The 250161-nt window shown below is 41.9% G+C and overlaps 3 protein-coding genes across 10 annotated transcripts; 1 reads left to right on the top strand and 2 right to left on the bottom strand.

The window, feature by feature from the left end:
- Positions 1–1071: 1071 nt before the first annotated feature.
- LGI2 (leucine rich repeat LGI family member 2) lies at positions 1072–35115 on the bottom strand. 2 transcript variants are annotated; one of them, XM_020897591.2, is made up of 8 exons: positions 34636–35115; positions 32654–32725; positions 31006–31077; positions 28354–28425; positions 22716–22787; positions 21853–22022; positions 15161–15325; positions 1072–7326 (listed from the first exon to the last, which is right to left on the bottom strand). In XM_020897591.2, exons 1-8 carry the CDS (start codon positions 34827–34829, stop codon positions 6509–6511), a joined length of 1635 nt encoding a protein of 544 aa, XP_020753250.1. In that variant the 5' UTR covers positions 34830–35115; the 3' UTR covers positions 1072–6508. The 2 variants fall into 2 exon arrangements, with proteins under 2 accessions (XP_020753250.1, XP_070308180.1); XM_070452079.1 differs by lacking the exon at positions 34636–35115 and adding an exon at positions 34263–34350.
- An 81190-nt stretch (positions 35116–116305) lies between these two features.
- Positions 116306–156645, bottom strand: SEPSECS (Sep (O-phosphoserine) tRNA:Sec (selenocysteine) tRNA synthase). Of its 4 annotated transcripts, none has more exons than XM_020897601.2 (11): positions 156408–156645; positions 154904–155058; positions 153035–153153; positions 152561–152719; positions 149920–150073; positions 145753–145855; positions 136100–136229; positions 135883–135974; positions 123593–123686; positions 122029–122119; positions 116306–120671 (listed from the first exon to the last, which is right to left on the bottom strand). In XM_020897601.2, exons 1-11 carry the CDS (start codon positions 156519–156521, stop codon positions 120368–120370), a joined length of 1515 nt encoding a protein of 504 aa, XP_020753260.1. In that variant the 5' UTR covers positions 156522–156645; the 3' UTR covers positions 116306–120367. The 4 variants fall into 4 exon arrangements, with proteins under 4 accessions (XP_020753260.1, XP_020753261.1, XP_070308177.1 ...); XM_020897602.2 differs by lacking the exon at positions 156408–156645 and adding an exon at positions 156179–156279; XM_070452076.1 differs by lacking the exon at positions 156408–156645 and adding an exon at positions 155608–155969.
- PI4K2B (phosphatidylinositol 4-kinase type 2 beta) lies at positions 156223–246917 on the top strand. Of its 4 annotated transcripts, none has more exons than XM_070452078.1 (11): positions 156223–156317; positions 158421–158551; positions 227578–227714; positions 229417–229617; positions 230389–230520; positions 232689–232842; positions 234686–234747; positions 238807–238906; positions 242043–242176; positions 242737–242796; positions 244537–246917. In XM_070452078.1, exons 2-11 carry the CDS (start codon positions 158467–158469, stop codon positions 244708–244710), a joined length of 1239 nt encoding a protein of 412 aa, XP_070308179.1. In that variant the 5' UTR covers positions 156223–156317; positions 158421–158466; the 3' UTR covers positions 244711–246917. The 4 variants fall into 4 exon arrangements, with proteins under 4 accessions (XP_070308179.1, XP_020753265.1, XP_020753262.1 ...); XM_020897606.2 differs by lacking the exon at positions 156223–156317 and adding an exon at positions 156712–156825; XM_020897603.2 differs by lacking the exons at positions 156223–156317; positions 158421–158551 and adding an exon at positions 217934–218396.
- Positions 246918–250161: the final 3244 nt, after the last annotated feature.

Here is a 250161-nt window from a genome sequence, read left to right as displayed (position 1 = left end):
GGCAAAGGTGACAGGACATCAGGTCCAAGATTCTTGATGACAATGAAGAAGCCAAAGGTTCATGCTGTGAGGAGACCTATGGTGAAGGTTGGTGGCATGGAACTGCGGGGCTGGAAGTGTTCTCATAACCACAGCCAGCAAGAAAACAGGCTCTCAGTCCTATTAGCTCAAGGAAATAAATTCTGCCAACCACCTGAATGAGCTTGAAATCAGATCTTCCCATGAGCCTCCATACAAGAACGCAGTCTGGCTGATACCTTGACTGCAGCCTCATGACACCCTAAGCAGAGGCCCAGGTGAGCAATGCCAGGACTTCTGATCCATGGGAACTGGAAGCCGACAAACGTGTTTCTTTTTAAGATGTGGTCATCATCTGGTCCCATCTGTGCTCAGTCTTGTCCAACTCTTCATAATCCTTTGGACTGTAGCTCGCCAGGCTCCTCTGTTCATAGAATTTTCTGGACAAGAATACTGGAGTGGGTTGCCATTTCCTTCTCCAGGTGATCTTCCTGACCCAGGGATTGAACCTGCAACTCCTGTGTCTCCTGCATTGCAGGCAAATTCTTTACCTGCTGAGCCATTGGGTGTGGTCATATATCAAACTAATTCAGGGCATACACCATACCAACAGTTAATTTAGTTGTCATCCCTCCTTGTCCCATTCACTGCACAATGAGTCATACATTGCATTGCAGAATATTCCCTAGACTCCGTGTTGTAATTATGAAAGTGAAAGAAAGTGAAGTCGCTCAATCATGTCCGACTCTTTGCGACCCCGTGGACTGTAGCCCACCAGGCTCCTCTGTCCATGGGATTCTCCAAGCAAGAATACTGGAGTGGGTTGCCAGTTCCTTCTCCAGGGGATCCTTACAACCCAGGGATCGAACCCAGGTCTCCGGCATTGCGGGCAGACGCTTTAACCTCTGAGCCACCAGGTTGTAATTATAGTTTAATACAATTACGACTTTTCCTCTTCACTTGATTCTTAGTACCACAAGAGCAAGAACTCTGTTCTACTTTTTAGAAAGCCCCCCAGTGTATGAAAGTATCTAACACACAAGGGACACAGTATAGTGATTGGAGGCTTTGACCCTTTATTTGTTCAATTAAACCAAGGGGCTCTTAAAGACATAGGTAGAGGGGACAAACTTTGAAGGCATGATTAATGGGTACCCACTTAGGTCTCAGACATGCAGAGAACAAATCAAAAGCCTTCAAGTTGATCGTGGTTCAACCCAGCCAGCGGGATCTTGTAACATCATCTCCTTCTCACCAGCAAAATCAGAAAATACCCAAACATCCCTAGACTTCTTTGTCAATCTGTCAAGATTATGATTCTGCAGATCCGGCAGAAGGCAGAAGTGTGGCTGTAAAAGTTCTTTGTGGCTTTTAAGTTTGCAAGTAGAAGAAGCAAGAGGCCCCTGCTGTGCCCTCTTCCATTTCAAAGAGGAGGAAGCCACCAGGAGAATGGATACACACTACCCTTCCTCAGGAGCCCACTGTGGGCAGCCCTTCAACTCTGACTCAAGTGGGCGTATCCAGATTCAAGCAGACCAGAAATCCAAGCCATATTAGGCAGGGCTACTTTTTATTCATAGGCTTACAGAACATGTTGAATTAAGAGGCACATCATTCAGTAAGTCTATTTGCCAATAAGAGCTAAATGTATATTCAGCCTTAAAATTCATCCATGGTAGCCTGCATTATAGATTGCAAAATTTGCTTTCATATACATATAAACTATTCCTATTTGATTTAAGTTATGTATTTAAAATCCATAAAATGATGCCAGATGGCATACTGGCCAATTTTACCACAGTTCTTATATATTCCTGATAAGTTGAAGAGATGGGTAGAGAATGCATAGTTTCCTACTAGAAAAAGGCAGATTCTGATACAAGCAGTGGAAGTGTCGGGACAAGAGTACCTCAGTGTAGAGCTAAGTAGTTTTATAACATAACTCTCATTTTAATTAGCATTACAACTGGTTCCCTTCTTTAATAATTGGGATACTGTTAAATTTGCCTGGTCTTTTCACCCTCCATTTGTCTGGCTGAGGCAAAGAAAACCATTATTACTTTTCCTTTTCTTCCAGTTTATTTCTACTTTCCCAAAAGCATTTCTTTCATAGCCATCTGCCCTGCCTTTCTGCCTATCCCAGTGTCCCCAACTCTGGGTCACTTTGCTCACTGCATCAGCACCTAGATTATAGCAGCCCACTTCAGAATCCAGTTTAACAGAATTTTTCACCACACTCTAATTAAAGAATTCTCTTTCAAAACTGTGATCGTGGGGCTGTTACCTCTGCAGAAGAATGAGGAAGCTGGCTAAAGAGCTTTTCTTTGGATGGCATGCAAATAAGACTCCCCTCCCGCAGACCTTCATGTCTCTTTCATTATACCCCAGGTTGGAGAAATTTCCATTGTGAGTGTTCCTGGCAGCCAAACCTCCAGCATCCCATGCTGATTTCTTGCCTAAAAATATACAGCCTCTCACTCCATGGGGAAGAAAAATGCAACACTGCCATTTCCAGCATGCTCCCCAAAGGTTGGTGATGGCCCGGGAGCAATTCATCATTATTCGTGCATTGGAGGTTTTGGCATTTCCCTCATGGAACTCTTCCTGTTTATCCTATGGACATTGTGATAAGAACCATATGTGTCTTAACTTTAACGCCTCCCCCCCCATAGCTAACAGGGGAAGGGGCGGGGTGGGGGGGGGGGAGGAACTATCATGCTAGCTAAAAACCCTCCTAAGAACAGAAAATTATCTGTGATTTCTGGCAGATTTTTTAAAGAGTCTTGCATATAACTGCAGTTCTGTAGTGTTTAATTATTAAATGGACCGATTGATTGAATGGTGTCTGTTTAGGACGATTTTTCCTCTGTCTATGCACATTTTGTTGCATTTTTTATTTTATCTCAAGGTGCTGCTATAGTCAAAATCGGGATAAAAAGTCTTTACTGGGAGGGCATGGCAGTGTCATAGAAAGAGAACATAAAGTCTGCTGCTCAGAGGAAAGCTCTAGCTTTGTCACTCACAACTGGATAATCTTGAGCAGGAATTGACTTAAGATTGTCTGTGTCTACTTCTTTCTCTGAAATTAGAATAGTATCTGCCCTCCAGTATGCCTTCAAAAACTGAAAAACTGAGATGAACACAATTGTGTATTGGAAAAACAAAGTTTTCCCCAAATGCAGGGTGGCCTTTTCACCCATTATGCTAGGTAAAAACACTCCTTAGAACAGAAAATTATTTGTAACTTCTGGCAGAATTACAAGGGTCTTGCATGTAATAGCAGTTCTGTAGCTTTTAGTTGTTAATCATGTTCCTGAGAACACCATGATATTCATACCTAAGGTTTGTTTTCAGAGTGTTTGTGAGAGATCTATTCCTGACCCCATGGAGTTTGGGGACAAGTCCTCTCCCTTTAAGGCTGTGTGGCTTGGCCACATGGTCATACAGAGGGATTTGATCTGGGTGCCTAGACACCAAGATTACAAAGAAGAAAGAAACTGCGAAGATGATCATCACCAGTGGGTGATGGAGAGGCATGGAGAAGCCAGGGCAACGTCTTCTAAGACCAGCCCCACAGGGGAGGGGCCCACATGTTTCTCTGCGTTGGGTTTTTGTTGTTGTTGTTGTTTGGGGCTTTTCTATTTGTTTTGGTTTTTTACTTCCATTATTACTGGAAGAAAGCTTCTTGCAGGAATTGTTTCTTAGGGTTCTTTGGAGGGAGCAGTAAGATTAATGAAGCAAAGCTTCCACAGCCTCGTGCCAAGAACATCTATGCTGTTTTGGTAAGTCGGCCAGAACAAATACTTCGTCCCTCGGCACAGGGACTCTGTAGACTGAAGACTCCCATCTTGTCTACGGTTTTTATAAAAGGAAAACTGATTGCCACTGATGAGTGTCCCACCCTTTCACCCCCACACCCCTCCTCACTACCAGTTGCTTTAGATTTTCCTTTCACCCTCCAATGTCCCATCTGGACTCAGCAAGTCTCCCCCAACCCCCAGCCCCATCCCTTTTGCTTCCTGGGTTTTCCAGACTCCAGGCGATGGTTCCCAGTGTGGTGAGGGCAGAGGGTGGCCCCCAACTCCACCCTGAAAGGCAAGGCTGAGAAGGTGGTCAGTGCTCTGAGGAGGCAGCAATGGAGAAGATGCCCCGTTGCCTCCTCTACCAGCAGCTGGAATCAGGAACATCACTTTGACCTGGTGCAAACGCTGGGACGGTCTACATGTCTCCTGCACTTCTTGTCAAGTGCCTGCTTTTCTCCCAGGCTCGTCTGGGGGATTCCAGGTGCCAGAAAGCATAGCCAGTCCATCCTGACAGCTGGGGGGAAAGGCAGAGCGGTCCCACTTGCAGCCTCTGATGTGAGGATTTGGGTTTGTAGTTGTTTAGTTGCTAAGTCGTGTCCAACTCTTTGCGACCCCATGGACTGTAGCCCGCCGGGCTCCCCGTCCATGGGATTCTCCAGGCAAGAATACTGGAGTGGGTTGCCATTTCCTCCTCCAGGGGTCTTCCTGACCCAGGGATTGAACCCATATCTCCTGCATTGGCAGGCAGATTCTTTACCACTGAGCCACCTAGAGAGCCTGAGGATCTGATATTTGTAGTCAATTCAAATAAACCAGGAAGGCAAAAACACAGAAGAATGATTTGTGCTTAAAAATGAAAACAAGCCACTTTTTCCCCTGTTCACTCATGTTTAGTAGGAAAGTTTGGAGCAGCAACGCTACTGTGTGTGGGTGAGCTGGGCTGGAAGCCCTGAGCCTGCAGTCCCAGAACGTCCCCAAGAGAGCTGCTGTGACCCTGGGCATCGTTCTCTAAGTGCTATTTATTGCCTCGATCTGCATTGCTCAAAGTTTGGAAACAACAAACACATTCATATTTGTGACAAAACATCTACCTACTCATGACTTGGCAAACAATCATTAAAAAACAGCAATACAGTAGAAGATGAGTGTGCTACTTTCGCAGCCAGAAGAGAACTGGCTGGAGAACCACCCCTGAAAGCTTCCACTTCACATACTCTGAAGAGAACCCCATAGCCAGGCAGACTATCCACTGGGACCTCCTACAAAACCAGACCCCATGAGCTGCCCACACTGTCCAGACCAGAGAGGTCACCGTGTCCCCTGAGTGTGGATGGGGATTCACGGTGTCTGGCTCCAAACCTGGTCCCTCTGGATCAGCCTGAGACCCCCACCCACCAGAGCCCAGCCTGTACAGGGTGAGCCCTTGCCGGCACATGACCCCATGTGAGGCTGTGGGTTTCCGCTGCTAATGGGCTGGGAGAGGAAGGGACACTGCCACCATGAATACCGGGGCTCTGTAGTTTGATGGAGCAGCACCTTCAGAAGGACTGGACTGGCGGCAGAAGTACCAGCAAACAGATCAAGCAGGACTGGAACAGGAGCAGGGGGGTAGGCAGAGAGGCAGGGAGGTAGGCAGTATTTCAATTACTTGACATACTAAGTTGCCCAGAGGGCAAAACATGCATCCATCACAGACTCATCTCTAGGTTTCAAAGAATGTTGAGAGTTGTACAAAACCCTTTTTGACTCCACAAAATCTGACTTCAAAAACTCTACCAGATGCTCATCAGATGAAAATACCTGTTCTATTGCTCTCGGACAGAATAAAAAGCACCACTCAGTCGTTGGCCTGTCTGCAGGTTACCCACACACTCAAAGGACGGGCCCAGAGAAGCACATGAGTCATGGAGAGCATTAAATGAGCTCGACTGTGCTGGCCACTGTGGGGGTCAGCTTTGAACCACAAGTAGAGCGGGAATCACCTTCGTCTCACTTCTGAGCCCGCAGCCTGTGATGGACCACTATGTATGTCAGCAGAATACTTTCTTTGTAGCAGAGAAAGCAATGTTAAACCTTATTTTGTTAACACACCCATGATGAAGATCCATCTTTAGGAACCAAAGAAATAATCAAGGCTCTGCTATTAGGGGGGATTCAGGAAACTGGAAAGGCTCAAAATAGCACTGCTGAGTTGTTATCAGATTTTAAACTGATCATCAGCAATTCTTTTCTGCTGTCTCTGATTTTTTTAAGCATTCCTACCCAATAGACTGCTACAATGGAATGAGGAGGGCCCAAAGTGTGTTTGGTCTTTTTGTTTGTTTGTTTTTATTCCATTATAAGAGCGGTCCCAACTTATCGAGTTTTCTCCTTCCTCATTAAAAAGAAAAAAAAAAGCTTATTACTTCCCTAGATGGTAAGAGTTAATGCTGTACTCTTTCCTCAGTAATTACAGGCTTTAGGACGTCTTTTTAAGTGGGAGAATGAACGTGTCATGCAGTTAGCCAATAAATGCAATCCCTGATTAAAATATGAGTTCTAAAAGTTTGCAAACTTCTAACTATTTCCCTAATGCATTTTCAGTTTCAGAGATGTGAACCTGGCTTCTTTCCTCCCCCCGCCCCCACCCTCAGTTCTTTCATGTAAGAGCTAAAGCTACGTGTCTTTTAACTTCACCAATCATACCCTCACAAACTTAAGTCGACAACTATGTGTTCAAAAATCTTTGTTTTCCCTTTGAAACTGGATGCGAAAAAGAAATCTCTCCTGTCAGTGGAGACGGCTGTGAAGGAACGAGGCGCCTGCACATAAATCTCCTTAAATTTTTTGAAGAACTGCTTCTCTTTATCCCACTGGTATATCTGGGAGAACGTGTAGTCGCTCCCCAGGGCCAGGTAGTGATTCTCTTTAAAAGAAAAGGGCTGCAGGGTCATGGCCCCCCGGGAGGGCAGAGCCTGGATCTCCACGAACTGCTTGCTGTTCCATCTCATGACCCTGGAGTCCCCGATGAAGCGCGTGAGGGAGAGGTAGAGGGCGTTCTGCATCCGGAAGCTCTTTACAGCCAGCACATCCTCCATGTTGGGGATGTCACTGTGGGGGACAAACTTCTTGGAACTCTTATTCCACTGGAGGATGATGGGGACCTGGGAGCGGCTGGACAGGATCAGGTGTGACTTCCCGTCTATGTCCACAAACTCAGCATCCGTGTCCCTGAACCACTCATGCAGGGACTGGTACGAGTAGAATCCTTTGCTGTTCCATTTGTACACGGTGGACAGGCCGGCTTTGGAGCTGTCGGCGATGACGAAGAACGTCTCGTCCTCGATCTGAAACAGCTCGATGTCGTTGGGCTTGGAAATGCGAGAGACCTCTATGTCTTGGAATTTGACAAACTTGGTCCAGCTCTCGTCGTATCTGTAAATGTGAGAGCCGCCGAAGAGCTGGGCCACCACCACAAAGACCTGCTCGTCGATGAGGATGGCCTTGCAGCCCACGATGGACTGACCTGTGCCCCAGGAGAGGAGAGAGGGGGGTTAGGACCGCCACTGCCAGACACTCCTGCCCAGAGTCAGAGGAGGACAGATGTTCTATGACACCACTTCCACCTGAGTCTAAAAATAGTACGAGTAAACTTATTTACAAAACAGAAACAGAAGAAACACAGGCAGCAAACTTACGGTTACCAAAGGAGAAAGTGGGGAGGGATAAATTAGGAGTATGGGGTTATCAGGTACACACTACTGTATATGAAATAGACCTACTGTATAGCAGAAGGAACTATGGTCACTGTCTTATAATAATCTATAATGGAAAATAAACTGAAATATATGCATATGTATATAAAATGGAATCACTTTGCTTTATACCTGAAACTAACACAATATTGTAAACCAACTATAGTTCAATTAAAAAAAAAAGAAATAACAAACAACAATGAAGAGAGTAAATATTTATGTAAATCTAAACTATATAAAACAAGAGTTTCTTAAGGTAAATCAACTGTATTAAATAATAACATATTAATCAGAATATTTTGAGTTTAATAAAGAGGATGAAAAGGATAAATAATTATGTAAATCTAACTGGTATTTAAAAATTGGTAACTAATAAAGTCTTTAGGTAAATTTAAAAAAAATGCTCATCTATGCTGAAACTGGTACTCTTGTGAACATGTGGCCATTGTGGAAAAAAGTATGGCAGTTTTCAGAAATCTTAAAAGAATTACCATATGATCCAGGAATTCCACTTCTGGGTTTAAACCCAAAGAATTGAAAGCAGGGTCTTGAGGAACACCATGTTCACAGAAGCATCATTCACAATAGTGAAAAGGTGGAAACAATCCAAGTGTCCATTGATGGATGAATAGATAAACAAAGTGTGGTATATACACATCATGGAATACTGTACCACCTTAAAAAGGAAGAAAATTCTGACACATGCGGCGTCATGGATGAATGTTGAAGACGTTAGGCTAACTGATGTAAGTGGTCACAAAAAGGCAAATAGTGCCTGATTCCACTCATGTGAGGTCCCTAAAGGAGTCAGTAGACAGAGAAAGCGGAAGGGTGGTACCCAGGGCCTGAGAGCAGGAGAGAAAGAGGAGTTACGGTTTAATAGGCACAGGGTTCAGTTTTTCAAGATGAATTCTGGGGGTCGATGCATGCCTTGGACAGCACACAAACATAGTTAAGATGGTAAATTTTATGTCATGGATATTTTCCCACAATTACAAAAATAGTTTAGATATATCTTCGTAGAAATAGGTAAGTGTTGGTCACCTTGGCCTCTGGTGTCTTTAGAGGTAGGTACATAATTCAGGAAATTCACTAAGACACAAATTGTCTGCATGCTATTCCTAGCTCCACGAGTCAGAATGAAGCAATTAAATGGGTTTCTTCTCTTGAGGGTTAAAACGCTAGGAATCAGGACTTAGAGGCGACTTTATAGCGACTGCCCAGAGCAGGTGCTGCAGGAATACCTGCTGATGAGCCACTATCTGAATGATCCAACTCTGGCAGCACCAAACCAGAACTTTGCAGGAAAAGAGGAACCTTTTCAGTCATGACTCCTCTGTCTGGGTCAGCTCCCACCATCCTCTCCCAGTCTGCACCCAGAGTCTCCCCCAAAGTCTTCCCATTCCAGCCAGAGAACAATAGCACCACCCACATCTCAAACAGTACTGACCCTCCATCTAGGTCATTCAATTAAAAGTTGTTTCTTTCCCCTTATTTCCTAGGCAATTTGGACCAAAGTGAATTTTGTCTGTAAATTACAAGGATAATTACCCAATTTCTACTCTTAGTATTAACTTTGGGGGAACATGGTGACTGATTCATAGGGTGGTATTTACTTTTCTCTTCCATTGCTTTGGCTTCCCTGCAAGAACCTGGTCCCTTTCCTTTGTTGAAAACTAACTTTTTAAAGTTCATTAAAGCAAATTTTGAAAATAATAATAGGTAACACTTATAAAGGCACTATTCTAAGTCCTTTACATGCTTATTATATACTTAGTATATACCTACTGAATCCTTACCACAGTCTTATGAAGCTGGTACTCTTATTACCATCACCATGATCCTCATTTTATCAAGGCATAGAGAAGTTCAGTAACTTATATAAGGTCACACAGCTATTATACAATGTGGTAGAGTCTGAGACTCAAATCCAGGGAGTCTCATTCCAGTCTACACTCCACCACCAATGTACCAAAAAGCACAAAGAAGGAAATTTAAAAAAAAATCACTTGAACTGAAAATGCTGAAATAACACTTAATATCTTGATATAGTTTTTTAATTGCCAATCTCTGCACATACTCAAAGGTGCTTTTTAAAAATAGACTTGGGCAAGAGTAACCTAGAAACTTACATTATCATGTGTAAAATAGACAGCCAATGAGAATTTGCTGCATGGCTCAGGAAAATCAAACAGGGGCTCTGTATCACCCTAGAGGGGTGTGTTGTGGCGGGAAATGGGAGGGAACTTCAAGAGGGAGGGGCTATATCTATACCTATGGCTGATTCATGTTAAGGTTTGACAGAAAACAACAAAATCCTGTACATCAATTATACTTCAATAAAAAAATAAATTAAAAAAGAAAAGAAATGGGAAAAAAATAGATATGCACTTACAGTATACACGGACTTTTTATAGGTTACTTTTCCCCCTGACCATTATGTTGTGAACATTTTCCCACATTATTGCATTTTCTACAACTTAAATTTTAACACTACATCAGAGGGTAAAGCGTCTGTCTGCAATGCAGGAGACCTGGGTTCGATCCCTGGGTTGGGAAGATCCCCTGGAGAAGGAAATGGCAACCCACTCCAGTATTCTTGCCTGGAAAATCCCATGGACAGCGGAGCCTGGTAGGCTACCATCCATGGGGTTGCAAAGAGTTGGACACAACTGAGCAACTTCACTAATATTCCACTGCATGGAGACACCACATTTTACTTAACTAATTCCCTACTGTTGGACACTGCAGTTATTTCCAGTTTTTCATGATTGTAAATACTACGTTTCCCTGTAGGGAAATCTGTTTTTGAAGACCATCTGGCAGTGGAGAGATTGCAGAGCAGACGTTGTGCACATTTTTAAGACTTCTGAGTTTAAACTACTAAACCGCTTCTCAGAAATGTTCTGACTCCCACCTGCCAACACTAATTGAGGTGCATGCTCCTTGTCCCCCTGAGGCCTTGGCTACAGAGGTCCCTGCTCTGCTGGTCTCAGCAGAGGGGCCCCGTGAGACAGAAAGAATTCCTTTCTTGGAGATGCTCCATACCTCTGTCAGGGGTAGCATATGACGTAGCTAGTGTAGTTTCAACAGCAGCAGAAATCATGTGTGTGGGTGTGTATTTTAATCTAGGAGGAGAGATGCTGCAACATATTTAGTGGGCAGAAATCAAAAGGCAAACGAAATTAACCCAAAACAGGAGAGGTGAGAAGATATGTAGAAAGAAGAAGAAGAGATAAGGAGCAAAGCCGGGGGTGGGGGTCATGACCCTGGGTCTCCCTCACCTACTAGAAGACAGATGTCCCTTTTGCATGATGCTCAGCAGGGCCATGGAGGAGGAAGCATGTGTCCCTCCCATTCCTTGGAGCCCCAGACTTGCCAGGCAAGAAAGGAGAAAAGGCTGCCCAGCCCTTGCTAACTCTGGAATCACCCTGTGATCAAACAAGATGATAAATGAGGCATGCACGGCCCTGAGAGGGGTGAACGGTCCACATTTGCCTCGGTCTGGTTCAAGGCAAGTGGTTCAGGGCTGTGCCCTGGCTCACCCACTTGTCGTATGCCCAGCTTGTGTGAGCTACAGAGCTTTCCTCCACACCAGGCTGAATTCTAGTGAGTCACACTCCTTCCTCCAAAGAGCGACTGACCCTCTTGCTTCTGTAACCACCCTTCTCCCCTGCCTCCCTCAGGCCATTGCCTGCTGGTCCTGGCATTCTTACACTTATGAAAGTTGTAGAGATATTTTTACTGAAGTCAAAGAGTTAGGGTCTATGGGGGAAGGAGAGCTGCTTCCTGTTGTTGTTTTTTTCACTATAAAATACAGACAATAACTACACACTACGAGGCTGTGTGATTGAGGTAAGAAACGATTTATGAATCACTGAGCACATAAATATGAGCTGCCTTCCTCTAAGTGAAAAATTATGTGACAGTGAATGCTATTTGTGTTTAATGGAAATTCATGTATTAAGAGAGCAGAGAGAACAGATAACTCATTCCAATAAGGTAATCAAGGAACGCTCCCTGTAGGAGGCTGCATTTGAGCCTGGAAATGCAGGTAAAGGGAGAAACAAAAGAAAGTGAGGTGGCTGAATTGTAGGATGTGGTCAGAAATCATTGACAGAAAATTGGCAATATGTGTTTGGAAAAGTGTGTTGGGACCCTGATGTATGAATTCTGTGTGCTTTCATAAATTAAGAAAAGTAAAATATCTGAAGCTGGTGGATCTCCCTAGTGGTGGCAGCAGGAAGGAGAATCACATGTTCATTTTTTATCCACTACTGATATCCAATTGTTAAGAATTTGCTATATGCCAGGCCCCATGCTAAGTGTTATATAAGCTACCCAGTTAAATTCCCATGGGCCCAACACTATGATACCATTTTACAGATGAAATGGGAATTCATGAAATTACTATTTTACAGGTGAAAGAGGCTCATGGAAGTTAAAACTCAGCCAAAGTCACCAGTTAAAAAGATCCAGAGCCAGATTTCTGAAAAAACTGTCATGCTGGCGTTCTTAAGATGAACAAACACAAAGCGTAATGAGCTGTTGTAGCTCATTTCTTGGGCTTGGCTGTAAGGAGGGTTGCCGTGGGCTTTGCGTCCAGCTGCCACCTCTCAGAAGATTCAGACGTCGACCCTGAGAGGCCAAGGAGTCCCCGGAATCCAGCAAGCTCCAGTCCTGGCTCTAGCCTCACCCACTCTGCCCTCACCACTTCCCACCCACCAGCTCTGCCGTCTCTGCCAGGTCACTTGCCTGAATCCTTGCAACAGCGTTTCAACTACTTTCTCCGATTCCACTTTTGTCCCCCTCCCCACACACAGACTACTCTCCACCCAGCAGCTGGACACAGCCTAGCATTCTGTAGCAGGCACCCAAATCTTCCGTGGAGACTGGCTGATGGCTGCACAAAATCCTCCATGACTTGGGTAAAAACCCAAGTCCTTGGCAGGACCTGCAAGGCCCTCAGGAGCAGCCCTTCAACCTCTCTGACCTTGTCCCCTGCAACGGCCTGGACCACTCTGTCCAAGCCAAACCAGCCAGCTGCATGTTCATCCAACAGGAAAAATACCCTCCTGCCTCTGGGCATTTGCAATTGCTCTTCCTTCTGTCTGAAATGTTCTCCACCTCCCCCTACCCCTGCTGTCCATGTGCATCAAGCCCTCATGTCCCACAGGTTTTATTCAGACACCTCCTAAATGAAGCCTCTACCAGACACTCTATGTAACATTTCAATCCTTCCACACCTAGCACTTCGTATCTTTCCTCCCTGCAACCTTTTCCCCTCTTAGCATGCTGCCATCTAATGTTTTGTATGTATGACAATTATTTGCCTTTTTTTGTCTCTTTCTCTCTCCACCATTATAATACAAACTCCTTGAGGGTGGAGGTTTTCCTGTGACTTACTCACTGCTATGGCCCCAGCACCTAGACTGGGCTTGGCTCAGAGTAAGTGCTTAAGAAATCTTTAAGTGAACAAATGAATGAACGAATGGCTTGAAGAACCTGATGGTGTGACCTATGCAGTATGTACGAAGGGCAAGTGGAGGGCAGTGTTGTTGCTTCCTACCAAGGCCAAATGGGAGAGGGAAAGGGTGGGATGAGCAGTGACGAACCCTGGGCTCTGCCTTGGAGTGGTTCAACATGCCCGAGCCTCCATCTCTCCATTCATAAAGGTGAGAAGGAAGTCGGCATTAAGAACTGCCTGCACTGTGCCTGGCACTTATCAGTCCTCACATCCACGTGAGGCAAATCTCCTGCCTACTTCACAGATGAGAAAACTGAGGCTCAGCGGCCACGGCTACTTCCTAGCACATAGCAGAGTCAGGAGTAGAACCCACATTCATAGATTTTCAAAACTTGAGCTCTTTATACTTTATACACCTCCTCTCTTTTGAACGAACGGTGCTTGTCCTCTTGTTGTCTCTCTGCTTGTTACTGCAGGGGACCTGCAGTAACGCCTCAAACAGCTATTGTGAGTTCCAGTGAGACTAACCAGCGCCTGGATCCCTGTAAGCCCACAGCCAGTGCCAGCATGAAGCACTGGCATCAGAACTCCTTGCTTGAGGGCACGACTCCATCTGCTCCTACTTCCTCAGGCGGGAGGCAGGAGAGAAGGCAGAGGGGCTGGTTCATTCAGCCCTCACTGATCCTCCAGGTCAGAGAAAAGACACAAGCCAAAAGCCTTGCAGGCAGCAAAGCGAGCCCCTCTCTCGCCCTCCTTTCTCCTCTAACATGGACTGGCTTTGGGTCTGGAGGCCTGGGCTTCCCTCCATCGTGAACCGCAGCACTCACCGGTGCTGAGTCTGCACCTGGAACAAGTAAGGCTGCTCCCCAGGAATGGAGGCTCAGCACCAGCCAGGTGGCATTTTGGAGCATCGAGATGTGCGTCTCACAGAGCTCTCGCCAGGTCAGGTTCATTAGCAGCTCTGCCTCCAGTGGTGAGCGGCTCTCTCCCTGCATCTCTGCACCTGTGGCAAGGCCACCTTGGGCCTGAGAGGTTCCTAGGAGCCTCTGGACCCTGAAATGCTACCTGGACATGCCCTCTCTGCAGCAGCAAGATGCTGCTGCAATCAGACCAGGAATCATGGAAGGAAACCCTCACATGGGGCCACAGTCAATGGTGCTGTTGGTCAAGTCAGTATTATGATCAGGTTGCATTTCAGTAAAAAAAGTCTTTGAAAGATTATTTTGACTTTATCCACTTATTTAAAAAGCAAGTAGATGGTCCATCTTTATTAGCTCTAAGACAGTGGGATTCAATGACAGCACCGAATGAACCACCAAGTATTATCCGAAAGGTTTGAATTTAGGAAGCCATTTATGCTTATTTTGTATGTATTTACTAAAAGGAAGGGCTTCCCAGGTGAATTCACCTGCTAAGGCAGGAGACATAAAAGATCTCTGGGTTTGATCTCTGGGTTAGGAAGATCCCCTGGAGGAGGGCATGGCATCCCACTCCAGTATTCTTGCCTGGAGAATCCCATGGACTGTGGAGCCTGGAATGCTACAGTCCATAGAGTAACAAACAGTTGGACACAACTGAAGCAACTTAGCACGCACACACTAAAACGAAGCAGTGATCACCAGGGCCTGGCCAGGGGCAATACAAACAGCTATAGAGTGTGTGTGTGTGTGTGTGTGTGTGTGTGCGTGTGTCCATACATGTGTGCATGAGAATGTGCATGTGCATGTGTGTATATGTTAGCATTCTAGTTACCAGCATCACAAAAGTCGAAGGATGCACATAGCTGCTAAAAAGCTGGTGCAGTCTCAGGCTGTCATGACTGTTCAAGATCAAGGGATTCTAGAAGTGATTTCTCCCCATTTCAGGAAAGTGCTTCCCACCACAGGCCCCCCATCACCCTCTCCCTTTCCAAAAGGATCACCAACAGTAAGTAGAATCACCACCTGCGCTTTCTGTTTGCATAACTGACCACATCCAGAAAAAATTGGAGAGAAGCGGGTGGGCTGGAAATTGTTCCCAAATCAAACCAAGCCAGAGAGCCAAGCTCCCTCTCAGGACGACAAAGAACATTTCTTCTCTCCCGGGTTCTAGACTACTCTGGAATGAGGTCAGTACATCCAGTCAAAGCCACAACACACCTGTAATGTTGTCATAGCTCCGGAAATTCATTTCGATGTGGTCCCATTCCAGCACCATGCAGTTCTCCATGCTAGGCTGAGCGATGGCCACGTACACGTCATTCTTGGAGTTGAACGTATCCACTGAAACGGACTGGTAGGGCAGAGTCTGATGAACAACAAAATCTGGGAAAGCGTGTTTAAAAAGAAAGTCTCCATGAGATCTCTTGTGAGAATTACGGGCCACTACCCCCACCCCTTCTATCTTTACTCTCATTGATTCCAAAGAAGACTGGGGAGGGTGGAGGGTGGGAGAGAACAACACACATCCCAGCATGTTTCAGTCTGAGAGATTCCAGAGGGTTCTGGCTTGCACGGGATTAGCAGATTGAACGCACAGCTTCTTATACAGCTTCCTTGAGATAAATAGCTCACGAGTTTGGCTAGAGTATCTCAAAGTTTTAAACAAATTTGGTGAGACCTGGCTTTCAGAAAGACGGGACAGCAAGGATGCTGCAGAGTAACATTCCTGAAATTACCATGAAATTTACTCTGTGAAGGAGGGATGCTGTGGTTAAATTCCTTTGGGAGATGCTGTATTTTTAGCTCACTCAGAATAGTCCCAGTAGTAAAGAAAAGTGAAAGTTAACTCCCAAAAGGGCACTTTTGGAAACCAAACTGAATTCTCTGACTAGGTCTTGGAGGTTTATAAAGCCCACAGTTTGGGAGAGTTAACCTAAGTGTTTACTGGTCACTAGCCTCATAGCAGTGCTAAGTATGGTGGTACCTGGGACCTGGGCAACGCTCTGCAGCTCAGAGAGCAGTTGCAGGAGATCTGTTCAATTTTCCAGCAGCATAGAAGCCGTCCTATTTGAGCACACGCTCTGCTCCTCCGTATAGTGGTAAGTCAACACCCGTCATCTGTATCACTTCCCTGAGCTACAGTGGCTCACTGTGTGAAATCTTGGTAGGAATGTACAGTTCCACCAAGAAAGAGGGTTAACATGCCATTGGATGCAAGAATAGTTAGTGTGTGGGGTAGCCAGAGCACTAGTGAAGAAAAAAAGAATTTTAAAAAAACCCAAAGCATTCATAAGAGTTTATTTCTCTGGCCAGAAATATTTTAGGGTTCACTGCTTCTTGGCAGGCTAAGGGCGCCCAGAATAAAATGAGGGTGGATGTCTGGTTTAGGAAAGTCATTCCTATGAGAAAAGCTTGGCTTTGCCCACCTCTTCCCCTCTCAATCCTTCTCCATGCCAGCTGAAGTCCCATCTCCTCTGCAAAGCTGTTCTGATGGGTCCAATCCACAGGACCAGTCCTAACTCACTGGACTCACAATCAGGCCCTATTGTTCACATGTGATTATTCACGGTGATTGAATCTCCAATTTTGTAGCATCCTGGTAGCTCAATCAGTAAAGAGTCTGCCTGCAAGGGGAGACCTGAGTTCAATTCCTGGGTAAGAAAGATCCCCTGGAAAAGGAAATGGCGACCCACTCCAGTATTCTCACCTGGGAAATCCCATGGACAGAGGAGCCTGGTGGGCTACAGTCCATGGGGTTGCAAGAGTCGGACATGACTTAGCAACTAAACCTACCAACTTATAATGATGTCAGGGTCAGATTTGGAAAATTCGAGGAATCTTAGCTCCAGAAGCTGAAGCTCAGAGAGGGTGTGCTCTTGGCCACTGACACACAACCGGCATGATGTGTCTCCTGAAGAGTTTCCTAAGAAAGGGCCTGGGTCCCCATGACACAAGCTCACAGCCACCATTCAAGAAATAACTGACTCAGAAGCCTCACAATGATGCCAAATGAGAAAGGCATTAAAAGGGCAGACACCAGGTAATAACTAAGGGAGGCCAGTGCAAAAGGACCAGAGGCAGATAAGTGGCAGAGCAGCTGACCCATTGTTGAGGGGGGAAGCGTGGACAGGGGTGCGACGAGCAACGCCAGTCAGGGGCGGGAGACGGTGGGGCTGAGGAGTCAGGGCAGTGAGGCACTGGAAAGAGCACTGCGCCTGCAGCCAAACCACCTGAAACCACCTTCTGCCTTTGGATTCCCAGGCTGTGCACTTGCCTTTACAAGGCCTCAGTTTATTTATCTGCAGTATGGGGACAATGATCCCTGCCTCTCAAGCGCAGTGGCAGGGACAGATTGGGCAAGGCAGTGGACATGCTGACCTCAGACTCAGCACACACGAGGCAGTCCCCTCCACTGTTCTGGCCACTGCTGGGCTATCTCTCGGGGAAAGTGTCCATTGTAATGGCATCTAAGATAAAATGCCAAAAGTTATGACTCTGTTTTTTTGCCGAGTGACCTCGGGGAAGTTACCCAACCTCTCCCTGCCTCAGTTTCCTCATTGTTTATTATGATTCATACTCATGTAGAATGGTGCTTTACATGTGGTGTGTGTTCATATGTGTCACCTTTTTGGAGGGGCCCCTTTCATTGCAAGTGGACAGGAGCTAATGACTTCGCGAGTGTGGGAGGGCTGACCTCAGCCCGGCCCACTCTGAAGATGTCGGGGGAGAGGATGGGCCTGAATGAAGGATATTTGCAGGTGTAGAGAGAAGGGGGAGAAGCAGAGAGAAGGCTGCCTCTGCCTCTGACAGCAAAAGGTGGCCGAGGATCGGTGGGGACAGGCAGCAGGAATGGAGGAGGTAACCCCTTCTGAAACATTCAGCAGCACCAAGGCAGGTGGGACAGATGGGCTCCTAACCCGCCTGCACCTACTGCTCCAGGAACTCAAGGAAGAGCTTCAGATTCCCCAGGAATAAAGTGAGAGCCACTTCTATCTCACAAGGGTGCTGCAGAGACCCAACAGGAGAGAGCCGGAAAGTGTGAGCACCCAGGCTTGGCTGCACTCAGGAGTTTTACGCACGTCACAACGACAGTGAGAAGCTGCCCGTGTGAAGACTTAGGGAAGAGTCAGCATGGCTCCAGGTTCCCTCTCCTCTCTCTGCTGCTGCTGCTAAGTCGCTTCAGTCGTGTCTGACTCTGTGCGACCCCACAGAGGGCAGCCCACCAGGCTCTGCGTCCCTGGGATTCTCCAGGCAAGAACACTGGAGTGGGTTGCCATTTCCTTCTCCAATGCATGAAAGTGAAAAGTGAAAGTGAAGTCGCTCAGTCGTGTCCGACTCTTCTCGACCCCATGGACCGCAGCCTACCAGGCTCCTCCGTCCATGGGATTTTCCAGGCAAGAGTACTGGAGCGGGGTGCCATTGCCTTCTCCGTCTCCTCTCTCAAGAACCCTCAAATACCAGCGTTGCTTGGTCAAAGACTAAAAATTGGAAAACTCGCCTGATTCATTCCAGTGGGCCCTGGTTGTCCCAGTGTAAAAGTCAGAAAGTGCTCTGGGGGCTGCAAGAGGTTTCCCTGGTCACAGGCTGGTCAATGGGAAAAGGAACAGGAGCAGCCACGGTCTGCTCCCTTTCTTGGAGGTAGAAGAGTACAGCCGGGTTCTTTGAATTACGGTCAAGACGGCTATCACCTCCTCTAGCACCTCCGCTTGCCTTTTCTCATCCAAGTGTGCCCAAGGTTACAAACACTCCCGATGGCTGTAACCCCAGCTCCTTGTATGCAAAGACTTCTGCCTACACTGAATCCCCAGCAACATGAGCACTCATGAGCTTAAACATGCAGACGGTCCAAAGCACAGACCCAAAAGTTTACATTTTTTTATTTAAAAAAATTCCAGAAAGAGAGCTGCCAAAAATAGAGAGCATTCTACAAATCTAGCCTCTCATGGCCCTATTTCCATTGATTTCCCCCAAAACATTGGTTTCACAATATTTTCTATATCCTAGCTATCTGGCAAAGCAGAGACTCCTAAATCATTTGAATTATAAATCTAATTCTTATTTTTAAAGTTTTTTTTTTTTTAATGTGGACCATTTTAAAAATCTTTATTGAATTTTTTACAATACTGCTTCTGTTTTACATCTTTTGGCCTCGAGGTGTGTGGTATTTTAACCTCCTACCAGGGATTGAACCCACACCCCCTGCACTGGAAGGCAAAATCTTAACCACTGGACCGCCAGGGAAGTTTCATAGGTCTAATTCTTAATAGGAGACTCCTTCTCCCTCTTCAATGACCAAAAAGGGGAGGAGGAAGAGGAGGAAGAAAGAAGAGAAGAAAAAGGGGAAGAAACGGGTGAAACAATATGATTGATGAATGTGTGCTTGTGTGAATGGGGGAGGGGACCTGGGGAATTTAAACATCTTCCCCCATCCCCCTCTTACATTACTTGTCACAGACAGCAAAAGCACATTCATTGCCGAAAGATCTCCAACAATCCACATATTGATATGACATCAATTTACTAGTGTTAAAGTATTAATGGCCTTCTCTGCAAAAAGCCCAGCCACTTCCATTCACATCGGATTAAGTTCATGATGTCAGTAGGACTCTTACAATTTAGGCCTTGCTCCCACTGGAATCAACAGATTTTTACATAGCTATTTATAGCACTTGCAGGAAATAAATTATACATGATGCTGATCCTATGGGGAGAGAAACTGCACATTAATGCATTATTTCTCTTTGCATTTTCATCAGCCCTGAAATAGGGAAGCTAACGGGACAATTAGAATGCAAAATTCACTCCCTCTAAGGAATTTAGTGAATTATCCACCTAACATGGGGAATCATGAGTAGGTAACAGGGATTTTGGAGGTGGTTAAAAATAGATTTGAAGCAGAGGGTTATGGAGGGACTGTGATTAATCTGGAGAGCTGAAACCAGCCAGGGGTTGCTTTGTGGTGTTAATTACACCCCTGCGCTGAGGAACAGGATGGTAATCATACCTTCCTCTCCCTGGGAAGAACAAGGTGAGACATCTACCTGAAGAATTTACTCTTTCCTAAGACCCTGAGCTAAGAGGAAAACAAGGCACTGAGAAAATATGCTTCTTCCTCAACCTCGTGTGAGGATGCAACACCGGTACCATGAATCTCAGACTTGACTTTCCAACTTCCATCCTTCTTCACCTATTTCCTCCCTGGTCCTAAATAAAGCACCAGAGGATGAGGCTTAATCTGAGCCAGAAGATAGGAAGGGACTATATTCGTGGGTGGGTCACAGTATGGTGGCACCATTTTTTCATGATGGAAGATGCTGTGAGCCAGAGTTTATTTGTTCATGAGCCTTAAGGGGATAAAACAAGTGCAAAGGCAGAATCATCATTTCCTTGCTTCTAGAGTGGGGTGCTAACTTTCTAAATTTTAGCAAAAAGCTTGTTAGAGGAGAGAAATATGTATAAGAGAATGCCCAAAATGTGTTAAGGACTTCATGCTACCCCAGAGATGCCAGGTCTGGAGCAGATGCCCAAGTCCCAAGGCTCTCTGCAGTCCAAGCTATTTCTCTCTGAGACTGGCAGTTTTCACACACTAGGGCCAGGTGTGAAGAGAACAACGGAAAAGCTGCTCACTTCAGTGTGGGGTTTAGAAAACTCTCCAGAAAAATGAGAACAGGCAGAGAGGAGCCCCAGTGAGCTGTGGTTTCACATTTCATACGGCATGGCCTTGAATGTCACCTTTTGATGCAAACGTCATTGACCGTGACCTCTGATTTATTGCGCTGCTCTACAATACAATAAACAAACCCCCAGTGGCCTCAGCTGGCTAAAGGGCACCTGCCAATTACACAGCTGAATAAGTCCCTGTTCAGTGACGAAAGACAAGAGCATTTCCATAAGACTTCAAGTTTCCTCTCAGAAAAGGACAGAACTTGTTGGGGTCACTTATTGACAAAGATATCCAGAAATAATTTTTCCTTCTGAGTTTTTGTTTGTTTATTTGATCGGGGGATAGCAGTAGAGTTTAAATGTGGTATTTTGTTCTTGGAGTTTTTGTCTTTTGAGTTTCTATAACTATTTTCTGAGTTTTCGATCCTGCTGCTCCTACTGACATGCCTTGAGGCTTTGTAGATATCAACTCTCAGCCTGAATGTTTGTTTTTATAAGTCTGGTAAGCAGGTTGCATACTGTGGATTGATCTGCTCTCCTTTAAAATGTGGCTTTAGAAGCTGTAGAAACTCCATCTAAGCGTTCGTATGGAGCTACTCTCCTGTTTTCCACAAGATGTGACAGTTGAGACTGTATTTTAATTTTATATTTTCACCTGAATATGTCTAAACTGAAACCTTAAGGCAGGCCCTAGAAAAAATAATCAAACTTTCTTTACATTTTGTTTCCTCAGTGTGAATTTTTCCTTTTGATAACTCGTTGTTAACTCATATTTCTATTCTGCCATGGTTGTGACTTACCTAGTTATCTCATTTTACATGGAACTATGAGAGCAATTTATAGATTTTAAAAGTCTGGTATTTATTAGTTAAGTGTCCAATAAATTTCATATTATTCAAACAAGAGAACAGTGATTTAGGTATCTCTGCATTGGCTTTATGTGAAACCTAGCCTGATTTGAAAATGTCCTCATGCCAAACTCACCAGTTCCTGCCTTAAAGCTTTAGAGAAATTTGAAGTTGTAAAGAATCAAAATTAAAGTCAGTGCAGTTAATAAAAATCTTTCCAGACTGCTGAGATATTTTTCCTGCCACGTCAATTCATTTCTTTTTTAACGCTTAAATTTCCCCTAAAATAATTTTGATAGAAAACTTTTATCCCGACATTTTCCAACTCCCTGTTGATAGTATTTTTTTAAAAAAGGATTATTCTAAATATCAGACTTTGATGATAGAGGTTCTGAATACCTGTAGTTGTGCATTCATAGTCAAAGCTGGTCACGTCATTCAGCTTCTTTTCCTGATATTCTGGCGGACCGATACACAGGACATCAGAAACAGTGGAATTCGTCATCTTCAACCACAGATACAACCACTTGGCTTTGCAGTCACATTCAAACTTATTGCCCCTCAAATCTCTAAAAAAACAAAACAAACACAGACACAGAGAAACAGGCATGTCAGAAATGTTTCAGCAGTAATACGAAACTCCAGAATTCTTAATATTCTGGCATATTCAACAAATAACAAAAAGTGGAATTTAAAAAATTTTTTCTATTTAATGCATCCAATGTCCTTTACTTCTCATTGACTTCATGGAACACTCTTCAGTGTCCTTGATTTTAACCACAGGGCACACAGAGGGTTCTCAGAGTTGACACACCACCATTTCTGCAAATCCTCTTGAAAATGTCACCACACCATGCTGGAAATGGGGGAGGGGTGAAAGAAGAACAGCACCCAGCATAGGTCCTTACACACAAAAACAAGACACTAAAGGAAGACAGTTCTGACAAATGCAATTGAAACTTTAAGATCTCATTAAACTTGGTCCAATAAGGAATGACAAAACACAAGAAGATGAAGCAGATGGATATGCCATCGCTCATGGGGAGAAAGGGGGACCCTCTCACCCAGCATGGCGAATTACCACTGGCCTAATTCTACTAAGCACAGTTAACATGGCAAAATCAAACACAATACAATCTATATGCTATTTCCCAGTGTTCACTGCTTTGTCATGGATTTTTAGCTACTACAACAACAAAATGCAGTATGGGGAAGACTGGATTTCAAGACAAGCACACATAAACTTAATTTTCATTACTTACAGTTCAATCAAAGAGTCTAAATCACTGAAGACATCCCTTGGGAGTGCTTTTATGTGGTTGTTGGCCAGAGAACTAGAACAAGAAAGTCACGATTTAATGTGTTTATTATCTTTATGCCCAGTCACTCTGAAGTCCCTTAAATAATGCAAGTGATTTAAAACAGAGCTCAATGCAGTTCAATGTCTGACTTTGGTCACTGATACTGAGATAAAGAATTTTAGTTTAGTTATAAAAAGATAACATTAGAGATGCTGAACTACACAATATAAGTTTTTTGTTTTGTTTTGAAAACAAGCATTTATTAAGCTCTTGATATATACATTAAACTTCATGTTTTGTGATATACATGATATACATGTTGGCATCTCACGTTTCTCAGAATAAAAGCCAAAGTCTTTTAGACGGCACCCCCCATGTCTAGTTACCTCCATTCCCACCTACCCGTGGGACTGAATCTCTAACGACTCAGATCACCCACACTCGTTGCTTTGCTATTCCTCACACAGGCTAGGCATGCTCCCAGCTCAAGTTCTCTGAACCTGGTGTTCATCTGCCTGATGCTCTTCCCCTAGTTATTCACACGGTTCAGCCAGCACCCTCTTGAGGTCCGTCCTCCACTTTCACCACCTTCCCTGATCCCTACACTAGTCCCTTCCATGCTCTGTTGATCATCATCGCACAACAATCACTTAGCAAACACTATATATTATCTATTTGTTTACTGACTATGTATTCTCCCTAAACATAAGCTACATGAGGACAGAGGTTTTTGTCTGTCCATATCTGTATCCCTTGCATCTAGCACAGTGGCACATGGTGGGAACTCAGTAAGTCTTTCTCAATGAATGGTTTAAACACCAAATGAGAATGATTAAAAAAAAACAACAACAGATGTTCAGTCTTATCCCAAGAAGTTCCCTAGTAGGGCATCCAAGTGAATTTTATTACTTGTGACTAAAAAAAAAGGACTCAGTAAATACTCTTTTACATAAAGAATCTCAGCTCTAACCCTAATGATAATACAAAATCTCAGTGAACCACAGAGTTTAGGGAATGACTGATTGAGATCAATCTCATTTTCTCATTAATGAAGGTTAACTAGAAACCATTCTTCACTTTTGCTCTTCGAGTTGAAGAACTTTCTATAATGTCTCTCTATAATATAGCCCCCATCTTCAGGAAGTAGACTTGAACAAATATTATCAGCTCTTTCTCTGATGATTCAGGATTATGCAGTGCCCTGTCATCATCCTGCTGAAGATGAATGTCCACGGTGCTGGGCCGCTGACGTAGAAAGATGCTAGGTGTTGAAACGACATACATCAAGTCTGATTTCCCCCAGCCCTCGTGCCCTGAGTGAGTCAGCCAAAACACTCATGCTTACTTTTGTTTTCTTCTATACACTTGAGTACAAACAGAAAACACATAAATGATAATCAACACATAGGGAATTGAGCACCACCCCCTTTAAAAATATATATGAAATCAGTCTTTTATAGTATCCTAATGACCCATCCAAGAAGTAGGAATCAGACAGTGTTCTTCCTTAGAGTCAGCTAGAATAGAAAGCTTTGTGCCCATTTTTAATCCAAACATTCTTACTGCATGATATCAACAGAATACAGGGAGACCTATAGTTTCTGAATTATGTCCTTTCTTATCCAGGTAACCACAAATGTATTGAAATACAATTTCACGTATCATTTTACATTTCTTTCCTAAATGATTTATTTGTATATTTTTTAAAGATGTTGGAAATAGGTTGAACAGACGATAAATTGGAATTGTAACTACAGACTGTAGATTATAGACTTCAGATATAATCAGACTGAACATTCTCCAGAAGCAGCTTTTTGAAATTTAAAAAGGAGATAGTTGTTTTTATTTTTTTCTGGTTGCTAGTCACTTTTTTTTTTAAGTGAAGCACAATTTTTTAGCTAATTAAAGGTTACTAGTTTCCTGCATTGGAGAAGGAAATGGCAACCCACTCCAGTGTTCTTGCCTGGAGAATCCCAGGGACAGGGGAGTCTGGTGGGCTGCTGTCTATGGGGTCACACATAGTCGGACACGACTGACGTGACTTAGCAGCAGCAGCATTAGTTTAGCTAAATATTTTTAGTGAATTGAAATGCACTAGATTGAATTGATAAGCATATATGGAGTCATCAAGGCCAAAATAAAAGCAATTGTTCTAAATGTTCAATTAAGATTTCAGAAAGCTGAATTATTTAGATGGACTATCCACCACCACCTCCCCACACCCCCAGACTCAGTGCAAAACATCCCACTTTCCACTTCATTTTGTCATGGCACTTACTTCATTTCTAAAACTACTTAACAGTAACTGGTCCCTTGGGCTTTGTGGGACCGCTGGAAAAACAAATGTCCCAGATTTTAGTTACAGATTGGCACTGTTCCTTCAATGCTTTGAAACCTGATCTATGTTCTTTTGTGTATGAACGTGAGTCTGCAGGTGTTAGAAAAGCTCACAAAAGATAAAAAGCAGGTACTTAAGCAAATTTCAGATAGTCACTTCCTTAAGCACAGAAGTGAAGTTTAATGAGCTGATGTATTCTCTTTGCTTACCAGTTCACACACACACAAGAAAAAGAGGATGGGGTGGGCTGGGGATCAGTTCATTCCTTAGACAGTGTTTTGCTGCTTCATGCTCATGCTGCATGCATGCTCAGTCATGTTTGACTCTTTGTAACCCCATGGACTGTAGCCCACCAGGCTCCTCTGTCCATGAAATTTTCCAGGCAAGAATACTGGAGTGGGTTGCCATTTCCTACTCCAGGGAATCTTCCCAACCCAGGGATCTAACTCACATCCCCTGCATTGGTAGGTGGATTCTTTATCACTACACCACCTGGGAAACCCTGAACAGCATAGTAAATGTTTTTTATTACTACATACATCTCCAGCCTTAGAGGAGTCAACTTTAAAAGTCATAAGACTTGCACTGCACTGGAGCACATATGGAACACTCAGCTTAGTAACTCATTGGTCTGCCAGTGAGTCAGAAAGAACGCCCTGCTGGTTTGGCCCCATGTGAGATGCCGGGAAGGAGTGGAGCAAATGGAAGAGCTGTAGGAACCCTGCCCTCAGGGAGCTTTCAACCCAGCTCAGAGATGAAACTAGCATCCGTGAAATGGCATCAACCAATATGGCCAGTGTCTATTGCCAAGAACTGGTTGTGTGGAGTCAGCGGAGCAGGCTACAAGAAGGGAGGAGGGGGGGATCAGGACTGGCTCCAGGGAAAAGATAGAACTTAATCTGGACTGTGGAGGAAAAGGCAGGTCCCAGAAGACTGTGGGCAGAAGAAACCATCTTCTGGGCAAGGGAAATGATGTAAGGGAAAGGCTGGTTATGGGGTGAATTGGGTGTGCTCAGGAGAGCCCAGTATTGTGGGCATGTTCAGGGAAATAAGGCTGGAGAGCTGGGGATGGGGTGCTCCGTAGGCTTGACTGGAGGATGGTAACACATGCCAGATGAACGTACATCTCCTCTAACACATCAGATGCACTCTCGACCCAAACAAAAGACTCCTTTGTTCCCTCTGTGTGTGCCCCTGTGTGTCACACAGACAAGGAGGTGCCTCTTGCACACATATGGGTAACACAGCACATGGTTCTATGTGCAAATGCGCAAGCACACACACAGTTATGTACACCCATGAGTAGAAGTGCATGGACCAAGAGCCCACATACACAAAAATACGCAAATATATATGCACAATACCTGCATACTCACACCTGTTTCAGATCAGGGACCCACAGCCAATTGGTTCAATGAAAGCTGACATCTGGGCAACGTCAACCAGTCACACTGGCTTTGCTTTAGGTGCAGAATCTGCCCAGAGCCTTTGCTCAGAAACAAAGCCCCTCATTCCTGACTTTCGGGAAGTGGATTTGTCTGGCCACAGCTGTTCCTCTCCAGACATCCACAGCTGTCTTACCAAAGACCCTGTCTAGCCACCCAAACTGCCAAGGCTACTCAGCAGCCATTGGAGAAAACTTAGACTTCTTCACGGGTGGATGGACGGAGTGATGATGTTCTGCTGTGGAGGAGGAAGATGATAATAACGCCAACCAGATCTTGGGCATTTACCATGGATAATGGGCCGGATGCTTTGCAAACAAGCATTAACCCACCATGTGCAGCTATTTTATGAGTTCAGTATAATCATCCCCATTTTCAAAGATGAGGAAAGTGAGGCTCAAAAAAGGTTAAATAATATTAACAAATGGCAGCCTTGAGACTTGCACCTAAGTCTATGTGACTCAAAGCCCACTGTCTTAGCCTCTACAAGAATGTGGGGATTGGGCATCTAGGCTGAATCTGAAAAAACAATCAAGACTTTTATAGGAAGGAAAGAAATCACAGAGAAATAATGCCAATAAGAGTTTGATGCTGTCCAGGATCGGCTGTGCTGTTTGGACCTCCCATTCCCGCTCCCTCATCTCCTTCCTCTACAAACTGTGACTCAGGCAAGACTTTGATTAGTAGGACTCCAGAATCGAGTGCTCGCTGATCCTACTGACAGATATCTTTGCCTCTATCAGGGTCTGATGTAAAAGATGATCCCTTTAGATGCTGTATCAGTTAGAGTTCACGTACAAGAGGTATTGACACCCTTGTGTAATACTCCTGCTCAAAGCCCTTCAATTTCCCCAGTTTATTTTTTTGACCATAGACAAGCTCACTATGGAAATGGGGTATGTTATCCTACTCACACACACAGTTTCTAGTATGCAAATATGACTGGTTCCTGGCTGTTAAATTGCTCCTACCAAGACAAAGACGATGTTCACATTTTCATAAGCTCAGCCACTATTTCTCCAGTTTTCTAAATTTGCTAAGTGTGTGGTGCTTGTTTCATTTGATACGCCAATTCAAATCAATTTGTTTAATTTTTTTCTCCAGAAAGCTATTAAAGAACCCAGAGAGCTTAGCTTAAGCCACAGATAAATCCAACATAAAAGAAAAAGCTATTTGCATTCAAATTAAAGGAACCACAAAAATGTCTCTATTCTGCTTCAACAAATGTTTATCTTCCATTCAGCATTCAATGAGTTAAGTAAGCCTCAGTTCCCAAATCTGTACAATGGGGACTCCCAGATTAAGGAGAAAGATAAAAGCTTACTAAGCACAAAGTCGGTACACAATGCATGTTTCTTTCCTTTCCATCTCCTCCATCAATCCCATCACCCCCTGATTTCACAGGCAGTCATGAACCACAATGGTGATTCAGGAAGATGGAGAAGATAAGAAAGCCAAGTGCGTGAGTGCTTATGATGGGATGGTGCCTGACTGACAATATAGAAACCTTTCGGGCAACCTAGAAATGAATTTCCTTCAGTGGCTATTATCAGTGTGGACAAAACAGTCAAGAAAGAGAGAGGCACTGGGAATTCCACTCAGTACCCTGTAACAGCCTACATGGGGAAAGAATCTGAAAAAAACAGATATGTGTATGTATAACTGAATCGTTTTGTTGTACACCTGAAAGTAACACGACACTGTAAATCAACTAGACCCCCATATAAAATAAAAATTTTATAAAAGGAGAGAAGCACCAGGAAGTGACCCTCACTCAACACATTAAAGAAGTTACAACACTTTTCACAGGACTTACAGGTGAGTCAGGTCACGGAGGCCACGGAAGGCGTTTCTTGAAATTGTTTCTATTTTGTTCCCTTCAATGAACCTAAGAAGAAAATTCATATAATTAAACTGAATTTTCTGTGCTTAATACCTCAAAAAAAGATACTGGGATGCTTTCAGAATGGAATCTAAAAGCATTTATGAATTTCAAAAATTCATGTCCAAAGTCTTGGCCAGCTACACCAGATTCCAAGTGGGAACCGGGTGTGTGTGCAAGAGCGCATGCACACAGATATGCTTTTTTGCATTCCTTCCAGAAGCAGCATGGAAGTCTTCAAAGTCAGAGTTGGCAGCATGGGTAGAAACATCTTGGGGGAGAAAGAAGAAAGCCCTAGATGAAGGCAAAGGAAAGGAAAGGAAAGGAAAGTGAAGTCACTCAGTCGTGTCTGACTCTTTGCGAGCCCATGGGCTATAGTCTAGCAGGCTCCTCTGACCGTGAGATTTTCCAGGCAAGAGTACTGGAGTGTATTACCATTTCCTTCTCCAAGACAACGACAAGATATTCTCAAATTCCACAAGACTGGAACGCTTCCAGACCTCTTTCCCCCTCCAACCTTCTTACATTTCACAGCACCTGGCTATTAATATTTTTCTTTATACCATTGTCCCTTGAACGGAGCCCTCTGTTTTACACCACCACATTGAAGCCTTTGAACTTCCCAGATGGCTGAATGGGTAAAGAACCTGACTGCCGATGGTAGGAGACACAGGAGACGCGGGTTCAGTCCCTGGGTCTGGAGGATCCCCTGGAGGAGGACACGGCAGCCCACTCCAGTATTCTCGCCTGGAGAATCCCATGGACAGAAGAGCCTCATGGGCTACAGTCCATATGGTTGCACAGAGTCAGACACAACTGAAGCGACTGAATGCTTATGCACACATTGAAGTCTTTGCCCAGGGATAATTCAGTTAAACCTGGCTTCCAACAAGCTTGGGCTTCCCTTGTGGCTCAGCTGGTAAAGAATCTGCCCGCAATGCAGGAGACCTGGGTTCAATCCCTGGGTAGGGAAGATTCCCTGGAGAAGGAAAAGGCTAGCCACTCCAGTATTCTGGCCTAGAGAATTCCATAGACTGTAGTCCATGGGGTTGCAAAGAGTCGGACATCACTGAGAGACTTTCATTCACTCACTCACTCCAACAAGCTTGAGTTCATCACGCCCTGCACGGCGTCACCTCTGAACACATGGGCAACAAGACAGAGATACTCTCTAGATCTCTAGGTCACTGGAAATAGAAAGTATAAAGAAGGTGAGCACAGACCAAACTTCTTTCTCAGTACTTAAATGTCTTAGGGCTTGCACATAGGATTTCACAATAAAAACTCTGGCCGTGCTTTAAAGTCTCTGTGGGAAACACATGAAGTGAATGCACTGGGACTATTCCTGAGGGCCACAGAGAACTAAATTTCAGTTTACAGCCTCACATTTCTTCAAGTATAAGAGGGTCTCTGATGAGATGGTCCAAGGGAGAGGCTATGCACTGTGATGTCATTAGTTAGTGAAACAGTTCTTGATTCGTACACTGAGAATGATCTGGTCTTTTAAAAAAAAACAAAAAACCAGAGGTCTCTTCAGTAATAAACGTCAGTATAAACTGAGAAGCAAACTTCCTCCTCAATAACTTTGACAGAAAGATGCACTACTGGAAAGAGAGAACAGACTGCTCTTTACTCAGCACCTCCATTGACTGTTTATGTGCTTCTGTAGAACCTAGTTAAACTTAGCACTTCAGCCTGACCGCTCTTCCCAGGTTACCTAGACTATCAGGTATTATGACAGTACCTGTATTATGTGTCGTCTGGAGAAAGAATTCCTCCAGAGACATCTTTCCTGAGGACAGAAAATCAGCAGAGAGCTTTCCTAGACACAGGATGTGCTTAGAATTCAAATATCTCAGATAAGAAGGCAGAGACAAGGTTTTAAAAATCCCTCTGAATGCTAAGTGAGGAAATCCCACCTGATAGCTGGATTAATATCATTACAAAGTGACAAAAGACTAGGCTGGGAGAACTTAAGGGGGAAAAAGACTATGAGAGTGTGAAAAGGCAGAAATCAGAGTGAGGGCAGAGCTCATTGCTGCTGAGGGGACATCTGCACATCTGAAAAGGGAAAAATAACCTTTGTTTTAAAGGAGAAAAAATAAAATTAGACTCCCAGCAGCAGCTCACCGGGGATACTGCAAATGGGATATAGGACGGTTGAATTAAAAACATGAAGTTGTAGCCCCAAATATGGAGACTTTCTCACAAATATGTAACCCTCAGAATCCTTCAGCTTTATTTCTGGCTGATCAGCAAATCCACGCCTAGTTTTCAGAGGTAAAAATACCCAATGCAATTTCCAATTGTGCTTACGACATGACAAATTAAATGTCAGCAGAGAATGAATGAATATCTTTCCTTCTTTGTTTCCTTTCCCCCTCTTTTTCCCCAACCTCCTCCTGTCCCAGCAAGTTCATACACAAGTAAACTATAAAAGGTCAGCGCTGAAAAGAGAATGGGGTTTTCTGCATTTTCTCCCCCACCCCCAAGCTCTCTAAGAGATGCTGTTCCAGCTTGGAAAGCAATACAGCCATTCCACTGACATACCAATTACTCAGCACATAGACAAAGCACAAAACTTACAGGTATTCAAGATGAAAGAGTCCAGCAAAAGCATCATCCCGGATGACTGTGAATGAGTTAGAATTCAGCAATCTGAAAACAAGAGACAGATATCAACAGATTCCAGCGAATAAGCGCAAAAGTTGAGTTACATGGTGAAGCCGTTTCTGCTTCTTTGGTTATGTTCTGATCTGTGGGCAAACATGGGCTCTTCTCAGTCTAAAACTGGCCCATTCCATGCACAGCCTGACTCACAGACACTGATGGATAATGGCAAGTAGATTCCCTTTGGCCAGATTTTCTGGTCACCCTTATTATCCCACCTTTCTTCCCTGTGGGTCTCAGTAAATATGACCTAAGAGCTGTTGTCTCATAGCTTTCCAATGTTCAGCACAACTAAACAGCCAGTGAGTGCTTTATGATGCACACATCTATAAAGAAGTAATCTGACTCTTGGAGAAACTTGAATTCAGAGAAGTGAAGTGAATTCCTAAAAGTCACACAGTTGAGACCAAACAAAATGAAACAAAACAAAAAACCTTCCTAGCATACTACAGCTGCCCATGGGAAATAACAAAAAAGTTTAAGAAAACTTCAGAAGATTCTTGTTCACCACATAGTTGTTTGCGTTGCCACTTAAGCCTTTGGTGAAAGTTTATAGTCTCTACCGTCACCACTGATGACTATTCTGCATTTGTATCATATGGAAAGAATATTTTAATAGAACTATAATTTCTCAGAAATTACAGATTTTAAAGTGGTAAGGATAATGCTGTAAGTAGGTACATAACATTTCAAAAACAAAAAGGTCAAAATGAAGTTGATTTGGGATGAGTCTACTATATGCTCTATCTTCATATCTTTCTGTTTGCATCAAGTATGTTGATAGTTTTCATTCTGATCTCATTCAAGTTTAAGAAACTAATACAAAAAAAGAGTGAGCTAAGTACTCATGACCTTGCCTGTCACTGATTTGCTTTTGAAAACTGCATTTTGGACATTGCTTTTTATCAGGAAATATTAACTGACCAAGGCTACAAGGCACAGGACACAAATTCTTGGCAGAAGCACCTGGGATGAAGAGGAGTTACGAGTGTGGGCTTTGGGCCCTGGGTCAGAGTTCTGGCTGTGATTTTGGGCAAGTTACTTAACTTCTCTGAGCCTCAGTTTTCCCATCTGTCAAATGGGAAAAGGAAAATACTGATATCATTAAATAAAAATTTGCCCATAAATGCATAGCATGCTGCCCAACAGTTTACATACTCAGTCTAATTTACATACTAGAAATATTCCTATGACCATAATAACATTAAGAGTTTAAAATGCAGGCTCTCTTTTAAAGGGAGGTGTTTGGGAAATGGTTCATTTGGGCAAAATTCAGGCCATAATTTAATGTAATTAATCTCCCCCATTGTTGCTGGCTGTGGGCGATGGCGTCTACAATAAAGTCCTTGAGGAAAACACATGCCAGAGAAGGAAAGGGAGCTGAGCACTGGGAACTCAGCTCGGTGGGGACACGATGGACCAAGTCAACACTAAAGAGCCTGCCTTGGTTTACTGGTGGAGCACGGGTATCTTGGGAAGGACAGATACCCAGGAGGCAGAGATGGCTCTTCCCAAGACCACAGCCCCAGGACCCGCAATTCCAGAGAGGACTTCCCACACTCACAGCAACTGCAGAGAAGGCAGATGGGAAAACATCCGGTCCTTGATTTCTGAGAAGGTTCCATTTACCAGGCTCCTATAGGCAAGAGAGGAACAATATGGAGACTATGTTGCTTTCAGGAAGTACCAGGCAGGATGGGCGAGTGGCCTTGTCCAAACTCCTCCACTCAGGAGCGAGGCTTCAAGCAGGACTTCTTGGGGTAAGAAACAAGACAAGTCCAGCCATTTTCCAATGAACTGGATCAATAAGAAAACTGCGCTGAATAATGGAAACCTTTACCATCAGTCTAGCTCCTTCCATAGACATTATCTCAGCCGGTTTAAATCAATCCCCTTGCTTCCTTTTCTTAACTACAGGAGGCCTTAGCTGAAAATGGATAATTGCTTTACCTCTGCCCATGATTCTGTTTGTGTAGACACAGCATTAATGTTGGCCCACGAAACTCCAGGATAGGATTAAGCATTCCCCTTGGGAGCACAGCTCTGAAAGTCACTCAGAGCACTTCTGATTAAACGCACCGTAAAAGCCTTGGGGAAAATCTCAGAGACACCTGAACTTGAATGTGCAGTGGGAGGCAATGCCATCTGTCAGATTTAACGGTCAACCAGAGCAAGAACCTTGACTATTTTAGCCACCAGGTCCCTCATCCTTTCTGGCCCCAGTAGGATCTCAATACATCATTTCAGAATTATTTCAGTTAGCATGCCATTGTGTTAAGCAGTTGGTGGTATAAGGGATTTAACCAGGGGAATTCTCATTTCTGGAATTCTCCATGTCATCTGACTTAGCAATATTAGGTGTCAAACGGGCCCTCTGTTCTGGCCTGGCCAGACTCTCCTGATTTCTATAAATGCAAATATGAAGCCCTTCACTCCTGGGTCTGGACCCCAGTACCTTGCTTGGGATGGAGGCAGGGAAGTGGAGACAAGAGAAAGTGTGAGCAACTTCCCCCTCCCCACTTTCAGGGGGAATCCGTGCCCTACAGAATAGGTATCACTCCAGCCCCTTGGCCCAGAACAAAGGAGTCATCTCAGCAGGAAACAGTTCCCAGCAGTGAAGATACAGCCCAAGAGCCCCTTCCACAGCCATGATGAGAGCTGGTCATGTGGCCCGAGTGGCTGTGTAAGGCCAGGTTGAAAGCATTCTCAAGCAGCTGAGTCAGTAAGGGAAGCCCTTTCCTATCCGCTCCTCCAGCACTGAATAGGCAGCCAGGGTAATGCGTGGTGGGGAAGTGGGCAAGAAGGCCTTGTAAACGCAGGGCAAGAAGTCAGGCTGACTCCCAGCACTTGCCCACTGAGCTGAATGCCCACCCTCTCTAGTGCTCCACCAAGTCCCCTGTGCTTCCCTCTTCCAGGCCACATGGAGCAGCACCACCACTTGCAGAGGTGACATGCCCTTTCCCAGGTTCTGTCCAACCTGCAGTGTGAACAGGTCCAGAGGAGGCCACCGTGGAAACCACAGCCCCAGACCTCTCGGGTGGGACAATGAGGCCTCATCCTTGCGCAATGGCTCCAGTCCCGCTGGGCTGCATATACACGCCCCCACCCAACCCCCACACGTCTCCACTCCAGCACACATCCTCCTCTCAAACTTTAATGCATGCCAGTGTCACCTGGGGACGGCCAAATGCAGACTCCGAGGCTCCACTCCCCAGACCCTGCATCATTCGGCGCGGGCCCCGGAATCTGCCTTGGCACAAACTCTCCAAGGTGGATCTGATGCAGGTGGCCCGCGGGCCAGACTTTGAGAAAGCACTGCCACAGGGACTTGTCCGGCTTCCCAGACTCCGAGTCTCGGGTTCCCCTCATCCTCCCCGGGCCCCGAGGCTCCACCCACGTCCCACGGCGCGCCCCAACCCAAACGCAAAGAAAGGGGGCCGGGAAGCAGGGGAGTCAGGGTCGCGCTGTCCCGGCGCCAGAGGCAACTCCCGGGCAGCAGGGTGGGGCAGGACGGGGCAGGGGGCTGGCGGGGTCCCACTCACTCACAAGGAGCTGATGTCGCCCGGCACGATCCTGGGCACCCAGGAGGAGCCCACGCAGATGATGGACTCCTTGGTACAGCTGCAAGTGGCGGGGCAGCGCACCAGCCGCCTCACCTGCGCGCTCGGCGGTGTCAGGCACGCGGTGCCCAGCAGCAGCAGCAGCAGCCCCGGCGCCCCGCCGCCCCTCCGCAGCGCCATGCCCGGGTCCCCGGTCCCCGCCCCGGCCACGACCCCCGCCGCCGCCGCGCCGCGCGCTCGGACCCTGCGCCGCTGCAGACGCGGGCGCTGCTCGCGACTCCGCCGCCGCTACTGGCGAGGACAAGGGCGCCGCGGGTGTGGGAGGCCGAGCCGCAGCCGAGCAGCATGCTGGCCGCCACCCCCACTCGGAGCCCCCCCACCCGCGCCCGGGCTGCTGGGCGGCCGCCGCCGCTGCGCCCGCCGCACCCGCGCCCGCCTGACATCAGCACCCGCGCCCGCAGCCCGCTCTGGCCAATGAATAATGCGGGGCGGGCGCCCGCCCGCGGGGAGGGGGCCTCACACCGCCCCCGCCGCGCCCCGCCGGCCCCTCCCGGACCCTTCCCAGGAGCCGCGGAGAGAGGAAAAAGTTAGGTGACCTTGGGGGAGGGGCCGGCCTGGACGGAGACCCCCGCCCCCACCCCGGGGACCTGGCTGAGCGATGGGGGATCAGATGCCCGCAGTCCCTCCACTGGCTCCAAATGATTTGGGGGGAGACCCTGGGCTCCTTTGAGCCAGACCAAAACGTGAGGAAGAAGGAAAAGTAGGGCTCGGGGCAATGGCTTGATCACTGGGAAGGGAGACTTTGTCCTGGGTCTTTGAAGAGTACAGGATTTTGACCTGCCTTTATTAACATTTGAAGGATGTGAATGCTGTCATTTGAGTTCAGCGGGGATGGGCTTGCTTGTCTTTTGCGGTGGGGCTGTGGGGTCGGCTCCCTGCTCTCAGCACCAGAGGCTTACAGAAGCTAGCCGCCTTTCTCTCCTGAAAGCATGTAGGCAAGAAAAGCCGCTACAGCCCTGCGCGCCCCTGCTGCTCCGGGGGCCTGCCTACTGCTGGCCACTGAGCTCCAAAGCCTATCCAAGTTCTCCTCTCTCAGCGCATCACTAGCCACCCCACCCGCCCGAATTAAAGCACTAGGGGCGATAGTTAATAGAGACCCACGGTGATACATTCTAGGCTCTGTACATTCAATGTTCTAACTCTTTGAGGCATGCCCTAATCTACCCGTGAGGAAACTGAGGCACAGAAAACGTCAGTAACTGTCCGGTGGTCAAGGAGTAAATGGTTGGGCAGAAATGGGGGCTAGAGCCTGGATGGGGGATGTGGGTAACCAGGCCCTGCTGAGCCCCTCTTCTCACCCCACCTTTGATGTGCTGAGCTTGAATCTCACCACAAGATAGTGTGAGCTGGAGAAATCAAAGAAGATGGTCAACGCAGAATCAAAATGGCAAAAAGCCAGGACTACTCAGAGTGCAGAATCAAGGGCCCATCATCAGGCTACTAACCAAGGAAATCATTTCATATGTTAAGATACTACTGAAGAAGCAGTACCGGATGCAAATGATTATGACTGTAGGAATCAGTACTATGGCTGCTTCAGCAATCATTTTAAGCAGATATGGCCAGCCACGGGGGCAGAGGGTGGGCAAAGGATCACGCTGTATCCTCAGGGAACTTGAAGTCTTGCTGGGCAGATAGCCCCGAAAAAGTAACTCCATATGGCTATATGGGGGTCACAGATTGACCATAAGGGGTTCAGGAATCGTAAGTCAGTTTGTTGCAGGTAACTTCATGGAGGGCGTTGACATTCATTGCAGGTCATCATTTAGCCAGCACCAAGCATCCATGGGAACCAATCTACATTTATCATCACTTCATTCACATCTGCCCTGGGAAATGGGTCTTCACATTTTATAGATGGGAAAACTTAGCTCAGAGATGTGTTTCTCTTGCCCAGGGTCACACAGTACATAGCCAGGAGGATCCTACTCCAGAACTGGCTGCTGTGTGTAACCCTCACTGCCGTGTTCTTATTTTGTTCCGGCTGCTCTGCAGGGGATGCAAAACTTCCCTGACTGGGGATCAAACCTGTGCCACCTGCAGTGGAACCACAGAGTCTTAACCGTGGGACCACGAGAGAAGTCCTCCTCACCACTGTGTTGACATGCATTGCCTACATACCTTACTCGGCAAGGCCCAGTGCTGGCAGTGTGGATGCAGACCATGGTCTGGAGAGGGTGATAGGCACATGGACCCACAGCCATGGATATGTGTCCTGCACATCCTGAAAGATGTCTCCCTTGAGAGAGACAGGCTACTGCTTTATAGAGAGGAGGAGGTGGGGATTCTCAAACACAGTACCTTTTTGCTGACCCAGGAAAATGTTCTCAGCTGTGAAATGGAGCAAGGAAGTAGGGTAGGGAAGGTAGGCTCTCTGTCCCCAGAGCTAGATAGCTGTGGGTTTGCAACCCAGCCTGCCACTTACTATGTAATAGTGGCAAGTTATGGCCCACATTAAGGCAAACTCGATGCCTTAGTTTCCTCATCTGTAAAATGGGATAGTTGTGTGTACCTTTGGAAACTAAATGTGATCAAGACTATAATGGACCCAATGCCACATAAGAGGTACTAAGTATTTGTTCAGATGTCTGTGTGATATTGTGGGCAGGACAATTCTCAAATAAACCCTGGGATTGAAGGGAATGGGCAGTGGGTGGGGTGTGAGAGGCTGTGAAGGGAGATGAATTTTCCTAACCTTTGTGCCTCTGCTTTACTCAAGGACAAGACACATTATTTCTCAATCAGGGGTGACGCTTGGCAAAGTCTGGAGATAGCTGGGTTTTGCAGTGGGGTGGATGCTACTGGCACCTAACAGGTAGAGGCCAGGGATGCTGTAAAACATCAGTGCACAGCAAAGCATGATCCAGCCCAAATACCACAAGTGTGGAGTGCAAACACCCTGGTCTAGTGTCCTGGAAAGACTCTTGGCATGAGGAATTCCAGAGGTGCAGATGAGGCCTGGCTCATCACTGATAAACAAATCTTGGTCATGTCACTCCCATCTCCAGCCTATATTTTCTCATCTATAAAATGGGTATAATGAAACCTTCCTCTTTATCCCCTAAATAAATGTGACATATCATCATTATTGGGCTTCCCTGGTGGTTCAGATGCTAAAGAATTCACCTGTAATACAGGAGACCTGGGTTCAATCCCTGAGTTGGGAAGATCCTCTGGAGATGGAAATGGCTACCCACTCCAGTATTCTTGCCTGAAGAATTCCATGAACAGAGGAGCCTGGTGGGCTACAGTCCATGGGGTCGAAAAGAGTCAGACATGACTGAGTGACTAACACTTTCACTTTCATCATCATTATTCCTATCCTTTCCCTCTCCAAGCTAGGTCTATCTCCAACCCATTTCCTCCAACCTGGAAAACTAGAAAGATCCTGATAGGAACGGTGCAGAGAGAAGACTTGGGTGGCATAGCTGGCAGGCTTGGTATTTGTTTCAGTTCTGCTAGAGACACTAAGTGAGTGCTTGTAAATTATAAGGTGCAGTTTATAAATTAAGATATAAAAATGGAAATGCAGATTACTTTGGTTTGATTCCAAGATCTTCAGTGGTTAAAAAAAAGAAAACCTTAATAGACAATCAGAGAAACACAATCTGTTTCCAGGAAATAGCAAGAGTTTTTCAAACTGTAAAAATTTTTGTTCAGACATACACTTACTCAAGCTCTAGCTCGTCAGGAGCATGCATTTCTATGGGGGATGAAATGACACAGGCTGAAGTGGCATGTGTAGGCAGATCAAAGCGTTATTCATTCATTCACCTCTCACTCAACCACCTGCCATTAGGTCAATATTGATTCAGAGCCTATTGGGTACTGGGTTGGATTTAGGTATGAAGTCAAAGGAAATGTCAAGAATGCCAGTTCTTGACATTTTTGGCTGGAGCCAGTGGGTTTATGGAGGGACCATTTCTTGAGATGAGAAAGTTTAGAAGAGGAGAGAGTTTGGCTGGGAGAGAGGTATCAAGGGTTTTGGATTGGCAATGTTGACCCTGAAATGCCCATGAGCCATCCACATGCTAATGCTGAGTTGGCAGCTAGATGGCCAGTGGATATAGTAAGGAGGAGGTGGTGGGGGTGGATCCTCAAACCTGTCTGAAACCTTGATGCTCCTTCAGGGAGCCCTCAGAGTAATGTTAGTTGATTGAAAGAATGAATGAGGGAATGAATGGATGATATTTTGTACATACAGACAATAAAGAGAAAATATCTATGAGGTCTAATCAGCAGGGAATCACAGAAATCTTGCAGAAGAGTGATAATTTAAGAATACTGCAGTTTGGGATCTATTTTTAAAGCAAACATAATCTTCAAATTCTAAACCAATCTGTAAATCGTGTAAGAATCTCAAAGACCTTACCATGCTTCTCATACGCCTCCCCCACTTTCCAACTAAACCCCATTGCACCTCCGTTCCTTCCCCCCCCACCCTCCATCCCTCCCAGGCTCACCCCCTCACCCCCCACCTCCACCCCCGTTCCCACCTTGCCACCTTACTGATGTTCTCACCAGACTTACAAGCTTTAGAAAGTCTTCACTAGCATCTAACTGGCTCTGATGCTTACTGTAATAACCAAAGAAAAATTATTCATCCAAACCTCAAAGGCACTTGGTTTGAATGGCTACAAATTGGATTCTCTGGGGGAAAAAAAATCAAAACAGTCTTGTCTCTTTTTTTTCAAATCAAAGAGTTTGCCAATCCCTCTTTGACCATATCACCCTAATATGCCACTCTTGTGGTTGGCTGCTGGTCAAATGTTTCTGGCTTCCCATCGTTTCCTTTCTTCATCAACTCAGTGGGTGTCACAAGTCTGGAATTCATTCTGAATATGCCCCAAACTGGCCTCTTGAATTCAATTGTATTCTTGAAGAGCTGCCTGTGGGTATTTCATGCAGTTTCCTAAATCAGCTGAAAGGCCCTCATGATGCTGGCCATGGTATCTGATGATCTTTGCCACCTCCTCCCCACCACCAGGGTAATGGACACCTGTGGAATATCTGTCACCAGTCATCAACAATCCCTTCTCATGACAACAGGACACAATTTTGCTTCAGAGGGAATGATTCCTTCCCAACATTCAATCTAATTCAATTCAATTCTATGTGGTTCATTTGATGAATACTCTCATTTTCCACTGCACATGGCTCTAGACTAGAGCATTAGAGAACATTCCACTCTCCTTGCCACAGTGACTGGTTTTGTGGTGAATGCACCATCCAACAGGAGCAATCAGGGCTAACAAAACTGCTTGACAGGACTTAAATGGTTACTATATGGGGAAGAAGTCTTACCTTCCACTCACCAAGGAGTTGGGGTGTGTGAGCTGGAGAACCCACACAGGTTATTGTAAAGGTACCCCTCTAGGAGAGGAATTTGATGGTTTGTTGTTTGAGCCTCAGATTAAGTCACCCATTTAACTCTTCAGTTTTGTGAGACAATAAATTCCCTTTCTTTGTAACTAGCCAGAGAATGGGTTTTGGTTTATTGCAACCAGATGAATCCTACCTGGCCCATCCAGATATCGCAAACTCATTCAGATAGCATTAGTCCATCCAGGCATCACTAATCCATCCAGACATCAGGGACAATACATAGCAACTTCAAGATGAAACTGAGAAGCAGGTAAAACTCAGTAAGTTTTGCCTCTCAAAGCTCTTTCCCCAAATTTGTGATATCATTTCCCTCCACTTTGTCAGGGAAAATTTTAAATTCTGTACTTTTTTGGTCGTTTTTCTTTTTCTCTTAATCAATACTGTCAGAATTTTGTTTATTAGTTTTCTCAAGGAACCAAAAAAAATTTTTTTCTATTTTATCTTTGTTTTCTATGTCATTATTATGTTTTAGTCTTTGTCATCTGTTTTCTACTACTTATTCTGAAATTTTGCACTTTTTAAAAAAGAAGTTAATCAGAATCACATTAGTTTACAATCACTTTATTTTACAAGAGTCACTTGTGATGGTTAATTCTATGTATCAGCTTGACTGGGCCATGGGATGCCCAGGTAGCTGGTAAAACATGATTTTGGGGTGTGTCTGTGAGGAGATTTCAGGAAGACGTGAACTTTTGAATTGGTAGACAAAGAAAGATCAACCTCCCCAGCCTCACCTACACAGGTGGACATCATCTAACCTATTGAGGGCCTGAATAGAACAAAAAGGCAAATGGAGGGTGAATTTGCTGTCTCTGCTTGAACTAAGACATCTGTCTTCTGCTCCCAGACATTGGTACATCTGTTCTCAGGTTTCAAACTAAGCAAGACTTATACCACTGTGTCCATGCCCTTTACATCCAACCCCTTGCCAATTCTCAGGCTTTTGGATTAAAGTACACTGTCAGTGTTTCTGGGTCTCCAGTTTACAGACAGCAGCTCATGGGACTTCTCAGCCTCCATAACTGCACCAGTCAATTCCTGTATTAAATCCTCTCACATCTGGCTTATCAATTCTATTTTTCTGGAGAACCCGATGAATACATCAATCTATTTACATCAGAATGCCTTTACCTATATTTCTAGTTCTAGGAGAATGTGCCCAACTTTTCGTTGCAGTAAGTTGACTAGAAGTACATTTGTGAGTCACAGAGAGTGGCTCTGTGTGTAAAGTCAATCTTGTAAGACAAAGACAGTTTTCCATACCAACTTTCACAATCTCAAACTTAACAAATCAATATAATAATTTTATGGGAAATTGCTTCAGTCTTCTTAGCAAACAGACTTAGAAAGTCTACTTCAGGAGAACAAATTGAAAAATGAGTACAGATTTAACTTCAGTGTATAATCAGGGGTCTCTAAATATTCTCTAGTTCTTCTCTAATCCATAAACCATGGCTAATGCAATGCTTTGCATTCTCAAAGGACATAGACTCTCTCAAGTTTCTTGCTGTTGAAGTATGCATCCTCTGGCCTCAATTTTAAATAAGACTAAAAAATATTAAGACTAAAGATATATGGGGCTTACATTTTTTTTTATTCTCTACCATCTGAGTTATTCTGTGACATTATGCCCTCTGCTCAACCCACCACAGCCCACATCAAAATATATCCTGAGGGAAGTATCTAAAATGCATCCGCATTTCTTCTCAATGACTGTTACTTCTCTGGACTGCCCTTCCCAGAATGTTTTGTTTGTGTTTGAATGTAGCTTTCAGGAGTAAGTTCAACACCATGAGAGGAACTTCAGACAGACTCCCTGAAATCACTGCTGCCTACAGGCCCAGCTATGAGGCTCCCATCTGCAGCCTACATGTGTGCTCGGTTGCTCAGCACAAAGATTTGCTCCAAATCTTTGCAAACCCATGGACTGTCACCTGCCAGGCTCCTCTGTCCATGGGATTCCTCAGGCAAGAGTACTGGCGTGGTTTGCCATGCCCTCCTCCAGGGGATCTTTCTGACCCAGGGATTGAACCTGGGTCTCCTCCATTGCCAGGTGGGTTCTTTACCACTAGTGCCACCTGGGAAGCCCCTCTGCAACCCACCCATGTCTTATAGGAAGAGTTGCTCTGAAGAAGAGTGTCTAAAACTTATCTTCAGAGTCCTCCCTCAAGCCCACCCTTCTGAGCTCCTCAGAATCTGGTACTAGGAAGGACCCACTGATGGAGTGGGAACATCATGGAATGTGTTGTCAGGGCACTTGATATAAATGCCAGATTCAGCAGGTCTTGTCTTCAAAGGACTTTGATTTCTTCTTCTGCAGATGGGAGAGGACAATGCACATCACCCTGGATTGCTTGAAGGATGAAACCCAGTTGAAGAATATGGAAGTTCTTCATATTTGAAGTTAGATAATTACATGGTTAGCTAATTGGCCTCTATCTGTTTATTGAAAGCCACAAATCATAGTGGATATAAATATGGATATGGATAAAAATTGACATAAATATGGATAGATATAGATTTAAATATATGCTCCTCAGAGAGCTTAAAACATACCCAAGGAAACAAGACTTTTCTATGTCAAATAAGCCTACTAGTACTCAGAAGGGTTTTAGTTCTTCCCCACCACTTTCTTTCCATAGCCCAAGAGACAGGATCTGTACATTTATCTGAAAGCTAGAAAGATTAGTTTAATTATCCAATAAATATTTATTAAGAAGAAACTGTGCCGGACTCTGGGACTGTAATGGTGGACGAGGCACAGTCCATAGCTGTGGTCCAGCTATGCGGTCCAGATGTGGTCGCTGCCCTTGGCTGGCCCTGTCCATGCAGTCGGTCCAGAAGGACGTCCTACGTGCCTGGATTGGCAGCCCCCAGGTAACTAGGCAGAACCTTAGGAGCTTGGCCAGAGAGGGAGATGCTGACTCTGGCACACTGCTCCCCTCCCCCAACACACACACTCCCATTATACTAGGGCAAGAACAGACCCACCACTGCACTGGGATAAATTTTCATCCCTTAAACAAACCTCATGACTCCTTGTTCTTGACCGTTAGGATGACATTGGAGCTTAAAATTTATGTGGCTCCTGAAGGCTGTTAGTTCGGTAGGAGAGCGGATGATCCATCATTTAAGGGAGGGCAAGGAGGTGTGTCCACTGGCCTGAATGCTGACCCACAGGAGCGGTCATTTCGGGAAGAGGGCAGTTGTAAATCCCGAGTTTGTCCTCTACATGCTGTCTTAGCTCATGTCAGACAAAGGTTTGCCCTCTGCTGAAAAAAAGTTGTGAAAATGTTACTATCTCCAAGCATCCCTGTGTGGGGATATTTACCTTCCCCAGTGGAAGAAGTCAAGTACCTCTTAAAGGTGTAGTGATAAGACCTGACATTCACACAGCAATTTTGCAGTTTGCAAAGCCTTTCGCCCCTCATGATCTCAAGTGCAGCCTCACGAACAGAAGGGATTTTCAGAGGAAGAAACTGAGGCCTGACAAGTTAAGTGTCCTGACCAGGATCAGGCAGTCAATTATAGGATGTCAAGGAGTACAGTGGACAGAGTTGTCCTATCCCATCTCAGTCCTGCTGGAGGGTATTGGGGAGAGGGTTAGAGATAAACTGAGGAAAAAGCCAATGCCTTTCACAGTGTTCTAAAAAGCAGAAGCCCTGCCATTTCTTCCTCCATCTTGCCATAAGTTATCTGAAAGCATATCTCCTCAGCCATTCATGCATTATTGATGGGAATTTAATTTGATGCAGCCAGCCCAATGTGAAAGTTCCTCAAAAAGTTAAAATTAAAACTACCATATAATCTACCAATTCCACTTCTGGGTATTTATCCAAAAGAAATGAAATCGCTGTCTTGAAGAAATATCTGCACTCCTATGATCATTACAGCATTATTTCCCATAGTCAAGATATAGAAACAAATTAAATGTCTATCAGTGGATAAATGGATAAAGAAGCTGTGGTATCTATCCATCTACAATAGAATATTATATTGACATAGAAAAAGAAAACTGGTGCAGGTGTTATAGAAAATGATGTGGAAGTTTCTTGAAAACTTAAAAGAGAACTACTGTATGATCTAGCAGTCCCACTCTTGGGTATATATCCCCAAAAAATGAATTCGGGATCCTGAAGAGATGCCTGCTCTCCCACGTTCATTGCAGTATTATTCATAGTAGCCAAGATATGGAAACTATCGAAGGGTCTGACAATGAAGGCACAGCTCTATGCTGGACTGTTGTCTGAAAGCAATGTCAAATATGACCATTCCTCAAACCCTCAAGGGGTGGGTCTCAATGATTTTCAGGCATATGTGACCTACAAGATGAACCTGTCCAAATATCCCAGGAGGCACCAGCTGAGTGAAAAGAGTGAGTGGCAGAATGAAGACTCTCTCTCTCTCTGTCTCATCAAATTTCTACTTGATGCACATGAGGCCCAGCTTCAGGCAAAAGTCCCCAGGAGCCAATAGAGAGCTGCTGAAGGGTGACTAGGGCAGAGAGAAGAGAAGGCAGAGTCACTTTTGTAGACCATGAATAATCCTGGAGCCTCCAGACCAAAAAAGGACCAGCTGGAAAACCCTCCTTCCAGTCACCCTCCACATTCCTCTCCACACCAGTACAAGCCGAGGCAGTTCCCTGGAGTGTATAGTCCAGACAGTGCTATTTATTTTTATCTTTTATCCTTTGAGAGAAATAATGGAATCCATCAATAATGTCTTGTTTTTAAACTCGTTTGGGAAATAAAAAAATTTGCTGTGAGAATAGCATTCTCTCTGATCGATTTCACTATATTTTGGACAATGTAATTGTAGTTGGATTTCCCCATTAAAAACCGAAGATTCCCTTGGTATCCTTTGTGGTATCTGGGCAGGCCACTGGGAAAGACTCTGATGGTCAGACTATGGCCAAAATTGGTGCTGTCGGATCGGCTCAATATTCTGTTTTTTCTCTCCTGCCATAAATGTGTATCTCTCCTGGAAAATGAGGTCAGTCTTCCTTCTGGCTCTTTCTAGGCTCTTTTGGGACACTAGTCTGCAGTGGTGTGCTATTTGGGATTTAGAAGAAGCAGAGGCTGAGCTAGAGTTGAAAATTGCAAAAGGCTTTATTGGGAACAGCTGTCAAAGAAAACAGGGAGAAGCAGATGGGGGCAGGGGAGACGTCAGACCCCACTGCGTTCAGCCAACCTTGATGCCTGGTAAAGCGGCCCAGCTTCCAGCAGGAATGGCCAGCCCTGTACCACCGCCTTGCTCAGCCACAGGGCAGGGTTTCCCTGAGACAAGAGTGACCTTGGCTTGCAAGCTGAGAAGGATCTAGAAGAAGCTGGCAGCTGGAGACTGTCAGCTAAGCCCACTCCTGTCTGCTGAGGAGCCAGGCCTTTGATGAAGAGACAGCAGAGCTGTGATTCTTCGGGTCTGCTATAAATGGTGAAAAAGATGTTCTGGTTTTGCCAGCTGACATGAACTGAGAGCGACTTGGTGAAAGCTGTTACAGAAGGTCTCCAGGTCTTTCTGAACCCAAGAGAACATTAGCAGTGATTTCTTCTGAGAAATGTACTGCTTAAGAGGGGCTGATAACCACTGCTCATTGAATCTCATGCATTCATAGTTCATTGCTTGATTCAACAAGCATTTGTTGAGCACTTCCAATATTTATCTATTGAGGTCCTTGAATGTGGCAACTGAAGGACTGAGGTTACAAAGATTCCTGAGGCTTAAGCCCTGCAGTCAAACAGCTGGCCCTTAAGCAGCAGATAAATAACTAAAGAAATGCAGGAAATCGTACAATTGCCACTGAAAAGAAAAGCATTTGGGGGAGAGAAACTTGGTGAAAAGCCTTTACAGAGCTCTTCAGGTTGTTTTAGACCCAAGAGACCATTAGCAGTGATTTCTTCTTCTAAATTCATGGCTTAACAGGAGTTAATAACACAGAGGGCCATAAATACACAGAAGAGGGAGTGATTTCTTCTAACTTGTAAGCTTTCCCCTGGTTGCTGTCACTGGTCCATGATGAATGGGTAGGATCTGAGCAGACAGATACAAGAAGAGGGACATTTTGCATGCAGGAAATAAAAGAAGCAAAGTCACTGATTGATAACAACAGCAATGCCTATTTGTGTTAGGCACGTTGTCTAAGTTTGCTTTACTTAAGACATCTCTGCCAAGGAGGTGTTTATATCCTCAACATACAGGAGAAGAATCTGAGGCTCAGAGAGGCTGATAATTTGCCCAAGGTTGCATAAGCCGTGGGCTTCCCTGGGGGCTCAGATGGTAAAGAATCTACCTGCAATGCAAGAGACCCGAGTTTGAGCCCTGGGTCAGGAAGATTCCCTGGAGAAGGGAATGGCTACCCACTGCAGTATTCTTGCCTGGAGAATCCCAGGGACAGCGGAGCCTGACAGGCTACAAGCAGAGGCAGTAGATGATTCAAGAGTCAAAGTCGAGTTGGCTGACCTGCAAGTCCATTCCCAACCCTACACTGCCCCCTAATGTGGGTGAATTGGAGACCAATGACATCGGGGGCCATGGAGGGCACATAGCAGGATGAGGAGGAGGAGGGATTCTGGGGAGAAGAACAGTGGGTTGAGTCCTGGATTCTCTGTGGAATGTCCAGGTGGATGTGCCGAGGAACAGGTGGAAATTTGCCCTTGAAATGCAAAAGCATTGGGGAGAGACATAGGGAGAGGCCATTGCTGGGTTAGGAGGTAGAGAGACCTGTTTATTTACCAAGGGGAGCAATGGGTCTGCTTGGCAAATACTCTGATTATGAGACTCTACATGTTGGCTAAGTGCTTTGTCTGTGGGAGAAGAGGAGCAGGAAGTGTTTGCCAGGGTGAGAGCGGGCTAGAGAAACAGGGAGAGAGGAGGAAGGATGGACACAGAGAGGTGAGGAAGGCTCTGCCAGCTATGAGCCCTTCCTCATGACTCCCCAGGCTTTGGGAAAACTACTAAAAGTGCACATGCTCATGACGTGACTCTGTGTGTGTGTGTGTGTGTGTGTGTGTGTGTGTGTGTGTGTGTGTATACATGTGTCTGTGTGTAAGCCAGCAAAGGAGCCTCTCATGTCAGGCCCACACTGAGTCCAACAGTGTCTATGTGCTTGGAGCAGAGGCCCCAAGAGGAGAGACCCTAACAATCAAAGCCCTGGGGATTCACAGAAATCATGGCAAAGCTCTGGCCTTTCACGGGCTAGAGATTCAAATCAAATCTGTCAAGTTTTCCATGGAGCAAGGCAGCTATGGTCAAGAGAAAATAGGTTGAGGGTGGAACTTCAGCCACCCCTGAAGAAGCTGCAATGGAGACCAAATCCAGTGAAGGGGAAGGCAAAAGGCAGACTAGAGAAAGGCAGGAGTGAGACTGCTCAGACGGACATGGGCCTGGCTCTGCCCTGAACCAATGGTTAGGACTTAGATAAACCAGCCAAGCATCCCTGGTCTCCCATCCTCTGTGGGAGCAGCAGACCCCATGAACCCAGAGCTTCTCAACTGAGGATGCTTGTGGACTTTCGGGAAGTTTGGGCAGGCAGGCAGGAGTGCCATGAAGAGCTGCATGTCCTGTGTGCAAAGAGGGTGGTTACAGGGAGGCTTCCAGGGCTATCAGGTGCAGAGACAGAGAAGGTCATGGACTCCGAGTTGCCATGGGCATGGTGAAGGGCATGCTTTTGGGGAGGATAAGAAGTTGGGCCAGATCGCCCTTCTGTCTGGGAGATCGTGTTTGCAATTCCTTTCTGCAAAAAGGTGCTGAGTGTAGGTGTGTTCAATTGGGAAAGTGTCCTGGTACTGAAGTTGTGTCCTGACACGCACGTTGGCAAGGCTGCCCACTTGGCAAGGCGGCACAGTCTGTCCTGGCTGCTGACCCATTTCCCAGCGCCAGGTGACAAAACCCCACTGCTCAAACTCATGGCTCCAGGGATAATTGGTTCTGATCAAGCAGTTCTGGGAAATGATGCCTTCCCCTCTCCTGAGCAGATGAAGAAGTCCAGGAGGCAGCAGGCATGCGACTTCATGTGCTGTGTCTCCTTTCTGGCCCGCTGACTTTGACTTCCCCAGCTGACTCCCCACCATCCCCCGGCTGCACTATCTTCAGCCCGAGGGGACACTGGGCAAACTTCAGACACAAATTCATGAGCCCAGGGTGGGGCAGACCAAGAGATGCTGGGAAGACCCGCCCCTTCCTCTGCACCAATAAGCCCCTCCCCCACTCAGAGGTCACAGAGACTGAGCCAGCCTGAAGTCCGTCCCTTCATTGTTGGTTCTGCCTTTGGGAAGAATAGTAACCCATCACTCATCTTCGCTCAGCAGAGGCTCACCCCTCATTTCATTCAGATCTCTTCTTCGGTGTCTCATCTTCGGTAAGGCCACCCCATCTAAAATGGACCCTCCATCACCCTCCATCAGTTCATACACGTTTCTTCTTTGTAAGCAGTTCCCATTGCAAGACATAGTATATATTCATCGGCTGGTTTGTTTAGTAATGTTTTTCTCATTAGCATGTGGCTTCCATGAATGTGGAAACCTTGCCTGTCATAGTCTCTGCTGTCTCCGGAAGCCAGAGAAGCCCCTGGCAGGGAATAGCCTGTTGATCAATACTGGAGAATGGGTGGATGAGTGGATGCTATTAAGGCAGTACCATTCTGGACGGACCAAGAGCAAAGAACACCTCATTTGGTTTACTGTTCCAGTCCTGTTGCCCAGTACAGACTCTGACACATCACAGACTCTCCAACACTTGTGGGATGAGTAAATGAAAGAAGGAGGGAAGAACAAATGTCCATCCCAGCATCTCCATAGTATGACCGAGGAAGTATGACAGCATCAGGATTTGGAGCCCATGGAATGGGACTAATGAACAGGAGAAAGTACACAGAGAAGTCAGGCACCAAGGATGCTCTAGGCCCCTGGAGTCATTTGGATGTCTGGTCTAAGATGAGGAGGCTCATACAGGATCATACAGTGTGAAGGCTGGCTTCTCAAGTGCTGTTCTCGTCAGAGGAGTGACGCTACAGCCAAAAATGACAGACTGTCTCACTAAGTGACTCTGTGACCTTAATCGCCTAAGCTCTTTGGGCTCCATAGATTGTTATTGGAACAAACGGATAGTAACATGATGCCATAGGAACTCTCAGTGGAGCACGGAGGTGGAAGGGGATCAGATCAAATGCAAAATTAGACTGCCGCAAAGATGTGCTTCAAGTGCTCCCCATCTACATTCCCCGTTTTCAAAGCGTGGAGATTTCTTCACAAGTTAAGAAATGGATACGTTCAAAGGCAGCGGAGCTTGGCTTGGAAATCAGTATGAGAATCTGCCTGTCTCTCCCCTTTCTTCCATTCTGTCATCTCTTGGGTAAAGTTAGCTCACCCATGTTCTCGGCTCAGGGTGTTGGGTTCACCTCCTGTGTCTGGATGGAGGACAGATGCCTCTTCTGGGCACAGAGATTGGAATCTGGTGGGTCTTTCTTCTTAGCTGTCAGTGAAATCCTTGTGGACTTGTTGGGATTGTTATCTCTTATAACCCACTAAAAACTGGTCCCATTGCCTGCCATGAAAAGGGAGTCAAGGGGTACAGGGAAGCAGTTTCATCTGAGGGGTGACTAGGGAATATTTTGGGCTCCCCTGGTGGCTCAGATGATAAAGATAAAGATAAAGGCAGATAAAGAATCTGCCTGCAGTGGAGACGTGGGTTCAATCCCTGGGTCAGGGAGATCCCCTGGAAAAGGGAATGGCAGCCCACTCTAGTACTCTTGCCTAGAAAATCCCAGGAACAGGAAGTCTGGCCGGCTTCAGTCGATAGTGTCGCAAAGAGTTGGACACGACTGCACAACTAACACTTTCACTTTTCAGGGAATGTTTTAGTAACTTGAAATCATTAAATTTGGTAATAGGCTCATCTCTTCTTCCAAGTGTGCCTGAGTTGTTCACATCTGTGTTTATTAGATGCATTACTTACTCAATGCTTTCACTGATATGCTGTGTTCCCCTCTTCCCAAACTATTGACTTTCTTTTGATACTTCTTTACTATTCCAGGTCCATGGTTTTTTTCTACAGGGTCCCTCAGCATCCAGGGGTGAGATTGCAGGTAGTAATTTACCCCATAGGAGTTGAATCAACAAAGTCAACAAAGTTGACTCTGTGCCAGAGGACTGTATCATTTGGACAACTTTTGGGGTACTGGGGCTGGGGCAGGCTCACACAAGAGCTGTGGAATGTGTGTGTGTTGTTTTTTTTTTTGCTGCCTAAGTATCTGCAGAACCCATTATATCTGCCTGGAGCTCTCTGCCATTCCATGTCCCACTCACTCACTCCCCCACTTAATTAAGCTCTAACAATCCTTGGATCTCAGTCCAAACATGGCTTCTTCAGAACTTTTCCTGAACTCCCAAAGGAGATCAGGACACCCTGTCTTATATGCTTGTAACACCTGTGTTTTTCTTCTAGAGAAGAGCTGTCCAAAGAGAGATTATGCAAGCTAACTATGTAACTTTTCATTTGCTAGTAATCACATTACACCAGCTTCCCCGATGGCTCAGTAGTAAAACATCTGCCTTCAATGCAGGAAAATAAGGAGATTCGATCCTCTAGGTCAGGAAGATCCCCTGGAAGAGGAAGCGGCAACCCTCTCCAGTATTCTTGCTGGGAAATCCCATGGACAGAGGAGTCTAGTGGGCTACAGTCCACGGAGTTGCAAAAGACCCGGCTGCAACTTAGTGACTAAAACAACAAACAAATCATATTTTAAAAAGTAAAAAAGCATAAAAGGTGAAATTAACTTTGACAATATATTTTACTCAGCCCAGTGTATTAGTTTCCTAGGGCAGCCCTAACAGAGAACCACAAACTAAGTGGGCTACACAACAGAAATGTCCATACTTCTGGAGGTCAGATGTCTGAAATAAAGGATCAACAGGATAGTACCTTCTGGTCACCTTGAGGGGAAATCTGTCCTATGCCTCTCTCCGAGCTTCTGGTGGTTAGCTGGAAATCTTTGGTGTTCCTTGACTTATAGATGGCATTCTCCTTGGGCCTTCAGTTTGTTTTCCCGTCGTATGTGTCTATCTTTACATGGCATTCTTTTTATGAGAACCCCAGTCAGAGGTGGTGCTAGTGGTAATCAGCCTGCCTGCCAATGCAGGTGACTTGAGATGCAGGTTTGATCCCTGGGTCAGGAAGATCCGCTGGAGGAGGAAAGGGCAACCCACTCCGATATTCTTGCCTGGAGAATCCCCATAGACAGAGGAGCCTGGTGGGCAGCAGTCCACGGGGTCCCATAGAGCTGGACACGACTGAGCGACTTAGCATGCAGCAGGCATCCAGATAGGGAACATCCCCTGCTTCAGTGTGACCTCATCCTAACTAACTCCATTCACAGTGACTCTATTCCCAAATAAAGTAGAATTCTGAGATGCTGAGGATCAGGACTGCAACGTGTGACTCTTGAGATACACAACTCAACCTGTAACATCAAAGTACTTAAAATATCATTTCCTTGTTAACTTATTAAGACTTTGAAGTTTAGTGATGAATCTTGTACTTAGAGTATAATGTACAGTGGTATATTTTATACTTACAATAGTTTATACTTATAGCCATGAATTTTCATCCAGAATACTTTATCTGTATCTGCTGCTGCTAAGTCACGTCAGTTGTGTACAACTCTGTGTGACCCCATAGACGGCAGGCCACCAGGCTCCCGTCCCTGGGATTTTCCAGGCAAGAACACTGAAGTGGGCTGCCATTTCCTTCTCCAGTGCATGAAAGTGAAAAGTGAAAGTGAAGACACTCAGTCGTGTCCGACTCCTTGCGACCCCAAGGAGTGTAGCGTACCAGGCTCCTCCGTCCATGGGATTTTTCAGGCAAGAGGACTGGAGTGGGGTGCCATATCTGTATCTAGAGTTCATAAAATTTCCAGTTGAAAAAGCAGAGTCACCTATCCAAATTTTTCCAAACACACTTTCAAGTTTTCTTATTGTTGACATGAGCACCAAAAGACATTTCCTCTGATATTCACGGAGTGTATGTAGGCACCAGTGGGTCTTTGATCTTGAAGGGATCCATGGTAAGTGGTGAAGGCTCAATAACCCACATCAGTCACAGCCCCTCGTTTCTGTCCCTCTGTGTGTGAGGCGTGTCCCTTGCTGCCATATTAGCCCAGTCTTTGGCCTCTCATACCCCTGGATTTTTTTGTTCCTTGAGCCAATAAATTCTCTTTTTTTAATTTTTGCCACTTTGAGCTGAGTTTTTTGCTACTAAAGAACACTGAGAACAAACAAGATTTCATTTAATTCTCATGTCAGGAAGCACCATTCTATCCAACAGAGAAGGGATCTGAAGCCTAAACAACTGGAGTAACATTTCCAAGTTCACCTAGCTGGGAAATGACAAAACTAGGTTCACCCCCATTTCTTTCTGACTCCAAGGGGGTGGCATTTCCAACAGTAAACACTGCTTCCTAAGCGCAGGATACACAAAAATCAGATAAGCAGGAAAGGCAGAAAAATGGTAAATTCGGGAGTAGAGTGGGCAAACCCAAGACACAAAGTGTAGTGGGGAGGTTTTTATTTCCTGTGCATCAAAAACTGGAAATCAATGACGCTGCTGTATACGGGGTGAAAAGAACTAAGAAAGGAAGGTAAGTAAAGCCTTCTAGGAGATGTGCCATAATAAGTGCTATAATTATTCTATATAAATGGCAACCAACTCCAGTACCCTTGCCTGGAAAATCCCATGGACGGAGGAGCCTGGTAGGCTACAGTCCATGGGGTCGCAAAGAGTCGGACACGACTGAGCGACTTCACTTCACTTCACTTCAAATAATAATTAGAAATTACTGTGTCAATTGCGTGTTAACGGGCTCTCAAAGTATTAGAGAGTATTGAGAACAATTTAAAGTTACACGTGAACTGAGCATTCTTCCTGGATTTGTTTTTTACCCAGTGAGCAGCTTTGTAGTCAGCAGTGGGCCGTGATGAAACCTACAGAGGTGGATCCATTTGAAAACTTACACTGGGCTTAGCAGGGTTCATCCCCTCACCCAGTGAATCATGTGAGACATGTTGAGCATCAGAGTGAAATGGAGGAACTCTCAGGTAAAGAAAGCATTTGTCCTGTAGGATGGCAGGCCGGGTACAGCCCCTTCTCCAGTTGGGGCTGGGAGGTCATCCTCATAGATCTCACTAGTCCTCACACTCTTCTTTTGGGTGGAAAAAGCAAGGCTCAGAGAGGTTGAATAACTTGCCTAGGTCACACAGTGCCAAGGGGTAGAACTGGGCTGCACTGTCCTTTGGAGGCGCAGAAATCTGTGAAGCCTAATGGTTTTTCTCGCTTGCTTTCCATCCTGTCTTCCCTTTGTGCTGTGTTCTTTCAGTCTAACTCCTCCAGGCCTTACCACCTTGTGTTCTCATAGGGAGACCCGTGAACACCAGTGACATAAGTGTTAAGTCTCAGATAGCTCTGGAACTCTTGAGGCATCAGAGAGCTTCTTGATGGGAAGTTGGAAGGACAACCAGCTCCCAGTTTTGTTTCCTGCTCTGTGAACAGAGTATTCCAGCAACCCTGAGCGAACCCAGGCGCCTGCTAGGGTTTTTTTTTTTCCCTGCTAGGGTTTTTAATGAGAATTTTTTTTCTTGGAAAAATGTGGCACTTTGGGCTTCTTGTCTCTGCTCCCTCATTTATGTTTGGGTGAACCTGAGCTCACCATTCACTGTATCTGAGAACCAGTGTCTTCATCTCTAAAGTGGTCAAAAGAGTCCTAACCTCACAGGGGTTATTAGGTGAATTACATGTAACATTTAGACAATTTTTTTCCTAGTTCCCTCTACCATGAAATGTGGATTTATATATGTGCTTTATACATTAAAATGGTACAATCTTTTTATCACCCAAGAACCAGTTTTCACATAAAGAATGCACGATCTGTCCTATCTCATACCATCTTTCTATCTCAGCCATTGAATCAAAGTTCCAGAGGTATCTGTTCTCAAAACAAACCACCAGTGCTAAGAACTCACTGAACAAGACACTTACTCCCAAGTGTCTTCTTCAAGGGTGTAGGAAACAGGGGGCAGGTCTGAAGAGCACTGAGCCATGTCCTGTGTGTGTTGAATATGACATAGCCTGTGCCTCGTTTTAAAGCTTTGAAAGCTGCCCTCTTGGGCTTGCAATTTCACTTCCTTGGTGCTGGCACTTTCCCTGGTTTGGTCTAGCCTGGACTTCAGGGAATCGCAGTCCGTAAGGACACACTCTCCTCACCGGTGTATCGGGAATGTTGTCCATAAACAGGTCTTCCTGCTTCTCTTTCCAGTGAGGGAGAGAGAATAGGAATCACCAGCTATTACTTCTGCCATTGTTATTAAGCAGTCATGGCTCAGGCACACACAATATAAAAATGATACTAATGACTTGCTATTGAATTATGAAACTATGTTTTCCCAAGTTGAAAAAAAACCACTTATGAGAGATTCAGTCAATCCTTTAACAGATGTTTAATTGAACACCTGCTCTCTGCCAGGCTTTGTCCTAGGCAGCAGGGATACAGAGGTGAGTGAGGCAGACTCTTCTTACGGCTTCCCTCTCAGTGTAAGAGGAAGACAATAAACAAGTAAACACCCAGGATGAATATCAGGAGGGAAATACAACCAGGCGAGGGTTGGAGAGTTAGGGAAGGAACACTACCATTGAGGAGGTGGCATTTAATAAAGCAGAGTCAACAGAGGGATGGTTGGGAAGGACATTCTAAGTAGAGAGGACAGAGGTTTTAGGGCAGAAAAGAGGTTCGTGTGTTCAAGGAGCAGAAGGAAGGTTAGGTGGTCAAAGCAGACAGATCAAAGTGGGAATGGGCTGGCTTGATGGCGGAGAAGTCAATAGGAGCCCGCAGCCCACCATAAGAAGCTCGGGTTCATTTTAAGTGAAATGGGAACTCACTGGAAGGCGGGGAGTGGCCAGATCTGGCATGTAAAAGAGAGGCATGCATAGAAGGGTCCCTGCAAGATGTCACAGGGGCTTGGACAAGTCGTGGTATCAGGAAATTTGTGGCCTGAAGTCGCCCTTTTTTTCAAACTTTAGAATTTTATTTTATTTTGTTTATCTTTTAATTGAAATACAGTTAATTTACAATGTTATATTAGTTTCAGGTACATAGCAAAGTGATTAATGTATATGATATAATACATACATTATTTTTCAGATTCGTTTCCCTTATAGGTTTTCACAGTTCCCTGTGCTGTACAGTAGGTCCTTGTTCAGTTCAGTTCAGTCACTCAGTCGTGTCCGACTCTTTGCGACCCCATGAATCGCAGCACGCCAGACCTCCCTGTCCATCACCAATTCCCAGAGTTTACTCAAACTCGTCCATCGAGTTGGTGATGCCATGCAGCCATCTCATCCTCTGTCATCCCCTTCTCCTCCTGCCCCCAATCCCTCCCAGTATCAGGGTATTTTCCAATAAGTCAACTCTTTGCATCAGGTGGCCAAAGTATTGGAGTTTCAGCTTCAGCGTCAGTCCTTCCAATGAACACCCAGGACTGATCTCCTTTAGGATGGACTGGTTGGATCTCCTTGCAGTCCAAGGGACTCTCAAGAGTCTTCTCCAACACCATAGTTCAAAAGCATCAATTCTTCGGCACTCAGCTTTCTTCACAGTCCAACTCTCACATCCATACATGACCACTGGAAAAACTATAGCCTTGACCAGATGGACCTTTGTTGGCAAAGCAGTGTCTCTGCTTTTTAATGTGCTGTCTAGGTTGGTCATAACTTTCCTTCCAAGGAGTAAGCGTCTTTTAATTTCATGGCTGCAGTCACCATCTGCAGTGATTTTGAAGCCCAGAAAAATAAAGTCTGACACAGTTTCCACCGTTTTCCCATCTATCTGCCATGAAGTGATGGGACCAGATGCCATGATCTTAGTTTTCTGAATGTCGAGCTTTAAGCCAACTTTTTCACTCTCCTCTTTCACTTTCATCAACAGACGTTTTTAGTTCCTCTTCACTTTCTGCCGTAAGGGTGGTGGCATCTGCATATCTGAGGTTATTGATATTTCTCTGGGCAATCTTGATTGCAGCTTGTGCTTCTTCCAGCCCAGTGTTTCTCATGATGTACTCTGCATATAAGATAAATAAGCAGGGTGACAATATACAGCCCTGATGTACTCCTTTCCCAATTTGGAATCAGTCTGTTGTTCCATGTCCAGTTCTAACTGTTGCTTCCTGATCTGCATACAGGTTTCTCAAGAGGCAGGTCAGGTGGTATGATATTCCCATCTCTTTCAGAATTTTCCACAGTTTATCATGATCCACACAGTCAAAGGCTTTGGCATAGTCAAAAAAGCAGAAATAGATGTTTTTCTGGAACTCTCTTGCTTTTTTGATGATTCAGCAGATGTTGGAAATTTGACCTCTGGTTCCTCTGCCTTTTCAAAAACCAGCTTGAACATCTGGAAGTTCATGGTTCACATATTGCTGAAGCCTGGCTTGGAGAATTTTGAGCATTACTTTACTAGCGTGTGAGATGAATGCAATGATGTGGTAGTTTGAGCATTCTTTGGCATTGCCTTTCTTTGGGATTGGAATGAAAACTGACCTTTTCCAGTCCTGTGGCCACTGCTGAGCTCTCCAAATTTGCTGGCATATTGGGTGCAGCACTTTCATAGCATCATCTATCAGGATTTGAAATAGCTTAACTGGAATTCCATCACCTCCACTAGCTTTGTTCATAGTATGCTTCCTAAGGTCCACTTGACTTCACATTCCAGGATGTCTGGCTCTAGGTGAGTGATCACACCATCATGATTATCTGGGTCATGAAGATCTTTTTTGTACAGTTCTTCTGTGTATTCTTGCCACCTCTTCTAAATATCTTCTGCTTCTGTTAGGTCCATACCATTTCTGTCATTTATGGAACCCATCTTTGCATGAAATGTTCCCTTGGTATCTCTAATTTTCTTGAAGAGATCTCTAGTCTTTCCTATTCTGTTGTTTTCCTCTATTTTTTTGTATTGATCACTGAGGAAGTCTTTCTTATCTCTCCTTGCTATTCTCTGGAACTCTGTATTCAAATGGGTGTATCTTTCCTTTCTCCTTTGCTTTTGGCTTCTCTTCTCTTCTCAGATATTTGTAAGGCCTCCTCAGACAGCCACTTTGCCTTTTTGCCTTTCTTTTCCATGGGGATGGTCTTGATCCCTGTCTCCTGTACAATATCATGAACCTCCGTCCATAGTTCATCAGGCACTCTGTCTATCAGATTTAGTCCCTTAAATCTATTTCTCACTTCCACTGTATAACTGTAAGGGATTTGATTTAGGTCATACCTGAATGGTCTAGTGGTTTTCCCTACTTTCTTCAATTTAAATCTGAATTTGGCAATAAGGAGTGCATGATCAGAGCCACAGTCAGCTCCCTGCCTTGTTTTTGCTGACTGTATAGAGCTTCTCCATCTCTGGCTGCAAAGAATATATTCAGTCTGATTTTGGTGTTGACCATCTGGTGGTATCCCTGTGTAGAATCTTCTCCTGTGTTGTTGGAAGAGGGTGTTTACTATGACCAGTGCATTCTCTTGGCAAAACTCTATTAGCCTTTGCCCTGCTTCATTCCATACTCCAAGGCCAAATTTGCCTGTTACTCCAGGTGTTTCTTGACTTCCTACTTTTGCATTCCAGTCCCCTATAATGAAAAGGACATCTTTTTGGAGTGTTAGTTCTAAAAGGTCTTGTAGGTCTTCATAGAACCGTTCAACTTCAGCTTCTTCAGCATTACCTGTTGGGGCATAGGCTTGTATTACCGTGATATTGAATGGTTTGCCTTGGAAATGAACAGAGATCATTCTGTCTTTTTTGAGATTGCATTCAAGTACTGCATTTTGGACTCTTTTGTTGGCCATGATGGCTACTCCATTTCTTCTAAGGGCTTCCTGCCCACAATAGTAGATATAATGGTCATCTGAGTTAAATTCACCCATTCCAGTCCATTTTAGTTCACTGATTCCTAGAATGTCGACATTCACTCTTGCCATCTCCTGTTTGACCACTTCCAATTTGCCTTGATTCATGGACCTAACATTCCAGGTTCCTATACAATAATCCTCTTTACAGCATCGGACCTTGCTTCTATCACCCACGTCCGAGGTATGGGCAGTGGCCGAGAGGAGCAACCCCATGTCCAGGGAGTGGTGGCTGCGCCAGCGCAGGAGGGCCAAGAGGAGCTACTTCACGTTCAAGGTCAGGAGGGGCACCCTCCTCCAAGGTAAGGAGCAGCAGCTGCACTTTGCTGGAGCAGCCGTGAGGAGATACCCCACGTCCAAGGTAAGAGAAATCCAAGTAAGACGGTAAGTATTGCAAGAGGGCATCAGAGGGCAGACACACTAAAATCACAATCACAAAAAACTAGCCAATCTGATCACAGGACCACAGCCTTGTCTAACTCAGTGAAACTCAGCCATGCCTTGTGGGGCCACCCAAGACGGTCAGGTCATGGTGGAGAGTTCTGGCAGAGTGTGGTCCCCTGGAGAAGGGAATGGCAAACCACTCCAGTATTCTTGCCTTGAGAACCCCATGAACAGCATGAAAAGGCAAAATGATAGGACACTGAAAGAGGAACTCCCCAGGTCAGTAGGTGCCCAATATGCTACTGGAGATGAGTGGAGAAATAACTCCAGAAAGAAGATCCTTGTTGGTTATCTATTTTATATATGTAATGTGTATATATGAATCCCAAACTCCTAATTTATCCCTCTGCCCTTTCCCTTTTGGTAACCATAAATTTGTTTTCTATGTGAATCTATTTCTGTTCTCTACATATGATCATCTCTATTTTAAAGAATTACCAAAATATTCAGTCTCATCACTTTTCTATTTACATGTTATTTACCCAATCTTGAAGGCACTTACAACACTGATAAAATATTCAAGAATGACAGAATGGAATGCATAAAGACCCAAGCATGGCAGATACAGTGATGTAAAAATTTAAATATGTATTGAGCATATTCTAGGGGGAGATCCTTAGCTAAGCACTGGATATCATCTCATATGAACTTCACCCCATCTCATATGAACTTCAGTTCACCCTCTGAACTGTGGATTCTGCATCTACAGGTTCTGCACTCACACTTTCAACCAACTGTGGAGATAGAAATATATATATTTATTATATATATAATATATATATATTTAATTCCAGAAAGTTCCAAAAAGTAAAACTTGAATTTTCTGTGCTCTAGCAACTATTTACCTAGCATTTATGTTGTATTAGGTATTATAAGTAATCAAGAGATGACTCAAAGTATACAGGAGGATGTGCATGGGTTACATGCAAATACAATGCAATTTTATATAAGAGACAAGCATTCTGGGATTTTGAGGTCCTAGAACCAACTCTCCTACAGACAACAATGGACAACTGTACTGATTTTCCCAGATGGGCAAGTGCATCAAATGAAGTCTAGTTGGTAAGTATCACCGAGACCTATCTGACTCTCAGCTACAGTCCAGGTGGGCAGCTGATTGCTCTTTCACATCAAGATGCCCTGCCTGGTTCCTTTCAGGCCTAGACTTTGTAAATCAATGGTGTCCAACTTACTAGAGTAGGTGGAGGTTCTTGGCCATATGGAGAGGCCACTGAACATCCCTAAGAGAAGGAACTGTTTTCCTTATCTGTAACTCCCACCAGACAGCCCAGTACCTGGCTCCTGGTAAATCCTTGGTGATGTCTGTTCAATGGGGCAAAGAGTGAATGGGTGAATGAACAAACTCAAGCCATTCATCCTTTTCCAAACCAGAAGCAGGCTTGCCTTTTTTTAACACATGGCTTAGGCATAGAATTAGCACGTAGCTTGCCTGGAGGTGTACAGTGGCTGGGTGGACAATTTTCATGCATTTATTCATACATGAGTGTGATAAATATTTAACAAATGCATACCATGTATAAATTATTATTGAGCTGAGGCATTCTCCCTCTTACAGATAAGCTGGGGGGCGGGGATTAAAAACCTGAATATAGCACTTAAAAAATTTGACTCAGGAGTTCTAGTTTGGATGCTTAACCAACTGGATGACCTTGATCTACTGAAACTCAACTGCTGCAGCTGTGAAATGTGGCTAATCACACTTCTTTCATTAGGTTGTGAGAGCTATATGAAAAGAGCATGCAAAATCATTACTTCATAGACCCTACATAGTTAAACTGAATTATTACTGCTATTGCTACTGTTACAGTTGTTCTATCACTTGGTCCCTGCTCCTTATTTTTTTTACCTTTTTCTTTCTCTCCCCTCCCCTCCCTTGAATGGAGAAAGAAGAAAGGGAAAAAATGTCACTTCCATGGGCTCTGCCATTAGTTAGGTTGTAAAAACTTTTGCAAATGCATGAACTATTATTTTAGAGAATATCCTTTCCCACTTAATTTATCTGACTCAATCCTGCTTAATTTAATGAAGACACTAAAGTGATCGCAGAGGACATTTTATAGCTTTAATAAATATCACCGAGTAATGCTAACTAACCACCAAAATAAAGGGATGATGCCTAAGTCCTCAAAAAGGGCATTTGTCCAAATGCAATGTAATTACCTGTTGAGTACAGGTACTGAATTAAACACTACTCTATACCTGTAAATCCAATTTTGACACAAAATAATTCTAACATCATTTACTAGAAAAACTATGGCTGGCAATCCTTCAGATTGCATGAAATCAGTACAGTTATTCTTCTGGCCTTTTGACTTTCCTGGTAAAGAGGTACACTGAGAAATGAGTGGAAAAAAATAAAGTGTGACAACTGGAGAGATAATAACACTGGATATCTTAATCTTACTGTTTGAAGTAGAAGGTTAGAGGGCTTAATTTACTTATTTTCTTTTTGCTTCTGAAAGAAATGACCATAACTTAGTGGCTTAAGACAAAGTAAATTTAATATCTTTTAGTTCTGGAGTTCAGACTCCTAAAATCAGTCTCACTGAGCTCAGATGAGGAGTTGACAGGGCTCTGTTCTTTTCTGGCTTCCCTGGTGGCAGATGGTAAAGCTTCTGCCTGCAATGCAGGAGACCCGGGTTTGATCTCTGGGTCGGGAAGATCCTCTGGAGAAGGAAATGGCAACCCACTCCAGTACTCTTGCTTGGAAAATTCCATGGACGGAGGAGCCTGGTAGGCTGCGGTCCATGGGGTTGCAAAGAGTCAGACACAACTGAGCGACTTCACTTTCTTTCTTTCTTGTTCTTTTCTGGAGGACCTCGAGCAGGATCCGTCCTTGCCTTCTCCAGCTTCTAGAGGTTGCCTGGACCCCTTGGCTGGTGGCCTATGCCTCCATGTTCAAAGCACATCACTTCAACCTCGGCTTCCATCAACACATCTCCTTTCTAGTCTCTGACCTCCTATCTTCTTATAAGGCCCCTTGTGATGACATTGGGCCCATCTGGATAATCCAGCATAAGCTCCCCATCTCCAAATTCTTAGTTTAATCATACTGAGAAAATCCCTTTTGTCAAATATGGTAACACACTGACAGGTTCCAGCTTGAGAATTTGGACATCTTTGGGGGACCATTATCCTATCTGCCACAGAGAGGAAAATACAAAACAGAAAGGAGTGATTCCGAATCTTCTAGGAAAGAAGCAGAATGTAATTCCACCCTCTGGAGCATTTTATTGATGCCTGTCACCATGACAGGATCCTGGGCTGCTTTGTCCTCAATCCGGGTCCTTATCCTGCTCCGTAGTCTCTAGGCAACAGAGACCGTTTCTCGGCTGCTATGTCAGGGAACTGCTGACTGAGTTCAGCCAATGAGAGGGACTGACGGGGACGAGAGAGTGGATAAGGGACAAGCTGGGATATTTCTTCCCTCCCTATCTATCTCAGATGGTGTCTCCTGCAGCCCCAGCTTCACCCACGTAAACCCACTATGGTTTCAGCTTCTTCTGACCTCCTCCCAATCATAGCTTCCCACTGCTGCTGATCTCAGGGTTACCACTCTGTCTCCTTTTGACTCCTTGGCCTCTTATGTCTTGGTGGCATGAAAGATTTCTGCATTTGATTCCCTTTGTAAATACCCAAAGTAATTTCTGTTTCCCTAGGTGGGCCCTGATAGATAGAGATGGAGAGAAATTATAGACTTTGGGGGAAAGAGACACTCATTTCAATGATGCTGTCACTATTCAACTTAGTTCTGAAATTCCTTTCTCTTGGACAATTGTCTCAAAACCAAGTTTTCAAGCCCCCAGAATAAAACCACAGTATTGATTTTCTGGATCCGCTGCCATAAATTACCACAAACATGGTGGCTTCAAAGAAAATAATTCATTCTCTTAGCTCTGTGGACCAGAAATCTGAAATCAAGGTGGCCAGTGGGCAGTGCTTCATCTGAAGGAGCTAGAAGAGCATCTTTTGTCTGTTCCAGCTTCTGCTCAGGCCATCCCTGGCACTCGGCTGCATCACTCCAGTCTCTGATTCTGTCTTCACATGTCTCTTCTCTCCCTCATCCTCTATCTTATGAGACACTTATCACTGGATTCAAAGCCTACCCAGTTATTCAAGGATACTCTCATCTTGAGAATCTTAATTACCTCCACAAAGGCCTTTTTTCTCAACACAGTCACATTCAAAGTTTCCTCAGATTAGGACATATACATCCTTTGTGGGAAGGGACATCATATGACCCACTACAACTAGCTTCATTGCTTTATAGCCAATCAGGAAAATCTCCTATACACACATACATTCATTACCTGGCTTAATCAGTTTCATTCACCCAACTTAGCTGTCAGGGTTCTTGGCTCTTGCTAAAAAGTTAAATCAACTCCTGAAAGATAAGCAATGTGTTCCAGAGCACATAGGGAAAACCTTATCATAGCAGCATGAATAGAGAGGAAAAATAATTCGTCGACACCCACAAAAGTTGGTCAGTGGAAAAGTTCCATTCTGAACTCTGTCTTCCATGATGGCTGGCTCCTCCAATCAGCAGAAGAGGTATTTAAGTCTCTGCATTTGAAAAGTCTGTTCCGTCTACTTCATACTCTTCTCTGCCCTCACTCAGCAGTTGTTTTTTTCTGTTTTCAATCCAAATATATGTTTTCTCATTTATTCTTAGTACACATTCATCTGCCAAGTTAAATATGGTCCAGAGAGCTATTATCAGTTCCTCTGACTATTTTTAAGGGTAAAGGGAGGTCCTTCATAAAGGCATAATTTTTCACAGAATCATCTGAAGGCTTCATTTATATTGTTGCTTGTGTCCTGGCTCAAGTTGATGAATGACAAACAGTGACGTAAATGAAGATTTTTAGATGATTTTGCTGAGATTACACTCCAGTTACTGGCTTGGAGCAAATAGAATCCTTTACCAAAATATAAGCTACACTGACTAATGCTGACCAAGAATAAACCAGAAAGAGCATTAGATGTAGAAATAGAATGAGTAATTGCTCTGAGTTAAAATAAAACATTTTCTTTGTAGATGAGTCTAATTCCATGTAATTTTTAATGTAAGGGGGAAGCAAGGTCCTATGGAGAATATTTGTGAAATCTTTGGAAAGTGGAGGAGAGCGAAAAGCTGAGCTTTAAGAGTGCACCCTAGTGACCGGTTCAACAGCACCTCACTCCCGGTGGCTGGAGTTGGCAAAGCCTTACTGGAAGTTGAATACTAATAGGATACTAGAAAGAGATTTTGTGCAGCATTGATTAAAATGGTAAGAAGAAAGAGCCCCTAAAATATTCTCTCTCATTTCCTTTTTAAATTTGTGGGTAGCCATATATGTGACTGATCATGCAGGGATATGGGTTATTCCAGCAAAACACTAATCTGACACATATTTTATAAAATTCCTAATAGACTTCCTGTTGATGAACTAAAGCTAGCAGCCACTGTGCTGAGTCCATGATATACATCTCCAGTATTTACAACAACCCTGTCCTTTTATAGATAAGGAAATAAGGACTCAGAAGAGCAAAGACTCTACCCAAGGCCACAAATAGAATTACCTCAATTCCAAAATGCCATTGAAATGGGACTCACCACTGATTTCATAACTGCTTTATAGGGACCAACAAAAACTACACTTCATTAAATGGATAGCTCTGTCGTAAGATCAATTGAGCTTTCAAAAACATTAAAATTTGAAGGGAGAAAGGAGCATCTGGAATATGCAGAACTATAACAGAACATCAGCCCTGAGGAAAGGCTTCATGTGAAGGTCTTTCTCGTTCCAAGACTCAACATCTCTCCATGACAGCCTGCTTGCTCGCTGCTCTGAGCATCAGGACCAACAATAGCAGGTCACACTGAGATAGAATCAGTACCACTTAAATCAAGAAGGCAATAGCCACCCTCCAGGGCTGCACTGATTCAACAGCCCAGGCTACCTGTGCTATCCAGCACTTGAAATTGAGATTCGCTATAAGGTAATCTGCACTAGATTTCAAAGATTCAGTACCAGAAAAACAAGACTAAAATGTCTCCTTAATGCTTATTTATTTTGATTACATGTTGCAATGATAAAATTTTAACTTTATATTGAATACAGTGTAATATTAGATCAATTTCACCTGTTTCATTGTATTTTTTTAAAGTGGCTACTAGAAAATTAAAATTACATATGTGGTTCCCATAGCATCTGCATGGAACAGCATTGCTCTAGAGCAAGGATGAGCAAAATGATAGCCCACTGGCTTAATCCTGCCCACCAGCTTTTTTTGTAAATAAAGTTTTATTGGTACACAACCACGTCTATTTGTTTATGTATAGTCTTTAGCTGCTTTAATGTTACAGTGGCAGAGGTGAGTCGTCACAAGGGCCATTTGGACCACAAAGTTGGAAGTAATTATTGCCCAGCCCTTTTCAGAAAATGGTTGCTGATTCCTGACCTAAAGGATGGTTGACTTTGGCAGAGAAGCAGCCTGGGTACCAAGAACCGGGTCTCAACAGAGCAGAGTTGAGTTGCTCTCCCAACCTGCACCATCTTCCTATAAGTGAAGTGTTACATGAGACAGAAATGAATTTAAATCTTGTTTCAGGCTATGTATTTTTTTGTTTCATTGCAATAGTTTAGTATTTACCCTGAAATGTGTGGACGCCTCCAAGGTGAAGCTGCAGGAAGAGATCCCCAAAGATGGAATTTAGGATAGGAGAGAGGGATACAAGAAAAGACATTTCCCAAGCTTTGCATGGTGGGGCTTGGGCCTAGAATGTTCATTGTCACCACAGACTGTGAGCCTAGAACAAAAGATTAAAACTTCTTCTGGGCTTAGCACCTAATTCTTAGAAACCAGTGAAAAATAGGGATCTTAGAAGTTAGTTGCCAGTTTTTACTAAGTGCTCATTCTCTTGGCATTTTAAACCCCTTTATCACAGGCTACAGCTTGTTTAAAGCCCTCAGTAAGAATGATTAGAGAAGGAAATGGCAACCCACTCCAGTATTCTTGACTGGGAAATCCCATGAACAGAGGCGCCTGGCAGGCTACAGTCCATGGGGTCACAAAAGAGTCAGACCCAACTTAGAGACTAAACAACAAAGAAGAATGATAGTGTGTTTGGGAACTGTCTCCAAAGTGGGCAATCAGCTCTTTCTTCCAGGCTTAGCCAGGGCCGAATATCTGGACTCCCCAGGGGAGCGTCCCCTAATGGGAAATGTCCAAACACATCAGCTGGGTGGTCTTTCCTCTGCCCTGTGACCGAGCTCTCCTTTGCACTCTTCTGCCAGCCAGCTTTGAACAGAAGCATGTCCCCTTCACAGCACATTGACAGTGTAGTTATTTACCTGCATTCCCAATGACAGCATGCCTGGGGAATAAATTCTCTCTCTGACATGCCTGAGAAGACAGCCTCTTCAGCTGATGGAAGAATTAACCTTCTAAACTGAGGGCCTTATTAGCAGATTGCAGCTTGCAGCCCTAAAGCCCACTCCCAGCCCTCTCCTTTTTTCTTATTATGTAAAGAATGTCACAGTAACATATGGAACTGTTTTCATGGGCATTCAGATCAGCTTTGCAAATGGTCGCCCATTAAAGGAAGGCAAAATATGTTCAGGGCAGGTAGGGGAGAGTGGATATGAGCACAACCTATGTCCAGTTCAGTTCAGTCACTCAGTCGTGTCTGACTCTTTGCGACCCCGTGAATAGCAGCACGCTGGGCCTCCCTGTCCATCACCAACTCCCCGAGTCCACCCAAACCCATGTCCATCGAGTCGATGATGCCATCCAACCATCTCATCCTCTGTCATCCCCTTCTCCTCCTGCCCTCAATCTTTCCCAGCATCAGGGTCTTTTCCAATGAGTCAACACTTCGCATCAGGTGGCCAAAGTATTGGAGTTTCAGCTTCAACATCAGTCCTTCCAATGAACACCCAGGACTGATCTCCTTTAGGATAGACGGGTTGGATCTCCTTGCAGTCCATGGGACTCTCAAGAGTCTTCAACACCACAGTTCAAAAGCATTGATTCTTCGGCGCTCAGCTTTCTTCACAGTCCAACTCTCACATTCATACATGATCACTAGAAAAACCATATCCTTGACCAGATGGACCTTTGTTGGCAAAGTAATGTCTCTATTTTTAATATGCTGTCTAGGTTGGTCATAACTTTCCTTCCAAGGAGTAAGCATCTTTTAATTTCATGGCTGCAGTCACCATCTGCAGTGATTTTAGAGCCCAAAAAATAAAGTCAGCCACTGTTTCCCCATCTATCTGCCATGAAGTGATGGGACCAGATGCCATGATCTTAATTTTCTGCATGTTGAGCTTTAAGCCAACTTTTTCACTCTCGTCTTTCACTTTTATCAAGAGGCTCTTTAGTTCCTCTTCACTTTCTGCCATAAGGGTGGTGTCATCTGCATATCTGAGGTTATTGATATTTCTCTGGGCAATCTTGATTCCAGCTTGTGCTTCTTCCAGCCCAGTGTTTCTCATGATGTACTCTGCATATAAGTTAAATAAGCAGGGTGACAATATACAGCCTTGACACACTCCTTTTCCTATTTGGAACCAGTCTGTTGTTCCATGTCCAGTTCTAACTGTTGCTTCCTGACCTGCATACAGGTTTCTCAAGAGGCAGGTTAGGTGGTCTGGTATGCCCATCTCTTTAGGAATTTTGTCCAGTGTCCCAAATTATCCATCCATTTGGAGGTGGTACTATTGTAGATGGGCTTCCCAGGTGGCTCAGCAGTAAAGAACCGCCTGCAATGCAGGAAGCATGGGTTTGATACCTGGGTCTGGAAGATGTCCTGGAGGAGGGCATGGCAACCCACTCCAGAATCCTTGTCTGGAGAATCCCAGGGACAGAGGAGACTGATGGGCTAACAGTCCGTGGGGCTGCAGAGAGTCAAACATGACCGAAGCAACTTAGCACTCACGCACACTGTTGTAGATATTCCCAGAAAACCCATATTTTGAGTTTGGCCACCAACTATACTCTCTGATCTGTAACAAATTCTAAGGTGGTGTTTCATGAACTTTCATTTCTCCTACTTTCACTCTGGGGGGTAAAACTGATAGAGAAAAGGCTAGAAAGAGGGAGATACTGGAAACTGACGTGGACATCTGTGTGACCACCTGGGGGTCTTGAGAGTGGACTCTGCTTCCTGTATCCTTTCCAGGGGATAAGGCTTATCCATTAGATAAGGCTGATACCATGTGTGAAGATATTCTTCTTGAGGCAATAACTCCCCAGATTCCTATTTTCCCTGCTTCTCTCCCTGATTCCTATCAAATTCTTGAGTGCAATTATCAACTGTATTCTAATCATTTGTTCCCATTTGTCTCAAAAGATCAGAAATCCAGGTGCTATGCCTTTGTTCCTCCTCATCTTTGCAGTCCTCCTCCCTCAAACCTAGCCAATACTCCCCCAACCTTTTCCTCAGGCCAACCCTCAGTAATTCTGGCCTCTCTCCAGAGCCTCCTAACTGTCCCTCTGCCTCCCAATGCCTCAAGAACTTCCTCAAACAGAACAAATCTTTCCACAATTCTGGTTGCAAATCCAAACTGTCTGTTGTCTAATCTCAGGATGGCACCAAAACCCTCTAACTCCATCTGACTTCTCCTCTTTGACCTTCCCTCCCTCCCCCAGCAAATGCCTTACTGTTCCTTAAATGTACTCATAAGCCTCCACATATTTACACATCTTCTTTCTGCCTGGACCCCTCCCTTCTCTACTGGGTAAACTCCTATTCATTCTTCAGGACACAATTTAAATATCATCCTCTCTTTAGGACCTCACTGACAACTCCTGGCAGAATGGTCTCTTTCTTGTCTGGTTTCTTGCTTTTCCTGGCCCTTAGCTTTGCTATAAAAGTCATCTATCACATTGTACCATATTCATTGCATGATATGAGATGCTATAGTTTCCTGGTAACTCAGCTGGTAAAGAATCCCCCAGCAGTGCAGGAGACCCCGGTTCGATTCCTGGGTCGGGAAGATCTGCTGGAGAAGGGATAGACTACCCACTCCCACCCAATAGTTAAATAGTAGTCCCAATATTATTCATTTAGCCATGTTTTCTTTCCCTTTTTATTATGTTTATCCAAAACAAACAAACAAAAAAAAAAAAAACCAAACAAACAAAAAAAATCTTATTCATGAGAACTTCTGGGCTTCCTTAGGAAGTGCCTCTTAACTCCCTAATCTAATGAAGTGCTCCTCCCCAGGGTTTGCCTAAGAATACTCTGTATTATCAATACAATTCACTGTGCAGAATACCTAAGCTCTTAGTTCTCTCAACTATGCCTCTAGATTGCCAACTCCTTAAGATCAGGTGTTTTTTATTATTATTCATTGTTTTATATCCCAATTACCTAGTAAGTGCCATGCCTTTCTCAAACTAGGTGCTCAATGAATATTTGTTGATTTGAATTGAGTTAAATTGAATTGAATTGAACCAAATCATATTGGATTAGATTGCTAATAGTTTATAGATTGAGATGTCTTTTCTCAGCAAATTGGCTTCCTTTCTGTACCATTCAGGCTCCAGCCAGGTAAACAAAAACTAATCTAAGTATTTAAAACAGAAGGAATTTTATACAAGGGATTGTCTACCCAGTTGATGAAGGAGCTGAAAAGCCAAACAGACGACGGTTAAATACGATATTGTGATTCATAAGAAATACATATGTGGCCATTCAGATGACCAAGATGTGCTTCTCAGATAGATCTGGCCTTCATCCACAGTTCCTGGCTCCCAAAACCCTTGGAATTTTCTGCCAGCACAATTGGGTTTATGCTAATGAAGGTGACTTCTGGATCCCACCCCAGGGTGGAGACTGGTTGCCAGGAGAACCAAGCATGTGATTGTGATTGGAACCTTTGGTCCCACACCCTGACTTCTGGGGAAGGGTGAGGGGTTTGAGGTGGAATCAGTAGCCATTGATCAGTGATTTAGTCCATCATGACTACGTAATGAAACCTCCATAAAACCCCAAAAGAATAGCTTTTTGCAACCTTTCGGAGAGATTTCATGTGGAGAACCAGAAGGCTTCCATGTGCTGCCATGTGGGGCCCCAACATCCACCAGGACACGAGCTCCTTTGTTCAGGACCCTGTGTCTCTTTACCTGGCTATCAATTCGTATCTTTTAATGTCCTTTTATAATAAATTAGTAATCTAGTGAGTAAACAGGTTTTCCTGGGTTCAGTGAACCATTCTAGGAAATTAACCCAAACCAAGATGGGAGTCACCAGGACCTCCATTTTGCAGCCCATCACTCAGAAGCACAGGTGATCACTTGGGGTTGCAGCTGGCATCTGAAGTGGGGGGTGGCCTTGTGGGACCTAGCCCTGTACCTGTGGAATCTGATTCTACCTCTGGGTAAAGGACAAGGTAAATTCTTGGACACTTGCTGGTATGCAAGAATTGCTTGTTGATGTGGGGAAGCCTTCACACATACACGTTCAAACTGGGTCCAATCATCATTTCAGTGACTCAACAGCTAGGCTGGAGAAACAAATGGAGGAGGTGGTATTACCAAAGCCCAGGGCCAAGGTCCTCTCACAAGACCATGGTAGACACCTGGAGGATGATGTCATGGAGAAAATGCAGCCACTTCAGGGAGCACTAGGGGCCTAGAGGGGTAAGAAGTAATCTGAATCTGTCTTCTTTCCACTCTCATGGATCCTACCAGTGCCTCCCACTGACTCAAGCCCACCAGGATCAACTGTACTGGAGCCTGAGAAGCACAGCCTCTAATACAGAACAGACAAAGAAAGACAGTGAATTCTAGAGCAACAAAACTGATACACTTTTATTGTTCTTTTTCAGGTTGACAATATTATTTATTTCTAAATAGAATAACTAGGGAAATGCAATATGGAAGTCAACAAGAGAAAAAAAATCAACTCACAGTGGAAGGCAAATTAACAGACTTCAGCTACTCCTTCTAATGGGTTCCCATCTCCTGCAGCCTAGTAATCAACAGGGATGGCTAAGTGCTTGGGGAGCCAGGGGTGGGAAGCGGGGCTGGCCATGATAAGTCAAGCATGGCTGCAATTTCATTAAAGACCCGGGGGTGACATCCACCATCAATTTGTTTTTCCAAGAATTTTGCTCTGAGTTGGTGCTTTGTGGAGATAGATGGCTGGAATACCGGGCAGTGAGAGGGCAGAAAGGAAAGCCAAGGGCTCTGATAACATCCAACCTGTTGTGTCTCAGACTGGGCCAGGCTTCCACATTAAAGAGAAGAGAAAAGAAGGGCCCGAGTATATAAGAAGATGACTGGGAATGCATAGTGAAGCTCTTGACTTTAATGCTCCAAATTAGGATTCAGAGGAAGTATGGGAGAGACTTCAAGAGCTTTGTTTTGGGAATTGGGAATTGGAAAAAGAACAGGGTCAGTTCTAAGTTCAGATGCTAACTTGCTGTGTACAGTTGAACAAATTACCCAACCTCCCTATGACTTAGTTTTCTCATTTGGAAAATGGGAAAAATGAGTAACACCTGTCTCCAAGGACTATTGTAAGGGTTGAATGAGATAATACTTGTGAGGTGCTCCACCTTACAGTCAGCATTCAGGACATGTTGGCTGCTACTCTTTCAGGGGTTTTAGTATACCGGGTGGGTCTTGAGAGCATGTGCTGCTCTTTTCTGCCTGAGATGTCTTTCTCCTTTGTCCCTTCCCCCTTGATAACACCCATTCCTCCTTCAAGATCAAGTCAAATGTCATCTCCAAGAAGCCTTCCCTGACCCCTTCAGGTCTGAGTTGGTGACCCTTGTCTGTGTTCCCATGGCGCTTTGTTTTTGTTTATCATAGCAATTGCACTCTGCTTAGCAGACCATGAGAAACTGCAAGACTGGAATTGAGTCTTTTCGTTCTACTTCTCCTGTCCCTGCAGGACATAATAGATGCTCAAAAAAAAAAAAAAATGCCTAGCGAATAAAGGAATTCTATAGTATAAACACAGGAGTCCCTGGAAAATGCCTCCTGCTTCCATAAATGGTTTTCCCAGTTCCTAAAATCTGCCATCAGAGCATTTCCTTCTAGCCAAAGACTGATCCCATTTAAATCCTGTATATGCTTCCTCCAACCACCGCCTTCCACTTGAATGTATGCGATTTTGTTGTTGTTCAGTCACTCACTTGTGTCCAACTCTCTGTGACCCCATGGACTGCAGCACACCAGGCCTCCATGTCTCCACCATCTCCTAAAGTCTGCTCAAACTCATGTCTATTGAGTTGGTGATGCCATCCAACCATCTCATTCTCTGTCATCCCCTTCTCCTCCTGCCTTCAATCTTTCCCAGCATCAGGGTCATTTCTAATGAGCTGGCTCTTCATATCAGGTAGTCCAAGTATTGGAGCTTCAGCTTCAGCATTGTTCTTTCCAGTGAATATCCAGGATTGATTTCCTTTAGGATGGACTGGTTTGATCTCCTTGCAGTCCAAAGGACTCTCAAGAGTCTTCTCCAACACCACAGTTCAAAAGCATCAATTCTTTGACTCTCAGCCTTCTTTATGGTCCAAGTCTCACATCCATACGTCACTACTGGAAACACCATAGCTTTGTCTAGATGGACCTTTGTTGACAAAGTAATGTCTCAGCTTTTTAATATGTTATCTAGGTTGGTCATAACTTCCCTTCCAAGGAGTAAGCGTCTTTTAATTTCATGGCTGTAACCACCATCTGCAGTGATTTTGGATCCCAAGAAAATAAAGTCTGCCCAACTATTTCTATTGTTTCCCCATCTATTTGCCATGAGGTGATGGGACCAGATACCGTGATCTTTGTTTTTTGAATGTTGAGTTTTAAGCCAGCTTTTTCACTCTCTTCTTTCACCTTCATCAAGAAGCTCTTTAGTTCCTCTTTGCTTTCTGCCATAAGGGTGGTGTCATCTGTATAGCTGAGGTTATTGATATTTCTCCCAGCAATCTTGATTCCAGCTTGCATTTCATCATAGAAAACTAACCAAACTGATCACATGGGTCACATCCTTGTCTAACTCAATGAAACTATGAGCCATGCCGTGTAGGGCCATCCAAGAATGTATGTAATAGGTTCTCAATAAGTATTTGAAGAATTGATTTAGAGGTTGAATTCTTTAGGAAAAAAATTCAGACATCAGCATTTCAGAAAAGAAGGAATGTGGGGAGAAAATAGAGGGTAATCCTCACTGAGGATCTCCTACTACACCCTAGCCCCTTCCCCACAAAACCGATTGCAGGAAAAAGGAACTTTCCTCTGGGTCCTCTGCTGCTGCCTCCCGGGCATCCTCTGGCCCTTCCAGACCTCCTACCTCATCTCAGGAGGCTCCTGGTGCCTTGGGCCACTCCATCCTTTCAGGAGGACAGACCTGGCTGAAGAACAACACTTAACCACAGGAATGGTGATATAAAATGAAGAAAAAGCCCATACTGTGTCCCAGGCACTTTACACACAATTCACTGACACCTCCAATAACCTTGACAGGTAGATGTCATTAGTTCCATTTACAGATGAGGAATATGAGGCTCAGAGACAGTAACACTGCCCAAAATCACACAGCAAGTAAGTTACGGAGTAGATACATCACACCAAATGTCACTGAGGCCCGTGGTGAGTGTATATATTTTACTTGCTGTATCTGGCCACCTGGGCTTCTGATTCTGATGATATTGTTCAATCGTATTTCAGATGTAAGTTATTCTTATATTTTGAAGTCCTTATCTTTTAGAAAGGCCCACTGATAAGCTTCCCTGGTGGCTCAGATAGTAAAGAATCTTCCTGCCATGCAGAAGACCTAGGTTCGATCCTTGAGTCAGGAAGATCCCCTGGAGAAGAGAATGGCAACCCACTCCAGTATTCTTGCCTGGAGAATCCCATGGACAGAGGATGCTGATGGGTTACAGTCCACGGGGTTGTAAATGGTTGAACATGACCGAGCGACTAACACTTACTTACCTATCTGGCCACCTCACTCTGTTTCAATGGTTGTGTAACAGTACCTGCCTCACTGCCCTGCTAAGTTCATAATGAGGAAAGTTTGCTGGCATCTTTCTTCTTAGTACTATTGCTGCTATGTGTCTAAGTTTGCTTTTCTGTTTCCAAGTTCTTAGATTCATGTGCTATCTCTCCGCCAATTTTCTACACCTTCTTCTTTAAATGGGTTATCAAGTACTGGACCTGAGCTGGTGTGGTGTGGTGTGCCGTAATGATACACAACAGGGAAGAAACACTGTGGAAACATTTTCTTTAAATGCACACAGACTCATGCAATAGGAGAGAGTGGTGGGTGAAATGCTAAGAAGAGATGGCACTACATTTAGACCAAAGGCTGGGAAATGCAGCCTTGCTAGGTGACAGCCTGTCAAGACAGCCTTACCTAATGGATAGCACAAGCATTATTTGGAGACATTTACTGCAGAACCCGATGGGGTAAAGGCACCAAAGGTGAACAAAATATCATCCTTCATGGGCAGAAACAGAGGCAGTGACAGAAAATAAATTGCTGGAGAAGTATCTCTTAAAGAAGAGTAGGTTTAAACATTTGCCTGACTGGAGTAGCAGAGACTTCTCGGATTTTTATCAGCAGGAGAGCTGGAGCTGAGTCAGTGAAATTTGTATGTTTCTTTTCGGGGTGGGAGGGGCATGGCATGTTGTAGAAAAATATTAAAATGTAGGACAATGTGTTTAACCTCAAATCAATAGTTTGGGAGCAGTACAGGATAATGTGACATAATAGAGTATATAATACTGAAGACCAGAACACGCTAGGGTTGAATTCTGACTTCAGAGATGACTAGCTGTGAAATCATGGTAAGTTACTGAACCCCTCTGTAATAGTCAGGAAAGAACAGGCTCTGCTGTAGCAACAAATGTGCCCAAGAGCTTGGTCTGATTTCTTGTTCATGTGCCAGCTTGGACACCAATGCTGGATGGTTCTGCTCAAAGCAGGGACTCAAGGGATTCGAGCTCCTCCCATCTTTTGACACACAGCCTCTGAGGTTGCTGCTGTGGTAGACAGGCAGGGGGGTTTAAGGCCAGACCTGAAAGTGGTATCATCACTTCTGCCCGTTTGCCATTGGCCAGGCCCAATGGGATGGCCCCACCTAACTGCCACGGGAGCAGTGAAAATGTGAGCACAGAAAATGGTCTCTGCCACACTGTCTGAGCATCTTCACAAAGGAGGGGATGCAGCCCACCGACATGGCTGCTCTGTAATTGCCTGCTCATGCAGAGGTGGTTACTATTATTTGTAACTGAGCTGAAATAAGTATACATGATCTCTCATAGAATTAGGTCTGGGTTACAGTCAAATTCATAGAGAAAGAAAGATGGTGGTTACCAGGGGCTGGGAGGAGGGTGAAATGGGAAGTTCTTGTTTAATGGGCATAAAAACTTCCCACTTCCTGCTCCTCTCAGCCCCTGGTAACCACCACCTTTCTTTCTTCAGTTTTATAGGATGAAACCAGCTCTAGAGATGGATGGTGGTGATATCTGTACAGCAATGTGAATATACTGAGTGCTACCAACCTGACACTTAAGAGTGGTTAAGATGGTAAATGTTATGTTCTGTCAATTTTACCACATTTTTTAAAATAAATCATTTTAAAATTAGGTTTGGATAACTCCAAGGTCTGAGTTAACCTGGCTCAGAGCAGAGTGAGGGCTGGCTGATGGTCCTTGTGTTGGATGACAACTTGATTCTGGGTCTAAACTTCTCAGGATACTAAGGAAACTTTAGGTGACTAGCTCTTTTTTCTTAAAAATGGTGCTTAAATTTCTTAAGGTCTATTGCAAATGCAAAGTCACTCATTACTAAAAAAGGAAGAAGAAGTAGCAGGAATCCCAGTCATCCCTTTCCCCAGACTCCCCCACACTGCTGGTTCGGCTCTATCTCTGTACCTTCCCTCCATCCAGGTTACCTCAGGACTTAAGCCCAGCTCCAGCCCCTCCAGCCGGAGTTCCAAGATCTGGCTGCACATCAGATTCACCTGGGGAGCTTTAAAACCATACCGATGCCCAGGCTGCAGCTCAACTCAATTAACTCAGCCTCTCTAGGGTGGGACCTGGGCACCAGTGCTATTATAAAAGCTCCCCAGCGGATATTAATGTGCATCCTGGCTGAGAACCGCTGACTACAGTCTGGTCTGGCTTCTTCCAGCTGCCTTTCTGCAGAGCTTCTAAAAGCAGGCACTTTGGACATGATCAGGCTTCAGTCTCATCTCGGTCACTCCTGTGTGGTCTCAGGCACATCCTATAACCTCACTGACCCTTAGTCTTCTCATCTGTATAATGGGGTCAATGAGAGTGATGAGATAGTGTCTCATCTGGCAGTCATTTAAACTGATTCATAGATGATAATACATGTTATTATGAAATCTTCTATTACTGTTACTTCCTGGGGTAGGGTTAAACCTGCTGTTTTCCTACAGGAATTCTTTATCTTGCAGTTTGCTGCCTGCCCCACTGGGATCCCTCAGATTCTGTCAGAGTTGAGGAAGGGGCCATCTCCTTTAGTCCCTTAACGGGCCCCCTCCCTCTACCAGTCACCTGTGGCTCCCTTCAAACAGTGCTTTCCCTCAGAACATTCTAAATCCTGTTAGGCAAAACCAAACATGAATATGAACAATCAAATACAATCTTCCTGGCATGCACCTGCCTAGAAGTGTGACAGGAATTTTTTTGGTGGGGGGCGCATTTAGCAGCGGCTTACAGGACTTTGTTCAGGCTGGTTTGAAGCTTAGGATGCACAGAACAGTAACAGGTTGGGGCTGATCTGAGTTAAGCCAGGTCTGGTTCCTAATCTCCCTAAGTAAACCCAATTCAGACAGACTGAGACACAAGGCATGCTGGGGCCAGACCCCTGGGACTATTGAAAATGTCAGGGCAATGGGGGCCCAGAGGAGTGGAGGCTAGGAACATGCCCCAGGAGGTATCCTCAAGATAGAGTGACCTTGAACTTGGTCACAGCAGCAAGAGAAGCCCAGAAGCAAGGTTGCCAGGATGCTGTGACCCTCTGCCTGCTCTCAGACATTGTAGCAGGTTGAGGTTTATTCTTTGCTTTATTTGTTATATGTACAATTGAATACAAGTCATTGAAAAAGACTCTGATGTTGGGAAAGATTAAAGGCAGGAGGAGAAGGGGATGATAGAGGATGAGACAGTTGGATGGCATCACCGACTCGATGGACATGAGTTTGAGCAAGCTCTGGGAGTTGGTGATGGACAGGGAAGCCTGGTGTGCTGCAGTCCATGGTATCTCAAAGAGTCGGACACGACTGAGCAACTGAACTGAACTGAACTGAAAATATAAGTCAAGTCCCCATCTATCAGAGCCCTTTCCTTGGAAACATCTTTTAGAGGGTTAGGTGGAGGGAGGCAGGAGTTCTTGTCCCAGAGCATCTCTGGAGGGCCCTTTGGTGTCCAGTTCTCACTGGTTAATGTTGACGCACCCATTGTCTAAGACACCTGGCACTCCAGAAGGTAGGGGCCTCCCAGAAACTCATGTTTGGCACATCACTTTGGAGGTGCTACCCCTGCCAAAGGAACTGGGGTGAGGCGTCTCCTGCCACTCTCCCAAACATACCCTCCAGTTGTTAACTTCCCTCCCAGTTCTGCCTTTTAATGTCACTCACTTGACCATCAGTGCCTCTGATTCCTCATTGATAAAGGAAAATAGTAGCCATTGTGTCTTCTTCACTGGATCAGATTGCTGTAAAGAAGAAATGAGTTGTTACAAAGTCCTTGGCACAGAGCCTATCAACAAGCACATGCTGCATGTGTACTAGCTCTTGCTGATGTTGCTGAATCCTCAGAATGTCCCCGACCCTCAACAACTCCCCAAGCCTTCCCATCCTCCCTGCAGCCCTTAGCCTACTAATCTAAGCTTTCAAAAACAGTACCTCTTCCTTCTGTTCCAAGGGTAACAAAAACATTTACCCTCAAGAGTCCACATTTCCAAGCTCTGCTTCTCACTTAAAAAAAAAAAAAAAAGAAAAGAAAAACTTTTATTTTTGCCAACTCATCTACAATTACAAGGACAAACAAAAACTGGTCCCTCGACATCTTCACCAGCAGCTGAGAGCCCAAGGAGAATCCAGTTCTCCAAGAAGAAAGGCAGGCCATTTATTCACTTGTTCATTTTGTATTAAGCTAAACACTTACTGTATGCCACTAAGACAGTCTCCCTGCCCTCAAGGAGATGGCAGCCTGGGACAGTGTGCTCAGCTCTGGGTGTATCTTATGATCACCAGGGGAGCTTTAGAAAGTGCCAGTGCATCCAGGGCCAGTAAATCAGAATTTCACAGGGCGGGACCCAGGTGGCAGTATTTTTAAAGTTCCCCAAAGGAAGTCCAATGTGTAGCCAAGCAGAGAAGACAGCCAGTGGTCTAACAAGACTGGCAGATAGAAGATGATTTCCAGTTCAGTATTGCTAGAACAGGCAAGTGACACACAGTATGAGAATTAAATCACAATCAAGATGTTAAAAACAAGTCAACAGGCAAGGGTGGGGATTATGAGAGCCCAGGGAGGGCTACCGGATTCCAACTAGGGATGGGGGTTGGAAAATCTCCCAAAGGGGAACTTCTCTCGGCTTAGGTATCAGCAGGAGTCAGACATGCTAAAATAATGAAGGGAAAAGTGTGCATTAAATTCTCATTTCTAAAGCAACAGCCCCTTATATTATTGACAGTATAGGACACACTGCATAATTAAGTCTGTTAATGAGTATTAATAAAATTGGCACTTTTTTCACTTAGATTAACACTTCTCAAGCCTCAGGAATAGCTTTTGGTGGTTTAGTTGGTGTCTACCTGGAACTCTAGGAGAAGTCTGATGTGTGAGCAAAAAAACAAGTTCTGAACTAGGAAGTCTCAGAGGCAGCTTTGACTCATCCATTCCTTCATCCCTGAGTCCAAGCAGTCAGCAGTGATTTTAGGTCTCTGTGGTGAATAGACACCAGATTCAGCCCCAGTAATTCCTCCCCTTCCGTGTTTGCATGCCACCCCTCACATCAAATGGCGGGATCTGGGACTTGCTTGGTGGTCCAGTGGTCAAGAATCTGCCTTCAAAGGCGGGGGACGATTCAGCTGGGGTGAGTTCAATTCCCAGTCAGGGACCTAAGATCCCTCATACTGCAGAGCAACAGTATGTGCGCCACAAAGAGAGTATATGCACCGCAATGAAAGATGCTGCATGCTACAACTAAGACCCGATGCAGCCTAATTAACTACTTTTTTTAAAGAATTAAAAATTTGTATATGAAAAAAAGGTGGGATCTGTTTTCCCTCCCCTGGGATCTGGACTGGCCTGTGACTTGTTTTAATCAGTGGAAGGTTGTGGATGTAACTTTCTGAACTTCCGAGCCAGGCCTGAAGAGGACTGGCAGGTGTTAATTTCTCTCTCTGAAGCCCAGATGCCATGCTGGAAGGAAGTGCAGGCTAGCTGACTGCATGACAGAGCTTAGGCATGGAGAAAGGCCATGGAAGATGCCATGGGCTGAATTGCATTTCCTTAAATTTCATGTTGAATCCCTAGGGTGAATGTATTTAGAGATAGGGCCTTTCCAGAAGTAATTAAGATTAAAAGAGATCATAAGGGTGGGGCCCTGATCTGACAACAGTGGCTGACTCTATTTTGGGGGGCTTCAAGATCACTGCAGATGGTGACTGCAGCCATGAAATTAAAAGACACTTACTCCTTGGAAAGAAAGTTATGACCAACTTAGGCAGCCTATTAAAAAGCAGAGGCATTACTTTGCCAACAAAGGTCCAACTAGTTAAGGCTGTGGTTTTTCCAGTGGTCATGTATGGATGTGATAGTTAGACTATATAGAAAGCTGAGCACTGAAGAACTGATGCTTTTGAACTGTGGTGTTGGAGAAGATTCTTGAGCGTCCCTTGGAGGAGATCCAACCAGTCCATTCTAAAAGAAATCAGTCCTGAATATTCATTGGAAGGACTGATGTTGAAGCTGAAACTCCAATACCTTGGCCACCTGATGCAAAGAACTGACTCATTTGAAAGGGCCCTGATGCTGAGAAAGATTGAAGCCAGGAGGAGAAGGGGACGACAGAGGATGAGATGGTTGGATGGCATCACTGACTCAATGGACATGAGTTTGAGTAAACTCCGGGAGTTGGTGATGGACAGGGAGGCCTGGCGTGCTGTGGTCCATGGGGTCACAAAGAGTTGGACATGACTGACTGACTGAACTGAACTGAATGTCCTTGTAGTGGCTCAGATAGTAAAGAGTCTCCCTGCAGTGTGGGAGATCTGGGTTCGATCCCTGGGTCAGGAAGATCCCCTGGAGAAGGGAATGGCAACCCATCCCAATATTCTTGCCTGGAAAATTCCATGGATGGAGGAGCCTCGTGGGCTACAGTCCATGTGGTTGCAAAGAGTCAGACCTGACTGAGTGACTAACACATTCAGGAAGAGGAAGAGGAGAGAACAGAGCTCTCTCTCCCCATGCATACACCAAGGAGAGACCACATGAATGTACATCAAGAAGGTCCACAAGCCAAGAACAGAACCCTTATGAGAAACGAAACACTGCCAGAAACTTGGACTTTCCAGCCTCCAGAACTGTGAGGAAATACATTTCTGTTAAGATTGTCAGTGTATGGTATTTTCTTAGGGCAGCCTGAGCAGACTAAGATGAGAGACCAACTTGGAAGTTCCAAGACTAGCCAAGCTCCCAAGTGAATGGAGACACATGAAAAACCCTGAGTGAGATTAGCAGAAAATCGCCCTGTGGAGCCCTGACAAAATATTTAACCTACAAAATTATGAGGAAATTAATCTATCACTTAATTTAGCCACTAAGTTTTGGAGTCTTTTGCTATATAGCAATAATAATTGAGGCTTAGGTGGTAAAGAATCTGCCTGCAGATTCTTGCCTGGAAACCAGGGTTCTTGCAGAACCCAGGTAGACCTGGGTTTGATCACTGGGTTGGGAAGAGCCCCTGGAGAAGGAAACCTACTCCAACCTACTCCAGTATTCTGGCCTGGAGAATTCCATGAACAGAATAGCCTAGCAGGCTACAGTCCATGGGATCACAAAGAGTCAGACATGACTGAGTGAACTTCACTTCACTTCAATAATAACTGAAAAAATCCTACTGTGACACCTTTTCTTTCCACTGTCTAGCATCACAGTGTGACCCAGCTAAGCCCATTCAGTCACACCCAATTATCAGCTGGGCAGCTCTGAGCAGCATCCCAATAAGGATTTTTAACCTGAGGGTCATGGAATTCAAGAAGGTCCACAAAGTAGAATATATATATATATATATATATATATATATATATACTCATACATATAACATCTTTATTTTCATTAATATTTAACTGAAATATATCATTGTCTTTAATTGTGAATAAGGCAACAAACCACAGCAGTATGAGTATTCATGACTTTGTCACTAATAGAAATCACAAATAGATTTCTTTCATATCACAGGACAATTGTTAGCAAATATCCTGAAATATATTTCATGCTTATCACTACCCATTGCTATACCTTGCTATTTAAGGTATTAATAAGGAAGTACATATATTATTATAATGTATTAATATTTTGATAGTTGTACTTCTATATAATTCATTTTTTCTGTAACACTGGTATTTTTTTTAATGCATTTAGAACCATTTTCCTCCAATGGTATCCATAGGCTTCACCAGACAGCTGAAGGGGTTCATGGCCCTAAAAAGGAATAAGAAGCCCTGAAACAGAGGTATATATGGGCTAAAGTTCTCTGCACCACAAATTTCCCACCAGGTTTCATTTAGACTGAGTCCCGCCACCCACTTAAACATTTATGAGCAAATTAGCACTAAAGCAGTGCCTACAACTGACTCTGGAAGTGAGATCAAGTGCTAGCTCCCTCTCTTTTCAGGAGTTTCTACAGCATCTCATCTGAAAAGTTCATTCAAGGCAAATATTCTAGATGCCTGTTTCAGCCAGCTAGCAGCTAGGAACTTTTCCAAAAATTAAAATAAAAATAGTTTGAATAAGAATAATATAATAGTGCCTAACATTGAATGGAGAACTTGCTACTTCCTACACTGTTCTAAGTAGTCACCATGAATTAACTCATTATATCCTCACAACCACCAAATAAGGTGGGCCTATTATTCTACCCATGTTCCAGATGAGAAAACTGAGCCTCAAAAGGTTAGTAACTTGCTCAAGTTCACACAGCTCATAAGTGACAGAGCTAAATGTGGAGTACACCAATTCAGTTAATCACTACAGGAAGAACTAAGGAATTGGTATTTTTCAAAACTTTCAGCCAGCTACAGCCAAGGTACAAGATACAGCCAAGTTTGAGAACCCATGTACTGCTGGGCTCCCTCCATCCTTTAACTCTGTTCATGCAAAAGCTGAGTTGCTATATAATATTTATAGCCTGTCCACACATATATAACACTACTGGTTTAACCAATGAAAAATATTAATAATTTCTAGCATCCATTATGTAAACTAACAAAGTCTCTGATATTGATCTGAGATAAAGACTGCCAAAAATGTGGAAGCCACCTCAAGGGATTGGACTTTTGATTTCAAGTGCTAACCAACTACCCTGGAGTGTTCTATTTGGAACACTTGGAATGTTAACAGTCCTTAGAATATAGATTAAAATCAACCCACATACACTTACATATTATACGACCTGTTAAAAACATGTTAAATTAACTTATAGACAACAAAATGCATTGCCATTACCATCACTTCTTTCTCATGTCGAACAACATGGTTCTCTTCACCTGCCATATAGGCACCAGATGAAGTTTCCTAAATCACTTAAATAATGATGTTAGCAGCCCTTTTTTTCTGCCAAATGATCAGCATGTAACGTTAAGATCAGGTGGTATTTCTCTGCGCTTAAGATTAAGATAAAATCACCTCCAGCCAGCTTATTCCATCTTTCCTTCTTTATCACCACCACTTTGTCTGAGTGTTTACCCTACTTGCAAGCTAGTAAGTTAGCCTGCTACAGTTTCATGGGGGCAGGCAGAAGACACGAGACCCCTGGGTCAGAGACAAAGGGTTTATTACTCACAGCGTAGCCTGCAGCAGAGCCTAATGGATATGACCATTGGTTCCCACGTCTCCCAAGTCCTACAGGGATGACACGGAGGGACCCACATGGAACCTACACATGCAGTGGATTTGCATCACAGCCAAAAAACGTTGCACTTAGGGAATTCATCATTTTTATGGTGAGCAGTAAGCAAACTTGCTCTTTGTTTCACAGAAGACAAGACTGCTCACTGCAAATAAAGACCCTGAGAAATGGCCCAGGTCAAGAGCGATCAGGGTCTTGCATTCTTGGCCTACGCAGCAGAGATGAGCAGTTCCCAAGATGAGCTGCCTCTTCCAATACCCATTGCTTTATTTTCATCTCAGCATCTAGTTTCCCGATATGTCCCATTAGTCTGTTCACACCCATCTCTTGGTGCAGTGGCAGCTCTAGGATGGCAGGGTCCTCTCTGTCTGTCATTTATTGCTACTTCCCGAACAATGATAACACCTGACCTGACCCAGCCGGGTACTCAATGAATGCTCCCCGAGTGAATCACAGGACTGACTTCAACTTCCAGCACAGGCCACAGATTCTTCACTCTGTTCAAACAGAATTCTTAGCTGACCCCAAACATACCTGGCCTCATGACTTCTGCTTAAGAGAACTTACCTCCTCTCTCCTACTACACAGCCTCACCCACCCCCAAAGCCTGGCTCAGTCCCCCTCTTTCAACGTCCTACCACCTTAAGTCTTCTCTTTTATCCCAATTCCAGGAGACCAGGGTTCAACTCCTGGGTCAGGAAGATCCCCTGGAGAAGGGAATGGCTACCTACTCTAGTATTCTTGGCTGGAGAATTCCATGGACAGAGGAGTCTGGTGGGCTACAGTCCATGGGGTCGCAAAGAGTTGGGCAAGACAGAGTGACTAACACTGTATCCCAAAAGCCCTCCTCCCCAGCCTCATGTATTATTATTGCAATCATCATTCTCTCTTCTCTGTCATTATTACTTAATTGCTAAAGCTTAAGAGTCTTGTCAACGGACTTTCCTGGTGGTCCAGTGGTTGACTCCACGCTTCCAATACAGGGAGCGTGGGTTCCATCCCTGGCCAGGGAACTAAGATCCCACATGCTGCATGGGGAGGCCAAAGAAGAAGAAAGAGTCTTCTTAAATGTAAATATACCTTGGTGAGAAGAAGGAAGAGAGATGAGGCCACAGAGGTAGTAAAGAGTAGTAGTAACAAGCTCCAGATATCTGTGTTGCTACTTACTAGCTGTGTGACCTTAAACAAGTGGTCTAACCCCTCTGTGCCTTAGTTTTACCACCTGCAAAATGGAAATAATGACCATACCTACCTCTGAAGGTTATTCTGAGGACTAAATTAACTGCTTATGGAGAACATGTAGAAGAAGGCTTTGGGGTTATTTGTGGCATGCCTACTACCTACCTGGCTGGATGCTTTACATGCATTCTGGGGAGGCTCCTTGGGAAATGCCCCACCCCATCCAAATGCTAGTCCCTTGAAAGAGCAGAGGCTTAAACTTCCAGTTCTCCTGCATCCCCTGCATTTCTCACTCTACCCCAGAGCACAGGATTGCTGAGGGGAGGGATGTAGAGTATGCTCCCAAGTAAAGTCAAGCCTTTCATAGAAACGGGGGGCATGTTCACCAAATGCATACCCAAAACTAGAAAGGACTGTCTCATGACTTTGATTATGGTCAGAAAGAAGCACCTTGTTGAACCAACTAGGGAGCAGTTACCCCACACTTTAAGTCTGGTAATAGAAGCAAGAGGTATAGTGGGTACTCTTAGAGTTGGATTTTTCTGGGCTGAGAAAGGCAAGTATATCTAACCAGGTCTAGAATGGCCTGAATTGGTCTTTCTTCTTTAGTACCATTTTACTAAATAAAAAGAAAGTAGATGTTCACAGAATTTCACAAGCATCTAAACTTATATCATCCCCCTTAACCTTTACAATGCTGGGGGGCAGGCATTTCCACCAGCCTCATCATCCTCCCATTTTGGAGAGGAGGAAACTGAGGCACGGTTGTTCTTGTTGTTCAGTCGCTAAATCATGTCTGACTCTGCGACCTCCTGGACTGCAGCAGGCTAGGTTCCTCTGTCCTCCACTATCTCAAGGAGTTTGCTCAAATTCTTCTCCAATGAGTCAGTAATGCTATCTATGCATCTCACCCTCTACTGCCCGCTTCTCCTTTTGCCTTCAATATTTCCCAGCATCAGGGTCTTTTCTAATGAGTCAGCTCTTCACATCAGATAGCCAAAGTATTGGAGCTTCAGCATCAGTCTTTTCAATGAATATTCAGGGTTGATTTCCTTTAGAATTGACTGGTTTGATCTCTTTGCAGTCCAAAGGACTCTCAGGAGTCTTCTCCAGCACCATAGTTCAAAAGCATCAGTTCTTTAGCACTTAGCCTTCTTCATGGTTCAACTCTCACATCCATACACGACTACTGGAAAAACCATAGCTTTGACTATACAGACCTTTGTCAGGAAAGTGGTATCTCTGTTTTTTAATATGCTGTCTAGGTTCATCATAGCTTTCCTTCCAAGGAGCAAGCATCTTTTAATTTCATGGCTTCAGTCATTGTCTGCAGTGGTTTTGGAGCCTAAGAAAATAAAATCTGTCACTGCCTCCACATTTTCCCCTTCTATTTGCCATGAAGTGATGAGACCAGATGCCATGATCTTTATTTTTTGAATGTTGAGTTTCAAGCCATCTTTTTCACCCACCTCTTTCACCATTATTAAGAAGCTCTTTAGTTCCTCTTCACTTTCTGCCGTTAGAGTGGTGCATTTGCATATCTGAAGTTCTTGATATTTTTCCCAGCAATCTTGATTCCAGTTTGTGACTCATTCAGCTTGGTATTTCCCATGATGCATTCTGCATAGAAGTTAAATAAGCAGGTAAAAATACACAGCTTTGACATATTCCTTTCCCAATTTTGAACCAGTCAGTTGCTCCATACCTGGCTCTGTTTGCTTCTTGACCTGAATACAGGTTTCTCAGGAGACAGGTAAGGTGGTCTGGTAATTTGCATCTCTTTAAGAAATTTCAGTTGGTTGTGATCCACACAGTCAAAGGTTTTAGCATAGCCTTTCAATGAAGCAGAGTAGATGTTTTCTGGAATTCTCTTGCTTTCTCCATGATCCAACAAAAGTTGGCAATTTAATTTCTGGTTCCTCTGCCTTTTCTAAACCTAGCTTGTGCACATGGAAGTTTTCAGTTCACATACTGTTAAAGCCTAGCCTGAAGGATTTTGAGTGTAACCTTGCTAGTATGTGAAATGAGTGCAAATGTATAGTAGTTTAAACATTCTTTGGCATTATCCTTCTTTAGGATTGGAATGAAAACTGACCTTTTACAGTCCTGTGGCCATTGTTGAGTTTTCCAAATTTGCTGACATATTGAGTGCAGCACTTTAACAGCATCATCTTTTTGGGTTTTAAATAGTTCAGCTGGAATTCCATCACCTTCACTAGCTTTGTTCATAGTAAGGCCCACTTGTCTAAGGCCCACTTGACTTCACACTCCAGGATGTCTGGCTCTAATTGAGTAACCACATCATCATGGTTATTCAGGTCAATAAGAACTTTTTGTATAGTTCTGTGTATTCTTGCCAACTCTTCTTAATCTCTTTCGCTTCTATTGGGTCCTTACCATTTCTTTCCTTTATTATGCCCATTCTAGCATGAAATACTCCCTCAGTTCAGTTCAGTCGCTCAGTCATGTCAGACTCTTTGCAACCTCATGAACCGCTGCACGCCAGGCCTCCCTGTCCATCACCAACTCCCGGAGTTTACTCAAACTCATGTCCATTGAGTCAGTGATGCCATCCAACTATCTCATCCTCTGTTGTCCCCTTCTCCTCCCACTTTCAATCTTTCCCAGCATCAGGGTTTTCTCAAATGAGTCAGTTCTTTGCATCAGGTGGCCAAAGTATTGGAGTTTCAGCTTCAACATCAGTCTTTCCAATGAATATTCAGGACTGATTTCCTTTAGGATGGACTGGTTGGATCTCCTTGCAGTCCAAGGGACGCTCAAGAATCTTCTCCAACACCACAGTTCAAAAGCATCAATTCTTCGGTGCTCAGCTTTCTTTATAGTCTAACTCTGACATCCATACATGACTACTGGAAAAACCATAGCTTTGACTAGACAGATCTTTGTTGGCAAATTAATGTCTCTGCTTTTTAATATGCTGTCTAGATTGGTCATAGCTTTCCTTCCAAGGAGCAAGTGTCTTTTAATTTCATGGCTGCAGTAACCATCTGCAGTGATTTTGGAGACCCCCAAAATAAAATCTCTCACTGTTTCCATTGTTTCCCCATCTATTTGCCATGAAGTGATGGGACCAGATGCCATGATCTTAGTTTTCTGAATGTTGAATTTTAAACCAACTTTCTCACTCTCCCCTTTCACTTTCATCAAGAGGCTTTTTAGTTCTTCTTCACTTTCTGCCATAAGGGTGGTATCATCTGCATATCTGAGGTTACTGATATTTCTCCTGTCAGTCTTGATTCCAGCTTGTGCTACATCCATCCCGGCATTTCACACGATCATAGGGATTTGATTTAGGTCATACCTGAATGGCCTAGTGGTTTTCCATACTTTCTTCAATTCAAGCCTGAATTTTGCAATAAGAAATTTATAATCTGAGCCACAGTCAGTTCCAGGTCTTGTTTTTCCTGACTGTATAGAGCTTCTCCATTTATGGCTGCGAAGAACATAACCAGTCTGATTTTGGTATTGGCCATTTGGTGATGTCCATGCATAGAGTCCTCTCTTGGGTTGTTGGAAAAGGGTATTTGCTGTGATTAGTGTGGTTTCTTGACAAAACTCTGTTAGCCTTTGCCCTGCTTCATTTTGTATTTCAAGGCCAAACTTGCCTGTTATTCCAGTTATCTCTTGACTCCCTACTTTTGCATTCCAATCCTCTATGATGAAAAGGACTTTTTTTTTTAATATTAGTTCTAGAAGTTGTTGCAGGTCTTCATAGAACTAGTCACCTTCACCTTCTTCAGCATCACTGGTCGGGGCATAGAGTTGGATTACTGTGATGTTGAATGGTTTGTCTTGGAAATGAACAGAGATCCTGTACTGAGTTTCAGGATCCACTGCATTTCAGACTCTTGTTGACAAGAGGGTTACTCCATTTCTTCTAAAGGATTCTTACCCATGGTAGTAGATATAATGGTCATCTGAATTAAATTCTCCCATTCCCATCCATTTTATTTTACTGATCCTTAAGTTGTTAATGTTCAATTTTTCCATCTCCTGCTTGACCATGTCCAATTTATCTTGATTCATGGACCTAACATTCCAGATTCTTATGCAGTATTGTTCTTTATAGAATCAGGCTTTACTTTCACCACTAGACACATTCACATCTGAGCATCGTTCCCACTTTGAACCAGCTGCTTCATTCTTTCTGGAGCAATTAGTAAAAACTGCCCTCCACTCTTTCCCAGTAGAATATCAAACACCTTTGGACCTGGGAGTGCTCATCTTCCAGTTTCATATCTTTTTGCCTTTTCATATGCTTCCTTGCATGACAAAAGAGACTTTGTAGATATGATTAAGTTAAGAATCTTCCTATGAGGTTATCCTGGATTATCTGGCTGGGCCCAATCACAAGCACCCTTAAAAGAGGAGGTTTGAGTCACAGATGGGAAGATGCTGCTGGCTTTGAAAGTGACAAGCAGCCTCTTAGAAATGGAAAAGCCAAAGAATTTGATTCTACCCTGGAGTCTCCAGAAGGAACAACGTTCTGCCAACACTGTGACTTTAGCCTGGAGAGACTCATTTAGGATGTAGACCTCCAAAACTGTAACATAATAAATCTGTGTTATTTTAAGCCACTAAGTTTGTGGTAATTTGTTACAGCGGCAACAGAAAACATAGAGCTCCCAGCGCACACCGCCATGATGTTTTCAAGAGGTGTGTTATTTTTAAGTGAATCCATACTTGATAGAGATGCAACAGAAGCCACGGATGATCCAGAAAGGCTCTCTAGCTTCCCTGCCCTGTCAGCTTCCAGAAAACCACCCCGGGAAGTCAGCAGAGGTGGGATTGTGTGGTGGTTAGCAAAATACCTTCTGGAGCTGGTGGTGTCTGAGACTATAAACAGACTGTTTAGCCTTCTGTGCCTGTTTCCTCATTTGCGGATGGGAATGAAAATAATACGGAGCCCCAAAGCCAGGAGAATTCATAAATGCTTGGAACGGTGCTTGGCACATGGCTATTGACTAGTGCTAGTAAAGGACTTTTAGTCCTTTTGGAAGCTTGTTACCATTTAAACATGGTGGAAGGGATGGTGAAGGAGGAAGGAGGAAGGGAGAAGTGGGGGTCACCTATGAGCCCCTCCTTTGTGCCAGGCACTGTCTTGGGAACTCCCAACACATTATCTCATCTATTTCTGCTGACAGCCAAGAGGCAGGGCTCGAGGACATGTGCCCAAAGTCACATCGCGGAGAAGAGGCAGAATCCGAAGGCAGATGTGTTACATTCCAAAGCTCTGTCTAGGACCACTTCTCCCACCTCTGCAAGAGCTGACAGAAATTGAAGGGAAACTGGCAAGTCAGTTTATTTTCTGAACCTCAGTTTTCTCATCTGTATAATGGAGATGAAGTAAAGGATAACGAAGTCTTCTGGGACTTCTGGAAGAATCCCAAGAGATAATATGCATGAACTCCCTTTACAAACCAAAATGTGTCATTCAGATGAAAGGCAGAGGTGGGTAGTGGAGTTGACAAACTATGGACAGAGAAGCTGGGACAGGGAGCTAAGACCAGCCCTCGGCACTTCACCCAGGCAGCACGTGTGTGGGAGGGTGGCTCTGGGCTGGGCGCCGTGCAAGGTGCTGGACACAGACTGGCCCTGTGGTACCAGTTCTTCTTTCTTAGAGAAGAAGTGGAGGCTTCAAGGGAAGTGTGTGAGCATTTCTAATTCATTTCCAGCTAATCGAAATGCTGAGTGGAAGATGTTCGGCCCAGAGAGTATCAGCTGATGGATTTTCCAGCAAGGAGTGGCCAAGCCCCTAGGGTCAGTGAGCAACCTCACCTAAGAGCAGATGCTCTGCAGTAGAAGAGAGACCTCTGCATCCCATGTGCCCCCGTAGGGTGACCAATCCTCCTGGTTTGCCCAGCACTCAGCAGTTTCCTGGCACAAGGGACTTTCAGAGCTAAAGCCAAGAAGGCCCTAGACAGAGCAGGCCAAGTTGGTTATCTTATTCCCAGAACGCTGCACCTTTCTTCACCAAAGCTTCATTCAGAACTCTTTCCAACCTGCCCTGGATTAGCACAGAATTCAAGCTCTCAGTTTGGGTTTTCTTGCCTAAAGCAGAGACCGGCAATGTTTCCAACTCAAAGCAAATATTGTCCATTTGCTGAGGACCTTGCATTATGCAAAGGGTTTTCACATACCTCAACATGTTCAGTCTTTAGAACGATCTCAAGGTCAAGAAAAATAAAAGATAGTTGTATTAAGGATGCATTAGGCTGGAAGAGACAGAAAGCATAACTTGAGCAGCTTAAGCAAATAGGTTGTGCTTTTTCCCCCAAAACAAGAAGCCCAGAGGTAGGGAGCTGCTGGGTTTGACTTAGTAGCGCAGTGATGTAAAGGTGGTTGTTTACAATTCTCCTTTTCTTCCCTCATGATTATAAATGGCTGCCACAGCTCCGGACGTCTAGTTGCATTTTAGGTGGGAAGAAGGACGGTGAAGAAACAATACCAGCAGAATTCTACATATGTCTTTTCAGCCAGAACAGTGTCACATGGCCACTCCCAGCTCCCATGGTCACCATGTATCTAGCTTTCTAACCTCTATAGCAGAGGAAGGAGAGGGGTGAAAGGCTTAGGAATGATTTGAATGATTCTCCTAGAGTATCTATCATGATAGGAGGAGAAGACCATTTACTAAAGCCTAGAAGAGGCTAGAATGACTTAGGATATCATGGAATCTAGTGGTCTCAACACTTTGCCTTCACATTCAAATTACCTGAAGATCTTTCAAAATAATGATGAACAAGCTCTACCAAAGACCACTTAAATCAGAATCTCTGGGGATATACCCTGGCATTGTTATATTTAAAAGGCTCCGAGTTGATTAAAATGTGCAGTCCATCTTCTAGAGCTGCTCTGTGCTTTACGGTAGCTATTTGTGGTAGCCTTTGTGGCTATTGTCATTGAAACTGAAATTAATTAAAATTAAATAAAATTTAAAGTTTAGCTTCTTAGTCATACTGTCTGGCTGCCATTGGACACCACAGATAAAGAACTTTCCATTGTCATAGATGGTGCTGTGATTGGATGGCTCTGTTCAAGAAACCCGAGGTGAGCGAGGCTGTCAGGAATGTCAAGGCCCCTTAAGTCTGGTCTGGTTAAATGAAGCAAGCCAGATAGGCCTGACCTGGAGGCAGTATATGGCAGTGTCAAGGTCGCCATCTGTGGGGCCAGATAGCTCAAATTTCAGTCCCCAGTCTCCCACTTACTGGGTGGGTGACCTCGGACAAGTACTTGTCCCCTCTCCATTTGTAAAATGGAAATGGTAGCAGGGTACAGGATGACAGAGGACGAGATGGTTGGATGGCATCCCCAGCTCAATGGATATGAGTCTGAGCAAGCTCCAGGAGTTGGTGAAGGACAGGGAAAGCCTGGCGTGCTGCAGTCCGTGGGTCGCAGAGTTGGACACAACTGAGCGACTAACCAACAGCAAACAGGGTACCATCTTCTGGGACTGCAGTGGGAACTCTGAGTTGATTCATGTACTGTGCTTAGAACGGTGCCCAGGCACATGCCACCTGCTGTCAGTGTGACCCAGGAGTGCTGATGGGGGCCAAAGCCCCCAGTGGGGCCCTCTCGGGGCACATCTGCCATGCTGCCCCTCAGCCCTACTCAGGACTGCAGCGAGGCTGCCTGACTAGGACCCACATTCTGGCATTTCTGTGCCACCCGGAACTCTGAGCCTGATCGCCTGACCGCCTGGCTCTCAGCCTACTGTCCCGTCCGTGGTCTCTGGCACGGACAGTGAGTGAGAAGATGAATGGATGAGTGGACAAACACCAACCACATCCCCGTGCTCATTTGCTGAGTGTACGCAGGCCCTTTGACTTACACCTTGGTCCTGGATGCAGTGGCTGCAGATCAGGGGGCAGGAGGGCAGGCTGAGTGGTCCCAGCAGGTCACAGGGCCGCCTGAGTATGCAGGACAAGACCTACAGAACCAGAGGTTTGACTAATACAGAGGACAGCCTCTGAAAGGCACACAATCTCTGAAACACAGGGTTTTCCCTCTCTTCCGATTACAGCTTCCTAACCACTGTGGCTGTACCCTGGTCTTTCTTCCTGGGTTTCTGATCTCCCCGAGATGAAATGCGAGTCTTCTCTCAGTGCCCAGACTTACCGGCCACCCAGCCTTCCCCATCCCCTCCATCTCTCCAGGCTGTGTTAACTGTGTCTAGGGATGGGATCCTGAAAGGAACATGTCATTTACTGCACCAGAAATGAACAAGATGCTCCCTTGGTGCCAAATGCTGGTTTTCAGAGAGCAGGGGGTGAAGCCCCCCAAGCAGCTCCACCTCCCAGGGAAGGAAGGACATTTTCCAGACGCAGCAACCTTGAGCCTGAACACATCTGCTCCTAGCGTGCGCATCCCACAGCCTGGCAGACACGCCGCGATGGGTCCCAGTCATTAACTGGCTGTCAGGTTCTTCAGATGATGGAGCTAAAAATAGCGCGCTATAGATAGAACCTTCTCCCACGCAGGCAGGCACAGGCTGTAAATGGAAGTGGGAAGAAGGGGCTGAGCCGCTCTCTCCCCTCAAGGGAGGTTCATGCAGATCTCCAGTCCCACACCGCGCTCGTGGGGCATGGTCCTGCTTCCTTCAGTAGCATCCCTCCCTCATTACCCGCAGATGTGCCCAATGTTCCAAAAGTGCCCTTCTGGGCGCGGGGGCGGGGGGCGAGGAGTGGGACGGGGGGAGGTGGGGGCAGGGGAGTAGGGCGGGGGAGGTGGGGGTGGGGCGGAGGAGATGGGGGGCGGGGGAGAGAGGGCACGAGGCGGGGTTCATTTGTATGCTGCATCCTGGATAACAGTGATAAGGCCCGAAACACTCCAAGGAGACGGCGCAGAGGAAACCAGCGCTGCTCCGCTCTGGAGGCGAGCTATTTATAGAATCCAAATATCAGCATTTTCCACCCATTTACACAAAGCAATTTCAGCCTTTTCAGATGAGAAAAGTGCAGCCCGGGCCGTCATTCATTCCGGTGCTGGAATCACATTTGGGGCCAGGAAGCCCTGGTTTTATAGGAAACCTCGAGGCAGGCTCCGATTAAAGATCAATGACAACATAAAATGTAGGCTGTCATATTTTCACTGCGAACATGTCGTGGCAATAAAAAATGTTGTTTTAGTAAATAAACTCGGGGAGATGCATTGCTGGCTGCATGTTTATCCCCCCCGGCCTCACCCTGAGCGCTTGGAGCAAAGGATGGAGAGAGAGACACATAGACAGTCATATCGTGGGAGGCCACAGCTGAGCCTGCCAGCCGCCCGCCAGGACTCTACACACTTTCACCTTCAAGCCAAGGCGGCGTGCTGGGTATTTCTCTGCTGAGATGCTCTTTGCTGCTTCTCTCGGAAAAGTGTAAAATGTGTTTCTTAATAATGATGAGGCTGGCAGTTGAGCAGGCTGGCTAGCAGTGCAGATCCTGGGGACAGATGGACTTGGGGTCAAGTTCGGGTTCTGCCACATCCTAGCTATGTGATTTGGGAAGTTACCCAACACTGCTAAAACTGTTCCTCACCTGTTAAACGGCAGTGGGTCCTCTCTCTCTCATTGGACAAAGGTCCTTGTACTTGCAGACCCATGCGGTTCAAATCTATCTGGGGTTTCTGACCCCGCCCACTGATTTGGCCAAACCAGTGGCAGAGGGGAGCCCCCATAGAGTTGTCTTTTTTCCAGGTGCCATCGCCTTGTTCTTTGCTTCCTTGCCAGCTCACCTTTCTCCTTACTGTCCAGACCAGTGGTCCTCAAACTTCAGGGTATCATCAAAATCGTCGGCATGGGGAGTACCCTGGTAGTCTAATGGTTGGGATTTGGTGCTTTCACTGCTGTGTCCCCTGGTTCAATCGCTGGTCGGGGAACTAAGATCCTACAAGCTGTGTGGTGTGGCCAAAAAAAAAAAAAAAAAAACCCATCAGGACAGCTCATTAAACTCCAGAGAGCTGAGCCCCACCCACCCCCAGTTTCTAATTCAGTAGAACTGTGATAGGGCCAAGAATTTGCATTCCTAAATTCCCAGATGATGTCAAATGATGTTGATCTGACCTGGGGACCACACTTTGAGAACCAAAATTCTAAAGAAACCAGTATGGAGGGTGAGGAACTAGAAGTTGTGCTCTTATTCATCAGGTCTCATAGAGTCTTAGTGTATAATATATTTAGGGCTTGCTGAGCTGGCACCTTTGAAGCACAACAATAAAGATATAATTACAAATTGAGATGAGTGCTACATAGGAAAATTCAGCATATCTTGAGAGAGTACGGTTCCAATCAAGGACAGCTCTGAGGACATGATGTTGGATGCTGAGGATGATGGTGCATAGAATGAGCCAGATAAGGAGGCAGCAAAGAGTCTTGCAGCAAGGGTCCCCCAGAGATGCCTTGGAGCCACACTGTCAACAGAGAGAAGAGAGAGCAAATGAGAGGCTATAGTAAGCATGAATTTTCTACCCAAAGAAACCAACTACCAGCTATGGTCTCACTGAGCCTCCTTCTCCTCTTTCTTCTTCTTCTCCTTCCCCTCCTCCCCTTCCCCCTCATTCCTCTCTTTCCCTCTCCCCCTCTGCTCCCTCCTCCTCTCCTTCCTCCTTCTATTCTCCTGTTTCTCTCTTTTAAAAAATTTCCTTAACAGACTTTCCCCTACATTTCATAGAACCAGACTGGGACAACAGTGTGCCCATAGCTGCAAGGGAAGTTGGTAAATGTAGTCTCTAGCAAAGGAGGATATGACTGTGCAACAAGCTGAAGTCAGTCATCCTTCCCCGCTTAGGGTTCCACCTAGTACCTGAAAAACATCAAGGTTCTGTTTTCAATGGGGCATGGAGAAGGAGTGGACAAGTGGGGAATGCTGCTGAGAAAACGTCCCCCATCCAGCCCTTTGCCTTGACTGCCTTCCTCACTCCCTGTCAAATCCACTGGCATGAACCTCAGCTCCCTTCCAAGTCTCCTCATCCAGGGATTGCTGCAACCTCTGGAAACATGGGACAGGAGGACAGAGAAATAGCCTCCCAGGGTAAGCATGCAGATGGCTGGACAAGCCAAAGGCCATGCCCTCTGGCTCCCTGGCCTCCCCATTGCCCTGGCTTCCAAGCTCCTGGTGGAGGGCTCTCTTTCCAGCCAAATAAGAGCCGTATCTCTCCCCCACAGGCTAGATCTATTCACATGTGCCCTGGGCCATATGGCCAGAGTCCCCCTCAAAAGAGAAGCTCAGGCCTTAAATATTGTAGGGTCCTGCTGTCCCCTTTTTCCTGCTACTGCTCATTCACTGACCTGCCTATATTAAAGAGGAAAATAAAGGATTTTAGGAAAGCATTTTCCCCTCAACAGCGCCTTGAGCTGTGGGACAACTCTCTTAGAAGGGAGCTCAGCCCAGGAAGTCAGGAGGCTGCCTCAGCCTTGCTTGGCTGGCTTGTTTGCCTCTCCACCATCATTGAGTGCATGTGTGTGTGTGTGTGTGTGTGTGTGTGTGCGCACGCGCAGAGGGGTGGGATCCCTGGGGCCATGCCCTGTCCTGAGGTCAACCTCTCCTAAGCCATGACCTCCCAGTAAAACAGGTCTGAACTCCAAGTTTCCTAGCGTACTCATGACTATCTGGATATTTCTAGAGTTACCCCCTCCACCAGCAGCCACAGGGAAAAGAAAAGCAAAGATCTGGGTATGTGAACTTTTCATTCTCCCTCTGCGGCCATTGACCTGCATGACCCTCCATGACCCCTTAGGGTCAGAAAAGTGGGAAAGGGATTCCTCATCCCTTATGTTCTATCTCCTCCTTCTCAACTCTAGCTAAGCTTCGCGATCCATGCTGGTCACTGCTCGGTTCCCAGGGCCAGCACAGTGCCTGGCACAGAGTGGGCACTCACCAAGTACGCTCTGGGTAAGTGAATGCCTTTGCTTCTTTCCCTGACTTTCTCTCTCCCCTGACTCTGATCCTGGGGTGCCTGGCCCATCGCCCCCATCCTGAGCCCTCCCTGGCAAATCTGACTTACCCTTCAGATCCCAGCACACCCTCATGCTTTCCAGGAAGGCCCCCATCCCCTCCAGCTGTCAGAGAAACCTGGGAAGTTCCTTCTTTCTTCCTCAGGCCTCTCCCTCATCTCCTGGCCCTCTGCTTAGGAAGGATTTTGTTCAGCTCTATGTTAGATCAAGTTGCCTATGCATTCCATGGGCTTCCCTGGTGGCTCAGCAGTAAAGATTCTGCCTGCAATGCAGGAGCCGCAGGAGACACGGTTTTGATCCCTGGGTCCAGAAGATCTCCTGGAGAAGGAAATGGCAACTCATTCTAGTATTCTTGCTTGGAGAATCTATGGACAGAGGAGCCTGACGGGCAAAAAGTCAGACACGACTGAAGCGACTTAGCAAGCATGCCTATGCATCCCACTCCCGTTCTAAGAGTTCCTTAGGCATTGATGGGAATGGGAGATGTTTCATTTTGCTTTATATTTATTCCCCCACCTCTTACCCCCATCTTCAGGAGCCAGCACCATGCTTAGCACATGATACGGTGCTTAATGGATATTTTTTGAACTAATAATAGTTGTTATTATATTGTCTACATGTATATATACATTATATACTGTATATAGTGATATCTATTTTATTTATAACACATGTATGTTTATGTTATGTAGATATATATGCTATATACATATCATATATACTAGTTATAGTGAGTGTTCCCCTCCTCCATGTGCTTGCCTATTAACTCATTCCAGCTCCTGGGTTCCCTGAGGGTTACCCAAGGCCATACCATTAATATCAGAAAGACCTGGGGCTCTAGTGTTGAAGACTGATTTTAGTGCATGCTAAGAAAAGAGGGTTGACCATTTGAGCTCAGTAAATCCAAAAAGGCTCCTTGTAAGCAGGAGTCGATTCCCTGGTTATCTGAATGATAGGAAGAATGTTTTCTTGGTGAGAATGGACAGAGAAATACAAGGAAGAGTAGGGGGTCCGTGGGCAAAACCATTTCCCCCTTTCCTGTTCCTCACTCACCGGGCCTTAAGTTAGCACACTTGAAACTGCTTTATTTGGTTCCAGGGAAAGACGGTTCCACCAAACATTATCCTGATATGCTGACTGTACGGGCATCATCCTGCTGGAAAAAGCACCCCCGTCTCAGCATATCAGTCCTTTAGTAAGAGTTCACAGTTATCAAAGTGCATTACTTTTGCATAGGCACTTGGTGAGTCGCAGAAATGCCATTCACTGTAGCTAAAGCGCTCCTTCTCTAGCTGCATAATTCCCCATGCCACCAGTCGGTGCGAAGTGTGTGTGCTGGGTCTCTCACTGCCATCTGGCAGCCTCTTTGAAATTGCAGCTCCCTCTGCACCTCCCACCCTGCCCTACATCAGCCCTAGGGTCCCGAGCCAAGACTGTCGGTAAAGCAAGATCAGGACGATGGACGCCTCCACGAGGACAGCGGTGACGTAGCTGCATCAGTTGCTTTCTGATGCTTCCATAGCTCTTCCCGGCTTTACCCCTGTGGCCGGCCAGTTGAGAACTGCAGAAGTCAACAAGCAGAAATTGAATTTTCCACAGCATGCACATTTGGGAGGCTCATTCCTCACTTCTCCAGGCAGCTGCCTGAGAAGCTTCCAGCAGCTGCCACCATTCCCCATGCCAGGCCCTGGGCAAGCCCCCTGGGGGGAGCTGACTCCGCCCAGGAAGGGACACTTAGCTCTGGGGACAAACAGGGTGCTCAGAGTGTGTTCTTCTCTGAGGCCACCGGAGGGGGTGTCTGGAGGCTCTCCCCTGAGTTTCCTGAGAAAGCTCAGAGAATTGCCCATTTTGTTGACAATTTGACTACACAGAGGTTCCCAAGGGGATCGTGGTGAGTGTGGTTGTGGGAAAGACACATCAGGCAGGGCCCACACTCGCCTGACATCAGGCTGCAGTCCAGTCCTCTAAATCCTTCAGATGGAAGGAGTCTGCACAAACATCAGGAAGGACGAGAGATTCCCTTTGTCTGCTTAACATCAGAACAATGGGCTTTGCTTTCCTGTGAGGGGACACAGGGGAGGTTAGGATGCCAGACAGACTGGTTATGTGCTTTTCTAAAATCCTCAAGCCCCTTCCTCTATTCCACTCTAACACCTTTGACATGGGTAACATGCCCTGAGTGATGGCTTCTGAGTTTTGGTGTATAAAGGAATTTCCTGATGGCCATGTCAAGACCTGTCTGATCTCTGGTGGTTCCAAGTTGCTCTGAGATGAACCCAGAAAACTGCATTTTGAACAAGTACTATGCAAGGCTCTCTTGTAGGTGGTTCTCAGCTGTCATGTAAGATGTTGTTGCATATGCAGCCCCTTCCTCCTGCACTGACTCTATCCTTGAAGGCTATGGCAGGGGTACCAATTTTGAGATGTTTTGTGCTTTCTTCTTTCTACTCCTTAGACACCATGTCTGCTCCTGGGACACATCCAGTGTGTGGAATCACTCCCCCTACTTTCCTTGTATTCGCCTTCCTTCAGCATGGCTTGTGTCCCTCCTAAAGCAGGTGCCCCCCTCACCAGGTCACATGCCAGGTCTCCACATGGGCAGTGGTAGAAATGATGCTCTATTCCCCTTCATGTCTGAGGGTGCCTAGCATGGTGATGAGCTTGTTAAATATTCTTGAGCAACTGCATTACCTATGTATCAAGTACCTACCTTGCTTCAGACCCTGTTGTTGTTCAGTCACTAAGGCATGTCCAGCTCTTTGTGACTCCATGGACTGCAGTATGTCAGGCTTCCCTGTCCTTCACTGTCTCCCAGAGTTTTCTCAAACTCATGTCCATTGAGTCGATGTGCCATCCAACCATCTCATCCTCTGTCTCCCCTTCTCCTCTTGCCCTCAGTCTTTCCCAGCATCAGGGTCTTTTCCAGTGAGCCAGCTCTTGGCATCAGGTAGCCAAAGTATTGGAGCTTCAACTTCAGCTTTGGTCCTTCCAGTGAATATTCAGGGTTGATTTCCTTTAGGATTGATTGGTTTTGATCTCCTTGCTGTCCAAACCACTCTCAAGAGTCTTCTCCAGCACCACAGTTTGAAAGCATCAACTCTTTGGCACTCAGCCTTCTTTATGGTCCAACTGTCACATCCAAACATGACTACTGAAAAAATCATAGCTTTGACTATATGGACCTTTGTTGACAAAGTGATGTGTCTCCTTTTTATGCTGTCTAGGTTTGCCAACAAAGGTCTATAAGGTCAAAGCTATGGTTTTTCAAGTTGTCACAAATGGATGTGAGTTGCACCATAAAGAAGGCTGAGTGTTGAAGAATTGATGCTTTTGAACTGTGGTGTTGGAGAAGACGCTTGAAGTCCCTTGGACAGCAAGCAGATCCAACCAGTCAATCCTAAAGGAAATCAGTCCTGAATATTCACTGGAAGGACCAATGTTGAAGCTGAAGCTCCAATACTTTGGCCACTTGATGCGAAGAGCCAGCTTATTGGAAAAGACCCTGATGCTGGGAAAGACTGAAGGCAGGAGGAGAAGGGGACAACTGAGGATGAGATGGTTGGATGGCATCATCAACTCAATGGATATGAGTTTGAGCAAGCTCCAGAAGATGGTGAAGGACAGGGAAGGCTGACATGATACAGTCCATGGGGCTGCAAAGAGTCAGACATGACTGAGCAACTGAACAACTAGATTTTCATGGCTTTTCTTCCAAGGAGAAAGTGTCATGTTATTTCATGGCTGCAGTCACCATCCACAGTGATTTTGGAGCCCAAGAAAATAAAATCTGTCACTGCTTCCACTTTTTCCCCATCTATTTGCCATGAAGTGATGGGACCAAATGCCATCATCTTAGTTTTTTGAATGTTGAGTTTTAGGCCAGCTTTTTCACTCTCCTCTTTCACCATTATCAAGAGGCTCTTTAGTTCATCTTCGCTTTAGCTGCTGATGAGAAGAAAGAAGATAAAAAATGATTTTTAACCCAAATTGATAAAAGGTGCTAAAAGTGTAAAGCATCAAACCTATTAGATCAGCAGAGTCTGAAAAAAGGAAAACCTTCAGCTTTGCAGAGGTGAGGAGAAGCCCTGACAGTATCTGTAGGACTGCAAATTGGTATGACCGTTCTAGAAGGCAATCTGGTCCCATGTGACTAACATCAAAATCTCTATTCCCTTTATTCTAAAATTCAAGTTCTAGGAACTTTTCCTAAGGAGACAATAGAGGACACAAAACTGTTCACTGAGGTTTGTCCCCAGACATCTTGAGAACCCACCATACACAGGGTGTGGAGCTAGGCCCTGGGCAGAGTGTAAACCCAACAGTAGGGCATGTCAGAGTGTGCACGGGTCCAAAGAGAGTCACTTCAGCAGGGTTTAGCAAAGCAAGAGGCCAACAGCAACACAAAGGCCATCCAGGAATGGCTGAGGGTACAGTTTGCTTCAGCCATGTAACAGAATTCTAAGCCGCCCTTTAAAATATTGCTGTGTATCTGTGGTCACTGGGGGAGGCTCTCGGTGACATCATTGACTGAAGAAAAGCAAATTGGGAAACAGAAAGTCTCCCTGAGTTGAGTGACACATAAATGTCTACCCAAGTATATACATAGAAAGAAGTATCAAAACCTTCACTGTCAAATGTCAGAGTGTTCAAAGGATTTGTTTCTGGTCAATGGAGTATTTTGCCTTCTTCTTTCTACATTTCTGTATTTACATTTTCTACAAGAGCATGTACAGAGAATGCAAATATTATCTTTGTAAACAGAACAAGTGAATGAATACACAAATGAGGAAAAAGCAAAATTGTATCAAAGTTCAACAAGGAACTAACTTCCCAGGAAAAGGAAAGAGCTTCTGCAGAAGGCCTGGCACCCCATCACACTTCCCCCACGAGGCTCTGAACTCCTGGGGGGAGGGGCGGGGGCCAGCATGGGGTAGGAGACCAGGGACCAGTCTGTGTGACCGCTGCCCTCCTGCTGGTTCTGACGTGAAACACTCTCCCCCGGAAAGCCTCAGGTGTCTCCTCTAATCCAACAACTGTTGGACTCCGTGACCTTCCCGGGCCTCTACCAGCTCAAAAGCTGAAGCTGCTGTCAGACCACAAGTGAAATCAATCCAGGCCCAACATCAGCCTGGGAGCTGGCTGGCCCTGGCCCTGGCCCTGGGTCATTGTTTCTTATCTGCCGAGGCTCTGTTGAACTGGCTAACTGACACAGCACAGCTGAAGCTGTTAAATCTTCCCCAGCAACGCATGTGCTGTCAGGATTATTCACAGTAGCTTGCGTCCCCTGCCCAAGACCCCTTTTCCCCAAAGATACCCTTCCAAGCTTGACTCATGGCTAATAAACTCATACCCAAATTGATCTCACAGCTGTGCTTCACGGGCCATGCCAGCCCCCTGATCAGAGCCAAGCTATTTGGACCTGCAATAAATAGGGGTGATTTTTCATCGGGAGCTTGTCATTGGTTTCAGAAACTATTCTCATTCAACAAAGGTTTTTTTCCCCCCCATTTTTTAAACATAACTTTTTCAGAGCAATTTTAGGTTTACCACAAAATTGAGAGGAAGGTGAAGAGATTCCCTACATACCCCCAGCCCCTCATACTCATAGCCTCCCCCATGAGCAACATCGTTTATCAGAATGGTCCACTTTTTACCAAGGATACGCCTACACTGACATTATAATCACCCAAAGTCCATAGTTTACTTAAGGGTTCACTCTTGATGTTGTATATTCTATGGGTTTGGACAAATGTATAATGACACGTCTTCATCATTATAATATCATAGATAGTATTTTTCATTGTCCTGAAAATCCTTAGTGCTCTGCTTATTCATCTTCCCTCAACAGACCACCAGTTTCCCCAGTGGCTCAGATGGTAAAGAATTCGCCTGCAATGCAGGAGACCTGGGTTCAATCCCTGGGTCAGGAAGATCCCCTGGAGAAGGGCATGGCAACCCACTCCAGTATTCTTGCCTGGAGAATCCCATGGACAGAGGAGCCTAGCAGGCTACAGCCCCTGGAGTCGCAAAGAGTTGGACATGACTGCGTGACTAACACTTTCACTTTCAACCCACCACCATCCTTGGCAATCCCTGTTCTTTTTGTGTCCATAGTTCAGTGGAGACAGTAACATATCTTGGCAACATCATATCATGAATTTGGAAAACTGGCTTTTTCCTACCCCCAGATAATACTAGCCAACAATGCTCTCTCTCTCTAACATAGTTCGGTTGTTTCATGGTGGTTTGATTTGCTCATGAGGAAGAAAAGAGGAGAGTGAACATCTCTCCCCAGAGCTTACTTCCACCAGTTGATGAAACTTCCTCCCATCAGCTGACGCACAACTCAAATAACATGGCCCGGATGTGAGAGGGACTGGAAATCAAACCTCACTGATCATCCACTTTGTACGAGGCAGTTGTGGAGAGAGAGGAGGGCTGGTTGTCTGGAACGAGGTATCTGGAGGTCCATGACGACAAGAGCTACAAACCACTTAAGGCCAGCAGTGATGCAAGTAGCCGCGGTGGTTATGCTAACAGCAGTGGGAGAAGACAGGTCCTGGCACCTTCAAACACAGCCCGCAGAACACGGAGGAGGCTACTGTGAGGCAGAGCGTGCGCCCGGAGTCTACAAGCACCTGGTGACGACTAGCAGCCCTGGGAAGAATCTGAAAAACAACCATCAAGCTCTTACCGTGAGTCAAATACTATCATATTTTGTCTTATTTAACTCTCTAAACTGTAAAAGATGGTTACTATTTTCCCCATTTTATAGCTGAGAAAACAGCCTCAAAGAGTTTCAGAAACTTCCTCAAAGACTCCCCCCTCCAAAGGTATCAGTAAAATTCTCCCTGGTGTTGAACCCCAAGCTCTTGGCACCTTCATGGTTCAGAAACACCTGAGAAGATTGTAAGAAATTCCAGGAATCCAAGCCAATCCTTAAAGATTTGAATCACTTGGTCTGGAGTAGGTCCTAGACCCTGATACTTACTCCTAATGGGCAGCCAGGACAAAGAACCATTGCCTGAGATCATGGAGATGTCCTTCCTGTCTCTGTAAAGCACTTTTAGCTACTTGTACAAAAGCATGTGACCCCAGCCTCCCCAATTTCCAGCAACTCAGGGCAACCCTCCACTTGACTAAACATCACGATATGGGTCACAAGATCCAGTCAACCCATGAGGGATAGAACAGCCATCTGACCTAAAGGCTGCCCATGAGGGGTGGGAGGGATGAGCAAGATGAGAAACAGAGAATGCGCCTTCCTTTTCTAATGTGGCCTTTCATTTCTATTACTGTATACAACCATGAAGTATGAAAAGTGGTTGCAATGGGAAGAACTCAGGGATGTTAGCTCCTGGCTTGTCACAGCCATGATACATGCCTGTTCCACTTCACTTACAAGCATAAATGTCCCTGTGATGTGCAGGGAACAGTATGTACAGTTGGGCCCACCGCACACAAACCACAGCGTGAGCCGTAAGCCTGCACTCCATGTCTGGGGCTATTTGGTTTTTGAGTGGTTGGGGCAGTAGGGGTGGAGGGGGAGGCTGGGGCTTGTTTGCTTCTTTTCTGGGGTTGGCCAAATGTCATCACTCAGAATTTCCTTTCCAAACATTCTTCTTGCTTAAAAAAAAGAAAAAGAAAAAAATGCCTGAACTGCAATTTTGCCTTTATGGCCTCTCCCATGAGATCAGCTTTTATTTCAAAAGTAAAACCCTAGCACAAAGGGTAAGGAAGCTTGCAAAACTTTTGAGGATGGCGATATAGCATGGGCTTTCATTAAAATACTTCTGCAACTCCTGTTATCAGGAAAATGCCTTTTGCTCTTGTGCTAAAATGTCTGTAGCTTGCTTCTGATTTTATGATCCTGTGATTCTCTTATTTCTACCACAGTGCCTGGCTCACAGTTTGTATTAAGCAAAAAAAAAAAAAAAAAAGGGATATTGATGCTAATTGGCCAACTAGATTCATTCCTTCTTCAACAGCAAGATGCTGTTGTGTGTATTAGTTGCTCAGTTGTTTCTGACTCTTTGCAGCCCAATGGACTGTAGCCCACCAGGCTCCTCTGCCCATGGAATTCTCCAAGCAAGAATCCTGGAGTGGATTGCCATTTTCTTCTCCAGGGATCTTTCCGACCCAGGGATCGAACCCACATCTCTTATGTCCTGCATCTCTTGCATCTCCTGCATTGGCAGGCGGTTTCTTTACTAGTGCCACCTGGAAAGATGCTGCTGGGGACAAACTATTTCTTCAACATATGAAAATACAATATTTTGTTCTCAGTCAAAGCCAGTTGGAGAACGAGAGGCAGGGGATAGAAGTCTTTTCATGAAAACCCAAATCCTTTCAGACTCCTCCCCACCTTTTCTCTACCGATAAACCACATTTTTTGTTGTTCTCCTTTCTCTGGGAATAATTCTACAGGCACTTTCTTCTCTCCCCAGAGCCCAGCTGTCCCAAGTTGCAGCTGGTCTGGGCGGTGTCTGGGTGGAACACCCGCTGGGCCTCCAGGGCAATGCCCGGACCGGCTGAGCACTGAGAAGGCTCCCTCCTGCAGGATGTGTCCTTGAAGCTGGCCGAGCTGACTCTCAAGTGACTCACGGCAGCTGCAGAGATATATCTGCTGTCACTCGAGGATCTCAAAGCATGTCCCACCATAATTTTCCCTTCATCTCATCGAGATGTGAAGGTTACGATGAGGCAGAGGAAGAAAATAAGACTCCAAACCAGGCAGATCTGGCTTTCTGTCTTGTCCTTGCCACTTGCTTTGTGACATTTTTCTGAATTTCAGTATCCACCTCTGTGGTGCTAGTGGTTTAGTTGCTCAATTGTGTCCCACTCTTTGCAGTCCCATGGACTGTAACCCACCAGGCTCCTCTGTCCACAGAAATCTCCAGGCAAGAATACTGGAGTGGGTAGCCACTCCCTTCTCCAGGGGATCTTCCTGACCCGGGGATCGAACCTGCGTCTCTTGCCTCTCCTGAATTGCAGGCACATTCTTTACTGTCTGAGCCACCAGAGAAGCCAATATGTTCACATAATATATGACATATATAATACATGTGATGTATATTCATTCCTATGTTTGCTATTCCTTGAACCATTCAGTGATAGTCTTGGGGCCAGTGGCTTACTGTCTTCCAGGCGGTCTGAGGGAGGTGGGGGTGATAAGGTGGGAGAATTTGGAAGATGTTTAGCCACAAGTTTCTGTTTCACTAGTTCATACTCCCCAAACCTCAGCAATTCCACAGCTTTGGGGGTGGAAGTTCCTCCAGGAACTTCTCTTTGTAGGTTGTCCTGAATTTGATGCTGATTCCTGTAAAAATAGGTTGATCTCAAAACCACCTCTTCCAAGATGTCAGTGTTCAAAAGAGTCCATTGACATTCCCACCAGCTCATCTATAAATGGTCTTGCTTATCTGGGGACTGGCAAGACCTCCAGGGCTGACCCTCCTCTGGTATAGACACTCAATCCCCTGTGCCTGGCCATACCTAAATGGGGTATAGCCACTCAGTTCTTCCCAGATCTGCTGGTGCAATGGTTGGCAGCTCATAGATCTCTCAGGAGACGGTCGGGACTTGGTCAGCACTGATCACTGAAATTGATACCCAGGGCAGCACAAAGGCCTCCTCCCTCCTCAACTTCTCAGATCCCAGCCACCATCCCTATTGTCTGCGCTATGCTCTTGTTGCCTGGTATCTCTCAGTGGAATCCTCATGATCCAAGATGATTGCTTGAGCTCCACTCATCACATCTGTGCTCTACTTTCTTCCCAGGGCCCTCCCAGTCAGAGTGGCTGTTACTGATGCATGCCTTATTGATATGTGTGATGGTTTTAAACATGTCCACAGATTCTATGACACTCCTAGTTAGAAAAGTAGAGGTCTGTGTCCCCTTCTTCTATATCTGGGCCCCAGTATTGGTAACTCATCTGTAACCAGTAAGATGCAATAGAAAAGAGGGGGCACAACTCAGATCAGAAAGTTCATGCAGTTTCCTGCTGGTATCTTACGAGGTCTCACGCTCCAGAAGCACCATGCCGAGACTCACAGCATTGATATACAAGACTACTGGACAGGAATCAGATGGCCCAATGCCAGCTGAATCCCTGTCTCTCTCTAGCCTATCGGGTGTGGGTTCTGGAGGCTAAGTGCTAGGGTTCATGTGCCACTTTCCACTCACTGGCCATGTGTCCTCACACAGGCCGCTGTACAGTGGGAATATTAATAGTCCCTACCTCATAGAATTGACATGAAAGTTAAATCGGCTAATAAACATGACAGTTTTAGAACCTTGTCTCACTCAATGTAACTTTTTCTTTAATATCACTGATTATTTCCTGGATTTATTGTGGGTTTCCTCCTTTGTGGTTTTCTCTCCACTGCAATGTGAGTATACAAAGTGGGCACCACATGTACCATCCTCATTGCTGTCGCCACTACCTGGAGTAGCATACAGCAGAATCTTGTATCAGTTTAGACTGGGTTTGACTGCGTGTTAACAAATGAACTCAAGATAACAGCAGTTTTAAAAGGTCGCAGTTTTTCTACCTCTGATGAAAATTGTCTGCAGGGAACATCCCTGCAGGAAAAATCCCTGCAGCCTAGGGAATGTTTTATGGTGCTCTCATCATCAGAGGCTCAAATTCCTGCTACCTAGATTCTCCACTAGGCTTAGTGTGCCTACTTCATGGTCCAAGTTGGTCGCTGAAGCTCCAGCCATCACGTCTAAATTCTGTATTAGGAACAAGAAAGCACATGTGTGTGCTTCTTTCCTTCTTTTTTAAGGAAACTTTTCAGCAACCCCACACAATAACTCAGCTTACATCATCTCATTGGCCTAAGCTTCCTGGGTGGTTACACCTAACACCAAGGTGGCCTGGGAAATTTAATCCATTGGGAGGTTGCCATTATTTCCAGTTAAAATCAGGGTTCTAGAGGAGAAATAGAAATATTAAGAAGCAAGGTTCAGTAAATCTCAGTCAGACAGGGACCTCTGCCCTTTCTGACTGTGCCCTGGGGAGTCCCACTGAACTGAAAGGCCAGTTGAGCTATAATTTGTGCCAGCTCTGCCTACACAAGACTGTGACCACTGCCTGATTGAGTGGGAGTCAGGAGCTAGGAGGCTGGTTCAGGAGTGAGGGATGGGCCAGGCAGAGGTAGCCCTTCTTCAGTCTCTGGCACCCTGATCCCTCCCACACCCCCATCACTGCAGAGCAACTCCTGGGCCTCAAAGGGCTGACTGTTTAACAACGAGGCTATTGGATGGGTCAGCCAAAGACAGAGCTGACCATCCTTGTTTACACCTGCCAGGGTTTCATCTGCTTCATTACCAATGGTTCTCACCATTCATCACCACAGGATACAAAAGGTCACCCTGCACACGGTCAGTGTGAGTGTCAGCAGTCCTCTGGGTAGGGGCAGAGAGTCCCGCTGACGAACAGGGAACTTCAGGCGCCAAAGGGCAGACACCCGATTCAGTCTCTTGGGTACCAAGAGGCCTGTTCTGACCTTCATATCCATCCTGCCTGCCTCAAGGGAGCAGCACCATCTGAGAAGGTTGGTCTATGGAGGATACTGGAAGCAGATGCTAAGTCACAAGCTTCTACTTCTGAACAAGGAGAGCAGGGAGCCAGATCTGAGCAAATCTAGGCCAGGTTGGCACATGCTGAGTGGACAGACTTGGGGTTTTTTCCTGGATTCAGCTCCTTAGCTGCTTTCTGCGCTTGCGGATGTCTTCTGCTCCCCACGCTCCCAGCCTCCCGTGGTGATGCCGGAGCCCCACAGACCATGACCCCGGGCCTGGGGCTGAATACTCACGATGCCTGGAGCAAAGGGTTTCTGAAGATCTCAGTCTCTTTAGTGCTCAGGAATAAAAGGGGCATATTTGGCTAATAGACACTTCCCTCCCACCCCCGCCACCATTAGCATCAACACTGATCCCTTCAGAATCCAAGCTTGGGGGGGGGGGTGCACCTGTGAGGGACAGAACAGGGAGACCACCTGCTCTGGAAGACTGTTGACCCTTGGCTAAGCACAATGCTATACCTTTGACACCTATCATCCTATTTCATCTTCTCCTCCACCCTATGAGACAGAGATCATTGTTACTATTCCCATTTTACAGATGAAAAAACTGAGGCCTGAGAGCAGAAGATCCTTATCCTGATTTTGTCAGCAGGCCAAACATGCAGCCTGTTCATTTCATTTGGGCCTTTCCTGTCACTACAACTTATTATTTTTTAAAGGCTTTGTTGTTGTTGTTCAGTTGCCCAATCATGTCTGACTCTTTGCAACCCCATGGACACCAGGCTTCTCTGTCCCTCACTATCTCCCAAAGTTTGCCCAAGTTCATGTCCATTGCATCAGTGATGCCATACACCCATCTCATCCTCTGACACCCTCTTCTCCTTCTGTCCTTGATCCTTCCCAGCATCAGGGACTTTTCCAGTGAGTCGGCTGTTGGCATCAGATGACCAAAATACTGGAGCTTCCACTTCAGTATCAGTGTTTCCAGTGAATATTCAGAGTTGATCTCCCTTAAGATAGACTGGCTTGAGCTCTTTGCTGTCCAAGGGACTTTCAGGAGTCTTCTCCAGCACCACGGTTCGAAGGCATCAATTATTTGGCGTTCTGCCTTCTTTAAAGTCCAACTCTTACAACCATACGTGACCACTGGGAAGGCTGTAGCCTTGACTATACAGACCTTTGTCGGCAGAGTAATGTCTCTGCTTTTCAGACACCTAAACACTATCTGTTTGTCTGAGGCTTACCTTTAAAGGCTTACATTTGGCTTAAAAAAAGTACTTCTGTCCTGTGGGTATATCTGGATTTCCCTTCAATTCACAATTTTTCATTAGGACCAGGTGAAGAAAAGGCTGAGGTTGTTTGAGAGACAGTAGAATCCCCTATCGGTGTATTTCAGGAGGACAAATGATCCCCTAGAATTTAGCATCATCGAATCATGACACCTCCCATCCACTGAGGGCTACCTATGTAAGAGATTTGCTAAACACTTTACAATTATTGCATTTCATCCTCCAGTCCCTACGGGTAGAAAACACTATGACTTTTCCAATCCTGTCATTGAGGGCACTTAGGCTTATTTAGGTAATCCGCCCCAAATTGTATGCTTAATAAATGGCAGACCAGCCCTAAAAGAAGGTCAGTGCACCATGGCCCATGAGCAAAAACACAACCAGCCTCCTATTTTTGTGTGGCCATGAGCTAAGAATAGTTTTTACACTTTTAAGTGATTGAAAAACAAAGTCAAAAGAAGACGAATATTTCACAACTCATAAAATGATATGAAATTCAAATTTCAGTGTCCATAAATAAAGTGTTAATGGAACCCAGCCATGCCCATTCATTTACATATTGTCTGCCGCAGTTTTTGAGTTGTTGCAATGGAGGCCGTATGGCTCTCAGAGCCTAAAATATTTACTACCTGGCCCTTTTCAGGACAAGTTTGCCTATCCCTGCTCTAAAGAATAGGATCTTAACCTTTGTTCTAAGTTTCCAAGAAAACTGCAAGGCGGGCGTCAGAGTCCTGAGTGCCTAGGTTTCTAGACCCTCCTACCCCTTGGAAGGATGGCAGACAAGTCATCTAAATCACCAAACCTCTCTGGGGCTTAATTGCAAAATACACATCATCATCATCATGCCCAGTCCTGCTCCCAGGACTGACAGAAGATAAAAACAAGATAATGTATGTGAAACTATTTTGTAATCTGGAGCATTCTATAGAAATGGGAAGGATTACTGCATTATTTGACTCAGAGAAAGGAGGCTGGTATGAGGAAAATAAGCCAGTTTGGAGGAGGGGGAGTTCTGCTTGGGTTTTGCATGATTTATTAATGAAACAGACCAAACCTGCTAGAAATGGCCTTTGGCGTAAACCCTGTGGCCCTTGCTCATCAAACTGTTCCTTTGGCCCTGCAGAGAAGAATCATCCATCACGCATTTCTATCTGGGGCCAGTGCTTTTGCCTCAGAAAAGTGGGCTACCTGGTCTTCCCAGATTCAGCCACTTCCCAAGGAGTGGGCTTACTCCCCACCCAGGGAATCTCAAAGTGCTCCGAAAGCTTCCCTGCTCCCCACATACACCCAGTTCTTTCTGCTCACTGATTTGCAAAAGATCTCAGAGATTTGTTTCTATCTTTATTCCGAACTCAACATTTGTTTAAATATTTATTTCTGGAATAGACTGCCATTAAACGTTCTTGGTTATTGCTATAGTGTGAACAAATTATTTGATCATTGGACCAACGGATATTTACTAAGGTTCTTCAACATGCAGAGGGAGGAACATGTTAAGTAAATCGATGACCCCCAGGAAAGAGGCAATTTGAAGAACCAGCAGAGAATGCCAGGAGGGTGAAGTTGAAGCTGGTGCCATCACCACTGTACTGAACCAAGCCCACTTTTCAAGGTGTCTAAGAGAGAAAAGGAGGAGACGAAGGTACAGTGAGAGTTCCAGAGGTATGGAATTGCTTTGTGATAGACAAGGGCAAGGGTGTGAGGCACGTCTTGAGTGGGCAGGGATATTTGGAGCCTGATAATTCCAGGGCGGGGCCCACTGCTGCAATGAACCCCCACTCACCAGGAATTCTGCTGTCCTGGGGGCTCTCAACACAGAAGCTGATCTGGAATCTGATAGCCCTGCTCGCCTTTACCCCTACCCATCCAAGAGTCCCTGCTGGCACTGTGGATGCATGATGCTCAGTCGATCTTTTTAAAGTAAGAGGCAAACAAAACTGTGTGCGGAATTGGATGTTTATTTCCACCATCTGCGTGGCAATACAAGTTCAAGTTATAATGGCATCCGCACTCTATCAGTATTAGGGAACCATTTAAACATTCACAGCCATTTACTGATTATAAACACACACTAAAAAAAAGCGGCAAGTGGCATGTGGCCCCGCACCTGCTGCCTTTGTGTCTGTGTCATTTCATGCCTAGGAAGCACTGGGCTCCATGGGGATGGCTATATAAGCAGTTTGCTGGGTTGTGGGTTTGCTCATTTTCTTTTTTTTTCCTGGGGAACAGCATAAACCAAGTTGGCCCCAAAATGCATTTATTGCAAATAGATGGGAATAAATGGAAAATAGACAATGATCATAAATGCAAACAAAAATACTGAATTTCCTAATGTTAAAAGGTCCATTTGCTTATAATTAGTAGATTAAAACTAACGAGTATTTTTACTGGCTTTCAAGAAAAGTTGCAGGGGTCACCGTGCAAAACAAAAAGGCTTCTATCTCCCACCTGCCTCCACCCTCACCCCAGAAGGTTTGAGTCACCAGGTGATGCAAATAGGGCATAAAGTGAACATGGTGAGACTGGGCATGGGGAATTGAAGGCACAAAAAGAAACTGAGGCATCTTACAGGGGAACTAAAGGAAGTTTACGCAAAAGCTGTCAAAATGTTTTCTGGATCAACTTTTTATCTTATGAAGGGTTTTATCTCCTTGAGGCCTGTCTGTGCCCTGTCGCAGCTGGTAGAAGGCTCCTGCCTCAGTCCTGACCTTAATTAGCTGGTAGGACTTTGGGCAGTCAGCCCTGCTTAGAACCTGTTTTCTTACCGGGGAAAGACTTCAAGGGGGAGTTTCATTTCCAGATTAACTTCTCCAAGGAGAGGTTTTGCTTCTGTTTTGTTCTGTTCTGTTAGGTTTTTGGATTTTTTTTTGGGGGGGGGGGGGGGCAGCTTTCTAACTGAAAGTACTTTCTGCCTTTGTGGTGTATAAGACCAATTTACTGCCTGTGAGCAAATCTTTTGGAGGCGGGAGTGTGGAAAATCACTCTCTCAGCTTTCTATCTGGTCAAAAGCTCCAAGTGCTTTCTAAAAGTTTCCGTCTCTCTAAAGTGGTCCGTGAGATCCATCAGGCATTCTTCCCCCTGAGCATCACACTTAGCTTTTCCAATTTATTCTGGAGGGGGTCCCTGTCTGCATCCCTTCTCCTCTGAAAACTGGTTTTGAGATGGCACTCACCCTTCCACTGCTCATTAAACCTGGCTGGCTGGAGCCCCAAACAATGGTTCAATTAGCCTTCAATGCATTTATTTAGAATAAGGGTTCCTTTTATGTATCTGAAATGATTACCCCCATTGCATTATAGGCCTAATCTAATTTGAGGTTCTAATTTGCAGCCTTATGTTAAGGAAGTTGGCATTGAAATTGGAAAGTTATACATCACTATGGACTGAAGTTCATTTCTTATGATAACCAGTGAAAATTTGGAACAGGTGAAATGTGAATTTCTCCAGCATCCTGGAAGATATTTAGGAGCCCATTTGGAGTACGAACACCCTTCATAAATCCAGTATTACTAATCCATGGGAAAGTCGTTAGAAAAATACTATCTCAAGCCTTGTGAATCTCTGTTCTCTGCACTTGTCTAATTTTCTCTGGTTACTCAAGCCATCTGTTTCTCACCTCTTCTCCCTTTTCCACTAAAATCTACCCTTAGGGGATCTTATTTGGATTAGGACTCAAATGTAAAAAAGGAAAGTAATTAGAGAAATGAACAATGATAGCATATTTGATGATATCAAGATATCATTAATTGGGGTTGATAATAGTATTGTGATTTTTTAAAACATGAGTCCTTTAGTTGTTGTTCAGTTACTCAGTCCTGTCCGACTCTTTACTAACTCCATGGACTGTCGCACACTAGGCTTCCCTATCCTTCACTAGCTCCTGGAGTGTGCTTAAACTCATGTCCATGGAGTCAATGATGCCATCCAACCATCTTATCCTCTGTTGCCCCCTTCTCCTCCTAGGAGAAAGGAAGATTCTTCAGTTAGGAGATTCATATTGAAATGTGAGCTAAACCTTAAAATGCATATTTGCTTTAAAGTAAGAGGGTGGTGCAGGTGAGACAAAATAGGGCTTGATAAGTATCAAAGGTGGACCTCATTGCATGGTTCTCTCTACTTTAATATATGTTTGAAATTTTCCATAATAAAAAAAAGTTTTTTAATAAACCACTCTCAAAGAAACATCTGATAAACTCATCCAAACTAAGACATTGTTGCTAAGGGTAAATAGCAGTTATCTATTTCCTGATGTAGCTATTAATACATTTTAACAGGATAAAAAAAAGACTTAAGACAAATAAATAAAACCAACAGTAGCAAATAAGGTGGGAGCAAAGGAGAGAGGAGGGGGGGAGGGGGCCATGAGGAAAATGGCCACTTGAACAAGAGCTTTGAATACAGTTCATCTTAATTTTCATTTTTTCATCTAATCTAATAGGATTTAATCAAGATCAGGCCTTTAAACCCAGCTGCATTTTTAAAATAGAAGTATAGTTGATTTACAGTCTCGTGTTAGTTTTAGCGATTCAGATATGTGTGTGTGTGTGTGTGTGTGTGTGTGTGTGTATATATATATATATAAGATTATTTTTCCTATACTCAAAATATTGAGTATAGTTTCCTGTGCCATATAGTAGGTCCTTGTTTGTTTCTATAGTAGTGTGTTTATGTTAATCCCAAACTCCTAATTTATCTCCATCCCTTTCCCCTTTGATAACTGTTCGGTTTGCTTTCTATGTCTAACAGAGCTACATTTTAAGACTGTTTCTGGTGCTACTTTACTGAAATCTCTTTTTTGTTGTTGTTGACTGCCATGTAATAATAGCTACCATCAAAGCACTTGCTGTTTATCAGACTCCTTGCTAGGTTCTTCACACACATGATTACATTTGATCTTTATTTCAACTTTCTTAGCTATCATTACCCCAATTTTACAGACGAGTCAAAAGTAACTTGTGCAGTGTCACTCAGACATGTAGAAGTCTGGTCTCTTAATTATGTCACGGTCAGCACAGTACCTTGGTCATACAGAACTCTTCCCAAAGGTTCAGGGGATGACTTACTTTTCTCACAGTGTATGGACCACTTGTCAGAGGTATGCTAAACCACTGTCTTGCCCCATGTTTAAAAGAGTAATTAGTACTTTAAATTACAAAAGAGCGGACAACTGAGGTGTGAGCTAACCTTGAAGGAGCGAACAAGGCAGTGGGCATGGGTTCAATCCCTGGTCGGGGAACTAAGACAGCACGTGCCTCAAGGAGCGGCCAGGAAAAACAGAAAGGAGTGAACATCAGGGAAGTCGTCAGCTAAGCACACGGCTGCAGCCAGCTTTTCCTGATGGGAAGACTGGAGCAGGACCGCTTTGGATCTGCCATAACCAAATAGGATTTTTGGAGCTCTGTCCTAGAAGCAATAGAAAACCACTGAATAGACTCAATCAGACATGACAGGATTTCATACATAGTTAAAATATATTTAGTAACGCCTACTGAATCATTCACACAACAAATACATGTCTCATGTGCCAGGTGCCATTTAGGTACTTGGGTATATGTGAGGGGACAAAGACCCTGCCCTGAAGTAGCTTATGTTCTAGCCAGAGGGATAGAGATAAACAACTGTACATAATAAATAGTTAAATTACATAATATGTTGTATCTTTGCTCTTCAGTGTGGTGCCTGGGCCAGTATCACAGGCCAGTATCTGTTATCGCCTGTGGGTTTGCTACAAAGGCCGGCCTCACCCCAGGTCTACTGAATTCAAATTTGCATTTTAACAAGAAGCCCACTTTTAAGCACAAAAAAATTGAGGCTCCACTTTCAATTTTAAGCAATGTTAAAGTGGGGGAGATAGCTACCAGTATTAAGAGGAGTCGTCTAGGTAGACCTCATCAGGAAGGAAAACTTGATTAAAAACATGAAAAGGTGAACGAGCCAAGCATCTGGGTTGAGCTGTCCCCAGGCAGAGGAAGCAGCTGGAACCTAGGCTCCGAGGCAAAGTGTGCCTAGTGTTTGAGGAACAGTAAGACAGCCAGTTTGGCTGGAAGGGGCAAGGGTGAAGAGTAGAAAGAAAAGAGAGATAAAGGAAGTCAGGGAGATAAAGGGGGTGGGAGTAGGGTGGCCAGATGCTGTCGGGCCTTTGGGGGCACAACAAGGACCATGACTTACACTGATGATATGAGGGGTCACTGCAAGAGTTTGAGCAGACGAGTGATGCACGTCTCGAAAGGATCACCCCGGCTGTGGTATTGAGAAGGGACTGTAATGGGGCACGGTGAGAAAGCAGGGAGACTTTTAGGGGTGGGAGGGAAGTACTGAAATAATTCAGACAAGAAACACTGATAGTCAAGACCTGGCCAATAAGAGAGGGGGAGGTAAGAAGCGGTTTGATCCTAGATAGCTTTTTAAGGTAGATCCAACAATGTTTCTTGATGAATTAGATGTAGGATGTGGGACAAAAAGGGAAAGAGGAGAATTCAAAGGTGTGGAGTTCAAGAAAGAGGTCTGCTAAAGATGTAAACTTGAGAACCATATTTGGTCGTTCTACTATAAAGTTGGACTTCCCTGGTGGCTCAGAGTTTAAAGCGTCTGCCTGCAATGCAGGAGACCTGGGTTCGATCCCTGGGTTGGGAAGATCCCCTGGAGAAGGAATGGCAACCCACTCCAGTATTCTTGCCTGGAAAATTCCATGGACGGAGGAGCCTGGTGGGCTACAGTCCATGGGCTCACAAAGAGTTGGACATGACAGAATAGGGGTAAATATAGCAAACTGCTGTGCTAGTAGGTCTGCTGACTATACCAAAAACTTTGGTCAGATAATACAATGGATGCAGACATCACAGTAGGTGGTGAAAAGAAAAAAAATAGTCATCAAAAATCAACTAATACTTTGCAATTTCCACTGGAGATGAACAAAATTTCATTGATGACTCTCAAAAATAATTCTGCTGGGAATTCCCTGGTGGGTTCCTATGTTTAGGACTTGGTGTTTTCACTGCTATGGCCAAGGTTCCTTTGATCAGGGAACTAAGATCCCACAAGCCACATGTTGTGGCTGGGAAAAAAAAAAATCCACCTAATAAGCTTAGAAATAGATTTTCATTTAATTTTTAAAATTTAATTTAAATCTAGTAAAAACTGGTACATTATAGCTTTATGCAGACTATCATAGCAGTTATTAACAGCAAGTGCTATGTTTCAAGTATCAAGTTAATCACTTTATATCTCATTAAACCCTCAATCCTAAAGGATTGTACCCACTTAACATAGGATGAGACTGAGATTCAGAGAGGTTAAATGTGGATTCAGAGAGGTTAAATGTGAATTCACATGGGCTAATAAGTACCAGTGCAAAGATTTAATTAAAAATCAAATGAGAACCTGCAAAAATCGAACAGTACAATTTAAAAATGAAGTCGGCTGAAGAAGAAAGTACTACCATTTTATTTTTAATTAACATGTTTCTTTTTAAAATACTTCTAAGCCTCCAATGTTCTACAGTCAACAGAGCTTTGTGAAATGGCTGCTAGAAGATTCTCTTCTCCTTCCTCTTTTTTTAAAAAAAATAATCTAGCCTCCATCCCCGTGAATCATGAGTCTCATTACAAAGTATGACTTTCCTTGCTGATTTCTGGGCAAGTTAATACTGATGACTAAATGAAAACATGTGCAAGTAATTTAATGTTAGTTATCTGCACTTTCAGATTTTATCTGTAGCAATGATTAGGTAAAATAATGTAATGCACTGCCATGATTTATTAAAAATTTATTTCATAATAAATTATACAATTCAGTCTTATTTTTAAATAGTCTACACCAAAAATATTTTTGGAAATGTCTTTCTCTTTTAGTAAAACATATAAGTTAGCAGGCTTCAATTCTAATAGCTAAAATCCCTCACAATTATACATTTAAACACAGCCTTTCTTCACAGTTCTCTAAAAGTTCAAGTTGACACCAATATCACTTCATAAAAATAAGACCATATAAATATTTCAGATTTTGCTTAAGGCCTTAGATTGAACTTTAAAATATTAGGTGGAAAATTATAAAGATATAGTCATTAGCCTTGAACTCATCATCTTACATGTGTACACACCATAATGACCAAGAAGAGCATGAAAATAAAAAGAAAGGCACAGAAGAACACAGCGGGCACATCTGAGACCTGTATACTGAGTTGCCGTGACAGACCAATAATCAACACAATGTGACAGACAAGAAAAAACCACTTACAGCAACTTAAAAAAGATGTTAACAGCATATTCAGTTGTTTCATCAAATTATCCAGAAGGTATCAAGCCTCTGAAATAATTAAACTTCTACGTACACAAACTTAGTTTCAAAAAGAGATTAGCCTCATGAATGCAAAGCACAAAAGCAATGCAGGGCTTGGCAGAAATGAACACATTTCAGACAGCGGGGAAAGAAAGCCCAATTCTATATGCACCAAATGTGTGTGTATTCAAAACAGTTTCCCTGAATGGGACTCATCAGGGTTTGCCATACCTGTCAGTTGTTGGATTTTTCCTCTACGAAAGAAGACAAGAATATAACTTAGGATGAGCTACTAATTCAATATTAAAGTAATATCACTGGTTGAACAAATTATCTCTGTTTAGTTTTACTAAGTCCTACCATGGCTGTCTAGTCTAAAACCAAAGGCACATACTATAGCTTAGACCTCATGATAGTACTTACTATAGTGCTTAAAGAAACAGAACTACAACAGAGGTATGTGCTAGGGCAAAATATCAGGGAAAAAACTCAATTTATATTTAAAGTTATCATTCTGTATATCAAGTGCCCAGTGACGGAACATAACTGTATTCAATAATTCACATTTGATCAACTCATCAACTAATGCAAAAAGCTAAATAAAAACAGTTATAGTTGAACACAGAGTTCCTAAGGCTAGTATCACATATCATTCCCTGATAGAGGGAGAATTTGTCAGCAGAGAACTTAAGAGCCAAATTGAGAACTGGATTGAAAATACCCTTTCCTGCTCTGTGTATAATAAGTAACACATTGGGTGTAGTGACCTAAAGAATATTTCATGTTATTCAATTTTCTTTTCTGGGCAGACTACCACATAGCCCAATGACTTCAAAAACTAAACTCAAAAATTCTACCTGATAGTCTTAATAAGGGCAGCTGGATCACAAAGACAGAAGAGATCATCTTAGCCACTGATTGCAAAAGATATCATCGGTCGGCCCTTTGCCCCAGTGAGACGATAACTAAAGCCAATTATGAGGCTTACCAATCATTACTAGGAGATTAAAATAAATAACTTGTATGTACACGGAAAGGAGAAATAGCAAGTCAAAGGACACTGGCGAGGGGGCAAAGGAAAGCCTAAATGTGCAGAACCTGTAATATCTCTTCAAAAATTCATGACTTCTACAACCTCAAGGTCAAATTGAAACCAGCAGGAATAGAGTTGGAATTCTAAAATCTCTGAAAAGAAAAGGCTAATAGTAAAAGCTGCAGCTGATTTTATGCACCAGGAATGAAATGTTGTAGCTATCATTCACATGTGGGTTGGTGTAAATTATTTTCAATTAGAATTATTATCTATTCAGCAGCTGTAGCCCCAGAACTGCTGATACACCACAGATGAGAAAACATTTGCGGGTCTCTCGACTCTGGCCTTTCTTAAGTTAAATGATGATCACATAAAATAGATCACTCGTTCTATGAAATGATCTTGGCTTATGTGGACAGTATACTGCAACACCAGCATCTACAGCCACAACATCACTTCATTTCCTTTCACAGACTGAGAGGGTCTATAGCAACTCTTCATCTTTACTAGTTCTTCGATTCAGTCCCAAATTCACGTTAAAAACATTACACAACTTTTTAATCCAGGATTTACTCCTTTGAAAGAAGTATTTGAAGAACCTAGACACTTCAAATATCTGAACCCCATAGATACAAAAATTTCAAAGCAACCTTCTACGATAGTTGTAACTAAGTACTTATCTCAACAGTGGACTTCCAAAGTTGGCAATAAAATATTCTAACTTACCAGTGGGAGGGGCAGTAATCTGGGCTCATTTAACAGTTTATAATACCAAACCAATGGGGAAAAACACAATCCAGAAAGAAAAGTGGCATTCTCGAGTGTAGTGTTTTCAAAAATACACTCAATGGGATGCCAGTAAATATTTAATTTAAAAAACAGGTTCCATCTTTAGATAAGGATATATTCAAACTCAAATAGAAGGGGTTCTTAGAGCCTTTAATATGCCAATAGGAAGGTTTGCAAAGTTCCCAACTTATTTGCTCATGGAACCTTTCATACCCTTGAGCATCTCTTAGGAATAAATGCTCCACAGGGCAAGTCTTAAGAAATACTGTTTTGAAACTTCAATGCATTCAGGAGCTTCACTAATTCCTTAGGCTATCAGTCTTAAAATTAACACCAAAAATAACAGATATAGCCAGTAAGTCTAGAATTTCAGACTCAGAAAGGAAGCATATGGGCAATGGGTAGGGAATACACCTGTTCATCATACTCCATCATTTTCACCTCCCCAGCAAAAATATGTTCAGAATCCCCATGTTAACCACTCTTGATGATGGCTGTACAAAACACCTGAACAAGCTAACCAAGACTGCTTGAGGCAAAAAACATTGAAATAGTTTTCACTTTCCCAAATGGAAAAATGCACATATGCCGTATTAACAATTTATAATTATATACTTAGAAGAGGTAACCTCAGTCGTCAGTTAAGAATCTGCATACTGTGTAGTTCATTAACATTTACAGAGCTACTTTCTATTAAGTTACTAGTGAATGAGTAAAGTTGCTATGGAAAACTTCTCTTTACTTAGGAGTTCTCTTACTTTGGTTGTGGTTTAGCCACTAAGTCACGTCCAACTCTTGCAACCCCATGGACTACAGCCTGCCAGGCTCCTCCGCCCATGGGATTCTCCGAGAGAATATTGCAGTGGGTTGCCATTTCCTTCTCCAGGGGATCCTGCCCATCCAGGAATCGAATCTGGGTCTCCTGCGTCACAGGCAGATTCTTTACCAACTGAGCTATGAGAGAATTTAGAGCAGTGTTTCTCAACCACAGCTCTAGTGAGGTTTGGGGCTGGATAAATCTTTGTTTTGGGAAGTTGTCTTGCCCATTGTAGGATGCTGAACTGCACACCTGGCCTCCACTAACTGGATATCAATAATAGTATTCTGCTAGTTTTGACAATCAAAAAGATCCCCAGATGTTTCTTAGATATAAGCAAATCATCCTGAAGTTGAGATGCATTTCTATTGAGTGAAAATTAAAGCTTACACGTTGACTCTGCTTTCCTGGGAAATATCCATTTTACAGGCATACCGTGACTTACACACATCGACAAACATCTACTAAATAGTAGCATTAGTGATCTTTCTAAATTCTGTGTGGTCAGAAACTAAGTAATTTGTGAATGATAAGAGAATGGTCAGAGGAACGCAGTCTACACATTTCAAAGAGAATCAGAGGTCATGTGTAATTTTACTATCAACATATTAGTAAGAATTATCTGAATCATAATGCTTAATTGGCAAATGTTTAACAATTAGAAAAATGTTAATTGTACATTATGACCTGTTGAGGATGGTAATGATTGAAGCAGTCTAGAAACAACAAATGTTATAATCATCAATGGCTAGCTCAGACCATATTCTATTCCTTGACCAAATATTCTCCATGAAATCCTCAATTCAAAAATCTTACGTTTTGTCTTTAAACTGCTAGCTTATACTGTAGCCTCCTCACTTCTTTCAAATTATCAAAAAGAAACCCTTCACATGTCATCAAGAAGAATCCTGGCATGTGTCAAGACATACATTATCTAGTTTTAAAGCCATTTCTTCTATATCCACATCTTCAGTTTTGTCATTATTGTCAACTCCAGATATGTCACTCTCTTTATTTTGTTCTTTTCTGACTGTCTTTAAACACTTGTCAAGTCTCTTTATGAACAAGTCCACATCCTGTGTCTTCATTCCGATGGCTGACGCAGCATTGAGGTAAGCACAAGGGTAATTATTTGTATGTGACATAAAGCCCCTGAAAGTATAGCCACTCACAGTCTGCATAGACCCAAGAGGAACAACCCTGCAAAGGAAAAGATTTACCAATTTAATATGTTTGGTGATGTTAACAGAGTATCACTCATAAACAAAAGAAAGCTGTGTTACTAAGCCTTACATCCACTTTTCTTTCTAAGAAGTTTAAAAACAGCCATAGATCATAGCCTATGAAAATAGACTGTCAGCCTTAAAATTACATGATACAATGCACTTCACACAGGAAGGTACTATCTGATGCTTACCATTAACGTATCTTCTATTAAAGAGCTACAAGCTCTAGTAATCAAAAACACCTTCACATCTTCAAAAAGGTAGAAAGAAAACTATTTCTGTTTTTGTACCAAAAATGGAAATCTGACACTTCACATATACACACTTCAATGGAATATTTAAGTTTTTAAATCAAACCACTTTGATTAACTGCCATGTATATCCTCAAGTAATCAATAGACTAAAATTACACCTATCTGATCATATTATGCATGGAAGGTTTTAAAGCAAGGCTCCAGAAGAAATCGCATAATTGCTTACAGTAGATTGATGGTCAGCAACTACCAATATTCAGCAATGGCACATGCATTTTTAAAGCTTGAGTTCACTGGCATACTTGATATAAGCAGATTTCTAATGGTACTTTTTTAAAAAAGTAGCCAATTAAGATCAACCTAAACATAAAGACAAATAGTGGCAACACTAAAAAGCAAGGCCAAGAAAACCATTTTATAAGTGTCAGAACTATGCTGCATACAGACACAGCTCATCAAGGTAAAAAGGTTAAGTAACCTAAGATTTTTTCCTTTTAAAAAGTTGTTCTTTGATGTGAAATCTCTGACCTCTGGTAGTCAGAGAGAAATTCTTTAGTAGAAGCATGTAAAGAAGAGTACTTAGAGCAAGATACTTCAAGTCATCTTTCTCTGACCTCATCAAATATAAAATGAAAAATGAAATTCATCTTAAGCTATAAAAGCAAAAAAGACATTTTTCAAAGGCAAGACAAGAATTGCATAGGTGCTTTCAGTTTAGGAAATGGACTTTCCTTAAAAACATTTTCACTTAAACTTAGGAATGAAGCTAACTTATTTCTAACATCATAATGTAAAGATTATCTAACAAAGGAAAATAAATACAAAAATTTGTACAGGGGGTAATGAACTTTGTTTTTGTGTATCTATTAAACAAGATTCATATCCCTTTGTGACTGCTTCACATGCTACAGGTGGATGCATAACACCCTCACAGATTCTCTACCTCATCACTATTTTCCTACATGATGAAACCTCAGGTACAGCTCACCATATACTTGGGGGATTTACTGGTAAGGAAGTGTACTTCATTAACTTTGTAACACAAAATAAAACCAATCCCCTTTTAAACATACTCACCTGGCTCCAGAAACCTGTCTTGTAAAAAGCATGGAGCCAAGCTGAGTGACAGCTTTGCTGCACCGTTTATCCAGGGTTTTAAGTGTCATCGCTGAAAAAGAAAACAGTATTCCAGGGAGCCTTGATTCACCAGCACGAAACCACTCAAGAAACAAATAATCATGAAGACATTACTTTTTTTTATTGTGTTAATAAACACAAAGCATAAAACTTACCATCTTACCCAGTTTTTAAGTATATATTTCAGTGGTATTAAATACCTCAAACATTGTTATACAACCATCATACCATTCATCTCCATAACTCTTTTTATCTTAAAACTGACACTCTATACCTAATAAACTGTAATTCTCCATTCTCCCCCATCCTGGCAACCAGCATTACACTTTCTGTTGTGATTTTGAATACTCGTGAGTACCTCACATACATGGAATCATATGGCATTTATCTTTTTGCAACTGGCTTATTTCATGGAGATAGCACTTTTTATTCATTGTCTCATGGGGCCATTTCACCTTAATGCACTTAATAAATTATAGTAAGGATTTTCTTGCATATCAAAGAAAAATATTGTAAAACAAGCTAACATACTCAGAATCAGAAAAGAATTTCCATATAACCCTTCCAAAGAGTGAATATTCCAATTAAATGCACGGAACAATGACATGAATAGTGTGACTTACCATACTAGATACCTGACAATTACAATCTTAACCACTCTTAACTCTGCATGTGAGGGATCATTATCTCTACTTACAGACAGGCAAAAGAGTTAGAGGCTACTACATGGCAGAACTGGAATTCAGATCACACCATGTCACCTTCTATAACATCTACCTAGATTTTAAACCAACAGAGAGGACTGACTGGGGTGATTTATTATCTATCAATGGCCAAATGGTTTTCCAAGGAAGTTCATTCCTGGAAAAGGCTTCAACTACAAATTACTAATTTCCTTACTTTCCTCAGATATACAAAAATATGAACCATATTATACTACATATATTCATAAATTAAAAGAGGTAATTATGAAGCTTAAATGTTAGTTAAATGCATAAAAAGTCAACATTCATATTACCCTGTTTAGTAGCTTCTGTACTATAATGACAATATTAAATCATCATAAACACTGATATCTCTAACATAGGCATACTCAGGAAAACTAACAATAATAACATTGTAACTTTAATATCCAATGTTATGGTGTTTTTTTAACTGGTAGAAATTTTTAAATAGTTATATAGATTCCTTATTATTGACCAAATTATTCTGGTAAGAAGCAAGAGGTGAAAGTATTTTTTCCATATATTCACTGTAACACAATACAGATATGAATTCTTTCAGCACATAGATTTTTACCTTTGAAATATATTAAAGTATTTTAAAAGACTATATTAAAATATTTAAAAAGACTAACTACATTTTTAAAATTTACAAATTAGTGCTGTAATGAAATCAGAAACATCACTGTAACAAGGACGAATTCATACTCTTTCAAGAAAAACCAGCTTCCCAGTGGAAATGGTTCAGAAGTACTAATGTTTTAAAAAAGAAAAATAATTACCTAAAGATATGGGATTGTGAGGTGTATGCAACAGTCTTTCATTGTAAGCTTCTGACAGTTTCTTTAGTTGGTTGGACAAATAGGAAAACATTTCCTGCAACAACAAAATGTTACACTTACAGAAAATCAAATAAACACTCACTGCAACTCCTCCCACTGAGTAAAACAAATCTGACTGGTGTATAGTCTATGCTGTATGTTAACTCATCCATGTGCCCTAGGAACAATTCTTTCCTTTGCCACAATATAGTAAGATTCAGAGCTGCCAGAATGATCTGAAACCACAGAATTTAAAGGTAAAGAACCAGAACATTTCCTGCTCAGGGGCTATTACATATCTATCAGAAATCCATCCTCTTTTTAGAACCTCCAGGGTTACCACTCTAGTCCAAGCAGCCACCAACCTCTCCCCTGGATCACAGCAATAGATTCTAACTGACTTCTCTGCCTACTTTCCCACCCCTCTACAATCTGTTCTTCAGACCAAGGCCAGAGCGGTCTTTCAAAAACATAAATCAGATCATATTCCTCCCAACCTCCTCCTGTAAGTATTAAATAAAATAAAATAAAATAAAAAAACTCTTCATCTATAAGGCCCCGCAAGATCCAGCTGAGCCAACATGCCCAACTCAGCAACAACCATTCCCTCCACTTACTATGTGCCAGGCACATCAGCCTCCTTTTCCGATCCCTGCTCCTCCAGGACTGGGAACGCTCTTCTCCCAGATCATTCCATGAGTGGTCCCTTTTGTCACAATCTAAGGAGACCTTCCTGTATCTCTTCCCTATTAAAGTAACTGTCAACCCTGCCTACCTCCAACTCCTACTCTCCCTCCAACACCACTGTCTATTTTGGTTCCATCACTATACTTCTCACAGTCTGAAGTTATCTCTTTTCTCACAGTCTGAAGTTATCTCTTTTATGTGCTCAAATAAATACTGCCTATGACTACCCACTAGAATGGAAAGCTAGGACTCCTTACCTTTTTCACCACTGTTTTCCCAACACCAAGAAAAACATGCTAAGATTTTAGTATGTAAGTGAACTGGGAAGAGACAGTTTAAATATTAATTTCCTTTAAATATTATAAACTTAAAATTAACAATTCCCTTTTAACTCAATTAAAAAAATATAGCAGCTAACAACTAAAACTGTATTCTTGATCCCATACTGAAAAGTAATGTATATCTAGTAGTAAAAAATAAAAATACATATTATTTTACAAGTACAAAATCTCATGTGCACGGGTGCATTTGAGAATTTAATGAAGCTACAAATAATACTAAGTTGGGAACTGTTTGACCTAAAATTATTTTTTCTTCTCCTAGTAAGGACTTTAAAAAGTGTTGAAATGAATATCTGCCCCAGTAAGTCTGCAGCTGAACAAACCCATTTGCAATGACTTCCTCCAGCCATAGTCAAGACATATAAACTTTAACGATGTACCAAAGAGCCAAGGGCCAACAGAGTGCCTAAGTGGGGACAGGAGGAAATCATAATTGAACTTCAAAGACCACATAAGCGGCTTCAGTTTTCTCTAAGGTAAGGATTGGCGAGTCTGAGCCCACACTGGGACCCAGAGTAGCTTTTTCATGTCTAAAGCACATAGTAGATGACTAACTCTGTCTTTTGTTAGGTAAGGATTAAAAGAACAGGAAAATTCCTACCAGGTTTATGAATTATGAATGAGTCTCCTTAAGACCACAAGCATTTTTATCCTTGTCAACACAGTATATTTTATATTCTGACCTAAAAAAACTTTAATAGTCATTCTTAAATTTTTAGTATCTTTTAAGATCAATTCTCAGCAAGCCAGAATTATGAAATCTTAGATCACTAAAATATACTGATTCTTTTTATATTCAAAAAGTTAACACCCACGTTTGTCATACCAAATGAAGTTATAAGTAAACATATTGTTATATTTAATAAGTCTTTCTCTTCTGTCATTAAAAAAAAAAGTGTACAGAAATACTTTAGGAGACATATGTTATCACCATTTGCAGTAACAGAAAAGAGAGTAGGCATCTTTTCTTAGACATATAAAGATTTCCTGGCCCCTCTGTCTTAAACTAATATTCTGATGTTCACTTCACTAGGTGAAATTATAAGAAAATCAAGTGAAATTTAAAAATCAAGAGTTTGTCCTACAAGAATAATTCATAATATTTTAGTACCATGCCAGTGTTAACGAAGAGCAAAATTCCTGGGTTTTCATTTATGTATTTCCATCTACTATAAAGTAACTAGGTCACTAACATAATGTTCAGTGTTGGGAATTCCCCTGGAGGTCCAGTGGTTAGGACTTGGTGCTTTCACTGCCAAGGGTCTGAGTTCAATCCCTGGCTGGGGAACTAAGATCCCACAGGCCAAAAACATTAAAAATAAAACTTTAAAAATGTTTAGTGTTGTTTAAAAAAGAAAAAAAAGAAGTCATATATTTTAATTTAGTTGTTAACTGCTGATTCTTCATAATATTATACATTAAAGTCTTAATGGGCATCTAATTCTCTCTTATTCTCAAATTCATTAACCTCCCATAAGCAGAAACAAATCTGAGAGCCAGGAAATGCATTTTACAGACTCCCACATTCTGCGCCCTAACACTAACAACAAAAAACTTATTTCAATTATGAGGGCCAAATTTAAAATATTATTCTCTCCAGTATGGCTCCCACAATAATCACCAATGCGATCATACTTGTAGAATAAAAGGAACCTGAAAAGAGTAGTTAATTTCTCCTTAATTTGTACTTAGCTATTTCTTTAAAAAAAAAAAAGAAAGGAAACGGTTCCTTAATAACACCCTTAGAGGGTGCTTTTAAATTCACTAATGCATACATGGCTATTAAAAAACAGATTTTTCCAATGTTCAATTTCTAATACCTTAACAAATTAATTCTAACCAGTTCTATCAATCACTTGCTAGTACCACTGGAATGGTAGCTAATATTAGAATAAAAATCTTCAGACTATAAATGTAATGCTAAAGTAACTAAATCACATATTACTAGTATGGGAGTAATTAAACAAAAAAGAATATATTTGTGAGTCAAGTTCACATCCATCTGCAAATGTTTTTATTATCTCCACTCTGTATAAAGGGTTATGACAAGCAATCCAATAAGCAAAGCAGCTTAAAATATCTTAAAGCACAATGTACTGGGTCCTACAGTATTTCACATATTAAGGTCCTAAATGCTCTCCCATTAATATCACTACACTTTAAAAATATCATTTAAGAGACTGTACCACTATTTCCTACACTGATACTTAGCTAAGCAGTTTTTTATCTGATATATTAAAGGTATTTCAAAACCTGCACTATTTTTTTCCAACAGTTAAATCTATAACTGACATTTATTATAAAATACTCCTGTAAAGGGAGAAATTTATAAGCACTCCAAACAAATGTATATAGAAAAGATCTTACTTAAAAGAAATGAAATATTATTGATTTTCTATGTGTTTTGTGCTGTATTTAACTTAATTTTAAAAGATTCCTCACCAGAGATAAGCTGAACTGTACACCTGAATGCTAGTCAGCTACATTTCTAGAATAAAAATACAGAACTTTACACCATAACTCAAGATGTTAATGGAAGAGAAGTTGAATTACATTAAGCATTATCTTTCGTATAGCCTTTTGCAAATTGATTTGCAGTTGTGAAGCCCAACATCTAGCTTATCTGTTCCCATAACCCAAAGATGTACATAATTCACTAAATTTTAAAGGGTCTTAGGTAACCATGTCTTTCGAAATAACTATTTTATGTTACAGGATGAAAGAGAACTTCACATATCATTACAATATGCCCCATAAGGTGGGTAATAAATCAAAAAGGAAACACAACAAGTAATCTGGTATTTCAATGATAACATGTAAGGATGGACAGACAATGGACTGGAGGTACATATCCACTCATACGGATGTTCCTAAGTGAAGATAAACATACTAAATGTGGGATGCTGCTATCTATGACTATGGCCAGGCCACAGCATCCAGACATACTCCATGCAGCACAGGCTAAAGCTTTTGAACGTTTCTATTGATGCTTCATATCCAGGCCTAAAACCTGACACTTTCGTTGGGATACAACTACTCTACCTTTAGGGCTACAAATCTACAAAGTTTTCAAACTTAACTTTATTACAGGACATTGTTTGAGTTGTATGTCTAACGTTCTCCAAGTTTCAGCAAATTCCAGTCACTGAAGCAGCCATTTTGTCATTCCTTTTCTGCAGATATTCTCTTCTCCAAATCAGTAGATATTTGCAATAATGAACAATTACCTGCCTGTCCTGTTCAGCAAAGCACTCTTCTAAAAAGTACAGCTAAGCAGAATAATGGTCTTCTCTGGAACCAAACCTGAAGCAGGGATGAACGTCTAAGACTGATCATTCTTTTGCATAGAGCAACTCAAAAAAACAGTTTCTGCAATTTTCATCCCTTTTCTTAAAGGCCTCTTCAGTTAAACTTCCTGGTCACTTCTCCCCTGAACATAGCAGATGTGTTGATCAGGAAGGGGCTAAGGGCAAACAGGTTCAGTTCACACACACAGTCCACTCTCAGATCCTTTCACCCTTCAAAAAAGGAGGCTTGAGAAGGAATGGCTTCAAGCTGAGTTCTTGTCTGCTTTTACTGTGAAAAAGATAAAGCCTCTTTGGAAGAGATATAGCTAGATGAAATAACCTCTAAAAATATCATTGTGGTGAATAAGGGCACAGAATTAAAAAAAATCCTAAGTTTTCTTTTAACACTCCTTTTTTAGTACGCAATAACACCAATAATATAAAAAGGAGCTCTCAGTGATGGGATAAAAATAGCTCTGGCTGGAGCAAAATATCTATGCCTCAGCTTCTCCAGAGCTGAACCAATAAACTATCACGATTAAATTTTCACAGTTCAAAAGCAAGTCCATTTAAACAAAAGAGGGCTTTACTTCTGCAACAAATCCAATAAAAAAACAATATTTATGCTACATATATGCAATTATGGTTTATGGAGGACATCCACATTTTTCAAGAAAAATACTTTCCTGTTGAATGAAGTTGTTAAAAAGCAAACTTTTATTCTCTTACAATGATAGAGTTCTCAAATGAGCATTTTTATACTCTGAAGATTACTACTATAGATAGTCTCTGTTCTAAGTAAATTCAATACAAAGAATTTTAAATAAAATCAATGAATACATTAGAGCCTTTGGGATTTTACACACCTCCATCAGATAAGAAAAGGGGTCATGAGATTACCATTTTTATGGCTCAAATGCCTACCACAGAGCAGGCAAACACTTCCACAACAGTTGATGGGTGAATGGAAGCAGGTGGGAAGAGTGGGAAGACATAAAGTGCAGAGGCTTCAGTATCACACAGACTTGGGTTTCAGCACCGGTTCTGGCACTTACATGTGATTCTGGGTAAGTACGTAACTTCTTCTAACCCCCATTTCATCTGTAAAATGGGGATAGTATCTACCTCATAAACTTGCTGAGTACTACATGCACTGCATGAAATGAATACAAGGAACCTAGCAGACTCCTATACACACAGCAGACATACCTGAGAATATCAGTTTCCCACCCACCTACTTTTCTCTTAGCCTAACAGTTTTCAGATTAAACAATAAGCGACTCAGCAGCAGCAGCAGCAGCAGGACTCATACAGACACATGCTACTATACTGAAGCTATAATCCTATTCTCTTCCTGTCCCTGTTCCTTCCACTCTACGCTATCTAAACAAAGAAAAATAACAAAGTTCTGGATGCTATAAAGCGAGTGATCTCTTGACACCTAAAATGGACTCAGCTAATTCATAACACTAAAAAATAAAATTTCCCCACAAAATATTTACCCAGTGGTTATGGTTCAGACGGTAAAGCGTCTGCCTGCAATGCGGGAGACCTGGGTTCAATCCCTGGGTTGGGAAGATCCCCTGGAGAAGGAAATGGCAATCCACTCCAGTACTCTTGCCTGGAAAATTTCATGGACTATGGAGACTGGTAGGCTACAATCCATGGGGTCGCAAAGAGTCAGACACAACTGAGCAACTTCACTTTCACTTTCCTTAATAAAGGACAAAGTTCCAGTGAAATCAGAGCTGGGCTTCCTATTGCATCCATTTACCAGCTGCGCTACACATTCCTGCAGGTCAGTCTCAAAGCAGGTGGACTTTCACTCTTGCTGAGCACGTGCATGGAACTTTGGGATCATCTAAAAGTAGCTTAAAAATTTAAAGTCAAACCCTAAATGTCAAAAGTAACAAGCATGGTATAAAAGAAATTCTTAGACTGCAGAAAGATGACAGATCACCCTTAAATCAACAATTTCAAAATCCTTAGAGGTAAGAAAAGTCTTTTAGGAAGAAGACTATTTGCTAGTGAGGAAGCCCTATTCAAGTACAGTAAAAGCTACATGCAACAGGTAATCACCATTTTAAGTCATTCCTTTTTCACAAGTTTTCAACTATATCTCCCTACAGAGAAATGTCTCTATAAGAACAGCTAAGTCATAAGAGATGTCAGTACCAAGATTGTTATTTGTTTTCTGCCTAATTTTATAGAAAGATATTTATTCTGTGTAAAACAAAACTGAAGAGTGGACTTACGTGTTCCCAAGTGTTCTTTCACTTTTTACTTTCATAAGAACTACAACACTATGACATTGCAAGTTTCTGTTCCAAGCTTCCATTATAGATACAAATGACCTGTGTGCCCCCAAATAATGGGTTTTAAGCTTGGGTGTGTATCAGATTTATCAGGGAAGTCTGTTAAAAATAGTGACTAGGGACGTCTCTGGTGGTCCAGCGGTTAAGACTCTGCACTTACACTGCAGGGGAAATCTACATGCCAAATAAATAATTACAAGTCTGATGAGAGTTATAAAACAAGCAATACTTCTCTATTCAAAATCCTCTAATGGCTATTTTACTCAGAATACAGGGTAAAGACCTTACATGGCCTAGAAAGCCCTACTTGACCAGCACCACCCCCATTACCATCCTAACCTCAATTCTCACAACTCTCCTTAATCTCTTTGCCCTAACCACACTGGCATCTTCTCTGCTTCTCAAATGCACTGTTCAGTTCAGTCACTCAGTCATGTCTGACTCTTTGGGACCCCATGGACTGCAGCATGCCAGGCCTCCCTGTCCATCACCAGCTCCCAGAGTTTACTCAAACTCATGTCCATTGAGTCAGTGATGCCATCCAACCATCTCATCCTCTGCCATCCCCTTCTCCTCCCTCCTTCAATCTTTCCCAGCATCAGGGTCTTTTCAAATGAGTCAGATCTTCCCATCAGGTGGCCAAAGTATGGGAGTTTCAGCTTCAACATCAGTCATTTCAATGACTACTCAGGACTGATCTCCTTTAGGATGGACTGGTTGGATCTCCTTGCAGTCCAAGGGACTCTCAAGAGTCTTCTCCAATATCACAGTTCAAAAGCATCAATCCTTCGGTGCTCAGCTTTCTTTATAGTCCAACTCTCATATCCATACATGACTACTGGAAAAACCATAGCTTTGACTAGACAGACCTTTGCTGGCAAAGTAGTATCTCTGCTTTTTAATATGCTGTCTAGGTTGGTGATAACTTTTCTTCCAAGGAGCAAGCGTCTTTTAATTTCATGGCTGCAGTCACCATCTGCAGTGATACTGGAACCCCCCAAAATAAAGTCTGCCATTGTTTCCATGTTTCCCCATCTATTTCCCAAGAAGTGATGGGACCAGATGCCAAGATCTTAGTTTTCTGAACGTTGAACTTTAAGTCAACTTTTTCACTCTCCTCTTTCACTTTCATCCAGAAGCTCTTTATTTCTTCACTTCCTGCCATAAGGGTGCTGTCATCTGTGTATATGAGGTTATTGATATTTGTCCCAACAATCTTGATTCCAGCCTGTGCTTCATCCAGCCCAGCGTTTCTCATGATGTACTCTGCATATAACTTAAAAAAGGAGGGTGACAATATACAGCCTTGACATACTCCTTTTCCTATTTGGAACCAGTCTGTTATTCCTTGTCTAGTTCTAACTGTTGCTTCCTGACCTGCATACAGGTTTCTCAGGAGGCAGGTCAGTTGGTCTGGTACTTCCATCTCTTTCAGAATTTTCCACAGTTTGTTGCGGTCCACCTAGTCAAAGGCTTTGGCATAGTCAATAAAGCAGAAATAGATGTTTTCCTGGAACTCTCTTGCTTTTTTGATGATCCAGCAGATGTTGGCAATTTGATCTCTGGTTCCTCTGCCTCTTCTAAAACCAGCTTGAACATCTGGAAGTTCACAGTTCTTGTACTGTTGAAGCCTGGCTTGGAGAATTTTGAGCATTACTTTACTAGCATGTGAGATGAGTGCAACTGTATGGTAGTTTGAGCATTCTTTGGCATTGCCTTTCTTTGGGACTGGAATGAAAACTGACCTTTTCCAGTCCTGTGGCCACTGCTGAGTTTTCCAAATTTGCTGGCATATTGAATGTGCCACTTTCACAGCATTATCTTTTAGGATTGAAATAGCTCAACTGGAAATCCATCACCTCCACTAGCTTTGTTCATAGTGATGCTTCCTAAGGCCCACTTGACTTCACACTCCAGGATGTCTGGCTCTAGGTGAGTGATCACACCATCATAATTATCTGGGTCAGGAAGATCTTTTTTGTACAGTTCTTCTGTGTATTCTTGCCACCTCTTCTTAATATCTTCTGTTTCTGTTAGGTCCATACCATTTCTGTCCTTTATTGAGCCCATCTTTGGATGAAATGCTCCCTTGGTATCTTGAATTTTCTTGAAAAGCTGTCTAATCTTTCCCATTTTATTGTTTTCCTCTATTTCTTTGCACTGATCGCTGAGGAAGGGTTTCTTTTTTTTTTTACACACATAATTAGGGTATTCTTTTTTGTTTTCATTTATTTTTATTAGTTGGAGGCTAATTACTTTACAATATTGTAGTGGTTTTTCTCATACATTGACATGAATCAGCCATGGATTTACATGTATTCCCCATTCCGATGCCCCCTCCCACCTCCCTCTCCACCTGATTGACGAAGGGTTTCTTATCTCTCCTTGCTATTCTTTAGAACTCTGCATTCAAATGAGTATATCTTTGCTTTTTTCCTTTGCCTTTCACTTCTCTTCTTTTCACAGCTATTTGTAAGGCCTCCTCAGACAGCCATTTTGCTTTTTTTGCATTTTTTTTTTCTTGGGGATGGTCTTGATCACTGTCTCCTATATAATGTCATGAACCTCCATCCATAGTTCATCAGGTACTCTGTCTATCAGATCTAGTCCCTTAAATCTGTTTCTCGCTTCCACTGTATAATTGTAAGGGATTTGATTTAGGTCATACCTGAATGGTCCAGTGGTTTTCCCTACTTTCTTCAATTTAAGTCTGAGTTTGGCAACAAGGAGATCATGATCTGAGCCACAGTCAGCTCCTGGTCTTCTGCCCTAATTTCTAGTACTGGTTCTTTGCCTGAAATACTCTTCTCTATCATACACTTGAGGGAGTATACTCCCTCAAACTTCTTCAAGTCAACTCAGAAGTCATGTTCTCAATGAGGCCTGCACTAACCACTGTATTTTAAAAATCAGTTCTCACCATCTCCCCCCTCACATCAACCCTAACCCCCCTTATTTTACTCTGTTTTTCTTTTCCACAGTGCTTTCACCTTTAAAATTTATGTATTAAACAAACTTTGTAATTTATATTTTGTGTTATTTGTTTATTGCTGGTATCCTTCATACAAAATGTAAGCTCCACCAGAGCAGGTATCTTATTGGTTACTATATCAATATTATTGGAGAAGGCAATGGCACCCCACTCCAGTACTCTTGCCTGAAAAATCCCATGGACGGAGGAGCCTGGTAGGCTGCAGTCCATGGGGTCGCAAGGAGTCAGACACGACAGAGCGACTTCACTTTCACTTTTCATTTTCATGCATTGGAGAAGGAAATGGCAGCCCACTCCAGTGTTCTTGCCTGGAGAATCCCAGGGATGGGGGAACCTGGTGGGCTGCTGTCTATGGGGTCGCACAGAGTCGGACACGACTGAAGCAACTTAGCAGCAGCAGCATATCAATATTATAGGCTTGACACATAATATATACTCAACATATACTTAGTAAATTAATTACTCAATGAAACTTATCCTACAATCAAAGTTCTCTACTATTCATTTCTATTTCATAGAAACACTGGTCCATACTTTAGACCACGCTATTTTAAATGAACTTGTCAGTGTTCAGATTGGGGGGGGGGGGGATGGGTCAAGATGGCTTAAAAGGGGTAGAAATGGATATGAGATACCATGAAACTGAAGAGATCATCTTAAAAATTTCAAACTCAAAAAAGGCTTGATATAAACTACCCGTATGACTTGTGCTAGATTACTAAATTACAGACCAATTCCCATGATTATAATACCCAAGGCTCAGAAAGCAGCTATTTCATTTTAAGAAATATTCTATAATCTTTTAGAACTAGAAGTGGCCTGAGATATCAATTGTTTCTTTCACAAACAAGGAAATAAAATTTGTGAGTTCAAGTGCCATAGTGAAACAACTAGGGACAGGAGAGCTAAGACCCACCGGTGTCTGATACAACTAAACTTTCACATAAACAGGTGATGGTTTTCCTCAGTCAACAGTCTCCATCTGTCCTACAGGGAAGGAGCCTTGAAAGATTCTGCTGAGGTTTTCTTTCTCTACAACAAGATGATTATTTCTTGGAGTTCATTAAACTGGAGTTTTAGTCTAATCATCTAGAATTTATTTTCAGGTCTATTGAGGCATAATTTACACAGAGTAAAATTTCAGGTGTCCCCTTCTGTGAATTTTGAAAAACATACAGTCATGGAACTACTCCCATTATCAGGATACAAAACATTTCACTACCACTAATAATCCCCTCCCCAACCCAGGCCTCTAGCATCCACTCATCTCTTTTCTGTCCTGATATCTTTTTGCCTTTTACAGGATGGCATGTAAATAAAACCATACAATATGTAGCCTTTCAAGTCTGGCTTATTTCATTTAGCATAATGCATTTGAGAGTTATTATGCTGCTGCATATATCAGTAGTTGGTTCCTTTTTATTGCAGAGTATGTATGTACCAATTTGTTTATACCCCAGATGATGGACATTTGAGTTACTTTCAGGTTTTGGCAATTATGAATAAAATCACCATGAACATTCACATGTAAGTTTTTGTACACATACAAATTTTCATTTCTCTTGAATAAATAGCTAAGAGTGGGACAGCTAGTTTTGTGGTAAGTATAAAAGAAACTGCCAAAGTGTTATCAAAGTTGCTGATTAGCTTTTTCTATTAGTTTTTGTTTCTTATATTAGTGATATCTCACTTTAATTTGTATTTCCCTAAAGACTGAGGTTGACCATCTTTTCCTATATCATGTAAATCTTAAGAGATGTCCTAACAATAAAAAGTAAGCAATTACTTTCCTATGGGTTGAATTAGTGGGAAGAAAGGGATTAGGGTAAAATAGGGCACAGAAAGTTTTAAATTTCTGTTAGATATTCATAAGGCTGTTTGTTGAGAGGATCTATCAGATGATATACATGAAAATATTTTAAAATATGTAAATTAATATTACAAATCTTACAGATTGTAACTGCTACTAAGTATTAGAAAGTTATAGATACAAAAACGATACTAGGAACCTCTAGCCCTCCCAGATTGGAGAGGAATAAAACATCTTAATCTGACGTACCCTAGCAACACTCTCTGACTACAATTTTGAAGCTGCCCTGAATTAAGCTAGCTTTTAGTGTTGAAGACAAAGTCCAGTTTTCAAGCACAAATGTCACTTTTCATAATCAACATAATCAATGAGTTCAGCATTCCAATAACAGCAAGGGATGGATTTATTACTTAGAAAGAGAAGCTGGCCAATTTCTGACCTGTATTTTTCCTCCTGCAAATGACATGTCACATCTAAACAAGTCTTCCAAAATTAAAAAGAAAAAACTTGTCCATCTGTCTTTTAAGAGCCTCTATTTACCTATAAGTGATAAATGAATTACATTTTACCAAATAGAATCCCTGATACAGGACTTGCTCAAAAAAACAAACACAAAAACAAAATCACTTTTCCAAGATTCCCAGGATATCTGAATAGATGGGATAACAATGATTAATTGAAAATCAAAACAAAATCAATCCCCTAGGACTGTGCTAGGTATCTATATCCCAAAGTGATAAACCAATAGACAGACACACCAATACTCTGGAGTACTGTTTTAGTCAAGGATATTATTTTATACCTACAGGGAAAGCTCACCTTTCTTTCTTTTAATAGCTTCCTGTAGCCATTTGATCCAAGTGATAATAAAGTAATAAGGACATCTAAAGAAGGTGAAGCTGAAGCTCTTCCTGAAATAAGAATGATATGTTACATTAGGGAGAAAAAGCTTTGTAAAGTAACATTTATTACAGTAGCCTATATACAAATGGATTTTTGTTAGTTACTTTTTTTGAAGACCAACTGATTTATTTACCTGGATACATCTTGCTGATTTCCTGAATGAAGGAATCATTAAAGCCAGCAATTATAGCACCACCTACTGGAACCATAAAATTTTTGTCCAAGCTCTGAACGAAAGCATCTATTCTACCAACACGAGCTCCCTAGAACAGAATAACATGCAATATTACATTATTAGTTTCCAGAAGAAAGGACAGCAACTGCTATTAATAAATGTCATTAAAACAATGCAGAGAAATAAAAACATATATCAAATATTTTTGTTTTCTTTGTATAAACACCAGTAAAATATTTTTAAGTATTAAACAGAGTTTTTAAATGCTGCTTCTTATAACTGGAGGGCTTCCCTCCTAGCTCAGTTGATAAAGAATCCGCCTACAATGCAGGAGACCCCAGTTCAATTCCTGGATCAGGAAGATCCCCTGGAGAAGGGATAGGCTACCCACACCAGTATTCTTGGGCTTCCCTTGTGGCTCAGGTGGTAAAGAATCCGCCTGCAATGCGGCAAACCTGGGTTTGATCCCTGGGTTGGGAAGATCCCCTGGAGAAGGGAAAGGCTACCCACTCCAGTATTCTGGCCTGGAGAATTCCATGGACTGTATAGTCCATGGGGTCACAAAGAGTTGGACACGACTTAGTAACTTTCACTTCACTTTTACTTATTATAACTGGAGGGGTTCCCTGGTGGCTCAGTAAAGAATCCACCTGCAATGCAGGAGACCTGGGTTTGATCCTTGGGTCAGGAAGATCTGCTGGAGAAGGGAAAGGCACATCCACTCCAGTATTCTTGCCTGGAGAATTCCATGGACAGAGGAGCCTGCAGGCTACAGTCCACTGGGTCCCAAAGAGTCTGACACGACAGAGCGACTAACGTTTAACGCTTTATAAGTGGAAGAACACTGTATAGTTACAAGCTGCTTTCACACACACACAGCAGCTTGTGAGAAAGGCAGGGTTTCAACATCAGTTCAGGTGGGCATTATTACTGAAATAGAACGTTTCATCTTAAAATTGGGTAAGAGAGAATGCATTCCTCTCATACCTTTCGTATGATCTTCTATTTGACAATAAATGTCAACAGTGAGTCCAACAACTATTAAGCAATTTTAAACACCCTCTGTAAAGTCAAGAGTGGCAACTCTAACCTGATGGACTGGAACCACCCACACAGTTATAAGTTATACGTCAAGTGCCTCCCTCTGATGCTTGGATAATCTACTACCTGTGTGACCACTTTAAGCATGATAGCTCAGTTGGTAAACAATCTGCCTGCAATGCAGGAGACCCCGATTCTATTATTGGGTCGGGAAGATTCGCTGGAGAAGGGACAGACTACCCACTGCAGTATTCTTGGGCTTCCCTTGTGGCTCAGCTGGTAAAGAACCCGCTTGTAATGTGGGAGACCTGGGCTCAATCCCTGGATTGGGAAGATTCCCTGGAGAAGGGAAAGGGTACCAACTCCAGTATTCTGGCCTGGAGAATTCCATGGACTGTATAGTCCAGGGGGTTGCAAAGAGTCGGACACGACTGAGCGACTTTCACTTTCGGCTCCTACCACCACTTGGATAACAACAGAGAAAAGAAAGATTTTATTTTTAATATCAACTAATGGAATTTTGGGGGGGTATACTATTGCCAATATTTCTACATAACTTCTGTTTCCTAATATCATAATCTTAGATGATCCTATTCCATTGCAAATGAACTTCAAGTGAAAATTTCATATTCTGGTGAAAAATGGAATACTTGCTAGAAACGTAAAACTAAGTTCTAGTCCCATGCAACACAGTCCATGACCTTCTGCCTAATATGTTTCAATTTTCTCCTCTTAAAAACTGAGATACTATCTAAATTTCAGCTAAGATCGTTTTTCTTCTTTATCTGTAGCCACAGATTTTCAATCTGTATTCACAATCTACATTCCTATTAATACTGTAACCACATTTGACCTTCATCTTCCCACTTTATATCCACACCCATATCTCAGGGAGAGCAGAAGGAGCAGATAGGGAGCCTAATCTGAGAGACCAGAGTCAGGCAATAGAGAGAAGTCGCAAAAGCAGAAAAAGGGCACAGACCTCTCTGGAGGCTATCGTGTGATTGTTTCAATCATAACCTTCCCAATCATTCTCCTTTCTAATTTCCTCATAAACTATGATCAGAGAAAATCTCATCTTACCACAGGAAAACAGAGAGAAGCATACAAGACTAACTGAATAATAACTGAAAACCATGCAAAGCCACTGAATAAACAACTGAAAACTATGCCAAGTAGTAGCACATAAAAATAAAGTGGAACGGAGTTACCTCTTCATCAACATTTAAGCACTGCCCAAGATGTCCCAAGAGAAATCTGAACCTAAATTGGGAGCAGGAGTACTAAGAGGGTAATCAGTCCACAAACTTTGCTAGAATCCCTTCACTACTAAAACACAGAAGCACTCAAAGGGCAGCAAACTCTGTGGCAGGAAAACAAACAGGCTAGGAATGGTGTATAGATCTTGTTCTCCACACTAAGGTCTGAGGCTATTATTGAAGAGGAAAGAAAAACACTACAAGGCTAGAAGGGCTTAAACAGAATAGGAAACACAGGAGCACGTCCTATGTAAACAGTGGCCATTTATCAGTTCATTCACTTACTCATTTATTCAGAGGACAAATATTGGGGCATCTATCACCTATTACCATACACTGCTCCAGGTCCTGGACATAGCAGCAGTGCATAAAATAGATGACTGTTCATACAACAATTAAGACTCGAATTTATGGAGAACTTACTATGCATCAGGCACTGTTCTAAGCACTCTACATTCTTAACTCATTTAACCTTTGCAATACCCCTCTGGGCAGATGTCAAATAGCTATTTAACAGATAAGAAAATTAAGGCACAAAGAAATTGAACTGATGTGCCCAAGGTCAGAAATGTAGTGAATAGCACAGGAAGTTAGAGCGTCTTACTGAAAGTCACCAGGGGCTTCCCAGGTAGCTCAGTGGTAAAGAATCCATTTGCCAATGCAGGAGTCACAGGAGACGTGGGTTTGACCCCTGGATCAGGAAGATCCCCTGGAGAGGAAATGGCAATCCACTCCAGTATTCTTGCCTGGAGAACCCCATGGAGAGAGGAGCCTGGTGGGCTACAGTCCATGGGGTCGCAAAGTAAGACTCGATGGAGCAACTGAGCACACTTGTACTCACTCGAAGTCACCCTGGCAAAAACCTAGGTAAGTGCGATGAAGAACTCATGTTTAAAGAATTAAATAGTATCCTACAGCATTTTCATCTTTCCAGCAACTCACACCAAAAGTATTGGAGGCCCTGAATCCTCATTTTCTCACACCTGATTCATCAGCATACCCTGTAAGATCGACCCTCAAAATACATCTGAATTGAACTGTTCCTTAACACCTTAACAGCTACCACCCTGGCCTAGGCCACCAATACATCTCACGTGGGCAGCTGCAACAACCTTCCATACCTGTCTTCTTACAGGCCATTTCCCACAGCGCAACCAGAACGATGGTTTAAAAAGGTAAGTCACAGGCTATTCTCCTGCTCAAAACCTTCCACTGGCTGATGACCATACCAAAAATAAAATCTCAAATCTTTACCACACCTCAAAATCTCTTTACCCTCACTGCTACCCTCATTTGCCCTGGTCCAGCTATACTGGCCTCCTTGCTCTTCCTCAGCCATTCCCAGCATACCCTGGCCTCAGTGTCTTGGTACTTACTGTTACTTTCTGCTTGGAATCTCTCCAGAGTACCACCCAACTCACTCTTCCATATCACTCAGGGCTCTGCTCAAATGTTACTTCTCAGAGAGGACTTCCTGGATCCCTCTATCTGACATCCCTCCCCTCAAACGCTAGAGCATTTATGAAGACCTGTCGTCCTTATTGCTTACTGTCTGCTTCCATTCCATGAGGACGAATATTGTTACATTTACTACTGCATCCCCAGCACCTTCCCTGGTGCCTGGCACATCTGTGGGAACCCTGCAAATATGTGTTGAATGAATTGACAGGTCTATGAATAAGTAGTAAAACACCTACTTCTCTCAAATTCTCAATGAACACACTCACTGCTTCCCACACTTTGGGAGCTCAGCAATCCATTCTAACTCTAAAATTTAAATTAATTCTACGTAATTTTGTGACTCTACTACAACCTTATCTAGTAATGTGTCCTCACACCCATATTCTATGAGACTCCTAAGTTAGTCAGTTTAATATATATCAGAACTGTATGTTTTGCAAAGTTAATTTCCTAGGGACCATATATGTATATCAGAATGCATGGTATGCTCAGCATTAAGTCATTTTGGGGTACTGCCCTTAAAAAAAAAAAAAAAAGAATTTGGAAACATTTTAGTTATACCTCTTTCTTCCCTGATGATTTAATTACTGCAATACTATCTCCTCAAGAAAGTTTTGCAGTTTTAGTACTTTGTTTTATAGAGGAAAATAAGGCTTTTGGAGTCACATAGAAATAGATGGGCCATTTTGCAGCTTGGCACCTTAGGCAACTCACTTAATATCTCTGAGTATGTTTCTTCATTTGCAGAACAGAAACAATAAGAAGCATACCTTAAACTGTTAGGATTAATTTAATAAACTTTAAAAGTCTAGCTGGATGCCTGACACATGGTATGTACTGAGTAAATGGCACGTATAATGAATAAAAACTACTGAAATAAAATTAATTTTAATTTTTTAGAACGTCATGAAACAACTAGCACCAATAAGACCCAAATATTTATTTGGTTGAAAGCAACAGGGACACCGCCTCTTTTTTTAAGGGTCAATGTTCATGTACGGTTTTTTGTTTTTTTAAAGAACTATCAGTTCTAGAAGGTAACACAGTATCTGCAACAATACAACAGCTACCTCATAAAAATTCATTCACCATCTTATAATGTTATTTTCTGGTTAAAATTTTAGTAAAACCACCTCACAAATGAAGAGAAGTGATGACAAAGTAGTCTATTTGTGATGTATAACCTCATGGGAAGCTTTTGCAGTCTTAATTTCTTCAATTACACCATCAAATTTTCTAGTATTCAAAAATATGTCATGAGCATTGCTGGGTTAAGTATGCAACATCTGGATAAATGTTAAGGAACCATTAAACTGATTATTATGAAAACTTCATAGGCATGTGGAGAGTATAGAAACACAAAGTTAATATTTGAATTTAAAAATTAAATATTTTTACTAAATTTGAAAATGTTAATACTAAGTATACATAATAGCTAAAACCACATATGTATTTAAAAAGAGACAGAAAAGAGATACAGAAACTACTAAGGGTAACTGTTAGGGTAACATGTTTATAAGTGATCTTCTACTACTTCCTCATTTTTCTAAACTTTTAGGAATGCTGGTCTATTTAACTTTTAAAAGAACTGAGGCTGCTAAAAATTAAAGAGGAAGAGAGAGGAACGGGGGAAAGGGAGACGGGATAAAAATGAATCATTGAAACGAGATTTTTTTCAAGAGTTCCTCTGCCACTATTCAAATTAGATATAATCTAATCTAAAATTGTGATGAAGTTTAGGAGTTATGGAAAAGGAAATCAAGGAAACAGTAAATGATTTTCTGCAAAGGTTTTAAAAACCCTAGCACACCACCCCACCTCTGGACCTCTTCTGTTATGCAAGCTAATCTATTTCTTTATTGATTAAGCTAATTTGGGTTGGATTTCTGTTACCTGCAGTCAATTACATCTTAACTGGTACAACCTTTGAGTAAAGAAATTAAGAAAATCAGCTAATATTATCATATAAACCATATTTATATCAGAGATAATAGTAGTACACTCAAAAGAATAAAAAAGAAAACAAAAAATTTATGAGATAGGACCTACAGAACTAAGAAGCATTCACCACCATGTGGGAGAAGACCACAGATAATCTGTGAGCAACTCTTTTTTCCCCCAATTATTGTTATTAGTTGGAGGCTAATTACTTTACAATATTGTAGTGGTTTTTGCCATACATTGACATGAATCAGCCATGGCTGTACATGTATTCCCCACCCTGAACCCCCCTCCCACCTCCCTCCCCATCCCATCCCTCTGGGTCTTCCCAGTGCACCAGCCCCGAGCACTTGTCTCATGCATCCAGCCTGGACTGGTGATCTGTTTCACACTTGATAATATACATGTTTCAATGCTGTTCTCTCAGATCTTCCCACCCTCGCCTTCTCCCATAGAGTCCAAAAGTCTGTTCTATATATCAGTGTCTCTTTTTCTGTCTTGCATATAGGGTTATCATTACCATCTTTCTAAATTCCACATATATGCGTTAGTATACTGTATTGGTGTTTTTCTTTCTGGTTTACTTCACTCTGTATAATGGGCTCCAGTTTAATCCACCTCATTAGAACTGATTCAAATGAATTCTTTTTAATGGCTGAGTAATATTCCATTGTGTATATGTACCACAGCTTCCTTATCTATTCATCTGCTGATGGACATTTAGGTTGCTTCCATGTCCTGGCTATTATAAACAGTGCTGTGAGCAACTCTTAACCGCATAGCACAAATTACATGTGTGTCAAAACTGAGTATTTGATTTACATCATTATGCACACAAATCATAAAACTCATATTATACCTAAATAATATCTATCGATACACTAATACAGCATGAATAATCACTGCAAGTAAATATCATTCAATTTGGAGTAATCAATTATTGAGTGTCAATTATGTACCAGGTTCTATCCCAAGTATTGAGGACATACCAGTGAACAAAGTCCTTCCCCTAAAAGAAAGTAGTCCTTTTCCTATCTGCCATCTCCACAGTTATATGCTAGAATAAATATTCAACATTTTATGAATACTATAATCAAGTACATTAGGAAAATGAGAACATTGGTAATGGAACATTTTGAGAAAGTTAAATAAAATAAGCTACTCAATTTTTTTTTTCTTTCAAGGAAAACAGATTTTTTTTATTTTAAATTGAGGTATAGTTGCTCTAAAATGTTGTGTTCAGTTCAGTTCAGTCACTCAGTCATGTCCGACCCTTTGCGACCCATAGACTGCAGCAGGCCAGGCTTCCCTCTCCATCACCAACTCCCAGAGCCTACTCAAACTCATGTCCATTGAATCGGTGATGCCATCCAACCATCTGACCCTCTGTCATTCCCTTCTCCCTCCTTCAATCTTTCCCAGCATCAGAGTCTTTTCAAATGAGTCAGGTCTTCACATCAGGTGGCCAAAGTATTGGAGTTTCAGCCTCAACATCAGTTCTTCCAATGAATATTCAGGACTGATCTCCTTTAGGATGGACTGGTTAGATCTCCTTACAGTCCAAGGGACTCTCAAGAGTCTTCTCCAACACCACAGTTCAAAAGCATCAATTCTTTGGCACTCAGCTTTCTTTATAGTCCAATTCTCACAACCATACATGACTCCTGGAAAAACCATAGCTTTGACTAGATGGACCTTTGTTAGCAAAGTAATGTCCTGTTTTTGAAAATGCTGTTTAGGTTGGTCATAACTTTTCTTCCAAGGAGTAAGCGTCTTTTAATTTCATGGGTGCAGTAACCATCTCACTTGATTTTGGAGCCCCCAAAAATAAAGCCTGCCACTGTTTCTACTGTTTCCCCATCTATTTCCCATGAAGTGATGGGACCACATGCCATGATCTTAGTTTTCTGAATGTTGAGCTTTAAGCCAACTCTTTCACTCTCCTCTTTCACTTTCATCAAGAGGCTCTTTAGCTCTTCTTCACTTTTTGACATAAAGGTGGTGCCATCTGCATATCTGAAGTTATTGATATTTCTCCCGGCAATCCTGATTCCAGCTTGTGCTTCATCCAGCTCAGCGTTTCTCAAGATGTACTCCGCATATAAGTTAAATAAGCAGGGTGACAATATACAGCCTTGACGTACTCCTTTTCTTATTTGGAACCAGTCTGTTGTTCCATGTTCAGTTCTAACTGTTGCTTCCTGACCTGCATACAGGTTTCTCAGAAGGCAGGTCAGGTGGTCTGATATTCCCATCTCTTGAAGAATTTTCCACAGTTTGCTGTGATCCACACAGTCAAAGGCTTTGGCATAGTCAGTAAAGCAGAAATAGATGTTTTTCTGGAACTCTCTTGCTTTTTTGATGATCCAACAGATGTTGGCAATTTGATCTCTAGTTCCTCTGCCTTTCCTAAAACCAGTCTGAACACCTGAAAGTTCACTGTTCACATACTGTTGAAGTCTGGCTTGGAAAATTTTGAGCATTACTTCACTAGCGTGTTGAGATGAGTGCAACTGCACAGTAGTTTCAGCATTCTTTGACATTGCCTTTCTTTGGATTGGAATGAAAACTGACTTTTTCCAGTCCTGTGGCCACTGCTGAGATTTCCAAATTTGCTGGCATATTGAGTGCGCCACTTTCACAGCACCATCTTTTAGGATTTGAAATAGCTCAACTGCAATTCCATCATCTATACTGGCTTTGTTCATAGTGATGCTTCCTAAGGCCCACTTGACTTCACATTCCAGGATGTCTGGCTCTAGGTGAGTGATCACACCATCGCGATTATCTGGGTCAGGAAGATCTTTTTTGTATAGTTCTTCTGTGTATTCTTGCCACCTCTTCTTAGTATCTTCTGTTTCTGTTAGGTCCATAGCATTTCTGTCCTTTATGGAGCCCATCTTTCACGAAATGTTCCCTTGGTATCCCGAATTTTCTTGAAGAGATCTCTAGTCTTTCCCATTCTATTGTTTTCCTCTATTTCTTTGCATTGATCAGTGAGGAAGGCTTTCTTATCTCTCCTTGCTGTTCTTTCAACTCTGCATTCAAATGGACATATCTTTGCTTTTCTCCTTTGCCTTTCACTTCTCTTCTTTTCACAGCTATATTGTAAGGCCTCCTCAGACAACCATTTTGTCTTTTTGAATTTCCTTTGCTTGGGGATAGTCTTGATTTCTGGTCCTGTACAATGTCATGAAACTCTGTCCATAGTTCTTCAGGCACTCTATAAGATTTAATCCCTTGAATCTATTTGTCACTTCCACTTTATAATCGTTAAGGGATCTGATTTAGGTCACACCTCAATGGTCTTGTGGTTTTCCCTACTTTCTTCAATTTAAGTCTGAATTTTGCAATAAGGAGTTCATGATCTGAGTCTCAGTCAGCTCCCAGTCTTGTTTTTGCTGACTATATAGAACTTCTCCATCTTTGACTGCAAAGAATATAATCAGTCTGATTCCGTTGTTGACCATCTGGTGGTGTCCAGTGTTGTGTAAGTTTCTGCTGTACAGTGAAGTGAACTGGCTACATACAGCCCCTCCCTCTTAGGCCTCCCTCCCACCACCCACCTTGGGTAGGATGAACTGGGAGACTAGGACGGATAAATACACACTACCAACTACCATGTGTAAAGTAGACAGCTACTGGGAACCTGCTCTATAGCAAAGGGAGCTCAGCTCGGTGCTCTGTGGTGAAATATTTTTACATCCATTCTGACCACAGCTGTAGTCCAATGCCACTAGCAAAGAATAATGACTTTCACTAGTGACTACTGGATGCAAATTCCTAATGCTCCATAAAAACAAAGATGCTAAACTGTCTTTCTATATTAGGTTGTAAGAAAAACAAAGTAATAATCCCAAATATGTTAAAATCCATTTTTTCTTGACATATCTTTTGAAGCTCTCTTACCTGCTGAATGAGGTGCATGCACTTTGAAGATTGCACTCCATAGGCATTGTTGACTATATGTGGAATGCCGTAATTAGCACAAATCACAGCCAGTTCTTCTAACCTATAAACATATTCAAGAAAGCTGTATTCATACTCTGCCTTAATAAACTACAAGAAGAGTTTTAAAATTTAAGTTATCCATATGGCAACCCACTCCAGTATTCTTCCCTGGGAAATTCCATGGACAGAGGAGCCTGGTGAGCTATAGTTCATGGGGTCACAAAACAGTCGGACACGACTTAGCAACTAAACAGCAAAAAAGTATACTAAGGAAAAAAATAACAAACTGAAATTTTTACAGCAGTATTTCAGCATATACTTTGGCACCTTTGAAATACATAGTAGGTACTTAGAGATAAGCCTGGAAAAGCTTTTAAATTAATGTTACCAATAAAAATAAGAAAACGAAAAGTCTATATAGATGGTAGCTTTTAAATCACTTGAAAATTTTCTATATAAAAAGAAGCAAAAAAAAAAAAGCAAGAAGCAGATTATTTATAAAGTTCTTACAAGGTAGGTATGCTCATTTTTAAATGCTTTCAGTTGCTTATCATTACAAAGCCAATATCTGCAAAATAATTAGCATATCTTGAAATCCTAAGAAGTCTCTATGAAGCATCTCATAAAGGAAAAAATACATTTTCAAATAGACTTTAATGTATTAAAAAATACCGAACATTAAACTACTTGAGTACCAAAATAACGTTTTCCAACAACTTGGATACTAAAGAATCTTTTAAATAGATGCTGGTTTAAAATTCACTCTTACTTTTTCATTTGACACTTCTCATATTAAGACAATTTGAGAGTCTAACTTTATGCAAAGTAAAGTAATAAATTTCAATTAGAGTGTAATAAATGATGCTCTTTTATAAAAGTAAATACTACTTGTGACTGAGGTCATCTCTAACAGAAATGTCTTCATGCTATGAAGCTAAAACGAAATCTTATGGCTTGATAAAAATTATTTAAAAATGCTCTCTACAATATAAAAATTTGAAGCATGTTAAAAGAATAAAAATTCTTTTCCACAAAAATGTATTCCAAGTATACAATAGCTTAATTATCTGTTTATCCACAGCACAGTTTCCTTTTACAGTAGATGTACAGTAGCATGTTTTTAAACAACAATAGAAATAACATTATTCAACTGTTAGAAGTTTTCAATTTACTTCTTTAAAGTTTTGTTTTATGAATTAAAAATTCATTTTATCACTCATTTTCATAAACCTCACAAATCAAGGCAGAAAACGAATCAGACGTTGTTTTTAACAAAAATAGGCTTCTGGAATACACACAAGTATTTTCTTCATAAAAGACACTTTCACATGTTTGTGTTCTAATGAAAGTATTTCTTAATAATGGAACAAACTTCTTTGAGAAGAAAGCATCATAATAACAAAGTACTTTAAAAAAAATAACTTGTGAGTAGTTTTAAATATTCCGAATTGCTCAAATTGCTAATATTTACAATGTGTATTAAGGCAATGAGAAATGAAAAAAATATTTTCCATGTGAATCAGATTGTATTCTAACTTAGAATCCAATTTAAGTTATCAATTTAAGAAATGATACTTTTTAAAAATATTTTCTTTGATTTTGTCCCACAATACTCTGTCTAATTAATAAAGACAATATATACATTCAAATTAAGACTATAAAGGAATTAAACTTAATGTAAAGAAATCAAAATGTAGTTTTAAATTTAATAAAACCAGAAATTCAAATATATTACTAATAACTGAGCATCATCATTTTCCTAAAGTTCACTCTAATCAGGAACATTCATTATATAACACCACTAAACAGATTATTATTAACATGAGAATAAACATGAGAATTCTGACTGGAAAAAAAAAACTGATTTTCTGTAAAGGATAATACACACAAAATGTACTTATCCTATACCAGTCAATAAAGTTATTCAAAATGATACAGATGGCCAATAGGCACATGAAAAGATGCTCAACATCGCTAATTATTATAGAGCTGCATATCAAAACTTCAATGAGGTTATCACCTCACACCACTCAGAATGGCCATCATTAAAAAAATCTACAAATAATAAGTGCTGGAGAGGGTGTGGAGAAAAGGAAACCCTCCTACATTGTTTGCAGGAATGTAAACTGACGCAGCCACTATGGAAAAAGAGTATGGAGATTCCTTAAAAAAACTAAAAATAGAGTTGCCAGAGGATCCAGCATTCCCACTTCTGGACATACATGCAGACAAAACTCTTTAATTCAAACACATACCTGCATCCCTATATTCATAACGAGGGCTTCCCCAGGTGGCACTAGTGGTAAAGAATCTGCCTGCCAATGCAGGAGACACAGGTTCAGTGTCTGAGGTGGGCAGATCCCCTGAAGTGGGAAATGACACCCACTCCAGTATTCTTGCCTGGATAATCCCATGGACAGAGGAGCCTGGCAGACTATAGTCCATGGGGCAGCAAAGATTCAGACACGAATGAGTGACTGAGCTATATTCATAATGGCACTATTTACAATAGCCAAAACATGGAAGCAACTTGAATGTCTACCTATAGGTGAATGGATAAAGGTGTGGCCTATACAGATCATGGAATACTACTCAGCCATAAAAAAGAACAAAATAATGCCAACTGCAGCAACATAGACTGACCTAGAGATTACCATACTAAGTGAAGCAAGTCAGAGAAAGAAAATTACAATTTGATACCTCTTATATGCAGAATTTAAAATATGATACAAATGAACAAACTCACAAAACAGAAACAGACTCACAGACACAGAGAACAAACTTATGATTACCAAAAGGGAAACCGGGCGGGGGAAAGATAAATGAGTTTGGGATCAGCAGATACAAACTACTATATGTAAAACAGATAAACCACAAGGTCATACTGTAAAGCACAGGGAGCTATATTCAATATCCTTTAATAAACCCTAATGGAAAGGATATAAAAAAACAATATACATATTGTTTTTATATGTATATGTATAACTGAATCACTTTTCTGTACACCAGAAACTAACACAACATTGCAAATCAACCAACCATATGTCAATTTTAAAAAAAAGTCAAAATGAAAGAAAAACAAAAATATCCTCAAGGATAAATAATCTATAATAATACAAATATCCATATGCTGTTTTTAGAAATGTAATTTATTTCCATCACATTAAAATTTTTCTAGATAGCAAAAACATCAATGAAGAAATAAAGATGTTTACTTAATATTTCAATACAAATTTAAAATGAGTAAACAACTCAAGCATATGTAACATAATCTGAAAACAGAACTCAAGCTCATGAATGAAGCAAGTGTCTTAAAAAGTGTCTTAAAATCTGCTTATAAAGAAAGCTAATATGCATTCATTAATTACTGTCAAATCATGTGACTCCATGAATTAAAATCAAAGTATAACTTGATGCTATGAAAATTGTCCGAAGTCAATGTAGTTTTTATAAATTATTAGTACTTCTGTTCAAAATGTTAAAATGAAACAAATAGTTGCTGTCAAAACTAGAAATATATATTACTATACCTAAGCCTACTACATTTTCAGAGCAAAAACTTGTGGCCATCCTTGAGTAAAGGAAACAGTTGCCATTTTTAAACATTTGCATCTTCTCAAAATGCAAGAATAATGATATACCTAACTGTATATCTGGGTTAGTCTTCCAATTTAAAAAAGGAAAATCAAAGGGCAATAAATAATCCTAAAATTTTCTATTTAAAATCTGTTATTATATAATACTGATAGTTCCTATATATGAAAACTGTAAGATCAAATAAGTGGAGATGGCAATAAAAACAAATATGCAAATCCAAAATTTAGCTTAGAAACTTCTATTAAATAATGACAAAAAAGATGTTAGATGTCCAGAAACATAAAGAGGAACAAGAAAACAGAGATGATCTGCATCTACTCAGGTGATAAAAAGGGTCTCCACTTGATAGTAGTTGCTTTTCCTTCTTCTATATCATATTTTTATTTTCTGAAGCCATTATGTTGTTTCTTCAACAGTTCATTCAAGCAGCATTAACTGCCAAATGTTACTTAGATCTCTCTCAGAATTAGTATAAGTGCATTTTAAAGACTGATGAACAGTGAAAGACAATATTCACAAATCATTTACCTATCAGGCACCCTTGGAGCAAAACAGGACGTAGTAGAATGAACACACAGAATGTGATCAGGCCCAAGTTCCTGGACTTTAGCCTCCACTGCTTTCAGGTCTGTGCGCAGCTCATCACCTTCTAAAACGTTCTCTATCACCACAGGCTCAAAACCTAACCAAGTCAACCAGAAACCAAAATGTTAGAATAAGGGGAGATCCTGGACTCTAGGAAGCAGTCCTATTCTATACAGAACTCTTAAATATTTATTTTGGTCAAAGGACCCTTCTCTAATATAAAGACCTGGCGTAACACTGGCATGAGGCAAAGGCAGGTCGAAACAATGTGAAGGACAATTAGGATCACAAATCTATTTAATATTTTGATATGACAAGAAAGACTAATTCTGGGAAGAAAGGAAAACAAACGTTGAATAGATGCCTAGGAAAGTAGTAACACAGTCACTGATGACAAGAGAGGTCACTGAGCCCTGTTCAATTTCAGTCCTTCGAAAAGTAAATCTACTCAATCTCTGGCAACACAAGTTTTATTTTAAAGTTCATTTTATTTGAGAGATGAACAAAAATAATATAATTCAAGTACTGGAACAAATCACAATCATGCACTTAATGTTTTATCTCTAAAGAAAAATAAAACATTTTAGGAGACCCATCTCATAGTTTATAAGAGCCTTCTTATAAAAATTGTTTTGCACGTAAAGTTATTATGTACTCATGTCTTAAGTCTTCCTAAATACCAGATCTAGCAGTAGGCCAGATTCATGGATTTAAAAGCTATAAGGAAAAAAAAAAATTAAAAAATAAATAAATAAATAAATAAATAAAATAAAAGCTATAAGGGATTTAGAAACCATTTAACTCAACTTCCTTATTTCAAAGATAAGGGAGCCAAAGTTTAGGAAGATTAAGTGGTTTCCCCAAGGTCACACAGCAATTTAAAGCAAAGTTAAGTGCAAGTAATTTTCGTTTCTGTTTTAGAATCCACAACAAGCTGCCTGCATTCTAACTATAGAAATATAAAACTTCAGCCACTATAAAATCATCAATTCACATATGCTGGTCCACAGAAGTCTAGATTTCATATATAAGCAGCTATTAAAACAAAACTTTACTAAAATCAATAACATCCTAAGGACAGCTAATTTTCCATTCTCACATTCTCTAGATTCAATCTTATTTTTGCTTTCAAACAATTACAATGCAAGTTTGTGTTGTTTTTCTATGAATATAACCATCTTGCTTCGTAAGAACATAATGTTGTTCAAATCATAACACCTTTTGGAAAAAGTTTCCAGTTTTTCAATATATCAATCTTTTCATAAGTTTGGTTATCAGATTTTTGGTTAATAGTTTGCAAATTAACAGACTTGACAGATTTATGCCACTTAAAAGTCTATTTCTGCAATATGATCTTATTATGAATCCCTTTACCCGAGTTTCTTTAGAATTATTTATGCAGTTTAATTACAGTCCAATACTGTTCATTTCATACAACAGACTGAGGTCATTCAAAAACAACTTTAAATTCTCAAATTCGACTTGACCCAATCAGGAAGCCAAATACTAAAATGCCAATTTAAAGTTTCTTTTCATCTATATTCAGTGATGTCTGTATTCTTGTATTTTGGTTCATGGTAATTATTTATGGGTATTCCACTCATGTACACACAACAAATATTCCTGAAGCACCCTACATGCTCCAGGGATTATTGCCGGCACTTCATATGTCATCCCATTTAATCCTGAAAACAATCTTCTGAAGTAGGTAATCATATTCCCATTTTAAAGAACGGGGGCATACAGTGCAGCACTTCCACTTCTTGAGTGTATATTGAAAAGAATTCACAGCAGGAACTCAAACAAGATATGTACAGCCATGTTCTTAGCAGTATTATTCACCATAGCCAAAAGGTGGAAGCAACCCAAGTGTCCACCAGTAAATGAATGAATGAATAAACAACACACACACACACACACACAATGGGAGTCTTAAAAGAAGGAGGAAATTCTGGCACATATTATAACATAGATGAACCTTAAAGATATTATGCTAAGTCAAATAAGCCAGTCACAAAAGGACAAATAGTCTATAATTCCACCTGTATGAAGGACAAATTCATAGACAGAAAGTAGAATAGTGATTTCTGTGGACCTGGCGTGGAGGGGAGGGGAGAGTTATTGTTTAATAGGTAGAGTTTCAGTTAAAGAGGATGAAAAAGTTCTGTAAAGAGACGGTAGTGATGGCTCAAACATGATAAATGTACTTAGTATCAAGAAACTATAACTGGTTAAAATGATAAATTTTGTTATGTATGTTTCACCACAATTAAAAAAATGGAATAGGAACAGGTTTAGTTGGTAGCTCAGATGGTAAAGAGTCTGCCTGCAGTGCAGGAGATCCAGGTTCAATCCCTGGGTCGGGAAGATCCCCTGGAGAAGGAAACAGAAGCCCACTCCAGTACTCTTGCCTGGAAAACCCCATGGATGGAGGAACCTGGCAGGCTACAGTCCATGGGGTCACAGAGACAGACATGGCTGAGTGGCTTCGCTTTCATTTCTTTTTCACTTATTTGCCTCTATATAAAATGTTTGAATTTTCTGTGATATTGAAGACAAATATGCTGCTTCTCTTTTTTTTTACCTGCAGTGATCATAGATTTAAAGCAAGACTTCTGGTCTATTCGCGGCCATATAATATACTTTGCCTTTGGTCTTCTGTGTCGCAATGTTAAGAAACACAGGGTTAGACTCATACCAGTTGCCATTGGAACTACAAAGCAGCTGGTCACTGTATAGACACCTACAAATAAGAACAAAAACAGAAATTAGTTATTCCATTGAAAAACTAGCATCCTTCTTAAAGAAATTATATACTTCTATCAAATAAAAAGAGTTATAGACTTAGTACTTCTTCTGTATTCCTGCTCAGGAAGCTCATTGCTAAATTCATCCTCCAGACTTATGGCTCTTATTTTCCATCTTATTCTGAAGGTTTTATATATATCTTTTCAAAAGCCATTTATACTCCTTTTGGAAAGAAGCATTAATAAAAGAAAGTAGGCAAAGGTTTGTGTGACTGGTCAGCCAAAAGTATTATGATTAACACAGTACATACCAGCCAATTTTATGATGTCCAGGACCAAAGAATTGGTAATTTTGTTCAAAAGGCTAGAACCTGCAGCTTTGGGTTGCACAGCAGAAATATCACCTGATCGTCCAATTCCATGAATGAACCTAAGCAAAAAATGGGCCAACAACTGGACAAAAATGTTCACTGTTAAGTAATCCACTGTATAAGTATACAAATACAAATAACCAAATAAACACTATATTTGACTATTAATAATGTGGAAATATCCAGTTAAATCAAAACAAATTCATCAATTATGCTGTGGTTGCTAGTCTTCAAAGATGGCCACTATCGATTCCGTTTCTCTCTATACCCATATGCCACTGCCACACCAAGAGATGGAGTCTAATTCCTCTCAACTTGAATCTGGGCTGGCCTCAGTGATTTGTTTGGTCTGGATCAAGTAGGCACAATGGTGTGGAACGTCTGAGCTAGGTCATAACAAGTCTTAAAGCCTCTCTCTACCTGGTCTCTTGAACGTTTGCTCAAGGGGAGGCTGGGGAGAGGAAGAGAGGGTTTCTCTCTTCAAATCCAGCTGCCATGCTGGTGGAAACCCAAGTCAAGCCACTTGGAGAGGCCATCTCAATTCCCAGCCATCTAACTGACTGAACTTGGATAAACAGCCCAGTTGAACCTTCAGATGACTAAACTCTCAGCTGGACTGTGTACATGAGAGACCTGAAGCAATAATTACCTGCTAGGTCCAGGTGACCTATAGAACTGTGAGAGACAACAAGAAGTGACTGCTTTAAGCTACTATGTTTTGAGGTGGTTTGTTATACAGCCATGGAAAACCAGAATATATGCAATATTAAATTATCTTCTTTCTTTCCATTTCCCTAATCAGAGAAGTGAGCTAAGTTCCAACAGAGATGAACTGATGTTTCAAATATTGCCTTAAGTTTAGAAGAATTATATGCTCCTTGAAAATTAGTGTACAAACCATTCATTTTAAATTTGATTTATTTATCATTTATAGTTGCCTACATTAGAAACTCTGCACATAGGAATTATCACAGAACACTAGTATCATACTCCATTACCACTGCAACCTCAGGCACAAAGCTTTTTCTTAACATATATTATCAATGATGTTATCAGCTTATTTTTAACCATGAATTTTTCATCTAGGTCATACATTCATTATCATTAGCTTTGACAATAGCTTGGGCTGAAATAAAATTCTACTATCCCGAGGAAAATTTCATCATGATTTAAAATCATGGAAGACATGAGTTTTAAAGAGTTTACCTATATTTCAAGGAAAGGTTGGAGAACAGAGAAATGATCGTATTTCGAACCACTGACAACTAAATCGTTGTCAGAATTGATGGCATAATGTTTTCTGAAATAATACAAAAGAAAAAAGTGATTTAATAACCTGAAATTGAATATAATATACCTTTCCTACACCTACTGCAACAAAGCAGGATACTCATATAGGATTCAATTTAGATGTGAGTGAATGATGGAAAGTTCTATCCATATTACATTCTATAAAAAAAATCTGCAATGTTAGAAAAGAAACATGGAAAACTATAAACAACCCTAACACAGTTTAAACTCTGATAACCAAATAGGTTTATTAGGTTAAACACTCTTAACACAACAAACAGCCAGTATTTTTTAACAACCCAGACCTGACAGGATAACCACCACATACTAGAACTTTTACCCTACTATCTTAAAAACCACCTACTCAGATAAATCGTTTCCATCTCCCTGTTGAAGCTAGTTCACATGCCCATTTAAACACGAAGTAGGTTACAAACAAACACTTTATAATTTTATTAATACTGCCACCATGGTTTTTAGCAAAGAAAAAAGAAATGCTTTGTATTTAAAAACACCTACCTGTAATGTCGCCGAGCAACTAATGCAGATGCCACTCTTCCTTCCCTTTCTCCCACACCACAATTGCCCAGGAAATTGTTGCTGTCCATAATTGCAAGTTCATGTAAAAAGAGTTCAAGTGTACTTTCATCCCAACCATCCTCTGGACACTTGCCCTTAAAAAAGGAGGGGAAAAAAAGCTTATGACTATATTTAAAAAACCATCATTCCCTAGAACTCTATTCAGTGAACTTTAAAACTTTTCCATGCACATTTTGCCATGCTTCTTGCTTTCTAAAATTCAGACATGAATTCAGCACTGTGAAGAAACTCTCAGAAGGCAAAATGTTTGTTACAATGCATTACAATTATCTACAGACTACAGATGTGATGATAAATGCATACAATAGATTTACCCAGGTTTAAAGATACAAGAAAAGTAACTGAAGACAAATAAACCTTATCTTCAACTAGGATTTTTCAAACCAGGGTGTTAAAACTGGGGTTGCCAAACTGTACTGAGATGAAAATTCAGGATGCTGGCAAGAATTAGGAAACCTGTGAGGTTCCTTGGCAATACTTGCTTTGAGTTAGCATGTTGTTCAGTCACTAAGGCGTCCGACTCTTTTGAGACCCCAAGGACTGCAGCACCCCAGGCTCCTCTGTCCTCGACTATCTTCTAGGATTTGCTCAAATTCCTGTCCATCCCGTGGGTGATACCTAACCATCTCATCCTTTGCCGCCCTCTTCTCCTTTTGCCTTCACTCTTTCCCAGTTTCGCGGTCTTTTCCAACGAGTCGGCTCCTTGCATCAGGTGGCCAAAGCTTTGGAGGTTCAGCATCAGTCCTTTCAATGAATATTCAGGGTTGATTTCCTTTAGGACTGACTGATTTTAAGTGCCTTGTTGTGTCGTCGCTAAGTCCTGTCTGACTCTTTGGGACCCCATGGACCGTAGCCCGCCAGGTTCCTTTGTCCATAGGATTCTCCAGGCAAGAAAATTGGGAGTGGGTTGCCATTTCCTTCCCCAGGTCTTCCCGACCCAGGAATGGAACCCACGTCTCCCGCACTGGCGGGCGGATTCTTGGCCACCAGGTAAGCCCTTACCAGTTAACAAACCTAAGTTTATATAAACATCACGTGTTTCCTGGGAGTAGTGAAAGTTGGAAGAGGCGAACTTTGCCCTACCCGCAAACAAAAAACTAAATCATATGGTCCCTCCCCCTCGCTTCGCCAACCCGAAGTTAGGGGGGAAAAAAATAGCGGGGGGAGGGAGAGGGGGCTCAAAATCCCGATCACCTCGTATAGCCTAATAACGCTCTCCGGGTTTTGCGGCACTGGCGAAGCTGAGAAGGACCTGAGCGGTGCAAGCCGGCACAGGGCAATGCCAATCTGCTACAGGCTCTGGGGACGGGGTTCAGACTGCAAATACGAGCGGGTGAGGCTCGTCCTGGAACTAACAGGGGCGCTGGGCGGAGCCGGAGCCTGGGGGGCGCGGCGGTTGGGGAGGGACCCGAGAGCCCAGTACCTTCTCCAGAAGCAGCCGCATGAGGTGCTCGTGCGAGCGGCGGGCCTCACAGCCCTGCCGCACGTAAGCCGGCGACACCAGCCGCTCGCCCGCCGCGAAGAGCTCGCGGTTCATGTCCGTAGTGGCGACAGCTGTCGGAGACCGGAGAACAACTGACACACAACAAACATACCAGGGAACCAGGAGGCCACTCGCCTCCTGGACGGTACGGGAGGGCCTTGGGACAAAAAGGTCCGTCTCGCTCTCGCACATGCGCGAACCGCTCCTCATAGTGTGCCTGTAGACGAAGCATCTGCGCATGCGCAAGGGTGTCCGGGCGTTTGGCAGGCTTCAACCACTACAGAAAATCAGCCCTGCCCACGGACTTGAAGGAAGGACTTTCTACCTGAGAGGAGCGGCTGAGGAGAGTCAGGGCCAAGTGAGTGGCTTCCCTGAAGAAAAAATTTCCTAGCTTACGCTGTATTCCAGTCCTGTTTAATGGTGGATATCGGAGTCTGCTCTTCAGCCTTACTCGGGTCATGTTTCTCAGATTCCAGACCCGTTCACCCCTTCCTTCGTAGGTCTCAACATTGACAAATGTCTGGAAACCTCGTTTGAAATAGCAGTGCCCCCACTCCTTTTCTCCTTTGCACCACAGAGTTTTTGGCCATAACACTTATCATCCACCTCCTGATATGAGACGTTTTTTACAGACACACACATAAACACACACACGTACATCCAAAAGAATGTAAACCAAAAGAATGTAAAGGGCAGGGCCTTGGTATTTGCTGTGGTACTCCCCAAATGCCTGGAAAAGTGCCCAGAATATAGTAGGGGCTCAAATTTTTTTTAAATATTGAATTAATGAGTTACTTTGGACTTTTCAACAACCTAGCACTAGGTGCTTGAGATGGAGATGAAAAGGCAGGATCCCTCCCATTGATTTCCTTTCAGTCTTCACTCTAGGTGAGCCTACAATAATTCTTGAAATCACTCTTGTCTAGTGGTATGCTGGGACCAATTTACAATAGTTCATTTTCTCTTTCAAGAGGTGATTGTTAAATGTTCAATAATTTTGTGAGTTGGTTTTTAAATACAGTGGCTCTTAGTTGTAAGTTTACAATTAAGCCAATTGTCTTAAAAGCAAAATATAGTAAACACTCAAACTCGTAATTTCCTAATTATTTTTCTACATTTTACTATTATCTGTGCTCTTGAAATTGTTTTCATCTGCTGTACTGTATGGTGGAAACAGGATATAATGGCACCTTACCTCACATCTTTTTCCAACTACCTGTTTAGTGGCATCCTACAGGTAAATTAAAACTGGCCAGGGTGGGAGTATTTACACCATGGAAATCCATTGAAATCAGTAATCTCTACAAATCAGACCCTTCCCTCCCACTGCCCCACCCCCACCACACCCCACTGCCCTGGGACACATTGTTTAACAGGTAACCTGGTGGCTCAGATAGTAAAGAATCTTTTCGAAATGCAGGAGACCTAGGTTTGATCCCTTGGTTGGGGAGATCCCCTGGAGAAGGAAATGGCAACCCACTCCACTGTTCTTGCCTGGAGAATTCTGTAGACAGAGAAGCCTGGTGGACTACAGTCCATGGGGTCCCAAAGAGTCAGACACAACTGAATGACTAAAGCTTTCACACTCAACCACTGTTCCTACTGTGTGTTCCCAGACCATCCTGCCATTTATTAGCCGTGATACTTGCCAAATTTCATTTCAGTCGATAATTTTCTGTCTTCCTCAACTAGACTGTGAGCGCCTCATTGACGAGGGTTATGTTTGACATCTGTGTTCACAGCACAGCACTGAACACTATAGAATAGATGGTCAACAGCTTCCCCTTGTCAACAGTCTCCAATCAGAGCACACCTGAACCCTTCCCCTTTTCTAACATAAAGCTTTTCCACTCCCCTGCCTGCCTTTGAGTCTGCCAAATGCAAGTGATGATGACTAAATCTTGCTAGTTCTGAAGTTCCTGTTATTTGAATGGTTTTCATTCTTTTCCATAGTTTTCCTGGAGACCCCACTGAGACACGATCTTCTCTGTCCATCACCATGGACCCCAGCCTTCAGCCGGATGAGGTTCTCACAGATACCCTAATGCCACCCTGCTTGTGGCTGTCTAGTCTGTGTCAACATGGTAAGTAAGTGCCAAATCTGGGCTCCACTGTTGTTATATTGAGTTCTTCAACTATTTATTCTAAGTTTGGTACCCAGGTTTTGTTATTGGTTCCCATATATTTGACACGCTTGGAATCAGACCATTCTTTTCCATGTTTTTTGGTTCTCTTTTATACTTCTATTTTGTATTGTGCTGTCTGAAAGTGTTGTCAGAAGAAGAAGAATCATAAAGTAGAACACAGGCACAGGTCCTCTAAACCTGTTGTTCAAACCAGTGTCACAGACCAAAGAGTATTGATCTAATGAAGGCTGTTCTTACCAGACAAGCATCCATTTGGACAAACTTTGTTGTGAGTCACCAGTGAAACTGGATGAGAGTCTCCTTTCATCTTGATTATTGTTCTGAGAGTTTGCTTTTGATCTAGAGGGCGTTCACTCAAATTTTCCACCTGCCAAGGGTGGAAAATTTGTTGGGTCTGTGTTCAGAGTGGTCTTGAAACACAAAGAGAGCAAACATCTCTTTTAACCAACTATTGGCAGCTCTCCTGAGGTCGTCTAAGCTTACAAACTCTTTTCCTCCAGGAAAAATGGCTACTTCTTATGTGCAGATGGTCAGCCTCATCAATTCCCGGTGGACAGGGATGCTACTATTACTAAATTAAACCCTGTCATTTTTGCTCAGTTATCTGTATTTATTCACCTCAAGTGTTCAAAGATAAGTCAGTATATAAGTCAGTATTTTTCAGAAAGATACTCTGAAATAGGAAGAAAGTTCTTCAATAGCTTCATTGACTGACATTTCTAAATACAAAAATCCCTTTTGTCTATATGTGCATAAGTGATCTGGACAAACCCTTGGGGTTTTAATTCAACTTCATGCGATCCATCAAAAATCTATTGCCAGACTCTTGACCTCGTTGCAAAGATTTATCCCCCATAGTAGTAGCTGTTGCTTAAAAAAATAAGTAATTGGGTTTTTTTCCTTTATTTTTATTAGTTGGAGGCTAATTACTTTACAATATTTTAGTGGTTTTTGCCATACATTGACATGAATCAGCCATGGATTTACATGTGTTTGCCATCCTGATACCCCCTCCCACCTCCCTCCCCATCCCATCCCTCTGGGTCTTCCCAGTGCACCAGCCCTGAGCACTTGTCTCTTGCATCCAACCTGGGCTGGTGATCTGTTTCACCCTTGATAGTATATTTGTTTCAATGCTATTCTCTCAGAACATCCCACCCTCGCCTCTCCCACAGAATCTAAAAGTCTGTTCTATACATCTGTGTCTTTTTTTCTGTTTTGCATATAGGGTTATCGTTACCATCTTTTTAAATAAAAAAATAAGTAATTGTTGATATTTTTACTGAACTAGCTCTAGGATCCTCATTTGACCTCATAGTTCCTCATATAGGACAGACATTAATGCTGGCTGAGAACATGCAACACTTTCAGCCAGCTGATTAACCTCCTGTGACATTGTTACTTTTGTACTCTCACATTACTAACTAATCACCACTCCAACACTGAATTTTGTCACTCTGCCAGAGGAAGGTGAATGGCACAATTGTCTTGCCTTTGTTAGGGGATGTTCTGTACGTGACTCAAATGTGTTAGAGAATGCCACTGAGAACTGTGGTCTAATATTATTTGTTAATGGCTCATACCTCAAAACTGAATCTGGAGGTTATCAAACAGGATATATTATCACTGACTTAAGCTCTCCTTTGGAAATAGTCCTCTGTCTGAGGTGAAAATCAGCCCAAATGGCAGAACTTTATTGCACTTAATAGAGTTAGTCAGTTAACCAAAGACCAGAGAGTAAACATACTTAGAAAGATAGCATGTAAGCTTTTGGAGTAGTACCTGACTTTGAACACAATGCTGGAAGTCTCATTTTGAAAATGGACAAGTTAGTAAACTTCAGGTGCATTCCTACTTCTTAGAGGGGTGACTGTTATGCAAATGGAGGCTCATGCAGAAAGAGTGCATGTGTGTGTGTGTGTGTGTGTGTGTGTGTGCGCGCTAAGTCACTTCAGTCCTGTCAGACTCTTTGCAACCCTACGAACTATAGCCCACCAGGCTCCTCTGCCCATGGGATTCTCCAGGCAAGAATAGTGGAGTGGGTAACAATTCCCTTCTCCAGGGGATCTTCCCCCAACCAGGGATCCAACCCGAGTCTCCTGCGTTGCAGGCAGATTCTTTATATATTTACTTAAAACTGCTTTGGTGATGTCTAGAATGGAACCTCCTGGAAAACAGAAACTGTGACTATTTATTCACCTACTCTTCTAGCAGTTATCGTGGTGTCTGGCACATGGTAAGCATTCACAGATTTGAATGAATAAACAATTAGAATGAGCCCCAGAGATTACTTATTATTTGGTGGTTGCTGAATGAACCCAGATATGAAGAGAGGGGAGAGAGCCAGAGACAAATCAGTGACACCTCATGAGATGAGGGCATTTCAAATTAAGGAGATGTTTTCCAAAGACAGATGCAAATAAACAAATAATGACCATATCACTTTGTCATTCCATTCACATGTGGTCTAAATGTTCAGGGTAGGGGAAATGACAAGTCTCACGAAGCATGGCAGGATATGGCTGTCGTCAACCTCATTAATGAGACCTCTTAAGCAATTTGAAGCAAAATACCTTTCACACCAATGTCAAGCTTCAAAGAGGAGTTGGAAGTAGGAAGTAAGGGAGTGGTAGAATCAGTAACTAGGTTTCTCAGAAAAGTCTCCTGTGATTAGAACAAGAATAAAAAAAAATGTAGTAATTGCCTTTTGCTAAGACACAGAATTCAGAGAGCCTGGTCTTGCCTTCATCTGTACTTCAGATGGAGAGAGATGAAATAAAAGTAGATGTGGATGTAGCAGAAAGGAAATGAGGACCTTCCTTGGGATGAGTAAAGCAATACTTTCTCCAGAAGGAGGAGAGGTGGGTAGAGAAAGCTCTCTCCAAGCAGGAAAACTGAGATTATTGCAATTCCTTCAAAGCAGGAACCAAGAGGAAAGCTGTGGGAGACTTCTCAGAAGTCTGTGAACTGGCCCAGAGCTTGAGGCTCGCTGCACTGAACAGAGAGTGAGGAGAGTTTCAGAGGCCCTTGGCTCAGAGTGATGGTGGGTGGGGGAGCAGTGGTAAAGAATTGGGTGGCTGGTGGTCAAGTAGCAGTGGGCAAGTAGCCTCTGGAATCAGGCAGATGGGACTCAGAGCCTGGCTCCTCCTTGTCCTCCAGCATGTGTGTGTTAGTCACCCAGTCGTGTCCAACTGTTTGTGACCCCATGGACTGTAGCACGCCAGGCTCCTCTGTCCATGGAATTCTCCAGGCAAGAATACTGAAGTGGGTTGCCATTCATTTCTCCACTGTATCTTCCCAACCCAGGGATCGAACCCTGCTCTCCTGCATTGCAGCCAGATTCTTTACCATTTGAGCTGTAGGGAAGTCAGCACCAGCGTAAACTTGTGCAATTTACCCATCTTTCTAGAGAGACCCCAGCTCTCTCCTCTGTGAAAGGAGCCTAATAATAGTGCAGGGAAGGAATGACCGGTGTAAAGAACTCAGCCCAGTACTTGCACTGATGGAGCACTCAGCAAGTAGGAGACCTTGGTCTCTGCTATTGCAGCCATTTGTGGCCATGGCAGTGATTGTGCCACTTGATCCTGAGTGTGGAGAGTATGGACTGTCTCGCTCAGTCTCCTTCTCATGGGCCTTACTAGAAGTGAAAGTGTTAGTCACTCAGCCATGTCCGATTCTTTGTAACCTCATGGACTGTAGCACGCCAGGCTCCTCTCTCCATGGAATTCTCCAGGCAAGAATACTGGAGTGGATTGCCATTCGTTTCTCCACTGTATCCTCCCAACCCAGTGTCCTGCATCGTAGGCAGATTCTTCCCTGTCTGAGCCACCAGGGAAGCCCCCTTACTAGAAACTGGACAATTACAGACTACATCCTCTGGACTCCCAGCTAGCGCTCTAGAAACAGATTAATTTTAGCCAACTAGACGTACTTCCATGAGACTTAGAAGGTGGAAGACATTTCCTGCTTTTTTTTGACTGTTGATTGTCACTGGCAAACAAGGCAGTAGAGACATGGAATTTTTGGTCCTGGGATCCAGAGGCAGTATGGCCTCCTGATACCAGGAACACAGTCTCAGCTCTGGGTTCTTGACATCAGCAGCCCTAGCAGTGGCCCCAGAGGTGGTAGCTCCCCTGGTAGGTCAGTTCTATAGTATTCTAGAATGGATTTCCAGAGGCCCAGTCTAGAGTCCATATCCCTTGACCCCTCAATGATTTTGTTAACACCTTATTCCTTACATTAAGTCCCTTCACAGTTAAATACCCAGAGCCGTGTCCACTACCAGCACTCAATTCTGACTACTACACTAGGTGTTTGGATTTATTTCTTTCACAATCTCAATTGTTGTCACATTTTTCACATGTGAAAAAAAAAGTGTTTTTTAAAGCATCAATCACTTTACCTGGTAACATTATCCTCCCTCAGTTATTCACACCTCCTGAAAGATTGACCAATTACCCTATCCCTATGTAACTAAGTCTGAGGCATTGTCATGTCCTGGTGACAGCTGCCCAAATTGCTACTGTGATGCTGGGGAGGGAGTAACCAGAGTCAGAAGGATCAGAACAGAGCAGACTTCACAATCCCCAACCAAGAAAGGGGAGCCCAATCAATACTGATGTACTTATGGAATATTGAAAGTGGAGTCATTGACGAAGAAGAATTTCCCCAGTACTGCTCAAAAGAGATGGAGTACTAATGACTCAATGTGAGTCTTTCTGTCAGCTTGGCAGATTTAGCCTTTTCATCAAGAATGACTCACTGTGCCTCATCAGTGACTGTATTGCTTTAAAATAACCACTCCCTTTGCAATGGACTCAAATCCTCTTCAGAAGGAAGGAAGTAAACACTCTGCAACCTTTTCATCTTGGTTTCCCTGTTGATAAAAGACCATGCTACCCATCTGACACCTGTGCTGGTTCAGTTGTAGCTTCTCTATCTCCCTAGACACTAATGAGTTAGCATTCTAGATTTTTTTTCAGCTTTTTGTGAGTCTGGAATCAATTTATCAATGATTCAGTTTTCCAGAGTCTGAAAACTGTTGTACAGAGAAGTGAGAATAGCTTGTGAACCTACTGATCTGAGTCAAAACTCTGAGCTCATCTCTATGCTGCTGCTGCTGCTAAGTCGCTTCAGTCGTGTCTGACTCTGTGCAACCCCATAGACGGCAGCCCACTGGGCTCTGCCGTCCCTGGGATTCTCCAGTCAAGAACTCTGGAGTGGGTTGCCATTTCCTTCTCCAATGCATGGAAGTGAAAAGTAACAGTGAAGTCACTCAGTTGTGTATGACTCTTCTCGAGCCCATAGACTGCAGCCTGCCAGACTCCTCCGTCCATGGGATTTTCCAGGCAGGAGTGCTGGAGTGCGCTGCCATTGCCTTCTCTGCTCATCTCTATGAGAAGCCCTTAAAAGCATGACTTGCATTCCAAAGACAAACATACTCTCTTTGTTCAGTTCCTAATTACCTGCATGTGGCATATTCAACACCGTTTATTTTCATTCCATTAGGAAGCTAATTGAAAAGGCTGCTGCTGCTGCTGTTGCTGAGGCACTTCAGTCGTGTCCAACTCTGTGTGACCCCATAGACGGCAGCCCACCAGGCTCCTCTGTCCCTGGAATTCTCCAGGCAACAATACTGGAGTGGGTTGGCATTTACTTCTCCAATGCATGCATGCATGCTAAGTCACTTCAGTCGTATCCACTCTGTGTGACCCCATGGACAGCAGCCCACCAGGCTCCTCTGTCCACGGAATTCTCTCGGCAAGAGTACTGGAGTGGGTTACCATTTCCTTCTCCAAATTGAAAAGGCTAGGCTCTTGAGTCAAGATCTGCTGCTGCTGCTAAGTCACTTCAGTCATGTCCAACCCTGTGCGACTCCATTGATGGCAGCCCACCTTGCCATTTCCTTCTCCAATGCGTGAAAGTGAAGTCGCTCAGTCATGTATGACTCTTCGTGACCCCATGGACTGCAGCCTACCAGGCTCCTCCGTCAATGGGATTTTCCAGGCAAGAGTACTGGAGTGGGTTGCCAATGCCTTCTCCATGAGTTCAAGAGATATGGTGATCAAGTTACTTTACATCTCTGATTTTCATTTTCCTAATGTGTAAAAGGAACCAATAAGAATACCTACTTTTAATGCATATGGCCAACAAGTGCATGAAAAGATGTTAAACATCACTAATCATTAGAGAAAGGCAAATCAACGCCATCATGCCATACCACCTCACACCTGTCAGGATGGCTATTGTCAAAAAGAATACAAATAATAAATGATGGCAAGGATATTGAGAGAAGGGAACCTTCCTGCATTGTTGGTAGGCATGTAAATTGGTGCAGCCACTGTGAGGAAAATGCTATGGAGTTTTCTCAAAAAAAACTAAAAGTAGAACTACTGTGTGTGTGTTAGTCACTCAGTCATGTCTGACTCTTTGCAACCCCAGGGGCTATAGCCCACCAGGCTCCTCTGTCCATGGAATTCTCCAGGCAAGAATCCTGGAGTGGGTAGCCATTCTCTTCTCCAGGGATCTTCCCAACCCAGGGATCAAACCTGGGTCTCCCACATTGCAGGCAGAGTCTTTACTGTCTGAGCCACTGGGGAAGCCAGAACTACTATATGACCCAGCAAGTCCACTCCTGGGTGTGTTTCTTGAAACACTAATTGAAAAGATACATGCAACTTAATATTCATAGAAACATTATTTACAATTGCCAAGATATGGAAGCAACCTAAGTGTCCATCAGCAGATTAATGGATAAAGAAGATGTGCACGTGCACGCTCTCTCTCTCTCTCTCTATATATATATATATATATATATATACACACACACACACACAATGGAATATTACCTCATACCTCAGTCATAAAAAAGAATGAAATTTTTCCATTCCCAGTGACATGAATGGACTTCAAATTTAAATTATTTGCTGAATGTCACAGGAATGCAAAGATGAACAAGTGATAATCAAAATCCTTTAGAAATATCTGATCTAATAAGGTAGGATGCAACCTGTGTATAAGTAACAATGGGTCTGAATGTCTGAATGAGCTGTGCTGTGTAACTCAAAATCCCATCCAACTTAGACAACAAACTTAAGTAGGACATAATTTTTGAAAGAGGACCAGGTCTCTGTCCAGTGAAAGGTAGAAGGAGTGTTCCAGGAGGAGGGCAGTAGAAGAGTAATAGTATGGAGATAAAAATAAGCCTGATGGGACTTTTGGGGGGTAGGGAAGTGGACCTTAAAGGCCAACTCGAACTTGAACAGTCAGATTGCAAAAGCAACCACAAATGCTTCCCCATCCAGCATCCACAACTTAGGTAATTCTATCCCACACTGACACTGGACTTGGTCATGCAGCTCTTTTTCACCAGTGGGATAGATGGCAGCAAATGTGATTTAGGTAGAGACATGCTGCTGCTACTGCTAAGTCGCTTCAGTCATGTCTGACTCTTGGCGACCCCATGGACTGCAGCCCACCAGGCTCCTCTGTCCATGGGATTTTCCAGGCAAGAGTACTGGAGGCAGAGACATGAGAAGAGCTTACATGTGTAGGCTGATCCACCCTATACATGGAACCTTTCTGCTGCCACATGAACAATCCTGCTTTAGCCAGTTGGATGGTGATGAGAAACATGTGGTCCAGTACTCTCCATTGCCCAAGTCAACAGGCAACACTGCCAGGGGGACAGCAGTCTAGCTCCCTGCAGCTGGCCATAGATCAAGAGCAAGCCCAGTCAACACCAGCAAGGGAATCACCCAGTGGGGCCAACGCCAGGGAACTGTGAGCATGTTAATGGTGGTTGTTTTAAGCCAATGCACTTGGCCTGGCTTGTTAAACAGCAAAAGCCTGCTGATAATGAGAGTGAGAGATATTCAGAGGTGGGGGCAGGTGAGCAAATATGACATGCTATGCAGATAGATGTATGCTTTTGAAATTGTAGGCACATTGTAAATATTAGATTAAGCAAATAATTGTTAATTTCAACAACATTCCCAGGTAATTCTTTGGCACTATTAGAGTTTGAGAAGCACTAACCTGTCCTGAAAATGCAAACTGAACCCACATTGACCACTAACCTAGTCTTTCATTTTCTAGTCAGATAGTTTTTACTTCTTTAGATGCTTTAGTATACCTTTCTTCCTGCCTGCTTCCTACTATAGCTTTAATAAAAACAAAACACACACATCAACCCTCCCCCCTGCAGAACAACAACAAAAACCCCACCATTATCCTTTGATATTATCAAGAAACTGTATGTGTGTGTTTTATTTCCCCATCCAGGTTTTGAACTAATTAAGAAATAAGACAAAGGATAAAGCTGAAGGGAGCTAAAATATTTTCTTTATCACTGATAAAGCGTAGGTTAAAGATGTGCCAAACGGACTTACCTGGTGGCTCTGACCATAAAGAATCCACCTACAATGCAAAGGACATGGATTCCGTCCCTGGGTTGGGAAGATCCACTGGAGAAGGAAATGGCTACCCACTCCAGTATTCTTGCCTGGGGGATTCCATGGACAGAGAAGCCTAGCAGGCTACAGTCCATGGGGTCGCAAAGAGTTGGACCAGACAAGCTACTAGCCCACACACAAACACCAATGGGATTCCCCTACAGCATCCAGAATTAACCAGACTTAACCATAGTGAGTGCTGGCCAAGGGCAGTCTCCCCAAAGAGAAGAAAGAAGGGAGTTCTAGCTAGGGGAGGGGGAAGAGTTAGTGAGGGGCTGGAGAGAGCCAGAAGAGTTGCCTCTGCATAAAAGAAACTCTGCGAATGGAGACAGATATCAGTATGTGTGTGGTGGTGGTAAGAGAGATATGTTCTGTATAATGTTGTCATGGGCTTCTCTTGTGGCTCAGCTGGTAAAGAATCCACCTGTAATGCAGGAGACCTGGGTTTGATCCCTGGATTGGGAAGATCTCCTGGAGAACAGAAAGGATACCCACTCCAGTATTCTGGCTTGGAGAATTCCATGGACTGTATAGTTCAGGGGGTCACAAAGAGTTGGACACGACTGAGCAACTTTCACTTTCTGCTCCTCCCACCACTTGGATAACAACAGAGAAAAGAAAGAAAAAAGAATGTTGTCATTCAAATTACTTAGAAGTCTCTTAAGAGACAAATTTTTAGAAATGATGTGTAATGATGATTAATTGATGGTGTAATCTTTTGCTAAAAGGAAATAATATTGTAATTTGTGATTTTAAAAAATTAGACGGAGTTTAGGCTGAATAGTAATGGTAACAAAAAACATGTTTGAAAGTTTATGAACAGAATAATACCAAACTGAGGTGAATGAAAATCAATGTAGATTTGGGGGAAGCAAGAATTTATTTATGAAGATTGATATTTGGCCCAGGAATGGAAAGACCCATCAATGACTTCCATGTGACTTCCAACCCTATGACTTTGGGTTGCCCTAAGACACTGCACTATCACTATTAATAATGGTCATGGTAGCAGTAGTCAAGCTTTCTGAGCACTTACTGTGGGCCTGATACTGAACTATAAGAACAGTATTTTATTTAAGCCTCATAACAAGACAGTGAGGTCAGTGTTTTTATTACCACTCTTCTCATTTTGTGGATGAGGAAATCAATACTTAGAAAGGTTAATGACTCATCTAAGGTCACATAACTAGTAAGTGATAGAGTGAGGATTCAAACCAGGGCACCAGTTTTATGGTCATCTATACTCATGATCTTCATTTTGACTAACTTTTTATTATTTCCATTTCAAGTGCAATGCATTTTTGGTGTATTCCCCCCAAATTAGAAAATTCAGATTTTAAAAAAGAGAAGAAAATAAAAATCACCTATAGTTTTCCAGAGAAAGATAACCATTTTTATTAAAATTGCATATATTCATCCAGTCTCTCTCCTGTGCACATATCTACTACTTCTGTTGTTGTTTTACAAAAGAGGAAATATATTGTATATGTTTCATTACCTGCCTTTCATACTTTAGCAATGCATTATAAGCATTTTCCATGTCATTCTAAAGCATGTTTTCTTCTGTAATACCATTTTAAACATCATATTTTATAATGTTATGAATCATTATAATGTATTTAACCAATTCCTATTACAGGTTATTTAGATTGTAAAATATTTTCACTGTTATAAACAATTCTGTGGTGAACATTTTTATAGCATCATCTTTGCATTCATCCTTATTTCAGACATTATTTTTGCCTACCTCAAAGCCATTTCTTCTCCTGGTGTTTCCTCCTAAGGAAACCTCAATTTTTAGACATTAGAAGAGAGATGTCCTTTGAAGTAGACAACTTTCCTCAACCCCTGTTGTGATTTAGTGTGGCCACATGACTGAGGTCACACTCAGTGGAGTGTGAGTGAAAGCAATCAGGCCATTTCTAGTCAAACCCCAAAGAAGCAGCTGTGCTTCCCCCGTTTTCTGTGTACCCATCCTCCAGAGAGGTGCAGCTGCAGCCGTGCGTGGCCCCAGAGGGTAGCTGTGTTAGGCAGGGTTCGCTAGAGAAACAGAGCTAATAGGATATATAGAGAGAGAAAGGGAGAGAGATTTACTACCAGCAATTGGCTTACATTGCTAGGGAGGCTGAAAATTCTGAGATCTGTAGATGGCCAACTGGAGATCCAGGAAAGCAATAGTACAGTTCTAGTCCCAGTCCAAAGACCTAAGAACCGTAAGAGCCAATGGCGTAAATTCCAACCCACATCTGAGTCCAAACACAGGAAAAGACTGATGGCCCAGCTCACAGACAGTCAGGCAGAGATAAAGAATTCCTTCATAATCAGCCTTTTATTTTGTGTAGGACTTTAATGGATTCGATAAGGCCTGACCACATTAGGGACGACAGTCTGCTTTATTCAATGTACTGATTCAAATATAATCTCATCCAGAAACACTCTCTCAGATACACCCAGAGATAATGTTTAACCAAACCTCTGGGCACCCTCGACCCAGTACAGCTGACACATAAAATTAACCATCAAAGTGACAGAGTCAGAAGATGAAGAGAGTGTGGGTACTTGATTGCCAGTTGAAAGAGAAATGCTCACTGGATAGAAGATCTTCCTTGAACTTTTCTTTCAGTAAAAAATAAACTCTATTATGTTGGAGTCATTATGCGAATATTTCTGCTCTCCCATAATAGATGTTGCTGAAAAACCACACATTCAGCAAAATTATACATTCAAAATAATGCTTTTAGGAATGTTATATTTATAGTCAGACCACTAAAAATGTATGCAAGTTGATAACCAGGGCATGAACAAAAACAGTCATTGGTACCTTGGGAGACAACTTGGACAGTTCAGGCAGGAAGCTCAGCATGGTTGGAAGTTGCTCCAAGGCTATTAAAATGCTATTAAAAATAATTGTATGGAATTATAGAGATGGAGAACAGATTAGCTATTGCTCAGGGTTAGAGACAGTGGTGGACTTACCAGGTGGCACAGTGGTAAAGAATCTGCCTACCAATGCAGGAGACCCAAGAGATGTGCTTTCAATCCATGGATCGGAAAGAGCCCCTGGAGTAGGCAATGGCAACCCACTCCAGGATTCTTGCCTGGAAAATTCCATGGACAGAAGAGCCTGGCGGGCTATGGTCCATGAGGTCGCAAAGAGTCTGACACCCGGGAGAGACTGAGCAGGTACGCACACAGAGATGATGGGAGAGAAGGCTGGCTGTGGCTGTGAAGTAGTCGCACAAGGGAGCCTCGGGTGATGGAAGAGTTATATAGCTTAGTGTCAGTAGTAGTTATGCTAATCTACACGTGTGATAAATTTGCATAGATCTACACACACACACACAGAGCACATACAGTGTGAGCAGAACTGGTCAGATTTGAAGAAGCTCCGTAGATCATGCCAGCCACCAGTATCAGCTTCCTGACTTTGATGCTGTGCTACCGTTGTGCAAGATATTACCCATGGAGAAGCTGGGTATGGGGCATGTGAAAGCTCCCGATACTTCTTTTTTTCTTTTTAATTTCCAACAAATCTGTAATTATTTTATAATCAAAAGTTCTTAAAAAAAATGGGCAGAAATTCTGTCTGTGGTTGCAGAAACAATACAGATGGAAAGGAAGTTCTGAGCCTGGGGAGCTGCATCTGGTTCACCAGAGGAGAAATGCAGACTGCCCTGAGTAGGGCGAGGAGGATACCTGTCTGGAAGGAAGCCCGAGATACTGTAGTTATTTTCATTTTCTTAACAAATACCTGAAAGAGCTCTTACCTGTGTATCAGCCAAGGTGAGGGATTCTTCCATTCCCACCAAAGGTCATAATTCTACTCTTAATATTCAATGAGAGTAACTGATATGTAAATCAGTAACATAGCAGAGTTACTGACATGTGGAATATGGTACTTCTTTCAAAATATGTTACAGTTTTGGATTTGGCTTGTTTTCTTTGTTGCAGATCTATTAAGCCATTTAGAAAGATACATACTTGATTGCACATGGGACATTTTCAAAATATAAGCCATAAAATATTTAAGGGACAGGGAGTTTTCTGGGAAGCTTTGAGTCATATGAACCAACCTGCCTCTTGTGAAGATGTCCAGATGTATTTCTGGAAATAGGCTTCTACAGACAGTTGATGTCCCAGCCCAGTGTATAAAGGAATACATGAGGCTTAATCAAAACATAGTTGGTGACTGTAAAAACCCTCAACTGAGAGGTCCTAACCATCAGTGTATAGACGTCACCAGGGGCATTTGCTTAACATGCTGGTTATCTGCTCTCCCATTCCCAGTTTCTGAATCCTTCCATCGAGAGGTAAGGTCCAGGAATAGGCAACGTAACAAGCTCCCCAGGCAGTGTGGCTAGTGCCTGTCTGAGGATCTCTCTTTGAAAAACAGACTTAAAACCTCAACAAAGAAGGAGGCTGGTCCACTAGCTTTTAAGTATTTAGCTGAGTTCCTGCTGAAATAGTACAATTTGGCTGAACAGTGAGCTGTGGAAGAGACAAGTAGAGGCGATGCTTCAAAGACATGCTGAGCAAACTGAAAAGCAAGTTAAAGTACCATGACATTGCTTCCAGTAGCCTGGGACTGACAGCAGCTAACAGTCGTGCTGGTACCAGTGTCACCTCTGAATACAAAGAACATTGGGTATTTTGACTTATTTCAGCAGGGATAAAATGTTAGGGAGGAAAATATTCCCTTAACTAGTTTCCTCCTCTGAAGCGTCAGTGTAGAATAATAATGTCTTATATTCATGCATCAGCTTTCCAATCACTGATTTATTTGAAGCCATCACAGGAGAGAGCTTTTAAATTATCTGCCCTTAGGCAAATGGTACATTTCTCAAAATTCCTTGACTGGTAAAAAAAAAAAAAAAAAAAAAAAAGAGAGACAGAGAGAAAGAAATGTACTTTTGAAAAACACATCTCAAGTTCTTTATAGCTTAGAAATATCTCCTTCTTGGGATTTTAGGAGATGTCCAGTCAAAGTAAAAGTGAATACAAACAGAGGCAGAGTTCTGGTTAGAGCTTGGTTAAGACATCAAGGATAATTCTCTGCCCATGGGACACTAAGTTGCATTTGAATTTATAAAAATTATGAGATCAGTTTTTACCAAACACTGTCCTAAACATTCATTAAAGTAAAATTTATTGCATAAAGTTAAGAAAACTATAATTATATCAATAAATGCCAGCAAAACCGAACAGAGACCCTAAACTGCATTTGTAGTACTCTGACTTTAACGCTTATTTCAGTTCAGTTCTGTTCAGTTGCTGAGTCATGTCCGTCTCTTTGTGACCCCATAGACTGCAGCACACCAGGCTTCCCTGTTCATCACCAGCTTGCACAGTTTACTCAAACTCTTGGTCCATCGAGTCAGTGATGCCATCCAACCATCTCATCCTCTATGGTCCCCTTCTCCTCCCGCCTTCAATCTTTCCCAGCATCAGGGTCTTTTCCAATGAGTCAATGCTTCACATTAGGTGGACAGAGTATTGGAGTCTCAGCTTCAGCATCAGTCCTTCCAGTGAATATTCAGGACTCATTTCCTTTAGGATGGACTGGTTTGATCTCCTTGCAGTCCACGGAACTCTCAAGAACCACCAGGGAAGCTGAAGCTTGTTTGTCATACCTAATTCTGTTCAGGGCTTCCCTGGTGGCTTGGTCAGTAAAGAATACACCTGCAATGTGGGAGACCTGGGTTGGATCCCTGAGTTGGGAAGATCCCCTGGAGGAGGGGATGGAAACCCGCTCTAGCATTCTTACCTGGAGAATCCCCATGGACAGAGGAGTCTGGAGGGCTATAGTCCTTGGGGTCACAGAGTCGGACATGACTGAGCGACTAACACAGCACATTCCGTTCTACAAGTGAGATGACAGTTCTCCTGGTGATAATAAAAGCAGAATGCCTCTGACTGCAACCTCACTCACTCACTCTCTCTTTCCCACCAGGAATATTTCTTTTAAGACAATAAGTGCATATTTGTTCTAATTTAAATGCTGTCTTCTCTAGTTTCTTCATCATTCGTCATCTCAGACATGCTATGAAGGATTCTCCTGCAAATACAAATCACCATATGGGCCCTCTGACTTGTGCACAAAAGATTCTAGAAATCTACAAATGGGGAGAGTGTGTATTTCAGTAAAGACACCACCATTCATCCATGTACTCAGGCCAAGATGTCAGTGAGCCACCTTGATTCTCTTTCCACCCCAGCCCCTTATCTGACACATCAGTGTCTTAGCTCTCCCTATCGTAACAATATACCACAGAGTGGGTGGCTTAAACAACAGAAATTTATTTTTCACAATCTTGAAGAGGGAAATAAAAGATCGGGGTACCAGCCTGGTTGGTCAGGGTGATAACCCTCTTCCAGGCTTGCTGGAGGCTCAGTTCTTGCAGCTTTCTTACAGGGTGGTGAGAGGAAGTTCTTATAAGGGTACCGATCCTATCATGGAGGCTGTACCCTCATAACCTCATCTAATTCTAATTACCTGTCAAAGGCACCACCTTCTAATACCATCACACTGGGTGATGGGGATTAGGGCTTCAACATATGAACCTTGGCGGGGGTACCGGGGGGGGGGGGGGGTGGAGATAGAACCATTTAGTCCATAACAATCAGCAAGTCTTAAAGCTCCACCTTCAAAATACACCCCCAGATCCAGCTACTTCTACCACCCTCACACTTGTCTAAGTCACCATCATCCATCTCCTAAATTATTGCAGGGTCTCTTTACTGGTCCCCTGCTTCCACTCTTCCCCTGACTGCAGTCAGAGTGATCTTTTTAAAACATAAGTCATATTCTGTTGCTTTTCTGCTTAAAACCTTTTAAGGCTTCCCGTTGTGCTCAGACACTCTTCTGGACCTCTGATCTCTCCAGCTTACTACTTATCACCTTGCTCATTCCACTCTGCCATCCTGGTCTTCCTGCTGTTTTTCAAAACCCAGCACTCATTCGCACCTTGGGCCTTTACTTTTTAGGTGACTCTGCTGAGAGTGCTCGTCTCCCAAGTCTTTGCATTGCTGACTTCCTTTGGGTCTCTGCTTTATGTCAGCACATCAGAAAGGCCTTCTCTGAACCATCCTAAGGCAGTTCCTCCCACCCCAAAATAACCTTTCACCCTGCTCTATTTTTCTTCAAGTGCACATCTCTGCCTAACATATTGTTATTTGTTTTTGTCTGCCTCCCACACTAGAAAGTTCTCCAAAAAGCAGATATTTTTCTTATTCACTGCTCTGTTCTTAATGTCTAGGAAGGACTTGGCTCATATTAGGTGCTCAATAAATAACTGCCGGATGAATAAGTGGAGAGTTCTCCATTGTTGTTTCCATAATGACAATTCCCAATCCCTAAGGTTGGGGTCTCGAATTTTGAGGCTTGGATGGTATCACAGGTTAGACTCCCCAGGAAGCAGACTCTGAGATGGAGATGAGCATACAGGTTGTTTATTAGCACCTGTGGGAGGAAAGGAAGAAAGCAGGACTGGGCAGTGGGAGAAGTTGAGCTATGACGCAGTCTTAGTAGGAGCTTCAGCCTACCTTACGAGGAATTCTGAAGCTAGATGGACCCTCAAAAGCTGTCCCAAGGGGACAAGGAAGCCCTCTTAACTGATGCCATCTTAACAACCAGGGATTTAGTCCTCTCCCAAGTGGCACAGCAAAACATCTTTCACAAATGGGAGGACATGTGGTTTAATCATGGTCATGCCAAAGAAGCCTGTGGCTCTTTACCTAGAGACCTCATAATATGGCATCTGGTTCCTCAACAGTGTTAACAACACTCCAGGGACTGGTTCATGGTCTTCCAAATCCAAAACTCTGGTGGTATGAGAACAGAGAATATGGACCTGTCTCAGAAGTGGACTCAGATTAATTCTGGTTCACAGCAGTGCAGACAACTGGATGACAATTTATTTTAAGAGTGACATAAATTTCACCCAAACTGAAGGTGTCAGGAAGACTTGTCCATTCTTTTCAGAGCCACCTACATATAGCTTCCCAGGCTGTGTATTGCAGAACCCTAGAGCTGCCATTCGTATGGACTGCAGTGAGAAGGGTATAACCCCCACCCATACCGTGCAGTACACCAGCCTTGAATAACTAATAGGTTCGTTGGAACCAGGTGAGGAGAGGCAGGTAGGGAGACTTTAGAAGTTGGTCCCCAGATGACAAGGCTTGAGACAGTCCTCCTCACTGCCAAGACAGTCTTACCAACAGAACCACAATATTATATGAAGCCTGTTGGCCAAGGTTGCATCCCATGTGTAGCTTTTGAATGAGCTCTCTCTTTAATCGTGTTTGTCACCAAGAGAAGAGGGTGCACTCCACAAGTGAATTCATTGCCCCTCTGCATATAATATAGTTTAAATAGCTAAATACTAGATACTAAATAACTAAAGCTAAAGTTTATTTTAGAATATTGTCTCAATAGGTTTAAAAAACACTTTTGTATTTTTCAAAAAGCAGCCACAAATATATGTCACTATATACTACATTTCTTATGGTCCTTGGTATATAAAACTTTTCTGTGCTAATTTAGATAATTAGAAGATATGAAAAGTTTGCATTTAATTTATGAATGAAGAATCTAGTTCAGTAATCAAACAGAATAGTTAACTCCCACCTGTGTCACTTAGCAGCTCTGTGATCCGGGGAAAGTCACTTGGTCCTCTATGCCTCAGTTTCCTCATCTATAAGATGTTGGTAGGAACAGCCAATTCAGAGTGTCCCCTGGAATATGAAATACAGTTACATGAAACAGTGCATGTAGAGCAACGCAACATCTAGTGCTGCTGCTGCTGGTTACTCACTCACTCACGGCCGACTCCATGCGACCCCGTGGGCTGCAGCTTCCCAGGCTCCTCTGTCCGTGGGACTCTCTAGGCGAGAGTACTGGAGTGGGCTGCCATGCCCGCCTCCAGGCATCTTCCCAACTCAGGGATCGAACCTGCCTCTCTTACGTTTCCCGCATTGCCAGGCGAGTTATTTACCACTTGTGCCACCTGGGAAGCCCAAATTAACACAGTGTACTTTCATATTGTACTTTCGTAATAGTCACATATGATATGTGGCTATTAGTGTGTTAAGTGTACTTTCCCCCCTCCCATTATCTAGAAGGATGGTTAGAATTTGCATGAGGTGAGCAATAGCATATAATCACAGTTCTGCTCTGAATTTTTAAGGTTTCCATGTATTCATTGCCTCAACAGCACATCTCTCGGATTCCTGTCCTGGCCTGTCCTGTGGTAATCGCTAACAGTTGCTAAGTCATGTCTGACTTGCAACCCCATGGACTGTAGCCCACCAGGCTCCTCTGTCCATGGGGTTTCCCAAGCAAGAATACTGGAGTCAGTTGCATTTCCTCCTCCAGGGGATCTTCCTGATCCAGGGGTTGACCTCTTGTCTCCTGCATTGCAGGCAGATTCCTTACCGCTGAGCCACTGGATAATGTACAACATAATAAATGTAATTAAAACTGCTCTATATTATATATGAAAGTTTTAATTTAAGAGTGTAAATCTAAGAATTCTCGTCTTGAGGAAAAATATTTTTTTCATTTTCTTTAATGTATCTATATGAGATGATGGATATTCTGCTATGATAATCATTTCATAATGTATATAAGTCAAGTTATTATGATGTACACCTTAAACTTATTCAGTGCTGTATGTTAACTATATCTAAATAAAACTGGAAGAAGCTGAAAAAAAAAATAGCCACAAATAACATATAATGAATGGGCATGGCTATGTTCCAATAAAATTTTAGTTATAAAAACAGGCAGTGGACTAGATTTGGCCTGAGAGCCTAGCTTGCCAGCACCTGGACTGGATAAACTGATTGATTTCATGGCACAATAGTACTATCTATGCACTAATTTTCCTATTCCCTTTCTTGTAGACTCTAGAATTGATACTCAGAGATTCCAGAAGAATCTGCCTCTCCTTGCTTCTTAATGAGCATGAATTATCATCAGCTCCAAGAGGAGAAAGAAGGCTTCTAACTTTACCCATTCAACTCAGGGCTTCAAAGCCCAAGAGAAAAATAGATTTGCCAATTATCCTTACTAATCCCAACACATCCAATGTATTTGAATAGCCATTTGACATTTTCAAGAATGCTAACAGATGCCACATAATTAAGTGTATCATCTGTGCTATCACATGTTACTCTGCATTTTGTGTTGTTACTTCCAAGCTCTACCAGTTGTGGATCTTAGCCACCAGTAGGTGGCATCTCCATTTAATATTAATAATGAATACTCACCTAGTTGCAGCCCTACTTTAGGAAATAAGACCCCTTTCAAACATTTCAAAATTGTTATTTGTAATTTATAATTACAAAATAATCTTTTAGCCTCCTACAATTCCATCCAGATGGCATTTATAAATGTATTTAAATTAGCCTATAGTGGACTGAATTATGCAACCCCCCCCAAACAAAGTTATGTCCACACCCTAATTTCTGAAACCTGTGAATGTGACCTTATTTGGAAAAAGGTCTTTGCTGGTATAAGTTAGGTATCACAAGAGGAGATCATCATGGATTACCTGGGGAATTACCTAAAGTCAATGGCAAGTGTCCTTGGAAGAGACATAAGAGGAGAACTGGGAGGAGAGATGGCTATATACACAGATGGAGGCGAAGACTGGAGTGATGTCGCCCTGTGCCAAAGCAAGGAGGTGAAAGAGGCAGGGAAGCATCCTCCCCTAGAGCCTTCAGAGGAGGCGGCTTGCCAACATGCGGATTTTGGACTTCTGGCCTCCGGAACTGTGAGAGAATACATTTTTATTGTTTTAAGCCACCAAGTTAGTGGTGGCTTGATATGATATCCCTAGGAAACTAACAGACAGTCCAAAAAAAATAAAAAATAAAACGGAGTGAAAATCATGGCAGATTGTTTAACAAAATTGTGACAATTCAAACTCAGTTGCTTAACTAAAATGTGGCTCAGATGGTAAAGCATCTGCCTGCAAAGCAGGAGACCTGGGATCGATCCCTGGGTCAGGAAGATCCCCCGGAGAAGGAAATGGCAACCCACTCCAGTACTCCTAGCTGGAAAATTTCATGGATGGAGGAGCCTGATAGGAGGATGGAGGAGCCTACAGTCCATGGGATCGCAAAGAGCTGGACACAACTGAGCAACTTCACTGGTTCACTCAACTATAGATCTTCTATGACTGATGCTGAAGCTGAATACTCCAGTACTTTGGCCACCTGATGCAAAGAGTTGACTCACTGGAAAAGACCCTGATGCTGGGAAAGGTTGAACGCAGGAGGAGAAGGGGGCAGCAGAGGATGGGATGGTTAGCATCACCAACTCAATGGACATGAAATTGAGCAAAGTCTGGGAGATAGTGGAGGACAGAGGAGCCTGGCATGCTGCAGTCCTTGGGGTTGCAAAGAGTCGGACACAATTTAGCAACTAAATAACAACTACAAATGCATATATCACTGTGAAAATGAATGTTCCTATCATTTGTGAGACAGAATTGTATTGGAAACCTGTATTTTGAGTTCCAAAGATAACAGACCTTGTCTCTTTTCCAACATCATACCCCTCCCATACATCATTCAGGAACAAAGAGGCATTCAGCTGTCCATGACAGCTTTACTAAGTGCAATATTAGAAACAAAGCAGGAACCACGTTGAGAAATAAGCACAATACAGCATCCCTGACTAAGCCATTCTTGTCTTATTCATTATGACCTCATATAGGACTCATTCAAATACATTCAGCAAGCACTTACTGTGCACCTAGCAAACACCAGACTCACTGCTAGGTGCTGAGCAGTCAGAGATGAGTCAAATATAGTTCCTGTGGTTTAGTTGAAAAAGCCAAAGTTGCCTGGAGGGACAAATAAGGAGTCAGCTATGGTGTATGTGACAAGTGAGAGAGCAGAATGGTGATGGGTGCACAAATAGAGGCATCCTTGACCTACGTGAACAGGAGGAGGAGGAGGAGATGGAATCTGGGCTTAATATTGAAAGTGTGGTTGGATGGATTTCAGGCTGGGGCACCTAACATCAGGGAGCAGCTAGTGAGAGCATAGAGACTGGGAAATTGGGTTGGCATATGTGTATTAGAGAATTATATTACAGAAAAGCTGAAGATGCATATTAAAAAGCAGAGACATTAATTTGTCAACAAAGGTCTGTCTAGTCAAGGCTATGGTTTTCCCAGTAGTCATGTATGGATATGAGAGTTGGACTATAAAGAAAGCTGAGCCCTGAAGAATTGACGCTTTTGAACTGTGGTGTTGGAGAAGACTCTTGAGAGTCCCTTGGACTGCAAGGAGATCCAACCAGTCCACCCTAAAGGAGATCAGTCCTGGGTGTTCATTGGAAGGACTGATGTTGAACCTGAGACTCCAGTACTTTGGCCACCTGATGCAAAGAGCTGACACATTTGAAAAGACCCTGATGCTGGGAAAGATTGAGGACAGGAGGAGAAGGGGATGACAGAGGATAAGATGGTTGGATGGCATCACCAACTCAATAGACATGAGTTTGGGCAAACTTTGGGAGTTGGTGGGACAGGGAGGCCTGGCGTCCTGCGGCTCATGGGGTCGCAAAGAGTCGGACACGACTGAACAACTCAACTGAACTGAACTGAAGACACAAACAGACCTGTGATGGTGAAGGGCCTTGGTAAGGGGTTCAGATTTCATTCTTAAAAACATTTGAGTGCCATTAAAGGGTTTTTCATCCATGACTAAGTGATTTGATCAGATTGGTGGTTCAGATGGTAAAGAATCCACCTGCAATGCAGGAAACCCAGGTTCTATCCTTGGGTCAGGAAGATCCTCTGGAGAAGGGAATGGCTAACCACTGTAGTATTCTTGCCTGGAGAATTCCATGGACAGAGGAGCCTGGCAGACTACAGTCCATGGATCGCAGAGTCGGTCACAACTGAATGACTAATACTTTCACTGCTTTCATGTGATCAAATTGCTTTCTGGAAATGTTCATGTGCTGCTGTGTGGATGGGGCAGAAGTAGTCAAGGAAATCATATTGAGAAGATATTGCAGCCATCCATCCAGGCTTTTGGAAAACCTGCAGTAGGGGTGATGAGGAGCAGAACGTCGGGAGAGGGTATTAAGAGGCTAGTTCTTAGGACTAACTATAGGGTCAGAGAAGAGGGAAAAGTAGATTTTTAAAATTACTCTCTCTCTCTCATTTTTGAACCCCAGGAGGATTAAGTACTGTCTTTTTATTCATCTCTGTACCAGCCCAGCCACTTGTACAAAAATAAGTCTTCAATTTGTTAGTAGTTGAATCAATTTCCTAGGTTTCTATTAGAAGCTGAGGTTCCAGGTACTTTCCACAGTGCTCTCAGAATACCCTTCACTTTCAAGTATATAAAGCTGTTGTAAGAGATAATTTACAGCTCTCAGAAGGGCTTCCTGTTTTTGTTCGTCTGCCCATTTAGCAGCTTCTTACTGGATTAATGGCCTGGTGCATGAATCATGGCGACAGCTCGCTCAGAATTAAGTGCTACCAGGAGGTTTCGGGAGAGCCATCTCTGATGCTGCCTGGAGCCCCATGCAAAGTTCGCCCGTAGTTGAGGACCCCACTCAACACCCCCCCCCCCCACCAAGTCTCCCTGGCAACTGTAGCATGCATGTGTCTATCATTCTATAGAAAGACCCGCTGTTTGTGTCTCCCTGGCTACAATCCCTAAAGAAGTCCCTATAGCACCGCATATGGAAGTCTTTTTCAATCATTTTTGGACTGACTGAGCAAGCAAACCACTGTGCTTCTGAAGTAGTGGATACAACTGAATAGCAGACTGGCTTCCTAAAGGCAGGGTACCTCCAACGCACTTCAGCACATTGGCTTTTACATCAAGAAGAGAAGAAAACTAGAAAATGTAAAACTAAAGACTATGCAGGAGCAGCAGAAGTAGACGAGTCGTTCAAGAGGGAGAGGTGACCTGGGGCTGGGCTGGACAGAGAAAGCCTTGCGGAGGTGACTTGAGTTGGGTCTTTAAAGATGGGATTTAGCCGAAGTTTTGGAGGCAGTGCTGTTGGCAGCTCGGGGCTAAATGACTCATTCATGCTTCATGCATGGCATAGTGCTTGGCACTCCTGACTCCTGCCCACTAAGTACCAGGCATTTAAAATGTTCCCTGACACCCACATTCCCAGATATCCCCTGGAGCATTTCAAATAAGCTAAACATGAGACTTATCATTAAATTCTATTCATGGCATGTCCAAATGGCCCCCCAAAATCATGTTAAACGCTAATGTCAGATTCAATTAAGAAATCAAAGGCATGTAGTAGATGGAATATGGGCTCTGAACTCAGACCTAATTTGAATCCCAGCCTCACCAGTTACTAGCTAGTTTCTCTGGGCAGGTTACTCATGTTCTCTCAGTCCGCCTTAACAACTTGAAGATGAAGATCATACTCCCTCAAAGCACTGTTGGAACCTCATCATGTTGGAGGAGGTCATTGAGAGGACGTGACCCCAGTTGACCCTCAAGCTGGACCCAAGTGGTGGAGGCCCCTTGCCCCCTGCTCCTCATTCCTTGGAGTGTACATTTCCCACTGTACCTGCACTAGGAGCGACTTTAAGGCCATAGCCTTGAGAAAACAACGTGTTATCGAGACCGTCTAGACAGCATCAGACTTCGCAGGTGGCTTAGGGGGTAAGGAATCTGCCTGACAACACAGGAGATGTGGCTTTGATCCTGGGTCAGAAAGATCCCCTAGAGGAAGAAGTGGCAACCCATTCCAGCATTCTTGCCTGCAGAATTCCATGGACAGAGGAACCTGGCGGGCTACAGTTCATAGGGTCACAAAGAGTTGGACATGACTGAAGCAACTGAGTGTGCCTGTAGACAGTATACATGACTGAACCCCATTAAGGCTTCTACACAAACTCTTAAATTTCTGGTGGGTAGGTTGGGAGATCTACTTAGTGTTGTGGCCAAGCAAGACAAACCTTATATGTAAGGCCCTTTGCTTATTAAAACTGCCACCTACCAAACCTCCAGTGATTTGCCTCTTTGGTCTTTCCATGTTCTCCAAGTAAGGGGACCAGTTTTGAATAATATTTTTTGAGATGTATCCACGTTGTTGTCTATATTAACATTTCCTTCCTTTTTATTGCTGAGTAGTTTTCCATGGTATGGATATACCACACTTGGTGTATCCGCTTACTTAAAGGCAATGGACATTTGAAGTGCTTCCAGTTTGGGACTATTATGACTAATGCTACTATAACCATTCATATACATGTTTTGTCAGACATATATTTTCATTTCTCCTGGGTGGTATACCCAGAAGTAGAATTCCTCCTTGTATGATGCGGGTGTATGGTAATGACTCTTTACTTTTTTAAGGTAATGCCATGTGAAGTGAAGTCAGTCATGTGCGACTCTGTGACCCCTTGAACTTGTAGCCTACCAGGCTCCTCCGTCCATGGGATTTTCCAGGCAAGAATACTGGAGTGGGTTGCCGTTTCCTTCTCCAGGAGATCTTCTCGACCCAGGGATTGAACCTGGGTCTCCCCCACTGTAGGCAGACGCTTTACCATCTGAGGCACCAGGGAAGTCTAAGGTAATGCCATACTGTTTGCCAAAGTGACTGTATTCCCACCAGCAGTATCTGAAAGCTCCAGTTGCACCACATCCTTGCCAATATTTATAGGGTCAATCTTTCTCCCTTTCTCCATTCTAGTGTGTAGTGGTATCTCATTGTGACTTTAACTGATATTTCTCTGATGGCCAATAGAGTTGGACATCTTTTTGTGTGCTTATGAAAATGTTTAATCAAAATATTTGTCAAATGAAATGCCAAAATGCTGTTATTAGAAGCAAGGTTTGCAAACAGGGAGACTTGATATCTGTCCTTTCATGAGCACAGGAACTACTGAACAAATTAAACAGTGAGCCTCCAAATGGTATACAATAGTAATATTAAAATTCTGTAATTGCATTTTTGGGATATCTCAACTTGCAGAATGAATCATTTGTTGAAGCACCTATTTTTAATTGGATAAATTTATGTTCTGTACTGGAATAGAATGAAATTTAGGAGGCCTATAATTATACACAATCATAAGTAGAGACAACTTATTTGATGAGGTTTTTCTTATGAAATATTTGTTGAAGAAAGGCACTCTGAATGAAAGCAAAAAAAAAAAAAAGACAGCATCTGTGAAAATATTTGGGCTGAAATATTTACACATTTCAGCATGCAAAAACTTAAAATTGTGAATATCCTTGTTTTAGTTTGCTAGGGCTGCCATAGCAAAATTCCACAGACAGGGTGGCTAAACAGTAATTTATTTTCACTCAGTTCTGGAAGCTGGAAGTCTTAAGAGCAAGGCGTCGACAGGTTTATTTTTTCTTGAGGCTTTCCTCGTTGGCTTACAGATGGCTGATTTCTGGCTGCGTCCTCACCTGGTCTTTTCTCTGTGCTGTGCCTTCCGGGTGTCTCTCTGTGTGTAATTTCCTTTTCTTATAAGGACCCCAGTAACGTTAGGTTAGCGCCCGTTCTAATGAACTCATCTTAATGTAATCACTCTTTCAAGACCCTATGTCCATGATACAAATGAACTTATTTACAAAAAAGAAACCAACTCACGGACACAGAGAACAAACTTATGGTTGGGGCATGAGGGAAAGTTAGGGGAGAGGATGGTTGGGGAGTTTGGGATGGACAGGTGCACACTGCTGTTTAAAATGGATGGCCATCAAGGACCTGTTGTCTAGAACAGGGAACTCTATTCAGTGTTATGTGGCAGCCTGGATGGGAGGTGGGTTTAGGGTAGAGTGGATACATGTATATATATGGTTGGATCCCTTTGCTGTCCACTTGAGGTTATCACAACATTGTTTATCAGCTATACTTCAATGTAAAATAAAAAGTAAAAACAATAAAGACCTTCTATGGTCACAATCTGAGGTGCTAGGGATTCGGGCTTTAATATAGGAATTTTAGGGGCATAGAATTCAGCCTACCACACTCTTCCATTTAGCAGACTAGTTCTGACATCCCTTTTACTTCCACATAACTCAGGAAGATACATGATCCCTGGCATCTAGTGCAGGGTATAAATGGGTCAGAAAGTAAACACCCTCTGCCCAGCAATCTGCAATTGACCTTTTTGTCTGTGCTTCCCATGTGTCAGCATGGACCTGCCAGGCTCCAAAGTCCACCTGATTAGATCAATAATATCTACCTGGCTTTCTCACTTTGGCATATTTTTTTAAAAAGTAGTGTGTTTCTTATTTATATAAATAATATATGCTCATGGGAATGTGGCAGGCATCAAACACTAATAAGTACATAGAAGACAATAAGATCACTTCTAAAAAAACCACCGGGACATAGCCACCATTACTACATTGGTCGTATGTGCATCAAAAATATTTTGTCTATGAAAGAGCTTCAGTCAGTTCAGTCACTCAGTCATGTCCAACTCTTTGTGACCCTATGAATCACAGCACACCAGGCCTCCCTGCCCATCACCAACTCCCAGAGTCCACCCAAACCCATGTCCACTGAGTATGAAAGAGCTTAGATGCTTTTTAATATAAAAGGTAGAAATCACAATGTATGTCATTTTTTAGCTTTGTTTTTTCCATGACTTGTAGGACCACCCAAGACAGACGGGTCATGGTAGAGTTCTGACAAAGCGTCCACTGGAGAAGGGAATGGCAAACCACTTCAGCATTCTTGCCTTGAGAAGCCCATGAACAATATGAAAAGGTCCCAAATAGACACATAGAAAGCAATTCAGCACAACCTCCAACAAAGAGGAACTACTGCAAAGGAATTCACAAGTATCACATACTCTCCTCCTTTGCTTCAAAAATACGCAGTCCGTCTTCTGGGAACAAGTTCTAGCAGTGTATAAGAAATATAGGTGTTTAACCTGGTCTGTTCATTCCATTTCCACAAGAAAGAAAAAATTATAGATTAAGAGAGTCGTCAGCCCAGCAACATAATAGCCTTTGAAACAAGTGCTAGGTATTCCACTGCCTAATAGAAATTATATCAGAACTCATTTCCTACTGATAGATATTTTCGGTTATCTCCAAATTTATTAAACAATATAATGAACATCTAAGATATGCATTTTGCACTCTTGGCTTAATATATTAATATTTCCTTGGAATATATTCTTAGTGGTTGAATGTATGGGTTGAGAGTATGTGTTTTTAAAGCTGTGATAACTATTTCTAATTTGTTCTCTAGAAATGTTATAGCAGTTTATATCATTTCTATTATTTTGGGTATGTGTGTGCTCAGTGATGTCCAACTCTTTGCAACCCCATGGGCAATAGCCCGCCAGGCTCTTTGGTCCATGAAATTTTCCAGGCAAGAATAATTGATACGGTTGCCATTCCCTGCTCCAGGGGATCTTCCCAACACAGGGATCGAACCTAATTCTCTTGAGTCTCCTGCATTGGCTTGCAGATTCTTTACCACCGTGCCACCTGAATATTCCTTGGAGTGAAATTGAGTCTCATTTGGTAAACTTCCCTGGTGGCTCAGATGTTAAAGAATCTACCTGCATGCAGGAGACCTGGGTTCAATCCCTGGGTTGGGAAGATCCCCTGAAGGAGGGCATGGCAACCCACTCCAGTATTCTTGCCTGGAAAGTCCCCATGGACAAAGGAGCCTGTCGGGCTACAGTCCATGCAGTTGCAAAGAGACAGACACAGCTGAGCGCGCGCACAAACACACACACACACACACACACACGCACACACACACGCACACACATATTTAGCTTTTAGAGTAACTGTCAGATGGTTTTCCAAAGCAACTGCACCATTTTATATTCCAGCAGCAATGCATAAGGATCCCAATTTCTCCGTATCCTCAGCAAAATTGTTATTGTCTTTTACTCTAGCTATATTATATGTGACAGAGTATCTCGTTGTGGTTTTGATTTGCATTTCTTTGGTGATTAATGCTGCGAATATCTTCTCATGTGTTTATTGGCCATTTTGTATATCTTCTTTTAAAAAATGTCTATTCAAATCCTGTGCCCATTTTTAATGGGTAATTTTTCTTTTTAATGTTGAGTTGTAAGTGTTCCTTATCTGGATAGTACTAATCCCTTATCAGATGTATGACTTGAAAATATTTTCTCCCATTGTATGTCCTTTCACCTTCTTAATAGTGCCCTTTGAAGCACCAAAGTTGTAAGATACGAAGAAATCTATTTAATCTATTTTTTCATTTCTTGCTGTGCTTTAGGTTTCATATCTAGGAAACCATTGCTTTACTTAAAGTCAAGAACATTTGCCTCTCTGACTGTTGTAGTTTCAATTCTTACATTTAGGTCTCTGGTTCATTTTGAGTTGTTTTTTGTATATGGTATGAGGCAGGATCCAACTTTATTCTTTTGTATGTGGATATTCAGTTGTCCTAGCACTATTAGGAAAGACTAACCTTTCTACCACTGGATTGTTCTTGGCACCTTTGTCCAAAATTAATTGACCATAAATTGGTTTATTCTCAATTCTGTTTTATTGATCTATATTCTGTCCTTCAGCCAGTAGCTTTATTTTTCACACAGTCTTAATTAAATAATTTTGTAATAATTTTTCAAATGAGAAAGGATAAGTTTCTCCAAACTAGCTTTTTTTTTAAAGGATCATTTTGAATAGTCTGCATCCCTTCCATTTCCAAATGTATTTTTCTAATATTAATTAAAAAATACTTTCTATGTTAAGGATAGTAACCCTTTATCTACTAAACATATAGCTATTTTCCCTTGGATACTGTTTATTTTTTTCTATTCAGTAGTTTTAATTTTTAATTAGTTTATTAATCTATAATCTTTCATTTACAGTGTGGGGATTTTAGCTATAGCTAACTTTTTGGAACCTCAATCTGAGTTCTGCCTAAACCTATGGCAGTCATTTAATCCTCCCATCCCTGATCACTATGAAACTCAAACTCTACCTAAGTCACAGTAGTTGTTGGTCTCTTCTTATGTAAAGAGTGTGAGAGACTGAAAATGGCCAAGAATTCTTTGACATTTCTCCAATCAAGTGATGGGGTCTATGTCCCCCCCTTTCCATTTAGATAGGATCTGTAACTGTTTTCATCAGTGGAATATGGCAAAAGCTCACTCTGTCCCTGGACTTAGGCATTAAGAGACTAGCAGCATTCACTTCCTGTCCTTGGAACATTCTCTGGGAGACTTGAGCCCTAAGCCCTAAGCCATGTGGGTCTGACTGCCCTGAGACCACCATGCTGGAGAGGCCCTGTGTGAGAGCCTCCCATAGTTGAGGGTCCCAGTTGATTCTGCCTTCCAGTCATCCCTTCCAAGAAACCAGACAAGCTAATGAATCCTTTCAGAGCAGTCCTCCACAAGCTAAACACCATCAAGTGACCCTAGTTGACACTCATGATGGAATATTATCACCTAACTCAGCCTGCCTGGATTCATGACCAGAAAAATCATGAGATGGAATTAAATGGTTATTGTTTTAATTGTGGCAGTAATTCGTTACGCAGCAATCAGTTCAGTTCAGTTCAGTTGCTTAGTCATGTCCAACTGTTTGCGACCCCATGGACCACAGCACGCCAGGCCTCCCTGTCCATCACCAACTCCTGGAGTCTACCCGAACTCATGTCCTTTGAGTCAGTGATGCCATCCAACCATCTCATCCTCTGTTGTCCCCTTCTCCTCCTGCCCTCAATCTTTCCCAGCATTAGGGTCTTTTCAAATGAGTCAGCTCTTCTCATGAGGTGGCCAAAGTATTGGAGTTTCAGCTTCAACATCAGTCCTTCCAATGAATATTCAGGACTGCTGTCCTTTAGGATGGACTGGTTGGATCTCCTTGCAGTCCAAGGGACTCTCAAGAGTCTTCTTCAACACCACAGTTCAAAAGCATCAATTCTTCAGCACTCAGCTTTCTTTATAGTCCAACTGTCACATCCATACATGACTATTGGAAAAACCATAGCCATGACTAGACAGACCTTTGTTGGCAAAGTAATGTCTCTGCTTTTTAATACATTGTCTAGGTTGGTCATAACTTTTCTTCCAAGGAGCAAGTGTCTTTACATTTCATGGCTGCCGTCACCATCTGCAATGATTAGTCTGCCACTATTCCCACTGTTTCTCCATCTATTTGCCCTGAAGTGATGGGACTGGATGCAATGATCTTAGTTTTCTGAATGTTGAGCTTGAAGCCAACTTTTTCAATCTCCTCTTTCACTTTCATCAAGAGGCTGTTTAGTTCTTCTTTGCTTTCTGCCATGAGGGTGGTATCATCTGCATATCTGAGGTTATTGATATTTCTCCAGGCAATCCTGATTCCAGCTTGTGCTTCATCCAGCCCAGCATTTCTCATGATGTATATATGTGTATGTATATACACACACACATATATATGTGTATATCCAAAAGAATCAAAATCAGAGTTTCAAAGAAGTGTTTGTATACTCATGTTCATAGCAGTATTCTACACAGTAGTCTAAAGGTGGAAGCAATTATGATGTCCACTGATAGATAAATGTATAAACAATATGTTATGTGATTAGGTAGAAATTCATTCATCCTTAAAAAGGAGGAATTCCAACACACGCTACAACATGGATGAGCCTTAGGACATTATGCTAAGTCACATTAAGCCAGTCACAAAAAGATAAATCGTATTTGATTCCATTTATATGAGGTATCTCAGGCTTCCCTGGTGGCTCAGTGGTAAAGAATCCACCTGCAGTGCAGAAGATGCGTTCAGTCCCTGGGTCGGGAAGATCCCCTGGAGAAGGAAATGACAACCCACTCCAGTATTCTTGCCTGGGAAATCCCATGGACAGAGGAGTCTGGCAGGTTACAGTCCATAGGGGCTCAAGAGTTAGACAGAACTTAGCAACTAAACAACAAAGAATATGAGGTATCTAGAGTAGTCAAATTCTTAGAAACAGTAGAACAGTGGTTGCCAGGACTGGGTGAAGGGGAAATGAGGAATTGTTCAGTGAACATAAAGTTTCAGTTTTGCACAATGAAAAGATTCTGGAGGTTGGTTGCACAACAGTGTGAATATGCTATCCTCTACTGAACTAAACACTTACAAGTTAGATGGTAGGTTTTATATTCTGTGTATGTTATTACAATTTTAAAAAACTGCTCCAGATATTTTCTTGGGTGAAGGTTGGGGGTTTAGGATTTTATGAAAATACCTACTCTCTGGAAACGCTATATCCTCAGCAGTTCCAAAGACCAATTGTCTTCATTGTGTGAAGTATAATACTTAAGGGGAGTTTGTTGTGTACAGAACATTGTTTGGAAATAGGACTTCTTTAGCTCCCAAGATATAAAGGGCAGACACTACCGCTAAATTATATTATGATTTACAGATAATCTGCATATATAGATGCTTGTATTACCAAAGTATATATGTTATAGCACTAATTTGGTAGCTAATATTTATTGAGTGTTTACTATGTGCCAGGCCCTGTGGCATGTTCCATTAGTTGAGATGGGTTAGGTTTCAGTGTGCCTACAAACAATCTCCAAATCAGTGGAATTTTATTTAAAATAAATTAAAGTTTATTTCTCACTCAGACTGCACAGCTTGGCTGGGGACTCTGGTTTGGCATATCATCTTCATATAACTGCAGGCTGACAGAGCTGCCAGTGTCTGGAACTTTGTCAGGGCCCTAGCAGAAGAAGAAACAAAAGCCCATGCTGGAACTGAGCAGGAGCTCAGCACAAACTGAGACAGGAGTGGGGCTCCCGGGCGCAGAAGCCTTTCTGTGTCCCAGTCCTGGTTTGCAGGGAATAGACTCCAGCTTCCACGACCTTCCATGAGTCCCAAAGGGCATATTTGAACAGTTATTGATCAGGGAATGGAGGAGATGCAGAGACATTGGAGAAACAGCCAATAATCATTAGTGCAGCCTTGGGTAGGGTCCTGGTCCCGCCTCAAAGGATACATATAGCAATATCTTTGAGCTCTTCTGCAGAACTGAAACCTCCAACAAATGGCAGATGTTAGCTATTTGATGAAGCATTCTTCACTCCAAAAAAGTTCACAGTGTGATGACTAAAGGAGAAAAAATACTATAGCTTCTTCAAGATTTTTTTTCTATATTCAAATAATACTTGACGAATACTTGTGAAGTACCTCAGGCACTGGACTATGATGTGCTGGAAAACATAATGGTGAATAAGATGTTACGCAGTTGCCTTAGTGCAGCTGAAGTTTTTCCTACTTTCTTCTTAGACAAAAGGATTTGTGGTGGAAAATAGGAGCTGGAATAACCAGGCCCCATTCCTCCAACTCACAGTCACCACTACTACAAGTACATCACACTCATTCCCCCAAGCCAAGATCAGATCTTACCCACTCACTTCTTGAGACTGGAGGAGCAAAGAAAAGTCAGGAAAAATGAAGACAAAAATGGTTAAAATGAAATAAAAGCTATTAAAACCCCAACAGATGACTCTGCCACTTCTCCTTGCTTCAAAGTCGTGAGCAGCAGGTATAGCATAGGCACTGCCAAATCTGATGGCAAAGGTAAACTGTTGTCCCACCTGTAAGGAACAGGCCTGTCCTTCTCCCTCATCCTGTTGGAAGTACTGAAGAAAGAATATGCCTTTTTTTGGGGGGGTGTTGAGAGAAGACAAAATATTGGCAGCTGTCTTGTCAGCACTAGAGATCAACCTGTCTGAGAATGGAGCCACTATGAGGAAAGCAGGCAAGACCCAAGACATGCAAATTAATCCTTTGACAGCATTTGAGCTCCTGGATCCAGCCATGCCTGAAGTCAGTACAGCCTAGACTTTTCAGTTATGTGAGCCGATTAATTCCCTTTTTATGGCAAAGAAGTTGGGTTTCTGCTATTGAAGTACAAGAGTCTCATTACACCTATATACTCTTCCTCTTTTTAAAGTTCCAATGCCAAAGAAGCCATCGTGTGCCCTACACAAGAAGGGGGGAAGGTTTGTATCTGAGACAGGAGAATAAACCTGAGGAAAACAGATTCTGAAGGCTCAGCTTCTCTGCACCAGTGCCAAGTCAAGCCTTGGAGACAGAGTTTTTGATGAAGAAGAAAAGAATACCTTTATTGCTCTGCCAGGCAAAGGTAGACACAGCAGGCTTCTGCCCTTGAAATCTATGTGTCCCAGCACATGAGGATTTTATGAAGAGGGTCTGTATTCCCTTAATCTTGTCTCAGGTGGTAGGTGTCCTGATCCTGATGAGTTTCTCTGGTCCCTTTAATCTTGCCTCAGGTAGATTCATGGCTGCTGCTCTCTTGATTAGCCACTGTTCAAGTCTGCTTCTTGGAACCTAGGGAAAGTCATGGAGGCTGAAGTCTTGCCTACAAGAAACAGGGGACAAAAATGCTTTTGGGCCGTGGAGCCCTATAGGGTCCTTCTTGGTTTCAAGGCAAATGAAGCTCATGGTGGACGATACCGATTTCCTAGGCACCAACTGCTGAAATTATCACCCCTTCTACCCAAACATATAGCCCTAAACTTTTAGAAAAGCAGGAATAGCAGTGGAAGGAGGAATTGGCAACCAGGACGCATGGAGAGACACCAACAGACTGAGTATCTTATCTCCACTAAAAGATTTAGTACTAGAAAGCTGCAGTGAAGTCTCATATCGCTAAAATTCATTACAGCTGTAAAAAACACCACCATATTTTCATGAGCTATTAAAACAACAGTTAAAAATAAAGCCCATTTGGTATCCAATATCCTTCACATGATCGTATTTTTTCAAGTATTTGTGAAGCAACAAAATTTGGTTAACTGCAATACATCTCCTTGTAACTGATTCAGATTTCCACATTCTCTTTTGTATCCTAAAGTAATAAGCTACAATTTCTCTCACCATATAATTTAAAATTACATAGAAGTATCACAACAAGAAATATATGCTCTTTGTTTCTCCTATCTCAACTAGTTTTTCATTTTAACAGCTCTTGATGAAGCCTCTACAAGCATTGAGTGGCATGGGCGTAAGAATAATTTAAAAGGAAGGCATTACCATTTATTTGGAGCCTATTATGTGCCCATCTCATCATAAGTTATTTTATTTCATTAAATGCTAACCCTAGCCTTTATTTATTTATTTTTTTAACCCTAGCCTTTAAATCAGGTGTCATTGCTCCCATTTTTCTGATGGGAAAGCCTCAAAGAAGGGAAGTCATTTACTCGAGTTTAAATAGCTATAAAAGATGCTGTTGATTTCTTCTGCATAAATATTTCCTTCTTCTTTGCTGTTTGAACATACTTCTCCTTAGAGAAGTTGAAAATGCTGAATACGCTTTATCCCAGACTTCTTTGCTAATAGGGCCTGAGCTTTGATACAACCTAGCCAACAGGGCCTGGAGGAAAGTCTGCTGGGGATTTGGCAGAAGTTTTGTCCCAGATTAAAAAAATAAGATACATACACGCAAGAAGAACCTTCTTTCTCCCTACTTTTTTTAAAATTTTATTTTTAATTAGAGGATAATTACAATATTTTGACAGTTTCTGCTATATATCAACAAGAATCGGCCATGGGTTTACATATGTCTCCTCCCTCTTGAACCTCCCTCCCCATGCCTTCCCTCTAGGTTGTAACAAAGCAGTGGGCAGCAAAAGAGGTGCAGATATAAAGAAGAGACATTTGGACACAGTGGGGGAAGGAGAGGGTGGGCTGATTTGAGAGAGTACCATTGGAACATATACATTACCAGATGTAACATAGATCACCAGTGGGAACTTGCCGTATGACACAGGGCACTCCCTACTTTTTGGTTTTGGATAAGGTCCTGTAATGTGATTCCTGGAGCAGTCACAGCCTTCTTGCGACACGAGGACACAAGCCTGAGGATGCAGTTAGATGCTCTGAAACATACTAAAGATAGCGGAAGTGCAGAATGGCCCTTAGTGACGTCCTTGAACTTCTCATTTAACTAACTCAGGAATCCCTGTAGCTGCAGACTTAGAACAGCCCCTGGTGCATATTAGGCATTTCAGTTCAGTTCAGTCGGTGAGTCATGTCCGACTCTTTGCAACCCCATGGACCACAGCATGCCAGGCCTCCCTGTCTATCACAAACTCCCAGAGTATACCCAAACTCATCTCCATCAAATCAGTGATGCCATCCAACAGTCTCATCCTCTGTCGTCCCCTTCTCCTCCTGCCTTCAGTCTTTCCCAGCATCAAGGTCTTTTCAAATGCATCAGCTCTTTGCATCACGTGGCCAAAGTATTGGAGTTTCAGCTTTAGCATCAGTCCTTCCAGTGAGCACCCAGAACTGATCTCCTTTAGGATGGACTGGTTGGACCTCCTTGCAGTCCAAGGGACTCTCAAGAGTCTTCAACACCACAGTTCTAAAGCATCAATTCTTCAGCACTCAGCCTTCTTTATAGTCCAACTCTCACATCCATACATGACCACTGGCAAAACCATAGCCTTGACTACACGGACCTTTGTTGGCAAAGTAAAGTCTCTGCTTTTTGGTATGCTGTCTAGGCTGGCCATAACTTTCCTTCCAAGGAGTATTTGTCTTTTAATTTCATGGCTGCAGTCACCATCTGCAGTGATTTTGGAGACCACAAAAATAAAGTCTGACACTGTTTCCACTGTTTCTCCATCTATTTTCCATGAAGTGATGGGACCATTTGCCATGATCTTAGTTTTCTGAATGTTGAGCTTTAAGCCAACTTATTCACTCTCCTCTTTCCCTTTCATCAAGAGGCTCTTTAGTTCTTCTTCGCTTTCTGCCATAAGGGTAGTGTTATCTGCATATCTGAGGTTATTGATATTTCTCCCGGCAATCCTGATTCCAGCTTGTGCTTCCTCCAGCCCAGCATGTCTCATGATGTACTCTGCATATAAGTTAAATAAGCAGGGTGACAATATACAGCCTTAACGTAGTCCTTTCCCAATTTGGAACCAGTCTGTTGTTCTGTGTCTAGTTCTAACTGTTGCTTCCTGACCTGCATACAGGTTTCTCAAGAGGCAGGTCAGTTGGTCTGGTGTTCCCATCTCTTTCAGAATTTTCCACAGTTTATTGTGATCCACACAGTCAAAGGCTTTGGCATAGTCAATAAAGCAGAAATAGATGTTTTTCTGGAACTCTCTTGCTTTTTTGATGATCAAGTGGATGTTGGCAATTTGATCTCTAGTTCCTCTGCCTTCTTTAAAACCAGCCTGAACATCTGGAAGTTCAGGGTTCACGTATTGCTGAAACCTGGGATGGAGAATTTTGAGCATTACTTTGCTAGCGTGTGAGATGAGTGTAGTTGTGCAGTAGTTTGAGCATTCTTTGACATTGCCTTTCTTTGGGATTGGAATGAAAACTGACCTTTTCCAATCCTGTGACCACTGCTGAGTTTTCCAAATTTGCTGGCATATTGAGTGCAGCACTTTCACAGTATTACCTTTCAGGATTTGAAATAGCTCAACTGGAATTCCATCACCTCCACTAGCTTTGTTCGTAGTGATACTTCCTTAGGCCCACTTGACTTCACATTCCAAGATGTCTGGCTCTAGGTGAGTGATCACATCATTTTGATTATCTGGGTTGTGAAGATCTTTTTTGTACAGTTCTTCTGTGTATTCTTGTCACCTCTTCTTAATATCTTCTGCTTCTGTTAGGTCCATACCATTTCTGTCCTTTATTGAGCCCATCTTTGCATGAAATGTTCCCTTGGTATCCCGAATTTTCTTGAAGAGATCTCTAGCCTTTCCCATTCTATTACTTTCCTCTATTTCTTTGCATTGATCTCTAAGGAAGGCTTTCTTATCTCTCCTGGCTACTCTTTGGAACTCTGCATTCAAATGGGTGTGTCTTTCCTTCTCTCCTTTGCTTTTGGCTGCTCTTCTTTTCACAGCTATTTGTAAGGCCTCCCTCCTCAGACAGCCATTTTGCTTTTTTGCATTTCTTTTTCTTGGGGATGGTCTTGATCCCTGACTCCTGTATAGTGTCACAAATCTCCATTCATAGTTCATCAGGCACTCTATCAGATCTAGTCCCTTAAATCTATTTCTCACTTCCACTGTATAAGGGATTTGATGTAGGTCATACATGAATGGTATAGTGTTTTTCCCTACTTTCTTCAATTTAAGTCTGAATTTGGCAATAAGGAGTTCATAATCTGAGCCACAGTCAGCTCCCAGTCTTGTTTTTGCTGACTGTATAGAACTTCTCCATCTTTGGCTGCAAAGTATATAATCAGTCTGATGTCAGTGTTGGCCTTATAATGATATCCATGTGTAGAGTCCTCTCTTTGGTTGTTGGAAGAGGGTGTTTGCTATGACCAGTGCGTTCTCTTGGCAAAACCCTGTTAGCCTTTGCCCTGCTTCATTCTGTACTCCAAGGCCAAATTTGCCTGTTACCCCAGGTATTTCTTGACTTCCTACCTTTGCATTCCAGTCCCCTATAATGAAAAGAACATCTTTTTTGCGTATTAGTTCTAAAAGGTCTTGTAGATCTTCATAGAACCATTCAACTTCAGCTTCTTCAGCATTACTGGTTGGGGCATAGACTTGGATTACCATGATATTGAATGGTTAGCCTTGGAAACGAACAGATCTCATTCTGTCATTTTTGAGATTGCATCCAAGTACTGCATTTCAGACTCTTGTTAACTGTGATGGCTACTCCATTTCTTCTAAGGGATTCCTGCTCACAGTAGTAGATATAATGGTCATCTGAGTTAAATTCACCCATTCCAGTCCATTTTAGTTTGCTGATTCCTATAATGTTGATGTTCACTCTTGCCATCTCCTAACTGACCATTTCCACTTTGCCTTAGAAGTATCAATAATCTCAGATATGCAGATGACACCACCCTTATGGCAGAAAGTGAAGAGGAACTAAAGAGCCTCTTGATGAAAGTGAAAGAGGAGAATGAAAAAGTTGGCTTAAAGTTCAACATTCAGAAAACTAAGATCATGGCATCTTGTCCCATCACTTCATGGCGAATAGATAGGGAAACAGTGGAAACAGTGGCAGACTTTATTTTTTGGCCTCCAGAATCAGTGCAGATGGTGACTGCAGCCATGAAATTAAAAGATGCTTACTCCTTGGAAGGAAAGCTATGACCAACCTAGATAGCATATTAAAAAGTAGAGACATTACTTTGCCAACTAAGGTCTGTCTAGTCAAGGCTGTGGTTTTTCCAGTGGTCATGGATGGATGTGAGAGTTGGACTGTGAAGAAAGCTGAGCACCAAAAAATTGATGCTTGTGAACTGTGGTGTTGGAGAAAACTCTTGAGAGTCCCTTGGACTGCAAGGAGATCCAACCAGTCCATCCTAAAGGAGATCAGTCCTGGGTGTTCATTGGAAGGACTGATGCTGAAGCTGAAACTCCAATACTTTGGCCACCTCATGCGAAAAGTTGACTCATTGGAAAAGACTCTGATGCTGGGAGGAATTGGGGGCCGGAGGAGAAGGGGACGACAGAGGATGAGATGGCTGGATGGCATCACTGACTCAATGGACATGAGTTTGAGTAAACTCCGGGAGTTTGTGATGGACATGGAGGCCTGGTGTGCTGTGATTCATGGGGTCACAAAGAGTTGGACACGACTGATCGACTGAACTAAACTGAACTGAACTGAATTTGCCTTGATTCATGCACCTAACATTCCAGGTTCCTATGCAATATTGCTTTTTACAGCAATGGACCTTGCTTCTATCATCAGTCACATCCACAACTGGTTGTTGTTTTTGCTTTGGCTCCATCCCTTCATTCTTTCTGGAGTTATTTCTCCACTGATCTCCAGTAGCATATTGGGTACCTACCCACCTGAGGAGTTCATCTTTCATTGTCCTATCTTTTTGCCTTTTCATACTGTTCATGGGGTCCTCAAGGCAAGAATACTGAAGTGGTTTGCCAGTCCCTTCTCCAGTGGACCACATCAAAACTCTCCACCATGACCTGACCATCATGGCTTAGTTTCATTGAGTTAGACAAGGCTGTGGTCCATGTGATTAGATTCGCTAGTTTTCTGTGACTGTGGTTTCAATCTGTCTACCCTCTGATGCCCTCTTTCAGCACCTACCATCTTAGTGGGGTTTCTCTTACCTTGGACCTGGGGTATCTCTTCACGGCTGCTCCAGCAAAGTGCAGCTGCTGCTTCTGACCTTGGATGTGGGGTATGTCCTCTCGGCTGCTCCAGCACCGCACAGCCACCACTCGTCACTCCAGCACCACGCAGCCCTATTAGGCATTTAACAAACATCTATTGAATGAATAAATGAATGTTTTAACTATTCAAAATTTGTCCATAATAGTTAAAATAAATATCTACCAAAGCTATGCCTTCCCCTATGGCTCGGGGTGAAGAATCCGTCTTCAATGCAGAAGTTTCAGGAGACACAGGTTTTATCCCTGGGTTGGGAAGATCCCCTGGAGAAGGAAATGGCAACATACTCCACTATTCTTGTCTGGAAAATCACATGGATGGACAGAGGAGTCTGGCGGGCTACAGTACAAAGGGTCTCAAAGAGTCGGACACAACTGAGCAATTAAGCATGCAGCATCAAAACTTAGTCTTCATCCACCCTCTGACCTAGTGATTCCACTGCTAGAAAGTGAAGTCGCTTAGTTGTGTCTGACTCTTTGTGACCCCGTGGACTGTAGCCCACCAGGCTTCTCCATCCATTGAATTTTCCAGGCAAGAGTACTGGAGTGGGTTGCCATTTCCTTCTCCAGGGGATCTTCCTGACCCAGGGATTAAACCTGGGTCTCCCACATTACAGCAGACCCTTTACCGTCTAAGCCACCACTGTTTCCCTTCTCCAGAATATCTTTCCAACCCAGGAATCAAGCCAGGGTCTCCTGCATTGCAGGTGGATTCTTTACCAACTGAGCTATCAGGGAAGCCTCTCCACTGCTAGGTATATATATAAAAGTGCCATGTGTCTATAAAGGACATGAAAAAGTGTTCCTAGTAGCGCCAAACTGGAAACAACTCAAGTGTTCATCAACTGAACAGACAAATAAATGTTACAATGTTCATGCTTTGGAATGCTATACAACAACATAAAAGAATAAACTATTAATATTCACAACAGCATGGATGAATCTCATGGACATAGTATTGAGGAAAACAACATACACACAAGTACATACTATTTGCTTTCGTTAAATAAAGCTCAAGAACAGAAACAACTAATCCATGGTGATAGAAATCAGTCGTTACCTCTGGGAAGGGGAGATAGATATTGAGGAGTAGGGACATGAGAGAATCTCTTGAGGTGAAAGAAATGTTATACAGCTTGATCTGAATTATGGTCATATTGGTTTATACACATAAAAAATTAAACTGTACACTTGAAATGTGTGTGCCTTACTATACATATGTTATACTTCAATTTTTTTAAAGAGCAGAAAAGCTTTTTCTTTTAAAGGATATACAGGGACATTTTTTTTACTCAAGTCTTCGTTTCGGGAAGATATTACCTTAAGTGCCTTACAAAATAACCTTCATAATCACACTATCAAGGGGGCAGTGCTATCTTGCAGATATGAGACTCAGAGAGATTAAGATATTTTCCAAGGTCACACAGCTAATCAGTGTCAAAGCTGAGATTTGAATACAAATTTATCGGATTCCAAAGCTCATGATTCTTTCTCTGTGTTAACCATAAAATAGGCAGGCACTTGCATAGCCAACTTCCCAAAGTCATGGAAAAAATTATCACTGTGACCCAGGGATAATCTTCTAGAGTGTGGATTTTCCTATAGAAATTGCCTAAGTAGAACAGAAAAGGCTTTATGTATAAAGATAGTCATTGTAGAATTTATAATAGTGAAAAATAAAACCAACTGGAAACAACCTAATTATTCAACAGCATATAATTAAGCAAATTATAATGTATATATTCAATAAAAAATTATGCAGCCATTAAAAATTATGCTCAAGAAAGCTTATGATATAATGTTTAATGGGGTAAAACGGAATAGAAATTGCATTTACTTTAAGAATACAGCCATGAAAAACCAAAAAATTTAAACTTATGTCTACAGAGGAAAAATCCTGAGAGTGTTTGCATGTAAAGAACACTAACAACGTCTGCCTCTGAAGAATCTGATTTGGCAAGGTGGTGGTAGGAGTTGGGGTGGGTAGGGGGTTAGGGAGAGGACAGCAACTTTCATTTCTTGCTTTACAAACCCTGTATTTTATTTTTGTGATGAAGATGCATTTTATGACGAGATTTTAATTCATTAAAAACAACCAGAAGGGAATTTGTAAAATATTAACAATGGGTTGTCTTTCGATGATGGGATTTGAGAGATTTCGTTAAAGTCTTCTTTCACCTTTCTGCACTTTTTTAAGATCCCTATGATGAGCATATGTTCCTTTACACCGGAAAAAAAGATAAACATTTCAATGAGATGATGCATTTGAAAGCACTTCACAGATTTGTGAAGCAATTCAATTATAGAAGTGCTTTCATTACTACTGTAAAACATATTAAATGCTGTAGATGCCATTTGTAAAGTCAGAGGGCAGATCCACTAATCAAGCACTCAAGTCTGTGCAGCTGCCACCTTCCAGAGGTGGGAGGGAGGCTGGGCAAACCACCACTGCCCACTCAGAACTATTATAATGCTTTAGAGTTTCTCTGGCAAAACCGCAAGTGTTAAATTAGAAAAGCATTTCTTGGGGTTGTAGTTCTCAGCCCAGGAGGCACATTAGAATCACCTGAGTGAATTTTTTAATGCTCCACCTCCAGAGATAAGAAATCTATTGTTTAGGGTGAGGCCCAGGTGTGGGTACTTTTAAGATGTTTCACAGTTAATGCTAATAAGCAGAGAGAAGAGTGATGCCTTTGGGAGATGCTATAGATATTTTCTCCATGCAAGTGCTAGAATGGCTTCCTTGGTGTTTCAGGTAGTAAAGAATCTGCCTGCTATTCAGGAAACCTGGGTTTGATCCTTGGGTCCAGAAGTTTCCCCTGGAGAAGGGAATGGCTACCCACTCCAGAATTCTTTCCTGGAGAATTTCATGGGCAGAGGAGCCTTGCAGGCTCCAGTCCATGGGGTCACAAAGAGTCAGACACAACTGAGCAACTAAACTAACACAACAACTAACACAACACGCAAGTGCTGGAAAGAGTTCCGAAACCCCTCTGAGAATGATTAACTCTCACCAAAACACTAGAAAAATTTTGCTTTCTTCAACCTGAGGTTTTTTATTTTTTCAAGTTAGAATTTTAATTACTACTTCTGTCTTTACAATTTACAAGGGTCATCATGGAAATAATCTTATTTGATAATCTCACTGAATTATAATATATATAAAGTACTAACAGGTGTAACTGTCTGAGACCATTCTGGGAAGTAAGTGAGGCAAAAACCATTGTTTACATTTTACCTGGGAGGGAATTGAGAGAGTTCAGAAATTTCCCAAGATCAGTTAACACCAGAACCAAGTACCTTTCCCAACTACAACATGTTGGTTTCAAGAATTGGCTCCTATCTTTTGAGTTGCCAGTGAAATTTGTTGTTGTTTAGTCTGTTTAGTTGCTAAGTTATGTCAGACTCTTTGTGACCCCATGGACTGTAGCCTGCCAGGCTCCTCTGTCCATGGGATTTCCCAGACAAGAATACTGGAGTGGGTTGCCATTTCCTTTTCCAGCTGATCTTCCAAATGCAGGGATCAAACCGGCATCTCCTGCATTGGCAGGCCGATTCTTTACCACTGAGCCACCAGGGAAACCAGTCAATGACATGATACGAGAACAAAAGATTCGAAGAAGCTTTGCATTCCTCCTTTCCCACTGCATCCCCAGGAAAGCCCACTGCATCCCCAGGACCTGGAAAGCAAAGTAAAAATACAGCTGATGCTTGCTATCCATGGGAGATTGGTTCCAAGACTCACACAGACACCAAAATCCAAGAATGCTCGAGTCCTTTTTATAAAATGATGCAGTATTTGTTTTTAACCTAAGCACATCCTCCCAAATACTTTAGATCATCTCTAGATTACTTAAAATACCTAATACAGTGTAAATGCTACATAAATAGTTGCCTTTGAGGAGTAAATTCAAATGTTTAGGGGAACTTCCTGGATTTTCCCCCCAAGCATTTTCAATCCACAGTTGGTTGAATCTAAGGATTCAAAGCCCACAAATTCAAAAGGTCACCTGTGTTATGTGAACATATTTTACATGAAATTGTGACACCAATAGCACTGCTGAGAGCAGGGCCTGGACACATGAGTAAGTGTGTATTGAATGAAAGAATGAATGACTATATCCTCCAAGATAACATTACCCTCATTTGTCTTAGTCCTTTCAGGCTGCTATAACAAAATGCCATAGACTGACTGGCTTATAAACAACAAGCATTTATTTCTCAGAGTTCTGGAGGCTGGGAAATCTAAGATTAAGGCACCGGTATATTCAGAGACTGGTGAAGTCTCCCTTTGTGGTTCGTAGATGGCAGTCTTCTCGATGTAACCTCATGTGGCAGACAAGGTGAGGGAGCTCTTAGGGGTATCATTTGTAAGAGCACTGTTCCCATTTGTGAGGGTTCTACCCTCATGACCTAACTACGTTCCAAAGGCCCCACCTCCTAATTCTGTCATCTTCGTGGTTAAGATTTAACATATGTATGAAGGGAAGGCCATAAACATTCAGCTGTATAGATAGAACCATTTTACAAAGGAGGTAACCAAGACTCCAAGAGAGAAGATAACATGCCTGAAGTAAGAGAATTATGCCAGACAGAACTGAAAGGAAAGAGAAATCAGAACAGCCAACCTTCTATTTTTACCCATGATACTAAACTACCAACTTTTATAGCATTTAGAGACCAAGCCCCAAGGATAAGCCCTTAGAGATAATTTATGTAGCAACTCTTCTCTAGATATTAAACAAAGATATTATAATAGGATGAATATTGAATAGGAGTTGGCAGCAGTGATTTGCTATTATAGTGTTCCGTTGAAAACAATTCATTTTACTTAAGACTTACTTCCAAAATCCTTAGTCTGATTAATGACAACCTTCTGAAATGATTTAAAAAAAAAATAAAAAAGATTTTGCTTCCTGAAAAATTCACATAATGTAGTGTGTGACAGATCACCATAGTCATATATTTAGATCCACAATTACTAGGCACAAATAAAAGAGAGCTGGAGAGAAGACATCATACATGGTTTTCATCAGGAAAGACAAAGAGTTCTCCAATCAATGTCTTGCAAAATCATTAACCAAAGTCCTAAACTGAAGCTCAAATAATTGAAAAATGAAAATGATCCATCTACTCATGACAGGGAGATTGCAGTCTGATAAAAAAGTTGGATGCATATATGGATGAAAAGGATTGACACTACCATTTGGTAATTGGCTAAATAACCATCATAAATAAATGGAAGAAATTACCAAGTTAAAAGCAAAACTCAGAATCTTCCCCATCATCTTTAAGAGGTCACAACACATTGATCTGGAATTTTGATGCTCAAATCATTGGTTATATGTAATGGAACTGACAATGGTAAAAGGCTTTACAGTTCATCCATTCATTATCATTCCTCCATCTATCATCTATCTGTCCATTCATTCATCCAGTCATCCATCCACTCATCGATCCACCCACTACGTTTAACAACATGAAATTACCATTATTTGATAATTTTTGACTTCAGAGAAAGGCAGGTTCATGCGGCTCAATAAAAGATATTCAGTGAACACTTATTTGAACATGCTAACCATGTTTGAGTCTCAGGGAGTAAGAGTTGAATAAGAAATACTCGCTTCTCGGCCTTTTGGGTAAGATCAAGAAATACTGCCCATCTCTGCAAATCTTCACGGGGAGAAACACACACCAGCTACCATTTACAAAAGAGTTGCAAAGTGCTGTGCGATTATATTGATGACTGAATATGCATAGAAAGAACATACCACAAATTGTCAATCGTTGGTGGGAATTTATAAAATTCTTTTTCCTTTTGTTTATTTCTACATTAAAACTTTTCATTCAGTGAACATGAATTATTTTCATAATTAAAAGTTTGTTGAAAATGTACCATAAAAGTTGCCAAATTGATGGATATTAATAGGTATGTATGAGATAAAGGATTTAAAACTTAAAATAGGGTAAGTAACTTAGGGAAAATAATAGATGAGAGATTGAATATACAAACAGAGAATTGTCAGACCATATATAAAGACAGAGCTCTCACCCACAAACTGTTAGAAACCAGCCTGGGAAACCAATCTATTGATATTATTTATAGTAACCAGACTGGAAAGCCAGTCTTCTATCTGTAAATCAGACCACTATCTCTATCAACTGGCCTAGTAAGCTACATTGGTGCTTTTGAACTGTGGTGTTGAGAGTCCCTCGGACTACAAGGAGATCCAACCAGTCCATCCTAAAGGAGATCAGTCCTGAGTGTTCATTGGAAGGACTGATGTTGAAGCTGAAACTCCAGTACTTTGGCCACCTAAGGCAAAGAGCTGACTCATTTGAAAAGACCCTAATGCTGGGAAAGATTGAGGGCAGGAGGAGAAGGGGACAACAGAGGATGAGATGGTTGGATGGCATCACTGACTCACTCAATGGATATGGGTTTGGGTGGACCCTGGGAGTTGGTGATGGACAGGGAGGCCTGGCGTGCTGTGGTTCATGGGGTCGCAAAGAGTCAGACACGACTGAGCGACTGAACAGAACAGAACAGGAAGCTACATAATAATCTCCATAGCAGTTGGCCCCAAATCAGGCCAGGACTTGATTATTAACTGAACTTCCCTAATATGTGTCCTCACTTTGAACTTAGGACCAATCAGACACAGCCCGATATACACTCTTACCAATATATACCCTTGCACCATATATGATGTCCTATTTCTAGTTAGCCCACTTCCAGGCTTCTCCAAGCCCAACAGACTCCAATCAGTCCATACCTGAAACTTTCTCTTTGTTTTACTATAAAACTTCCCTACTCCTTTGCCTGCCTTTCAGTTTCTGCCAAAAGGCAAGTAATGGTGGGTTATTCCTTTGCTATTAGTTCAGTTCAGTTCAGTTCAGTCACTCAGTCATGTCCGACTCTTTGCGATAGCAAACTCTAAATAAAAACATCTTGCCTGTTCTCATTTGGTTAGTCTTCATTTATTTCTGCAGGAGACAAAGAGAAATGAACCTGGGAATGAGCACAGCACACAGAATGTGAATGACAAAGGCATACACATGTATGAGAAATAAGCATTATAACAACTCTCCGTATCCCACTGATCACAGGGTCTAGCTGGATTCTGATTAAGCTCCAAGTAGGTGCAGTTGTTTTACTTCTTTGCTTTTCCTTCTCCACTCCCTCATTCAGCATGCTATATCCCCAGCTACTTAACCTGAAAAGGAAACTCTAGAGCCACCATATGCCTCTGCTTCAGTTTGACCTTTGAAGACACAGTTCAAATCAGGAAGACCTTAGGAACCAGGTTTTATCACATAGAATATCAACTCCATGAGGGGAGGAAATGTGTGTTCAGCGCATCTCCATGTGTCCAGCTAAATGACTGAAATAAACACGTGGATGCATCCAGGGTATAAGCACAACTCAAATGACCAAGATCATGTTGAAGACCTGTTTTAGTTCCCTGAAGTTCTTAAACCAAAGCATGTTCAGGTGCTATGGTCCAACATACCACATGTGGCCCAAACAGCCTAGCCACCCAGGAGCCGAAGATTGGGGTCATTGCTCCCCATAATGTGTCCTGTGTTGCTGAGTGCTTAGTTGGATACAGCTGCATTTCTAACTCCGTCTTTGTTTTGTGTTCACTGGATAGTAAACATGAATCGCTATTAATAATAATTTTCCACTGCACGTCCAGAACAATCCATCCAGAGAAAATTGGAACTTCTTCTTTGCTGAGGTCCAGTCCCATCAATTTGATGCTCATTTTATAGAAAGGCCATTGAGCAAAATTAATGTACCCAAACAAATAGAGTTTGTCCTTGTAACTGATTCCGAGTATGACAGGAAACAAAAGGGCTGCCTTAATGGCCTCCTCTGGGAAATTTATTTTCAGAACATTGAGTTATTTTCTTCTACTTGACCAGATTAGATTAAAATCTTTATAAAAAAAAAAGGAAGAAAAATAAAACTTAGTTGTCTGTTTTCATAGAAATCATTTTGAGATCTAGCTTCATTTAAATTCACTTGTTATTGTCCAAGTCAAATAATGTTATAATCTTAGGGTGATTTTACTTTTTTCCATTTGACACTTTTTTTTCCATTTTTTTTTTCATACTGTCCCCAGTATGTTTTACTCCCAGCCTCAACCTGAAAAAGAAAATCTAGATCCACCAGATGCCAGAAATGAGGGAGATAGAGCCTCTTTAAAATACCACTATACCTTGTCAGGAGATAACACTGTGGACTATTATCCAAACACTCTGGTCATCCTTTGTCTCCTGTATTGGACGGATCAGTTTGGATACCTGCCTTTCAGTCACTGTGGGAAAAGAAGGCCTCCACCACAGCCTCTGAAATGTTCTTTTCCATGTGATCTGCCTGCCTCCTCATCTTCTCCATCACAAACCAACTAGACCAGTTGGAAAGCTCTATCCAAACAGGAAGGATAGTGAGAAAAGAAGCCAACCAGGGTACCTTGGTTAGAAATTAGATCTAGAGAATATGAAGAAAGAATCAGCTAGGTTCAAGGAGAGACTCTGAAAACATGCAAAGAAAAGGCATGAGTGGCCGCATGTTACTCACAACAGCTGCCACAAAGTCAGGAAGGCATGAAAAGATGGGAAGGTGTTAGTGGCTGATAGCAAGAGAAGAGCAAACGAGACAGGCACAGCTGAGTCAGCAGAATGGCAGGGAATTGGTGACCCTTGCTGCTGAGGGGCAAAGGAAGAAGCTAGTTCCTGATCAAATTTCCTTCAGATTCAGCTGGACAGCATTATAACCCCAGATCACATTTTGGTTTATATTCTAAGTATCATGGGAGGCTACTGAATCTTTACGCAGAAGAGGATCATAATTGGAAATGCAAGTTGGGAAGATCACTCTGGTTGCGCTACAGAAGGGATTTAGGGTAGAAGACCTGGAGAGAAAGGTATTGGGTTGCTTGCCTTTCTGTGGCTATGTCTGGTATGAAGCTGCTGACAACAGCTGCAATCATCGTTCACGCATGAGAGTGGCCGCCTGAAAGTGAAGCCAAGCTAAGCATGAATGAGCTAAAGGATGGAAAGAACCTGGGTCTCTGGTGACAGTGATGAGCCCCTGAGTAAACTAGCTCCCAAACGTGCCCTCTTGTTGGCCTTCCTCCAAAGCACGATAATGAATTTCTTTTAAACCAGTTTGAGTAGAAGTAGAATCAATAGAGGGAGGTGTGGATGAATAAAAGGATGGATAGATTAAATCATTAGGAAAGTTCCATGCCATCCAGCTTCCCAGGGCTCAGTAGGTAAAGAATCTGCCTGCAGTGCAGGAGACTGCCTGTAACGTGGGAGACCCGGGTTCTGTCCCCGGATCTGGAAGATTCTCTGGAGAAGGAAATGGCAACCCACTGCAGTATTCTTGCTGGGAAATCCAATGGACAGAGGAGCCTGGCAGGTACAGTCCATGGGGTCGAAAAGAGTTGGACACGACTTGAGTGACTTAAACCACTGCCCCTGCCATGCCATACACCATGTTGATAATGAGTCTCTTAGTCTATTTGGACTACTATAAAAGAAATACCATATACTGGGGGCTTATAAACAATAGAACTTGACTGGAGGCTGGGAAGTCCAAGACTGTGGTGCCAGCAGATTTGGTTTCTGGTGAAGGTCTGCTTCCTGGTTAACATATGCCCATCTTTTCCCTGTGTCCTTACTTGGTAGAAGTGGACAGGAATGTTCTTTGGGGTCAGGGTACTAAATCCACTCATGGGAGTTCAACTCTCATGACCTAATCGCCTCCAATATACCATTATATTGGGGATTAGATTTGATTGATGAATTTTGGGGAACACAGTCTATGGAAGTTACTCAGTAGCTTAATATGCCATTTGAAAATGCCTTGTGGACCAGGAATGATTGCAACTGTACTTTTGAGGTTCTTTTGCATTTCGTTCATTTATCAACAGTACCAACTTGGTGATAGAAGTTAAAAATAGTATCAGCATGTAAGTTTGTTTGTTCACTTGTTTTTTAACCTATGTCAGTGTCCTGGAAGTCTAATTCTGGAAGCAGAATTGACTGAGCAGCCACTCTCCAGTGTTTCCTCAAAGCCAAGTATAACAATTTCCAATTGCCAGAGCTTCCTTAAGCAAATAAAGGTTTCCCTCAGAGAAGCAGTCTTCAGAAGGGAGTGGCCAGAGGTTATTTTAGCATAGCTGGAGCGTCTTTGTGGCTCGCTCAGACAGGTCTGGATATGTTTACAAGCTTGTGCAATCCTGTCCTCTGTACCTGGATCCTTGCAGGTGGGCCTGTTACACGCCCTGTGATGAGGGGACCCTGTGAGGAAGATCAGAGTGCATTCAAGATGCCCCAGAGAGTTTATGGAACCACATTCACCATATGGTGTTTCATAAGCAGATTTTCTTCAACAAGAGCTTTCATTGTAAGCTCTGAAATCACGATCTTTCCGTCCACGGAATAGCATTGAGTCTGGTCACACATAGGAAGCATCTTCCTTATCTTTTTTGTGACCTCTTAGGTTTCCTCAGTGGCTTCCTTTTTTGATAGTCACAGGTTCCAGGAAAGCTATACTAATAGGCACACCGAGGTTTTGGTGGCGGACCTCTCATCTGACAATGACAAGTGCAAGTTACTGTGATGAGGTTTTAGTGTGGGTTGAATAGTGTCCCCTTTTTATAAAGAGAAAAAATCCTATGTCCATTCAAAACCTTAAAACGTGACCTATTGGAGATAGGGTCATTGCAGATGTAATTTAGTTAAGATCACATCATACTGGATTAAGGTACTCCCTAAATCTAATGACTGGTTTCCTTATAAAAAGAGGAGAGAATAAGCAGAGATACATAGAGAGGAGCAGGCTATGTGACACTGGAGCAGAGATTAGAGTGATGTGTCCACAAGGCCAGGGTTTTCCAGGAGCTACCAGAAGCTGGAAGAAACAAGGATGATTTTCCCCAAGGGCCTTTGGAGAGAACACGGCTCTGCCAACATCTTGATTTCAAACTTCTTGCCTCCTGAACTGTTGAGAGAATACATTCTCTTGTTTCACGGCACCCAGTTTGTGATGGTTTGTTAGGGCAGTTCCAGGAAACTAATCCAGGTTTCAAAGGTTGAGTCCCAGATCTCTTTGCAGGCCCACACTTGCTCGCCCTATTCTTCCTCCTCCCTAGGGGCTTAAGGATTGGACCAATTTTCCTTTTCTTTCAACAACGTCACCATCTGCTTGTCTCCCCTCACCCAGACCCAGCAGCAGCGTGGTACCCGATTTCCCAACTCCTCATTTTCTTGCTGACAAGCTAACAGTCCTCTCTCTGCTTCCATTGATTTTTCAGTAAGTACTGTGGACAGGCAACCACACAAATAAGAATACCAGGGAAATTACAAGGTATATAAAACTTGTTAAAACCACAGTTCCTGAAGTCTGTCTTGTCCCTGGATTTATCTAGTGTCTGCAGTTAGATTGGCACTTGGCTGGCTTTGCTTTCTGTCTACTGAAATAAAAATAAAGCAAAAAATTGAATTAGAGTTATAAAACATGTAAATATTTCCAGCTATGCTTAACTGTGCAGGTATTAAACCACACAAACTGGAATTACCAGTGTATGTTCATCAAGTACCTATATTTGTAACCACTATCACAGTTTTGTATGCCATGAACCCATCCCCATTCCCAACCAGGATTTTGGAAAAGAAAATCCGGCAACTCTTTGCTTAACTGTCTTCTGAGATGGCCTCTGAGGAACTCGGCTTCTGTCCTTCATCTCATTCTGGATCATGGGGCTAGTCAGCCCTTTTCCTCTTTTCTTGCTGAGGTGTTATTCTTTCCTTTGAGAGCTGTTCTTCTTAGTATGATTGTTGCATGGCCCTTGACTGACATCTGGGATTCTCACTGAAAACTAGGGTTCCCACCATTCCTGATAAGAGTGACTCACTGTGCCTGAAATGTTTATGCAAACATTATGGTTTATGCTGAACACATGCATTGTTTCTAGGGATCTGGAATTTTAGTAGATGCTAGGCAGAGGATGCCTGCATGACCAGCCCCAATAAAAACCTCTGACACTGAGTCTCTGAGCTTCGCTGGTAGACGGCATTTCACACTTGTTGTTATAACTTGTAGTCTGGGGAGGTAAGAGTGTCCTGTGTGCCTCCACTGGGAGATGGCTCTTGGAAGTGAGTGCCTGGCTTCCTCTCAACTTCATCTCAGGTGCCTTTTCCCTTTGCTAATTCTGCTTTGTGTCCTTTCACTATAATAAGTCATAGATATAAATAAGACCATATGCTGAGTCCTGTGTGTCCTCCCATTGAATCATCAAACCTGGGATGCTCTTGGGGACCTCTCAACACAGGCTTTCTTGGTGATATTTGGGAAGCAAATATCAATATTATCAAAGGAAAGTTGAGGATTAATGACTTTCATTACAGAATTTATTTACAGACTCCTTTAAATATAATTTAACTGATTTGTTCATTTGTTCATGAATTTATAAAACCTTTGTCAAGCACACATATGTTCTAGTCACTCTCCTAGGAACTGGAGGAAGTGACAGAGAAATACAGAGAGAACATCACCTCCTTTACTGCAGGGGACTTGCACTTTCATAGCACCTTTGAATAGAGAAATGATGAAATTTAGTGGGAGGTGTGCCACTGGAGGAAGTCAGAGCAAGGATTTAGGGAGAGTATAGGATAGAGACATGATGATCTCTGCTTAGGGAAGTGGGGTTTTAGAGATGAGGTAGATGATGGCCACATGGAGAAGAGGGTAGAGATATCCTGTCAGCAAGATTAAAGACAGGGACAGGGAAGCCCAGTGTGCTGCAGTCCAAGGGGTCACAAAGAGTCAGGCACAACTGAGCGACTAAACTGAAGGTTAAAGACACAGGGACATGAAATAACTGGTCCTCGAAGTAGGAAATCACTCCGGATGGCTGCAGCTGGGGTTGATGCGAAGGGTTAGAGCCCAGTTGGGGAGGAATTACATGCCATGGTAAGTTTTAGGTTTGCTTCTGTTTTCATTTTTAAGTGAGCAGTGAGGATGGCATTAGAAGTTAGTGACCAACTGTCAGCAGATGAATGGATAAAGATATATAGTGGAGTATTCAGCAACAAAAAACAATGAAATAATGCCATTTGCAGCAACATGAATGGACCTAGAATTTATTATCTTAAGTGAAGTAAGTCAGAGAGGACAAATATCATATGATATCACTTATATGTGGTATCTTAAAAAAAATGATGAAAATGAACTTATCTAAAAAACAGAAATAGACTCACAGATACAGAAAACAAACTTATGGTTACCAAAGTGGGAAGGGAGGGGAGGGATAAAGTAGGAGTTTGGGATTAACATATACATACTGTTGCATTTAAAGTAGCTTATCAACAGGGCCTACTGTATAGCACAGGGAGTGATATTCAATATCTTATAGTAACCTATAATGAAAAAGAATCTGAAAAAGAATATGTATATGTGTGTGTGTGTGTGTATATATATATATATGTATGTATGTATTGTATACTGAATAGGGTTTCCCTGGTGCCTTAGTGATAGAAAATCTGCCTGCCAATGCAGGAGATGCAGGTTCGATCCCTGGGTCAGAAAGTTCCCTTGGAGAAGGAAATGACAACCCACTCCAGTATTCTTGCCTGGGAAATCCCATGGACAGAGGAGCCTGAGAGCCACGGCCCAGGGGGTCACAGAGTCAGACACAACTGAGTGACTAAACAATAGCAATAACAATATAACTGAATCACTTTGCTGTACATATCAAACTAACACAACATTGTAAATCAACTATACTTCATTTAAAAAAATTTAAAAAAAGATGTCCTGAAGAAAAAAAAGAAGTTAGTGACAATGATCAGAACCATGATTTAGAAAGAAACTTCCTTTGGTTTCCTAAGCCAAGACAGGCTGTAGAATGGAATGACTGAAAGGGTGGAGCCAGACCACTGGTATTCCAACATTAACTCTTCCACTTACATCTGGATGACCTGGGACAAATCACTTTCACCTGTATATGCCTTAGTTTCCCCACATGTAAAGAGGGGATAATAAGAACCCTGCCACAATGGGTTGTTGTGAGGGTGTATATGCTAATTAACTCAAAGCATGTGGAACAGCATCTGGCTCTCAATAAACTGTAGCCTTCATTATCACCGCATTAAAGCAGCATTTGTTTCAGAAGCGTTTTATCTGCATGTAAGTTTTTGGGAACAGATTCAGCTTAAAGCTGGATCCAGTATTAGTATAAGATAAATTTGGGAAATGACAGAAAACTGGGAATTATGTTTTTCTTTCATATGTCTGTATTCAAATCACAATACATCCATATAAATATTGAAGTGGAGCCGAACACAAAGATTGGACGGCTCATCTAGAGGACCTTTGTGTTTCTTCAAGGCAATAATAGATTCTCCATGAAGTAAAAGTCCACTGCAGCTAGCTGAACAAAGCCAATATAGATGATCAACCAAGCAGCTATTATCAGATTTACTCAAAGGCTAGTAGTGTTCTGTTTTCTGTGGTTACACATGGCATATCAATTGAATCATAACCTTAAAATCAACCTCATCTAATTAAGACATTCACCTGGGACCAGTAGTCTGTGTCCTTTTCCCCTCATTGCTATAAAAACCTTCTAGTGCACTACATTACATTGTACACTATAAACTTCTAGTGCACTACATTACATTGTAATGTAACTTTTTAATTAAAAAAAACACAAAAATTAGAACAGAGCCAAAAAATACACAGAAAAAGCTCCAGAATTTTGACATAGACAGGATTTAGAAGTAACCATGTATTTGGAGCACTCATCTCAGATAGCCTAATAGCTATCATATCACTGTCCATTCTGTCTTTGAGTGTTTGACTATTGTATTATTTTCTTGGTACTGTTGGCATTTCTTGGATTCTTTGGCTTGTGGCCACATCTATGTGTCATCTTCACATTTGCCTCTATGTGTGTCTTTTCCTCTTTTGTCTTAAACTTCCCTCTGCCTTTCTTTTATAAGGACACTTGTCATTAGATTTAGTGTCATCTGGGATGATACAATCCCCCAGTCCTTAATTACATCTTCAAAAACTTTTTTTCTAAATAGCATAATATTTACAGGTTCCAGGGATTTGACATGGAAATATCTTTTGGGGGAAATCACCATCCAAACCATTACAACCACCTTTTATGCAATAGCACCCACTCGTTTGTACTACTGTTATTCTGTACTCTTCACCCTGCATTATTCTTTTTCATAACATTTGTCATCATTTCACATTCTAACATTCTATTGGCTACTTTTTATTATTCGTCTCCCCCATGAGAACAGAAGCCTCATGAGAACAGAGGTGTGTTCTAATTTCTTTCCCCAGCACTAGAATAGCACTTGGTACAGTTTATTTGTTAAGGCAATGGAGGAATAGAAACATTCTTCAGTCTGTGTTTGCTTAGTAAGGATACTTTTCTATTTAGGGGTGAAAATAAAGATCATTTAGGGTACCTGGGAGAGAGGAGGGTTGTTGATGGAGTCCAACCAATCCCACTAGCAAAAAACAACAGCTAGATTGCTGAAAAACATGATCAGAAATTTCAGGTGGGATTTTACTCCAGCCAAGTCCCTTCCCTAACCCATATTCTCTTTCTTAGCCCTCTTTCCTGATTGGTCCTTCTCATATATTCTCATAGCAGCCTGTACTTCTTCCACAAAGCTCTTAGGATACTGTAGTGTAACTGCCTATTTGTCTGTAAGTTCCATTTCATCATAATTTCCATTAAGGCAAAAACCTTCAGATCTTTGCTGAGTTCTGTGAGTTGTTCTAGCAAGTTACAGAACTTAAGGAGGTCATGGGCCCCCAAATATAGAGCCAGTTGGTTATAAATGGAGGTGGCCTGAAGACCCATGAAGGGTAGCTGACATCTGAAGTAAGGATGGTCTCATGGAGGACTGACCCTTTAACTTGTAAAGTCTGTGCTAACTCTGTGTGGTTAGTAGCAGAATTGAATTCCAGTTGGTGCTGGAATACCTATCCTGAATCTTCCAGTGCTTCCTCGTGCTGGGGTGTAAAAAACCTGAGACTCACAACGAAGATTGGATTTTGAAATACAGATGTTGGTAAAGCCTTGATTAATGAATGCCCCATGAAGTAGCAACAATGCTTCATGTCTTTTCTTATTAAAGGAGCATTAAAGGTGATGGTGACATTGGACATGGTGCATTTAGTCCTGTGTTAGGATGTTCTGAATATATAGGTATTGTACAGTTAGATTGCAAGAGTGATGCCAAGTTTCATTTAAAGACCTTGCATCTTCAAAACACCAATACAGTATATTAACACATATATATGGAATTTAGAAAGATGGTAACGATGACCCTATTTGAGACAGCAAAAGAGACACAGACATAAAGAACAGACTTTTGGACTCTGGGAGAAGGCGAGGGTGGGATGATTTGAGGGAATAGCATTGAAACATGTATATTATCATATGTGAAATAGGTCGCCAGTCCAGATTCAATGCATGAGACAGGGTGCTCAGGGCTGGTGCACTGGGATGACCCAGAGGGATGGGATGGGGAGGGAGGTGGGAGGGGGTTCAGGATGGGGAACACATGTACACCCATGGCTGATTCATGTGAGTGCATGGCAAAAACCACCACAATATTGTAAAGTAATTAGCCTCCGATTCAAATTAGAAAAAAATAAAGATCTTGCATCTTCTAAACCCTGACTACTATTGAAGAATGGACTCCTAAAGAAATGTTCCGTGGGAACAAAGTTAAAGAAATATCTGTGAGAAATACTAGAGGCGGCAGAGCCTTAGAATTTTAAAACTGAGATGCTGACACAGGGATATATTTTACCATGTTTGTGTGCTGGTGCTAAGTTGCTTCAGTCATGTTTGACTCTTTGCAACCCTGTGGACTGTAGCCCGCCAGGCTCCTGTGTTCATGGGATTCTCCAGCAAGAATACTGGAGTAGGTTGCCACGCCCTCCTACAGGGTTTACTGTATTTGTTGTTGTTGTGAAAGTCACTCAGTCGTGTCCGACTATTTGTGACCCCAAGGACTATACAGTCCATGGAATTCTCCAGACCAGAATACTGAAGTGGGTAGCCTTTCCCTTCTCCAGGGGATCTTCCCAACCCAGGGATCAAACCCAGGTCTCCCGCATTGCAGGCAGATTCTTTACCAGCTGAGCCACAAAGGAAGCCCAAGAATACCAGAGTGGGTAGCCTATCCTTTCTCCAGTGGATCTTCCCGAACCAGGAATCAAACCAAGGTCTCCTGCATTGCAGGCAGATTCTTTACCAACTGAGCTATAATGGATTGAAAAAAAATACTTGCTTTGGCTGACTGATTTGATAGTGGATACTGGCTTTACCAATTAACTTTTAAGTTAGACCTTTTTTTGCATACATTGAATGAACCAAATCTGTAGTCCTAAAGTTTTGGCAAAAATATACTTAAAACTCATGATAAGATAAAAGTATTTTAACAAATAGTACTATATTGCCAAAATTCTATAGATACGTTAATATTTTTATTTTCTCAACTCAGTTAAAAAAATAGTGTCTTGAAAGAGTTACAGAACAATTATTAATAACTGATAAGTCTTTTAAAAGCCTTTTTGGTATACTTGCCAGAAATTAAATAGCCAAAAGAGTGAATTCAGTTCAGTTCAGTCGCTCAGTCATGTCCGACTCTTTGCGTGAAAGAAAGTGAACAGCTTAAACAAAAGAGGACCTAAATGAATTGCTTGATGATAGATAATAAAAAATAATTTTTGATGATAGAGTGCTATTTGACTTTTGGCATATATCTTGAAAGATCAAAAATTTGAGTGACATTGCTATTTCAAAGCATTCACCATAATCATCTATTTATTTGAACGTATTTTCTCAGTGTTCATATCTATGAATAGAATTGATGCTGAATCCTGTCTTATCTAGCAGTAAGTAGTATTCCTCTACTAACATGTGCATGTGAGTTCAGTCACTTCAGTTGTGTCCGACTCTTTGTGACCCTATGGCCTATAGCCTGCCAGGCTCCTTTGTCCATGGGATTATCTCGGTGGCAAGAATACTGGAGTGGGTTGCCATTTCCTCCTCCAGAGGATCTTTGCAACCCAGGGATCAAACCTGGGTCTCCTGAATTGTAGGCAGATTATTTACCATCTGAGCCACCAGGAAAGCCCACTAACGTGAACTACGGACAAAAAAAATAGCACCAGCGCCATTCACCTCACTAAAAGATACAGTTCTGTAAAAATATCTCGTAGAAGTTATATCAGACTAAGCCTTTTACAGATAAAGTCATAAACTTTGGATAAAATATAAAAGCAATTATTTGAAGATGCTGAAAAGTAACCCAAAGCAGGCAGGTGGAATTTTAAGGGATGGCCACTGTTCAAAGAATTGAAATATAATGAGTGTGATTTTATGCTCACACATCTTTTTATCTGAGGGCATTGCTCAGTCTGCACTGTGAAAAGCATCTGTAACTCAGAAAACTACAATATTAATGGCTTAAGGAATTACAGAATGGAGCCTGGGGCTTCCAGAGCAGCTGGAAATTGAAGATGAAATTCCTGAAAAGGAAAGAGTAGTAGAGGAAAAGAACTCCAAAGCTGACACATACACTCTGCCAAAATCCTTGGTTGACTCGTAAACTCTATGTGCACAGGGTAAAAATTAACTACCTACTAGAGGAAGGACAGCAGCATCTAGAGGCTCTACAATATGCATATATATACATCTATAATACCTAGTACACAGTAGAAAAATTAGCAAATATAAGGAACAGGAAAGTTTGAGTCATAGTTTAGAGAGAAGGTAGTCAATAGAAACTGACTCCAGGATGACTCAGATGTAAGAATTAGCAAAGACTTTTTAAAAATTATAGTTGACTTACAAAGTTGTGTTATTTAGGTTCACAGCAAAGTGATTTTATATATATATATATCTCCTTTTTAGATTCTTTTCCATTATAGATTCTTATAAGATATTGAATGTAACTCCCTGTGTTATACAATAAGTCCTTATTGCTTATTTTCTATTTAGTAGTTGTATATATCAATCTCAAACTCCCAATTTATCCCTCCCTCACATTTTCCCTTTGGCAACAATAAGCTTGTTTTCTATTTCTGTTAGTCTATTTCTATTTAATAAATAATTTTTGTATCATTTTTTTGATTCCACATATAAATGATATCATATGATATTTGTCTTTCTCTGACTTACTCCACCTAGAATGATAAATTCTTGGTCCATCTGTGTTGCTGTAAATGGCATTATTTCATTCTTTTTTATGGCTGAGTAATACTCCATTCTATATGTGTGTGTGTGTGTGTGTGTGTGTGTGTATCTATGTGTGTGTATATATATATATCTTCTTTAACCATTTCATCTGTCAGTGGAGGTTTAGGTTGCTTTCATGTTTTGGCTATTATAAATAGTGCTGCTATGAACATTGGGGTGCATGTATCTTTTTGAATTAGAGTTTTCTGTGGATACATGCCCAGGAATGGGATTGCTACATCATACTGCAACTCTATGCTTAGTTTCTTAAGGAATCTCTATATTGTTCTCCATAGTGACTAGCAAAAAATTTTAAACAGTTATTATACATTAGGCAGGAGGAGAAGGGGACAACAGAGGGAAAGATGGTTGGATGGCATCACCGACTCAGTGGACATGAGTTTGAACAAGCTCCAGGAGTTGGTGATAGACAGGGAAGTCTGGTGTGCTGCAGTCCGTGGGATTGCAAAGAGTCGGAGACGACTGAACTGAACTAACTGATACACCATACATACAAGGACATGAAAAAGTATATGGTCATAATAATGAGTTAGCAGAAAAACTCAGCAGACATAAAGAAATTCTAAAAGGAGAAGAGGGAATGGAAATTCTAGAACTGAAAAGTAAAAATTTTGAAATGAAAAATTCACTGGGTGGGTCCAGCAGCTAATTAGAAATGGCTGAAGGGTTGGCAAACTTAAAAACAGATTAAGAGAAATTATTCCAGCTGAAATACAGAGATAAAAACTATTGAAAAAAGTGGACAGAGCTATACTAATCTTTAAGATGATATTAAAGAGCTTAAAGTGCCTTTAATAGGAATCATCTTTAATAGGTACCTTTAATAGGAATAGAAAAGGAAGACAGTGGAGTAGAAAATTTTTTGAAAAAATAATGGCCGAGATTTCCCCAAATTTGGTAGACTTACAAATTTGGTAAACTTACAAATTAAGAAACCGAGCAAAACTCAAACAAGGTACATATATTTAAAAAAAGAAAAAGGAAGAAAATTATTAAAAAGTCAATGAACTAGAGAACAGATAATCAATCGACCCATAGATGGCTTTTTGAAAAAACTAAAAATTTATATAAACTTCTAGCTAGATTAACCGGTATTTAAAAAGAGAAAATGTAAACTACAATATCAGGAATGTTTGGAAAAAATGACGAGGCCCTGGCTCTCCGGGACTTCTAGTGGGGGAAACATATGTTAGTTATACAAAGAAATACACAGGTATACATTGTGGGAAACATGAGAGAATTCTGCAGGGGCGGGAGAGGCCGATTTGGGTTAGAGAGAGGCACCTCTGCAAAGGTAGATTAACTTCCACCCCCGCGCTCCACAAGCAGTAACTTTAGCCCCGCCGGGCGCCTTCCCCAGCTTAGGGAGACAGGTGGCGGCCGGGCCCCGCAGAACGCCCCCGCACTTCCGCGCAGGCGCGGGCTAGGAGCGAGGTGGGGCTCGGCCGGCGGGCGGGGCAACCGCCTGGCGGGCGCCGAGCTGGACAGTGCACTAGCAAGGTTTCTTCGGTCTGACCCAGAGGCTCCGGTTGCCCGCGATGCCGAGGCCAGACCCGAACGCCTCGCCTCTCTGAGTCGGTCTCAGCGCGGAAGGCACAGGGGGAGGCCATGGCGGAGGCCTCGGAGCCCGGGAGGCCAGAGTCCCCCGGCAGCGGGAGCCTGGAGGAGGACGAGGAGGATGAGGAGCGGGAGCCGCTGCTGCCGCGGATCGCCTGGGCCCAGCGACGGAAGGTCGCTCCGGGGGGCGCCGTGAGGCTGGAGACGGCTGCCGGGGAGGAAGGTGCGGCCTCCCCTAGCCAGGCCAGCGACCGGGAACTGCTGCTTCTGCCCCTGGACGCGTCTTTCTCCTCCTCCCCGGGCTTGGGGCGCCAGCGGAGCTCGCCCACCAATCTGGACCGGAACCGCCCCGTGGGTTCAGGTGCGACCCGGCTCTTCCCTACTCCCGCGCCCTGCCAGAGTGCCCCTCTCCGCCGCGCTCAGCATTCAAGCCCCTCCTCGGGTCGCTGCCCCCGGCTTCTTTCTCTGTCGCCCGCTAGCCCTTGTCTAGTAGGAAAAACTGTTCGCCAGGCATCTCGTCCGGGAACACTGGCCGAGGGTTCAGCTGTCTCTCACACCTTGGTCACCTCGCCTTTTTCTCCCCCATCCCCACTCCCCCGTCTACTCGCACCTTCTCCAGAGGCTCTATAGGCTGCTTCTCCTGACGCCCAAGGTTGTCATTAAACTCCGATCCTTGGGGCCGCCCCTAAGAGTGATCCTAAACTTTTGGAATCAGACAGGAAATCTTAACACTGTAAAATGACCTAACTTGTTTGCTCAAGATTGGCTTTAAAGTTTTGGCTTAAGAACCCTGAACTACCAAGAAAGTTCGTGAATTTGCAAGGTGGATGACAGTCAAGAGATAGAAAGAATATCCGGTTGCCACTGGGACACGTTTCAAAAACTTTATTGTTATTGTGACATTAGCCAGAGGGGGCAGAAGCAGTTGAACTTCTGTACCTGCTTTCTATCTTGCAAAGTTTTCTTTCTCGAGACTTTTTTATTTTTATACAGAAAAAGGAAAAACCTTTTTCACTATTAAGCAGACTGACAGCCTCAGATGAAAGGATTATTGAAATGTTCAAAGGTAGTAAAAATTTAGGCACAAAGCTGCAGACATGGGTATTTTTGGTAAATGTAATTTTTTGGCATAGATGGGTTGAATTAGGCTAATTTGAAAAACAGAATAGACTTGTAAGGGTCCTAGGTAGCGCTGGGACAGGCTTGTTTTGTAAAATGGTCCTGATAACACTTGCTCGCTGGTGGTAAAGATGGTTTAAATGAGGTAATGTTTGCATTTTGCCTGAAATATCGCTCTGCACATGACAGCTTAAAGAAAAGGCACAGAAAATGTAGTTTGCATTATGCTGCTGAAATTTTTGTGGAGTAGTTAGGTTTTACATATTCTGCTACTGATACACTAATGGGGCTTCTGCACTTGATAGAGTAGGTTACTCTAATTGTAGTTATGGTCAAATGGTAGAGTAAATGAATCAAAGAGACCCAAGGGAAGCAGACTCTAATGAAGAAAGCTTTAACAAACTGGTCTGACTTACAGGTCAGCTAGCTACCATTATTACTCTTGCCTGGAAGATCCCATGGATGGAGGAGCCTGGTAGGTTGTAGTCCATGGGGTTGGGAAGAGTCGGACATGACTGAGCGGCTTCACTTTCGCTTTTCACTTTCATGCCTTGGAGAAGGAAATGGCGACAACCCACTTCAGTGTTCTTGCCTGGAGAATCCCAGGAACGGCGGAGCCTGGTGGGCTGCCGTCTATGGGGTCGCACAGCGTCGGACCAACTGAAGTGATTTAGCAGCAGCAGCAGCTGCCATTATAATGTTAACTTTTGGATGCATTGACAGTATAACATTTAACAGAACAAACAAACATGGATTTGGAACCAGATCACAAATGGATCCACATTCACCCAACTACATTGATTATAATGGTATATATTACCTAGAAACCTGTCTGTGAGGTCACTGAGATTTGTGTGGCAAATTTGCCTTTTTCTACCCAAAGCTACCTGTGTAGCTAAATTTTAAAAGATCCTAAAACCTTGAAAATGCATTTATTCTGTGAAGGTAAGGTTTTGCAAACAAGTGATATTAAAGCTAGAAAAGGTAAAAGTGAGGATAGAGTGTAATATTGGAATACAAATGGATTATTGAAGAGAATTTTAACCTTTTTAAATGGCAATAACATTTATATCTCATTGACGGTTTTCTGAGATCTTCAAGGCTTCCCTGGTGGCTCAGATGGGAGCCACAAAAGAATCTGCCTGCAATGCAGGAGACCTGGTTTCAATCCCTGGGTCAGGAAGATCCCCTGGAAAAGGGAATGGCTACCCATTCCAGTATTCTTGCCTGGAGAATTCCATGGACAGAGGAACCTGGTGGACTACAGTCCATGGGGTTGCAAAGAGTTGGACATGACTGAGCAACTATCATTTTTTTTTTTTAATGTTTCATTAATTCTTACAATAGCACAGCAAGTTAGCTGGGCTAAGTCATCCTGGGTGTGAGGATGGGAAATCAGTGAAAACTTCGATGACTAGTAGTTGATAGAACTTCAGCTGTAAGCCAAAGTCAAGGTCCAGAAAATGGAAAAGCCAGACTGAACCTAATTCTTTCATATCCTGCATTTTGCTATAGATCCCCAACTGTTATAAAATAATTGTTACCTTTATTTACCAAGGTCTTATTTTTAATGGAATTTAAAAATAGTTTTGAACTACCAAATTTTTAAAATTTCAAACCATTCTCCTAAAAAGTTTGATTAATTTAACTAGGTAATTAAGTCATTATTTTTTTAATTCATTAACTTCCTTTGTCCTTTGCCATCCAATTTCCATGAAGCCACCTCTCTAGTTCCAAGATATTCTTTAGATTGATATTAGCATCATTTATCAAACTTAACTATTTTGTGTATGTAAATGGGAGCTTTATGTACCTTAACCAGTGGAAGAATGGCCTAGCTCTGTTATCTTTATTTGAACAAGGCGTGTGGCAAAGTCTAGAACCAGCGTAAACATCGGGTTGTTGGATCAGTGTCAAAGTAGAAGAATTAGTGGTATTCCTTTTGCTAGTTGTCATTTTAATCAATGAGTTGGAGAGTAGTAAAGATAATAATAGTTAATACCCACAAAACAGTACGTGCAGGGCAGAGTGCATGTGTTTCACATATATTAATTTATAACCAACCCTATAATATGAGCACTTTAAAAAATTCTCATTTTAAAGAAACACAGAGGTGAATTGAAGGTTCCAGTTAATATAAACCAGAAGCACTTATCAGTTTCTGTTGGAGAGCCTAGTGATTAGAGAATGGTGTTAGAATTTACAAGCTACCAAAGGAAAAGAAAGTGTGTGTTTATAAGTTATTTAATGATTCATGGTGGGTTATAAATGTATGAACAAAATGAAGTCATTTAAAAGTAAGGAAGAATTATGAGAATGGGAAGTAAGAGTAATGAAATAAATAAGATGGAGGCCAGAACAAGACTACACAAAATTAACATCACGCACTTGATGCAGGCAGTGCATAAATTTGATTTTTAAGATTACTGACCTGGCAGCTTGAGAGAAACACAATCACTATGCCCATAAAGTTAAAACAGACTAGTTATTTGAACCAAAACAAAACTGGCAAAGGATAAACTGTTAGGTATTCTCTTGAAGAAGAGACTATATGCTGAGTAATATCTTGGTAATAAAAGTGATGACTTTCATAAGAGTGTTTCATACAACTTCCCTGAAGTTCATTTCAGTGGAAGTAATTCTAGTGGGTGATGTTATCAGTATTGCTGGATCTAGATTCAAGATGCTGATAGTCTGGCTTAATTTAGAGGAAAGTATTAGAAGAATAGATAATCTCATGGGTCTTGACAATCTTCCAAAACTGAGCTTTTGAAAAGTAGTGAGCATCAGTGTGTTGGAGACTTTTCCTCAAACCACTAATTAGAATACACTTGTTGCAGAGATCCATCATTCAGTCAGCAAATGTTCCCGTGCCTTCAGGCGCCAGTGGAAATCCAGCCCTTAGGGAAACAGTGGTGACCAGACACCAAATGGAGGTCCAGTCACCAGCCCTGTCCTCGTGTAATCTTATAACTTAATGGAGGAAAAGTCAATTGTAACTCCATGGCTGATTCAGATCAATGTATGACAAAACCCACTACAATATTGTAAAGTAATTAGCCTCCAACTAAAAAAAATAAATGAAAAAAAAAAAAAAAAGACAGTTCTAACAGGATATATGTGCTTCATAGGGAACACTGACAGTTCCTTGGAGCCCTGCCCTGGATATACCGGCCAGGGAAGACTTCGCAGAGGAAATAGCAACCAGTTTGAGACTTGAATAGCACTGGCACCCCTGAGGGTTCCAGTTTAGTTCGGATCATCAAACTTGTGAACCGGCTACTTTACATTTTAGAAGATATTCTGGCCAGTGGGTAAGATATATTCCCAGCCCTTCGGTGAGGAAGAGTTCATCTTGATTCACTTATTTAAAATGAGAACTTGATAAGTTGCTATGCATACTTATATAAAAGTAGTTGTTAACAGGTTATACAATGGGTTCTCTTAATCCATTTTCATTTCTACTTACCAGAGGATCAGCTGTAGCCCTTAAGTGTGGTTAACGGTTTGTTGATAAATACTTCTCACGTTATTGCAGGTCTGCCCTGTGTCAGGCACAGGTTTAAGCACTTGGCGTATATCACAGGACAGAACAAAGATTTCTGCCCTCCTGGGACCAAGATCATTTTGTTACAGCATTACAAGTGGTCAGATGGAGCTGAAGGATGGATAAAAATTAGCCATAGGAAAGAAACTTGGCATGTACATCAGAACAGCATGGGCGAAAGTTCCGAGGGTGGGCTGGACACCTTGTGAAAAGTGAGGATTTTGAATAGGACTGGAGCTTGACTGGAAGGCAGGCCACCGCTCCTTAGGTTGAGTCCCAAAGGGAGTATACAGTGGTAGAACTGACAGTCTCCTCAGAAAATCTGAATATTTTCTAATACAGAGACAAATCAAAGTTTCACAGTTTATTCCTTAGAAGGAGTAAACATAATATTAACTGAACAAAATTTAAAGAAAATATAGCTATTTAAGCCCCTCAGGTATTAACAATCAAACCAAACAATGACAGCAAACCTTCAAACCAAATCTCTATCGCACATATATCTTGAAGTGGTATAACTTAGAATGTATACTCCAAGTTAAACTCATGGCTAAATATGCATTTAAGTAACTAAAATAAAAGTTGTAGGATGTAATTTTGAGTTATGGATCAGAAAAATCTACTTAAAAACAATTGTTTTGGTTTTTAGAAGAGTTGATATGTAATCGTGTTGCTTTTTTTTCTTTTCTGGTAGTAATTAGACAGGACCAGTTGTCTTCCAAGTGCCTTTCTGGACAGTGATGGTAAATCCAGACCATCCTCAAAGAATGCCAGTTTTCATGTAGGGAGATAGTCTCGTTTATCCAAAATAATTGCTCAGCAAAGGAACAAGCTAAAGAGAAAGGGATTGAAAACATGCTGGCTGATTGTATAGGAATGGTTGTGGTTTGGGTTGAAGCTGGATTATTAAGTGTCCTGAGTATGACTGTGGGCTCCATGAGAGTAACAAAGGCAGGTTCTATGATGAACTCATAAAGCTTAACCCATAAAGCAACCTGAAAACATGTGATAGTAATGTCAAAGTCTGCACATAGTTTCCAAAAGAACTGCTTTGGTACAGGATGGGAGAGACCAAGAGTGGCCCAAGAGTTTAGCTAGTTCAACGTGAATTAGTATGACAGGACTCCTAAACAACGATTATAATACTAGAGTACTTCTTATTTTGGTATAGTGTCAAGACTGAGAGCTGTCTTTGTTCTCCGCAATGAGTTGCTCGATTCTGGAGACCATATTTTTAAAAGGCACATTGGAAAACTGAAGCATGAAGCCGGAGGGCAGCTCGGATGCTGAAAAACCTGAGAACACTTCCATGTGGAAGGAGGCAGAGAATAGAGGAATCTTAGGGGAGCATGAAATGGTCTGCAACTATGTGAAGGCCTCTCCCTGGGAAGAGAGGAGTAAGTAGACTTTTGTTTTGCTCCAGATGGCAAGTCTAGTACATTGGGTGAAGCTTCAAGGAGACCTTTTTCTGAAAAAGAAAAGTTTTATATTTATTTTCAAAAAAACACAAAAAGTAAAAAAAAAAATGAGTATCTCTCTTTGAAAGTGTTTAAACATTGGCCCAGAGACCACCTGCTGGAGATGTATTATAGAAAATATACCAGCAAAGTTGAGATAAATAACTTTCTGACTTCTTTCTTGTTACAAGCCTTGACCTAGAAGAAGTATCATTTGATTAATGTAGTAATTATTAGCACATTCTGCTATATAAATAATACTTTATTCATTTAAATGTTTATTAATAACCCACTAAATGCTGATCCCTCTCCAGGTGCTAGGATACACAGTGAATGAGAAAGACAAAGTTTCTCCCTTCATTCTTAAGAATTTTCATGGACTAGATCTGAAAATAGTATTTCAATTTTATGAACATGACTAAATACTTGGATTATTTATTGTTTTAAGTAGGTTAAATATGCCCAAGGGCCCTCTTTGCAATATTTTTCTCAGCATAAGCTTTTAAAAATTAGTAAATAATAGTTCTATGTCTGAATTAAGGCAAGTTTTAAATTAAGGAAAGTTTATAGTTTGAATTTTCATAAGATTTACATGTGGTAACATTTATATGCCTTTCAAAGAAAAATGTGAATATTTAACTTGTCTACCATTTTAAAGGATTAATTATTAATTCTTCAAATATTTATTGAGTGCCTCTTATGTTCCAGTAACTGTAAAAAGTTGGGTATGTAGCAGTGAAAGAAATACTTGTCTTCTTGGAGCTCACAAAATAGCTAAATTATATGACAGGTTAGGTGATAAGTGCTAAGCAGAAAAATAAAGTGGAGGTTAGGGGAGATTGGGTAGAGTCTTGGGGGCCAATATTAGAACTTGAGATTTTTTTTCTTTTGAATGAGATGGAGAGTCACTGGGCTGCCCCGTGAATGAAAGTGCTGGGTCCTCACCACTAGACTGCCAGGCAGTTAACTGACTTAGGTTTTAGAAGGATTCTATAGCTTCCCTGTTGAGTATAGAGAGGAGATCCATTAAGAGACTCTTGTGACAATCTAGGCTAGAGTTGATAGTGATTTGAATCACATGGAAGGAATAGAGATTGTAAGAAGTGGTTAGATTCTGGATGTTCATTTAAGGTGTAGCTGTACAACCTGCTGATGGATTGGATGTGGAGGGTGAGAAAGTGAGGTCATGGATGATTCCAAGGCTTTTCACAAGAGCACCTAGAAGATTTGGAATTGCCAGTAATACAGGGAATACTGGGAGTGAGGCAGTCGAGAGAAAATGAATTGAGTTTGAGGCAGTAAAGTTTGAGCTGTCTGCTAAACATACAAGTGGAGAAGCTGGGTATAGTAGTCTGGGGTTCAGGGCAGAAGTCCAGGCTTGAGATATTAATCTGGAAGTCATCAGTGCTAATGAGGAAGAAGAGGACCATGAACTGAACCTGGGCTTTCCAAAGTTAAGCTGCTAGAGAGATGAAAATAAGCCCGCAAGAGAGTGAAAAAAGAGTAGCCGATGAAATGGAAGGACAACCTGGAGAAATGGCATCTTGGCAGTCAAGTGAAGTCAAGTCAAGTTTTATGTGTTTGTGGAAATGATCCAATAGCGAGGGAAATACTGATTCAGGAAAGAACTGCTTAAGAAATGTCCTGGGGTAGGGCTTCCCTGGTAGGGGTCAGATGGTAAAGAATCCACCTGCAATGTGGGAGACCTGGATTCAATCCCTGGGTCGGAAAGATCCCCTGAAGGAGGGCATTGGCAACCCACTCGGTATTCTTGCCTAGAGAATCCCCATGGACAGCGGAGCCTGGCGGGCTACAGTCCATGGGGTCGCAAAGTCGGACACAACAGAGCAGCTAAGCACACAGTCAGAGAGACAGGTCTAGTAGACAAAGTGGAAGAGTCAACTTCGGTTTTGGATCATTTCTGTACAGTAATAAGCAGAAGGCAGAGAATATGAAGGGGTAAATATGATGCTGAGGGTAGGTGATCGTTTTTCCTGCCTGCTTCTGTTTTCTTTTTGAAATAGGAAGCTAGATCATCTACTGAGATGAAAGAGTTGTTGGGAATATGAGGAGAGGAGAGGGTATGAGGTAGTTGTCCAGAAGACTGGGAGAGTCTGTGTGCCAGGGAAGTTGTCCTAGTTTAGGAAGTTATAATGAAATACCCTAGCCTCGGTGGCTTTTGAACAACAGACTTTATTGCTCAGTTCTGGAGGTGGGGAAGTCCAAAATCAGGGTGTCGGCATGATCAGGTTCTTGGCAAGGGCTCACTTCTTGGCTTGCAGATGGCAGCCTTCTCCCTGGGTCCTCACATGGCCTAACTCTATCGTGGGATCCCCACCCTCGTGGCCTCATCTAAGCCTAATTACTTCCCCCCAAGTCCCCCTCCATATATGATCACATTGGGGATTAAGGCCTTGATGTATTTCAGAGGAACACAAGCATTCAGTCTTTAACAGGACTCCCAGACAACATGAAAAGTCCAGCTGAGGTTTGTGGGTTTTTTTTTAAAGGGGAGACACCAGGCATTTAAGGGAAGACACCAGGCGTTGTGTTTGGCAAGTTCAGCTGTCCAGGCACAGGCATAGTCAGTAGACAGTTGGATTTAACCAGGATTGAGATTTTACAGGTAACTATGATGAGGAGTGGGAAGAAGAGAGTGATTTTAGTGATGATTAACCATAATTTATGCTAGCCAAGGAGGGACACAAAGTGGGTGAAGACCCTTGAACAGTGTTTGGTAGATCAGTGCTTTAAAGGTCATAGTGGGATGAAAGAATTTTTGGACTCAGGATGCCAGAGGCAGTAAACTAAGAAAATAGAAGATGATTGAAATGCTACGTGTGATGTGGTTGCAGGTATTGGTGATGATATATCTGAGGAATGACTGCAAATGCAGGCTGAGGCTGGATGAAGAACAAAATCACTGGGAGGGAGGAGTTCAAGTTAACCCAAGGAATTTGTGTGATTTTTTTCAGCATAGGAAATCTTGCTTTCCTTGTGTCTTAACTTGATACTTAAAGTGGGGTTAGAAAACAAAAAAAAAAGACATCGAAACACTCCATGGAAAAAAAGTGAAAGCGTTAGTCGCTTAGTTGTGTCCAACTCTTTGTGACCCTATGGACTGTAGCCCTCCAGGCTCCTATGTCCTGGCCAGAATACTGGAGTGGGTAGCCATTCTCTTCTCCAGCGGAATCTTCCCATTCCAGGGATTGAACCCGGGTCTCCCGCATTGCAGGTGGATTCTTTCCTATCTGAGCCACCAGGGAAGTCTACATTTTTCTGTGCCTAAATATCTTAACACTAGTAACCTAAATCTAGTATTACAGGTCTATGTTGTGAGCATTCTCATAGCTGGTCTTTCTTCCTTTTTGCATTCTGTATTAATGTTTTTCTTAATGCAATAATTGTTGATTCTCCAGAGTTGAACACATTTTTGGATGATCCAGAATTTGCTGATATTATATTGAAAGCGGAGCAAGCAATAGAATTTGAAGTTTATCCAGAAAGAATCTCTCAAGGTTCAAGTGGAAGTTACTTTGTGAAGGATCCTAAGAGGGTGAGAATTTCATAGAGCTACTATATATAACAGACCTTTTGGAAAACACTAGCTTTAATGTGAAGTCATTGTGAGGTTCTGAAGATATTTTCCTAATAAATCTGGTTGCACCCTCTTTTCAGAAATAAATATCAGTTTATCTTTAACTAAAGCCCTCTACTATTTAAAACTAGAGCTGTTTGTATAATTTCCATTTTATTATTTTAATATTTGGCTTCAAGTATTTATTGAATACTCAACATTCAGCTGTGGATTTCTGGGGTTTATATTCACAAGTCCTTGTTGTTGTTTAGTTGCTAAGTTGTGTCCAACTCTTTGTGAGTTCATGGACTGCAGCATGCCAGGCTCATCTTTCCTCCACTATCTCCTGGAGTTTGCTCAAATTCATGTCCATTGAGTCGAGTGCTATCTAACCATCTCATCCTCTGCAGTAACTAAGCAGAGTTCTCTTTTACCCTCAGAATATTTTTTCCGGCTTTATTATACCAGAGAAGGATCCTGGGCAGTTTGAAGTTTGAAGGCATTGGAATGTGACAAAATAAAATGAACCAAAGAATAATCCTAAGGCAGAAAAGAGAAGCTGATATGGACTTTGTTCAACTCAGTTTAGAATTTTTCAAAAATTTGCATTATCATTTCTAAAAGCTTTCTGAATGATGCATAGCCAGCAGTTCTTTTTTCAGGAGGAAAAACAGATTATAATTCTACCCAAATATTTTTTCATAAACTGAAGTTATATTTTTTAAAACAGTCTTTTTGAGATTTTAATATATATATATATACATAGGTAGTGTCAATGTCTCAATGTTTATTCCAAGCTTGATTTCTTGATTTGTTCTTGTTGACATCTTTGTTAGTGACTTAGACTACTGCATTATAAAACAATTATATACTTCTAATAAGGTTTTTTATTTCTTATCTAAGGATAATTCAACTTCTAAATTTAATACGAATATATTTTATCAGACCAATAATAAAGACAGTTCTAACAGGATATATATGCTTGATGGGGAAAGACTTTTAGACATCCATGAGCAATTTTTTTTAAGAGGAGAGAATTTATTTAAAATTGGTTCATAAAAAAAACTGAAAAAAGGAGAATCCAGCAGCATAGATGTCACTATATCCTATCATTTCCTTTGTATCTTAGAGATGGCTTTTTGTCATTGGATTTATTCATTTAACAAATGCTTGAATGCCTACTGTATGCCAGGTACTGTTCTGAGTACTGGTGACACAGCCCTTACAGAGAAGTCCCCTGTCCTTTTAGAATGCACACCTACTGGGAAAGTAGATAATGAATAAGCATAGAATTTGAATATTTAATAGATGTTGAATAATAGCACTGTTTGACCTAGGTCACTGATTTTCAAACATTTTAAAATCAGCAGAACTCTTTTTAAACTAGGGCGTCCGTTATGTAAAATGGGTGAAACCAGAGGATGGGGTCTCAGAGCCCTCTCTTCTTACCTTCTCTAGGGTTTCTCAGAGCACAGTTTGAAAATCACTAGCTCAAAAGATTATTGATTTTAGATTGTTGAGTGAGAATGAGTGTAAAACTGTGACTGGAATTGAAACTGAAATTGTTAAGGGTTATGCCCAAATCTGTGGTGGGAAGAGTAGAAAAAACCAGAATGCATTTTATGCTGATCATCTCCCCATATTAAAAGTCTAACAAAGTGTTTACTTTCTTCCTATATAGAAAATTATTGGTGTGTTTAAACCCAAATCAGAAGAGCCTTATGGTCACCTGAATCCGAAATGGACCAAATACGTTCACAAGGTCTGCTGCCCTTGCTGCTTTGGCAGGGGCTGCCTGCTTCCTAACCAGGGATACCTTTCCGAAGCTGGTGCCTACCTTGTGGACGAAAAGCTTCATCTGGGCATTGTACCAAAAACAAGAGTAAGGGAGGCATTCTTTCTATCATGTACTTCTAGTTTACAGAATCTAAAGTCACGGTTGGTAATCCAGAGTCACAAATGACTAGTAAATTGATTCTAGTGTCAGTCACTTGGTTCAGTCACTCAGTTGTGTCCGACTGTTTGTGACCTCGTGGACTCCAGCACGCCAGGCCTCCCTGTCCATCACCAACTCCTGGAGCTTGCTCAGACTCATGTCCATCGAGTCAGTGATGCCATCCAACCATCTCATCCTCTGTTGTCGCCTTCTTCTACTGCCTTCAGTCTTTCCCAGCATCAGGATCTTTTCCAATGAGTGTAGACACACAGAATATCCAAGGGAATATCTCTTTCTCATGTGAGCTGAGATGATGCTGACAAAAAGAGGAGAAAGAACCAGCATTCAGAAAGCAGAAAAAAATCAGTGATCTAGAAATTCTGTTGAAGGTAGAGATAACTAACATACTCAGAAGATTCCTGTCTTTTTGACCTTTATACATTTTTACTTAAAGTTCTCAAAATCTTCCTTCCTAATTCTACATACTTTCTTCCACTGGCCAATTTTAGGCTGTATTTCTCTGAGAAAGATATACATGTGTGCCATTTAACTAACTTTACAAAGTCTCTTAGCTTTTCTGTTTTAGATTCTCAAGGGCATTTAGTATAGCATTAAACTTCACTCATTTACAGCATTAATGTGAGTTCCATGGTGTATGTGAATAGACAATAATAATGCAAATTCTAATAGCCATTTCTCTAAACTGTACATTTCTAGGTGGTTTGGCTTGTCAGTGAGACGTTTAACTACAGTGCAATTGACCGTGCAAAATCTAGAGGCAAAAAGTATGCTTTGGAGAAAGTGCCAAAAGTAGGTAGAAAATTTCATCGGATAGGACTTCCTCCTAAGGTGAGTTACAGTGATGTGCTTTATGGGGAGGGCGGGGGCAGAGAGCGGGTAATTCATCACATATTGGGCTTCCCAGATGGCACAGTGGTAAAGAATCTGCCTGCCAGTGCAGGAGGTGCAAGAGACACAGGTTCAGTCCCTGGGTCGGGAAGATCCCTTGGAGAAGGAAATGGCAACCCACTCCAGTATTCTTGCCTGGAGAATCCCATGGACAGAGGAGCATGGCAGACTACAGTCCATGGGGTCACAAAGAGTCAGACACAGCGAAACACACACAAACTTCAACAAACTTCATCACATATTACCTGAGCTCTCTAGGCTCTGTGCTGTGGGTTATGGGTATATTAGTAAAAATGGTTTTCCCGTCTTCAATAGCTTGTAGTAACAAGCAGTCTCAACACAATATGATAAAGCTGTTAATGATGATTAAGTGCGGAGAGCTTAGAGTGGGTAGAGGAGGGATATTTAACCCAGTTTGGAGAGCTGGGGAATTTCCGAGAAGAGATTGCACCTAAGGCTTTAGAAAGTTACAGCTGAAAGTACAGGCTGAGAATTAGACCTAGATTGTACTCCAAGCCTCTTCACCAGTTAGCTCTGAGACCTTGGGTGAGTCTCTTATTCCCCAAGCTTCAGTTTCTATAAATCGAGGATGACAGAAACTACTAGCGTTGTGAGAATAAAGTGATAAAGTTTATGTCAGGTACTTGGTATAGTCCCTGGCACACAGTAAATGGTAGTAACCAGGTTTACTCACTACATATTAGATTTTGGTTTTTTCCTTATCATAGGTTTTAAATAAACCTGAGGGATGATAAGCAACTAGCTCTGCAAGGGTAGTGAAGGTTAATGAGAAAAGCATTCTAGAAAAAGCACGAGACTTTTCATTATTTTTTTAAATATATTTAACCTGCAATTTTTTTGTCTTGTTGTTGCTATGCATTTATCTATATAAAAGAATTAGAGTAAGAACTACATGGTTAACTTGTCTTTAATATTGTACTCCAAGTAAGCAGGAAATTTTGAAACCATTGACAAGGCCTGTTACTCCTTGCATGTGCTGAAATAATTTCCCTATTTATGACTACTAGGACCTCATTATGAGTGCTTTAGAGAAAACATTTAGGAAATCGTTAAAATTTCATGCCAGCAACAGGTCACATAAAGTGTTAAGAGATGTTTATTTTTGGCATCACCATCCAGCATGTAGGATTTTAATTCCCCAACCAGGGATCGAACCCCCAGCCCCTCAGCAGTGAAAGCACATAGTCCTAACCACTGGACTGCCAGGGAATTCCGGAGATAGATTTTCTTTGTAGTGCTTTGTTTTTATGAAGCCAGTTTTCCTGGCGGCTCAGACAGTAAAGAACCTGCCTGCAAGGCGGGAGGCCTGGGTTCAGTGCCTCAGCAGGGAGGATCCCCTGGAGGAGGAGATGGCAACCCACTCCAGTATTCTTGCCTGGAGAATCCCACGGACAAAGGAGGCCAGCTAGGGTACCATTATCTATGTGTTCTGTGCTGTTTGAATTTGCATTTTCTTCTTTAAAAAATTGTTTAATGTTAACAGCTTGTAATTTTAGTGATAGGAAGCCTTATAACATAGACATATCTTCAAGGAAAGGACTTTTTTAAAAACCACTGTGGAGGTTATGATTAATTCTTTAAAATTTATTACAGGATCTTTAAGCTGCATAGTCAAATAATTCATTCATTTTAAAAAATAAAGTTATTTTCTGTTGTAAAAAAGAATCTTAATGTATTTTTGCAGTAAGATAAAATCACACTATTATTAAATAGCCAAGATAGGTACAGATTTTGGTCTTCACAATTGAATTCATTTTAATAAATATTTTTAGAAAATAGCATTCTCATTGAGAATATTACCTCGAGGACATGTGTGTATTTTCTTTTTCAATTATCCTAAAATAGCTTCTATGCTCCTTATAAGTCTAGGATTGATCATTTTTTATTTGCTATATATTCTTTATGTGATTATTTTAAATTAATGTATAAAAATAGTTTTCTTGATAAATGTGGCTTATATAAATTAGTGTTAATTTCAGTTTTTCTTATTGTGTTTATATATTTTATGACAGTAGTGCTGAGAAATTTTAAAAGTAATTCCTTTGTTCTTGTATTTTCTTTTCTAACTCTAATTCTTAAAATTATAGATTGGTTCCTTTCAGTTATTTGTTGAAGGTTACAAGGAGGCTGAATGTTGGCTTAGGAAATTTGAAGCTGACCCTTTGCCTGAGAATATTAGAAAACAGTTTCAGTCACAGTTTGAAAGATTAGTTGTTCTGGATTACATCATCAGAAATACAGGTATGGAATTTCTCTCATTGTTTACTCACATCTTAACTTTCAAACTGTATTCAACTCTTGTTTATCCAAATCAAAGATTTAAAGTTTTGCTGCAGTAGTCTTAAGGCTACTTTTTGGAAAAGGCAAAGTCTTTTTCTTTGCCTGCCTTGGAAAGCAGATATGTAGTGCCGACTCTCCCAGGCAGCATTAAACCCATACTGGAGATTCAGACTCAGGGCAGGCTTCTGCCCCAGTGATAGTGATGAGTACCTGTCCCTCAGGTGGAGTTTCTTGGCAGCAGTACAAAGCCTACTGGAAATTGGAGATGTTATCTGCATAATATGAATAATTAAAACTTGATTGTGTAAGTTATTTTAGATGCTTATTTTGACATTAGGTGGCTGTTAGTACAGTCTGTAAATACAATAAACTCTTAATTTTTTCTGTGCTGGCAGGGAGCAGTGACGCTGTTGATAATTTGAAGCAGTGATTCCCAAATGTGGTTCCCTGGTCTGTGTTAGGGTCAGTGTTATGTGGGCCTAAATGCATCTTCTGGGAACTCATCCCAATCTACTGAACATGGGTCCAGCAGTTAGTGTTTTAACAGGTCCCCTGGGGCTTCCCTGGTGGCTCAGTCGGTGAAGAATCTGCCCGCAGTGCAGGAGGCCCGGGTTCAGTCCCGGGGTCAGGAAGATCCCCTGGAGAAGGGAATGACAGCCCACTCCAGTATTCTTGCCTGGAAGCTACTATGGACAGAGGAGCCTGGCGGGCTACAGCTCACAGGGTCACAAAGAGCTGGACATGACTGAACAACTAAACCACCACCCCCCAGGCAATTCTGATGTACTCTGAAGCCTGAAAACTCTAGTTCAGAATTTTTGCTCATTTATATTAGTTTCTGAAAAAGCATTATGTGCCTTTTTAGATTCACCTTTTAAAATCATACAGTCTTGAATTAATGGTAAAGTTAGTATAGAGTCCAATGGAATATAGTACTCAGTCACAAAAGAGAATGAACTATTGCCATTTGCAGCAGTGTGGGTGGATCTAGAAAATGTTATACATGGTAAAGTAAATCAGACTGAGAAAGACAAAAATTATATGATCAATTATATGTGGAATCTAAAAAAAGTAATACCAGTGAATCCGCATACAAAACAGGAACAGACTTGCAGACGTAGGAAACAAACTGATGGCTACCCCAGGGGAGAAGGAAGGAAGGAGGGACAGATGAGGAGCGTGGGGCGAGCAGGTACAAACTGCTGTGCTCAGATAAATAAGCACCAAGGAGATGGTGTAGCACAGGAAGTTATATTCAAGATCTTGTGATAACAATAATGGGAAATAACCTGATAAAATTGTCTGTTTACCGGAATCACTTTGCTGCACACCTGACACTAACACAGTGCTGTATTCAGTAAACCAACTCTGCTTCAGTTTTTTAAAGAATTTGTGTCTAGACTACTCTTGTCGTGACATTAGGTAAGAGAAATTTGCTTGGTAACGGGGGTAGATCGTTTTTCTCCCTCAGGTGAAGAGAAATTATCCTTTCTAATAATGCTGATTTAAAAGTTCTTGACAGTAATTGCACCTACTTCACAGAGTTTTTGTAAGAATTTGATGAGTTAATACATGTTAAGGCACTTAACACCAATTTCTGGCACAGACTATACAATAAATGTTAACTAACATTTATGAGTGTTTTTAGTTTGTATGTATTAAATTGAAGCGTTTAATGTGTTACTGTGCTACAGATAACAAATGAAGGTCTCAAAATCGAGGAGGTGACTAGATTTTTCTGCTTGATATTAAGCTATGATATCTATAAAAAATGAAGTAATAGATTTTTCGTTTGTTTTGAAAGACAGGGGAAATGATAACTGGTTAATCAGATGTGAAAAGCAGACACATGAAGATGAAGTTACGGTGAGGGAATTTTACTATATATGCATATATAAACACACTATCAGTGTCTATTAAAAATTCTTGAAGTTATTCTTCATCACTTCCTCATTTCCTTCACCTTGATCCTTGGTTTTTATCTCCTTTTTCTGTTTTTATCATCTTTTTTCTTTCCTTCGCCTGCTTATGTTGCATTTTTTATTCTATTTTTGAAATCTCTGTGCAATTTTATTTTGTATGTTGTATTAGTATAGAAGAATAATATCAGCTCAGTACTGATATTCTTTTTACTGGAAAAAGGTCAGTTTTCATTCCAGTCCCAAAGAAAGGCAATGCCAAAGAATGATCAAACTGCCACACAGTTGCACTCATCTCACATGCTAGTAAAGTAATGCTCAAAATTCTCCAAGCCAGACCTCAACAGTACGTGAACCATGAACTTCCAGATGTTCAAGCTGGATTTAGAAAGGGCAGAGGAACCAGAGATCAAATTGCCAACATCCGTTGGATCATCGAAAAAGCAAGAGAGTTCCAGAAAAACATCTATTTCTGCTTTACTGACTATGCCAGAGCCTTTGACTGGATCATGGCAAACTGTGGAAAATTCTGAAAGAGAAGGGAGTACCAGACCACCTGACCTGCCTCTTGAGAAATCTGTATGTAGGTCAGGAAGCAACAGTTAGAACTGGACATGAAACAATAGACTGGTTCCAAATAAGGAAAGGAGTACGTCAAGGCTGTATATTGTCATCCTGCTTATTTAACTTATATGCGGAGTATATCATGGTACATTCCAGCGCAGGGCTGGAAGAAGCACAAGCTGGAATCAAGATTGCTGAGAGAAATATCAATAACCTCAGATATGCAGATGACACCACCGTTATGGCAGAAAGTGAAGTAGAACTAAAGAACCTCTTGATGAAAGTGAAAGAGGAGAGTGAAAAAGTTGGCTTAAAGAACAACACTCAGAAAACTAACGTCCCATCACTTCATGGCAAATAGATGGGGAAACAGTGGAAACAGTGGCTGACTTTATTCTTCTGGGCTCCAAAATCACTGCAGGTGGTGACTGCAGCCATGAAATTAAAAGACGCTTGCTCCTTGGAAGAAAAGTTATGACCAACCTAAACAGCATATTAAAAAGCAGAGACATTACTTTGCCAACAAAGGTCCGTCTAATCCAAGCTATGGTTTTCCCAGTAGTCATGTATGGATGTGAGAGTTGGAGTATAAAGAAAGCTGAGCACTGAAATATTGATGCTTTTGAACTGTGGTGTTGGAGAAGACTCTTGAAAGTCCCTTGGACTGCAAGGAGATCCAGCCAGTACATCCTAAAGGAAATCAGTCCTGAGTGTTCATTGGAAGGGCTGATATTAAATGTGAAATCCTTTGGCCACCTGATGCAAAGAACTTACTCATTAGAAAAGACCCTGATGCTGGGAAAGATTGAAGCTGGGAGGAGAAGGGGATGACAGAGGCTGAGATGGTTGGATGGCATCACCGACTCAATGGACATGAGTTTGAGAAAACTCAGGGAGTTGGTGATGGACAGGGAGGCCTGGCGTGCTGCAGTCCATGGGGTTGCAGAGAGTCGGACACAACTGAATGACTGAGCTGAACTGAACTGATTCTCATCATTTAAAGCTGTTACATCACTTTAAAAAGTTTGTAATTTTCATAGTTCATCAAAGAATTTTGAAATTACATATTCAAAGTAATCAGCAATAAATAAAGAACACACTTGATACATGCAGTAATGTGGATGAATCTCAAAACCCTGCTGAGTGAAAGAAGCTAAACAAAAGGGAAGATACTGTCTGATTCCTTTTGTATAAAAATCTAGAAAGTACAAACTAATCCCTAGGGACAGAAAACAAATGATGCTTGCCTGGGGTGGTGTAAAGGGAGGGAAGAGACTGCTAAAGGACACAGGGAAACATCTGGGTGGTTTCATATCTTTCAGTGCTTATCAACTTGTACACTTTAATGTGTGAAGTTTATTGTGTGTAAATTATACCTCACTGAAGTTATAAATAGAAAAGAGTGTTAGAAATAAAAATAAATGACAGTTATAGCAGGGTTTTAAAATACATATATATAATTTAAAAATACATATATAAAAATATACCTGCTTATAATAATTTCTAAATATATTTTATTGGTATATCTAAAGCAACTGGATTTTACTGAAAACCTTATTCTTTTGCTCTTAAGTATTTTGTGCATTCTCATTGAGATAAGATATTTGATATAAGCTAACAGAAACAACTCTGGCATGTATCATCTGTACCTTCACTGTAATATTTTAATTAAAAATTATCTTTTTCACCTTTTTAAAATCTAGACCACTTAATAATGATAATGTCTATTTTTAGATAATAAGAAGTACTCTTCCACATGAAAACTCTCTTGCTTCTGAGGCTTGCATTTCCGTTACAGGAGAATGGAGAAGTTAGAAATGGCCTACCTTTTATAATCAAGAGTATCTTGAGGTTCCTTCTACTGGACTTTATTACATTTAGCCATGGTTGTTGGCGAGTTTTATTTAGAAACATTTTGTACTTGAAATAATTATTTCTATGAGACCCTAGGAAAGACTTTATTTTAGTAAGGTAACTTTGTCATTATCTTAAAAATATCAGTATTTTGCAAATACCGTACATTAAAGCCCTGGTGACTCAGTCAGTAAAGAATTGGCCTGCTGATGCGGGAGACCCAGGTTTGATCCCTGGGTCAGGAAGATCCCTAGAGAAGGAAATGGCAACCCATTCCTGTATTCTTGCCTGGAGAATCCCACAGACAAAGGAACCTGGCAGGTTACAGTCCATGGGGGTCACAGAGTCAGACACAACTGAGAAACTAACACACATACATCCATTTAAGCAACATATCTAACAGTAAATTATCCAGAACTGCACATTTTATTTATTTTTCTCCCCAACTTTATTGAGGTATTATTGACATGCATGCAGTTTTAAGGTGTACAATATGATTTGATACAAGTATATATTGTGAAATGACTATCACAGTATGGTTGGCTGACACCTCCATCCCATCACATAATTAACATTTTTTGGTATACATGGTCATAACATTTATTTTTAAAAAATTTTTTAATTGGAGGAACATTGCTTTACAATGTTGCATGGTTTCTGTGATGCAACAGCACAAATCAATCATAATTATACGTATATCCTCTGCCTCTTGAGCCTCCCTCCCCTCCCCCACCTCTCACCCCTCCCTCTAGGTCATTACAGAGCTCCAGGCTGGACTTCCTGTGTTATAAAGCAACTTCCCTCCAGTTTTCTATTTTACACATGATAATGTATACATGCCAATGCTACTTTCTCAGTTCATCCCACCGTTTCCTTACCCAGCTGTATCCAGAAGTCCTTTCTCTGTATCTACACCTCCATTCCTTCACTGCAAATAGATTCATCAGTACCATTTTTCTAGATTCCATATATATGCGTTAATATATAATATTTGTTTTTCTCTTTCTGATTTACCTCACTCTATGCAAAACTACTATATAACCCAGCCATCCCACTGCAGGGCATATACCCTGGGAAAAACCACAATTCTAAAAGACACATGTTCCCCAGGGTTCATTGCAGCACTATTTAACAATAGCCAGGACATGGAAGCAACCTAGATGTCCATCAACAGGTGAATGGATAAAGAAGATGTGGTACATATATATATAATACAATGGAATATTACTTAGCATAAAAAGGAATGAATTTGAGTCAGTTGCAGTGAGGTGGATGAACCTGGAGCCTATTATACAGAACTACATATTTTGAAGTCTTAATAATGTCAAGCCTTCTTCCCCAAAGATGAAAAGAATGAAACTATTACTGTATACCTTTGTAATAGCAGATTTAAAAAATAGTGATTATGAAGTTTTTACTGGTTCTTAAGACCCTGTCTTCCCTTAAATGGTAAATTGGTACTTTCTGGTAACTTTATTTTTATAGACTCTTCTGATAAAATGTCTTTAAAGCTCAATAATTATTATACATTTTTTTCTTTTGGAAATATACATATAAATTGTTTTATCAACTATTTTCTCCCTTTTAGGATACAAAATGGACTGATGATAAAGAAACACTTATTAAAATAGCTGCAATTGATAACGGTCTAGCGTTTCCTTTTAAACATCCTGATGAGTGGAGAGCATGTGAGTATTTAGAAATTTTTATAGTATCTCTGGTGACCCCCTTTTCAGAATAGGATGGGAATGATATCAAAATAGCAGAGGAAAGCTGGGTATGTTACAGTCATTCAGACTCAATTCTAGACCCTCGGATGCAAAGATATGTAATACACTCTGTGAGCCTTGCCATGTATCGTTCCTTATTTTGGGTGACTATGTCTGATTTTGATTTCTTAGCTTGTGTTAGCCTTGTAAAATAAGTTTGATAGCTTTCCAAATTTGAAATTTGTTAGTCATTCTTTGCTAACTTGATCTATGGCCAGTTTAAAGTACTGTTTTTGAGAAGAATGTGGTTGAGCACCAAGTCTGTCCTCTAATGAAAACTTATTAGTCAAATCATATTCTTGACCTATTTTTTAACCATTTAATTTGCTAATTTTTGAGAGACAAAGTTCACCATGATTGAGATTTTTGTCAATTTTTTCTTGTATTTTTGTGCACTTTTTGCTTTGTATTCCACACTCAAAGTCCCAGTGTTTTATCTTGCTGGGGTGACTTGTTCTTTTTGTTAGTGTAAAATATATCCCTCTTTATCCCTCACAGTGTTTTTCGCATTTCTTATTTTGTCTGTTGTAACATTGCTATACCTCGTTTCTTTTTACTAGTATTTACTTGTATTATTCTATGCTTTTATTTTCAACTTCCATCATTTTGTTTTAAGTATATGACATATAAATAGCTCCTAGCTGAAGATTTTTTGCCCAATCTGAGATCCTTTTAATAGCTACACTTAACTCTGTAGTTTGTCTCAATAAACTCCTGATGTGTTTGAACTTTCCCTACCATCTTTTTTTTTTCCTATTTACCATGAATTTAAATTTTTTCTTTTTTTCCTTTCCTGTCTTTGGTTGAACTGACTTGAGATGTCTTTGTTCTATTTTTCTTTTTTACCTCTAATGGTTTGGAATCTATATACAGATTGCCTTTTAAAGGTGTCAAGTTTAAGATGCCTGCAATACACCTGAAAAATTTCACCAAACACAGACACCAAAAAAATAAGGGTCTAGAACTCGAAAGAGTAATTGGTATTGAGGATGTAATTTTTAAACTGTTACTTTGGTAAGTGGAAGCCATGGCAGAGTTGCCATCACCTGGGAAAATCGTGGTGAACAAATGCCGTCCTCGGGCAGTGTGAGATACATAGGTACTCAGTAAATGTTTCATGAATGTTTGGTGGAGCTTCCCTGGTAGCTCAGTCAGTAAAGACTCTGCCTGCAATGTGGGAGATCTGGATTCAGTCCCTAGGTTGGAAGAGTAATTGGTGTTGAGGATGTCATTTTTAAACTGTCGCCTTGGTAAGCAGAAGCCATGGTGGTGTTGCACCTGGGAGCATCATGGTGAACAAATGCCATCACTCGGGCAGTGTGAGATACGTAGGTACTCAATGGACATTTCATGAGTGTTTGGTAAATGAAGGAGAGAAAGACTAAGTGTAGAGTCTGGCAATGGTGGTGTTGAAACCCGGAGAAAAAGCCAGCAAAAGAGAAATGGCTTAAAAGACAGTGGTAGCACCAGAAACCACGTCGGAGAGCATTTCACAGAGGGAGACGACAGAGAACAGTGCTGCTGGCTGCAAAGACACGTGAAGTAGCATGAGGACTGCACATGGACTTTTGAAAAGAGCCTGATGAGATGACTGGGGGCCTTAGGGGAGAGTGTGAACGGTGATAGAAGAAGTTGAGGGGCAGGGATTGGAATTGGAGACAGGCAGAGAATCAGAGCTTTTCTTTTATGTGATTGGTCAGGGGACGGCTTTCTTTGGAATGGACTGTACTTTCCATAGTATTCAAAGAGATAGATAAAGGAGAATTCAGAAGAAATGACTCTAAAGGCAAAGTTTTTTCCCTCAGGGCTTTCTGAGTGGTAGGAGCTAGAGATTCTCCTTGAATGAACTGTAGTTCTGTAGGGGATCATACTGTCATAAACCTTACATTTTCTTGCAAGAATCTGAATATGCACCCTATATCTAGATTATCTCACTGCTTTACAAATCTTTCTAGTCCTGGCACTGTGTATATTTAATGGTCTTCTTGGGTGAGAACTAGAGTTAGCCCAAAATCATGAATCTCTTCTCTCTCAAAGTGGCTTACCTAATGACCTGAAAGTGAAAGTTGCTCAGTTGTGTCCGACTCTTTGCCACCCCATGGACTATACAGTCCATGGAATTCTCCAGGCCACAATACTAGAGTGGGTATAGCCTTTCCCTCTTCCAGGGGATTGTCCCAACCCAGGGATCGAATCCAGGTCTCCCGCATTGCAGGCGGATTCTTTACCAGCTGAGCCACAAGGGAAGCCCAAGAATACTGGAGTGGGTAGCCTACCCCTTCTCCAGCAGATCTTCCCAACCCAGGAATCAAATTGGGGTCTCCTGCATTGCAGGTGGATTCTTTACCAACTGAGCTATCAGGGAAGCCCACCTATTGACCTACTAATGATTTAAAATTTTAGAACATTTTACCTATTGACCTACTAGTGATTTAAAATTTTAAGCACAGACATATACATACACACCAATGAGTCATCAATTCCTGACCATTTGTGGCTGAAACTTCAGGGAGACCTCAGTCATGATATCTGGGGCTGTGAACAAATTATAGGTACCCCTCAATTTCCAAACACAGCAACCAGACATTCAGATATGATATAGGGCTGTTGGAGATACACTCATGATCAAAACTATTTTCCTGTTTAAAAACTCAGAAACCTAACCAGCTTGGGTAAATACTGCACTTTCCCATCTGAAAGTGAAAGTGTTAGTTGCTCAGTCCTGTCCAGCTTTTTGCAACTGCAGGGACTGGAGCCTGTCAGACTCCTCTGTCCATGGAATTCTCCAGGCAAGAATAGGATCTTCTCGACGCAGGGATCAAATCTGGGTCTCCCGCGTTGCAGGCAGATTCTTTACCTTCTGAGCTACCAAGGAAGCCATCTGAATTAACCATCTAAACTTAAAAAATTTGAATAACTTAGATGGCAAAGAGTAATTGTTCTGATAACTTCTCCTGTCTTTTTGTTAACCCAGGAATTATAGAGAAAAATACTGAATAAATGTGAGTCTAAATAAACCATTTTCCCTCACTGATAAGAATACTTTTTTTTTTAGATCCATTTCACTGGGCTTGGCTTCCTCAAGCAAAAGTTCCTTTTTCTGAAGAAATAAAAAACTTGGTTCTGCCATGTATTTCAGACATGAACTTTGTGCAAGATTTATGTGAAGATCTTTATGAACTTTTTAAGGTAAATAGATTTTTAGTTTTAACTATTTCAGAAAATGAAATAAATCTTAAAAGAGTTTTTCCTAATAGAGCTAATTTGCAGTTTACTGCTTCTGATATCACTGCTTGCAGAACCTGATATAACAGAAAGGAGTTAGCATTTTTCCTTATAGGAGCATAAATTTGTGAAGTTACACTTTGGGTATTCTTTGAAATGAGACTACATTGTAATTTGGGAAGTTGTTTTCTTCAAAAGTTGAACTTTTACAAAATTACTCTGTGAATTATAAGAAATGTTTGGTGATCTGTTATTTAATTTTCTTAAAAAGAGCCTAAAGCTGTTGGCTGGAAAGTCATTTTAAATCCTTTCTGGAACAAGTTGGAGTATAAGTAGAGTTATTTATTGTCATTCTAGAGGTACACAAAAATGCATCAAGTAAAATTAATCTTTTCCTGTAACTTTTTTATTAGGAATGCTTTGTAATGATCTCATGTGCTAGGTTGAAGAGTTCATTTGTTTTCAAGTGTTTTTTTCAAAGAGCTTGATTTTTGTAATAATGTTTCCTTTTCTGTTTGTGATAGATTGACAGAAAATTTGATAAAGCCACTTTTGAAAAGCAGATGTCTGTGATGAGGGGTCAGGTAGGTCACTTTTTTAAGATCTTGTTCATTATTGAAAAGAGCTCTCTCTGAAACAGCAATCAACTTTTTTCCTCCATTGTGATGCAGAGACAACTCTCAGTACTGTTCTTTATTCTGAACCAAAATAGCTGAGATGATTAGAAATAAAGTTGATTTCATTACTCTTTTTTTTTCCCCGTATTGTTTCCATATTAGATTTTTTTTTTTTTTTACTTTGTTGTGTATTATTTGGTTAGTCAGTTTCCTGCTACTGCTAATTCTTGTCCTCACTTTAATAACTGTTTTCCTGAGTGTTAGTATCTTTCTCCTTCTCAAATCCACTTGCTTGAATGTTTCAATACCAAGTTCTGTCCCCTGTGGATGCTTTTCCTCAGAGAACTTGTTTGACCTTTGCTAGAGCAGTCAATAAATAGTCATGTCACCAAGGATGAGCACTACTTGGGACATAAAAGGACTAGTTGTAACTCAATGCTCTCACTCCTTTTCACCTCCTTTAATTAGAAACACAGGGTATTGATTACATCTGCTGGTGTGGACCTGAAGGCTAGACTGACCTACAAGTGACTCTGCTTTTTCTACTCTACTACTAGTATTTAGATTCCAAAAGAAAGACTTGAAATAAAAATAAACTATAGTGCAAAAATGGTCATTCAGTGATTTAGTAATTAATTTTTTCTTTCTAAAAGATACATTTCATTTAAGGTAGCTGCTTCAGACCTGTGACCAAGAAGACAAGTCTAGTTTTTGCACTATTTATTATGTAACATTAACAAATGGATATAATTAAATAACTGTTGTATTTATTCATTAATTGCTTATTGACGGAACCAGTGCCAGAAACTGTCCTAGTGATTGAAAGAAAGCAGTGAGTAAAACCACTGTCCTGGAACCCTGGCTCTGATTCTGCCCGGGGCTAGGAAAGAGGACGGATTATTAGCTTGCATACCTCTCCGTGTTCTGTTGTGCTTACACAGGGCTTTGCTGGAGTCATAAGTTTTAAACAGTAAGTGAAAAGGTTGGAGAAGCAGGCTAGAGAGTCAAATTTTGGAGGGCTTTAGATTCCACATGGAAGGGATTCCATTTCTGCCATTTTTTTTCAGATAATGTGTAAAAATATATTTCAAGTAAATTAGTATTTCTGAGGTCCAGTGTTCCAAATAGGCACAGGTAGAATAGGAAATGAATGCTCTTCTTGAGATTGATCATGACCCTACTGCTATTTAATGTAAAATTCAAAAGTTTTAACTTAATAAACATTATTAGTCACATTTTAAAAGAAATGCCTTCATACTAGGTCCTATTAATAATTCCAGTGAACACGCAATAAATTTATTTGTTGAGTGAGTGGATAAGGCAAGCATTTAGTAAAAACGAGACTATTTAGACCAGTATCTATTTAGGACCAGTGTCAGTGGAGTATGTATGTGGAACCATTCACTGTATTCTGTCTCTGATTCAATTCTTCTGGATGTAGATGCATTCTAGAATATTTCAGAGTTGTCAATTGGCAAGAATTATTTAATTCTAATCTTGTGTGTTTGTTTGTGTATACGGATGTGTATGTACAAGCATACATACCTCCACATATTTGTACTGATAGCGGGTACTCCGCATCACTGTCTCTGTTGGGCACAAATGGATAAAATAAAAGCTGTAGTTATGAGTAGATAGTTAAAATAATATCAGTGAGGTGAGGCCTTTGCCTTTGTTGAGCTGATGAGAACCTCTCTTCCCCCACAGATCTTAAACCTCACTCAGGCACTGAGAGACAGGAAGAGTCCTGTCCAGCTGGTGCAGATGCCTTGTGTGGTCGTGGAGCGCAGTCAGGGCGGAGGGCAGGGCCGGGTCGTCCATCTCAGCAATTCATTCACCCAGACTGTCCACTGCAGGAAGCCATTCTTTTCCTCCTGGTAGCGGCTGTGAGAGAAACAACTGTGTGGCCTTGTGTGGTTAAAACTTACTGTCACGTAAATCTGCTGGTAAGAGTGCCAGCTGCCAGAGCCTCAAATAATAATAAGTTTCTGAAAGGTTGTCTTTTGAATGTAATCAGAGTTTACAGTTTTTTTGTCCAAATGTTAAATTTCTATTTCAGGGAAGAAGTGATATATCTCTTATATCGTATTTTTGTAGAAAAATTTTATTTTATGTTGTTGATGTTAGTTTAAGGTAATTTCATAGTTTACACATTCTGAAATGACTGTCATTACTCTTGAATTCCAAACAGAAAAATAAGGTGTTTGTTGACTTTGAATACAGTTACTTTTTATATACTTTCTAAACATTGACAAGAATGGTCATGTTAATTCTTCTTACATTATAAAAGGCTTTTGAGGGTAAAAGTGCTCTTATGAGCTATAATAGAGTAGTTAATAAAAAATAGGTAAGAATAAAGCAATGTTGCCTTAATTTAAAAAGCTGCTATTTTAGAACTTGAATAAATACTCCTAACATGACCATTATTAGGGACCAGAAAATTATATTTTGTTTAAGTAACTGATAACCATTTTCTTTTTCATACTTCAGAATATTTTTGTCAATTATTTTGTTTACAGTGAGGAAAAAAAATCTAATGATGTCTCCCACATTTTAAAAAAAGTGGAAACACTCAATTGAGACTTGAGGGAAATAATATGAAATGTAGATCCCCAGTATTCTGACATTCCAAAATAGCATTAAAAAATCCCTTCTGTTTCTTGCATGGGATCAGTACTTAATCAGTTAGTGCTTCCGAGCACTGCTCTGGTTCAATTTAGTACTTCAATTAGTATTAAACTTCACTGAAAAGTAAAACATAACTCAAACTGTATATTGGATGCCATTTTGAGGTCCTAGGACATAACCTCTTAAAAATAATAGTAGTTTTGTAGAGTACTTGAAATTACTGATGTTATAATTACAGTCAACTTTAGAATATCAGCCCCAGTTAAAGGGGAACATGACAGAGATAACCATAAAATCATTATTTTATTTTAAACACCAGTATGTCTGACATGCTGGGAATTTGTAGTACTTTTAACTCATTGAGTAATTTAAATTGAGATGAGCTCCATATGAAGATTTGATCCCAGAGAAGCAAGCAGAAGCCTCTTTTCTCTTCTTAGGCTCCAAACAAGTAACATCACCACTCAAATTAAACTGGGCAGTTTGTGGTTTTGGCCTTGTGTTTTTCAAGCTTTCTGTCCTGTAATCTTTTAAACTAAGTTATTTTTATGTAAAAAGTATTTCCTGAAGGTTGAATTAGACCAGAAATCCTCCCTTCCTCTACATCTTTCTCTTGGTCTTTGTGGATGTGATGAGTAAGGATACTGCTGTCCCGGTGAAGTCCACTGGAAACCTGTGTTCTCTTACCTTCTCCAGCCCTCCATGATCTTCATACTGAGATAATGAAAAACTGACTGGAAATTCAAAGCTCAAGCTACTATCTTTAGATAAACACCAGTAATTAAAATGTGCCTTTTGAAGATGTTTTCTTAATGACATAAGTTTTTATGATCTGGATACTGCTCTCATAACACAGTTTTTTTCAGTATTTTGATAATTGCTATATTAATTTTTATAACATAAACTTAGTAAGTTGCTACTGTTTTATATCCTAAAATTAAGTAGTGTGAAAATATTTTTAAATGATCTGACCAGGTCAGAAAGATAAAGCTGAAATATTTAAGATATGATTACAAGTCAGAATACATTGGTTGTACTTTGTAAATTTTCATGAATTTTGTTTTTATTTAAATATCGTTAATTTTTTCAGTGAGTGTATTTGTATTGTTAAACATGTAGACTAAAGATAATAAAAAGGATTCATTTCTAGATTTCTCCTGAAGTATGTGTATTGAATATTTAGAATGTTTGTTAATATGTTTATGTTTATGAATGATGCCAAACCACCATTTTCTTACTTTATATGTTAGTACAGCTTAATACATTATCATTCCAAAAGACATTTAACTGGAATCTTTATAATTAGAGGCATTTTAATTTTTATTTAAATATAAGCTGCCTTATTCTCCAAATTTGTCAGCAAACATGGAGACATGTTTTTTTGTAGTCTTGAAAACGACTTGATGCATAAATTTTTTTTTAAGTTTTGTACTAATGGAATTAAAACCTTATTAAAAACAGTGGTGACCGGTTCTTTGATTAGATTACATTTTAAATCATTTTACAGATATACAAAGAGATGGGTACTGTTTCATAGTCCACGTTCTTTCCCAGAGTTGCTTGGGCAGCTGTACAGAGTTGAGGAAGAGATTCTCAGTGTGGCTTTGTTTCCAGTCCTTTCTTGTGGTTGGTTTGGAGTCACATGACTGAGTCCAGCCAAGGATGTCATGTGACCTCCAGATCTGGCAATAAAACTCACTGCATCACAACCAGTGGTCACCGTTGGCCACTCTCCTGTCTTCTTGTTTGGCTATAAACAAAGAATTTGCAAAGTGGAAGTACCCAGGGCATGTGAAGCACTGCTTGGAAACCTACCGGTAGAGCATGCCAACTGCACTGCACTGTGACGTGTGCAAGAAATAAGGGCTTGTATTTAGTCACTAAGATTTTGCATTTATTTGTTAAAACATACCATAGTCTGTCCTATCCCAGGTGTTACAGTATAAATAGAAAAATATAAAACATTTTAAAATTAAAAACCAATTACAGAAGGCTAGATGGCAGCCACAGTGAGTAGCTATTTAATGTCAGATCCTCATAGAGCAACTGGGATAGCAAAAGAAAAGTCACAGTGACACCATCTTCACTAAAATTAGGTGGAAGAATATCCCTCTGGACCCAGGAAACTAATAGGATCACATGGGAACAGCATCATTGGAGGAGTGAGCGGAGAGAAAGGGAGGGGGGTCTTGAGGGGGTCTTGGGATGGTCCTAAGAGCCAAAGATCCCAGAACCTGCCCACATGTCCTCAGCCCCAGAAGGAGGAGCCCCAGTTGTCATGGCAGCATCAACTGTTGCATTCAAAACCACAATCAGAATTGGAAGAGGGCTGTCAGCATTCAACTGGAACCTGCAGGGAGGTATGAGGGGGTGAGGGCAGCCTGGCCTGCGGGGTCCCCAGAAGTATCTGGGGAGAGCACCGAGGCCTACGCTGAGAGAAACTCCTAGGTGCAAAACAGACATCAACAAGGAAGGGACCCTGGGGATAAAGGAGAGAAAGGTTCTGATGCATTTGGAACAGGGGACCAGATAAGACAATTCAGAAAGTACCAAGAAGGTACATAAAAAGCCATGTCATCTGGGAATATACCTAGTGCCACTGAACTGTACAGTTAAATATGGTTAAAATAGTATGTTTTATATTACGTGGCTTTCACCACAATAAAAAACAGCCAAAAAACCCCACATCATCTGGAAATTCCCTGGGCCAACGGTTAGGACTCGGTGCTTTCATTCCCAGGGCCTTGGCTCAATCCCTAGGTGGGGAACTAAGATCCCACAAGCTGTGAAGCACTGTCAAAAAGGTAAAAATAAAAAATAAAAATAATAACTTAAAAATTATTTTTTTTAAATGTTATCAAATGATTTTTAGTAACTGCAGAAGAGGGAAGCCTAGAACCACAAAACCAAGAAATTCCAGGCCCACCTCACCATCTACCCTGAAATCTGAAAATAACGGAGCAAAGTATGACAAAGTTCATCTCATTTTAAACATGACCACATGGTAAGGCATGCTTTAAGAAGACAGGATAACCTACAGAAAATGAAGATATCCTAGAAACATTTACAAAGCAGAGGAAAACAGTAATATTTGTTAAAATGCTGAAGGAATTCAAGAAATGATAGCCAAGAAAGAACAATATAGCATCAGCATCAGAAAAGCTCAGAAATTAGATGGGGAAAAAAAAGAGGTTGATTATCTACATTAAAAAAAAGAAGAAGAATTGGATGGGTAAGCAATAGGAAATAAAATGGCTGCTGACAGAGCTCAGAAGAAATATTAGAGTTGAAACTATGTAAGAAATACACTAGAAGGAACCCAAGAGCAAACAGACAACATATACATAGAAACTGCAGCAAACATCATACTTAGTGCTGGAAAATCTGAAGTTTCCTCTATTTGTTTTCTGTCACTGCTGTAATAAATAGTCACAAACATTAGTGTCTTCAAACAACACAATCTCTTCCATATGTGACAGCTGTGCAGATGAGAACGCTGACATAAGCGTCAAAGGGCTGTTTCTTTCTGGGGGTTCTAGGAAGGAAATCTGTTTCCTTGTCCTTTCTTTTATCTATGAACCTCAGACATTCCTTGGCTTGTAGCCCTCTTCCTCCATCTCCAAAGCCAACTACAGTGGGTTGAATGCTTTTGTCATCACATCATTCTGACACTGACCCTTCTGATTCCTTCTTGCACTTTTAAGGACCCTGGTTATTACATTGGGCCCACCCAGGTAATCTAATCTCCCTATTTTAAGGCTTGCTTACATGTAATCTCTATTCCATCTTCAACTTTTAATTCCCCTTGGCCATGTAATATATTCACAAATTCTGGATGCTAGAATGTGGGCATCTTTGGGGGCCAGAATTCTGACTCAGGTACTTTCTCTCTGAGATCAATAATGTGACAAGGATGTCTGCTTTCACAATTTGTATTCAGTATTGTACTGGAGAGCTTAACCAGTGCAGTAAAGGCAGGGAAGAATTAAAAGGAATCAGGACTGGAAAGAAAATTGTCATTATTTACAGATGTCATAATTAGGCACATAGAAATTTTAAAAGAATCTACCAAAAACTATATTAGAGTTGATAAGTGAATTTTGCAAGGTTTATATCCCAGCAGCATCAGTTAGAAAATCTTCAAAGATACCAGTAGCAGCAAAGCATACGAGGTTCCTAGGGATAAGTTCAACCAAAGACATATAAGCAAGCACTCTATACCAGCTATTAAAAAAAATTTTTTTTTGAGAAAGAGATTTAAATAAATAGCAATTCCATGATTATGTATAAATAATATTAAGAATGGATGCTCCCAAGTTTGTCTATACACAGTCAAAATGCCATCAGGATTTTTTTTTTAATTTGACAAGCTAATTCTAAAAGGTACATGGAAATGTTTTGGCTAAACTATGAGACAAGAACATAAGGTGGAGGACTTATAGGCTACTTGGTCTCAGAACTTACAAAGCTACAGCAATCAAGACAGTGATAATTGGGATAAAGATAGACATGAAGGGCTTCTCAGGTGGTGCTAGATGTAAAGAACCCACCTGCCAATGCAGGAAACTTAAAGAGAGACAGGCTCCGACCCCTGGGTCAGGAAGATCCCCTGGAAGAGGGCATGGCAACCCACTCCAGTATTCTTGCCTGGAGAATCCCATGGACAGAGGAGCCTGGCGGGCTACAGTCCATGGAGTCGCAAAG

Source organism: Odocoileus virginianus, chromosome 21 (genome assembly GCF_023699985.2).
Source record: "Odocoileus virginianus isolate 20LAN1187 ecotype Illinois chromosome 21, Ovbor_1.2, whole genome shotgun sequence".
In the NCBI taxonomy this organism is placed as follows: domain Eukaryota; kingdom Metazoa; phylum Chordata; class Mammalia; order Artiodactyla; family Cervidae; genus Odocoileus; species Odocoileus virginianus.
Note: the sequence above shows the minus strand (reverse complement) of the source record. Positions and strands in the feature narration are given on the sequence as shown.

Coding starts and splice junctions, on each gene's coding strand:
- PI4K2B (XM_020897603.2), top strand. CDS start 218,087: ATGGCGGAGGCCTCGGAGCCCGGGAGGCCAGAGTCCCCCGGCAGCGGG. Junction 218,397..227,577: donor GAACCGCCCCGTGGGTTCAG/GTGCGACCCGGC, acceptor TTGATTCTCCAG/AGTTGAACACATTTTTGGAT. Junction 232,843..234,685: donor TTACATCATCAGAAATACAG/GTATGGAATTTC, acceptor TTGTTTTGAAAG/ACAGGGGAAATGATAACTGG.
- SEPSECS (XM_020897601.2), bottom strand. CDS start 156,521: ATGAACCGCGAGCTCTTCGCGGCGGGCGAGCGGCTGGTGTCGCCGGCT. Junction 122,120..123,592: donor TCACAATCCCATATCTTTAG/GTAATTATTTTT, acceptor TTTCTTTTTCAG/CGATGACACTTAAAACCCTG. Junction 120,672..122,028: donor AGACAGGTTTCTGGAGCCAG/GTGAGTATGTTT, acceptor TTTCCTTTGCAG/GGTTGTTCCTCTTGGGTCTA.
- LGI2 (XM_020897591.2), bottom strand. CDS start 34,829: ATGGCGCTGCGGAGGGGCGGCGGGGCGCCGGGGCTGCTGCTGCTGCTG. Junction 22,023..22,715: donor TTAGACTCTTTGATTGAACT/GTAAGTAATGAA, acceptor TTGTTTTTTTAG/AGATTTGAGGGGCAATAAGT. Junction 7,327..15,160: donor GAGCTATGACAACATTACAG/GTGTGTTGTGGC, acceptor CCTGGGGCACAG/GTCAGTCCATCGTGGGCTGC.